The sequence below is a fragment of the Stegostoma tigrinum genome, chromosome 2 (genome assembly GCF_030684315.1).
Source record: "Stegostoma tigrinum isolate sSteTig4 chromosome 2, sSteTig4.hap1, whole genome shotgun sequence".
Lineage (NCBI taxonomy): Eukaryota > Metazoa > Chordata > Chondrichthyes > Orectolobiformes > Stegostomatidae > Stegostoma > Stegostoma tigrinum.
Genome location: NC_081355.1, coordinates 19,289,835 through 19,578,192, shown reverse-complemented (window position 1 = coordinate 19,578,192; position 288,358 = coordinate 19,289,835). Strand labels below are relative to the sequence as shown.

Genomic DNA, 288,358 nt, shown 5'->3' with positions numbered 1-288,358 from the left:
TTCATCAGGCCTGGGGAGGGGAACCCAGAAATAGATAGGAGGGGTTGGGGCTGGTGGATGTGGGTAGGGGGATGTTGTAATTGATCAGTGGGAAGGCCAGAATGGATAGGTGAGTAGGAAGATGGACAAGTTGAGTTAGGTAGGGAGGGGGAGGCTAGATAGGGAATAAGGCTGGAGGTGGTGGGAATTTTGAAGCTGGTCAATGTTGTGCTGTATGCTTCCAAGGCAAAATATCTGTACTGTTCCTCTAGTTTACATCTGGTCTCACTCTGACAGTGGAGGAGGCCATGGGTGGACATTGGGGTCGGGGGGGTGGAAGGGGAAATTAAAATAGATTGCAACTGGAAGGTCAGGTTGGTTGAAAGATGCAGAGCACAGATGCTCTGCAAACTGGTCCAAGTCTGCATTTGGTCTCCCTGATTATAGAGAAGACCACAACGGGAACCAGAGATGCAATAGGTCAGGTTGGATGAAGCCCAGGTGAATCTCTGCCAGATATGAAAGATTGTTTAGGGACTTGGACAGAGGTGAGCGGTTAGGTGTTGCACCTCTTGTCATTGCACCTCTTGTCATTGCAGGGAAAGGTACCGGGTGTGGTGGAGGAATTGGTGGGGAGTGTAGAGCTGACGAGGGAGTCACAGAAGGAACACTTGCTGCAGAAAGCCGTCAGGGGTGGGGAGGGAAATATGTTTTGGGTGGTGGAAATGTCAGAGGATGATGTTTTGATCTGGAGGCTGGTTACAGTGGTAGTGAGGAATCCGTAGTCTTTATTGTGTCCCCTTCTGTTCTTGCTGGTTAATGTTAGGAACAGTTCGTGGGGCTTTTCTTCTTTACCATTGCTATTTTAAAAATTGAGTTGTGGAATGTAGAAGTTGCTAACTGGCCAGCATTCAAGGGAATTCCCTGTTGCCCTTTTAAGTTCGTGGTGAGCTGCCTTCTTGCACCATGCAGTCTGTGTGCTTTAGATCAGCCCATAATGCCCTTAGAAGGGCATCTGACTTGGTGTAAATTGAAGCTTAATCTAAAAGACTGTGGTCGGACTTTAAGTATTTTTAATCCACCTGTTCAGGCACATTTATGACACTTGTGGCAGGTGGTACCTAAACTGGGAACACCTCCATCTCTAGACCAGACGTGCCCGCTGTGCCAAGAAGCGCCAATGGTTTTAATGATTTTTTGTTTTGTTTTGACATCATTTAATTGTGGTGGCTACCACTGCTGCCTTGCATTTTGTGATGTGGTAGATTCTAACTACTGCAGTACATTTGTCACTTGTGACTCATTAGTTCTTGAATTCTCTCCAAAGGTGTTCAATTGTTTTTGTGTTTCAAAAAAACCAATCCAACAATTTTTCAAAGCAGCCTGCTACAAAGATCATTTTAATAACACTGCCATTGCCCGACTTCAGCTTTCAGAGTCTTGGCATTGCTTGTCCATCTGGATTTGAAAAGGACATCAATTAATATTAGAAATGAGTAATCCTTGTACTTTGATTTTTAAATGCCTTGACAGGGGTCGCAGGGATTTCAATCAGTCTATGCAATTTCTACGTACCGTTTTATGATTACTTGTAATGATACCAAGGTGCACCTTGAGTTTATCCCAATCGGTTCCTTTAAACCGTTTGAGACCATGTTCAAAAGGTACCTTTCACCTGTTCAAGGACGGTACTGACCTCTTAAGAACTGGGGTAGTTTTAGAACTTTTCCTATCAAGTCTGCGTTTTGGAAAACTCACTCACTAAAACGTAGAAGTGAGCGAGAAGCAGCTTCATTGTAACATGCAGTACCTCCTTTTTGAAACAGCAATGTCAAGATTCAAACTCAGTGTTCGCGGACACGGGCTCGCGTGCGCACGCACGGGCGCTCTGGGGGTGCTGTGATTAGGAGTGGGGCTGATAGGATTTGGGTCTGTGAAGCATTTTACAGGAAAGAGGCCCTCGAGCTTGACACACTCAAGCATTTTTTCAAAGCGACTGTTCTTATAATGATCCTAGACTAAGCCAAGAGTTGATTAATGCAGACGTTAGAACCATTTCACTTTTCTCTTTTCTAGATTTTGGATAGGAATAGGAAGGAGGTGTTTTTTCTTCTAGCTGAAGGTACTGTGATTATTTCTAATGTCTTAAACATTCATGAGAATTCACGAGTAAATGCTGGGAATCAAATAGGTGAGCTTCTGTGATCTTGCTGTGTGTGTGTTTCTAAGCTGACTGGTTGGGAGAATGTAAAGTTGGCTTCAAATTTTTGTTTTAGTTTTAGACGTGGACAAAATGTTAGTATCTATAACAAAGACATTTACTGTCCATCCCTAGTTTCCTTGAAGGTAATCAGCTGCTGCAGTCTGGGGTGACAAGTACCCTATAGTGCAGTTAAGGAGTTTCAAGATTTTGGTACAATGATCATGAAGCACACTTTTGTAAAACGGGACTTGAGATCTTGGGGCAGTGATGTTTCTTCCACTTGTCTTTGCTTGTGCATTCTGAATTGTGGACTTGGGAGAAGCTGTTCTGACAGACTTGTTTAGTTACTGGGCACATTTTGAACATGGTGTGCAATGCAGCCAGGGGCAATGTAAGCTTTTGTGTTGAGGGAACCCCAGTTAAGTTACCTGCTTTGTCCTGTTTAGTTTCCTGGCTGTTGGAGCTGCACTCATGTACTTTAGAGACATGGCTAGTCAGTTTGCAGATGACTTCCAAATAGGTGGTGTACTGGATAGTAGGGGGGGGGGGGGGGAGCGGGGGGAGGCGGTTACCTCAGTGCAAGAGTTCCTTGATCAGAATGGCCAGTTGACTGAGGAGTGGCAGATGGAGTTTAAGTGTAGATAAGTGAGGTGCTGCATTTTGGAAAGGCAAATCGGGGCAAGATTTGTACACTTAATGGTAAGGCCTTGATCATTGATCGTTGTGGAACAAAGAAACCTTAGGGTGCAGATTCCTTGAAAGTGGAGTTGTGGGTAGACAGGGTGGTGAGGAAGGTAGTTTCCTTCATTGGTCAGTATAGGAGTTGTGGCTGTAGGGAACATTGGTTAGGCACTTTAGAATACCATGTACAATTCTGGTTGCCCTTCTATAGGGCAGATGTTGTCAAACTTGAAGGAGTACAGTAACGATTTACAAGGCGGTCGCTGGGACTGGATGGTTTGAATTAGAGGGAGAGGCTGAACAGCCTGTGGCTTTCATCCCTGGAGCACCTGATGATGATAGGTCATCTCAGAAGTTTACAAAATGATGAGGGGCATGAATAGGGTGCGTAGCCAAGGTCCTCTTTCTAAGGGTGCAGGAGCCCAAAACTAGAGGGCATAGGTTTAAAGTGAAAAGGGAAAGACTTAGGAAGGACCCTTTTTTTAAGGGCACCTTTTTCAGGTGGAGTTGTGTCTGGAAATGAGCTGCCAGAGGAAGTAGTGAAAGTGGTTCGAATTACAGCAGTTGAAAAGGCATCTGAACGGGTTCATGCTGGGAAACATTTACAGAGATATGGGGCTAAGTTGGATTGACATGTCTGGTCGGTGCGGATGAGGACAGGAGAGTTTGTTTCTGTGCTGTATGACTCTGACGCAGAATGGACAATGATCAATCATACTTCTGATTTGCGACTTTTAGATGTTGAGAAAAGCTTTGAGAAATTAGATGAATTATTTCCCTTAGAATTACTTTGTGGTAGCATTGTTTTGTCTTGGCTTCCAAACATGCTTAATTTATTTAAGTTCACTGTTTAGGAAATCCAGTATTTAAATAGCATGAAGTTAAAGACCCAGGATTCATATTTTGTTATGGAAGCAATTGTATATGTATTCGATTTTTAACTTGTGCAAATTGCAATAAAATGTGAACTATCTGCTTCTTCAGTGCTTTATTGTTCTGAGTAAATTTATCTTATTCTCATTTCAATCTGACTTTAGATTTGGAAATGAAAAAATAGATTGGTCATCATTGATTTACTAATGTCCAAACACCACAAAATAATAAATCTTAAGGCTTTTTTAAGAATAACTGTATCTTGCTTCTCCCTATTACTGTAATCAGGGTTATTTATTTTTAAACCATCTCTAGAATCTTGTATCCAACGCAACTGAATTAAATGTATTTTCTGTGTATTGATTCCAGAAAAACTTGATGACAATTTAAGTTTTCTCTCTCTCACTCTCCGCTTTCCACTCTCACTCCCGCGCGCTCTCTCTGTCACAGATGCTGCCAGACATGTTGAGTTTCTCCAGCATTTTCCTTTTGATTTCTAGCATCCACAGTATTTTGGTGTTAATGATGATTTGCCTTTTTATGTTTGATCCCTTTCCTTGTCTTGGCGAGAAAAGTTTGTGATTGACCAATCGTTTATCTTGATCCTGATACAAGTGATCAACCTTTCTTCAGTTTTGCTTTGCTTTTGAATGCCTCCCTTTGTGTTCTGATGGCGGGTGTCGGATACTGACCAGAGCACTCGAGTTTGAACTCATTTGACTCATCATGTCTGCTTGAGCATCCTGTTGCATTTTTGTGTTTTAGGTTTCTTCTGCTACATTTAATCCATTTGTAGGTTTAGGTTTACTAAGATGGAAGCTTCTTGTCTTCCATTTTCTACATCCCTGTTAATACAAGACTTTTTTTTTATAGTGATACCAACTTGCACTAAGTCCAGTTCACCCATTTGCTTGTGTTCATTACCTTACATTTTAGATTCTGGTTCAGCAACACTTGAAATTCAAAATTTTCTTCAACTCTTTTTCACATTTTCTAAGATGTCATCCCTCTCAATGTCTCCAATCACCATCAAATGCACAGAATTCCATATTTCTCCAATTCTGGTTCCTTGTGCATCCTAAATTGCTTTAGCCTTTGTTTACATAGGCCAATGCCTTTGGAGCTTGTTGCACAGGATTATGGGTATGTCATGTAACGTTTTCACAGCCCACATGGAACTTCTCAGGATATTGACACTGTTTTGCTGTTGTTGGATGCAGATCATCTTCATGCTCATGTCAATACAAGTAGGAGCACTTGCACCTTTGGATCAAAAATTGAAAGTTCAAATCCAACTATCTATGGATTGACAGTCTCTGTTTTGGATGTGCTGCTGATTTTGAGCCGCTGCCATGTTTCATGTTTAGCATTTAGTGCACCAATAGTGAATGTTTAGACTGGTGGATGAAATGGCAGTCAAGGGGACTGCTTTGTCCTATCAGGCTTTAACTTGTATTAAAGATGCTGAGTGTGTTGTAATTGGGGCTGTGGATTTAAGACCTGCATGAGGTGTAAGATACTTGGCACGGAAATGTGTCTTTTCAGTAATAACTGGTGTTTTGCATTTCACACTTTCCAACTTTCCGCATCTAATTTTGCCTCGTGTAGCCCCGTTCCCACCCCTCTCATCCTTTATCAGTTACATGCATTCACATTATCCACTTCAACTAGTCCCAGTTGTAGCTAGTTCCCAATTCTTTCTTGTTTTGCGTTTTAAGTTTGTTTTTTGTTTTCTTTTGCTGGATTTCTTGGTGACTGTCTTCACATCCTCAAATTATGGTGTTCCCCATAAGTAGAAATATTCTTAGTGAGTTTTGAGAAGATTTGTAGCTCAGGTTGAGGTTCTGGATGTGAGTTTGCTCACTGAGCTGGAAGGTTCGTTTTCAGACGTTTCGTCACCATTCTAGGTAACTTCATCAGTGAAGCACTGGTGTTATGTCCAACTTTCTATTGATCTGTTTAGGTTTCCTTGGGTTGGTGATGCCATTTCGTGTGTTGGTGATGTCATTTCCTGTTCTTTTTCTCAGAGGGTGGTAGATGGGCTCCAAATCAATATGTTTGTTGGAGTTCCGGTTGGCATGCCACGCTTCTAGGAATTCTCGTGCGTGTCTCTGTTTGGCTTGTCCTAGGATGGATGTGTTGTCCCAAAGTGGTGTCCTTCCTCATCTGTATGTAAGGATACGAGTGATAGTGGGTCATGTCTTTTTGCGGCTAGTTGATGTTCATGTATCCTGGTGGCTAGCTTTCTCCCTGTTTGTCCAATGTTGTGTTTGTCACAGTTCTTGCAAGGTATTTTGTACATGACGTTTGTGCAAGAACTGTGACCAGGTGCAATTTTTGCTCATCTGGATATTGTACTCTAAAATCTTTCTGCTGTCTCTTTCCCCCACCCCCCAGATGTGTAACTTGCAAATGACCACCTCCATTCTTCCTTACAAAATACATGCTGAATCAAATTGTAATACCTCCCAACTACTGATCCAGCTTCAATATCTGTATTAAAACCTTGTTATTCTTTGAGAATCAGCTCACTTGACTGCTGCAAATGTTACCTGAAACCTATCATGTACTCATTTTTCTTTTGACGCTAAACAAGCAACTTGTGCGGCAATAAGTTATAATTATACCAAGTTTATTAGATAGTATCATATGCCATGGGGTTTCAATCTGTGCCTTAAGATCGAAAGTTACTTTTGAAGTTTGCCAAATAAATTGCAGTGGCTGTTTTACGAAACTCTTGTTTAGACATTTGTTATCTAGCCCATTGAATTGAGTTGAATGTTGTCGATTTGCATTTAGTTTTGAAATGCAAGGTAAGCTTGAGATCAACTGATTTGCTTAAGCAGTGATAAATCTTTTTGAAGATTAGATTATAGCTTTCAAATCAGTACATGTATGTGGCAAGATCTCTCCTTTTTTCATTCTTCTATCTTCTACATATTGCAAATGTCATCCATTTACATCCCATTTTTAATGGTGTCGCAGGATAGGAGTCCAAAATCATGTACTCCCAGGATAAATAGGATTTTGGAGAGAAAGGAGGTGTTGGGAAATGTGGGAGAGAGGAGGAAGTTGTATACATTACTCAAGTTGGAATTTCACTGATTTTTATCTTGGATTTTAAGAGTGTATTTTAAGAATAACAATCCATTTGGACTTTATAATTCTGATGCTGTAAAATATTTGTGTGGTAAGAGAATAAATGAGTAGTGCTTATTTGAGTGTTTTGTGGGTTTATAAATAGTTTTCCTTTTGCCTTTTAAATGCTTTATTGCATCACCTTGGGATATTGTGCCATTTTATGATTGTTTTTAACTTGTACTAGTTTGCTGAAGAAAAACAGTGAACTAAATTCTTCCTGTTAGGGTTATATTGCAATAATGTACAAGATGACTACTTTGCACATAGCCTTTAACTATACAGGTGTTAAGACTGCATTTGGGTTCTCTGTAGCCTTGAATATACTTAGCAAACCACATGTTGTGAGATGGCTGACTAGGAAGACCTTTTTTTGTTTTACACACTGACCTTTAATCCCTTACTTAATTTAAGTGAAATCTGAAACAGTAAACTGCCTTCTTTTAGATGGCTAATTCCCTTTCTTACTTCAAAGTATACTTTAGTAACTGAAATATTTTCATGAATAAACAGTTACTTCACCTGGACCATCTCCAGCACATCCCTCACCTTCCTGGACCCCTCCGTCTCCATCTCGGGCAACTACCTACAAACCGATGTTCATTTCAAGCCCGCTGACTCCCACAGCTACCTGGAAAACACCTCCTCCCACCCACCCTCCTGCAAAAATTCCATCCCCTATTCCCAATTCCTTTGCCTCTGCCGCGTCTGCTCCCAGCTCGAGGCATTGAACTCCCGTACATCCCGTATGCCCTCGTTCTTCAAGGACCGCAATTTCCTACCAAACCCACCACCCCAACACCATGCCAGCAGTGGTCAAGAACACCCTCGACCGTGTCTCTGGCATTTCCTGCACTTCATCCCTCACCCCGCCCCCGCAATAACTGCCAAAAGAGAATCCCCTCGTCCTCTCAAACCACCCCACCAACCTCCGGATACAATGCATCATCCTCTAACACTTCCGCCATCTCCAATCCGACCCCACCACCCAAGACGTTTTTCCATCCCCACCCGTGGTCTGCCTTCCGGACAGACCACTCTCTCTCCGCGACTAGCTTGTCTGTTCCACACTCCCCTCCAACCCCACCACACCCGGCACTTCCCCTGCAACCACAGGAAGTGCTATACTTGCCCCCATCCCTGGCACCAAGATGACTTTCCACATCAAGCAGATGTTCACCTGCATATCCGCCAATGCGGTATACTGCATCCACTGTACCCGTTGTGGCTTTCTCTATATTGAGAGAACCAATTCTTTAGACGACATGTCCATCCTGGGCCTCCTGCAGTGCCATAATGATGCCACTGTAGGTTGCAGGAACAGCAACCCATATTCCGCTTGGGAACCCTGCAGCCCAATGGTATCAATGTGGATTTCACCAGCTTCAAAATCTCCCCTTCCCCCACTGCATGCCAAAACCAGCCCAGCTCATCCCCGCCTCCCTAACCTCTTCTTCCTCTCACCTATCCCCTCCTCCCACCTCGAGCCACACCTCCATTTCCCACCTACTAACCTCATCCTGCCCTCTTGACCTGTCCGTCCTCCCTGGACTGACCTATCCCTACCTAGCCCCCCACCCATACTCTCCTCTCCACCTATCTTCTCCTCTATCCGTCTTCGGTCCGCCTCCTCCTCCCCTCTCTCTCCCTATTTATTTCAGAATCCTCTCCCCATCCCCCTCTCTGATGGGTCTAGGCCCGAAACGTCAGCTTTTGTGCTCCTAAGATGCTGCTTGGTCTGCTGTGTTCATTCAGCTCCACACTTTGTTGTCTCGGATTCTCTAGCATCTGCAGTTCCCATTATCTCAGTTACTAAAGCAGTTTGGTTCTGTACAGTAGCATATGAAGAAACAAACATTGAAGTTTGTCTCTCTCCAACGAACAAGCCAAAGGCATTATTTCCTTGTACAAGACTGTGTATTTACATATATTTTGAGGCATAATGTGGGGGTGGTTCTCATAACTGAATAAACCCCTGCTTAAATTCAGCAGAGATCTTAGACAGTGGTATTTCCCCATTGCATCTTTGGCAGATGCTGCCCCAAGCTCTCTCGCGTCCCTCAACTCCTAGTTCTGGACCATAGAATGTGCCAATCTGCAACATCTCATCAAGGAGGACCTAGAAGACCAAGTTGCAGGCAGACAAAAACAAGTGTCTTTCACCAAGTTCATGATCCTCTAGGTGCTGTCAATGTTTGTCTCCATTTTTCTTTAAACTCAAATTGTTGGCTCACTTTTATTTGAGCCAGAAATCCAAGTTCAAGTGAGCCTCTCTCCAGCAGTGTCAGTACATATCTTGATGAGGGACTGCTACACTTTGTGTGTCTGAGTGTGAAAATTGAACCGGGATTCATCCTGGTTCCTTGGAAAATCGCATGACTTCATGGGGCAAACAAAGAACAGGGGAGTGGTCCTCATTCTGGCATTTAGGTACAATTATTAAGCCAACAGGCTCCATTGTTTTTTTTCTCTTCAGTTGCGTAACACTTTGCGATTTTTCACCAGGTTAAACTATTACATTTATAGGAAGACCCAATGTCCTTGGTATCAGATGTAATTTTTATGACCTAGTCTTAAAGTATACATTGCAAAATCAATTACTATCATGCTGTACGCCACATGACTATTACACTGCAGAATTTTGAAGTAACTGGAAGTTGGCAAGAAAAACAGACAATGCTGAAGATACATTGATCTATTGGCATCTTTACCAAGATTAGATTGTCTAGATATACCTGCAAAATGAGCCGCCTTTATCTGGGTGTATCCAAAAGATATGTATTCTAATCATGCATATGTTGTGCTACTCCAATGGTTAGAAAACAGTCTTTTTATTGTTGCTCTTCTGTCAGTTCTCCCTGACCCCACTCTCTTGTATCTCTCATATTGACTTGCACTTGTCATGCTAGATGGCATATCTTTTCCCCCCACCTCCCTGCCTTTTAAGCTGTTAAAAATATTTTTTTCTCCAACATCAACCGGCATGCAGCATTTGCCCCCTCGAGTTTCCATTTCATAACTTGGAGGTTTTTAAATCCATGCTTGGTGCCAACCAATCACTACTTCATCTTTTTTACCTTTTTTTTATAATCTTTCATATCTTTAATTTCAGAAGACTGACATTTACAATGTGAATCTAAACCATTCACTTTGTTTTCCTGTGTTCTCAGGTTTTGTGCTTTCACTTTTTAAATGCCGAATTCTGCAATGTTAATCGTTACCTTTTGCATTATAAAAATAAATCTCCTTCTGTAATCTTGGGCAACAGTTATATTTTTAACCCCCTTGCTATTGTCAGAAGATTATGGAAGTGTTCAGTTTTTTGGTTTCTGTGGAAACATCTGAGTTTCATTTTCTGTGGTGCCATGTTGTATCACATACTTAGACACTGCAAATTAGACAGGTAGAGGGTTTGTGGCTCTGGATGGCATCATAAGCTAGGAATTGAGCAAGATGTTCTTTCTGTTCTATATTGCTCTTGATAAGGATTAAAATCTTACACACCCATAATACGGTGACAAACAGCATTCAGAACATTTAATGTTCCACTATGTGCAGGTATTTCTTTGGGTTTTTAACCAGTAAGTGATTTCATCAGTTCTTTTCTGCAGCTTTCCTAGTTTATTGGTGCTTTGCTTTGTCCAGAATGTGGAGCATTTCCTGCAAAATGGTCTGGCCCCACTTTTAAAGTGATGTCAGAAATCTAGATGTCCCATCCCAAACGAGGGTCTTTGTCACTGGGTTGACTAAAATTACAAACTCTATATACTTAGTTTTGCTGTTCTGCAGCAATTGCAGAACCCAAGTTGAGACCTGATCTAATTGATGAAATGGGCTTTTTGTTACCTATTATTTACATGTGCTTGACAGTAGTTCAGCTTGCTCGGAACTAGCTCTGAATGAACAGAACCTCTGACACTTAAATTTTTTCTCTGCCAGCCAAGGCTCCCTGAATGGACCAGGTTAAAAATGGTCCAATCAGGGAACTCCTTCTGATGTCCCACCTGGCTGACCTCATTACAATCACTGCAATGTGGGCTTTTAAAATTTAAAATGCAATGGTTCATCAATTTAAAGTAACAGTTGCTGAGTGTTATGTGGTGCGAATGGACTTCTAAAAGAGGTTTTGATTTGGTGCCACACTGAGTTTGTCAGCAAAGATTTAAAGCCTGTGGAGTGAAAGGGATAGTGGCAGAGTGGATAGTAATTTGGCAGAGAGACTAAAACGCCAACCTTCCTGCTCCTCTGCTGCTTGGCCTGCTGTGTTCATCCAGCTCTACGCCTTTCTTATATCAGTAGAAAATTGTGTACCTCAGTCTCAGGGACAATGTAGCGAAGGTTCTGTAGGTTCACTATTAAGGCTGCTGTTTTTCTCATCACCCCTTTTAATCACCTAGATTTGGGTACACAGAGCATTATTCTACACTCTAAATACTCCCCATAACACGCAGAGTCTCTGTACTTGAACATAGCTCCCTTCTGTCTTATTTGGCCATTTGCTGTTGAAACCTTGATATATCCCTAGGATAAAGCCACAGAATGAGGCATTGTAGAAAATAACCATTTGGATAGTTGTTTCTGTATCGACTGTTTTTAGACCTATCTGATTCGAATCATTTGTTCTGTCTCCTAGAACAATACAGCGCAGAACAGACCTTTCGACCTTCTGCGCCGATCTGTGAACTAATCTAAGCCCATCATCATCCATCTGCTTATCCAAGGACTGTTTAAATGCCCCTAATGTGGCTGAGTTAACTACATTGGCAGGGCATTCCATGCCCTTATCACTCTCTGAGTAAAGAACCTGCCTCTGACATCTGTCTTAAATCTATCACCCCTCAATTTGTAGCTATGCCCCCTTGTACAAGCTGACGTCATCATCCTTGGAAAAAGACTCTCACTGTCCACCCTATGTAATCCTCTGATCATCTTGTATGTCTCTATTAAATCCCCTCTTATCCTTTATCTCTCGAATGAGAACTGACCCAAGTCCCTCAGCCTTTCTTCATAAGGCCTTCGCTCCAGACCAAGCAACATCCTGGTAAATCTCCTCTGCACCTTTTCCAATGCTTCCACATCGTTCCTGTCATGGGGTGACCAGAACTGCATGCAATATTCCAAATAAGGCAGCACTAACATTTTGTACAGTTGCAGCATGACATCATGGCTCGGGAACTCAATCCCTCTACCAATAAAAGCTAACACACCGTAGGCCGCCTTAACAGCACTATCAACCTGGGGAGCAACTTTCAGGGATCTATGTACATGGACACCAAGATCCCTCCGCACATCCCCACTACCAAGAATCTTTCCATTGATCCGGTATTCTGTCTTTCTATTATTCCTCCCAAGGTGAATCACCATGTTTATCCGCATCGAACTCCATTTGCCACCTTTCAACCCAATTCTGCAGTTTATCCAAGTCTCTCTGCAACCTGCAACATTCTTCCACACTGTCCGCCACTCCACTGACTTTAGTGTCATCTGCAAACTTACTAACCCATCCACCTATGCCTGCATCCAAGCCATTTATGAAAATAAACAGCAGTGGTCCCAAAACAGATCCTTGAGGCACACCACTAGTAACCGGACTCCAGGCTGAATATTTTCAATCAACCACCACTCGTTGCATTCTTACAGAAAGCCAGTTTCTAATCCAAACTGCTAAATCTCCCTCAATCCCATGCGTCTGTATTTTCTCCAATAGCCTATCACAGCCCTTCATTTTCCCCTTCAATTTGTTATCCAGTTCTTTGAATAATAATTTGAATCTGCTTCTACCAGTTTATTTGTGTGTAATTTTATTTGTTCTTACGCAGTATATCTTTTAAGAGACATACCCATGGTGTCATCACAGTCAAGTAGTATGAGACATGAGGGCATAAAGGTTTCTGATTTCATCGTAACTGATACCACTTTAAGAATGATTCGCTGATAAAAGCAGGCTCCACACTGGGCAAATATCAACCTGTTTGGTAACAGACACTGAAGTGACTGTGAGATTTGAGAAATATTACAAGTGTCATGGCACAGAAGGACATCATTCAGCCCATTGTGTCTGCACTGGCTTTAAATCAGCAGCATCACCTTGTGCCAGTTCCTGGCTTTTACCTCGTACCCTGGCACATTACTTCTATCCAACCAATCATCAAATACCCTACTGAATGTTACAGTTGAATTGCCTCCCCTACACCTCTGGCCGGTGCATCCCAAGCCCCAGCTGCTTTGGAACAGGATTAGACCATTCATTCCACCATTTGATGGCTGATTTGTGGCCTAATTTCATATAGCTACCTTTTTTCGCCTATATCCTTTTAGGTAACACTTCTTCTTTAAGAAAATTTATTTCTTTTTTAACTAACTCGTGCAAGTTGTTTGTTAGGTCATTTTCCTCTTTTGGCACATCCCTTTTAAATCTGTGCCCACTGTTACTTGATTCTTTTGAGTGGAAACAGTTTCCCCTTTTCCGTGCTATCTAGCACACTCATGTTTTTGAAAACCTTTATCAGATCTCCTCTTGGCAGCCTTCTCACCAAGGAGAACAGTCCCAATTTCATGTTATCTCCGAACTGAAATTTTTCATCCTTGGAACTATGCTTATAGATATTTGTATGTAAACCGCTGAATCTTCAGCACCATACTACTTATGTCTAGTTCTTCTATTAAGATAGGTAACATGTGTATTACTGCATCAGGTACAAATGTGCCATGGCATCACAGTTCATGATCACCATGATTACTTTCTGTTTATGTCCCCATGTTGCAATTAGTTATTTTGCCAATTATTTTTAAAATCTTGGCTTACGTTGTTTTGCAAGTGGAAACAATTTTTTATTTGTTTTTAAACCGAATAATCTTGGAACACATCTCTGTACTTTGTTCCCTGCTCTAAGATAAACAGTCCTGTCTTCTCCACTGCATGCCCACCCCCTCCACCCCAACCCCATTCTCTGTGATTAAAGACCCTCCTGGCTGGTCTCATTCTAATAAATATTTTTGAAACCATCTTTTAAGACCCTGACGGCGAAGTCCCAGAATGAAACATCAAATTTGTTTGGACTAACTGTTCTGTAAATGTCCTTGAATGCAATGTCTTTGCTTGTGTACTCTTCGTTTGAGATGAAGAAAACAAAATAACGGAGATCGCAGGGCTTGATTTCCAACACTATTCCCAGAATCTCCATAGGTATGAGGGGAAAAAGCTATCATGAATCTTGAAATTCCCTCATTTTTATGGCATAATGGATCTACCTAGAGCATTTGGATTAGATTAGATTCCCTACAGTGTGGAAACAGGTCCTTCGGCCCAACAAGTCCATACTGCCCCTTGAAGCATCCCACCCAGACCCATCCCCTGAACGCTACGGGCAATTTAGCATGTTGCAGTGGTTCAATAGGACGACTTGCCACAAATTTCTTGGGTGCGTCAAAGCAGGTCATAAAGGCTGACCCAGCCGGTGACACGCACATCCCATGAGTGAATTTGAAACAAACAAAATCCAATTTTCTTTCAATACTCCTACTCCGGATTGAAAGCAAACCACAGCAAGTTCCTTCAGTGACGTTTTAAAAACAAAACTGTAGCACACAACTTTAATTAGCAATCTGAATCTTATTAATGTAATGTAAACTTAACACTTTCCTTTGGGTCTGTGTGGAAGAAGTTTTAAAAGCAGGCAAAGCACAAAAGTTGGGCGTGGGTATGGTGAAAATAATGGGATGTTTGTTATTTGCATCGCCAGTCCACAAGTTTGATTCTGCAATCTTCAACATTCCTCACTGTATGCAGATGGTAAGTCTTTAGTTCACAGGCATCTGAATGTACATTTTGTCTTTAAACAGAAAATGGGGAAGCTCCTGCACTGAGAAAGATTTGATGATAACTTCTGGGGGTTTCCTTGTTTTCTGTTTTGCTCCCCAACCTGACAGATCAGAGCTCATTGCTCCTCAGCTCATGACCAATACTATAGCTTTATCTGAACTCTGTTCCCAAAATAAAACACACTCATTAAGGACCAGTTAGCTTGTCTTATCTTGTTTTCCCTTGTATTAGCGTGCTGAGTTTCCTTTAAAGCTTTCAATTTTTTTTTCTCAATTTTACATTTCAGTTAATTACCTTGGAGCCTTCATTAACTCTATGGTTCCTTGTTAACTTGTGTTCACAAAATTATGTTCCTGTATTTTGGGCTTGTGGTTTTTCTTCACAGTCACTATGAACTTTTCACTTGGAATGCTCACTCAACCATATGTGTCCCAGATCTCGCGCCTCTGCACCTATCTCCAACCAACCAAAATTGTTTTGCCTTCCTTGCTCAGGACAAATTTTACTTGGGTCCATTGAAGCTTCTTGACATCTTCCTAAGTTTAAATGCAAGTTAATGACAGCACCAATATTTAATGAGTAATGCAATCTCCACAATGGTCTAATTTATTGCTAACTCTGCTAAAATGTTGTTTTTTTAAATGATTGACAATCCAGAGTGCAAACTGCATAATGAATTACATATTAGCATGTTGTAAGTGTGCTCTTTGTATCGTGTGTTTGCATTTGCAAATCTAAACCAAGTTTTTTGGTACTTTAACACCAGGCCAGTTGATGATCTCCCACCTTGTAGGAGGATGGGAAAAATTGCACTATTGTTCAAATGCAGCTAAAACATAACCAAAAGAGAACACACTGCCTCAAAGAAATCCATAAGCAGAATACTTTTACAAGCTAAATTTATTTGCTCTTTTTCCATGCCATTTTTGGGAGTTTTATTCTTTTGAGATATTAATACATTAAATCTTCCAAGGTAAAATGAATCAAGTCTGTGTCAGAATTACACAAGTTACTTGATGGGTAATATTTTATCTTTATGACTTATGTTATGGTTTTGGACCTGAAAGTCTTTGTACCCTGACCAATAATAATTTAATGCAACAATATATAGCACCTATTATAACTTCAGGATGTTTGTCTAGTAAAGCAGCTAAAAGTATTTCTCAATTGTAGCCATATTTGTAAAGTACAGAAGTGAGCCAGCAGATTTGTGCTAGCAAGGTCTATTTAACAGTAATGTGGTAGTGACCAGTTAATCTGTTGTGGGATAATATTAACTGGGATGATTGTAAGAACTACCTTTGTCATCCCTTGAAATAATATCATGGGGTCTTTGCATCCATCTTAAAGGGCAAATGAGATTTCTGTGGCGTCTTTGAGAAGACAGATTAAAATGCTATTTACTACCTTTTTTTAAAACAGAACATCGTTCCAAGAGATTTCATGGGAATTTTTATCAGACAAATCTAACTCTGACTCAATGATATATGTGGCAGGTGACTAAATACTTTTTCAAAGCAGTTGGGAGAGGAGTAAAAGTTTATGGAGGGGAATAAGAGTTTAGTGGCAATGAGGAAATTGGAATGCCGAAGAAGCCAGAAATCTGTGGTTTCAGAGATTACTTAGATATGGAAGAGTCAAGGCGAGGGATGGATATCAATGTGTGGATAAGAATTTTGAATTGGCAATGGGAGTCAACGTGGCCAGTTAATGGCTGATTTTGTCAAGACCTGTTGACCATAGATCAGTAGAGTTTTTGATTTGCGGTTTGAATCCAAGGGTGGAAGAGTGCTACGTGGTTGATGCTCACTCTCTATACTGCATAGAAGTGCCAGCCTGGATTATGAGCTCTGTTCTCCAATGTGTGTTGAATCTGAGCTTCTGAATCTGGGGGGAAAACAAAATTTCATTAGCTGTAATTTAACTATAAATATTTCCAATTCCTGCCCAGGCTTTGAAACCACACCGTGTATTTAAAACTGGTCACTCAATTAATTATTTGAACTATGCATATTTAATATTGTCATCAACCTCCTGTTCAAAAGAAATCTTTATTTGTTTTAGAGATAGCAGGAACTGCAGATGCTGGAGAATCTGAGATAACGAGCTGTAGAGCTGGATGAACACAGCAGGCCAAGCAGCATCAGAGGAGCGGGAAGGCTGACGTTTCGAGCCTAGACCCTTCTCCCATTCTGAAGAAGGGTCTAGACATGAAACGTCAGCCTTCCTGCTCTCTGAGGCTGCTTGGGCTGGTGTGTTCATCCAGCTCTGCACCTTGTAATCTTTATTTGCTTTGATCTTTTTGGTAATCTTAGATTTCTCATGTACTCCTTTTTTTTCCCTCATGTCCTGGCTTGTCCTATCTGCTGCAGGAGTGTTCATGAGCTACCTTATCTTTTATTGATAGATGGGCCTTTATTTGTTAAACAAAAAATTACAGATCAACTAAACAATTAGCTTCCCTAAAAAACAGTTGTGGTTGTTGACCAATTAAATCATGGAAATGAAAGATCCTGTAGTGGTTAGGCTAACAGTTATCCTTTATCTAGTATTGCTGAAACCGAATATCTGGTCATTACCACATTGTGTTTTGGAGCACTGTTTTTATAGTAAAATAGTAGCTACACAAAAAAAAACACTGGTTGTGAAGTGATCTTAGGAGATACATTATAATGGAATGATCACGACAGCAAGAATAAAGTTACTATCGTGTGTACAAACTCTGGCAACTCATGAGGGTAACTTTAGAAATGCCGAAACCTACACCATTTGAGTGGCTTTTTGTGCAAGCACCCAAATGCTGCAAGTATCCACTGGGAAAGCCTCTCAGTCAAAGAATGTCATTAGCTGAAGTTAACGCTGGATCTCAAAAGATCCGCACGCAGCTCTGAAAGCCCAGAGCTGCTATTGATGGGCACTTAATGTCCAATGACCACCTGCTTTGGTGCCTGACTGACTGACTGACTGACTGTAAACAGCCCCAACTATGCAACCTACAATGAGGTCCCAAGTTCAAGCTTCCAGGAAAAGTTTGGACAACCCTCAAATGCTTGAAAAGGCCAGGCCACATCATTCTATGTATAAAGAACATGACCAGCTACTCAAATTGCGATGACAAGGGCCGTTCAGATCAAACCTTTGCCCACATGCTAAGATAACAAAGTGTGGAGCTGGATGAACGCAGCAGGCCAAGCAGCATCTCGGAAGCACAAAAGCTGACATTTAGGGCCTAGACCCTTCATCAGAGAGGGGGATGGGGAGAGGGTTCTGGAATAAATAGGGAGAGAGGGGGAGGTGGACCGAAGATGGATAGAGGAGAAGATGGGTGGAGAGGAGATTATGGGTGGGGAGGTAGGGAGGGGATAGGTCAGTCCGGGGAAGACTGACAGGTCAAGGAGATGGGATGAGGTTGGTAGGTGGGAAATGGAGGTGCGGCCTGAGGTGGGAGGAGGGGATAGGTGAGCGGAAGAAGAGGTTAGGGAGGCGGGGATGAGCTGGGCTGGTTTTGGGATGCAGTGGGGGGGGCGGGGGAAGGGGAGATTTTGAAGCTTGTGAAGTCTCACGCCCTCCACCACCTCCAGAACTTCCAATTCCCTGGCCCCCAACACCTCACTTTCACCATGAACGTCCAGTCCCTATACACCTGCATTCCTCATGCAGATGGCCTTAAGGTCCTCCGCTTCTTCCTGCCCCACAGGCCCAACCAGTCCCCCTCCACCGATACCCTCATCTGCCTAGCCGAGCTCGTCCTCACCCTCAACAACTTCTTTCAATTCCTCCCAGTTCCTACAGACAAGGGGATGTCTCTGGGTACCCACATGGGCCCAAGCTATGCCTGCCACTTTGTAGGTTACGTGGAACAGTCCCTCTTCCTCACCGACACCGGCCCCAAACCCCACCTCTTCCTCCGTTACATTGACTGTATCGATGCCGCCTCCTGCTCCCAAGAGGAGCTCGAACAGTTCATCCACTTCACCAACATGATCCACCCCAACCTCAATTTCAACTGGGCCATCTCTAACACATCCCTCACCTTCCTGGACCTCCCTGTCTCCATCTCAGGCAACCAGCTAGAAACTGATGTCCATTTCAAGCCCACCGGCTCCCACAGCTACCTAGAATACACCTCCCTCCCATCCACCCCCCTGCAAAAAAAATTCCATCCCTTATTCACAATTCCTTCGCCTCTGCCGCATTTGCTCCCAGTATGAGGCATTCCAGATGGCCGCATTCTTCAAGGACCACAACCCCCCCCACCCCCCAACCTTGACCATGGCTCCTGCATTTCCAGCAACACATCCCTCACACCCCGCCCCTACCACAACTGCCTAAAGAGAATCCCCGTCATCCTCACATACCACCCCATCATCCTCCGACACTTTCGCCATCTACAATCCGACCCCACCACCCAAGACATTTTTCCGTTCCCACCCTTGTCTGCTTTCCGGAGAGACCACTCTCTCCGCGACTCCCTTGTCCGGTCCACACTCCCCTCCAACCCCACCACACCCGGCACCTTCCCCTGCAACAGCAGGAAGTGCAACACTTGCACCCACACCTCATCCCTCACCCCCATCCCAGGCCCCAAGATGACTTTCCATATTAAGCAGATGTTCACCTGCACATCTGCCATTGTAGTATACTGTATCCACTGAACCCAGTGTGGCTTGCTCTACATTGGGGAAGCCAAGTGGAGGCTTGGGGACCGCTGTGCAGAACACCTCCGCTCGGTTCACAATAAACAACTGCACCTCCCAGTCGCGAACCATTTTAACTCCCCCTCACATTCCTTAGACGACATGTCCATCGTGGGCCTCCTGCAGTGTCACAATAATGCCACCAGTAGGTTGCAGGAACAGCAACTCATATTCCGCTTGGGAACCCTGCAGCCCAACGGTGTCAATGTGGACTTCACAAGCTTCAAAATCTCCACTGCATCCCAAAACCAGCCCAGCTCATCCTTGCCTCCTAAACCTGTTCTTCCTCTCACCTATCCCTTCCTCCCACCTCAAGCCGCACCTCAATTTCCCACCTACTAACCTAATCCCACCTTCTTGACCTTTCTGTCCTCCCTGGACTGACCTATCCCCTCATCACCTCCCCACCTATACTCCTCTCCACCTATCTTCTCCTCAATCCATCTTCAGTCTGCCTCCTCCTCTCTCCCTGTTTATTTCAGAACGCTCTCCCTGTCCACCTTTTCTGATGAAGGGTCAGGGCCCCAAACGTCAGCTTTTGTGCTCCTGAGATGCTACTTGGCCTGCTGTGTTCATCCAGCCTCACACTTTATTATCTTGGATTCTCCAGCATCTGCAGTTCCTATTATCTCTGAGCCCAAATGCCAAGTATTTGCCTAGAAAGGTAATGCTATTGAACTAGTAACCCTGAGGCTCTGGAGACATGGGTTCAAAACAATTTTTTTTTTGCTTTGCACAGGCTAATGTCTTGTAGTAACTTTGCACCAAATGACTATGTAACTTTGAAGTCTTACCTCCCTTAATGAAGTTTCATCTTAGCCAGTATGCACCATCTAATCAGCTTCTTTATTAAAAGTCATCTTTGCAACGTTATTAAAATAAAAACTCGAACTTGCTTTCAGTCCGGGAAACAACATTTATTGGAATGTGTAGTTAGACAATTCGTTGGTTGCTCTCCGGTCACGAAATGCCCTTTTTTGGGTCTGTTTAGCAGAAACTGCGCTTTCTGAGATAATAGGAACTGCAGATGTTGGCGAATCCGAGATGACCAATTGTATACAGCTGGATGAACACAGCAGGCCAGGCAGCATCTGAGATGCTGCTTGGCTTGCTGTATTCATTCAGCTGTACACTGTGATTTTTGACTTGCGTGTAATGTGAAATTTGCCTTCATGAACAGTCCAGCAATGGTGTTGTTTACTTCCCAGAACTAAAGCAAAATGTTAAGCAATACTGGAAATCTGAGCGAAAGGCCAGGTCCTGGAGGAGCTCTGCAGATTTGGCAGCATCAATGGAGACAGAACCGGTTGTTCACATCTGGAGTACCATTTTTGAGTTAGAAACAAATGTAACGACTTGGCTGTTGTGTGGAGGATGGCGAGGTGTCCCCACTGTTTACCAGGAGTTGCTAATAACGTGAGACCTTTTTCCTGAAGGACCTCTTTCAGGATTGCCACCAACGGTCCGCCTCTGTTCTCTACTGCAGCCTGTAAATCTTATCTCGCGTAGAGGAGAGAAGGATGATTTTTGTGTAAGTACAATAGTGCACTCCATCTTTGATCGAGAGAGGAGGAAACGGCGGCACTTAGTTTTTGCAAGTGGCATTAGACACCCCTTCAATAGCGAAAGGGTTTGACTTGAGATATCTGGCGAGGGGGCGAAGTCTTGTTGTGATTATAGGTGTAGGTACTGTAATCCTGTCTGGAATGAGACGGTAGCCCCACCTCCTTTTTAATTTGCCCGCTTTATAAATAAACGATTAGAGGTTTGCATGAGGACTCGGAGCAGTCTCCCTTTTGGGGTCTGATCGAGGAATATGGGGACAGATCGGAGCCAGTATGCGGGCAGGAGCAGCCCTTGCTACACAGTGTTGCTGGCTCTCTCAGCTTTGCTGTGCATCGCAGGAGCAGAAGGAACTGTCAGCCAGATCCCGCAGAAGGATACTACTACAGTCATTGGAGAGATCTGCACCAACTCGACCAGCAGGACTTATCAGATCGTCACTTTTACTTGGTCTCACGTCCAGCACACCTACATGATTGCGGTCTGGATCTTGGTGGCCGGTTTAGCTAAAATTGGTGAGTAATTGGGGTCTTCAATACTTTGGATCTCTCTCTCTCTCCCCCCCCCCCTTGAAGATTGTATTTGCACTTGTTTTATTTATCGGTGTTAGTTAGCTCAGGTGGCTGGACAGCTGGTTTGCGATGCAGAGTGATGCCGACAGCGTGGGTTCAGACGCTGCCTGATGGACTTTGCAAACTGTCCCCCCTCTCTCGTTGAGGTGCGGTGACAGTCATGTTAAACCACCATCTGTAATGAGAGAGTAACCCTATGCTCTGGTAAAACTAGGGCAATTTTACTTTTTTTTGCTAATTTAAATTAATTTTGAAATATGTGTTGAGAAAAGCCATGTGGTGGTTGAATGGAGGGTTTTTGGAAACGACCCAACAGAGGGAGCAAGATGACAAAGTGTGGAGCTGGATGAACGCTGCATCTCAGGAGCACAAAAGCTGACGTTTTGGGCCTAGACCCTCCTTCAGAGAGGGGGATGTGGAGAGGGTTCTGGAATAAATAGGGAGAGAGGGGGAGGCGGACCGAAGATGGAGAGAAAAGAAGATAGGTAGGTAGGGGATAGGCCAATCCAGGGAAGATGGACAGGTCAAGGAGGTGGGATGAGGTTAGTAGGTAGGAAATGGAGGTGTGGCTTGGGGTGGAAGCACATCCTTTCTCATTTTTTTTAAAACAAGTTTTACTTCTCATGGGTCTCTGCTTTCCAATCTCATGGAAGTCCTTTGATCTATGTCAAAACCAAAAACTGCAGTTGCTGTACATCTAAAACAAAACCAGAAATTGCTGGCAAAGCTCAGGAGATCTGGCAGCATCTGTGGAGAGAAGTCAGAGGTAATGTTTCCGGACTAGTGACTGAGCCTTCGAACCTGAGGAAGGATCGCTGGACCTGAAATGTTAACTCTGATTTCTGGGCACATGCTGCCAGACCTTTTGAGCTTCGCCAGCAATTTCTGGTGTTTCGGTTTGAAGTAAATGTCTTGCCCACCACTTTAAGATGGTTAGGTTTAAACCGGTTTAAATAAGCAATAAAGGATCTGATTGACCTGTACCAAATGACCACTTCTGAGCTACAAAAAAAAACCTTTTTTCTTTGCACTTGAAGCAGTCGTTAGACTAGACTTGGACTAGTTGAACATCTTTCTAATGTTATCATTTGAGCCTGCACCTAGATTTAACAAACCTTTCAACTCTGGACTCCTGTTTCCATTAATTTTGACTCTGACCTACTTTGCCTTCTGTCTTTCTTTCTCATCTAACCTTATGCACATGGCCTACATAGTGGGCACTGCTGGTTTAATGCTGATATAACCAATTTCCTTAACGGGTAGATTGATACAATAATCTGCCATCGATTTTTGGAGACACATTTGTTCGTTGTTGCCTCATAGTAAAGGTCTCCGATATGTTAAGAATTTCTTGTGCTTTTTTTAGTCATTTCAAATTTGAATTGTTTGAAAAGTTGTTTGAGGAATGGCAAGGGTAGGTTTGACTGGGGTCAATGTAACTAAGTGGGGCTAATTGAGAATAGCAATGTCATAACAGTCCAGGGATTATGATGGTCCATTAATTCTGTTTAAGGGCTGTTTTAAACAGTGCTCCTCATTCATTAGCCATGCCTCAGCCAATGACTGATTTTTTTTTTTTGCATACCTCCCTAGCCAACTGGAGTGCAATTGAAATGGTACAGTATCCCCTTTATAGAATATCTGAATCTGAGAACTGGACAAACAACATTATGCCTCCTCTTAACCAACAAGATCTTGAGGATTGTAAAATAAACAGTTCAAAATGTAAATAAAATTCAAGTTATAAATATTGAATTCATCTAACTGGGTGCATTAAGAGAAATAAAAGGGAAAAGAGAAAAGGGGTGGCAGAGAGAGAGAGCATTCTTTTGTTTTACCATTGTTTTCATTTAAAATTGAGAAGATCTTCAATGGTTATCATGTTGTAATTGTAGATTTTCAGTCTGAAGTGGTTGATTTTGTGAGTAACTAATAATTGTCATGTTAAAGAAAATGTATACATCCAGATTAAATTAACTTTCTGCTGTGGGTTTTCCTGTATTTCATTTATAGGATCACTTCTCCAGCCTGAGATTACCCAACTGAATAAAGAACAGAGTGAGCCCTGACCCTTTTCTGGTTTTTAACAATTCCCCGTGGCTATTGTCTTTTATCAACTGAACCTTGGAGGGACCAATGGATAGTGAACTGGAACATCTTTAAATACTTTAAGAATTGACACTTCACTTGTGTTTAGCATTGATAGACATGATGAAGGAACAACATCTTTCTAAACATTTGCTTTGCAAGGATTTGGTTTTAGTGTGTTTAGTTATGCTTGGTGTGGTACTTGTTGAAGAACATTCCTATTGTGCTCTCTCTGGAAGCTGTGGTTTGATTCCATGGAAATTTGCCAATATCTGGTTGCGTTCCATCCTGGAGTTTAAACAGTAAGTTATTTTTCGTAGAGCTATGGGCCAATGTTGGTCCTAGGTCTCGATCAAAATTTGTGGATGATGACCTGACAAAGCTTGCTAAGCTGGGGAATTCGGGATCAGTTATGGTGACTTTATGATCACAGACTAACTGGGCCTACCCAATGCAGGAATGGCACGGTAGCTCAGCGTTTAGCAGTGCTACTTCTCAGCACCAGGGAGTCGGGTTCGATTCCATCTTCGGGTGGTTGTGCAAATTCCACACAGACATTCTCCCTGTGTGTGTGGGTTTCTTCCCAAAGCTCCGCCAGCTAGGCGGATTAGCTACGGGAAATGTAGGGTTACAGGGACAGGGTGGGGGACCGAGATTGGTGGGGGTAAAATAGCCTGCTTCCACACTGTAGGAATTCTATGAATGTAGATATAGCACTAGAATTCTAAGTGTAGGAACAACATGGTGTCATCCCTTTTCTTTGGGATAGGTTTTGCTGGGAAATAAAGGTGTGGGTGAGGCGAAGAGCAAGTTTCCAGAGTTGCTTTTCAAGGAGACTGACCAAATTCACAAATGTAGTGAATAGTTTAGTGAATACTATTTCCTAAAATTAGTGGGCAAGAAATTTCCTTTTTTTTTAAATGTGATGAGATTCTGAGGTTGGTCTTTATTCTTTGGATGTCCCTGTAGTCAGCTGCCAAGCCTTTGCTTTTGATCTTGAGGCCAGATGTCAAATCAGCCTTTCACCCTAATGTTCAAATTTCCAGCAAGATTCATTGAAGGGCAAGTGGAAAATACTGTGTTTTCTTCTTTGGCTCTTTTAAGCATGACATCCAAGTTACCTTTTGGGATATATACTGCCAATTCAGCATCGAGTAGAATTCGATCCTTGTCTGGGATATAGTTTGCATCATAATTGTGTACTGACTAAGCCTTTTTTGGAATCTGTGAAAATGCATTTTTTTTGTAACTGAGTACCCAATGCCTTTTAAAAACCTGCATGTTTCCTAGTTGTTTTCTTTTAAATAATAAAAAAACCCAATAATTATAGCAAAGGAACAATAAATGTTCAAGTCCAGTCTCTTCACTTGAAACCTGGGGTGGGGGGGGGGGGTGCGGAAAAAAGCATTTTTATTGAACTGAAATGTGTTGGATATCTGTATATACAAAGAAAGTCATGATGTACTTTTCAGAAATTGTCCTGTGTGCATACTGAGGTCTGAAATGAAGTTTTTATCATTTTTGTTTATAGCATACTTATCATGAAATAGTAGAATGGATGCTTTCTGTAATCAGGTTGGCTGAAGGTGGGAATGATCACAGGTGTAAATGATTGACACGTCATTTAAATGGTATGTAAACACTTGATGGCTAAAAAATAATTTTTATTAGGTGACAAACTTACACTCACTTCACAAAGTGCCAACCTTTGCATACTACAGTATTGTGGGTGTCTCTAGCCTTCTGATACCTTGGGCGTCATGAATGATTCCTTGCATAAGTTTTGGGAATAAGTTCTGTCGAGCCTGTGTTTTAATTCTGATTGTGGGTGACACTCAGCTGGGTTATTTGCAAGCATGATTAGAACAAAACGCAATGACATTATATTTCAGTGTTATAGACAGGGCTGTGTACCAGCGATCTCTCCCCAGTGAGAAGGCTTTAAATTCAAGATCGACTCCCAGAGATGTGACCACTTGATTTAGCCTGAAACACTCAATACTGTACTGTTAAAGATGTTGTCTTTTTGTTGAAACCCTGATTGAATATCTCTCGGGCTATAGAGATGCCATGGCACTATTTTGAAGAGCAAGGGAATTTGAGTTCTCAAAACAATACTTGCCTTCAACATAGCAAATTATTTTGACTGTATCTATTTCTTCTGTAGGATCTTGTTGTGTGGAAACTGACCATTGTATTTCTACAGTGACTCCAATTTGGAATAAACAATTGGTTGAAAGTTATCTTTTAAATGCCCTGTCGTCAGGAATGGCATTTTACAAGTGCAAGAAAAAAAGCTATTTGCATCCATAGTGTGTTTTTTTTATGGTATCAAAGAATGGGTACAGGACAGCAGAAGACATTTGGCCCACTAGTAAGCTGGCTGTCTGGTTAGCAGAATTGCACTTTCATCTCTGCCCTTTTGTTAACCATAACAAGTTTTTATTTCCTTTCAGCTGTTTATGCTTCTTGGAAAGTTGATTTGAATCTGTCTTTGCCAAACTTTCAGTTTATGTATTACAGAATGTAACGTCAGACATCCTAAAGTGCTGTTAAACTAATGAAGTCCTAAGGAAATGTAAACATTAACTTTTTAGTTGCTGCTTGCATCCTTCCTTATGAGGAGCAGTAGCCTAAGCTTTCATCCAGTTAACATTGCTGAACAATAATTGCAGTAGTAATGTTTTATTCACACTGCAATGAAGTAATATTGCGTTAGTGACTTGTTAAAGATAAGCTTGATAATTGCACATGCGTGATTAAGTTCTTGGACATTCAACAACACAATTATCCCTGAGGTTTGAGATAGCAGGAACTGCAGATGCTGGAGAATCTGAGATAACAAGGTGCAGAGCTGTGGATGAGCAGAGAAAGGGGTCTCGGCCTGAAACGTCAGCCTTCCTGCTCCTCTGATGCTGCTTGGCCTGCTGTGTTCATCCAGTTCTGCACCTTGTTATCTCTGAAGTTTGTTTTGGCTAAAAAATAAATTTATCTTGTCTATTGGGAAAACAATTGATAGTAAAATGGATTGCTCATAAGTCAATGATTAACGTACAAAACTATTAACTTGTATGTGAGTGCAAGTGAAACAACTAATTTGTGTTGTAAACTTTACATGACTTTGTTTCTTCATTTTTTTTTTAATGTACTGAATCTTTTAATTTGACACACCTGATTTCTGACAAAGGTGAACTTTATTTTACCCTGCAGTATGCAATGAACAAAATCTTCGGGCAAAATGTAGAACCAGATAAGGAAATTAAACAAAATAATATTGAGTTCTTGAACAATTGTTATCTTTGCTCCTTCAATAAAGGAATTAAACGGAATTCTGTAGGATTTAGCCCTTGAATCCTGGTTGATTTCAAATTGACTCCAAGCCTGGATATTGGAAGCACAAGTAAACTTGTTGAGTTTACAGTTGACTATAAAAGAAGCTTTGCTAAAAACCAATCTGTGACAGCATTGTGCCTGCTGTGCAGGTCTGTTCTCGTCAACCACTTCTCCAAGGTTAGGCATCAAGATGACCCAATGTTTGATACTAAATTTGTGCTGGCTATTTCTCATAATTGGAGAGGCATTTGGGCATCAGGGCATCAGAAATGCTGTGGAAGAATGGCAGGGGTCACAGCATCCATGGATGTTAAGAACAAAACCTCTAGAAAATTTTTCTGCACTTTTGGACACTGTTCATGTTCCTTCCCAAGTGTTTTTTTTTGTGTGGCTTGCAGTCTGGCATGCATCTCTACTTTTAATTCCAATATTTCTATCCTTTTGAGCAATTTTGAAAAAAAAATCCATTTTCTGTATCAGTTCAATGTGCTCTCAGCAGTTTAAAAAAGGCAACAATAAGGACTGCATTCTATTTTTTTCTCAGTGACAAACGGTCATCACTGTCAGCAATCACTCTGTAACGAGTATGGTTGTCCATTGACGAAATTCTGTCACTGATCGTGGGTTTTTAGCTCCTTGTGGCTGAGCCCAGTCTTGGGGTTGCATCTCCAGCTCGACCATTTGTGTGCGGTGCTGAATTTCTCTTGGTAGATGTGGGACATCTTTTAATGTTGGAATGCAATTCCTCATCAGCAGACACTGATCCTTGACAGAAGGTAGATCTAATTCCAGAAGCAGTAAAAACCTCCAGACTCTGGATCCAACTATAATTATAGCTGTAGATATTGTGCAAATAGCTTCCACCTGAATTGTTGTTGAGGACTTGTTTTGGATTGCATTTTGTCTGGTTTCTCCCCTCTGAACATACTGCCATCGTGGGTGGCCATGTCAGGATTTGAGAACTCCTGATGGCATTGTTCTCGAGTTCAGTGGAACACTGCGGCATGTCCTCCACAGTAAGGTGGCAATCCGAGGAAAGCCTTTTGAATGGGTAAAAACCCTATTAAAAATAAGTTGCAATAATTAGAGTACAGTGTACTCTTTGCCCATCAAATGTCATCAATTATTATGATCATTCTAGGAAATTAAGATGTGAAGAAATACATAAATACTACTTTTTCTGAAATAGAGATGATCTTTATGGAAAACTTATATTGACAAATTCTGAGACCATGTTGCATAGATTCAACTTGTATACATCAAAGGACTACTGGATTGACTAGCGATTTGAATTCCGTCTTTAAGATGTGACTTATAGTACACAATAGGATTGATGGCAAAACTGCTCTCTCCGGTGGGGTCATTCAGAATAAGGGATTAAAATTTAAAATTGCCTTTTGGCCCTTCCTCCTTTGTGAGGAAGCTTAATCTGAAATGTTGCTTCAAAAAGCTGGTGAGGTTGAGTTGGTTGAGACTTAAACATTTGCTTGGAGCTGCAAGAGAGACGAGTACGTGGTTTGAGGTGATTAACAATTAGACAACCGTTTTCTATATGTATAGTGGCTTCAGCACAGTAAAAGATTCCAAGGAGCCTTCTCTGATAAAACTTGGCACTGTGATATCCTGGAAAGTATGGACAGAGGGACAGATTTTTAAGTAAATTTTTAGGATGAGGTTTGAAGGGGAATTCATCCTGTTGAGTCGAGGTAGTGCAGCTTACCATCAGTGGTAAAGTGATATGACCAGGGCTCGGAATTGGGGAAAAACACACGTTGCACAGAAGACTCAGCCAGAAGTTCGAGACAAGTCAGCAGTAAACCTCTAGGGAGACGGATACCAGGAAGAACCTTTTAACTGTCAAGGTGTTGGAGTAATAAGTATTGTGAAACATTTAAGGATTATTGCATTCTGTTGGCAAACCTCTCTCCACTTTGCAATAACCAACCTACTGAGCGCCTGCCATTTTGACTCTGTGGGGATATCAACTTGGAAAAATCAACCAAAATACCCAGACAAGATTACAACAAATTGAATGCACAAAAGCCTACCCAATCGTATGTCATTTTTCTTTATTTTTCGTGGCAAAGATTTTAAAAGTTAGCTTTCATGGACACCTGCACTTAATGTATGTGAGTGCTGCCCCAAGATTTTGATCCAGAGCTCCAAGCTCCCAGTGCAGTAGGCAGTTTAATCAGTTATTTGTGGTGTGTGGTGTACAGTGTCCCATGAGAGTTATTGGGGATGAACAACAGTTGGGTAAATTAAAGAGGGGGAAATGTGAAGTCAGTTGAATGTACGCATTTTCTGATTAGTTCTCAGCCAGGCTCCACTGAGCAGGCAGGAAGCTTTCCCCTGGGATTTCTAGAACCAAGGGCGTGGTCTTGGATCAGGGATAGGCCATTTTCGTACTGAGATAAGGAAGAATGGTGAATCTTTTTGGAATTCTCTGCACCAGAGGACTGTGAAGATTCAGTTATTGGTCATATTCAAGACAAAATGATTTTCTATAAGTTCATGATATCTGTAGGCATAGTAGAGCCATAGAGAATTAAACTGCAAAGAAAGGGCCATCTTTCCACTGTTGTCTATACCTATCCAAAAACGCCTTGATGCCCTTTCTAATTCCACCATCCTGCACCAGTCCTTCCAGGGCTTGGTGCAGATCCAGGTGCTCCCAAATAATTCAGGAAAATGTGATGGAAGGTCAGTTATGATCTTGTTTAACAGTGGTGCATACTTGAAGGGCTGACTAATTTGATTTCTCCTGTCCTATCTCTGATGTTCCCAGCCTAGACGCCTCCCAAAACCATGATACATGACCTATTACTAGATAATCGGGTTGGAACTACTATCAGTCAAGACTCTGATTAAATAAATGAAATGCATCCAATGTGGAAACTTAATGTGACAACAACCAATTAGTGTAGTGGGGGGCTGGAGGGGAAGGGTAGAAAGCATACTGCCATCCTTTTATAGGCAAACAGTTGTTTGGATTCAGTTAATTTGCTCAGAATCTAGAATAATAGTTACTTTTTCCCTTTTTGTTGGCTATCAATTTTTATAGTTGGGAGATTAGTTTACATCATGAATGGACATGGCAACTAAGTGGGCTTAGGCCCAGACACACTATGATTTAAACAGTGTGTCAGCTGATTGGTCAGCCATTTCAAAATACTCCATGTTTAGCATTTGAGCTTTGGATTTTGTGGAGGCTCCTGTAATATTTTCAATGCACACATTTTCTTCTTTTATATGTGATGTTGGCTAGGTAGCATAAGCTGCTTCAAAAATGTGTTGATTGGATGTCTTGAACTTCTATGGGTGGTGAATCATGAAATCCCTACAGTGTGGTAGTAGGCCTTCTGAAGAGCACCAAAGCCAGACCCAAGCCCCTACTCTTTATTCCCCATGGCTAAACCACCTAACCTATAAATCTCTGGACACTATGGGCAATTTAGCATGGCCAATCCACTTAACCTGCATAGCTTTTGGACTGTGGGAGGAAACCCCCACAGATATGGGGAGAATGTGTTGTTTGCACAGACACCTGAGATTAGAATTGAACCAGGGCCCCTGGTGGTGTGAGGCAGCAGTGCTAAACCACTGGGCCACTTTGCTACCCTGGTCACGCAGTGGTTTCAGTTAGCTCTTTACAGGCTACTGTCCCAGCTTCTGACAAATCTGGTATCTTTCTGGAGTTATTTAGCCTCTTCTATGTAGAGTGCATGGATCTACTTTGTCATAACAAGTGTACAAAACTTTGACATCCAATTCGGTGGCAGTCTCTGGGAGGAGGTAGAATGAAAGGCAGTTTGGTTTTAAATTGTATCAGAGATAATAGGAACTGCAGATGCTGGAGACAGAGTAACCTCTTCAGGGTAGGGATCCTGATGAAGGGCCTGAAATGTCAGCTTTCCTGCTCCTCTGCTGCTGGGCCTGCTGTGTTCATCCAGCTCTACACCTTGTTATCTTGGTTTGAAACTGCTTCAGTTTTGTCTCTTTTAAACACAAGGCTGAGGAGATGGAAGTTCTAGTGACTATTATCACTCCATAGGGTATGGTAGAGGCTGCAGAACTTTGATCTATAGTTGCAGCAGTATTTAGCACTTCAATGCAACAAAAAAAATTGTGGCAATTTTAATATGTACGTGTTGTGATGTATGTTTGAAGTGATTACAGGAAAATTCTCAACATCCAAATATAAATTGCTAAGTTTTTCCCATAACAGAAAGAAGATACTTCTGGGTCAGGCTAATTATGGAAATTGTGGTGATCTCTAAACAGATTCTTGAGATCTTATCTCAAATCTACCAACATTTTGGTTTTTGAAATAATGTTGAGAGTGGGGTATCTGAATTTGATTGTATCCATTTCACTGTTTGTGTTCAAATTCCCCTATCTCCTAACATTTTTTTGGAACTATTAGATATTGAAATCTGCTGGCCAGCGCTACATTTCACACACCAACTGGATAAAGTACTTGTGACAAATTTAAATCTTGCAAAAAAAAAGGACTAAGATATCTCTGAAGAAAATGACTACCTGTCTTTCTTGTGCAAGTTATTTTACTTGGTAGCAAATAATCTGTAGCTGAATGCTTAGTGATTTTTGTTTTAAAGTGCTTTGTCTAAATCAAGCCATACCTTTTTTCCAGATAGCATGATTTGAAACAAATCCTGCACCTTTTTTACACTTCAATTTTTGTGACTTGAAGTCTAACCTCAGTCAGAGGCATGATATCAGTGCCTGTTGTATGTTGTTACAGTACACTAACTTTTATAGACACGAATTATATTATTGACAACATTTCAAAGTGGTAATAACTACACGAAATTGGAGAAGATTTTGTATTGTAGAGAATAGGAAATTATTGGAGCAACAACCAAACCCCCTCTTTAAGAGGCATTAGTAAACGGGATTGTCTATTTTTTTTTAGGAAAAACATTTATTTTACAGTATTAAGTATCCTTTATTAAACTTTCTATGGAATATTCACGGCTTGCTTGATTCATAGCTCCAGAAAGAAATATCGATTCTTTTAACAAGCCAACTGGTAATTGAATTCCTTTTGCATGACTCCAACTGCTGCAACATCAAGTTTTGACTTCAGTGTTGTCTATATGCATTGCAATAAGGTTACTGTTAACATGAAGTTTTCCACTTTACTCTTTTTGTTTTCTTCTGGAATTACTAGCTGTCCTTTCTTCTTTGAGAGATGATCACATGTGGGAGTGAGCTTGGATGTTGACGTTGCTGTTGAAGGCTGAGAGGTAAAGTTGCTGTTGTCCTACTGGGTCAACGGGCTTCTCTGTCATCAGAGAAAGGACTGGTGGTGATTTAACCTGAAGGTCAACACACCTCTAGTGAGGGGCAAGGTTGAGAGAGAATCCTTCAGAATAACCTCTTCGAGCAAGGGAATTCAACCCATGATGTGGTGTCACTCTGCAATGCAAACAAGCTGTCTAGTCAACTGAGCTAAGCAACACCATCTCCCAAGCAATGACAACTGAGGATGGGCAATAGATTCTGTGCCTGGGCTCAGTTTTAATTACTTTGAAGGTCTTGTCCTATGACCCAGATTGTACAAACAAATGAAATCCAACTTTCAAATCTGTGTGTATTAAATGCTTGCATTTGAAATAGAATTACTTGTAGCTGCAAACTGAGATGATGTCTGCAGAACAATAGCACAAACAGCAAAAAGTGTCAGTTAATTTATTTGCTTTGTGACCCTATTAGATGGATATATTGAGAAATCTTGGAGCAGCATAACATTTAGAATTTGAATTGGAGTTTAAGTATTCATGCTATGCTATTTCAGAGTTTGGTGGATTTGTTGTACAAGGGTCTGAAAGGAATAATGCTGAGGATTGCTTTAAAGCATGATGCAATAGGAAGATGCCATACTGACTTTGTGGAAGACCCCAGCATTGGATCTCTCTCCTGCATCTTCCTGGTAGTCCTTGTAGTAATGCCCGTCATATTAGTGTAACTTAGTTCCTGGTAGAAATTGTATCTTCTTAATTACAAGTGTTTTCTAGTTGGAACAGTAAGTTATTTTCCTTGACCACTTTAGACTGAGCTGGTCTTCTAGATCTCCAATCTCTAGGAAATTGTGGAAACAAACATAACTAGTATCTGGTACACCGTGTGTAGTGGTGAGAGTTTATCTTGCAAAGGGAATTAGGCACAATGTTGTGGTTCAGAGCTGTCTCTGAACCCTATATTCCAGCAAACTCTTAACTCTATCCCTTTTTTTTTAAAAGAAAAGTTAGCTTACTTTCTAATTCTTCTGCACTACCGCTGCTTGTTGTCAAGTCAAAGCTTTAAGAAAGGTAATGATTATTTGTTCCTTCCAGTCAACTGAAGCTTTGCTTGTGAGGAACCATTTTACAGGTGGAGTTAAGAGTGCATTGGACAGCTTAGGTATATGCCCTTTCCTCGTCTCCATCTTAGTAGATAAATGAAAGCTTTAAAAAAAAACCGTACTTCATTGCTTTTCACGATTTGAGATGTTCAGGGAAGGTGCGACTGCTGTCAGGACCACACAATTTTTGTCTTTTTAGAGGAATTGCTCTGAAATACCGAATCATGCTTTCACTTGCAGTCAAACTTTCAAGTTTTTCAGTATTTCTGTTCATCGCCATTGCAAATTATTGATTTGTAACTGGAAGAAACAAACCTAAGCCTGTTTTTCGAAGTTGAGTTGTTGGGTGAACAACCAATAGTTTTCAAACGTGACTTGTACCCTAAAACACCACTTTGCTTTTTTCTTGGAAAGAAATGCCTCCTTTGATTAGGAATCTTGCTGTGTAGTATGCTTCTTAGCTGCGATTTTAATCATGGGCTAAGGGGCAGGTGCGTGGGGGAAGAAACTTTTTTTTGGAAGAATGCTGCCTTTAATTGAAAACTGTAGGATGTAATTTCCCTTCTGTTTTAGGCTTACTTGTGAACCTGAAGTGGGTGCCATATGTGAGACACAAAACAACCCCTTGTCCCTCTGACCATTCACAACCCGACATCTTGGCTCTCGATAGGGTCCTAAGCCTTGCGAGCATTACTGATTGTTGGCAGAAATTTCTCCCAGATGTAAGTGGAGAGTGCACAAGGCAGGTATGAGCAATTAGCATGTATTGCCAAAAAAGACCACATACAAAGATACGGCCAGATAGAGCTGATCAGAGCCTTCTCCATCCAGTCTCGGTCCTATTAGATCTGACAGGATGTATCTCCTTTTTGTGGACACCATGCTCAGTAACTACTGCCAGAGTATTGGTTAAGTTAACCCTTGACTCTACAGTGCCCTGTCTCCTTGGGCAGCTGCCCTACTGACTGACTGCAGATCATGAGGGTCACTTAAGACCATCTGTAGAATAGATATCGCAAATGAAAAATGGGCAGTTCTAACCGTGCAGTCCACTTAGATTGGATGGATTATCCGGGACAATTATACAACCTCCTAACATTGTCCAGAAGGCTACCACAACCATGGCTGACACAGTTGCAGATTGGAGAGTTGAGGATTGGTGGCTGGTCTGAAATTACCCAAATTTAGGGTGTGAGGTAGATGGTCTTGCCATTTAGCTTCAAGTTGTGAGATAACAAATAAAATGTTAAAGTGAGGCCTAATCTTTTCTCTCGGCTAACTGTAAAATATCCCCTGGCAGAAAGGAGCAGCAAAATTCTGAGTAATGGTCGTCAATCACTCCCTGAGCTAATATCATGAACAGATAACCTGGTCACTACCTTGGAACAGTACTTCTTCATGGCCATTCGGAACCTCAGCCACATTTTCCATTTTGTATCCGTGTTCTATTTCATTAACTCACAGGCTCTTTGAGACATCCTGGGATTTGTAAAAGATGGTATACGAATGTAAGTACGTTCCTTTTAACGGATAGGAAATTATTATGGCTCTTGTCGTTGCAGTGATCATTTGGATATGTGTATGATCTGCAATAACGAAATAACCTGTCAACACGTTGTGGAAGTTGATTACAGCATGAATAGCGACCTATCTGACAGGAGGGATATAGGGGTAAGGATTGGGAGGGTGTGAAATTAATATTTTGCATGTTTGGGGATGGAGTACAGAAGTTTTTGTTTTTATTTGTGACTTTTATGTTGGATGATGTATCATTTTAAACACATTTGCTCCATCATTTTTATGGTAATCAGCTTCAAGTATTTCCTAAGAGTCATGAATTCATCTAAGTTGTTCAGTACTTTTCCACCAGTGTATAATTATAATTAACATGTAGACGTTGGAGCTCTCTGGAATGTGTGGCTTTTTAAACTGAACGGGAGACTCAGTTAATCACTCACTTTGTCAAAATGCAGTGTGAAGTAAGCAACACCCTGGACTCGAGGACACACAAGGGCAATATTCTTCCAGGTCAATATCAGAATTAGCTTACGCTTGCTTAATTGTTTTGTTTTTTAGCTACTTGTTGGAATAAGGGTGCCTGGATTCTTGCTCTCGTGAATTATTATTCAGTTGTAAACTTTCTTGGCACTGTTGGTAGCATGCAATACTGGCATCACAATAACTCGGACTCTGAAACTCTACCCACCAGAAGGCATGGCATGTTTATTCATCAGGAGCAAAGGGCATGTTGATAGTTCAGTATGTAGTGTGAGTGATTTGAAAAACATATGGGTTTCATAACAATCTGGACCAAGACTCCTCTCTTTATGTTGAAGTCATGAATCCTGAGTTAGGCCAATTCCTCCTTCAACATTGCCAACTCCTAGATGCCCATGCTATTTTATTCCCTGTAGGAAGTTGAAGTTGGGCTGAAAGAAGGCTGCCTCCACTTCCTGAAACAGATCATGGGTAGATATTGAGGCTGGCAGGTTGGAAGGCTTGTGACTGTTCAGTGGGACATTGGCCTGTTTTAATCATGATTGCCGGGAACCTTTTTAGCCTTGCCCCCTTGGCTCCATTACCCATGACTTTATCATTATTTTCCCCTAAGCATCCACCCATCCCTATACCTAGTATTTACTATGGACAGAACTCACTTAGTCCTACAATAAAACTGGGAAGTATTTCAAGTGTGCTCAAAACAGTCAAAATAACCACTTGTCCGAAGTGAACTTCGTTGGACCTGAACGTTGTCTCTGCTTCCTCTCCCGTGGATGTTGGCAGGGCTGTCGAGTTTCACCAGTGGTGTTTTTTGATTTGAAAAATCAGGTTGCTTTTTTTTGGGATGCCTACTTCAGTGTTAACTGTAAAGTGTCCTATTAAACAGTCTCAATTCTAAATCAAACAAAGTTCAGTTTCCAACAGCAAAATGGAAACATGCCACTAAATTTGAATCGTTAGCGGCCTTTAGAATTGCACAGTGCATTCATAATTTTTCATTGCAAAGCTGTATAAACAAATCCTCCAGAATTGAATCCAATGGAGCATTTGACCTTAACTGAACAGATTCCTAACTATTTCACTTTTTCTCTCTCCAGTTCCACATGTGGGCTTTCAACTGAAGAATTTAGACATCTGCACCAAATTAAGAAAATCCCAAAGGCAATAGTCTGGTATTATTACAAGAGCCATGTGAAAATTGGTATAGGGCAAATAAGATTAGAAAAATGAATACATGGCTCGAAAACTGGTATTAAATGGGGAGTTCTGGTTCATTAAGTGCTGATACTGGAACTAAGGAAGATGGAGGCTGTGGTTCCTGATGATTTATACCTAAGCTACATTGGTACTAATGTTTTTCGCAAGCTGCATAATGAATGAAGTAGAATGGGTATTAAATAGTGGGATCAAGAAATCCAATTTGGGAAGATGTGGTAAATAAGAGTTGAGACAAGCAAAGAGACATCTACTAATATGGGAAGAAATGGACAGTACAAATCCAAGGATAAATGAATAGAGAAGGCTACAGGTTATGAATTTAATATGAGGGTAAAACTGAAGGCTCAGATTTGTGTGTGGCATTTGAAATAAAACAGAAACTTAGGCTTTGATTCTATTCATACTCCATGATCTGGATCATAAAATTAGCACCTGTCACTCCTACGTTAGATACGCTAAATATTCAGGGGGAGGCGAAGCAGGGTGGGTGGCTCATAACTGTTCTGATATTACCACAATAGAGAGGGGTGATTTTTTTGTTTAGAGACAGAAGAGGATAGAAGTCAACATCAATCATGGAATAACAAGGTGTAGAGCTGGATGAACACAGGCCCAGCAGCATCAGATGAACCGGAAGTGGTCTTTAGGCTTCCTAACAGCAGGCATATGGTGGAATGGGGTATGAAGGAAGAAATAATGGCAGCTTGTCAAAAAAGTCCAGTGATAATCACGGGATTTTCATCTGCTCGTGATGGAAGATTATGGGCAAAAAGTGGCCTCGATGAGTTCATCAAATATCTTTAGGACAGCTCCTTGGAACAATACATACTGGAGTCAACCAGACTAAGCCTGTACTGGGCTTTTGAGGTTGGTTGGCTGGCTCACCGAGCTGGTTTGTTGTTTCGTTACTGTGCTTGGTAACGTCCTCAGTGCAGGCTCGGATGGAGCATCAGTGTGTTTTTCCCCCGCCTGGCTTTTAAACTCTGGGGTCCATTGCGATGCGGAACTGAGTTCCGAGGAATGGCCGTAGGACCTAAAATGTTAACTCTTGCTTTTTTTTTCCTTAGCTGCTGCCAGACCTGAGTTTTTCCAACAACTTCTTCTGTTTTTGCTCCTATATTTTGCTTTGGTGTTAACTGTAGAGGATGCAAGTAATATCTCAGAAATAGCTTTAAATCAGGAAATGGGAGGCTGAGAAACACTTAAGAAAACTATAACCACCAGGGAAGTGGCACTAAAGCTGTTGGAGCTGAGGATTGACAAGACTCTGGATCCTGATTTACTTCATCCTATGCTCTTCAAGGAAGTGGCTAGTGAGATTGTGACTATAGTCTTTTTCTCGCCCCGCCCAAAAGTTAGAAGGTTCCAGAACATTGGGAAATATTGAATGTAACTCCTTCCTTTTAAACAAGGAGTGAGAGAGACAAATGTGGAACCCACAGGCTAGTTATTATCTGCCTTGTTTAGGGGTGAATTGAACAGGCATTTTGCATTAGTAAAAACCGAAAGAACTACAGATGCTGTAAATCAGCAACAAAAACAAGTTGCTGGAAAAGCTCAGCAGATCTGGCAGCATCTGAAGAAAAAATCAGAATTAATGGTTTTTTTTTAATGGAAGAGGTTATAGCACAGTATTTGTACAAATTCAAAGTAATGAGGTGGAGTTCTGTGAAAATAATATGTTCAAAGAAGTTTGTTGGAGTTCATTTGAAGAAATAACACTGGTTTCCCTTTTACCTATGTGATGTATGCACTTACATTTTCAGAAGAAGATTCCTCTTGTAGGAAAATCTAGAACGAGGAGCCACTTTTTTTTTGTATTAAAGTGTATTGGTTTTAGACAGTGGAGCGAATTTCTCTGGGGGTCATGTGCCTTTGGAACTTTCTCCCTCAAAAGACAACAGGTGCAAAGTCCTTCAACATTTTCGGCAGAGGTAGGTTCTTAATGCTCAAGGGGATAAAAAGTTGTCGGAGGTAGGTGGGAATACGGAGTGATCAAATCAGCCTTGGGCCATATTGAATGTCAGCAGAGTATGCTGTAAGGGCTGAGTGCCTAATTCATATTAATTGTTGACCCCTTGCCTCCGTTTTTCAGCAGCCGTGGCCTTAGGATGGCACAGCACAATAGCAGTAAAATCATGCTGAATTTTTTTCCTGCAAGATCCAACTCGGCCACAGCTTTTGCATTGCCTCAGATTCTGGTCACAGTGGAATGGTGCCAGGGATGTGAGACTTTGCATACAAGGTTGGTGAAACCGGGTTGTGCTCCTTTTTTTTTGAGCAAAGGAGATGAAGGAAGTTTTGAAAGTGAAGAACAGGTTTTCGATAAATCAGACAAAGCAAAATTGTTCCATTAGTTGAGTAATGATTGGGAGGGACAGTTTTATGGTTTTGGACAATGAGGTATGTAAGGAAAACCTGTTTCTTGCATAGCAATTTGTAATGACCTTCGATTTGTTGTTGATAAGGATGATGGAAATGAAAGATACGTGTGTGTAAAGTGCTGCCTGAGGACATGTCTGTCCAGTTTGATCTCACTAGAACAGGCCAATATTTTTTAAAAAAATAATTTGTATTGTCCATGTGTCCACCCTAATGATATTTGAGCAACTTTTACTCCTGGCCTGTTTTCTTTTCTTGTTTTGATGATGACCACGAAAGTGCTGTTATGCTAATACCCTTTTTCACCTGTTTGGATAATTTCCCCAAAACTGGAGTTGTCAATTTCTATGTTGGGCTTTTATATATTGGCTGAAAATGATTTTTAGATGATTCTGTAGCTTCTCTACTTACGTTATCTGTTAATATTGGGGCTTGTGTAAATCTCCGAAATTGCCACCCTTCAATTTTCTTTTGCGCTACTGAGAAATTTGCCTGCGTACTTCCTCTCCTGCCTCACTTTTTGGTTCTGAGCACACTCTCTTAGCAGGATGAAGCTTCTTGTGACTTCTGTTTACTGTCACCTCGTTATTATTCTTCCAATAAATCACATGACCACAGTTGTCCTCCTTTCCTTGACCAACATTGCTATCCTGACTGTTGATCTGATCCAGAAACTCTAACCAGGAAGGTTGAGTTGCCTTTTTTTAGCCCAAATTGCCATGATATCATACTCGTCTACTTGTGTCCTGTATTCATCTACCTATAATTTAATTCCTTGCATTGAAATGAAAATCATTTCAGTATGGACAAATTCCTTTTGCCATCTTTTTGTCCAGTTCTTTTCTGACGTTTTATTCACTACTTCTCCTTGCTTTGAATGCCTATAAATTTTCCACCTTCCATTTCACCTTTTTTGTTCTGTCCTTCTGAATTCACCTTTTTGTACTTTTTCTATTTCCTGACAAATTTAGTTTAAATCCTCCATTTAAAAGCATCAGCAAACCTTTTTCTGAGATGATACTGGTGTTGCCCTGTTGATTTTTGAACTGTCTCCCCCCACCCCCCCCACACGCGCACGCGCACACATTCCACCTTCTCTGAGAACCAGCTCCCGTTATCCCAGGCACTGAGGCCTCCCTCGAGCATCTCCTAACCCATGTGCCCTTGTGTTCATTTGTACCTTCTCTGTTTGAACATTCTTTCTCTAAAGCTGCGGGGGTGAACACCACCTAAAACGTGCTGATCACCTAGTTCTCAATTATGCTGGTGCTCTGCAAAATTACCAGCTTTCTTTTCTTACTCTTGCTCAGAAACCCAGATCTTGAGCTTGCTATCTCCTGCCACCACAACTTCCGGCCCCCATGTGGATATCTGGAGCATAGTCATCCTGGGGTGGCCCCACAGTGCTGACTGAGGTATTCTATTGTGCTTCTGTTGTAGGAGACTACCATCTAAACTTGGGGTTATAAATAGAAGACTTTGTGACGTTTTTGTGTTGACCTTGACCCTTACATTCCATCTAACACTTGCTTTTCTATAATTCACTGATTTTTGTTTTAATTTTAACCTCATTTAACTTTTGGTCTGCTAACATTTTAGTGAATACCAAAACACAGATGCTAACCACTTGCGTCGATTTGGTTAGGGAGTTTCTTTAATACTAGTACGCAACTTGTTTGCACTTTCCACGCTCTCATGTTTTAAGGGCTATCCTCCGAAAATACAATTCTCTGCTACCAGCTCTCCCTGTTTAAATCTGCTGCTCAGCTTCTTGCACAGTTTGCTCATTTGCCAGTTCAACATCAAAATTATTAGCATATTTAGTACACAATAGTGTTAGAAAGCAAAACAATTATTTTAAAAACCAAATTAAAGGTGAAATTAAGGAGAATGACTCCCTCTTATGTGGTTTTAGGTCATTTAAGTTGTTCCAAACCATGGCTATAAAAGAACAAACTGGTTCTTTTGCAAATTATGGGAGCAATTGAAAGGCTTCGTTGATTTTAATATTCTCGGTCTCGTGCTGCTGAAGTATTTTAAAGCCGAGTGAGGTAGGGAAAACATTAACTTGATTGAAGAACCTGCTTCTTGTGACTTCATCTTGCCATGATGCTCCAAGAATGAGCAAGATCATACACCATTTCACAACTTCCTGTGATGCGTACAATGCCTCATTATCAGGTCTGACCTGTAGCCACATTTCTAAAGCAGTGACATAAATGGAAATTTCCAAATCAGTTGCTTTTGGTAAAGTTTCCCAAAATCAACGCAACACAGTGATAGAGAGGAACTGCACTATTTGGAGCAAGGGTCAAAACAGGTGTGTGTGTGGTGTTGAAATTTGGAATTCATTGGTAGAGAGTGATTCAGCCACTGGCTTTTGAAAGGAAATTTGGGAAACAACAGAAGAGCAAAGTTCTATAAATCTAGGATGAGTTGAATTGTTCTTGGAGAGTCAGTATAGACAAAAGAGGCTGAATGGCCTCATGCACTGTAAGCATTCTGTGATCTGGTACAACATGCATCATGTTGTTTTCTCATGTCCCCGTTCTCCCAAAGTTGCATTGTTAACTAGTCACTTCTACCAATGGATTGATGGCAAATTTTGAGCTTTTTGAGGTTATTTTGTCTTAACAGAAAGTAAACATTGGCCTCCATGTTTTGAAATGATAGGATACACAACCGAAACAAGGCCATTTGGCCCAAATGGTTTATAGCTTCACTCGTGTTTCTTCCCATCCTCTTGGTTCTCCCTCTCTCTCTCTCTCGGGAGAGGGGAAAGAAACGTTTCTTTGTTCGCCTTTTGACTCCCACCAGTCAAAATAATGTTTCAGAGATAGTCGGAACTGCAGATGCTGGAGAATCTGAGATAACAAGGTGTGGAACTGGATGAACACAGCAGGCCAAGCAGCATCAGAGGAGCAGGAAGGCTGATGTTCCGGGCCTAGACCCTTCATCAGAAATAATGCACCTGATGGTTGTCTTCAAACAACTGGCTGTAATGATTGACCAGTGTCCCTTTGGAGCTGCCCGTTTCAGGCCAAATCTATCTTTCCTCTGAAACATTTGGGGGTGTAGTGTCCAGGCTGCTGCTGTTGCGATGGGGTAATACAAAGAAGGCGTCCGGGGAAAGTTTTGTGATTGAGAATTCTGTGCAAGATTTGTGGTTGTAATGTCCTAATTTGCCACTTGGTGGCAGTGATGTCTGATTAGGCCACTGGAGTACTTGCTTATGGTGTGGTAAATATACTATCCGCAATAGTGTTGTGGGACACACAAGTTAATTGTTTAATTTTACTCAAATTTAGAAACAAAATCTATATCCTTGACTGTTGCATGCTTCAATACAACATCTTTACAAACCAAACAGCACTCTCTCTTCTCATTTTAAATATAAGCATTTTGCATTTACGTTATTATTTCGTGAGTTGCCCGGATGAGTGCAGGATGAAAAGCATTTTTTAAAAAAAAAAATTTTTTCTAAGCAAAATCCTAAATTTTTCTTCAGGCCCCTGCATTGCTACTAGTTAATGCCCAACCTGAGATGGTGTTGAGAAATCGCTGGTGAGCTATTACCTTGATCTACACCCCCATTGCTGCTCAGTTACAGGATTTTGACACTTGGTGGCTTTGAATTGACTACGCTGTGATTGTGACAGCAGTTACAGACAGTACAGCCAAAGGTCATCTCCTGTAATTGTCATTCTGTGAATTTGGAGTGTGTTAAGTTTAGTGCACTCCCACAACCGTGGCACATCAGTTTTAAAGGAAGAAAACAATGTTTTGTGTGTGGGTGGATTTATCCTTCCCAAACCTGTTGCTCTCTGATGAAGGGTCTAGGCCCGAAACGTCAGCTTTTGTGCTCCTGAGATGCTGCTTGGCCTGCTGTGTTCATCCAGCCTCACATTTTATTAGCTTTCTATTTGTCTTATGCCTTTGTTGCATAATAGTGATATTGATATTATTGACTGATCACTTTTATCAATTAGTTTCCAACAAATCCTGACTGAAGGCGAAGCAATCCCTCTGGAGAATCTGGAAGCTGTAGGTCTAAAATTACCTACTTCTTTTTGCATGCTAATTATTTGTGCCTTTCCAAGTATTGTGAACATGAGCAGCACTGAGTAGATGAGTATTGTTCATGCAGGAGACCTCGTTTTAAGGATGTGGACACTGAAATCTAGGCTGTTTCAGTACACTAATGGGGGAATGCTGGATTGTATGTGGGTCTGATCTTTGGATGATATGTCAAACTGAGGCCCTGTCTGCTGGATTTAAAAGATCTGACGTCAATATTGAGAGTATAGTAGTGTCCTGACTGATACTGATTCTCAGGCAACAAAATGGGAGCTTGCAGTATGCAAGTTGGCGGCTGCATTTTCTGCAGCGGTAATTTAAAATGCTGCCTCAAAAGCTGTTTTGGGGCATCTTGGAGAAAGGCGTTAAATACATTTTAAGTCTCTTTCTGTTTCCTTTTTGTTTTGAAAGGAAATCACTTCCTTGTTTCTTTGTTTCCTGCAAGATGTCGCCAACATGTTCATACTGAGTTTTTTTTTGTCATTTAATAAATAAGTGTACCATTCCCTATGTTAAACATGATGCAGAGTTTTCTAGTCATCTATGGAGATTAATTTGTGGACTCTGTCAGAATGAGTAACAGGGGATTGTATTTGTTTTGGTTAGAAATGCCCACTGTTCCCAACGGAGCCCCTGCTTGTTTCTTTTCAACTATTCCTGAATCATGTTTTGCCTTTAGATCTGAAACTGGAGATTTGCAAATAGAATTACAATTGTTAATCTACATTATATCCCAATTTGGCAACTGTATTTTGAATAATCTTGGCTTGTTTCCCCATGATTAATCTGGCTATCGATAGGTTTGTGAATATTATGTTTTCATTGTTGAAATCAGCTGGAAATCCATGGGCCATGGCTTTTTGAGATAAGGTGCATGCAGAAATTATAACTTGTATATTGTACAGGATTCCATTTCAGTAATCTGTAAAGCCCAGTTTAAAAGTGTCTGCTTTCATACATACAAAATGTGTTAAGGAAAAGAAATATTTGCATTTAAACAAAGCCTTTCCTGAGCACATGGTTTATAGTCAAATTAGTTTAGGGAAGGGAATTGGAGATAAAGTTCCTGTTTCTTCAAAACAGTGCCTGAGATCTTTTAACGACTATCTGAGGCAGCAGACGTGGAGTCTGTTTTAATGTCTCATTGGAAAATGATGCTTCTGGCAGTGCAGCACTCATTCAGTATGGGATTGGAATTATGTACAAATCATCTGAAATAGATTTGAACCCAGAACCTCTGACTTGGATGTGGGACTGGCATCTGGTGCTGGCTGAAGCCAGTAATTAGTAGTTGTTTAAAAGTTCTTCTAAATGTCCTAGTCAGTGTAATACCCTAATGTAGTAAATTGTACTAAAAGTGAACTTAACATTTATAAATACTTATCATTTGAGGCATGACTAGCCATTTGTGGCTGTATTTGTCAAAGCCTTTTCAGTTTCTGTTCTTACTTTGACACAATGAGTGAATGGCTCATGTTGCATTTCTTTCTTTATGAAAAGTAGTTTTGCTGTTGTGCTAGTCTCTTTTGAGTTAGCTGCTTGAAATGAGGCTTATCATCTGCTGGTTTAGCCTCAGCCTTGGATCAATGGCTCCTGAATCACTAAATTCTGGGATTAAGCCCCACTGTCAGGAGTTTAGGCTGGCACTTCAGTGTAAGACCGAGGGGAGTGCTGCAAAAATCAGAAGCCATCGTGTGGATGAGGCATTCAATCGAGGCCCGGTTACCCTGATCTAGTGGGTGTAAACATCCCCATGGCACTATTTAAGAAGAGCAGGGGAGCTCTCCCCAATGTTCTCCCTGTGTCTAAATATTTACCCCCCCCCCCCCCCCAATCAAAATCACCAAAACAGACACCTTGCTCACTGTTTTGCTGCTTTTCCTGGGTGCTGGCTGAATCTGTATTAGCTGCCCCATTTCCTACATTACAACAGTGACTGCAATCCAAAAATACTTCACAAACTGAATAGGCTGGGACTGAGTGGTAACCTCATGGAGGTCTCCAAGATGATGGATTTCAATATGGTAGATGTAGAGGAGTTTATGTTAGTGACTTCCCTGTGTTTTGGTCTGTCTCACAATGTATAATTGGTCATCAGTATCCTTCTTTCTGTGAAAGATGACAGACTTCCAATCGATACATTTTTTATTTAAGATGAGGTGCCTTCACCTGGCACAGATTTGCTGATGGTTAAAGAGGCCTATACTTGAGGGGCAGCTTTTGTTCATTCATTGGACATTAGTGCAGCTAGGCCAGCATTTATTGCCCATCCCTAAATAGAGTCTAATATTGTGATGGGTCAGGAGCCCCATTTAGGCCAAATTAGGTAAGAATGACCTTTTTTCCCCTCTTTCTTCCCTAAAGGGCGTTAGTGAGACAGATGGGTTTTTCTGACAGTCGGCAATGGTTTCATGGCCATTGTTAGACACTTGATTCCAGATTTTTATTCAATTCAAATTCTACCATCTACCATGATAGTATTCAAACCTGGGTTCCCAGGACATTACCCAAGCCTGTGGATTAATATTCTGGTGATCCCGGTAGACCATCGCACCCCACCGCCCCCTGGGCTGTGCATCTAGCTGGCAGATGACAAACTCTTGGGTATCAGGGTGCTGCCTGCCAGCTCACAGGAAGTGACTCCCAGGTGTGACAACTGATGTTAATGGTCTTGTGTCAGGGCAGCGAGAACCTGAAGCAGAGCTTTTCCCCCTGCTTTCCAGCAAATTTGCCTTGCAGAAAGTCCTCTCGCTATTGCTAGTGTCATGCATCGTGTGTGCATCCCCAAGCCTAATGAGGCCGCCTTTGTTTAAACGCTAACGGGAGGACCTGCCAATGAGAGGACTGTCACAAAGATAAACAGGAAATGTAAGTTCCCACCCTCTTGAGGAGAGGGAGGTCACTAGAACCTAGATGTGGGAGGAAACGAATTCATGAGGCGTCCTCATCACCTCCCACCTACAATATGTTGAAAGGTTGGAATTTTGGATCCAAATTCTACATAGAAGTACAGCTTTTTTAGTAGGCTTGGCAACATGCCTGGCTTTGTTATATTGGGAACTGTGTGTCACCTACAGTGGAATCTTGATTTAAAGCCGGTATGTTGATGGTATGCTTCATCTATTTCGGGGTAACTAAAACCAATACCAAACGACATCTTGAGGCTTAAAGCTTTGCATAACTTTCTGACTAGTTGGGAAAATTGCATGGTTGCGTCTGATTTTCTTTGTGTCTTCCTCTTAGGACATTTGCCAAACTCTCTGATGGAAGTAGTAGAAGTCTTCATCCCGTCACTGCAAGCTGTCCTTAATTTTGAGATATTCAGAACTTAGTATGCTAAGGTGATCATCGTCAGGAGGCTTTTTGTTATTTGTAATGAGGCGTTAGGTTGACAAACACTCTCTCCTACCTTGGTGACAGCCTGACTGACATTTATTTGGCCTTTTTCTTTTCAATTAACATTTAGTTCATTGTTGTACTGGATCTTGCAACGTTGTCAAACAAGTACTCTCTTTCTTGGATAAAGGAAAACCAAGGACTGCAGATGCTGGAGGGAGAGCAGAAGCAAAACAAAATTGCTGGAAAAGCTCAGCAGGCCTGGCAGCATCTGTGAAGGAGAAACCAGTTAACGTTTCGGATCCCGTGACCCTTGTAGTCCTACGGAATGGTCTCCGGACCCGAAACGTTAACTCTGTTTTCTCCTCCACAGATGCTGCCAGACCTGCTGAGCTTTTCCAGCAACTTTTGTTTTTGTTCCTGATTTACAGTGTCCGCAGTTCTTTTGAGTCTAGCGATCCGGTTCTGAAGATCTGAAGGGTTGTGGACGTGCAACATTCACACTAACTCCATATTTTCTCTTCACAGATGCCGTCACCTGCCAAGTTTCTTCAGCAATCTATCTTTTTACTCGCTCTCTTGGAGCTGCAGTGAGTTTGGCACCATTGTAGACTTTACCTCCGCTATAGAGAGGGCCGCCAAATTGTCTGACTATCTTGCTGTATAAAATCAGCAGTGATTGAATTCATTGTCTTGATGGCAATGCTGCAAATGCTGAGGCTGAAAAATCTTCCTCTTCATCAGACATGATAAACCAAGCACTTGTACCACTTTTCAGCTGCTTGCTTTAATTTTGAAGTGAGCTGTGAATGGCAAGCAATTTCAGGATGAACTTCAGGCAAACCTGTTGTTTGTGTCTGAATACCATGTTCTTGGAGATCTTTCTGATCTCTTAGCTAGCGATCAGCTATCCATCACCCCATAAATTAGTGAGTATGTGAACATTTTTCAACCCCAAATCACTCCCCCCCCCCCCCCCCCCCCAACTGCTTCCAAGTAAGATCAGTAATATCCAAGTAATATTAACCAGAAACTGGCTAATGCAGGGAGAAGCCCAAGGGATCTTCGCTGAATCTGGCCTCCACGTTAGAAAACTAGCTTTTCCTCAACCTTTGGCTCAGGTCGGAATATACCATTGCTCTCTCTTCTGATTATTACAGCGAAATGCAGCATTTTATACAGTTTCTGTTCCAATAACCAGTGGCTCAGTGGTTAGCACTGCTGCCTCTCAGCGCCAGGGACCTGGGTTCTATTCCACCCTTGGGCAACTGTGTGGAGTTTGGACATTCTCCCAGTGTCCACGTGGGTTTCCTCTGGGTGCTCCTGTTTCCTCCCACAGTCTAAAGATGTTCAGGCTAGGTGGATTGGCCATGCTAAATTGCCCACGGCCTTCAAGGATGTGTAGATTAAGTGGGCTAAAGGGGAATGGGTCTGGGTGGGATGCTCTGAGGGTCATTTGTGAACTTGTTGGGTCGCAGGGCCTGTTTGCACACTGTAGGGATTCTTTGATAACCAAATACAGTATAGTCACTGTCCACCCCCACTCTCCAACCCATACACCAAATCCTGTGGGACGTCGAATGAATGAATGATTGCCATTCCTATGGACAGATCCAGGTTCCCATGGTCTTCTGGCATTTACCAGGCGTTGTCATCTCTAAGCTTTGGGATCTTGTTATGCATCGTAGTCATTCACATTCCAGAGTTACTGGCTGTACTGTTTTGGACCTGTCTCAGGCTTGCTTATCTTTCAGGACAGCTTGAATTCTGTTGTTCACTGTATTCCATATGCTGCATTTCGCACTGTGCTAATTATATACATAAAAATACAAAAGGCAGTTTTAATGACTTGCTATAGGACCTTGTAATAAAAGTTTGTTATAAAGTGTAAAGTTATACAGCTACTTCAGCTGTTAGCTCTTTGTAATTAACAGGCTGTAAATAATCTATTCTGTTCCGAGCATAAAAGTTTCTCCTAAGGCTAATTAACTTTCACATTCTAGGTTTAAATGGCTTTCCCCTAATGCTTGTATTATACTTTGGTTGTATGTGTATCCTTTATGTTGAGGACTGTCTCTGTGATTATCTGAAGAATCTTTTAACTAAAACCTATTTCTTAATATTGTGAGTAACATCAAAGACATAACTATTTACAACAAAATAACTTTAGCTGTTGTCTTTGCAGCTGCTGAGGGAGTTTAATCTAGCTTGTCCATGGGCCAAGACTCCCATATTTTTCATTTATTGGGTTAATGAGGCTGGAATGAATGTCTTGTCTGTTCTTTAGGCATTCTCGTATCAAAACTGTCTCAGATAGTGGTCACAAGGTGTGGAGCTGAATGAACACAGGCCGAGCAGGAAAGCTAATGTTTTAGGTCTGAACCTTTTTTAGAAAAAAATGAAGGAGGGATGTCTAGGCCTGAAACATCAGCCTTCCTGCTCCTCTGCTGCTGCTTGGCCTGCTGTGTTTGTCCAGCTCTACACCTTGTTATATCAGATTCTCCAGCATCTGCAGTTCCTACTATCTCGGATAGTGGTAGGGCTCGTTTTTGCTGATTGTGGAGTAGTCTTGTTCAAAGGTAATGTTATGTTTTATTTAGATGTTAGAATGTTAGTCCATCCCATTTTGTTTTAATCCTTGTTGGCCATTTGGTGTCTTTCAAACATGGGCTGCTTTGGTGTGAGTACACACGAATCACTTTGTATGGACTGGTACAGATCATCCCCAACCTCGATGGCAACAAATGAGAAAATTAAATTCTTGAATGGTGCTGTAGGTTTGATTTTTTTCATTTTTGTTTTTAAATGTCAGTTATGAATGTGCCAGTGCTGTCTCATCCTGAGTCAAATGTACGGCGTTAAATCACTCTAAAGGTATTTGTGCACACACAATCCAAGTTGATGCAGTCGACGCTGTGTTAAGGGAAAGCTGTATTTATACAGAGATGCTATCTTTTGAATAACATGTTGAAGTGAAAGCATATTTGTGCTCTATCCCATGGCAGTATTTTTGAATAAGTGACAGAATTCTTCCTGGTATCCTAGCTAAATATTAATCTCCTAAATATCACCAGAACAGATTATATGATCATTATCATGTTCCTGTTTGTCAGGACGTAGCAAATTGCTTCTGGGTTTAATAGATCAAATCCATGGTATTCTCCTTGTACATGTTGTTATTGATCATAGTTTTTTTTTTAAGACCCCAATGTTGTGAAAAGAACTATATAAATGCCCAAATCTATCTTCCTTTTATCTAAGCACTTTGTTTCCAACTTAACTTAGACTCTAGAAGGTTTCAAACAAATTCGTCTTCCAGGGAGGTTTGCAAAGTGCAGACATAAATTCTCCTTTATCCAAGGCATTGCCAATTTATTATCATGATCATAGATAAGAAGTTCCAATGATCATGACATTGGGTGACTGAGAACTGTTCATCAGCGAGTTTGATATTATATGATTTCATCCGAAAAGTATTTGGAAGACAACCCAAGTACTGTAGATGCTTGAATGCCGGTCCCACTAAAAGGTCATTCAACTTTTTAATTCTGTTTTGCTCTCAGCAGTTATTGCCAGAGCTATTAAGTGCCTCAGCATCTTGGTTTTAATCTGAATGCTTAAAAGATATTTAGTGGTTTTCGAAACAACCAATCTGTCACCGTTTTTTTTTCATTTTTAATGTCCAAAGTCTGGATAAAACCATCAGAAATTTGTGCAGAGTTTCCTCCTACAGTCTAAAGATATGCAGGTTGTGTTTATTGACCGTGCTAAATTGCCCATAGTATTCAAGGATGTTTTGCCGAGGTGCATTAGGCATGAGAAATGCAATGTTACAGGGACAGGGCAGGGGGTGGTCTGGGTGGGATGCGCTTCTTTTGGAGGGGCAGTGTGGACTCGATGGGCCAAATGGCCTGCTTCCACACTGTAGGGGTTCTCCGATTCTATAAATTAGATTTTTAACGTCTGGCTTAACTCATATTTACGTCAAATCTTTAGTAAAGATCTGGAACTTAGCCCCCCTTTTTTCATTTTCATCAGATCTTGATTTTTAAAAATGTGAGAATTCACCACTAGAACTTTTGTTCACATCCTAAAACGTCCCTGCTGTTTCAGAGGACCATTACCAAATAAAATTTCATATCAAACTTCCCTGAGATGTTGGGAAAGGTTGGTTTTAAGTAGTATCTTGGCCGATACATAAATAGAATAGTTTCTGGATTAAATTCCAGTATTCGTTGGAAGAAAATTTATTAATTGTCAATGTGTTTCCAGTAATGACCTGAATTTGCCTATCTCTAGTTGCCCTTGTTGGAGCTGGTGAGAGAGCATTTTGCATTATTGACACACGTGGTCCAGGTATAGTTTCAAACCAGAGGTGGAGGGTTTGGCACAATGACTACAACGTAAAGATGGTTATGTATACACCTTGGGATTGAGAGATCCTGAATAGTGATCCCATCCACCCGCATGAAGTTTTTGAGTCCCTGCAACCACGTCTTTTTTTTATTCATTTCACTGGATGAGGGCGTTGCTGGCTAGGCTGCACTTATTGCCCATCCCTAATTGCATAGTGGGCAGTTAAGAGTCAAACACATTGCTGTGGGACTGGAGTCACATGTAGGTCAGACCAGGTAAGGATGGCTGTTTCCTTCCCTAAAGGACACGAGTGATTCAGATGATGTTTCTCCAACAATCGACAATGGATTCGCAGTTGTCATTAGATTGTTAATTCCAGATATTTATTGAATTTAAATTCCTCCATCTGCCATTGTGGAGTTTGAACCTGGGTCCCTCGACCATTATCTGGGCCTCTGGATTAACAGTCCGGCGATAATACCACTAGACATCGCCTCCCCTAAGTTGGTGGTGTTTTGATTTTCAGATGATGTATACTGCAATTTCCTGGCAGATGCTGCAACTACCCAATCTACCACATTAGTTATTTTACTAATGCTGGGTCGAAATCCTGAAATTCCCTCCCTAATGACATTGTGGATGAACCTCCAGCATGTGGACTGCAGCAGGTCATGGTGGAAAGACTTTCTGGTTTTGGGAGGTGATCTATTTATTGCAGAATACCCAAACTCTGGCCTACGCTAGCCAGTGCTAACAAATGTTTTATGTTGATGGTACAGGGTTTAGTGATGGCCTTGCCACTGTTGATGACAGGTGGCTTTCCTATTGAGAAGTTGCCTGGCATTTGTGTAGCCACACCATGCCACTTAGCATTCCATGCCTGAATGTTGCTCGTATCTTTCTGGATGTGGGTATGGATGTCTTCATAATCAGAACGTTTGTTATACCCAGTGCTTCCCATGTTCTATGAATCAAGTGGCCTAATGACAACTGGCATCTGAGGCTGGGGTCTGCAGGACAGGACTGAGATGCATCTCCTCCTTTGTAAGCTGTGAACAATTCAGCCTTATACTTTGCAATAGCAGATTTAGTTGCTGAATTGTCCTCTGTTGTTCCTACCTGGATATGCTGGACTGTAGAACTTTGAAATCCAATAGATCTGGTTATAGAGATAACAAGGTGTAGAGCTGGATGAACACAGCAGGCAAAGCAGCATCAGAGAAGCAGGAAGGCTGACGTTTCGGGCCTAGACCTTTGTTTAGAAACTTTCTGAAGAACGGTCTAGGCCCGAAACGTCAGCCTTCCTGCTCCTCTGATGCTGCTTGGCCTGCTGTGTTCATGTAGCTCTACACTTTGTCGCAGATTCTCCAGCATCTGCAGTTCTTACTGGATCTGTTTATAGCATGCTGCTTCCTTTTTTGCATCTGTTATAGTTTTATCAGGTTGGCACTTCACTTGCCCAGTAAATCTAACCGACCCTGACACACTCTGAATCATGGTTGGTTACCATGACTTGACAACATTGACAGAGGTGAGGATGATCAAACAGGAGTGGTGAGAAACACCTTCTGGAATAAATTTTGCTGCTGAAAGCCACCTGTGCATCATGGAAGGCTGCCTTTGAGCTGCTAAATATGTTAGTTTATCCCATTTAGTGCTGTGACAACGCTACACAAAGAAATTGAAGGTATCCTTGGTGTCATGTTGGGACCTGTTCAATCCAAGGACTGAGCGGCCAAGATCGAGTATCTTCTTTCTTTTGTGTTGGCTTACTCTGATTTGCAGTTAACCCAGTCTAGCTGATATGTCCTTCAGTGGCAATTGTCGTAGGCTGAGGAACTTTGAAGTTTCCCTCCTCGAGTATACTTACTCTACTTGGGTATAGAGCATGGAGCACTGATATATTCAACTCTCCTTCGGCTGATGAAATAATCAGTAAGCAGTTTTCTTGTTTTTTTTTTGACCTGTGCTGTGAGACTACTTGAGTTCCATGTTGATGATGGATATTTTGTCAGGATACCCATCCCTGCCTGTATTCCACTGTTGTCCTTCCACTCACAGGCCTGTCCTTCCTGTGAAGACCAAGACCACGATGTTGATTTCAGCCACAAACACCATTCCTATTCTGTCTTAAAAAGGCTCAAGCCAGCCTGTTCACGATATTAGCAACCCATCGGCTTCAGAGAACAGGACGTACTTGGGGATTGTGATGCAGAAATTTTGGATGTATGCCGTTCATAAGAATGACCATTCATTTCTTCAAAGTTTGTGACAGTCCTTTCCAAACTCCAGCAGAGATGACTTGGCATGATTTCTCAGCAATGTGAATCCAATGCCTAGACTGAACTCCGTGTCCATTTCAGGGGTCAGTTGAGAAGTAACCACCATTGCTGTGGGATGTGAAGTCATAGAACAAATCTGAGTATGGTTTCCTTTTCTACAGGATATAGGCAGCCACACCTTTGGTCATCTATATTGAGCAATAGAATTTGGGGTGTGCAAGAGGCTAGAATTGGAGCAGCACAGAGCTGTCAAGATTGTTGCCCTGGAGGAGATTTAAGAATTGGAAGAAGAATGACCGCACAAGAATTGAGAATTCAAGATGTGAACTTTTTAAATAAGCACGTTGTCGATCAGGCAGCTGGTTTTTTTTGGATCAATGAATGAATGCAGTGGCTTTGCATGAATGGGACTTGTGACTTGTAATATTTAGAGCATGTGGCGAGTAAAAGCTGGGAAGAAGGCTAGAAGCCCAATCCAGAAAGAACAATCCTGAAGAATCCATGGATGAGATCTATGAATTGAAGTAGAGATAGAGAGGCAGCTTAGAGGGCTGGAATGAGCTGGTAGTAAAATGCATGTGGAATTGGAAGCACTTTGATAACCTATCGGCTTCAGAAATGTTGTGAATGGTCTAGCTTGAGCCTTTTTAGATAGAGTAGGAATGGTGTTTGTGGCTGAAACCAATGAACGTGGTTTTGGTGCTCACAATATTTAATTGGAGCAAACTCTGCTCAGGCTAGTGTGCACACCGTAGAGCTGCTGAAGCATAGAGATGTTCTTTTTAAAAAATTGTAAACAAATTAATATAGAAATGATGGACCTTCTGCATGCTAACATTTTTTTGATTTATAGTGGAAAGTAAAGCCATGTTAATCATCAGTTTGCAATATAAAGGGATAACGTCAGAGCTCCAAGCTGTGTTTATCAAGTGTTATTCTGCCAGGCTCTGATCCAAATTCACAGCTCTGTCTAAATCAGTATTTACATCTAATTAAATTTCTAACTATCCTTTAAATCCCTCTAATGCCAAAGTCAAAAATTTATACCACTGGCAAAAAGCAAACTATCTGTATGTTCTTCTTTTGCTTATGATCTTAGGATTTGCTTATGTATTGCCCACAAAACGAAGCTTTTCACTGTACTTAGGTACATGTGACTCGAATAAATCAAATCAAAATCAGTTTGTAGCTTCCTAATTTGAATAATGTGTAAACATAGAGTTATAACTGTGTAGTTAATGGGTCCTTCCAATGTCTGTAAGCATATTCATCGAGATGGATTGGAACTTGTTGAGGTCTCAGCTGCTGACAGAAGAGATCTAACCTTCCTTGTGCTGAGCTTTTAGCCTCCCCTGGAAGGAAGGAACTGCTGTGTCACTTGAAATATTTTGTCTGTCTTAACACTCACCAGTTGCTGGATCTGTATCAGGATCCGCAGTAATTGCTCTGCTGGGTGTTCCCCAGACACTCAAAGACTTTTCCAAGTTAGCCAGTGGTTGGATAGCAGTCTTTCAATGCTGTATCAGAGATGATGGGAACTGCAGATGCTGGAGAATCCAAGATAATGAAGTGTGGAGCTGGATGAACACAGCAGGCCAAGCAGCATCTCAGGAGCACAAAAGCTGACGTTTCAGGCCTAGAGCCTTCATCTGATGAAGGGTCTAGGCCCGAAACGTGAGCTTTTGTGCTCCTGAGATGCTGCTTGGCCTGCTGTGTTCATCCAGCTTCACACTTCATTATCCTAGTCTTTCAATGCTGTCTCTTTTTATCTTATGATTAGCTCATCCATTTTGAATGACTCCACTTTGATTTTACTCTGTTCCATTTAGACTTGTTACCTGCACTTTCCTCGGATCTGAAACAAAACAAGATTTGTATCCTTCTCTTGTATCTATCAGTCAATTCATTTTCAAGGGCTTTCTGCCTTTATTAGTTTCCGTAATTTGCTGAAGGTTTTTTGCTCTCCAAAATACATTCTCTTGGAGCTATTAACTTCAAAAATCAATGTTGCTGTTTTTGCTTTCTCGTATAGGATTATGGAAATAAAACTGTCTGTGCAGCCTAGCTTTTTGTTTTGCTTTTGAGTTATTGTTGTACAATGAAAAGTTTTTGTGCATGCAATACAAACAGATCATAACATACAAAGTTCACAGGGTGACTGAACAGAGCGGCTGCAAGGAAGGTACTCCAAAAAGCAGAATCAATGTTAGATTTGAAATTTGAGAGGTCCATTCAGAAGTCTCCAGTAGGGGGCAGGGGTGGAGGGAAGAAACTATTCTTGAACCTGTTGGTATGTCTGTTTACACTTTTGTATTTTCTGTCTGGTGGAAGAAGTTGGAAGAGATTACAACTGGAGTGGGAGGGGTCTTTAATTGTGTTGGCTGCCTTCCGAAGACATTTGAAGTGTGGATGGAAGGTGGGATGGGTTGGGGTGTGTTTGGAAGTTTCTAATTTTCTCATTGTCTTCTCTCTCTTTCTTGATCATGTAGTGTTATATTATTTTGAGTTCCAGCCGTAGTCTGTGGATAGTATTCTAGCCTCTACGTGAAAGGATTGTGGATTAAATCCTACGCTAGAGACTGGGGCATCTGCTCACTGGACTATTTGTCCTATTCATTTGGATCTTGTGTTCTGATCATATTACATGCAGTTCAGGGGAACTGTTTGAAAGTGTTATCTTTCAGGTTATATTAAACCAGGAACCCATCTTCCCTCAAGTGGACAGAAAGATTCCATGGTATTGCTCCAAGAGCAGGACAATTCTTGGTCTTTTGACCATTATTTAAGCCTTTAATCAACATTGCTAGAAAATTGATTAATCGCTTCTTGTTGCGGTGCTCTTTGTTCATTATGCGCAAACATTATCCTTTCTACGTTTCAGTAGTTCAAAACTTCTCTAAAGATTTCAATTGGCGCTGACGAGCTTTGGAATACACTCTGGACATGAAAGGTATTATGGGAGGATCACTTCTCTGAAGTTTTTAAACATATTGTTGTTTTTAAAATTTGCGTAGCAGATTTTTCTTTTAGTGATTAAATATTTTGGCAGTATGTGTAGTGACATTTCCTTGGACAGAAATAATTGCAGAAGCATGTGGCACATTTCCAACTTCTAACTACTTTTTGGTTGCACAACTAGTCATACCTCCCAAGTTAGTTGAATTTGTCATGCAAAGAACAGCGTCCTGATGGACAGAGGGAGCTATGTTATTTGCGGTTCCACTGCTGATTTTTTTAAGGGTTTTGACAGAACGTTAAAGATGACTAAGTTCATTTTGCTTTTTTACTTTTATTTGAAAACCAGTGCATACATTTGGACCCGTACATAACCTGTTTATGATCCGTCTTTTATTGTTTGTGTTTGCGTAGCCATATGAACACAAAACATTTTCTTTTCAGTTAAGCCCAAAACACACCGAACAAAGAAAAATAAAAATGAACAAAGTTATTAGGATCAGTCAATAGAAATTTTACATTTGCCTTGAGGGAAGTAGGGTAGTTTTGGGAGATGTTGAAGTGTAGGGTGAGTACAAGAATGGTTTGGAAGATTATCATCTTCCTACCGTTCCCTTTCCACCCCCAAACCAACCCACCTGCCAAAAATGGTATCAGAGATAATGGGAACTGCAGATGCTGGAGATTCCAAGATAATAAAATGTGAGGCTGGATGAACACAGCAGGCCAAGCAGCATCTCAGGAGCACAAAAGCTGACGTTTCGGGCCTAGACCCTTCATCAGACCTGCCAAAAACACGTGTTCTAAGGAACCCAGCCTAAATATGTTTCCAAACCTGGCTGTCAATCAATCTTTGTGCTGTGCGCTTGGTTAGGTTGGCGCCAGGGTATGCTTTTGCAGACTTGTCACCTGACAAGGTTAGTCTATGTTTGGTAATGTGGAAAGGGACATAGTTCTAACTAGAAACAAGGTTTAGTTCTGTCTGCATTTCTAGCAGGTGGCATTCCTTGAGGTTGGGGCAGTTCATTCACATTATGTATACTGTGATAATATTTAGATTGACAATCCCCAGTATTTGGATTCTGTGATGGCAAAGGCACTCTTTTTTGGCTCTCCAAAAGCAATTATATTGTGATGAATTATAAATGTTTGTAGTAAAAGGTCAATTTCAAGCACTTTTTTTTTAAAGAAAGCTATAATGAGTTATTCATTAATGCCAAGGCTATCATTAAGCCAAGACACACAATAAGGTGTAGTTTTGTAAAACCAGCTTTGCTTGTCTTACGAAGCAGTTTGCTGTGTCTGATACAGTACTGCTGCTCAGCACTGTGACTGAGATTGGGTGGATTTGGCAGATTAATGAATTCACTGTTATTAATTGGGGCGGTGGTAGGAGTGCTGAAATTTTACTGTAAGAGGATTAGACAGAGCAAAACCAAGATTATTGCTTCAGATTTGATTTCTTTTAAACCTTGCTGGGAGATGGGGTTGTGCTCCACAGTGTGGTGTAATTTTATAGATGATTCACCCAACAGTAATTATCCAAACACACAGTTGAAGAATGGGTGTTTGAGAGAGTTGCTGTCAGTTTGAGATTCCATAGAATTGGCTTTCTTCAATATTGCAAATTAGACATCTGTCCAATATTTTCGTTTTGAAGTTCATGGTAAACATCAGGTTCTATAGGCAGTCCTATGTTTCACTGTAGAAAATTATCCTCTTCACCAAAGCGTTTGGAGTTATTGTATACTGCAGTATACAATGTCCTACTATTTTTGATGTGTTCATTTCTACCAGGTTGGCATTGCACAGATATTGACAAAACATGACACTTTGACACTAAATGGCATTGAGTTTCCTGAAAGAATAAACAATTATTCAATACCAAAATAAGTTTTTCTAATTTTAAAAAAAAGTTCCTTCGCAGAACCTGGATGTCACTGGCTAAATTGGCATTTATTGCCCGTCCCTAAGCACCATCTGAATAGTGGTGGTGAGCCCCCTTCTTGGACTGCTGCAGTCCTCGGACTGTAGCTAGACCCACAGTGCTGTCCGGAAGGGAGCAGCAAGATTTTAATCTAATGGCAGTGAAGGAACAGCATTGCAGTCCCAAGTTAAAACTGGGCAACTTCCAAGTGGCAGTGTTCCCATACATCTGCCCATGTCCTTCTAGATGACAGATTGTCTATTTGGAAGGTGCTAACAAAGGGACATTGTGTTGCAATGCGTTTTTTGTAGATGATATAGGTTACTGCCACTATGGATCAGTGGTGAAGAGAGAATATTGATAGTGCTGAATGTGGTGCCATTCAAATGGGCTTCCTTGTATTGGATAATGCCAAATTTTTTAGTGTTGTCGGAGCAATAGACGAGTGGCCGATATTCCATCACGGTCCTAACTTGTGGTTTATGGACTTTTGGGAGTTAAGCAATCTCTGCAGAATTCCTAGTTCCTGACCTGTTCTTGTAGCCACAGTATTTAAGTTGCTGGTCCAGTTCAGTTTCTGGTCAATCATAAGCCTGTAGGGTATTGATCTTAATGGGAGATTCAGCAATGATCATGCCAGTGGACGTCAATGGTTAGATTCTATCTTTTTAGAGATTTATATAGAGGTGTTCCGACTTCCACCCACAGTCCAAAGATGTGCAGGGTAGGTGGATTGGATATGCTAAATTGCCCATAGTGTCCAGGGATGTTTTGGGTTAGACAAGGGAAACGCCGGGATGAGGGAATGGGTCTGGGTGGGATGCTCTTTTGGAGGGGCAGTGTGGACTTGTTGAGCCGAATGGCCTGTTTTCACACTATACAGTCTCTACAACCGCTATGAGATGCTCACTGCCTGGAACTGGTGTGTTGTGCATTTTACTTTGTTTACCAATCCAAGTCTCAATGTTCATAGAATCCCTAGAGTGCAGAAAGGGGCTACTCAGCCCATTATGTCTGCACTGACCCTGTGAAGAGCATCCCACCCAGACACAGCCCCCTACCTTATCCCTGGAATGCAGCATTAACCATGACTAACCCACGTAGCCTGCACGTTCCTAGACACTATGGGCAAGTTACCATGGCCAATTTGCCTAGCCTGCACACTTTTGGACAGTGGGAGGGAATTGGGGTACCAAGACGAATAAGCTGTAGGGGTAGAATTAGACCACTAACCTCATTGAGTCTGCTCCACCATTCAATCATTGATCATCTTTCAGCCCAATTCTCCTGCCTTCTTCCTGTAACCCTTGATCCCCTTACTAATCAAGAACTTGCCTACCTCTTTGTTGAAGACATTCAATGACTTAGCCTCCACAGCCCTCAACAGCAATGAGTTCCACAGATTTGCCACCCTCTGGCTGAAGAAACCCGTCCTCGCTCAGTTCTAAAGAATCGTCCCTTACCCCTGAGGCTGTGCCTTCAGGTCATAGTCTCTCCAGCTTGTAGAAACAACATCATCTTCTCCACGCCCTCTTTATCCAGGCCCCTCAGTATTCTGTAAATTTTGATCACAGACGACCTCATCCTTAAAAACTCCAAGTACGGACCCAGAGTTCCTAAGCCCTTCATCCTAGAACCATTCTTACAAACCTACTCTGGACCCCTCCAATGCGAACACGTCCTTAGATATGTTGCAAAGTTACTCAATAGTCCAAGATGATGGGAACTGCAGATGCTGGAGAATCCAAGATAAAGTGTGTGAAGCTGGATGAACACAGCAGGCCAAGCAGCATCGTAGGAGCACAAAAGCTGACGTTTCGCACCTAGACCCTTCATCAGAGGGTCTCTGATGAAGGGTCTAGGCCCGAAACGTCAGCTTTTGTGCTCCTAAGATGCTGCTTGGCCTGCTGTGTTCATCCAGCTTCACTCTTTATCTTCTACTCTCAATATTCCAAATTCGGTCTGATCAGAGGCTTGCATAGCCTCAACAATACATTTCTGTTTTTGTAAACTAACCCTCAACATGAATGCTTACACTGCATTTGCCTTTCTGACTACCAATTAAACCTGCTTGTTAACATTAAGAGAATACTGAACTAGGAGTCTTAAGTCCCTTTTTGTGCTTCAGATTTCTGAAGCTTTTCCCCATTTAGAAAATAGTCTATCCCTCTATTCTTCTTAACAAAGTGCATGGCCTCACACTTTCCCACATATTTTATTCCATCTGTCACTTCTTTGCCCACTCTTAGTCTGTCCAAACCCATTTGTAGCCTGCCTTCTTCCTCAGCATTACTTGACCCTCCAGCTTTCTTTTCAGATGACACAAACTTAGCAACAATGTCCTCAGTTACTTTGTCCATATGGTTAAAGTATAACATGAATAGTTGTCTCAACACTGACCCCTATGGAACTCCACACGTCACCTGATGCCATCCTGAAAAAGACTCCATTTATGCATACACACATCCTACTGCCAGTTAGTTAATCCTCTATCCATGTCAGCCCTTTACCCCTAACACTTGGGGCTCTTAGCTTATTTTCACCCTCCGATGTGGCATGATCGCATCCACTGGTTCTCCTTTGTCTAACTTACTAATTACCTCCTCAGAGAATTCTAACAGATTTGTTAATAATGATCTCCCCTTGATGAAGCCACACTAACTCAGCCCCATTTCACCATGAGCTTCCAAGTACTCTGCAATCTCATTTTTAAAATGGACTCTAAAATCTCACCATCAACTGAGGTCAGGCTAACCTGGCTACAATTTCCCATCTTCTGCACCTCTCCCTTTTTAAACAGGCCTGTCACATTGCTCATTCTAGTCTGCTGGGACCCTCCCTGATTTCAGTGATTCCTGAAAGATCACCATCTATGCCTCTACAATCTCTTCAGTGCTCTCCTTTAAAAGCCTAAGATGTAGTCCGTCTGGGCTGGGTGAGTTATCCTGTTCAGATCTTTCTGCTTTCCCAGCACCACTGCCTTAGTGATGGCTACTACACTGCTCTCTGCCGCTGACTTGCTTGAACTTCTGATATGCTGCTGGTGTATTGCATTTTGAAAACCATTCAGTTCCTCTGCCATTTCTTTGTTCCCATTACTATTTCTTCAGCCTCATTTTCCAGCAGTCCATTGTTCACTCTTGCCTCTGTCTCCTTTTCGATATATCTAAAGAAAATTCTTACAATACTCTCTTTCATTCTTAACTATCTTACCCTCATTTCATCATCTTTCTCTTTTATTGCTATTTTAGTTGTCCTCTGCTGGATTTTAAAAGTTTCCTGTTCCTTTCACTCTGATGGGCTGTAGGGCCTAGTATGATTCTGTGAAGTATAGCTGTGTTCCCCATCCAAGGGGAAAGGATCAGTAGTGTCCTTGGAATCTGGTAAAGCGTTCTGTTTCACAATTGCATTTTAGCATTGCCAAAGAGAGAATGATATTGGTGCCAAAATTACATTGCACAGTATAAAAAAAATGTGCAAATTTTTGTTCCATAAAAATTTTGCACGCAAACTGTTTATTCACTAATATTTAACAAAAGCTTTCTCTGACCATGCAGATTTCAGAGTTGCACAATCATAAAGCTGAATTTCATAATCTCAGCTGTACTTCTCAGAGGTTAATTCCCTTGGAAGTGGGGAGGGAACAGCTCAAAGGTGAGGTAGCAGTTTAGACAATACTGTGTACTAGCTTGTTAGGCAACATTAGTGCATGACAGCTGGCAAAGTAGAGCTGGTGAATGTTACTGACTGTGTCAGGGACCACAAGAAGCTTTCCTTTTGCAGCATAATGCCTGAAATAGATAAAAGGATGCTGAGGACAAAAGGTTGCAACTTTAATATTCCATTTTCTATATTAAGACATCTGGGGCCAGGATAGGTATTTTGGGCACAAAAAAAGTCTTCAAGGAAATGAGGAACAAATTTGTACTTGTCTAAATCATTTCACAACTGTAGGTCATCCAAGTAGTGTTTGTATGGTTACCGGACTGTGATGTATAATCAGAGATAGTAGGAACTGTAGATGCTGGAGAATCTGAGATAACAAGGTGCGGAACTGGATGAACACAGCAGGACAAGCAGCATCAGAGGAGCAGGAAGGCTGACGTTTTGGGCCTAGACCCTTCTCCCATTTCTGAAGAAAGGTCTAGACCGAAACGCCAGCCTTCCTGCTCCTCTGATACTGTTTGACCTGCTGGGTTTGTCCAGCTCTACACCTTGTTATCTGCGATGTACAGTAATTGGGAAGATTGGGTGGCTTAGTGGTTAGCATTGCTGCCTCATAGCACCAGGGACCAGGGTTCAAAACCACCCTCTGTGTAAACTTTACGCATTCTCCCTGTGTCTGTGTGGGTTTCCTTCGGGTGGTCTACTTTCTTACACAGCCCGAAGATGTGCAGGTTAAGTGGTTTGACCATGGCATCCAGGGATGTGCAGGCTGGGTGGATTAGCCACAAGAAATACATCATTATAGGGATGGGGTGGGGTGTGGACCTGGGTGGGATGCTCTTTGAGTCCACCCCAAAACTCAGACCAAATGGCCTGTTTCCATACTGTAGAGATTTTATTATCAGTGTCGACCAAATCCCATGAGAGTAGTGTTACGTTGTAATCTTAGTGCTCAAGCCCACACAATTACCTGTTTTGCTTTCTCAAGTAGTAGATAATTGTGGATGTTTATGGAGTAATGGTTTAGAATGACTAGCCAGTTGCTGTGGAAGCTTATTCAGTGGCAGATATAGTCACAAATGTCACCAAAGTCTACTCCCTTTGTTTCTGTCCCACAGTAGTGACCTATACTTCAGAAGTCCTTAAATCTCTGAAATGCCTTTGGATGTCCTAAGATTATTGTACAGATGGTCAGGAGGTAGAGTGGCTTTACTGCTCATACTTTCTGCTGAGTCATGACCGTAGTGGGAATGAAAGACTGATTTAATTTAAATGCCCTGTTCCTTCACTGGCTTCAGTAGTGTTGAATCGAGAACAGAAATGATTTTGCCTATGTATCCATGATTATGTATAGCTTTAGCTTTGTATCAAAAGCAAATCAGCCATGTTCTTTCAGTTAACAATAAAAATTAGCTTTATTGTAAGCACTTGAGCAAACTATTTAAAACAAAAGTTCCAAATGTGCAAATATGATCAACTACTCTCTGAAAAACTCTTACACTTAACAATCTGCAGTACTTAAAATCTTAAATCTTTGCCCAGTCACAAATGAGGTCAGAAAAAAAGGTTGGCTGCAAACTAGCATTTGAACGTAGTTCCTTTGTGCACAAACTATTGACACTGGGATCTGCTATGGTTGATTTTGCTAATTTTCTTCTCAGGAGACAATAATGTAGAATTGGGCTTTTTTTTTAAAAAGACTTCCCTATTGTCTTCCGGTGGGTTTTCAATTCTCAGGCTGTGATTTATTCTTTCCAAGTGTGGGATTGGCGTGTTTCAAGAGCAAAGGCCTCTACCATTCCTCAAATGTGGAAAACTGCTAGGTCATCAAGTGCCAGTCAAGTCTGCTGGAGGAACTGTTTGATCTATTCAGTGACTCGTTGGAGAAGCCCTGCCTTGCCTGAAGCTGTCATCCAATCAGATCTGCTTCAAACAGGAGCTGCAGAGACTTGGTGGAGGCCTAGGTTGCTTAAGCATGAAAACCAGAATTGGTGTAGAGGCCTTGTTTGGTAGGGAACAGGGAGATTGTGACCATACCCACACCAGTGCCCCACTCCTTCCAATGTGGCAGGTGGATATGTTTTGTTTTCCTTCTCAAGAAGGCACTTGTCTACTCTTAAAGTCAAACTTCAGTAGTTAGCCCCTGGTGGTGCTTTTGTAATAAAAGCAATTAGACGGTCCATGGAAATTTAGCACAATTAAATCAAAATGTTGCTATTGAGGGTGAAGATGCACCCCAGCTCCTGTGGTGCCCACCAGTCCCTTTTTTTTTTCAAAAAAGCAGCCACTTTTCTAGCTGAATAGGATGCAAGTTGGGGCACTTCAGTGTTGCTCATTGAACGCTTGCGGGTCTCGGTTGGGTTGGGAAGGCCATCCATAGAAATTCCTGCCTGGCACTTGATAGGCAAGTGTTGGGAAAGTAGGTAATGCTTTAGTGTCAACATCTTTGATATTTTGCCCTTTCTGCCACTTTCCTTGCTACCTCTCCCGAGGGGAAAATGCCACACACAAACTTTGAAAGGGTTTTGGTGGGGGTAACAAAGGGAAAACATTGTTTTTCCTGGGCACTTTACCCCTGTCCATCATTGCTTAAATGCAATATGTCTTACATGCTCAAACTGGATCATGTGCTCACCCTGTGAAAGAATGGTGGAGCCAGTCTTACCATCTCACAGCTTGTGGTGTTTGCAAAAGCAACATCTGTTGTTGCAACCACCTCTGGTGTGAAAGGTGCTCTCTTTAAAAAGCTTAAGATACACACTCGTGCACGATCAAAGGTGTTGTAAATAAGCTGGATGTATTGATTCATTATTGACATGCATTAATATTTACTTAACAGATCTTCATAACTATTGTGATACTCTCATTATCACCCATCTCTATTTCTCCTTCTTTCTATAGTCAAGTGCCTATTTCCACTGCAAGAGGTAATTCTAACTGAAGATTTGCAACTCTGAAATCTGGGAAAATTGAGTGCTGCCCTGGCCCCTAGCAGAAATGTTATACAGTGCTACTCTTTTGGAAGCTTGGCACTAATGTATAAATATAGCAGTAAAAACAGAATTTTTTTTCTGTGATTTTTAAAAGTTATAGCAGAGCAACAAACAGATTCCCAATGGGGCCATTTGGTCAGAAGCATATTTTGATTTCTTTTTGAGATGTTTGATGAAGGAGGGAAAATTTGTTTAGCAGCTTTGTTTTCCCAAATAACCACAGAAGTGCAGTCATGTCCTTGTAGAGTCAGCAACTGAGGTGAACTTTGCAATCTCCTGCTTCATCCTTTTTTTTTGGAACAGTTTGCACAGAGAAAATAAAGTAGTACATTTCCTGTTCTGAAAATATATCAATGATTGCACAAATTAGACATAGCTGATCATTGGCTGAATTAAACCAGAGTCTCCAGGTTGAACTGACACGCTTACAATATCTTGTGTTCGGAATTGTTGACCGCTTCAATGAAGTAGTGTGGAGGAGAATATGAGCAACGCTGGCTACTTACAAAGAGCATCAAAGAATGAATTGGATTGTCTTCAATGCTCAGTTTTAATTGTGGGTCTGAGACCAGTTGGGTTTGTTGCTCTTTAATCAACTGTCGGGAACAGAACATCAATTATAGCATTTGTGTAGAAATGTAAATGGCATTAATGCTTTTGAATGTAATGAGAAAAACACTTTTAATGTACTTCAGACTTTGTATGCATTGCTTTATAATTGTGGATCTGCTTTTATTATTGTCACAGATATATTTAAATGGAAGAATGAGTGGCTGATGAATGCAACTCTCTTTTTATTATAGAACAATTTGATTTAGTCAAATAATAGTAACTAATTTTTCAATCAATAGCTAATTTTTAAACTTGGCAATCCATGCATACTTTGTGTAATCCAAGTTATTGATTTGCTGTAACACTTGCTGTTTTGTTTTCTTCTTAGTATTCCATCTGTCTGAAAAAGTCACGTCAGTGGTACCAGAAAGCGCCCTGCTGATTGTACTGGGCCTCATCCTGGGAGGAATTGTCTGGGCCGCTGATCACACTGCCTCCTTCACTTTAACACCGAATGTTTTCTTCTTTTACCTGCTGCCACCCATTGTACTGGATGCCGGATATTTCATGCCCAATCGGCATTTCTTTGGGAATCTTGGAACCATTCTAATGTATGCTGTCATTGGAACTGTATGGAATGCTGCAACCACTGGCCTATCCCTCTATGGTATCTTCTTAACAGGGATTATGGGTAAGGAGTTTGGCTTTGTGTTATCTAATGGAAGTGCGGCCAGACTACAAGTAGTGGTCATCGCTCTCTGGAGTATCAAGTATCTCTCTAAACGTTTTTGAAGTTATTGCCTTTTCCTAGGCATTTAATACCAATAAGATTTCTCATTGGCTACAGAACATGTGTACAAGTAACATTACTCTTGACACTAAGGAATTGGCTTGTGCCTGTTTTGATTCACTGATGGAAATCCAGGAGGAGCTAATTTTTCACTTGTAGAAGTTTAGCGTTCAGGAGCTTGCATGTTGAATCGATGTGGAGGTGCAGATGTTGACTGGGTGGACAGTCAGCAGGCACATGACACCAGGTTACAGTCCAACAGGTTAATTTGAATTCACAAGCTTTTGGAGCACTGCCCCTTAGTCAGGGTCCGAAAACATGTGATTTCAAATAAACCAGTTGAGCTATAACCTGGTGTTGTGAGACTTCTGACCTTGATTCAATGTTTTCAAAACCTCAGTGTCAAGCTTCACCAGAGATTTTTGTTGTAATTGAGAAATCATATTGCTAAATTAAAATTATTTCAGGAATGTGATCATTGTAACATCTCTTTCACTAATCTAAGCTTTTAATCTCTTGAGAGAAGTTAGACCAATGTTTTGAACTACTGTATGTGTACTGTACTTACTATATGTAGTCCCATTGTACTGGCTAATGAGTGATCTGGTTGCAGTAAAGTTGCACAAGTAACTTACTGGAGTTATGGACTTCCAGGTTTAATCAGTAAAAGAGGGAATATGATAGGAGGAAAATTTTAAGTGTGGTTCAGGTCAGAAATGCCAAGCCTGAAAGTATGGTGGAGGCCAGTTTAATCACTGAATTTAAAAAAAGAATTAGGAGGTTATTTGGGATGTGTAGGGTTACTTGGAGAAGGTTAGGAGAATGGTAGTAGGTAAGATGCGCACGTGGAGAGCTAGTACAGATAAAAGTACAATTCTGTTCACCCTCCTATAGGAAGAATGTTAAACTTGAGAGGGTGTGGACAAGATTTACCAGGCTGGGTCTGGAGGATTTAAGTGAAAGGAAGAGGCTGAATAAGCTGGGATTATTTTTCCTGGAGCAACGTAAACTGAGGGGTGACCCTGAAAAGGGTTTATAAAATCATAAGTCCCATGGATAGGATGAATAGCCAAGGTCTTCTCCTAGGGTTGAGGGGTGGGGGTGGAGAAATCCAAAACCAGAGGGTGCAGGTTTCGGGTGCAAGGGGAAAGATTTTAAAAGGGTCCCAAGGGGTAACTTTGTCAGGCAGAAGGTGGTGCGTGTATGGAATGAGCTGCCAGAGGACAGGATGGAGACTGGTACAATTAGATAATTAAAAAGACATTGGTTGACTATATGAATAGGCAGGGTTTAGCGGGATACAGGCTGAATGCTGGCAAGTGGGACTAGGTCAGAGATAATGGGAACTGCAGATGCTGGAGAATTCCAAGATAATAAAATGTGAGGCTGGATGAACACAGCAGGCCAAGCAGCATCTCAGGAGCACAAAAGCTGACGTTTCGGGCCTAGACCCTTCATCAGAGAGGACTAGGTCAGATTGGGATGCGTGTTTGGCACGGATAAGTTGGATCGAAGCGTCTGTTTTCGTGCCGTATGACTGTAAATGCAAAAAATCTTGCACGACCCATGCCATTCTAAAGTACCTGTAGCCAGTGGAGATAGTAGGAACTGCAGATGCTGGAGAATCTGATATAACAAGGTGTAGAGCTGGATGAACACAGCAGGCCAAGCAGCATCAGAGGAGCAGGAAGGTTGATGTTTCGGGCCTAGGGTATTTACTTTGTTTTGTTTTGTCAGGCCTATTCCCACTACTGACTTACCACCAATGTGTCTGATTATGAAGAGGTTTTGTGGCTTTTGTTGGGCTTTTCCTTCTGTAAGCTTCCTGCCACTATTCATCTCCCAAAAACATAATTCTGTTCTTGGTTTTTCTTCTCCCCACGTTCCTAGCTAAGTACTAATTCTTAACCTTACCTCCAATGTTAAAATCTTGTGGCAGATGGGCTTGGGTGGACTCGGGGTGCACACACATTGCATGGCTCTCAACCCCCCCCCCCCCCCTACTCCATCTGCAGGATGCTTTTTTCCAAGATAAAATCAAATTGAACTTTTTCACCATTCCAGTCATTTCGGGGAACTGTTTTGTACCATCAGGTGTCCTAGAATTAGAATTCTAAACCTTTCCAGATCTTTCTCCATGCTGTTTTTTTTTACATGCTGTTTTAAGGTCTATCTTTAGAACTTCCATTTCAGGTAGTTTCGTGACCATTGACTTTTCTGTGAAGCGTCTTGTGATGTTTCGTGACATTTGCATTTGCATGGCACATCGTTTTGTGTTTGTTTGTTTGTTATTACCGTTGTTGCAGTTGAAAGCTAAAATTCCTTATGGTCTCAACTTTGTTTGCAGGAAATCTAGACGCTGACCTTTTGCATTTCCTCCTGTTTGGCAGTCTGATTGCTGCAGTTGACCCAGTGGCTGTGTTGGCCGTGTTTGAAGAGGTCCATGTGAATGAAGTATTGTTCATCATTGTGTTTGGAGAGTCTCTGCTGAACGATGCTGTCACTGTGGTAGGTTTAACAGAATGTTAACTCCTTAGTAGTTCTCATTTTCCAACTGTTAATGAAAGGATCACATTTAAATTTGCACCGACGTGTTCATTCTTTAGTTTGGATGACATATCTTGCCCTATTAGAATCTTGAGCTAGATCTGTGTTTTTTTTTCTTTTGTCTGCACCTGAGTCTGTGACAGCAGATTTTGTGGAGACAAATCACTAGTACAGTACCTTTTTTATTATTCTGACTGACAACAGTTTTCTGTGTAGTTTTTTTTTGCAGGTTCATGGAGTAATTTAAATTGAAATGGCACCCCCCCCCCCCGCAAAACAACTCTGAAGTTTCATTCTCCATCTGATATATCCACTCAATATACGTATCTCTGTGACATTGACTTTCTGAGAGGGAGATCATGTTTAACAAATTTGATTTTTGAATTTTTTGAGGAAGCGACGAGATGTGGGTAATGCAGTTGATAATAGTCTACATGGACTTCAGTAAGGCTTTAGACAAGCTCATGCATGACAGACTGGCTAAGAAGCAAGCAGCCTCAGGGATCCAGGACAATTTGGCAAATTGGATCTAAAACTGGCCTAAACGGCTGGAAGCAGTGATGGTCAAAGGGTATTTTTGAGTGAAAGCTATTGGTGTATGACAGGGTTTGGTTCCTTGCTGCTGGTTGTATATGTTAATGATCTAGACGTGAAACTAGGAGGTACAAGCAGTAAGATTGCAGCTGGCATGAAAATTGGTGTTGTGGTCAATAGTGAGAGGAAGCCTTGGTTCACAGGGTAATGTAGACAGGCTGATCAGATGAGTTGAATAGTGGCAAATGGAATTTAATTCTGAAAAGTGAGGTGGTATGGTTTGGGAGGGCTGATAAGGCAAGGGAGAACACTTTGAATTCTAGTACCTTAGGAACTACAGGGGAGTGGAGAGACCTTGTGGTGCACATCCATTTATCCTTGATAGCAGGACAGGTAAATAAGGTAGTTAAGAATGCATATGGGATACTTGCCTCTACTTGGCAAAGTAGCACTGAATACAGCTCCCTGCTCTTGTATGTAGGTCAATTTACTCCGCAGCTGGTCGTCACACCACACTACATAGAAAGGATGCTGTTACACCAGAGAGGATGCAGAAGAGATTTGCCGAGATGTTGCCAGAGTTAGAGGAAGTCAGCTTTGAAGAGAGATGAGGTAAACTGGCATTGTTTGTCAGAGCAGAGGAGGCTGAGGGGATTTGATTTGCACAAAATTGAGGGGCGTCAACAGGGTAAGTAGGGAGAATCGTTCTCTCCATAGAGCAGTCAAAAACTGGGTGCACAGTTTCCAGGTGAGGAGCAGGAGTTTTAGAATCTATAGGCAAATGTGAACGTCAACAGTTCTTGTGCATAGAGCTTTGCCAGAATGCGTTGAAAGAGCATTCGACAAAGGGACTTTTTGGCATTAAAAATAGAGGTGTTAGAATTTAAAAACAGTTATTTTGAGACTTTGTGATATTTTGAATACGCCACAACTGAGGTATTGCATGCAATTCTGAAAAGAATGTGAGGATACTTCAGAGGCTTCAGGAGATTTACCAGGACGGTTTCCATAGAATTGAACTAAAGGTTAAGTTGGAGAAGCTTGGGTTCCCATTGAACAAAGGAAAGGTGTACAAAATTGTTATCTTGCAACTAAGATAGCCAAAGAAAATCCACTGCCTTCAACTGATGGTCCAACAAAGGGACAGATTTACACTTTTGGGCAAGAGTTGAATGGGGTGCGTGTGGCAGAGATATTTTACCACATTGTTTGGTAACTGAAACTCTATCTGCAAGGATAGCAGAAGAGGAGATAATTGAAGTATTTTTAAAAGGGAATTGGATGGATACTTGAAGAAAATTTCTTAGGGGTGTGGGGATAGAGAAGCGGGATAGGACTAACTGGCCTCCTCTACAGCCAGCAAACATGGAATCAACGTGTTGAATAGGATTTTTCCATTGCCATATTGACTGATTCTACACTCTCTCTCTATTGAGTTACGTTTTTCATGAAACCTGTGAATAGATGAAATAGGCACATTTTTGCATATTTTACACACATCTGGACAATCCTGGCATTATCTACCTCTCTGAAAACTATTGTCATTACATTCTAAAAGACTTGCAAATGCTGCACTTTTTTGGTAGTATAACCCCCTGTTGTGCAGGTACGTATGGCAGCCAATTAATATACATCAAGATCCCCAAAGTAGAAGGGAAAAGACCCTATTTTTACAGCATCCATCATGACACGCGAATATCTCAAAGCCCACCATAACTAATGAAATGCATCTGATATGTTGTCACTTTCAGGTTAAGACTGTTAACCCGAATAGAGGATGAAACATTTCTTTTGCTGTCTTCGACTGTCATGGGGTTAATTATGTCCACTTAAGTCTGAAGTAGTCAAACATGTTGGTTTTAATATTTCAACTGAAACATGATACCTCTGACCAATGCAATATGAAGAGGTGCTGTGCTGGGGGTTTGTGCGCGTGGCTGTCTTAACTGCGAGTGAGAGTTATTTAGTTTAACCAGTGGAGCTCAGCTGAAATAGTTAATCCGGCAAGTTGCATAGTCCTCGCATGTTGTTATTAGGACAGATATTGGAAGACTTGGGGTGACAACTGAAGAATGAGGAGTGATGTTTGTTCTGTCAGTTTGGATCCAATAGTTTATCGAGACTGAAGATGGCGGGTTTGGAGGATGGTGTGAGGGAGATTACAAGATGGGAACTATTAGAATGATAGTTTACTGAGCATCCTATATTAATATATTTCCAATCTATACCCTGTTTTCCAGAAGGCTGTTGAGCTGTCAAATGCAAGTTTCAGGTAGTGGTTGGGCCAGGATATTGAAATCATCAGGGTAGTAGAATAAAAGTAAATACATGGGATTACAATACTGATTTTATCCATGACCGAATTCATTGGTAAGATACTCATGCGAAGCATTTGTTCTTACGTTTCTCTTGTATGTTTACCTGACTGAATGAATGACTCTTCTTGCAAAATAGAATTTCTAACTTTATCTGCTCAACTAAGGAACTTCTATGTGGTGCAAACATGCTAGTAACAATTGCTGTATGAAAGAGATGGCCCCAGAATGTTGCATATTTGAATTAGGTGTGTGCATTGTGCTGGTGTGTGCAGGCAACAATTTCATTCATTATTTATTTAAGATAGTTTTTACAATAGGCTTTTGTAATAAGATGCCTGAACATAGCGAGTTTCTTGTATCCAAACAGAGCTTCTGCCAAGTATCTTTTCTACAACATATAGATTGAATTTGGCTGTACTTAGTACTTCCTGTTTATTTTTTCTTTTTAGGTGCTGTACAATGTCTTTAGCTCATTCGTTCAAATTGGAGCAGAAAATGTTCAAGGGCTGGACTATTTCAAAGGCATAGGTATGAAAGCACCTCCGGGTCAAAGGAGAGAACTGCACTACCACAATATCAGACATCACAATCTGACCTAGTCCCATTGCCACAGCCCTTGACGTAATGTCTACTCTTGTTCTACACTGTTTACTTGACAGCTTTTCTTTTAGTGCTACTTGGACATTGCCTTCCATACTTGGTCAGATTGAGGAGAAGATTTTGTGCCCACCAAAGGCAGAAAGTGCAGGTTTGCCTGTCTGTATAGGTGTTAATCTGAATCGTGTATTGGCTTTTGAGACAACTGACCAAATCGACCCTCTTTTTCTGTGGCCTTTTCTGTACAGAAGGACACCTGCCACGCTTGCCTAGCTCTCACTACCTGGGACTCCAGGCACACCATTGGTGCTCGAACATTGTTTTAGTTGCACATGGAGAGAAATGTTTGAATCTCCAACCTGGCTGCACTGAAGCTTCAGTCTAGATCCTGTACGAGTCTGGTGTTAGCTTGAACTCCAAGTTGGATTCTCATCTTGGAAGTGGGTAACTTGTTGAGAAATTTCCAGGATTGCACACCCGATTTTTGAGGGAGAGGTGCAGAGAAGGGGAAAATACATTGAACGATGCAGTTTTTCATTTGTGAGGGCTGTTTAAAAGGCTCACTGTGTTCTCTGGGAGTTCCTTAGTCATATTGTTAAGTATTGGTCCCTGTAATCCCCGTTCTCAACCACTCACTGCGCCCTTTCCATGTCAACACATCCCCTCCATCTAATTCCATGAATCATCATGCCCTCCATGTCAATTTATGCCCCATTCATCTCCACAGGTCTCTAGACGCCTATGCCAACTATGATCAATTATGCTCCCCATACACACTTGCATTCTCCACCCAGTGTCCACCATGGACAGTCCTTGGTTTTCATGTTGAGGTGAAATAAAGTACTTAATGCTTTCTTAGCCTCTGCTATTTACAAAGGTTACGTTTTTAAAAAATAACCCAATTCCTGAAAACCCCTTCAATACATTTAAATTCTTCACAGACTTCATACCTTACAACAAAAATAACTAACCCTTAAATAACCTCTTGGAGATATGAGTTTAAGAATGAACTTAAAGACTCAAGCTCTGATAAGGGTAGGTTTTTGGAAGCAGCGAAGCAGTAATAACTGCATAATAATAGCACTCCAGGCTTTTTCCAAATATTTATTGAAATTGCTGCAGTACATTTCTTTTTACCTGGGCACAGCAATTTTTTTATCCAATCTTTAATGGTCTAGGGGTTTAAAATAACTTGGTTCTATATCCCTTTTTATTCTGCTTTAATTGAGCATTGACATATCTATGATAAAGCTATGCAATGTACCTTGTGGGCAGAGTCTGTTCCTGGAACCAAGATCAGATCTACTTGTCCTCCAAATGAAGTTTAAATGGCTCAGCTAATTTATACCTGGCAATTGACAGCCTGCTCCTTTGTCATTACTAGTAAAAATGTAGGAGGTATCTCTAAATCCAGGTTCTGTTTATCATTCTTTGAATTATAAGCCCACAGCATCTCCCTGACTCCACAAAAATCTGACCCATGTTCTCGTACCACCAAGGCAACACTGAGCTACACCTGATTAACACTCTTGGAAGTAAATATTGGAGATTCCGAATTCCCTGTATTTTAGTGCAATTCAAAAATTCTGTTCCTTCCCCACTGACTCTGCCTGACATCTGTCAGAAGCTGACTGCAAATTTGTTGTAATGTTTAATCCAGAGATGATCTTACAAGTAAAAATCCACCTTGTCAATATTCAAGGGGAAATAGGGTAATTATAATTTGTGATTCCTCTTCCCCTCTTGCAGGCAAAATGTAGGTTTTTTCCAGCCAGCAACTTGAACACAGAAATGGATGGAGATAGTAGGAAATGCAGGAGCTGGATGAACAGGCCAAGCAGCATCAGAGGAGCAGGAAGGCTGACGTTTCGGGCCTAGACCCTTCAGAAATGGGGGAGGTGAAGGGGGCTCGGAAATAAATAGGGAGAGAAGGGGCGGCAGATAGGAGATGGATCGATGAGAAGATAGGTGGAAAAGAGACAGACAGGTCAAGGAGTGGGGTTGGAGCCAGTAAAGGTGAGTGTAGGTGGGGAGTTAGCGAGGGGATAGGTCAGTCCAGGGAGAATGGACAGGTCAAGGGGGTGGGTTGAGACTAGTTGGTAGGAGATGGGGGTGGGGTTTGAGGTGGGAGGAGGGGATAGGTGGGAGGAAGGACAGGTTAGGGAGGCAGGAATGAGTTGGGCTGGTTTTGGGATGTGGTAGGGGAGGAGAGATTTCGAGGCTTGTGCAGTCCACTAAAATGAATAGGCAGGCTGTGAACTCAGACTGAAGTCTTGGTTTCCATCTAGATGCCAAGCAGTCACTGACTAAAAATCCCAGAATTGTATACTTGAGCAATTCAGCAAACTCTGATAGTTGTCATGCAACAAACACAGGCATTTCAGGTGCTGATGGCTCATTTCAGTGGGCTAATTGGAAGCCTGTTAATCTACCAGTGTATCTTTCCTTCCCCATTAGAATTTCCATTGAGAGGCAATGAAATAACTGCAAAAGCATTAGTGCTTCAAGCATAATTGGTCTTCCTGTCTTCCTTTGTCCAGATCATGCTGTAAGGAGATGGCCCAGAGATAAGCACTTTGTGTTAACATTAGCTGGAATTTCTATGCAATTCAGGGGTTCAGAAGATTCTGGTAATAATTCTGTAACAGTGTTGGCTATTCAAGGTTGTCCATTTTTTTTTTGAAAGAAACAGAATTCAACCTGAAAATGCAGAAAAGAAATGAGGCGGTCTATTTCCACCTCTGTCACCCATGTTGGGCCCAGCCTTAGCTACTCTGTGGGAACTTTCTCCCAGTGCTTTGTTATTTCTAGATTGACTGATCAGTAAACTCCTGGCAGGCCTTCCATCTTCAATAAACTCAAGTTTATCTAAACATCTACAACCCATATCATTTGCACCGTGTCGTGTTCACAGACCTGCCTATGAACATGAACTTGCATGATGACCTGATTAAGCAATGCCTTAATAATCTTGCAGATCTTTGTGTTTAAATTGCTGCTTCCTATCTCTAACCCTATCAAGCCTTCCAATCCTCAGAAATCTGTGCCTTGCACCCTTTTGGATTGATTTTGACTGCTCTACCATTGGCAGACATGCCTTCCACTGCTGGACCATAGCCTTTAGGAATTTCGTCCCTAGGTTTTTTTAATAAAAACTGTCTCCTTTGACGAAGAATCAGTCTGCCGTAGTGTCTGTGTAGGTGATTTGCTAGCAAACGAAATTTGATAATACTCCAGTGATGCACCCTGGAAGATTATAATGCATAGAAAGTGCCATGTAAATTTGTGTTGTTCAATTGATTATCTTTTTTCATACTTTGTTGTGTAGAATGTTAATCTGATGTCTAATGTGGGATTTTCTGTTTTTTGTAGTTTCTTTCTTTGTCGTGAGCTTGGGTGGCACTGCTGTTGGCATTGTCTTTGCATTCCTGTTGTCCCTGGTAACCAGATTCACCAAGCATGTGAGGGTGATTGAACCTGGATTTGTTTTTGTCATTTCATACCTGTCCTACCTCACAGCAGAAATGCTTTCACTTTCTGCAATTTTAGCGTAAGTAGTTTCTTTAAAAAAAAATCAATTCTTCACTCACTCAGCTGTTCTCTCACTTCCATGTAGATAATGTCAGCTGTTCCATATCGTTAATTGTGAATGGGCAATGCCTTGAGCACACAGAAGAAAGGGGAATGAGGGGCTTTCCTATTGAGTAAATGAGTCACTGTCAGGGTTGTAGTATAGCTGTTATAGTTTGTTATGGTGTACTTGGGCTCCTTTAGACTGAGCTTACAATGGCTGCTCACTCCTTGTTGGAAATTGAGCTGGTCTTTTAAGTGAACGCAGGATCACATTTGACTCTTATGGCTCATTCACACATTTAAAAATTGGTAAATTGGATGAGCATCCCTTTTATGTGTTCACACAATTTGCAAACATGCAAGCTAAATGTTCAGAATAGATGGACAAATTGATGTTGATCAAAACGGACATTGCTAGAGGAACTGAACAGGTTTGGCAGCATTTTGGGAGAGAAAGCAGTGTTAACATTTTAGGTCCAATGACCTTTAGGTGGAGACAAAGCCTGGAAAAGTAAAAAAGTAGTTTAGACAGACAAAGGGATGGTTGAAGGTAAGACTGGGAAGCAGAAAAGCTGATAATGAGGACCAGTTGGTAGGTGTAAATTATTTGGCTGTGCTGAAAGCAGTCCATGTCACAACAGGTTGTGGGGGTGAGTAAACAACATACTCAAAATTGGAGATAGTAGGAACTGCCGATGCTGGAGTCTGAGATAACAAGGTGTAGAGCTGACTTCACAACCCAATATTGAGTGCACCAGGTATGCAGCTGGAGAAGCACAACAGACCAGGCAACATCAGAGAAGCAGGAAAGCTGATGTTTTGGGTCTGGACCCTGAGAGCCTTCCTGCTGCTCTGATGCTGCCTGGCCTGCTGTGTTCCTCCAGCTGCACACCTGGTGCACTCGGTATTGGGTTGTGAAGGCTGCAAGGTTTCCAGGTGGAAAATGGGATGACGTTCTTTTCTGGACCCTTGGATGTTGAGGATCAGGCAGTTATGTAGGCAAGTATTGCACCTCTGGGATTGCATGTCAAGGAGATAGGGCGTGGGGATGCCTCAGGTGTCCATTCCCCATTCTACTGTGTACCCAAGCCATTACCCATTCACAGCTGAGGACATGGGCTAGGGTATTTTATTTTATACTTGCAATGTCTATGGTATCTGATAGTATGACAGTTGCTGGGTTACTTTGAGTGATAAATTGGCAGTCTTCTGAACTGAGGTCAAAAGTTCCGTGGCTTCTTAGCCTCCTTTTACAAATCAGGAATGGAAAATTTGGCGAGGCCTCTAGAATTGACTGGCAGTCTTTGATCTTCTGTTAGGTGTTGAAACATCCATGTGCTGAACATGGAGTGGTAAGATGCTAGTTGCTTTGGCAGTCAGTACAGTCTCCTACACTTACTGTTAAGAGTAGGTGGCGAAAGGGCTATGTTCCACCCTGCATTTGGGCAGCTATTCTTCCAGGGCTTCCGAGGGGCATGTTTAAAGACTGATTAATGAATGACGCGATTAATTTCTGTCGGTGTCGAGGTTTTGCAACTGTTCTCCCTGTCCTTAAACCTCATCATTCCTTTTCCCTCAGCATTACGTTTTGTGGCATCTGCTGTCAGAAGTACGTCAAAGCCAATCTCTGTGAGCAGTCCATCACCACTGTCAGATATGCAATGAAAATGCTGGCAAGTGGAGCGGAGACTATTATCTTCATGTTTTTGGGAATCTCAGCAGTCAACCCAAAAATATGGACATGGAACACAGCTTTTATCCTTCTCACCCTAGTCTTCATCTCTGTCTACAGAGTTATTGGTGGGTGCTGTTGTATATTACCTTGCTTCCAAGGTTTAATTATGGATATGTAGTAACCAGTATTTGCTGTTCGATCCCTCCATGCTTTTGCTACTTAATGGGATCATTAACCAGATACATTGACTTTGTCTCTGATTCAGGTTATCTGGTTAATGTATAATTCCTGAGATTCACTGTCTATATCACCACTAAGATAATGTTTTTGGCATTTTACTTGTAATAGCTTCATAGATTTGTTGTGGCTTATTTTGCAACTGATAGTTCTAAGAGATGGAATGAATTCCGTTCTATTTATGATTTTAAAATCATTCTAAATGCTATTTGTGACAACATACACTCCTATCAGATGCAATGCAAGCATATCAGTGTGTTTGTCTAACATTGAATATTTAAACATGTACAGGCTTCTGAAATTATTTGCTTCAAGATTTTCCTTCAATTTGTGAGGGACTTTGATCAAACACGTGATTGCATTCTGAGACAGGAAGACAGTCTGGCCACAATAGATGAGCCAGCTCTCAATTCCCTTGTCGATGGGCCACCATGGGCACGTTAGCTTCAGCAGGCTGGAACCAAGGCTGGGGAGTCTGTCTTGAGTCACCTGAAGTGGCTCAGGCTACAGACTTCCAAATAGAAAACAAATGACTTATCACGGAGCTCTCATGACCCGTGCAATTGAACTCGAAAAGAATCCCACCTCAGCAAAGAGTGATAATAACTAATGTGGAACGACAAATTAATGCATTGCTTTCAAAATAGTGCTCACCTTTTGATATCTGTTTACCAATCTTGCCAAAATCACATGGTATGAAAAATGTGCAGCAATGCTGCATTTTTTTGACTTAATGTACTGTAAGTATCTGTTTTTAAAGATTAACAGATTTGAGCTGTAACTAAAATATTGCCACTCTTCTGATTTTTTTTTTAAGGTGTTGCAGTTCAGACCTGGATTCTCAACCATTACCGTGTGGTGCAGTTAGAAATTATAGACCAGGTGGTGATGTCATACGGAGGCCTGCGTGGAGCTGTAGCTTTTGCTCTGGTGGTTTTGCTAAATGACAACATATCTGAGAAGAAACTGTTTGTCAGTACAACCATTATTGTGGTGTATTTCACTGTCATTTTCCAGGTAACCATCACCACTGTTGTCTGTGGTAATTCAGTTAGAGAATACATAGAAAGCATTCTACCTTTTGAATGAAACACTGCAAACGAAGAACATTCTGCCCTCTCAGATGATGTGAGTTGTCTCATAATCTGACTGTGTTCAAATCTACGTGTCTGGTGCATGAAAGTGGGACTAATGAAGATAGTATTATAGTTTTAGCATTACAGACTCAATGGGCTGAAGGGCCTATTCTGCACTGTATGATTCTATAAAGTCATGTTATGACTTTCAAGAAGAGCAGGGGAGCTGTTGTGTTGCCAAATATTTATCCCTCAAAACCATGTTCTGGCCTTTATAGGATTGCTGTTTGGGGAGAAGTAGCAGAGTGGAAAACAGTTGCTGCATTTCCGGCATGATAATGCTGATTATCGTTCAAAATAAAAAATATTGTGACTGTACAGTACTTCGATTTATAAAGGGGATTTGTTGCTTGGTTTGTGGATGAGATTGTGGACCTGCTTGTGAGCCAGTGCATTTTGTTGTAGACGTTTCATCAGCCTGCTAGGCAACGTCCTCGGTGCGCCTCCGGTCAAGTGTCGGTGTTCTGTCTGATACACTAATACCCCATGAGCCACCAAGAGACAAGACCAATTCTCACTGGTCTCGATACACACGGGAAAAAGAAGGGCACAAATTTGACTCGGACATCACATCTATAATAGCATGAGCCAAACAGAGACGTGCCAGGGATTTCCTGGAGGCCTGGCAATCCAGCCAGAACTCTGTCAACAAACACGTTGAACTGGGTCCCATTATATGAACCACTGAAAAACAGAACTGGAAGTAATGCCAACCACCAAATGGGACAGAACATCGACATTTCACTGGGGGCACACCAACGATGTTACTGAGCAGTGTGATGAAACTTCTACCTTCAAACACACTGGCGAGGCGAGCAAAGCTACAACCTCTGTACTTTTTGATTCCCCTTACCCTGAGGTTATGAAAGTATCACTTTGCCCTTTGTTAATGATTGTGAGCCACAGGCTTTCAATTCAGCAGCACAGGCCATGCATTAAGTGGCCCGTATTTATGTTTTGGACTGTTTCTTCTCCTTGGCATTAGAAGGAAACTGGGGTTAGACCCAATGGTGGAATTGTTCCCTCATGAAGTAGAGCCCAACCAAATGGCAAAGATTTTGATAGGTGTGAAATGAAGTCTAAACAGTGTTTTGTTTTAATACCTGTACCAGAAGTGATGTTTGGGATGTTTTTCAGGGTCTGACAATCAAACCTTTGGTTAAATGGCTGAAAGTGAAGACAAGCCAACAGAAGGAGCCTTTACTCAATGAGAAACTTCATGGAAGAGTAAGTTCATGTCTGTCAGCATCCAATTAATATTTAAAAGGAGGATCCCTTAAGTGCATCACGGGAGTGTTCATTTTTGCTGGTGACACTGAAGATACATCCGGTGATATGCCCCCAAACCAACAATGTATTGACAGTTGAGAGTAACAGATGACTGACTAAAACGCTGAGTCAATGTGGCTGATGTGAAGTGTAGGATGGCGATTGTATAATTATGACACCACCAACTCCATGAATTCCACTACCCCCCCCCCCCCCCCCCCCCCCCCCCCCCCACCGAATGCACCGTCACCTGTTGACTTATTAGATTCAGGTACTTGTTTGTTATGGCTGGTAGTGGGATTTATTGTGCAACTTTTTCATTGATTTGAGAAGGTGGTGATGTAACTGAATTGATTACTTGATCATTTCAGAAGGCAATAAAAAGTAAACCATTTTGGAGTGGGAGTCAAGTCCCACTAAGGCCAGACTGGGTAAAGGTGACTGATTTTCCTCCTGTAATCAACATGTGAGCCAGTTATGTTCTTATGAAATTTCAGCAGCTGAAGAGCACTTGAAGAGAACTTTTTTCTTTTGTATCTTTTAAAAAGAGACTCCATTTGAATTGTTCTGTTTTCATGGTGGGATTTGAACACGTCAGACTGAAATGGTAGCCCTCCCCTCATGCATTTGGTTGTGGGAAGAGCATTTAATCATCGAGTGATCGTTGGGGATCCCCAAACCTCTGGCCTGGTTAAGTCCTTTTATACATTGTTTATACCCAGCCTGCCCATTTTGCCACAAATGAGGCCCTCCTGTAGGAAATTCTGCCCCCTCGAGCGTCCCAGTGTGGTCATGTGGGAAATCGTGGGAATAGACTACCTTCTCTGTAATCTTTCCTGCAGCTGTGTGCACTGCAAGGTCAGTACGCAGCAGTGACAGTGTAAGCATTGAAAACCTGCATTATCACTCCGTGTGATAATAAAATGTGAGGCTGGATGAACACAGCAGGCCAAGCAGCATCTCAGGAGCACAAAAGCTGACGTTTCGGGCCTAGACCCTTCATCAGAGAGGGGGATGGGGGGAGGGAACTGGAATAAATAGGGAGAGAGGGGGAGGCGGACCGAAGATGGAGAGTAAAGAAGATAGGTGGAGAGAGTGTAGGTGGGGAGGTAGGGAGGGGATAGGTCAGTCCAGGGAAGACGGACAGGTCAAGGAGGTGGGATGAGGTTAGGTAGCGGGGGGTGCGGCTTGGGGTGGGAGGAAGGGATGGGTGAGAGGAAGAACTGGTTAGGGAGGCAGAGACAGGTTGGACTGGTTTTGGAATGCAGTGGGTAGGGGGGAAGAGCTGGGCTGGTTGTGTGGTGCAGTGGGGGGAGGGGATGAACTGGGCTGGTTTAGGGATGCCAAAACCAGTCCAACCTGTCTCTGCCTCCCTAACCGGTTCTTCCTCTCACCCATCCCTTCCTCCCACCCCAAGCCGCACCCCCCGCTACCTACTAACCTCATCCCACCTCCTTGACCTGTCCGTCTTCCCTGGACTGACCTATCCCCTCCCTACCTCCCCACCTACACTCTCTCCACCTATCTTCTTTACTCTCCATCTTCGGTCCGCCTCCCCCTCTCTCCCTATTTATTCCAGCTCCCTCCCCCCATCCCCCTCTCTGATGAAGGGTCTAGGCCCGAAACGTCAGCTTTTGTGCTCCTGAGATGCTGCTTGGCCTGCTGTGTTCATCCAGCCTCACATTTTATTATCTTGGAATCTCCAGCATCTGCAGTTCCCATTATCTCTTATCACTCTGTGTGCTTCTCTTAGGCTTAAATGTTCAATAAGGATTGATGAAGCAATAATTGTGGACCCTTTTTTTGAAGATCAGTCCATATACGGATTGGTTTTGTGTTCTAAATACTGCATCTGACTTCTACCATTGCTGCTCTCAGCCTGACTATAGAGTCATGAAACTAATACACAACATCTCGTGATTTTAGACTTATTTAATATTAGCACATGTACCTAAATACAATGAATAAACTTTCAAATGTGTCGCCATTCTCTGGAGCCATCTTGGATCTTTGTTTAAATAGTGTGAAGTTACAATGATAGTATTGCAATGATAGTATCTCTAATGGTTCAGCTTCTACTCCTCTTCCTGGCTGAGATCTCTTTGACTCTCCTTCCTGGTGCTGAATGTCAGCCAGGTCTTGGTTCCAGGCTCCTCCTCCATCATTGCTGAAGCCGGCCAGGAGTCTGGGCTAAAGAGTTGCTGAACCTGTGGCCATGTGACATTAAAAACGATGAAGCCTTTATGATACTGATAACCTGAAAGCTGCATGGTGCTGTCTCCGTAGCATTCATGAGCGGCCCTTGGTTCAGGAGCCAAACACTGCTGGCCTCCCCAACTCCCCCCACCCCCCCCCCCAAAAAAAAAACCCGCCAACAACCACATCCTATCATCCCAGTAATTCCCTTTCCAGCCATCACTCCATCTTTGGGCTGGGGTCCATCTGAAATGTTGATCCTTGGGTCATGAATTACCAGCAGCAGGTACAGTTTCCTTTGGGACTCTGGCCAACAATGAAAGCTCTGGGTGAAAGCAAGTATACAATTCAGTTCAAGCACAATTTGGATGAAGGAGCAAAAGTTGGCCCTACCAGTGATACCCGGTTTACCAGAAAGAGCTAAGAAAATAAAAATCTAAACGTTAGTCAGAATTAATCATTGGAAAATTCAAACAACTTTGTCTCTAAACAAAAACCAATGTTATTTCCACTTCGTATAAAATTAATTTCCATTTACAAAGTTACAGAGATATTAGGAACTGCCGATGCTGGAGTAACACGGTGTGAAGCTGGATGAACACAGCAGGCCAAGCAGCATCAGAGGAGCAGGAAAGCTCAGAAGAAGGGTCCCGATCCGAAATGTCAAGCTTTCCTGCTCCTCTGCTGCTTGGCCTGCTGTGTTCATCCAGCTTCACGCCATGTTATCTCCATTTATAAAGTGTTGCTTTATTGAGAGTATTTAGAAACAACCACTTATACAGTAGTGTTACAAGTGTATTCTTCTCTGACTTTTTAAATAACTTGCTTCTTTTTCAGGCTTTTGATCATATTCTTTCTGCAATAGAAGACATCTCTGGTCAAATTGGACACCACTATCTTCGTGACAAGTACGTGACTTTTTTTGCAGTAGTTTGTTTTTCAATGTTCTGTAAATATTTTTAGCATGTTATGTTAATATTCATTATTTGGTCAAACAATTTTTATCACTTTTGGGAGATGCGCTTGTATCATGCTTCATCTGGTTCTTTGCTAGATTTGTGCAAGTACTGAAAGTAAAATTCAAATGCTCCAGCTGACATCCCCTCTAACAGCACAAAGTATGATTTCATAACAATGATGTTCCTCAAAATGGTCTTTTATTTTAGATTTTTTTTTTGTTTTTCAAAGAACCCAGGCAATGTGGAAGCAGGCCTTTGGCGCATTGAGCCCATACTGACCCTCCTCAGAGCATCCCACCCAGACCCATACTGCTACCCTGCTTTTTCCATTGCCAATCCACCTAACCTGGACACCCCAGGCAATTTAACATGGCCAATCCACCTAACTTGCAGATCTTTGGATGTGGGAGGAAACGGGCACGTGAAGGAAACCCACGTAGACATGGGGAGAATGTGTGGAGTTTGCACGGTTGTCAGAGGGTGGAATTGAACCTGGGTCCTTAGTGCTGTGAGGCAGCAGGGCTAACCACTGAGCCACTTCATTGCCCCTACACCCACATTCTCTCAATTTCGTCAATTCACATAAAATGCATTCTTTTGTGTTCTATTTCAGGTGGACAAACTTTGATAGAAAGTACCTGAGCAAAATAATGATGAGGAAATCAGCACAAGTTAGTCGGGACAGGATCCTCAGTGTTTTCCGGGAGTTGAACTTGAAAGATGCCATCAGCTACGTGTCTGAGGTAATCTCCCCAGTGGGTCCATTAGTTACACAGATGCAGAAAAGATGGGCATTGTATCTGGTCATTGGTGTGCCTGACAGTAAAGTAGTCTAAAAGAGATCACATTTGTAGGGAAACATTAAATCTTATATGATTCTTAAGCTCTGTTAGAGATGTTCAAAATCTCAAACAATTGATAGTTCCTCATTGTTAGCTCTGGAGAAACTGGCAGGAGGATCAGCAACAATAAAGCTGATATTGAAGTATTTGGCAAAAGAAGTTAAGGAGAATAAGAACTTTATTGATGGAATAAATTGTGGTGATCTAATATGCATTACCTGAAAGGGTGTGATGCAAATAGAATGGTAGTTTCAGAAGGAAATTGGAAATACACTTGAGAAAATCGTTGGAGGGTGGTTAGTCAGGGAGGGGAGGTAGAGTAAAGAAGTGAATAAAAAGGGAGTAGAACTATTAGGTAATTCTTCCAAGGTGCTGGCACAAACATGAGGGAAATGGGCGTCCCTGAGACCACCTGTGACTTGCTGCAATGTAGCTGTTCAGTTGATGAACTGTCCAGTGCATGTTGAATGCAGAGCAGCTAATGTATTTGATGTTGAAAAACAAGGGTCTTTACCATCTTTGTGTAATGTTCTGACTGTTTCCCCCATTCAAACATTCAAGTAAAAGACCAACCCAACACTTTGCTGATTGAAGTGGATCAATAATATTCTCAACATGATGTTCTTTCCTTTTAACATCCTGCTTGCATAACTGAAAGAAAATCTAGTTATATTTTTGGGATGCTTATGTCCCTTCACCCTGTGTATGCTGATCCTGACTCAGCTCTTGTTTTATCTGACTGTTATGACTTTTTTTGCTTCATCCTGGCCCAGCGTGAATCTTGCTTTCTCACAATGACATTGTTGAGCCATCTGTCCAGGAGGATCTTCTCCTACTTTCTTCTTCCAATCTTCCGATAATTTGTGTCAACACTGTATTCCTGTAACGCTGCATTTCCAGTTGCCAATCCACCTAACCTGCACACTATGGGCAATTTAACATGGCCAATTCACCTAACGTGCAAATGTTTGGATTTGGGAGGAAACAGCATTGCTTCTGATACTTGCCCCACCACCGCCAGCCCCGCCCCCCCCATTTTGTACAACACTAATTGTGTGCAGTATTATATGCTTCCAGCTCTTTGTTTCACTTAAATGTATGTTCTGATCATCTTCTGTAGAATTGCTTTAAATTTTTCAGATAGTAAGCATTTTGAACTGGTGTGACCTATTCAAAAAGTAAATTTAGTTTTAATTGGACAGCATAACTACAGTGTGTGATGAACAAACTTTTTTTATTTTAAAATAAAAGTCTGTGAATTGTGCAATTAAATCTCAAGTTTTCAATGTACTTGCTGTGGCTCAGCATGATGGGACCTGACTGATCATTCTATGAATCAGTCCTGGTCACAGTGGTGATGAAGAATAGAATGATACAGCACAGAAAATGGTATTTCAGCTGTCATTCATAGGCTGGATCTGAACCAGTGACAGACAGACAGACACACAGAAATACACAACAGATGGGTGGAGTGGGGAAGGAAGTTAATGTTTCAGACTTAAGTGTGATTTACTGTTCATCTGATAAACTCTCAATACGTAATTCATGACTTGCCTTCTGTATCTAAGTATGTTGAACTATTTCAATTCCTTTGACAGTTGATATCTAACTTTAGTACCTTTTCAATTCCTTAGGGAGAACGGAGGGGGTCCTTGGCTTTTATTCGCTCAAGTAGTGATGTTAACGTTGATTTCACTGGACCTCGTCACTCTGTTGTAGACTCCTCTGTCTCTGCTGTGCTGTAAGTAATTAGCCATGGGACAATGTTGCCATAAAGAGGAAGATTATTTGACCACCGGATGTTCACTTGGAGAGTGCTGTTTTATAAAGTACATATTTCTCTGGACTGTTGAAACATATGCCAGATTAAAAATATATCTGAGCAGTTTTAAGTTGATGTAGAGAAGAACTGCGTTTTTACATAACACCTTTCTTCATGACGGTCAGATACCTCAAACAGCGTTACAGCCAACGAAGTTCCTATGATGTGTAAGCATTGTACGAAATGCTAAAGCTAATTTGCTGTTTGGGTATTACTCTATCCATCATGATTTTGACGACTATTTAATCTGGTTTACTGATGTTTTGCAGGTTAATGGTCACATCAGTGAGAGAGCTCCCCCTTCAAAAATTGGTGATAATTGCCTGAGCGCACAGGTTATTGGTTTAATGTGTCATCTAAAGTTGCTAAATTCAAGCTTGCAATGCTCTCTTGGTGAGAAGGGAAGTCGTGAGGAAGATAAAGTTTACAGTCGGATATGGATAGGTTAAGTGGGAGGGCAAAAACATGTCAGATGGAAAGCATGAGATTGACCGATTTGGGAGGGAGAATGAAAGAGCAAAATCTGAACTAAATTGGGGGGGTTAAAAAAATAACCCTGCATTACAGAGAGATTTGAGGGTCCTTGCACATGAATCACAAAATGCTAGCATCCAGTGTCAAAGTCTGGAAAGCAAGTAGAATGCTGGCCTGTATTTCAAAACAAAAGGAGGTTTAAATGTGAGGTTATAGCACGACAATTCTAGGTACTAGACCATTGGAATGCTATGAGCAATTTTGGCCTCCTTATCTAAAAGTTAGATGTTGGCACTGGAAACAGTGTAGAGAAGGCTCACCAGGTTGTTTCTGGGTATGGAGAGATTTTCTCGGAGAGATTGAGTAGTTTGGGCTCGTACTCATTGAAATGTGAAACAGATTTTTAAGCAGCTTGACACGGTAGATGTGGAGAGATTGTTTCCTCTGTGCAAGGGTATAGGGACAGAGGGAATAATTTCAAAGAGATTGTCCATTTAAGACACAAATGGGGAGGAATTCCTTCTGAGCTAGTCCAGTCTGTGGAATTCTTTACTGCAAAGGGTCATTGCACTGGCTCATTTAAGTCAATTCAAGGCTGCGGTGGGCAGATTTTTAATTGATAGTGAATTGAAGGTTTGGGAGGTAAGGCAGGAAATGAGTGAAAGATTTATCAGATCAGCTGTGATTTTATTGAATGGCAAGACGGCTTGATGGGCCTACATCTGCTCCAATGACTTGTGGCCTCACACTACCATATTAGTAATGTTGGCCTTGATTATTTGCTGGAGCCAGTGGAATGGGACTTGACCTCTCAAACATTGGGTGAGTTGGCTTCCAATTTTGGGAGGTCTGTGTTTGTAATGAAATCCATCGCTTTCTCTAGGCGAAAGAGTACCAGTGAGGTATGTCTGGACATGCAAGCGGTTGAGAACAGAGTGAGGAGTTTAAAGGATCGAGAAGAAATAGTCACTCACCACATGTTGCAGCAACATCTGTACAAACCCAGGAAACGGGTAAGGAAATGTATGCATCCTATTTAGTGATCTGTTTGCATATCTTCCCTTTCTTTGAAATTGGGAAGTATTCAAAATTCTCAGGTTGTGATACTACTTTCTACTTTGGTTTAAAACATTTTTTTGCCTACATTTGATCAAAGCCAAAGCAAATAAAGTCTGTTGTCCTGATTTCTAGTTACTTGGTGCTCACAATTTTGTTCCTCTCTCTGCTTAAAAAGGGATGGGAAGATGCTGTCTGGTTGATCTGAATAAATATTAATTAGGCTGTTTATGTACTTTTTATTTCATTTTATGCAAGTAAAATGTACATAAAAGCCTAATTAATCTGGATATTTCAGAAACCAGTAGGGAGGTGGCCTCATAAACTTGGATAAATAAAGCTTTTTCCTTGATACAATTAGACAAGTGATTCAATTTTGAAATTTGTTTGGTATCTGGAGTAATTTTTTTTTCTTTAAATTGTGTTTAGATGATTTATGTGTTTATCTAGCGATAGGATGGCTCATTCCAGAGAACCCTGATGGGTTACCTCAATAAGATAACAAAATATAAGAAGGTTTGAGGGTAGAATCTATGTATTCTTCCTTGCATTCATCCAGGTGTCAGACAACAGTGATTAATTCCACGTATAAGTCAGCTCAAATGAGCAAAGTAAACTTTGCCTTGTGTTAATGATGTGTCTCACTTTGAATATGGGCTGGTTTGCTGGAGATTGAAGAGTTATTCAACTTGAGTAAGCCATTGAGTTGCTTGAGCCTGCTGTAATTATTTAATTCCCTTTCCTTCTTTTTTGGGTCAATATCCTTTTATCTAATCAATAAGGTAGGAGGAGAAGGTGATTCTCTGGTAGTGAAATCGTCTGCCACACTCTTTATTCACTGGTCCAATGGTGTCTCTTTAAAGTACAGGCTTAATTACAGCCGACACAAGCTGGCACGCAGTGAAGGTGAACAACAAGATAAAGAGATCTTCCAGCGTACCATGAAAAAGAGACTGGAAAATTTCAAACCCACCAAGATTGGAAACAATTACAGCTCGAAACTTAGGAACCTGAAGAAAGAAAGAGCAGCTAAAAAGGTATGCTGAAATGGCAGACTTCTTTTCCATAAATTTTATTTTTTTTAACAAATATTGCTGATTTTTACATTTTTGTAAATGATACTTTAAGATGGAATCCTGCAAGTATATTTTGGCTTTGAAGAGTCAGGCAGAATTTTAAGGGCAGTAATGGGACTCTGTCATTTTTGTTAAATTTAATGAACTGGAATTCACCGCCTAAACAGGGAAAGCTTATTCAAAAATAACTTTCAAAGGCCAATGGGGTAATTTAAAAAGTAAGCAAATTTATTGGGAAAAGAACTAAAGAAAAAGTATTATTGCTGACACAGGTAATGTTATGGGAACCTGGGTTCAAATTGCACCATGGCGGACAGTGGAATTTGAATTCAAGTTAGAGAAAGAAAGATCTGGAAATAAGGGTCTAATGATGACCATAGTTGATTGTCAGGAAAACCCATTGGCTCGCTAATATTCTTCAGGGAAAGAAACTGCCTTCCTTACTTGTTTCAGAGACAGTAGGAACTGCAGATGCTGGAGAATCTGAGATAACAAGTTGTAGAGCTGTAATTTTAATTACTTTGTAAGTAATGATAAAATTGGCTATGATGCTGCTTGGCCTGCTGTGTTCATCCAGCTCTATATCTTGTTATGTCTGTCTTCCTTACTTGGTCTGGACTTCACATGTGATACTTCACCTACAGTAATGTTGTTGACTCTAAACTGCACTTTGGGCAGTTTAGAGGGACAATAAGTGCTGGCCTAGCCAGAAATTCCCTTATCCTATGAATTAAAAAGCAAAGCAAGAAAATGATAGGATTACCTGGAAAGAGCAGAGAAGTGAATCCATTTGGAGATGCTGTTTTCTTTCTAAACAGCCAGCACAGGAATGATGGGCCAATTGGTCACTTCTTTTATGTTGTAATCCTGAGATGTAGGCCGCCAGTGTTTATGGGAACATGGGAAAGATGGGAATGTGGTAAGACAAAGGAGGTGTCGTTTGTGAAATTTAGTCAGATGTTATGATTATTTTTCCTTCCAGTTCTAGATTGACAGCTCGTCAAATTGACAAACGGGCTGGTTACTGAGCAGAGACAACTGTAGCGAAGAGCACGTGCACATGTTCCCTGTAGATTGTTAAAGCAGAAGATTGTTGAATTAGAAGGGAATTTGGTTAGAATTGTGAATGAGAATGATTAATGTAGGGAGGTTGGCACTATAGGCTTCCTAGAGACGAACCGGATGCATGTACTCCACCTGACCCACAAGGAGTGCTGTAAGTGGTACCCAGTACCATAAGCCAGCAGTTCTTGCTGCTTGTTTTACTACTGGATTTCCTTCACTGTTGGGTGCTGTGCACAGCAACAGTTAAACCTGATTCAGACCACCCCTTGCTATCAGAGCCTGATTCAGTGTCTGTTGAAGAAGTATTCACTTTCCTTCTCCGGTAAATTGATGTGCAACAAAAATTGCGACAGTACAGTTGGGGTGTTTGTTCTTCTTTCATTCTTTTGTCTTTCAGCCTTGACCTTCTGTGGGTCATTGGTGTAAGGGCCTTCTGAGAAATGCCATCAGATGCTTGTCCCGCCCACAGTGCTGAAGCTACACTTGCCAAGATCTCAATTGACATCTTATTTGGTTGTGGTGATTGGAAAATATTTGTCTCTTCCTTCGACATGATCTTTGAAAAGGTTGCCAACATGATCCTCTCACTTTTAACTGGAAGAGTGGAGCTGTGCTCACTTGGGTCCGTTCCTATCCATCTCATCACAAGTAGAGAGAGGCCTGCAGAAGACTTTTTTTGCTGTTCATTCCTGCATACACTTGGCTCACTCCAACTTCTCCTGTGATGCCCCTTAGCCCCGTCATCCAAATGCAGGGTCACATTCTGTGTGCGCTTGCAGCGCCCAATTGCCTGCTCATTCCTTCTCTCCGCTATATTACCATCCCTAATTTATCAGACTGCTTGTCTAACATCGCTGTCGGATGAGCAGCAGTATTCTCCCCAGTGTGGAAAACCACAGGCACAAACCCAGCTCCCTAGGCATTTTTTCCACCTGTCTTCCCAGTAAATCTTTTTCCTGTTTGTAAATTTGGTATCATGTTTGCTGAATTTAGCTTCTGATCGCAAGCAAGCCACTGTTGCAAGCACTTATTTTCAGTTCACTTTTGCAGCATTGCCTGAATTTGGCTGCCACCCTCCTTTTCCTGACTGCATGTATACCTTGCCTTTTGAGAGAGTTTGCCTGTTGAGGATTCCATCTCCCATGTATACACAATTTTGTAACTCTGCTTGCCAGTTGTTCCGCAAACTGCGCACATGCATCTGTTGGTTTGCTATCATGCCCGTTTTTGTACTTTGTAATGCGTTTTTAATATTTTAATTAAACAGTCGCACCGAGTTGATCAATCCCTGACGTGATTGAGTTTTAGATCATGAACCCCCATCTCTGTTTCGGCTCATCTGTGGCTGAAACCAGCAGCCCAACATATTCCTTATGTCCAAACTTGGCATTCCTCATTAGCCTCCCATCCCTTAAACGGTTTAAGACTTCACCTCATTCAAACTGTCACTAATATCCTGTATATTCTTCCTTCCTCAGCACTCCACCCAACCAAAAGTTGAGCAGCACCTAGATTTTGAAACTTTTATCCTTCTTTTTGAATCCCTAACGTCATCCTGGTTCTCTGGCATAGTCTTGATTGTAATTGTTTTCTCCAATGGTGGCTATGCCTTCAGTTGGCTTTGGAGATTAACCTCAGAGTGCCTTTATAGGATGCAAGACAAATCTATACTTGCCTCTTTTTGGTCATATTTTCCATCATCTGTACTGAAAAGTCTTTGTCTAAATCACATTTCCACAATGATTATAAAGCTCATTTTATCTCCACGGTCTTCTGTGAATAAAAATGATTTACAAGGGTATGGGGGAAGAAAGCAAGCGATTAACAGTAGGCTGTAAAACTCATTCGAAAAGCCATTGTGGAAAGATGGGCCAAATGGCCTCCTCCTGTGCCATAACTATGACCTGCCTCCTTTTTCATGAAGAGGGAATAAAAGCAATTGATTGCCTTTTGCATTTAAGTGATAAGGTTAGCTAAAACTTAAGTTATAGTTGCTGTGGTTACTTTTTCAAATGAACAATGAAAAATTGCTAAAACTTGCTAAAATAAAGTTATTTTTCCCTTTAATCTGTACTTTGGCTGTCCTGATTTTCTTTCAGAAACACAGTGGTGCAATGTCAAATGGAAAGCTTCCGACATATTCTGTTTCTTTCCACGTTAATAAAGGTAATTTCAAACATTTACTTCCTTCCTCATTTTTAAGCTTGCTTTGTGCCCCCCTCTCCTGACTGCTTGGGTCGCATTTGCAAAGGTGGCTGGTCATGTTAGATTCCTTGGCCAACTTGTCACTTTTAAGGGAATTCAGAGAGTGTGCGTCCTTGAGGCTGATGTGGCCTTGGAAAAGATGGTTCATCTGAATAACTGTGGTTTTGCTTGCAATGGAGGGATTGTTAGTTGTAACCAATAAAAGGAACCCTGTCTATTTTTCCCGTTGTCATCTCCATCTCCCCCAACCTCTGCTCATCTTCCTGAGGTTCCATGCTTATTCATTACAATTCCTACTGTAAGCACAACAGACCCAATTATAATTGACAAGTGACCACAACAGGAGGATGTCTGGCTGATTCCGTTCTAGTACTCATTACTTAAACTTGTGAAGCCTTTTCACTTTTGACCCCACATCCTCCTGAGGTGTTGAACTAGGAACAAGACTACGTGATACAGCCCCTCAATCCTGATCTGCCGTTCGATGAGATCGTGACTGATCTGTGGCCTAACTCCATAAAACATGCCTTTTGTCTTTGAACTCGCCTGAAATCCTGCAGTGACAGCCCTTCCAAGCTGAAACCCCTGAGAAACGAGTTCCTTGGGCTCCTGCTCTTTACCAAATCTCCAGGTGTTTTTAGGGCACTAAAGTGATCACCAGTCCCTGGGCTAAATAGTGGAAGGTTTAGTAAAGGCACTGGTGTGAACTTGAGAATGGAATGATGGTCTCTCTACTCTCTAGTAGATCACCACCATATAAAAGCCATTTGTAAGCATTCAAGCATTCAAGCATATGATGAACAAACACTGACCCTCTGTGTCCTCCACCGCTTCCCCCCCCCGCCCCACCGCCAACCAAGGAAGTCTGCTAGGGCACTGACAATTCCTGTTTCCACATGGCCATTCTGACTTTTAATTGATCAAAGTGAGGAAGAAAATAATTAACTTCTATTTACCAGTTCAGCACCATGTTCTGTTATAGCAGCTTGGTTGACTCTGTGTAAACCTTTTATTTTAGTTGTGAGCTTTTATGAAAAGTTAATGGAAACATCTCTCTTATACCATTAGTCTGGGTTTAAATCAATCTTGCCTGCCAAAAGGTGACAGTGAAACTTTCTGCATGTTGCTGTATTTAAGAGATTTTTCCTTTCTTTTTATCCAGATTCTGATGTCGAGGATCAATATGATCCATCAGATGGAGGAATTAATTTCCTCATTACACCTGACAGTAATAATCCGGATGAAGCAAGAGCTGGTAAGATGTCTTGCTGATCCATTGGTGACTGGATGTTTCTATTAAATATATTGAAATCTAAAAGTAAGACTCAGAAACTCTAGTTGGTATGAGCAGCCTCCTACAGAGGGTTTTGCATCTTCAAATTGGGTCCATTTATTAGAGCTGAAACACACTCTTGCATCAACATTATACTTGCATTGCAAAATGCCAACATAAAGAGCTTTAAAATGGGCCTTGGGTTGAAACTTTGGTCTGGACTAAGCTGTCTAATCTTGGAGCCAGTGTACTGGCATTCCAGCAACCTCCAACATTGTTTCGTAAGGGAGGAGAAAGCTCCAGGATTCCCAGTTCTGGATACTACTTGAAGAATATCTTGTCAAAGGTAGATGTTGGTTTAGGACAACACTGGCCTCTGATGCGATGTTTCTGATCTTGGAGGTTTTTGTTGATAAAACAAACAGAATAGGACAGAAAATGCTGTCATCGTTCAGCAGGTTAGGCAGCATCTACAAAGAAAAAAGGTGCTGCCCTAATTTGCTGGTACAAAGATTTGAGCCTTTTTGTTTTAAAAGCCTCCCTTGAACTCTTGGATGTTGCATATATATACCCTGGAATTACCTTGGCATATTCTAACAGTTGCACCATGAGATGCTTCATAGTACGGTTCCATAACTCTGTAGTCAGTATAAATGTTGAACAATGTTTTGAACATCCTTTGTGCACCTAGAAATTCTGGATTGTTTTCCATAACCTAATGATGGCTCCTTTCGAAGAAAAATTGGGGTAGCCTCAAAATCCTACTTTTTATTACAGCTGCACTATCTCTTTTTGCTTCAATTCTTACATTTTGCAGTGTTTGTTAATGTGATGATTGGAACTAGGAGGATTGTTTTGACTGAGATCCTAGATTGACCCCAGTTAATGTCTCTAATCAGGAAAGTCTGGCTGACCAATGTAGACAGGGGAGGTAATACAGAGAAGAAAAATATAAACGGGATTTAGAATCTCTTCAGTTTATGGAACTGACTCCGAGCTGGCTGACCACAGCCAGTGTACTGTGCACAAATAAAGGGTGACTTGGATGCCATCCCCTGTGCAATTATTTCAGTTATTGATCTAAGATTGGATATTTTTCATGTGCTTATCTGTTTGTGAACCTTTCTGTAATTATATCAACTAATTCTTGTTTTGTAATATTAAATCGTTCCTGCAGGGATCGATAACCCAAGCTTTTCCACTGAGGAAGATAATTCTACTTTCCAAATGACTCCACCGTGGATGTCCAATGAAGAAACAGTAATTCCATCCCAGAGGGCACGCTTACAGCTTCCAAGGAGTCCCACCAATTTCCGACGCCTCACGCCTTTGCAACTCAGCAATCGATCCATTGATTCATTTTTGCTAGCGGACATCCCTGATGAGCATCCATTGTCTTTCTTGCCCGAATCAGCAATGTAATGAGATCATTCACCTTTATTCTTTTTTGCTGCCCAAACAAAACCAACCTTTTCTCCTCCAAAACTGCCTAAAAGTGGGTCCCCATCAACATGTTTTCAGAAATTGAGAATTTTGAGGTTTTGTTTCCATGGAATTAAAAACAAACTTACCTTGGGTGCAGGAAAACAAAAATGAGAAGTAGCTGCCAATGATTTCAGGAAGGAAGATTGAGCACAATCAACCTGGCTGTCTGTTGAAGTGGTGACTAGAGGAGAAACAATAAATATAGTGCTTATAAGCTTTGGCAAAATATGGGTTGCAGACACTGTTGGAGAAGTTTATGGCATGTTGAAAATAGGGGAAAGATAGTCTCTCGTTCAAACTTTCAATCTGAAATGGAGGAAAATGCAATCTTTCAAATGTATATGGGCAGAGGTATCCCATTTGGCTGTGTTCTGGAAGATTCTACTCACTGTAAATACATGTGATTTGGATAAAGGCTGGAAGAGTTGTGTCACAATAGGAGGCTTAGTAAATTAGTTCAGAGAAATTGAAGCTATAGGAACCTAAGTAGAATAAGCTTCAAACATTTTTGGTATGTCAACTTCAGTAAGAATGTTTGTTTGTTTTACACTGTACATGAGGGAAGGCTGTCTGATGTTGGAGGGTTGAAATATTTTGAAATGATCTTTCTTCAGAGACTCTGGCATACCTGCTGAGTTTCTCCAGTACTTGCTGTTTTTAAGACCCACTCAAAGTATTGTTTTTATACTAAGACAAGACTGGCTTTCATGATGGGAGGTGTAGGATATCAAACTGGAAATGTACTAGTGAGGACAAATATACCTTAGTTGGAGGATTGTTTGCATATTTTAGCTCCATGTTATTTCAGAACTTTAATGGAGGGTTCAAAAGGATTTGCTTGAGTACTGACTGGGATGATAAGGTACAAATATGAAGAAAAGGTTTAATAAATGAATATTAATTTTATTAAAGCAGTGGATCATGTCGTGTCATATATGCTATACCTCAGGGTAGGTCCTTTGCTGGTTTAACCTGCTGATGGTTAATCCTGAGTTTTCGAATCAGTGTAGGAAGAAACTGGTTGTGAATCACTAGCTCTGGTCTGTTTCCTACTATCTCTTTTTCTTACTCTGACCAGTTCCCTGTGACATTGAGTACACAAATGATTGTGATGATCGAGTTTGAGCTATTTTTGGAAAAGGTTCCTTTTGTCTTGAAGTATCGGCAACAGGTGAATCTAACTGTTTCATGCAGCTATTTTGCCGCAGCAGCATGCGTGATACAGATTAGAACATAGAACATTACAGCACATTACAGCGTTCCATTCCCTCTGAGTAAAGAAACTACCTCTGACATCTGTCCTATATCTTTCACACCTCAATTTAAAGCTATGCCCCCGCGTGCTCGCCGTCACCATCCTAGGAAAAAGGCTCTCCCTACCCACCTATCTAACCCTCTGATTACTTTATATGTCTCAATTAAGTCACCTCTCAACGTTCTTGTCTCTAACGAAAACAGCCTCAAGTCCCTCAGCCTTTCCTCGTAAGACCTTCCCTCCATACCAGGCAACATCCTAGTAAATCTCCTCTGCACCCTTTCCAAAGCTTCCACGTTCTTCTTATAATGCAGTGACCAGAACCGTACACAACACTCCAAGTGCAGCCCCACCAAAGTTTTGTACAGCTTCACCATAACCTCTTGGTTCTGGAACTCTATCCCTCTATTAATAAAAGCTAAAACACTGTATGCCGCCTTAACAGCCCTGTCAACCTGGGTGGCAACTTTCAAGGATCTGTGTATATGAACACAGAGATCTCTCTGCTCATCTGCAATACCAAGAATGTTATCATTAGCCCTGTACTTTGCCTTCCGGACCAAGAATCTTACCATTAGCCCAGTACTTTGCATTCTGCTGCGGTCAAGCCAAAAAGCCATCCTGCCTAGGTCTGAAATGAGTATGGTTTATGAATTTCAGTGCCAGTGTAATACCAAGTATATAGGCAAGACATACCAAAGATTGGCTGACAACACATTCCTTTACCAGCTCACAACAAGCAACATACTGACTGTACCCAACTGCCTGTGTTTGCAAATCAAGTGACCAACATTAGCTTTGTTGTGATTGGAGAATTAGGCTAAATAATCCTGTGTGTAAAAATATATACTGACGACCAGTTCAGGATTGTCAGCTGGATTTGCAGTGTGGTGCATTTGTGTGTACTGGGAGCTATGTACATTAACCCATACTATTCTGTTCTTTACAGACAGAAATAACAACAACACATGTTTCAATGTGACAAAATAGGTGACAGCCACTCTGATTCATTTCTCCGGGAAATGCCTTGACCAGTCAGTTAAAACGTCTGGTTTAAAAATTAAACTTTAACTGTTAACTGTCTGTTGTCATTAACTGGTACATTCTCAATGACCGCACATCTGAAGCAATTGACCGACCAAATGTGTTTACATACAGTACAAATGTCACTTTTTCAGTTTATTTCTTGTGAATTGTCCTGATAAGGGCAAGATGAAAAGTTTCGTCCTAACCTATCTCTCTTCCTGCAATTCTCTGGTTCTGTACTACCAAATGACTATTACTGACTATTATTTATGAGCCATATGCTGCTGTTTCATTGGCAGTTTTTGCCAGTGGCTAACTGGCCTGAATCTACAGAACAGTGTTGTGATGTTGAAGTTCATGTGCTGCTTTTATTCTTTCACCTAACTTTCTCATTTCTCCCTCATTCGGATTTTTCTGACAACAGTTTGTGGTTGTGCTTGAGCATATTTTTAAATTTTAATTTTGGGCAGTGATAAACGGGATATTAATGGAACACAGGGGATGCCTTCCAGATTCTTATGCAGTGTTGTAATGCACGGTTTTGTTTTACATTTTTCCCATCCACTATCCAAATACTAGAAGTGACTAACACATCACCAGTTGATGTTCATCCATGTGGCGCTGAGAGTAGGCATACGGAATGGAATCCAGCTTGTGACAGAACAGAGTCCTGAACCTTCTCCAGTGCCAGCCCCTCCTTAGGTTCAAGGTTTTGACAGCTTAAGCTCATTTCACCCAATCAGAACTATTGAATAAAATGCTCATATATTTTGACACCAATTGCTAATCTCCTTTTGTATCTATAATATGGGATGATTTAGAGAATGGACATATCATACTGCTATAGTAGTAGATTTCAGAGTGTTTGGACCGATGGCAGTTATGGAGGAGGGGTGCACTGTGCATCTGGTGCATGCAATGACTGTGTAAAATGTAAAATACTGGTGCTGGCTGCCTGCAATTGAATTAAAGGGGAAACCTCTAACTAGAATAGATATTCCTGCACACGGTCACCAGTGCACATAATCTCACCATTTCTTTTGGGTCATGGGAATTGCATCTTCCAGCTTTTTCTCGCATCACCACCTTTCCTATCTTGAGTCTCTGCACTGAGATTTATTAAAGTCCCAGGTTGAATGTCCTGTTTGTTTGCCTTGGTTATGATTTGCTGAAATTCCTATGAATGGATTTTGTTTTCTACCATTTGTGTTATTGTTTGACTCCTTTGTTTAATTGGAAAAAGAAACTCCCTTGCTCCTTTTTTTTGTGGCTTTTTTCCTATTTGTTCCCTCTTTAGGCTGAATGTCGCAGCAATAATGTTACTCTTGGTTCAAAAAATTTACAAGACAGTGATGCAGATACAACTTTTTTAAAAACACACGCTTGAACCAAACTAAAATATGTGAAATTACTTTTAATTCCACCTTATAAATTTTAATCCTGACATATGTGATTTATTGCTGCTTTTAAGTTCAGTTAAGCTTATTTGTAACTTCCTAGTCCTCTTAGATTGCTGCTTATGATTATCCATACTTTTGATCAAAGTAAATTACTAACCAGAAGCTTGGAATAAAGGTTTTTGTTTTTGCTGTCTGATAACTGGGTCATGCGAGAATACTGCCCCAACATTTAAATCTCCTCTCGATTGTACCATATTAATGGAAAATGGAATATTTTTGTCAAGTGAGCTAAGTTTCTATTACAGAATACGATTAATGTGGTGCAGTCTTGTGAACGTACATATGAGTGCACAAATTATGAGCAGAAGTAGGCCACTTGACCCTGTGAGTTTGCGACACCACCTTGTGAATGCCCTATAGGTTGTGCATTGTCTGAGGTATCCTGAGTCTCTGGTTAAAAGCTCTTGCCTCCAGATAATGGCCATTTGGCCTGTAAATTCGAATCTTTGTTACATTACTACTTTTAATATTTTTCCTGTTCTTGAGGGGGAGAAAAATGCCATCGGTGACCAATAACTGTTTGCTATTTATCCAATAAAAATAAATAAACTAAATTATCTGAGGGCATTCTTGAGGAATTGGACAGTAGACAGTTTCTCTCTCAAATGTAAATGTTTTCTATCTTTTTGCTAAGTTACTCCTTAATGTTGTACTACTGTTTTGTGTCAAGACTGAAGTATGATTTTGAACAGAATGATATGATACTAAGTCTTTAAACAAGTAATTATTGCATCTTGTGCTCATAGACTGGCTGGCTTTCTGGTTTTGCAGGTAACTAAATCAATCTGAAGTTGTCCTCCATGACTGAGCCCTTCCACGTTGGATAAGAAGCAACTTTCCAAAAAAAAGGCAAAGAATGCGAAGGTGATCTTTGCTCCGAGAAACCCTCTTGGATTTTCTGATCTTATCTCCAGGCAGCATGTTATCAAGAGCTATTCTTTACAGAAAAATGTAGATTCCCAAATCCATTTAAGGATAGCAGCCACATCGAAAGCAATCTCTGTTGAAATTATTTTCAAAGCAACTATTGATATTTTCAGCAAAGCTTAATGAAGATCATCTACTTGGCTCAGCATCAAAGAACTTGCTGTGAATGTGCAATAGGCTGAGATGCTGGAAGGAACTGAGGGTGGAAGAACAGAAACCATTGGTGAATGAGGAAACTTAATGGGCATAGCCTTCGCAATCTTTTTACTGGTACAAGCTTTTTGTGTTATCCAGCTCTCTGGAACTTGGGTCTCTCTTAGTCTTTTGTCTCAGTTTCTTAGAATGAGAAGGAACATTGTTTTAAGCACACTTGTGCTCTGCTTCACCAGCAATAGAATCAGTGAGCTGGACATCATCTGATTATGTGGCACATTGCCAGAAAATGTGTTTCTTGTACAGGCACTGAAGTGGACTACTGCGATCTCTTAAGATTTTAGAGGGAGAATTGGTGTAGCTCTGCTAAGCATTTTAAATGGGATAGAAATAATACCTATGGTTCTCTATGCATCTACAGGAATCAACAGGGTTAGAGGAGGAAATCTTGTTCCAATCACACAAATGCAGGTTTTAATGTTTGTGGGAAGTTGGCTGATATGGATTTTTCCTTCTCCAATTTATATTTTTAGATATTTTGTTGTAAGTTTTTTGTTACAGTTCATATTGTCATACCTGTTTAATTTTTTTAATAAAAGAAAGAAATAGGTACATAATAGTCATTGATGTGTTGTAAAAAATAATGAGGTGTGAAGGTTACCTGAGCCAGTGGGCCACCTGGGAACTGGAGGTCAAAGATGCCTAAATGTTTCTGAAGCACAGATCATATTGTCAGATAAATACTTGTAAATCTGACAACCTGTGCTGGAGATTGAGGTTTAATATTAACATTGTCGGTGTCAGAGTATGTGCAAAAAGCATGAGACACTGTCGGAAGATGCATATTTCCATTATGAGGCTACAGCTGACCTTTTGCCTGACAGCCTTCACAAAGTCCAACAGGAGTCATATTGGTAGAACATAGGTTAAGAAGGAGTCTTTTTAATGCAATCAGGGTTTGAATGCTTTGTCTAGACTGGATGAGCATTTAAGTATGCCTTTTGCAATACATAAGGGCATATTCTTGTGGATGTGCAATAGATCATGTCGAGTACTGAGAGTACTCCATTACCGCTGCGCCCCTCCCCCCCCCAAATTTATTCCCACACTTCACTAGGAACCCAAATATCTTTTTCTGAGTACACGTGTTCCAAAATTAAACAAGTGAGTTCTTGATAGCTGACCTGGGGCAGGGTTGTGGCTTTTCTCTCTAAAACATTTAGAGAAAGAGCCAATCAAACTAAGACTGGCTACAATTATTTGTCTTCCAAATGTCAGTTTCGAATCTGCCTTGCTTAACCTACACTCAGGAAAAACCAATTCCCATTCTAGGATTGAGAATGAACAGGCTCTGATTTAGCGCATCGTGATTAAAATTGATCAAACCGGGAACAAGTGACAAAAGCTGCCAACATTAATTAGGATCATAGCAAAGGTCAACGCACAGCTGCTAACTTAAGCAGCAGGGATAGAGAAAAGGACTTGCTGATTTGTTGATCAGTGCATGCCATTTGCCTCCTCCATTCCCTTCACTCTTCCAAATCGCCATAGATCTTCAGTAAATAATGCAAGCCATATGGTTGTAGATTTAATATTTTATAAAAAGACAAAAGCAATTACTTCCTTTTAGACATCAACCTGAGTTTCTTTGCTTTCAGTCATAACAGCATTACAATGCAGCAGAATGCTGATCTAAGAAATTCTGCTTTTTAGGTTATTGATATTGAGATTCAAGTTGTGAATTATCCTTTTTTTCAATCTCCTATGAAGTATACTATTGATCCCTGGCCTTGACCATACCTACCATATAACCAGGCACTAAGAGTTCCCTAAGGTGCATTTTTGTATGCCAGTTGTTTTACTTTTTTTTTCATGTTTTCATTTCACCCTTCTCTCCATTTTATTTGACAATAGATGCTATCTGGATAAAGGGTGCTTCTCTGAACCTCAATATTTTTAAACCCTCTGAGTAACAAGTTTCAACAGGCTGAATTATTGGACGCTGATTTATTGGGCGGGTATAATTATTGGCTACATTGAGGGTTTTGCAGGGTACACTAATCTTGTTTCTTACCCTGTTTTCTTCAGGCAGCCAATCAAGTGTGTATCTGATACAAATTTGACATTATTATGTCTCTCGTCTGCTAATGTGAACTGTACACTCTATCATCTAAGTCTATTTAATGTCTTCCAAATGTTTTATTTACTAATTTTTAATATCATGTATCATGTTCAAAGTTTTACTGTTATGTCGGAGTTGAAAATCTATTTTAAAATAAAATTTTAAAAGGAAATGGTGCATTTTTTTTTAAACGAATAAAATTGCAAGTGGCTCCTTGGGTATACTAACTTTTCAGTCGGTCTCCATCTCACGATCTCACTCTCTGAATGTTCTGTCCGCCTTTTCCTTTGGCTGTGCAAATGTTTCTGGCACTTTGATTGGCAAGGAGCCGGGTAGTTATCTTGGTCAACATTTCATCTTTTCACCGAAATGCATGAACTGGTTCTTTGTCAATAGTTGTGAAATTTGGCTTACAACTAATAATCTGTATAACTATGGTTACATTTAAACACCATATTTCACTACCAAGCGAGGTGGAATGTCCTGAGGATGTGAACGATGTTGTATAGTTGTGAAACTTGGTTGGAACAGCTTTTTTTCCAATCCACATCGTTTTATTAGAATTGACTTTCTACCCAGCTAGGAATTCTTTGCTCCTTGTCGGTCTGTCTGTTTCTTTAATTCCTTGAAATTTAATTGAATTGTGATCACAATCTGTAAAATCCTCTGTCACTTGTACTGTTCCAACATGCTTAAGTTAATTCCTGAAAACCCCAAAGCCTCTAAGTTTGTCTTCTATTTCTGGCATATTCTGACTTAAAAATCTCCTGAATGCAGTATTGCACACTTTTTTCAAAACTGAATTTATCCCAGTTAATATTAATTGAAATCTGCAAGAATTGCAACCCTATTACCTCTGCACTTCTCTGGTAATTTGCCTACATCTTTTCTCTTGTGTTACTCTGTCATTTTGAAGTTGGTACATTGAACACTCGCAGAGGTGTGACTGGCCCCATTTTGTTCTGGTTCCTCAATTCAACTCTTCTGGAATTTTCTAATCAACCTACTCAGATGTGGTAACATACCTCTGGAGCAGTTTGAACTTGAACCTGGCTCTCCTGGCTCAGGAGTAGGAACAGCACCACTATGCCTCAAGAGCCCCAATCTGTTTAATTCTTTGTGAACAAAAGCAGCAAGCTGCATTTGTTAGAACTACATCTGGCAGTATCTGTGGGGAGAGAGAAACATGTTAACATTTTGAGTATTAAAGATGGCCAGCTTGGCCATGTTGACCAAATATCCTAAATTAATTTAGTTCCATTTGGCTCATATCCCTCCTAAATGCTTCCTATTCATGTAACCATCCAGATGCCTTTCAAATGTTTTATAATTGTACCAGTCTCCACCATTTCCTCTGGCAGCTCATTCCATACACACCATCCTCTGTGTGAAAAAGTTGCCCCTTAAATCCCTTTTTAAATACCCCCCCCCCCCACCCCAGTCGTCTTTTCCCTTTAAACCAATGCCCTCTAGTTTTGGACTCTCCCACCCTGGGGGTAAAGGACCTCGTCTATTCACGTTATCTATGCTCTTCATGAGTTTAGAAATTTCTATAAGGTCATCTCTTAGCCTCTGACAGTGTGGGGAAAATAGTCCCACCCGGCCTTGCTGTATAGCTCAAACACTTCAACCCCTGATGTCAGCCTTGTAAATATTTCCTGAATCCTTTCGAGTTTCACGACACCTTCTCGTGGCAGAGTGAACAATACACTTTAGTTTAAATTTCTTTCACTGAGCAGGAATTTAGCATGTGGCATGTGTGATGCTATGGCTGGGAAATGCTCAGCCCTGAGGAAAATGCCTAGAAAGCAGGTGGGCTGGTAGACTGCAGTCGATTGAAGGGGAATGGGCAGCTCATCTGTATTATTAATGTCCTGGGCCATTAATATTTTGTTAGCATAATGAGGGATCAAGCTGTTTGGAGGTGGTTCCCTAGTGGGTGGGGAGAGGTGCAGGCTACAAGGAACAAAGAGGAGCTGTTTGCTGGTCAATGAATTCCTACCTTCCCAACAATATCTGCAGATCACTTGTATTTTGTAAGACCCCATATGATTCTTTTTACTTAAGACCCAAGGTAAGCAGTCTGCTTCAACAGTGACTATAACCCACTGACTCTTTTCCACCCATGGATGTGGGATTTGCTGGGAAGACCAGCAATTTGTTGCCCATCCCTACTAGCTCTTGAACTGATTGGCTTGCTAGGCTAACCTAGGCAACTTCCAGGAGCAGTTAAGAGTCAACCATTTTGGAAATTCACTTGTCTACAGAACATTTGTGAACCAGATGTGTTTTTAATAACAACGATCTATCATCGTTTCATGGTCACCATCACCGGTGCATTCTATAGTTCATGAACTTAAATTTAATTTCTACCAATTGCTGTGTTGAAATTCTGAATCCAGACGACTAGCCTAGCATCTAAACTGGTAGACCAACAACATTACCACTACGTTACCAGAATTTCAGAGAACTCGCACTGCTGCTGAGGTCTGAGGGATCAGCCTTAAATTGGGTTGCAGCATGCAAGAGCGATCCATTGTTCTCAGAATTGTCTCCAGTTCTCGGGAAGGTCACCAAATCCAAAACGTTAACTCTGATTTTTCCTCTTCTCAGATGTTGAGTCATGCTGAACATTTCCAGCAACTTCTGTTTTTGATCCTGATTTACAGCATCCGCAGTTCTTTGGTTTTTACTGTCCGCTGTCTTGCTCCTCTCCCACACAAGCCCCCTCATTGCTCCCTGCTCCCCAAATCGCTGGTTCCCTATTGATTCTTGTTTGTCTTCTCCTAATTTAATCTTAGGATAGTCATCTACCTGTGCCTGCCAGTTATGTGAAAAGCACTTGAACATTGGAACCTTTTGATGACATTTCCACCCTAAATTCCAATTATTAAATTGGTCTAAACCTTTGTCCCCTACTTTACCATATTTTCCTAACCTGCTGTATCCAAAATAGGAATCTTAGTTTTGTCATTTATATAAAGCTGATTGGAGAGGCTTGACTCTATATTTAGAGCATTGCATCCTGACCGCTCTGCTCCTGTTGAGCTTCTGAGAATGTTTTCAATTTCCTGGTGATGTCAATCACATCTTGCACACATTTATGGAACAACTCCTGGCTGAATTCCTTGCAAGTGTCATGAGTTGTTAATTATCTCTGGAATTTGTTTTTATTCTGTCTTAATCATTCAGCCTTTCAGATTGAATCCGTGCTTAGTGTATCATTGCCCAGTAAGTTGATTTTCTCTTCTCATCCTGCTTTACGTCACTGGTGGAAATGATATGTGCCCCGTTCCATGCATTAACACATCTTAGCTCCCACAAGACTAAATTACCACAGTAACTAAACGTGTCACTTGCTGGGATTTTTTAAAAACAAATTACTAACGTTAAGGGATGTGGGTGGAACAGGGTGAATCTTGATCATTGTGTTTGAAAGGCGTCCAGCTTTTGTTGATACTGATGTACAAGGGAATTTACTCGCCTGGGAAAGCGCATCTTGGTAGATACAAAATGGTTTGTTCTACCAATTCTATGAACTGAACGGAAGTGGTTTGCAGCATGCATGTGGTTCATATTTACACAAATAGGTTTTTAAAAAATATTTGTTCATGAGAGGTGGGTATCATTTGCTAGGCCAACATTTATTGCCCAGAGGGTAGCTAAGAGTCAACCACATTGTTGTGGATCTGTAATCAACTGTAGGCAAGACCAGGTAAGGACAGCCATTTCCTTCCCTAAAAGACACCAGTGAACCAGGTTGGTTTTGTTTTCTGACAATCATCAATGGTTTCATGGTCACCATTGGTTTCTTATTTCTAGGTTTTTACTGAATTCAGAATTTGCAATCTAACATGGCAGAATTCAAACACTGGTCTCCAAAGTATTACCTGGGCCTCTAGCTTATTGGTCTAATGATTATACCATAGGCCAATGCCTCTCTGGTGAATGTACTCATGGGGAGAGGTGGTATTTTGGTGAATTTTGTCTGTCTTTTTGACATTTTCCCCCCCACAGTCCACCCTCCCCATAAACAAATTAGGCAGAAAACTGCAAGACCAAGATTGATAGCCATTTCTAACAAAAATTCATTTGAGTTAAGGAACTAAAACTGGTAAATTCAATCACACCAGAAATAATTTGAATTAATGGCAGGATATTTCCTGGGTCCATTGGCTACCTCTGACCCTGTGCATTACTCCCTTTTATTTTGAGATTTGGCCTAGGCCTGAAACGTCAGCTTTCGTGCTCCTAAGACGCTGCTTGGCCTGCTGTGTTCATCCAGCTCCACGTCTTGTTATCTCTCAATCCTGGGCAATATGAGGTGGTGTAATTTGGAAGATCTAATGCAGGAGGAAAGTATACAGTAAATAGCGAAATCTTTAGTAACGTCAGTATATAGTGATCCAGGTGTACGTTCTACTTTTTCCTGAAAGTTGTAATTCAAGTGGATAAGATGACCCAGAAAACATCTGGCATGCCCTGCCTTCATTGGTCAGAGCATAGAGCGTAAAAATGAGCAAATCATACAGCTGTACAGAACTTCAGTTAGGCCACATTGGAATCTTGTGTACAATTTTGGTTGCCACAGTCAGCAGAACATGCAGGCTTTGGAGAGGGTACAGGAATGGTTTACCAGGATGTTGCCTGTTTTTGGAGGGCGTTAGCTATGAGGAGTGATTGGACAAGCTTGGTTTATTTTCACTTGACTGTCAAAGGATGAGGGGTGACCTGATAGATGTTTGCAAGATTGAGAGCAATGGATAGTCATTCTTCTTCCAAAGGATGAAATGTCAATTACGAGAGAACATACTTTTAAAGTAGAGGTGTTGGGGGTGTTGGAGAGTTTAAAAGATGAGACCCAGATTTTTTTTTAATTGACTAGGTGATAGAGGCAGAATACAATAGCAATATTTTTGAGGTATCTTGACAGGTGTATGAATAGACAGAGAATAGGTAGAAATTGATCACATAGAGACAAAAGGATTTTAGTTCAGAAAGGCATCATGTGGACATGCAGTCTTAGTGGGCTGAAGAGCCTGATGCTATGCTGTACTGTTTTGTTCCTTGCAATATAATTAACAGACTAGAAGTCCAATCATTCTTGGAAGCTGCCCCGATTTATCACTAAGCTCACACACTCTATTGTGATCCACACATTTAGATTTGATAGCATTATGGTGCTGCACTGTGCTTGTTACTGCACAACAAATGAAGCATAATATCCATCTGTGATTCTCACTCGTGTATTTTGTGTCATACAACGATAATGATGACACTTTTAAAGCTGGCTGCAGAAAAATATTAGGCGCACAACAGGATTGGACCCTTGTTGCGTTATTCTTAATCAAATAGAACAATTTTTTGTCTTTTTTAAATTGAGAGGCATTGTGATTGCATCTGAAATCATTTTGTTACACAAAGATGTCAGGGATAACTTAATGCTGTAGATATCCTCTTTAGGATTTATTTGCCGAAATGCTGCGTTTGACCTATTTGTTTTATTTGTTCTGTCTTTGTTCCATTTAAAATTCAGCATACTCTGGTGGGAATTAAACTCTGCCCTGAAGGAGAAGACTTTTTAGCGATTCAACATGTCAAGATCCCCCTGCCCAAATGCTGCTGTCATTTTGGTGTAGTGCATTGTGGCTGTGATTTATCAAATGCAGAATAATGTTTGGATCCAAATCTATCTGATATTGCTGAGTGGCATGTTGGCTGCTGCTGGCAATGGTGCATTCTTTCCATTTCTGTTGTATTTGTTTTTCTGCTTTCAATCCCAATCCCAAATTGCCCGGCAATAGTAAACATTGTCCATATATTCTTGCCATGTAATAGCTAATCCAATAGCCGATTGATCACTTTTTTTGGCCTAATTCTATCTCAACTTCCTTCAACCCAGATGATTAAATGGATTTAACATAGTAGATAGAAATTGTCTCCTTTGGTGGACTTGAAAACTAGGTGAATAGCCTTAACGTTAGAGAGGATATTCGCACAAGCAGATATTTGTTGCAAATCAGAACCTTTGAGTAAGTTATTGAAGCTAGGGATTGGGAAAGAGCTGTCGCATGAAAATTGTAATACCGTTGCCACCCAGGAATGACTCCGTTCCGAGGAAGGCTCACCAGACCTGAAGCCTTAGCTCTGATTTTTTTTTTTCTTCACAGATGCTGCCAGATTTGCTGAGCTTTTCCAACAACTTCTGTTTTTGTTCCTGATTTAGAGCATCCGCAGTTCTTTCAGATTTTTTTAATGACTCCAGTACCTTCTATTGGTTGACCACATGCCCACCTTTGACTTTATCTCTGGCCCTCTGCTTCTCTATATGCAATTCACTGTCTGGCAAGGAAGTCCATAATGTTATTAGAGTGAGAGTCATACAGCATGGAAACAGACCCTTTGGTCCAACTCATCCAAGTCAACCAGACCCAGTTTAAATTTGGACCATATCCCTCCGAACCTTTCCTAATCATGTACCTATCCAGATGCCTTTTCTGATGATGATGATGATGTTGTTGGTCTTGTACTTCCAGCCTCCATCAGTTCCTCTGGCAGTTCATTCTATACACGCACCACGCTATGTGGGAAAAGTCGTTCCTTAGATCACTTTCACAATTTTCCATTCTTACCTTAAACATATGACCTCTAGTTTTGGACTCCCCCCACCCTAGGGAAGAGAACTTGGCTGTTCCTCCTGTAGCTCAGACCTTCCAACCTTGGCAAGAGCCTTGTAAATCTTTTCTGAAACCTTTCAAGGACCACAACATCCTTCTTCTAGCACGGAATTGCATGCAGTATTCCAAAAGTGGCCTAACCAACTACAACTACAACATGAACCGGCAACTCCTATTCTCAATACATTGATCAATAAATGCTAACATACTAAGCACCCCCTTCACTATCCTATCTTCCTGCAACTCCACTTTTGAGGGGCTGTGAACTTACACTCCAAGTCTCTTTGTTCAGCAACACTTTGTAGGATCTTACCTTTAAGTGTATAAGCCCTGTCCTAAATTGCCTTTACAAAATGCAGCACCTCACATTTATGTAAATTAAACTCCATCTGCCACTCGTTGTCCAACATCCAATCTGATCAAGATCCCATTGTACTCTGAGGTAATCTTCTTTGCTGTCCACGACACTTCCAATTTTGGTATCATCTGTAAACTTGGCTCCCATGTTCACATCAAAACCATTTATATAAATGATAAAAAGCAGTAGGCCCAGTACTGATCCTTGTTGCACACCGCTGATCACATGTCTCCAGTCTAAAAAGCCGTCCTCCTCCACCACCCTTTGCCTTCTACACTTGAGCCAGTTCTGTATCCAAATAGTTAGTTCTCCCTGTATTCCATGAGGAACCTTATTGAATGTCTTACTGAAGTCCATATAGATCACAACCACTGCTCTGCCTTCATCAATCCTCTTCGATACTTCTTCAAAGAACTCAAATAGTTAGTGAGACACTATTTTCCACATACAAAGCCATGTTGACTATCCCTAATCAGTCTGTACTTTTCCAAAGGCATATAATTCCTGTCTCTCTGGATTCCCTCCAACAACTTGCCATCCACTGATGTCAGGTTCACTGATCTATAGTTTCCTGGTTTATCCTTACAGTCTTTCTTAAATAGTGGGGCCATGTTAGCCATCCTCCAGTCTTCCAGCACCTCACCTGTGGCTATTGATAAAAATATCTCAGCAAGGGGCCCAGCCATCACTTCCCTAACTTCCCACAGAATTCTAGCATACACCTGATCAGGCTCTGGGGATTTATCTACTTTTATGCATTTTATGATGTCCAGCATCTCTGTATAATTGACATTTTTCAAGATGTCGCTACTTATATATCCATAGTCTCTATCTTCCATATCCTTCTCCATAGTAAACATTGCGCAAAATACTCGTTTCGTATCTTTCCTCATCTCCTGCAGTTCCACACGTAGGTAGCCTTGCTGATCTTTAACACTCTAGTTATGCTTTTGTCCTGGATGGATTTATAGAATCCCTTTGGATTCTCCTCAGCCCTATTTGCCTCTAATGTATACTCCTACTGCTTTTACACTGTTCTAAGGATTCACTCAATCTCCGTTGTCTATACCTGATATATGCTTCCTCCTTATTCTTGAATAAAACTTCAATTTCTCTAGCATTCCCTACACCTTCCAGCCTTCCTTCACCCTAAGAGGAACATATTGTCTCTGGATTCTCATTATCTATTTAATGAAGCCTTCCCATTTTCTAGCTGTGTCCTTACCTGCAGATACCCACCCCCAAACAACTTTTAAAAGCTCTTGCCAAATGCTATCAAAATTGGCCTTCCTCCAGTTTAGAACTTTAAATGTTAGATTTAGTCTATCGTTTTCCATTGCTATTGTAAATCTAATAGAATTATGATCACTGGCCCCAATATGCTTCCCCTACTGACACTTCAGTCACCTACTCTCCCTCATTTCCCAAGAGGTGGGTCAAGTTTTGCACTTTCTCCAGTAGGTACATCCACATGCTGAATCAGAAAATTTTGTTGTACAGACTTAACAAATTCCTCGCCATCCAAGCCCTTAACATTATGGCAATTCCAGTCTATGTTTGGAAAGTTAAAATCTTCTACCATAAGCACTTTATTATTCTTACAGATAACTGAGGCCTCCCTTACAAATTTAGTTTCTCAATTTCCTGTAGACTATGCGGGTGTTTATAGAACTATCCTGATAAAGTAATCATCGCTTTCTTACTTCTCAATTCCACCCAACTGACTTCCCTGGATGGATTCCAAAGCATATCCTTCCTCTGTACAGCTATATGTTATCAGTATATAGTATAATGTTATCTCTAATCAAAAACACCACTTCCCCTCCTCTTCTGGACCACACCCCCGCGCCCCCCCCCCCCCCCCCCCCGACCCCCCGCAACCTTTCTAACCTTCCTATAGTAGCTATACCCTGGAAAATTAAGCTGCCAGTCCTGTCCATCCCTGAGCCACATCTCTGTAATTGTTATGATATCTGAGTCCCATGTTCCCAACCATACCCTGAGTTCATCTCTCTCTTACCTGTTAGGCCTCTTGCATCAAAATAAATGTTTTAATTTATCAGTCCTACCTTGTTCTCTGAACAATCCTGACTGTTTTGATTTGTCCCCTTTTTCCAACTGTACCACTCTCAGATGGATCTCTTTCCTCACTATTTCCTTGCGATTCCCCCCAACCCTGTCTCAGCCCCATTGATTTAAATCCTCCAAAATGTCTCTGGCAAATCTCTCCACCTGTATATTACTCCCCTTCCAATTGCGGTGTAATCTGACTTTCTTATGCAGGTCATGCTTACCCTAGAAGAGATTCTAATGATCTAAAACTGTGAAACCCTCTCCCCTGCACCAGCTCTTCAGCGATGTATTCATTTGCTCTGGCCTCTCTAGCTCATGGCACTGAGCTATTTCTACCCTCGTGGACCCCCTTTTTAAATTTTTGCCCAACTTCTTATATTCTCTCCTTAGAATTTTGTACTTTTCCCATTGTACACATCGGAACTAATGACATACACTGACCTCCTGCTAGTCTGTTGCCTCTTTGAGAGTATTCTGCACCCTGCCCAAGATCTCCTGGGTCCTGGCACCAGGGAGGCAGCACACCATTCTGATGTCTCATAAATGCCAGTTTATGCCTCTGACTTGATACCCAATCACAATCGATCTCTTGGAATGTGGTATATATCACTCATTACATTAGACCCAGTCACAGTACAAGAAATCTTGCTGTAGGTGTTCCATTCCCCTGAGAGTCCCTCACTCCCTACATTTTCCCAAACAGCATACTTGTTTAAGATGGGGATAGCCACAGGAGACTCCCGCACCATCTGCCTACCTTTCCTGGAGGTAACCCATCTACCTGACAGTATCTTCAGATTATCTCCCTTCCTGCAACTGCCATCCATTCTACCCCCTAGGTCTTATAAATTCCTCATTGCCTCCAACTGATCGATGATATCCAATAGTCTTCATAACCAAACACACTTCCTATCAGTAATATGGAAAGTCTCTCCAAACTCTCCTTAATCTTCCACATCCGAAAGGAAGAGCACATACTAAAAGCCAGAGATAGTAAAAACTGCTGATGCTGGAGTCTGAGATAACAGTGTAGAGCTGGAGGAACATGGCAGATCAGACAGCATCAGAGGAGCAGGAAAGTTGATGTTTCGGTCAGTACGCTCCTTCACCTCTCCTATTCCTCTGATGCTGCCTGGCCTGCTGTGTTCTTCCAGCTCCGCACTGGGTTATCCGTACTAAAGCTCATCTTTGCACCTTTAACGCTTTAAAGACCCAGAAAATATCACCGTTTTACTGCTGTAAAACCACTGCTCCAAGCTAACTTAGTACCAATGTTTTTACATTTTTAAAGCGTAATCAACAGTCAGAGCTCAATAAAAATTGTCGTTTATCTCAAGAAGTTTGGAATATAAAAGCAGCGATGTGTCTCTGAGGCTTTATAAGGCTCTAGTTAGGGCCATTTAGAACACTGTGTCCAATTTTGGGCCCCACACCTCGGGAAGGACATACCAGCCCTGGAGAGTGTCCAGCGGAGATTCACACGGATGATCCCTGGAATGGTAGGTTTAACGTATGATGAACGGCTAAGGATCCTGGGATTGTACTCATTAGAGTTTAGAAGGTTAAGGGGAGATCTAATAGAAAGTTACAAGATAACGTATGGTTTAGAAGGGGTGGATGCTAGGAAGTTGTTTCCGTTAGGTGGGGAGACTAGGACCCGTGGGCACAGCCTTAAAATTAGAGGGGGTAAATTTAAAACTGAAATGAGACAACATTTCTTCAGCCAGAGAGTGGTGGGCTTGTGGAATTCATTGCCGCGGAGTGCAGTGGAGGCCGGGACGTTGGATGCCTTCAAGGCAGAGATCGACAAATTCTTGATCTCAAAAGAAATCAAGGGCTACGGGGAGAGTGCAGGGAAGTGGTGTTGAGATGCCCATCAGTCATGATTTAAATGGCGGAGTGGACTTGATGGGCTGAATGGACTTACTTCCACTCCTATATCTTATGGTCTAAAATGTGTGTTCCGGCAATGTGAATTGGCTACAATGCGACTGACGAATCGGAGAACGCTATTTCTAAAACGCGAACTTGTGCAGGCTACAATGCGATTCCATTGGTGTGTGGGGGAGTACGTGTCACCATCAAATGATCGTTTCCTGTGCTTTGTCCTGAGGATGCTCAATGTTTGGGCCAAAAGAGTCTACCTGCTGGCATCACACGATCATTTTGCAGAATTTGTTGTGAAGTGCTTTCTGTGAGAGGTACAGTGCTCTGTCATCTTCATTAATTTTTTTTTGCAAATTCTGCCCTGTTTCCCATAAAAAAATGACAGGACAAAGTGACAAGCCTGTTAGCAAGAAAGCATGTAAAGGAAAGGCTACAACACTGAAAGAGCAGATAATTGTTGTAATGCATTTTGAGTGTAATTATAGAACGTGTGATATTGTTCATGTAACGGGAAGAAGGGAGTCTACCTTAACCACTATTAGAGACAATGCAGAAAAGATTAAAGCAAGCTGTATTGCTGGAACAAACCAGAGTGCTAGCAAATCTGTGAGGGCACGAACAAAGGAGCTGAGGAGACGGAGCTGCTTTGAAGTGTGTGGCTAGAAGATCAAATGAAAAAGTGATCTGGGGCCACCTTTCTCACAATAAGAGGGAAACACTTATCAATTTATGAAGATCTAACAAAAAAATCAGAAAATCCCACAGATGTGCCTGCCTTTAGTGTTAGCAGTAGCTGATTTGCTGGTTTTAAGAGCTGCTATGCTTTTCATAACAAAAACTTGCGGTGAAGCTGCCAATGCAGACGAGGAGCATGCAATGGCATTTCCTCCCAAAGTTTAAAACAAAATTGATGAAGAAGGCTACAACTTTAATCAAATTTTCAACTTGGATGAGACAGGTTTATACTGGAGGTGAATGCCATCAAGAACCTACATTTCTCTGAAAGAAGCACACGCTCCAGGTTGCATTGTGGCAAAGGATCGTATGACTATGTTGCTGGGTACCATTGCCAATGGAGACTTAGAACCTAAGCCTGTGGTGATATAGCACTCTGCCAACCCATGAGCCTTGAAAGGTTACCGTAAGTCAATGCTAGGCATCTACTTTAGGTCAAGCAAAAGAGGTTCAGTGATGGGGTATATTTTTTCTAACCTTATTGTTGATGTTTTGGAAGTTTTTTTTAGTAAGTATTGCAGGAAACAAAATTTGGATTTCATGAATCTCCTCATCCTGGATAATGTCCCAGGCCATCCTCCCACCATTGGTGAGCTTTCTGAAAACATCAAAGTGCTATATCTACCCCCAAACACAACCTCTCTCCTTCGACCCATGGACCAGGGTGTAACAGCTGCTTTTAAAACTTATTATTTAAGGGGCACATTTAAGAGCCACTGAGCGAGATGAGGACAGCGTTCCTCAACTTTGGAAGAGCTTTAAAATCAAGAATGCAATTGACATTATCGTGGTGACCTGGGGTGATGCCAGTGAGGGCTGTTTACATGCAGGACATAGCAAGAACCACAGATGCTGCTGTCAGTCCGTCCAGTGTGGAGCTGGAGAAACACGACAGGTCAGGCAGCATCAGAGGAGCAGGAAAGTCGACGTTTTGTGTTTACACCCTTCAACAGGACATTTTAGTAACTGAAAACCCTACTGCGAAACCTGTTCCAAGGATGCCCACCTTTAAAGTTACTGTGCCCCCACCCCCCCGTCCCCCCGCCCCCCCCCCCGCCCCGGTAGTCATGAGGGATGTAAACCCGAAACATCTGCTTTCCTGCTCCTCTAAAGCTGCCTGACCTGCTGTGTTTTTCCAGCTTCACATGGTATTGACTGGTTGCATGCAGTTTGGCAGAAGCTTCTCCAAGACTTTTTTCAAGATTTTAAAGGCTTTGATTCATCAGAGGAGTTCTCACCCAGACCCATTCCCCTAATTTCCCATGTCTAGCCCACATAATCTACACATCCCTGAACAATGCAGGCAATTTAGCATGGCCAATCCACCTAACTTGCACATCTTTGAACTGTGGGAGGAAACTGGAGCAGCAAAGGAAACCGACACTGACGTAGGGAGAACGTGCAAACTCCACACAGACAATCTCTCGAGGCTGGATTTGAACTCAGGTCCTTGGCGCTGTGAGGCAGCAGTACTAACCCCTGAGTCACTATGCTGCCCAGTTGCAATTACGAAGTTGGGAATGGTGTGGGTAAAGGGTATTGAAGTATTAGATCACCATGATCATATTAAATGAAGGTGCAGAATCAAAGAACTGAAATGGGGAGAATTCTTATGTTATCAAATGGGGAGAAAATGGAATTTCGGTCTTAGCCGTAGACAAATTCAAAAAAAGAGCCACAGGGTTTGAACCATCTACTTTTGTGCTGTTCACTCCAAATTGAACTCCAGGAATAATAAGGCAATTGGAAGTTAATTGCTGTTTTAAAATTCTACATGTTAGTCACTGTTAAACACTGGTAAAGAATGTAACAATTTTAACATGAAACTAAAACAAGTTTTTTTTAACACCATTACTATGTCAGTCTTCACACTTACATTACTGCATTGTTTGAAATTTAAACAGCTTTCTGTCAACTAATAAAGCACAGTCACAATGATAATCTAATTTGCTGCATCGCTTTCAGCTATCTATTTCTCAATGACAATGAAATCAGTCAACACACTAATAACCTGAAAGCACTGGGGTCAATATGTGAGGCTAGCTGGAGGATTCTTGCGTTGTTTCCTGCCTGTGTCATTCTGCACAGAATTTGCGATATCAGAATGGTATGTTACATGGTATGGGGTGAAGTGTGGGTGGGAGGTAATGTTGCGATTGGCCTAAGTGGGATCCACTGCAGGGAACTCTTGGGTTTTATTGTCTGTGCATGTTACTGGACCATACCATGTGGTGATCTCTGTGCCTCTAGAAGGGCATGGGTTCATGGAGAGGAGGCACTGGGTAGTGTAGGAAGTTCTGGGTGAAAGCCTATAAAAGGACAATCCTCATTCAAAACAACCAGGGTAAAATTCAATGACCATTATAAAGTAATGAGTGGACCAATATGAAAGTTTGGCAATTTATTTAAGCCTTGATTGACCTCAACTCCAACTGCGTCTATGTACTTCAATACCTTAAACAAGAAAAGGCTTATTAATCACAGGCTGAAAGAAGGTCAATTGACTAACCATTCAGAGGAAGAGATATTTAGCTTTTGTCTGAAAACCTGCTTTCTAACTTCTTTCCAACATGGACCAGCTCTAATTTTACAAGAAAGCCTTTGCTTAGCCATTTCCAGCAGTGAAACAATCTGCATATTTGGATTATTTGAATGCTAAGCATTTATTCTCAACTTCAGAAGCTGAAGCAAAGCAATTTCTGTTTTTAAAACCCTGTTCCCATTTCTTTGCAATTGTTGGTTCTTCAAATACCGGTACAAATTCTGGAGATGCTCCAGTAGAGGGCCCTTTTCCATTTTATTCATAATACAGCAGACTAACATGGCTCCAATTGTTCAGTGTAACAAAGGGCTTATTGCTAATTTACTGCACTCGATGATACTGATAATGAGGTGACATGCAGGCATAATTATACCTTGTGCAGCAACAAAACAGTACACTTGTGATTCTTCCTTCGCAAATGACTTGTAAGCGCTTAATCCAATTTTGTCACTGCATGAGAAAGCGCAGCATAAGTACTAAGTTGTTTTCAGGGGTTTCCTTTCAACTGCCAATGCAGTTTAGGTTAGTTTTAAATGACAGAATATTAATAAAAAGGATAAATGAACACATCACTATTTAATTGACGGTTACATCATGAACCGTTTTTAGTTATTGTGATGGTATACTGCACAGTGAAAGGAAAATCACTTCCTGCAGTGTTCTCATTTGACTGTTATACAGTGCATTTAATGGAGCGAAACCACCCCAATATCTCACCGTGGATGATGTCAATAAATAAAAGCTTTCACATCTTTTGACACTAATTAGAAAGAGAAATCAGGACCAAATATTGAATTTTTTTTTGTAGGAGCATCTTAAAATAAGTGAGAGCAGTAAAAGTACGGGAAAGTTTACGGAGGGAATTTTAGAGCTTAGGGTCAAGGTAGCTCAAACTATAGCCACCAAAAGTGCAACAAATAAAACTGGGGACTTGCAAGAGACCAGATTTGGAGGAACACAGAAATCTGCATAGAGGGCTGAAAGATTTCAAAAGATAGGGGGGGTTGAAACCGTGGACGGATATGAAAATGAGAATTTAATACTGACATATTAGCAACTTGGGAAGCAGTAAAAGTCGCAGATGTGACAGATGAGTAGAACTTAGAATGAGTTCATGTGTAATTACAGAGTTTTAGACAAGCACAAGTATATCTAGGGTGAAAAGTTAACTGGTAGAGCATTGGAATAATTGAAGCTTCAATGCAACGGGGGGGGGGGGGGGGCGCAGTGAGTGTTTTCAACAGCAGGTGAGCTGAGGAAAGAACTGAGTTAATTGGTGTTATACATCTGGGAATGGGCTGTCTCAGTCATGGTGCAGACACGTGGTTGGAACTTCTATTTGGTCTTGAACACTGAGGTTACAAATGGTCCGTCACAGTTTAAGGCAGTGACCAGAGATAGAACCAATGGACATTTAATGGATATTGTGGTGAGATCAACAACACTGGCTTCAGTCTTCCCAAACTTTACTGTACAAACAATGTGGCGAATCTGAGGCTGGTTAGGTGTCCAAGGAGAATATAGTGAGGTAGGCATGACTGTTGTCACGTGGAACCTAATGTGTTTTCTGATGATATCTCCATTTGGTGGATTGTAGGTGAGAAATAGAAAGAGGCCAAGAAAGATTTTCCTAAGGATTCAAAGGCATAACAAGGCAAAAACAGAATAGAAGCCACTGCAGTGTTTCCCTGACTATGATTAGCAGGTTAGGAAAGAAGCTAAACATTGGATGATAGACAAGTGATGATTGTAGGAGAACAAAGTGGTCAACTGTATTGAAAGCTGTGGAAAAGTCAAGACTAGTTGGAGCTTGTTACAGAGATAGTAGGAACTGCATATGCTGGAGAATCTGAGATAACAGGGTGTGAGGCTGGATGAATACAGCAGGCCAAGCAGCATGAGAGGTACCAATGCTGGAGAATCCTCTGATGCTGCTTGGCCCACTAGTTGGAGCTTGGCCTATTAGAACTTAGTCTATAACCAAGATAATTACTGGTTAGTGTGAAAACTTGGCCATAGAAAGTACAGTGAAGTATTTGAGGCTATTAAGTAACAAACAATGAAAAAAAAATTAGTCAAAATACCAAAGCCTGTTAAAATGAAGAAAATAAAGCGGGAAATCAAAATATTAGAGAACTTCCTTGGAGACCCTAACATCATGAAGCTGCTAGATGTGGTAAAAGACCCTATGCTAAAGGCTCCAGCTCTTGTTTTCGAGTATGTTGATAATACTGATTTCAAGCAACTGTGTCAAATTGTGATGGATTATGACATGTGGCTCTATATGTATGAAACATTAAAGACTCTGGATTGTAGCTATAGTATGGGCATCATGCATTGAGATGAAAAACCACATAATGTGATGATTAACCATACCCAGAGGAAGCTTTGATTGATTGGGGATTGGGTGAGTTTTACCATCCTGAGCAGGGATACAACGTTAGAGTGGCCTCCAGGTACATCAATTGACCTGAGCTGCTAGGTGACTCCCAGATGTATGCTTATAACTTGGACACATGGAGTTTGTTCTGTTTGCTGGCCAGCTGATATTCCATAAAGAACCTTTTTCCCCAGGACATGATAATTATGATCAGCTTGTTCGTATTGCCAAGGTTTTAGGAACTGATTAATTGTTTGTCTACCATAAGAAATATCACATTGAACTGAATCCTTGAGTTAATCATACTTTGGTCCAACATTCTTGTAAGCACTGGGAGTGTTCATTCATCATGAGAATCGGTGTCTGGTAAGCTTGGAGGCCTTAGGTTTGTTGGATAAATTTCTTTGCTATGATCATCAGCAGAGGCTTACAGCTAAGGAAGCAGTGGAACATCCATACTTCTATCCGATAATCAAGACGCATTTAGATGGTGCTCAGAGTAACAGCTCACATGTGCCCGGTGTTTCTGCAGCTAGATGGTGAATCCTACTCCAGAAAAACAATGAGTTATAGGTTTTACAAAGGGAGATGTTAGGCAAAAAAAGGACCTATCAGAATCTGAAAATGTGAACGTGTGATGCAGCTACACTAGTGACCTTGGCTTACCCTAAATGAGGCATAGATAGAGTGGATAGTCAGAGACTTTTTCCCAGGGCAGAAATGACTATTATGAGGGGGCATAATTTTAAGGTGATTGGAGGAAGTTATAGGTGTGATGTCAGAGGTGGGTGTTTCACATAGAGAGTGGTGGGTGTGTGGAATGTGCTGCCGGCAGTGGTAGTGGAGGCAGATACTTTAGAGACTTCTAAGTGACTGTTGGATAGGCACATGGATGACAGTAAAATGTAGGGTGTGCAGGGTAGATTGATCTTAATAGGATAATAGGTCGGCACAACATCGTGGCCTGAAGGGCCTGTACTGTGCTGTACTGTTCTATGTTCTATGTTTTAAATTCTGTGGCAACTTTCTTCTACATCCATTTATTTTACACTTCCACTTATGTTTCGGTGAGAATTACAACTTACTAGATTATTTTTGGTTCTGACATTAAATGTTTTTGTACAGTTATATATTTTATTTGAGAAAAATACAGGGGTGGCACAGTGGCGCAGTAGTTGGTACCCCTGCCTCATAGCACCAGGGACCCGGGTTCGATTTGTTATATTTTCGCCCACAGTTCAAAGATGTGTAGGTTAGGTGGATGGACCATGCTAAATTGCCATGTAGTGTCCAGGGATGTGCAGGACAGGTGAATTAGCCATGGTAGAATGCTGGGATACGGATAGGAATGAATGCTCATCAGAGGGACGTGCAGTTCAGTGGGCTGAATGGTCTATTTCCTCACTGTAGGGTTTCTGTTTATAAGGCTACGAAAAGACAGGTTGTTATTGTCACAGCCATGGAGGGGACCATTTGTGTCTTTAATGGAATGAACGAACAAAGCCCAATATAAGGATTAAAGCACAAAAGCAAAGTATGCAAGATCACTGGAAATCTGAAATTACCTGAGAAAATCAGCAGATCTGACAGCAGAGAGTGGAACATCTTAATGGCCAAAATGTTGGGTAAGCAGGCAGAGGGAGAAAGGCTGAACTGGGAGTGGCACAGCGGGTCAAGTAGCATCCATTGATAATGTTGAAACATAATGTTTCAAGCCTGGTTAACTCTTCTTCAGAGCTGATGTGAAGTGTGGAGGGAACTGCATCAATGCGATAATGCAGGGTTGGGCGGGGAGAGGTTATGATTGGAGTGCTGAAGGAGACAGAGACGGCTGATGGTGCAGATTAAATGATTGGATAAATTGCTATTCATTTTCATCCCACAGGCCAAGAATGGTTATGGTACTGCCGATAAACATACTGTTCCCATATTTGTAACACCCTTATGAAGACAACAAATACAAACAAAAGAGAGAAGACAAAGATGCATTAACAGTACAGCTAATTGCACGTTGGCACTCAAAACATGCGTGACATTGCATTATGCTGGATCATAGGCTTCTGCTTCCAGTTTTTCCTAGATCGTGGTCCCAATTTTAACTAGTTCCTTAGAAAGTGCTGAGTTGAAGGCTTCAGAGGCTTTCAAGGAAACTTGAAACTGTAGCACATGTGACCAAGATTGTAAGCAATCACTCAGAGGTGCAGGGCTTGTAAACTGACTGTTTGCTTAGTAAATCAATGGCCTGCAGAAGATCAAAGATTAAGGAATGAAGATACTTAAAAATGTGAAAAAATGAAAAAGCTTACAGTGCGATGAAGATTAGTGGGAGGCACAGGACTGAGAAGACTTTAAAGAGCAACACTATTATTAAATAATAATGAGGAGAAGGTCAACTAAGAAGATAAGCTAGCTAGTAATATAAAATAAATTGCTAAAGTTTTTAAGAAGTATGTAACAGGTAAGAGAGAGGCAAAAGTGGACATTGGATTACTGGAAGATGAGGTTGGAGTAGTAGTAATGGGGAACAAACCTGAGGAGTGTTGCTGAACAAAGAGACCTTGGAGTGCAGGTTCATAGTTCCATGGAAGTGGAGACACTGGTAGACAGAATAGTGAAGAAGGCATTTGGTATGCTTACCTTTATTGGTCAATGCATCTCGTAGTTGGAAGGTCATGTTGCAGCTGTACAGGGCATTGGTTAGGCCACATTTGGAATGTTGCACACAGTTCCGGCCTCCCTTCTATGGGAAGGACATTACAAAACTTGGAAGGGTTCAGAAAAGATTTACAAGGATGTTGCCAGGGTTGGAGGATTTGAGCTATAGGGAGAGACTGAATAGGCTGGGACTATTTTCCCTGGAGTGTCAGAGGCTGAGGGGGCCCTTATAGAAGTTTATAAAATGATGAGTGGCATGGATAGGGTGAATAGAGAAGGCCTTTTCCCTGGGGTAGGGAAGTCCAATATTAGAGAGCATAGGTTTAAGGTGAGAGGGGAAAGGTTTAAAAGGGACCCAAGAGGCAACATTTTCATAGAGGGTGGTGCATGTATGGATTGAACTACCCAATAAAGTGGTTAGGCCTGGTACAATTGCAACATTTAAAGGCATCTGGTGGGTATGTGAATAGGAATATGGGCCAAACACTGGCAAATGGGGCTAGATTTCTTTTGGATAAGTGGTCGGCATGGACAAGTTGGACCAAAGGCTCTGTTTCCATGCTGTACATCTCTATGACTCTATGCCTTGGATGGGCTAGCAGAGTGAGCAAAGAAGTGGCAGATGGAATATAATGTGGGAAATGTACAAGGTTATATACTTCGGTAAGAAGAACAGTGACGTAGACTATTTTTTAAATGGAGAAAGGCTTTGGAAATCTGAAGCACAAAGGGACTTGGGAGTCTTAATTCAGGATTCTATTCAGGTTAACAGGCAGGTTCATTGGCAGTTAGGAAGGCAAGTGCAATGTTAACATTCACTTCAAGAGGGCTGGAATATAAGAGCAAAGATATATTGTTGAGACTGCGTAAGGCTCTTGTCAGACTGCATTTAGAATATTATTAAATTTTTGGGCCCTTTATCTAAAGAACAATGTGCTGGCCTTGCAGGGGGTCCAGGTGAAGTTTACAATAATGATCATGGATGGATGAAGGGCTTGTGCTATGACTGTTACTGTGCTCGATGGAGTTTAGAAAGATGAAGGGAAATCTTGTTGAAACTTGCAGAACACTGAGAAGCCTGGGTAAAGTGGGCATTGAGAAGATGTTTCTACTAGTAGGAGAGACTAGAATCCAAGACCACACCCTCAGTGAAAGGACTGAGATGAGGAGGAACTTCTTCAGCCAGAAGATGGTTAAACTGTGGCATTTATTGCTGCAAGCCAAATCATTGTGTCTATTTAAGTTAGACATAGATTCGTGATTGCTAAGCGGATCAAGGATCATGAGGAGAAGGCAGGAGAATAAATTGAAAAACATATCAGTAATGTTTGAATAATGAAGCAGAGTTGATGGGCTGAATAGCCTAATTCTGCACCGATATTTTATGGTGTTGTGTCTTAAATCATTATTATAATAAAAGCATGACAAATAGAATTATTACGTACACAAACAATTAATTCACAAAAAAAACCAATTGATGATAAAATACTTTACTTGCATTTCTTTTCAATGATAATAGCTAGTGGGATGATACAAGAGTGACTTTGAACACAGTTTAAGCACTGTTCCTTCCAGCTTTTCACCCATGAAATTCAAAATGAAGGTTATCTAGATACAAAGATCAAAATAGAAAAACTAAGCTTCTCTGTCATCGAGATTTTTAACAATCTGATGGGCCAAGGGCCAATGGAATTCTGGAGAATGGCAAATGGCCCAAATGTCCCATTTGACATTGACTCGAATTTGGCTAAGTGTCCTGACGTCCTCATAGTTCGCAGACAAATATTAAACTAAGATTGGCACTGTCTGTCAGACAGATGTAAAATATTCCACGACAATAATGAAAAGCAGCAGGAGAATTTTCCTGAGTGTCCTGCCTAATATCCCTCAAGGAATTTTACTGGAATGGGTTTGTCAGCTCCTGTACTGGGCTTATTTTTGGCAAGGGTGGAGGTGGCATGTAAGATATGAGGGTGTCATGTCTACAATTTCCTCAAGTATCACTGATCTCAACCTCCACACTCCCCACAATATTGTGAGCAGGTGGGCACCAGAATTAGCAGCCTGTCTGCTAATAAACAGGCAATTGTGTTTACTACCAAGCCAATTGACCCTATTTCACACTGCCATTCCATAATGGGGTTGGCATGTCAAAGCAGGTGAGTATTGGAATTGTGTTTGAAAATAATTTCTGGAAAAGGGTGCGTAGCCATTCAGTGGCTGTTGTTTTATGCATCGGGCACACATTCCAAGCTGTTAGCCTCAAAATGTTAACTTTTCTTTGTTCCTCCCTGTCTTGTCGCTACAATCAACCACCCTTGACCCCACTACCAGGCTGGATGGTCCCTCTCCTCCAAACTTCAGTCTATACCTGGACCGAAAATCCATTCCTGGACCTGTTTACCAGCACATCAGGTAGGCTGGCAACTTAAGAGTGAGAAGGATACAAGTCCCACTGGCATCTAGTTTTAGTCAATCAACAAATCCATTATGGATGCAGTACGGACTTTCCCTTATTTCGGCAGGCTCTTTCTTCCAAAAGGGTATGTGGATTAGGAACAAAAGCTTCCTAGGAAATACAACACATTATATCAAATTAATTGTATCACTGTTATTGTGGCGACCCTCTGAGCAACTTAGTTGCTGCATGTCTGATGTTACAACATTGGCTACCATCGCATGAATATTTTATTGGCCGTAAAGTGCTTTGGGACACCTAGTAGGCACTACAAAAATGCAGATTCTCATAATCTTATTCAGAAAGTGGAGGGAGTCTTTTACATTCATTTGAACAGGAAGCTCGGATTTCAACTTAATGTTTCATGCAATTGACAGCCGAATGGAATTAATGCAGCTTATCATGGTGGGCTGCTTAATGAGACAGATGTCACATGTCAGTCCAGCCGTATTGTGAGTTGTTCAGAGGCTACCAGGGGCCCATGGGAATACTTCTCCCACTCACAATGAGATCAGTTAGGCTTATTATTGAACAATTAGTGCTAGTTGTCAAAGGGCCCATTGGAATTTACTGGTGGCGCAAGAATTACCTCTCCAAGCCAAGTCTGTTGGTTTTGCCTGTGGCCATCTGAAGTAGGAATGGCATTCTTTAAAAGACATTACTTGCCTAATTGAGGGAGAGGCCCTGCTCCAGGAAGGAGGTGAATACTAAAAGCCACACAGTTGAAGCCAAATAAAAAGAATCAGAGCCATTGGAAGCAATGGTAATTCCAATGGTGCGGTACAGGCAGGCTGAAAACAACAGAGGCGAAATCTTTAAGTTGAGAATAGACATAGATACAGTTGCTGCAGCTGTTTCTGTTGCCTGAAAATAACATTGATGGATCTGCATCATTCAGGGTCTCCTAAAAAGAATTGAGTTGTAGATGTGACTATTTCTGTAGATGTTGGATTGTTTGTGCAATGCTGCCATATGGGGATCAGACTGAATTTGAGAAGAAGATCAGAAATGATTTATGAGGAAGACAGCATTTTGAAGGAATTTGTGACTGAGATTGATCGTAGCTGGTGTATTTCATGATTGTATTTTTGCCAATAAGATGAAATGAGATGAACTGCAAGAACATTTCCTCAAGACTATTGTAAGAATATCCTAAAACACTTCCTCCCATAAATTTAAATACATTCGAAGTGCATCATTTTGAAAAGTAGCCAATTCTAGTTCTGGGAAGTGAATCCAATCTCCATTAGACGATGGCAACTTTGCATGACTACTTAGCAGTAGTCGCTGAACTGTCTGGTTCTTTACTCATGCTTTTAGTATCTGGAATTGCTTGCCAAAGTTTCTTCAACTCTGTCTCCTCTTTAAAGACACACTTTCAAACTTCACTCATGTCTCCTTATGTGATTCAATGTCAATTCTGTCTGATTACCCTCCTCAGAAGCACCTTATGATGTTTATTAAGTTTAAAAGTGCTACATCAATGCAAATAGTTGTTGTTCTGACAAAACCCTGGTAACTGACAGCCATGAAAACACGTTCTTACTAACTTCCAGGGAACATGAGCCAGAATTGGACCAGTCAAGCAACTGACATTGTCTGCAAGGCATGATTCTGGAGTACGACCTATCCTGGGTATTCCATACTAGACCCACCAGAGACAGTGATACAGTGCTGTGCAATTAGAATGGAGTTGTCCTTGGAGTCCTTAATATTGATGCAGACCCTATGAAGTCTTATGGCATCATATCAAAAATGGGCAAGGAAACCACTTTCTGGTCATCTCCTGCACCCTCCATCTGTTGCTTATTCTTGGAACTCCTTCCTTAAAAGCTCTGTGAGAATACATATTTCCATGGTCTACATTGGCTCTAGAAGGGGGCCCACCACCACCTTCTCTAGGGTGATTAGAGATTGACAATAAATGTCAGCTATCTAACGATGCTCATACCTGTGAATGATTAAAAATGGAACTCCCCTCAGTCCTTATAATGTTTTTGGCTGTAGAAATAGACACTTAACTACTCTAATAATAGCTGACTGAGCATGTCCATGAGGATCTGTGTCATAATGATGTCAGGTAACGTAGGAATAAGATGAGATGGAAGAGACAGTAGCAAAGTCCGACTGCATCATCCTTGCATATATAATTTATAAGAAAAAAAGTTAGCAGTTTGCACTAGCTTGTGTTTACCCCTTGTATGTCTCCCAGCCCCTAGTTATTTCATTCCATGCATGTTGGTCCAATTGTGCTAATTTCTGTTTGTAGAAGACAGCAGAGAGCATAATGGATAAGGGAACAATAAGGTATTGCACATGGGTCAGGCAGGATTAATATTGAGGAGTATGTCCTCGGTCATTAGCCACGGTGGTGATGTCATTTTGATTTGGGAATAGAGCATTGTAGAAGGAGTGAGACCAAACATAGGTCTTCCTTGATTTTCTAACAATGTCAGCACAGTAACCTGTTTTTAACATGCAATAAATTGTATCTTGTCAACTATAAGAAACCCTCCCAGTTAGACCGGAAAATGGTTTTCGTCTACTACATTAGTCCAAACATCTCATGTTGTGTCCTACTTTTAGATGCTCATACAGTGTAGTGGTAAATGCATACAGCAGGGTAGACAGCAGTTCATGTTAGATTTCACTGCTCTTGCAACATACAACAGGTGAAATCTTCAGACTTAGCTTGAAATCACCTGCTTATGCAGCACAGAAGCAGAAAAGCACAAACAAAGTTAGAAATCTATGTTCGAAACTTTTGTGGCATTCCTCAACAAGGAAGCAAACTCCAGTGAATGGCAAAAGCATGTCAGACCTCGTAAGGGATGTGTTATAACAGAAGAGTTAGCAACTCCCTGGAGAAGAAGAATTGGTAATGCTGAAGAGGTGACAAAGCTTTGTTGCGAGATAATAGTTTGTGTCGAGTGATCCTAAGTCAGAGTTCAAACGAGAGTGCAAAGACTTCAGTGGATCCACGAGTAAAGCTTAAGATCCCACTGCTGGGCCGGTGGGCTCCTAAAAATATTGTAGTATTCTAAGCTGGAAAAGAGCAGTTTTAAAGTTACTTACAGCTTAGATTGAGTGTTGTCATTGTGGTGAGTGGCCACCAGGATATATGGTCACATAAGGGGCAGACAATGGTCATGAAAGAAATAATTATAAGAAACTGCTGACCTGGGAACTGTAATTAAAATAATTAAAATTGTTCCGGTTAAAAACTTAAGCAGACATGATCTGATAGGACCAGAGAATTTGGAAGACTTTATTCTGACTGTAGGAAAAGTTAATGATCTTCATAAGGCTAGAATAAAGTCGTGAATCATTTACTTAAACTGAGAGGAGAGGAAAATATTCAGTAAGTCATGATCTAAAGTGGGAATAGTTTAGTTGAGCCATGAAAAGCAGATTCATAAGGTGAAGCCATGGATAAGGCAGAAATCCTTCAACTTATCCATGAAAAATTGAAAACCCTTCATATCTGCAGCAATATGTGGATAAACCTTCGAGTACGACTGCAAAGCGGAGCTGAACTGCTTTTACAGTGACGTGAAAGTCTTCTATGCGAGAAATGTATCTAATCATATTATGAATACATAGCTTCAAAATAATATTGCTAGAAAGGCTTAATTTCAGAGATGGACCAAATAGAAAAATAGACCAATAAGATATCTTAGGGAAATCCATTTTTGAAATAAAAAATAACTTCCATATTAGTCACCAATCAGAAACTAAACTAGGAGACATAACTCTATACACAACTGGAAGTATAGCTAATGATGTTATAGCACACCAAGGTATAAAACAAAGTAACAGGTACTTTTTGAAGAGGCTCTGAAAGGCTTTGACATTTACTTCAAACTTGTAACCACTAAAACTCTTTCAAGCAAAAGATTTATTGGAAAAGTGTAATGTTGAAGGGAATTTATAAATGATTTTGTCAGTTACATTGACAAGTTAGTGAAGAAATGTGATTATGTTGACTCTGAGTCACTATACATAGAGAAATGTTGTAAGAATTACTATTGACTCTTTGTAGGGTTTATTACATTTAAAAGAAGACTGGACTATAGAGAAAGTCATTCAGGTGGCAGATTAACCAGAAGTTCAGAAAAACACAGATCAATCTTATGAGGAGAAGATCAGCCTTGGCACCTGGAGATCTCCAGAGTCTAAAAATTCTTAATATACAAAACTGCAGATGACTCAGGGGAGAGATCAACAAAGTGTGAGAGGCACCAGGCACTAAAAGTCCTTTTCAGTGCTCTGGGCCAAGGAACTCTCATGGGTACAGAATGCCTAGCTATGAAGGATAAATACCTTACCTACCACTCAGTTACTCACTTCCATAAAATGTACGTAAGTATGATGTTGTTTCAGAGAAGTAAAAAAGCAAATTACTATCCACACAAAGACATTGATGAGGTAGAAGAGTCTGCAAGAGATGAGAAGCCTGATGTGTTCCTTGGTGTAAAAGGTGATGCAGGCCTTATACTTAGGTACGTTGATATGTTGATATATCAATGGCATTCTATGAATTTCAAGTTAATTGCTTGAACTATATTATCAAATAATGAGCTATGATAAAGAAAACACTGTCTATAGGTAACAACAAAGCAGCTACATCTTCTAATTGCATGGCACAAGTTTTTTTTATAAAAAACATTTAATCTTGATTACTGGGGATGGCAATTAATAGAAAACCAAATGTACTTGACAATCAAGTATTCTCACTCATTAATAGGGAAGCATGTGTGGGCCGCAATCTTCTACAAATGGTGGCAAGTTTAACTACATTAGATTAAGTACCTACTGGTCAAATAAGAGCCAGTTGATGAAGAAATGACCAAGGGTAGCTGTTAGGAGACTTCAGAGGACTCCTGAGACTACTGTGCCAGAAATACAGAATTCATTGAAATTACTTTCATTGTGATAAGGAATTTTTTTCACGCTGTCAATGACATGGGATTCTGTGACTATACTGGCTTGGCACAAACGTTTTCTACTGCTATCAACATGGCACTGGCACTCAGAGGACCACTGGAGACCAGGCACCTGGTCAGCTCCAGGCAGGAGAGGACACTGTGGTGGCAGCATTTTGTTACTTCATTGACATGCACAAACAGTCACCGGAGCAGTGGGCAAGTTTCTCAGGGGCTTTAAGCAAAGGTTGCAGGACTGGTATTGTGGCTGGCCACTATAGATGGTTGGCAGCTGCCCTGGACAAACCGTGGCTCAACAGTCTCAGAGTCTGTTAGATAGGTGCACAGACTTGCACTCTATCATTTTAACCAAACGTGCTCCGCAAGGTAAGAGGGGATTGAGGAGCCTTGAGTTTACTCCAGGTGCCCCTTCCTGACAAGGCAGCAGTCTGATGCCATTAGGTACTCTGCTGGAGGAGCAGAGATAACAAGGTGTAGAGCCGAATGAACACAGCAGGCCATGCAGCATCAGAGGAGCAGGAAAGCCGACGTTTCGGGCCTAGGCCCTTTTTCAGAAATGGGGACGGGGTCGGGGCGGGGTGGGGGGGGGGGGGTTGGTGGTGTCGAGGGGTTTCTGAAACATCCCCCATTTCTACAGAAGGATCTAGACCTGACACGTCAGCCTTCCTGCTCCTCCGATGCTGCTTGGCCTGCTGTGTTCATCTGGCTCTGCACCTTGTTATCTCAGATTATCCAGCATCAGCAGTTCCTACCATCTCTGCAGGAGGAGCAGTTAGATTTAGGTCAAAATTTTCTTCTTGGGATACTGCAGAAATGACCAGGCCCTCCACCTCCACCCTGCCTCCACCCTCAATCCTGTGGAAGCTCAACAGGCCAAGAAGATTACAGCCTATGGGGAAATGGCACCTGGTTGCCACTTTGGTGAGCAGGATTGATCTATCCAGGTGGCAACACATACGCTTCACAGCTATGCAAGAAATTGACCTGTAATGTTGCATTATATAGTTAGAAGTGCTTACGGGTTTAATATTTGTTATTGAAGGCAGTCGGTCAATGCCTAAGATTAATGCGGGCTGTATCGCTCACAGGTGTATTTCATCTTTAGTGTAAGAGTGTCTGTGGAATTCTGTTGCCCTATGCAGGGCCTCATATCATGCAAAAGAGAAGACCCGAGCAGGACTTAAACAGTTAATGGCGGGGCCCTGTGGAGTGTTGTCAAACTGGCACACCTGGTGGCTTAGGTACATGATTCGTTGAAAGTGGCATCAAAGGTAAACAGGGTGGTAAAGGTGTTTGGCATGCTTGCCTTCACTAGTCAGTACATTGGATGTAAGAGTTGCAAGGTCATTTTGCGGCTGCTCAGGACGTTGGTGGGCCACTTTTGGAGTACTGTGTACAGTTCTGGTTTCCCTTCAACAGAAGGATATCATTAAATTGGAAAGAGCGAGGAAAGGATCTGTAGGGATATTACCAGGACTGGAAGTTTGAGTTATGGGAAGAAACTGGATAGACTGTTACTTTTTAATCTGGAGCATATGAGGTTGAAAACTGACCTTACAGAGTTTATAAAATCATGAAGGGCATAGATAAGGTGAATAGCAGAAGTCTCTTTCCCAGGGTAGGGGAGTCCAAAAGTAAAGGGCATAGGTTTAGGTTGACAGGGGAAAAATTTAAAAAGGACCTGAGGGGCAACTTTTTCTCTGCAGAGGGTTGTGCGGATATGGAAGGAACTGCCAGAGGATGTGGTAGATGCAGGTTCAGTTTTCGACGTGTAGATGGATAGGCAAGACTTAGAGAGATATAGGCCAAACAGAGGAAGAGGGACTAATTTAGTTTGGGAAACTTGGCCAGCATGGATGAGTTGGGCATAAGGGTCTTTCTTTGCTGCATGACTCCCTGACCTCTCATTCACATAACAAAACACTTATCCCACCCATTCTGGGCGTGGTCACAGACATTTTCATCTCCATTGTGCATTTATTTCCAGCACGATGGAAGGAAATAGCAATGCTCCTTAAAGAATGAGTTTCAAGCTCAGGCTGGTACTATTGGTGTAAATATTCCCTTCCTGGTGGTCCTCACCATCAAACACATGGGCTTTGAACTTCCAGAGCTCCCAGACAAGTGTTCAACTAAATCTTCATCTGCATATGTTCCACCTTGAACCTACTTGAATGCTCTCAGCATCCTTGCCTCATTATTGGGCCTTGCATTGCATTTTACTAGTTGCCTTCTCAGCCAGAACTAACAGACTCACAGTACTTCTGTCCTGCCTTGTCTTTCAGTGCTGATACAAAGCCAGGGAGCTTGCCATGATTGTCAGCAGTGATCCATCAAAAGACATAGGCATGTTGCCACACAGCACTGCGCTACTTCTGTGTTGTACAGCTAGCACATGGCGCATGTCTAAGTGCAAAACACGCTGCACATGCTTGAATCAAATGGTCGTGAATCAGTTTAATGGGAGTAGTCCTCAGTCAAATCCAGAGAGACACCTTCAGTCAGGATGTTCCAGCCCAGTAAATCAAGGACAACCTCCAATATTGGCCAAGATACTTGGGCACAGTCAGTTGGTTACTCAGAGCAGTCACTGTAACAGCCCAGGGAGTGGTTTTTCACTTTGAGACAGTCATCACCAGGTTTTCCCAATTTCTTCCCATGGCCATGTTGTTCAAGGGCTGGTAAAATTCATCAATAACATCAAAAGTATGGTAAACCTGAAGTGTAGCTGTGCTTAAGGACATTCAGTTTAAATTTCAGAAAGGAGGAGAATGAAAGTTCCCAGATTATACAAGTGCCAATATAGAAGCTTCAGAATTGATGCAGTGGTGTGGAAATGTAATGCTTATTCTGATTCATTTTCATAAATATACATCCAGTTAACTGTTGTATGTTTATTATTGTCATAATCGTTGATGATAATTTACTTAATGCCATTCATAAGAATGAAAAATAAAAACCTTGGGCTATAAAATTGGAGAGTGATAATTCCTCACAAGTTAAAATTTAAATTATAGGTTTCACAGCAAATAGTTGCTGTGTGACCCTTTTGCTTATTTTCATGGAGGAAGAGGTGCATCTGCACCCCAACTAGCAATCCTTTACTTGGATCCACAGTTTATAGAATGGGAGGTCATTTTGACCATCATGAATGTGCTCTTTGCCTCACTGATGCAAATCTAATCCCACTGCCCTGTTCTCTCCCCATTATTTTGTATCCTGCTTCCAATGTCATTTTTTGTATTTATTTAGTACAGATCTCTGCCTCAGCCACTGTCTAAGGCAAAGAATTCCAGGTTCTAACATCCTGCCGTATAAAGGAAGTCTTCTGAATCTCTCTCCTTACTATTAACAATTTCTCACCACTGACTCCATTAGCACAGCAAAGAGATTCTCCCATTTACTCTATCAAAACCACACAATTTCAGAAACCACTGTAAATACTATTCTTAATCTTCTCAGTTATTGTAAAAAATAGCCCATAACCTCAAGTCACTCCACTTAGCTAGAGTTTCCCATTCCTGGTATTACCATAGGTGAATCAACTCGGCATGCTTTCTATAGCTTCACAATGGTGTATTGAAAACTGAACGCAATACTGTGTGAGCTAATCAGCACTTGGCACAGCTTCATTACCTCTTCTGTTTTGCACTCCATATCTCCCAGTTCATAAAACCTGGAATGAAATGCTGTTCGCCTTTAATAAAAGAATATATGTCATATGGCTGTACTCACCCATTTAAGAGATTAATGCATGGAAAAAAATTTCTGCTCTCTGTTCTCTGCCTTTTTGTGTTTTTTAAAATGGATTCTCCCATGTCTCCATTCTTTTAACCAGAATGCTTTCCGGTACGATTGTCCACAATAAGTATCATCTGTCTGTCAAGTTTTCAGAGCTGTCTGTTCATAGCTTGAATTTCTTTGCTGTTCCTATTGCTAGTCAAACTCTGTAATTTTATAAAATCAGCAAATTTCAAGCTCGTTCTCTCCATGCGCAAATGCAAGCCGTCTAAAAATAGAGAATGAAAATAGACACAGGGCTGACCCTTGGGGTGCATCATTTCTACATCTTCTGTGAATGCACTCACACTATGTGTACTGCTTTCATTGTCTATTAATTTCAATTGAAATTATGACGTCTGTTCACAGCATAAAATTAATTAGTTCAGTCACCTATTTTATTTCTTTTTAGGTGTGTTACTTCAGCTATTCATTACCTCAGTCGCACAATGTGCAGATTTGAGGATCACAAATAGTAACCTGAGCCTCTACTATCCCTTTTCTGGTTTCCTTCAATACCCAAGGGAGATGATCAGATGATCAAGAGTTAGTGATTTATTCAATGAGTTCTGCTAATTATGATTGAACCAATTTTATTCCTACCATTATATCCTTGGAGACCAAAAGCTGGAGTATACTGCCATGCTAAATTCTGATATGAATGACATCTAGGGTGGGGTGGTCATGAATGGAAATCCAGAGACAAATGGAACAGCAAATCGGAAGATGTGCAGAGCAATGGGAAATAGACCTCATAGAGGGCACAGCAACTCAAAATAATTAAATATAGCAACATAAGAACTAGACATAGTAAAATGTGAGGCTGGATGAACACAGCAGGCCAAGCAGCATCTCAGGAGCACAAAAGCTGACGTTTCGGGCCTAGACCCTTCATCAGAGAGGGGGATGGGGAGAGGGAACTGGAATAAATAGGGAGAGAGGGGGAGGCGGACCGAAGATGGAGAGTAAAGAAGATAGGTGGAGAGAGTATAGGTGGGGAGGTAGGGAGGGGATAGGTCAGTCCAGGGAAGACGGACAGTTCAAGGAGGTGGGATGAGGTTAGTAGGTAGGAGATGGAGGTGCGGCTTGGGGTGGGAGGAAGGGATGGGTGAGAGGAAGAACCGGTTAGGGAGGCAGAGACAGGTTGGACTGGTTTTGGGATGCAGAGGGTGGGGGGGAAGAGCTGGGCTGGTTGTGTGGTGCAGCCGGGAGAGGGGACGAACTAGGCTGGTTTAGGGATGCAGTAGGGGAAGGGGAGATTTTGAAACTGGTGAAGTCCACATTGATACCATATGGCTGCAGGGTTCCCAGGCGGAATATGAGTTGCTGTTCCTGCAACCTTCGGGTGGCATCATTGTGGCAGTGCAGGAGGCCCATGATGGACATGTCATCTAGAGAATGGGAGGGGGAGTGGAAATGGTTTGCGACTGGGAGGTGCAGTTGTTTGTTGCGAACTGAGCAGAGGTGTTCTGCAAAGCGGTCCCCAAGCCTCCGCTTGGTTTCCCCAATGTAAAGGAAGCCGCACCGGGTACAGTGGATGCAGTATACTGTATGTGATGTGGTATACCGCATCCACTGTACCCGGTGCGGCTTCCTCTACATTGGGGAAACCAAGCGGAGGCTTGGGGACCGCTTTGCAGAACACCTCCGCTCAGTTCGCAACAAACAACTGCACCTCCCAGTCGCAAACCATTTCCACTCCCCCTCCCATTCTCTAGATGACATGTCCATCATGGGCCTCCTGCACTGCCACAATGATGCCACCCGAAGGTTGCAGGAACAGCAACTCATATTCCGCCTGGGAACCCTGCAGCCATATGGTATCAATGTGGACTTCACCAGTTTCAAAATCTCCCCTTCCCCTGCTGCATCCCTAAACCAGCCTAGTTTGTCCCCTCCCCCGACTGCACCACACAACCAGCCCAGCTCTTCCCCCCCCACCCACTGCATCCCAAAACCAGTCCAACCTGTCTCTGCCTCCCTAATCGGTTCTTCCTCTCACCCATCCCTTCCTCCCACCCCAAGCCGCACCTCCATCTCCTACCTACTAACCTCATCCCACCTCCTTGAACTGTCCGTCTTCCCTGGACTGACCTATCCCCTCCCTACCTCCCCACCTATACTCTCTCCACCTATCTTCTTTACTCTCCATCTTCGGTCCGCCTCCCCCTCTCTCCCTATTTATTCCAGTTCCCTCTCCCCATCCCCCTCTCTGATGAAGGGTCTAGGCCCGAAACGTCAGCTTTTGTGCTCCTGAGATGCTGCTTGGCCTGCTGTGTTCATCCAGCCTCACATTTTATTATCTTGGAATTCTCCAGCATCTGCAGTTCCCATTATCTCTAAGAACTAGACATAGATGTTTGCAATACTGAAACATAAATACCACTTCTGTCTGATGCTCCCTTGATGTGAGGAGGATGTTTACCATGGAGCCCATGCTGAGGATTGTAAACTGTGTATTGCAATTGGAAGATGTTGTGATATATAATTGCACTTGGGAAGACCATGTGAGACAAGTCAAATCACCTGCTTAAGCAATTGCAGCTGGTTGGCTTTGTGATAAATTTAGCCAAGAGTGCAGGAAAAAGCAGGAGTAACTTACTATGGATATATTTTTGGACAAGGAAAATATTACCAAGGACAACAAAAATGAAGGGTCTTATAGAATTCCTTTTTCCTGAAACTAACTTAAGATGAACGACTGAGGACCCTGTGATTGTATTCATTACAGTTTAGAAGGTTGAGGGGAGATCTAATAGAAACTTCCAAGGCAATGCATAGCTTAGAAAGGATGGACGCTGGGAAGTTGTTTCCGTTAGGTGGGGAGATTAGGACCCGTGGGCATAGCCTTAGAATTAGAGGGGGTCAATTTAGAATGGAAATGAGGAGACATTTCTTCAGCCAGAGAGCGGTGGGCTTGTGGAATTCATTGCCACAGAGCACAGTGGAGGCTGGGACATTAAATGTTTTCAAGGCAGAGATTGATAAATTCTTGATCTCGTGGGGAATTAAGGGCTACAGGGAGAGTGCGGGCAGGTGGAGTTGAAATGCCCATCAGCCATGATTAAATGGCGGAGTGGGCTCAATGGGCCGAATGGCCTTACTTCCACTCCTATGTCTTCTGGTCTTATGATCTAAATGATAAATCATGAGATTTTTAGGAAAGTGTCAGTTTTATTAGAAATTTGTGCATGATTTTATAATGATGTGTGTCTTGAGCAAAGTGTTTAAAGAAATATCAAAGATACAGTCAGCAGAATGCCAAGCACCCTTTGAAGAACTCATAACATTCTTATTAATTGAACCAGTGTTGACCACCCCTGGTTTCTCCAGAGTTTTCAAAATGGCAATTGGTGCTAGAGATTTGGAGTTAGGTGTTATCTTGGTATAGGTTGATGAGTTGGGAATAGGGAAGTCAGTGAGATACTTCACTGAAAAACTGAAGCTGTATCAGAAGAAGTGCTCTAAAAAACAGAGACTTTGCAATTTTTGTTTGTTTTCAACACTTTGAAGTCTACATCTGACATGAACACAAGGAAATGCAAATTTACACTAACCAAATCCATTAGCCTCCACTGAAAAGTTATGGAAACAGAGGAACAAGCCATTCATCCCCTTGAGCCGAGTCTGCCATAATGAGATCTGCACACTAACTCCATTTGCCTGCCTTTGGCCCATATTCCTAAAGACATTATGTTTAACAAACATTTATCTATCTCATATTTTAATATTAACCACTGATCCAGCATCCACTGCCATTTGTGGAAGAGAGTTCCAAACATCTACCATCATTTATGTGTGGAAGTGATTCCGAATATCTCTCCTGAATGGTCTGGCCCTAATATTTAGAGTATGCCTCCTAGTCCTGGAATCTCCAACTAGTAGAAATAGGAATTTAGAAGGTAAAGCAGTCAAAGTCTTCAATGTATTAACAGAAGGCAAGATAGATAAAGATAAACTTAGAAAACAGACCTAGTTTTTCTCCTCATAACTTAATCCCTGCAGTTCAATTCAAAAATTGGAATATACAACCATGCAGATTAATTCTTTTGACACAACCATTTAATAGAAAGATTATTCACTTTGCTGGAAAAGGCAATATAATTGCTATTGCATTGTCTTAAACGTAAATGTCAAAACAAGTTAACATTCAAGAAATATTAAGACTTTGAATGCTTGTAAGAGGGGAGGGATAAATGAATGAATATAAGTGTGGAGCTAGATGAACACAGCAGGCCAAGCAGCATCAGAGGAGCAGGAAAGCTGTCTTTTCTGAAGAAGGGTCTTGACCTGAAACGCCAGCCTTCCTGCTGTTCTGATGCTGCTTGGCCTGCTGTGTTCATCCAGCTCTACACCTTGTTATCTCAGATTTTCTAGCATCTGCAGTTCCTACTTTCTATGGATATAAGTGCCCTGTCTTATTATTTGTGTATCACATGTTTTGAAATGGCATGTCATTTTTTAACTGCAGGGATAGTAAAGGCCATGTCTGTTTTTTTTTTGAGGTTTTTGAGATTGTGGGCATAAATGAGAAAATAAATTGTTTTAGAATCAGTGATTTAAAGAATTGTTGCATGTTTTGAAAAGCAAATGATTAGATAGTTAAAGTGAGTATTGAGTAATGGTTGTTGGAAAAAAAGTAATAGAACTTTGAGTTGCAGACAGATTGGAATGGAGGGATAGTAGGAACTGCTGATGCTGGAGAATCTGAGACAACAAGGTGTAGAGCTGGATGAACACAGTAGGCCAAGCAACATCAGAGGAGCAGGAAAGCTGATGTTTTTTTTTTCGGGTCTAGGCCCAAAACATCAGCTTTCCTGGTCCTCTGTGTTCATCTTAGAATGGAGGGATTGTGTACCAATGGAGCTGTCTGGCAGCAAGCAATTGACTGGTCTATGGACTAGTGACCAATTATCAACGACAAAAGGTCTTTTCCTTATCAATAACTATGTGATTGGCTCTCAGACAATTGAACAACTTGGGGCTGGGAGCAAGATAAGGTTAAGTGATTTGTTTTCTATCATCCATGGATCTCTTTCTTTGTTCTCGTTGTTCAAATTTAAACTTGAAGAAAATCTATTCCTCTTTCCTTCAGCAGCTGTTGTAAGCTGTGAGACATAACTGATAAGTCAGGGACTTCTTAAAGACAGCCTTGTGTCTCTTGCAAAACCATTGGAAACATCCAGAGAAAGATGAATGAACTGCAATGTTCTGACTGGCATAAGAATCATATGGATCATCTCAGCAAATTGTAAATGGGAAACATGGTTGTGTGTGTGTGTGTGTGTGTGTGTGTGTGTGTGTGTGTGTGTGTGTGTGTGTGTAAAAGGGGGAGTTTATAAGGAGGTTAATGTTTGAATTTGAAATTGTTGATGGTTTATAACTATTTATAGATAAAGTTTCATTACTTATAATAAATAGTAATTTATGTTAAATACAGAAACTTGCTGCATGGCATCTATCAACTTGGGTCTGAAGAATGAGAAATTTTCTGATAACCCCAGAAATGGTGAGGCTTGATTTCCAGCTTACTATCCCTGTTATTTATGACAAAGGATGGGGTGGGGGTGTGGGGGAGAGATGAATGACTTCTACTTTAGAATTTTTCTTTATAATAGTCTGCCACAACATGCCTATTGAGATATCTCTTAGTCTAATATGCTAGCTTTGGCTTTAGCTAACTCGGGTACATAGTTGCAAATATTTAGGTTTAAAATTTTAGTATTAGATCCAATCTTCAAGCTTTCAAACAGGATGTAAAATTCAATCATATTGTGGTTCCCTGTTACTCAGGGGTGCCTTTATTCTGTTGTTGTTAATTACTCCTGTTACATTACTGTATTGGATCTATAGGTGTGAGGCTGGAAACGCACAGCAGGTCAGACAGCATCAAAATCCCTCCACCCCAGCCTTACCCCATGTCTGGTCCTTCCCCTTCTGACCTGACCTGACCAAACCCATCCATTGTCCTACTCACTTATCTGCTCCACCCTTCCCATGAACCAATCACAATAACTCCATATTTGCATCCACCTATCACCATCTCCCTATCCTTCCCCCTCCCGCCCCAATTCTCTGCCTCTATTTACTTCTGGCCTCCCTTCCGTCTCCTCAGTCTGATGCAGGGTTTCGGTCCAAAACATTGACTTTCCTGCTCCTCGTGTGCTGTCTGACCTGCTGTGCTTTTCCATCCTCACACACTGCATCTGCAGTCCTTCTTGTCTCCACATTACTGTAGAGGATGGGATGAAGGGATAAAATTGTTGATATTCGAGAGCTGCATGATGTTGAATGAGTCCTGTGAATATTCCCGTACACGCTAAAGATGGCATAATCAGATAAAAACCGAAAGAACTGTAGATGCTGTAAATCAGGAACAAAAATGGAATTTTCTGGAAATTTTCAGCAGGTCTGGCAGCATCTAAGATGAAGAAAAATCAGAGTTAATGTTTCGGGCCTGATGACCCTCCCCCAGAACTCATAGCTAAGTTCTGAGGAAGGGTCACCGGACCCAAAATTTTAACATTGACTTTTTCTTCACAGATGCTGCCGGACCTGCTGAGCATTTCTAGCAACTTCTGTCATTGCACAGCATAATCAAAGTTGCTTTTCTGTACTGTCTTCTGTACTGGCTGTGTGTTATGCTGTATGAGCAAAAGTGTTTAGTTCCAAGTTGTTGAACTTCACTGCTGACTGGGATTGGGAAGGGTGTCAGAAACAAACCTAAGCAACAGACCAGCCATTGATCGAGGGGGTCCCCGAAGTGCAGGAGGGTGTGAAGCATGTCGCTTTCTTTTCCTTCCTTTCTCATCCTTTTTCATTCCTTAATAGATGTTCATATTTCAGTCCTTCTTTTTCCTTCCTTTTTCATCTTTTATTATTACTCAATAAATGTTCACACCTAAGTAATTGTATGTTGTTGAGTCTTCTCTTATCTACATTTAACTGAAACTGAAAAGAATTGCTAGATATATTCTGTAATCCAAGACAATTACACAGTAGCCTAATGTAGCAAGCGGTTTAAATTTGAAAGAACATGTCTATATCAATGGACATTCTGTTAAGTTTCATTTTGATACAGATCCGAGTGTCACTGTTCTCTCAGATCAAATTCCATGGCTGAAGAAGCAGAAGTCACAGTCTCAGTCATGAAACTATGTGATGTAGGTGGAATAACTCTCCAGAGCATGGGTATGCTGTAAGCAACACTGCAACACAGAGTGTAACAGAGTTGAAAATGGCTGCACAATCAGCAATCACCACTTTTCATTTTTGAGTCTGCATGCAAGCATTGACCTCAATGTCCATAAGGTAACAGGATTTAACCAGTTCCAGCAGAATATATTGGCTGGTGTGTGTATGGAAAAGGCTGCCAGAGGAAGTGGTGGAGGTGGTTACACAATTGCAACATTTCCATAAAATCCATACAATGCAGAAACAGGCCATTCAGCCCAATGAGTCTACAATGAGCCCCCAAATAGCATCCCCTCCAAACCCACACCCTACCCTATCCTTGTAATGTTGCATTTCCCATGGCTAACGCACCTAATCTACACATCCCTGAACACTATGGGTAATTTACCATGGTCAATCCACCTGACTTGTATATCTTTTGCTCAGTGGGACAAAACCGGAGTGCCTGACGGAAACCCATGCAGACACGGGGATAATGTGCAAACTCCACACAGTCACCTGAGGGTTGAATCAAACTCACGTCCCTGGTGCTGTAAGGCAGCAGTGCTGACCACTGAGCCGCCATGCCACCCATCTGGATGGGTATATGAATAGGAAGGGTTTAGAGGGATATGGGCCAAATGCTGGCAAATGGGAATAGGTCAGATTAGCATGTCCAGTCCATGGGAAAGTGTTGGACCAAATGGTATGTTTCTATGTTATATGATTCTATGAACTACTGGTTCAGAAAAAAATTGTTGTCAACCAGTCAGTCAAACTGCAAATGGTAGGAGAGTTCATTGGCTTCTGAGACCCATGGCATAATTTGATAGACCAAAGGGTCTTTTCTGCATTGTATGATTCTTCGAATCTATGACAGAACTCACACAGTGAAAATATATCTTTCTCTGTCGGCTATAAGGGACCTGTATGAAACCCACCCAAGCATTTTTAAACAAATAAACAAAAGCAGGTTCACGGTTAATAAACTAGCAAATTCTCAGGCAAGCCACATACCTCTTACCCAGCCAGAAAGAAAGCATTATCTGCACCAAAATCTCAGAACTGCCCTATCACTTTCTAACAATCTTCTATTTTCCAGTTAAATATTAGAAAATATCACAGATAATTCAAATCTGAATTATTCATTAGCAGCACATGATGGAACCTATGTAGATAAACATACATTGATTTTCTTAAGCAATATTTATATCTATATGGAAAGTTTTATATAGAATGAGTTGATCTCTTGTTAGCTCATGGGTACTGTATTGGATTCAACAGGATATTACTATTATTAATTCGATACCTTTTCAAATTATTTCTCATTTTTATACTTTAATTTTAAATCTTGACGCTTTGCTGTCTGGGTTCAAATTTTACTTTTAAATCCTTTCATGGCCCCCCTATTCCTAATTTCTGTGACCTGTCCCTTGCTGCAGTGCTAATCTTCCCAGATGATGTGGGAGTCTGTGGGAATGGGGTATGAAATCAAGACCTACAGCCAGCAGTCATAAAAACATTCATCTTTTAAATTTGATTTCTGCTACAGAAAAGATTTAGATTGCCATTATCCACCCTTCCAGTTCCGATGGATCACTAATAAATTCTAATTTACAGCTGTGTTTTCGGTCTGATACTTTAAAAGTAGGACAGCATTATTTCTTGTTATATTTATACAGACTTGCTTCTCCTCAATCTTACTGGCTTTTAAATAAAACTCATTATTTCTTCTAATCATAAAATATAGACAAAATTCTCAACATGATTTAAATCCGTCATGTTGCATATTATATTTGTTCAGTGTGGTTCATCCTGATATTCTGGTGATTTTAGTCATTTAATATAGAACAGTATAACCCTGTGGGCTCAATTTTGAGGTGATACCTTTAAGGACAAGGCAAAGGGTTCTCCTTAGGATCAAGGATGGCTTGCTTTGACTTCAGTTTGATGGGTTTTGAGGCAGCTCAAAAGTCCAAAGTGCAAGCTGTAGACTCAGTGACAAACAGTGCTTGAAGGGGATAGGCTGATGAAGTGTTTGAGATTTGTGGATTCTCTCAATGCTCTAACTTTGCCTCTGCTTTGTTGGTGTCTTCCCAAATTTGACTCTGTTTTGGTCCATCAAGAATCATGGGCTCTGTGTTGGTAGAGACGTTGATCTCCTTCAAAGAAGTCTCTTCAGTATTTCTGCTGCTCTCTTAGGTGTGAGTCATCAACCAGCACTGAGTACTGAGTAGAGCTGTTGCTTCAGGCATATGAACCACATCTTCCAATCAGATCCCACAGCACAAGTACTTCCTCATTGGTTCAGATTAGTGACTTGCTCCTGGGAATTGTATAGAATTTTCCCTACTATTAGAATATTGAGGTTATACTTCATTGCTTCATAAAACATAACTTTTAGAGTTAGGATTTGGACATTTAACTGTAGGAAAGTCAGGGTCCTTATTGGGAAACTGTTAAGGATACCTGAAGTAAGAGAAATGCAAACAAGTGTCAGAAATATTAGGAAGGTTTGAATTGAATATTTTTTAATATAAAACTTTGGTTAGACCGCACTTGGAATACTGCGTCCAGTTCTGGTCGTCCTATTATAGGAAAGATGTGGATGCTTTGGAGAGGGTTCAGAGGAGGTTTACCAGGATGCTGCCTGGACTGGAGGGATTATCTTATGAAGAGAGGTTGACTGAGCTCGGACTCTTTTCATTGGAGAAAAGGAGGAGGAGAGGGGCCCTAATTGAGGTATACAAGATAATGAGAGGCATAGATAGAGTTGATAGCCAGAGACTATTTCCCAGGGCAGAAAAGGCTAACACGAGGGGTTTTAAGCTGGTTGGAGGAAAGTATAGAGGGGATGTCAGAGGTGGGTTCTTTACACAGAGAGTTGTGAGAGCATGGAATGCGTTGCCAGCAGCAGTTGTGGAAGCAAGGTCATTGGGGACATTTAAGTGACTGCTGGACATGCATATGGTCACAGAAATTTAAGGGTGCGTACATGAGGATCAATGGTCGGCACAACATCGTGGGCTGAAGGGCCTGTTCTGTGCTGTACTGTTCTATGTTCTATGTTCTATGTTCTATGCTCTACTCTTCTCCCCTTCTGTACGTAACAGAGGGATTTTTAATTTTTCTGACCCTATTTTCCTTTTCTCTTTTAGAAATAGACATTGTTTCCCCAGATTCTGTTTGTGAAGTCCAGTTTAAAATAATCCGCAAATTCTCTGGGATTGAATCAAACTATAGTTTATTCAAAACCCAGAGAATGGTTCACGATGCAGACATACAGAAATGAAGAACAGCGAAAGCAAAGGATAGAACCACAAAGTACAAATCATTGACAGTCAAATGTTCAATTAGGTTATGTGAATTAGAGACAGCAGTGAGTCAATGTCCAGTGGAGATTCTTTCACTTGGTTGTGCACAAAAGTCCCTTTCATAGGAGAACTGATGCAGTTGAATTGCTGGTGAAGGTTGTAAACTGGGGATTGATTCATTTGGCAGGAAAAATACATTTATTATGGGAGATACTGAGATCAGAGGCAGGTGTTCGCTAGACTCAGAGATACCTACTCTTCTGGCCTTGCAAACAGGTTAATAAAAGAAGTTTTAAAAAACTGGATAATTAGAGATAATTCAAAACAATCAGCTATTTTAGTCATAGAACCTCTACAGTGTGGAAACAGGCCCTTCGGCCCAAGACGCCCACGTTGACCCTCAGAGCATCCCAACCAGACCTATCCCCCTATAATCCACCTAATCTACACATCCCTGAACACTACAGGCAATTTGGCTTGGCCAATCCACCTAGCCTGCACATCTTTGGACTGTGGGAGGAAACCGGAGCACCTAGAGGAAACTTGCGCAGACATGGGGAGAATGTGCTAACTCCACACAGACAGATGCCTGAGGGTGGAATCAAACGCAGGTCCCTGGCACTGTGAGACAGCAGTGCTAACCATTGAGCTACCATGCCGACCCATAAAATGAGAGCATCCAGAGGAATCCCGTGCAGAAACGGGGAGAACATGTAAACTCCACACGTAGTTGCCTGAGGCTGGAATTCATCTGATTGGTGATTTGAGGCTATCAACTCAGCTTACGAGGTAGATTTGATACCTTGGACAGGATGTATTGTATTTTATGGTGAATAACTATGATGTCACTAGCACTCAGACAGGCAATAATGGGTTATGGTCATCTCTTTCATTCAGAACTGCCTAGGTAGAGATATAATCTATTATTGCTTGTACTGATTTGGTTGGAATTTCTGTTCAACGCAAGGAGAGTGATGTTCCAAGAAGTTGCTATAGCCTTTTTTCCGTTAATTACTGCTGATCAGAAATTTCCAAAAGTTGTCATTTACAGGTATTTGAAAAGTTAACTTGTGTATGTTTCAAGAGTTCAGGGTTACGTAGCTAAAATCAGAACCAACAAGTAACTTGCTCTCGCTTGCAATGAAATCAGGGAGTCTGGAGAAAGGACAATTGCAACTAATAGAAATTTACTGGAGAAGAAGGAATAATGTTTTTTGACTTTGGCTACACACTGTTGATAGAGGTAACAGAAGATGATTAATTGACTATGGAGGTTGGTGGGCAAAAGATTAGGGTAGTATTTTATTGACGTTCTAAGAGGGAGTGGAAGGGCCAAACAGATCACAATAAATCAGCTGGACACAGTCAGGGACCCTGTCGATCATGACAGAGGGGTGCTGGTTTGGGGGTCCCTGAATGGAAAGAAAAAGAAAATAAAGTAGGTAAGGTAAAAAAGTAAGAATTTTGGAGGTACTGGCCATAAATTACAATATGTAAGATCCTAAGGGGTCTTGACAGGATATATGTGGAAAGGAGGTTCCCTCTTGAAGTTAAATTTAGAAACAGTCTTTGTTTCAAAATAAGGTGTTGCTCATTTCAGACTGACATACAAGGGAGTTTTTCACACAGAGAGTTGTGGGTCTTTGATCCTCACTTCTTCAAAACGTGGTGAAAGCTGAGTTCCTGAATATTTATGAAATTAAAGGTCTGAAATTAGATTCTCGAAAAGCAAAGGTTGAAAGATCAGCCAGGGCAGGGGAAGGTGGTATAGCTGAATAAGTGGAATAATTAGATCAGCCCTGATCTTAGTGAATGGTGGAGCAGGCCTAAGGAACTGAGTGGTCTACATCTGCTCCTAATTTTTAACTTTATATATTCTATTCCAGTCCCCATGGGCATAGCTAATGTGCCAGAGAACTGGCCTATGCTACACACTGGTTTAAAAAATGGCTTAAGGTACAGGACAGTCAGTTTAACCATGGTGTTGGGAAGCTTTTAGCAACAATAATTCAGGACAACATCAGCAGTCAGGCATTAGTTTAGAAAATAATGTAGAAAAATTAGTATAGACTTGTTAAGGACCAATACTGTTTAACTGACTTGCTTGAGTGTTCTTATGAGGAATTGGAAAGGATTGATGAAAAAAATTCAGTTGACTGAACTTCCAAAACACTTTTGATGTGTGCCACATAACAGGCCTGTGAGCAAGATTAGAACTCATGGAATAAAAGGGACAAAACTAATCTGTTACAAAATTGACTAAATGACAGGAATAATCCAAGAGTTGGAGTGAATGGTTGTTTGTTTAGATTGGAGTAACATTCATATTGGCATACTCGAAATGAAGAAGCTAAGGCCACTCTTTTCCTGATTAATGCTAATATCCTAGACTTGAAGTGCAGAATGCACTTAAAAAGCTTGTAATTGACTGATGGATTTTAATGGAAAGCAGTGTGGAATGATTTATATTAGTGGAATGAATGAGAGAGGTAATATAAAGTAAAGACTACAGTTTTAGACAGTGTAGAAGCAGAGGACCTGGAAATATATATGCATGTATCATTGCGGGTGAAAGTGGTAGGCTCAAGAGAGTGGCTTTTTTTTTAAAGCAAATGGGATCCTAGACTTTATAAATAGAGGTTGGAATATAAAAGCAGCGATGTGCTTCTGAGGCTTTATAAGGCTCTAGTTAGGCCCCATTTAGAATACTGTGTCCAATTTTGGGCCCCACACCTCAGGAAGGACACACTAGCCCTGGAGCATGTCCAGCGGAGATTCACACGGATGATCCCTGGAATGGTAGGTTTAACATATGATGTATGGCTAAGGATCCTGGGATTGTACTCATTAGAGTTTAGAAGGTTAAGGGGAAATCTAATAGAAAGTTACAAGATAATGTATGGTTTAGAAGGGGTGGATGCTAGGAAGTTGTTTCCGTTAGACGGGGAGGCTAGAGCCCGTGGGCACAGCCTTAAAATTAGAGGGGGTAAATTTAAAACTGAAACGAGACGACATTTCTTCAGCCAGAGTGTGGTGGGCTTGTGGAATTCATTGCCGCAGAGTGCAGTGGAGGCTGGGACATTGGATGCCTTCAAGGCAGAGATCGACAAATTCTTGATCTCAAAAGGAATCAAGGGCTACGGGGAGAGTGCAGGGAAGTGGTGTTGAAATGCTCATCAGCCATGATTTAAATGGCGGAGTGGGCTTGATGGGCTGAATGGCCTTACTTCCACTCCTATGTCTTATGGTCTTATGGCATAAAGTACCAAAACAGCAAGTTAGGATGTACCTGTGTTAAGTTGTAAACCAGCTGCAATTGGAGTTCTGTGGACTTGAGGCAAGATATGAAGGCATTAGAGGGAGTTCAAAAAGATTCACAAGAATGTGTCCAGGGATGAAGAATTTCAGTTAAATGGATAGATTGGAAAGGCTGGATCCATCGTCCTCGGAGAAGACAAGGTTGAAAACAGAAAACAAAGTGGTTTACACAATCAGGTGCAGTCTCCACAGAGTGGTTAGGGAGAAATCGTTTCAATGGGTGCAAATATCAATAACTGTATGATATTGATTTAAAGTGAGGACGGGTTCACCGGACCCAAAACGTTAATTCTGTTTTCTCCTTCACGGATGCTGCCAGGCCTGCTGAGCTTTTCCAGCAACTTTGTTTTTGTTCCTGATTTACAACATCCACAGTTCTTTTGGGGGTCTTTATGATTTAAAGTGATTGGGAAAAAAGAAGCAATGGTGGCACAAAGATTTAAATACAAATTCTTATTTAGGATATGGGTATTTTTTGCCCATTATGCAGGAGGTGGAATGCACTGCCTGAGGGTATGGTGGAGGTAGGCTAAGTCATGACTTTTAAAAGGGAATTGGATAATTATTCGAAGAGAAAAGATTTGCAGGGAAAAGCCTGGAGTGTGGCACTAAGTGAACTATTTTTGTATAGAGATGGTACAAAACTGATGGGTCTCTTTCTGTACTGCAATCTTGGCATTCTATGTTGTTTGCCATTTATATAAAAGATTTGGATGCGAATTTGGGAGGAATGGTTAGTAAGTTTGTGGATGACGCCAAAATTGGTGGTACGTTGGACACTGAAGAAGGTTACATAAAATTACAAATGGATCTTGATCAATTGGGCCAATGGACTGAGGAGTGGCAGATGGAGCTTAATTTAGATAATTGTAAAGTATTGCATTTTGGTATGATGCACAAGGGCAGGACTTCTGTAGTTAATGGTAGGACCCTGGATGGTGTTATTGAAGAGTGAGGTCTAGGGGTTCAGGTGCGTATTTCTTTGAAATTCGCTTCAGTGGTAGACAGGATGCTTAGGAGAGTGTTTAGCACGCTTGCCTTTATTGCTCAGACCATTGAGCATAGGAGTTGGGATGTTGTCTTTAGGTTGTATAGGATGTTGGCGAGGCCATTTTTGTTGTACAGTGTGCAGTTCTCGTTACCTTTCTGTAGGACGGATATTATTAAATTGGAGAAAGTTCAGAAAAGGTTTACACATTAGTTTCCAGGACTGGAGGGTTTGAGTTAGAAAGGGAGGCTGGATCCGCTGGGACCATTATCACTGGAGTTCGGCAAATCAAGGGGTGACCTTATAGAGGTTTGTAAAATCATGAAGGGCATAGATAAGGTGAGTTGCAAAGGTCTTTTCCCAAGGATTTCAAAGCTAGAGGACTTAATTTTCAGGTGAAAGTGAAAGGTTTAAAAGGGACCTGAGGGGCAAACTTTTCACACAGATGGGTGGTTCATGTGTGGAATGAACTGCCAGAGGAAATGGTAGATACATGTATAGTTACAGCATTTAAAAGACATTTGGACAGGTACATGATTGGGAAAGGTTTGGAGGGCTAAGGGCCAAATTCAGGCAAGTGAGACTAGTTTGGTTTGGGACATTTGGTTGGCATGTACAAGTTGGACTGAAAGGCCTACTTCTGTGCTGTATGACTCTATGACTCTGTAAACATATAGAAAATAGCAATAGGAGTTGACCAAATGATCCGGTGAGTTTGTTTTGCTGTTCACTATGATCACAGCAATCTTTGACTTCAATTCCATTTTTTCCCACACATTGCCATTTCTCTTGATTCCCTGGGAGAACAAAAATCTCCTACCTTTAGCCTTAAATATATTCAATGATGAAGCACATACAATCTTGTGGGGAAGAAAATTCCAAAAATTCACCCCACTTTGAATGAAAAGGTTTTGGCTTTTCTCAGTCCTAAGTGATTGACCTCTTATCCTGAGACTGTTTCTGATGCCCAGCCTGGGAGAACTGTCTCCTAGTGTTAGCCCTGTTAAGCCTGTTCAGAACTGTATATGTTTCCATGAGATCATTTCTCACTTTTTCAAACTCTACAGAATGTAGGCTCACTTTATTCAACTGTTCAACAATGGACAACCCTCTCACCCCAAGGAACATTGCCATATCGCCTCCAATCGAATTGTCATGATTCCCATGGAGATTAATAGCTTTTAAAAAAATGTTTGAATTTCAGTTGATTAAATCAAAGGAGTTGCATGACGAGATTTAAAGCTTGTATTATAATAAACAAACAACACAATATCAACTAAACATAACTTAATTGGCAGCTAATACTTTAAATTATGGAAAAGATAATTTTTTACTTCTGTCTTAATGTGACTAAAAACCTATGTCACATGTGCATAGATTACAACACACTCCCCACAGCATTGTAGTGCTTTTCAGGCCACTGTTTTGCCAAGACTTAACGTTCAGCGGCTGCTAAGGGTCCTTTCAATCAGTCTTTCAAAAAATCCTGACCTGTGGTACAGTGGACTTAGACTTAAAGATGAAACTTTCAGCATTCTTAAATTGCTGCTGGTTTCCATTTCCTGATGAGTAGGCCAGCTGCCATCAGAATTCTGTTCAGTAGCTAACAGAGAACCCTCACTTTCTCTGCTGTTCACAGTTGCTGAGACAGAAAGTCTACAATAATAAGAACATCTGCTTCTGCCTTTTTATTCAGATGTTAAATTTGGTATGTGTATTAAATAGCATGTGACCGGGGTTCCTCATCTCCATGGTCACCTAGCCGCTCAGATTTATTGTCAGGCAGAGCCCAGCACATCACATGACTCTCTTCGTTAATACGTTTTACTTTAGATCAAAGAGATTGTTTAAATCTTAATCGCCTTCTCAAACCTTGTATTCTTAACATAAGTATATCCTTCCTTAACTATGGAGAGTGAAATATAAGATGCTGCCACATCAAAACATGGTCAAGTTGTAGAAAGGCTCCCTTATTCTTAAGCTTCAACCCTCTTCAATCAAGTTTAACACACCATTTGCTTTCCTTATTATTTGCTGTACCCGCAAACTAACTTTCTGTGTTACTTGTACCACTAAACACAATTCCTCCTGAACATCTAGATTGGCAATATTTAAGGTTTTAAAAAAAATTCTACTTTTCTGTTCTTACTATCAAAATGATATACCTCACAGTTCCTTACATAATATCTGAAGACTAAGTATGGAATATTGCATCATCAGAACAAATGCTACAGAGATGTAGAAACAGAGCATGGGATGGAGTTCCATCTCTGGCAACCACCAGGAAACCGATATCCATTTCAAGCCTACCAACTTCCACAGCTACCTAGAATACACCTCCTGTCACCCACCTTCCTGCAAGAATACCATCCCCTGTTCCCAATTCCTTCGTCACTGCTGCATCTGCTCCCAAGATGAGGCACCCCACTCCCAGGCGTCCCAGATGTCTTCGTTTTTCAAGAACCGCAATTTCCTCTCCACAGTGGTTAAAAAAACCCTCGACTGCATCTCTTGCATTTCTTGCAACTCATCCCTCACACCCCTCCCTGTAATAGCAACAAAAATAGAAACCTCTCATCCTCACATATCACCCCACCAACTTCCAGATCCAACGCATCATCCTCCGCCATTTCCGCCACCTGCAATCTGACACCACTACCAAGGACATTTTTTCCACCCCACCCTTATCTGTCTTCTGGAGGGACCGTGCTCTCTGTGACTCCCTTGTCTGCTCCACACTCCCCTCCAACCCCACCACACCCAGCACTTTCCCTGCAACTGCAGGAAGTGCTACACCTGCCCCTACACCTACAGCTCGACCCCATCCCAGGCCCCAAGAAAACCATCCACATCAAACAGATGTTCACCTGCACATCTGCTAATGTGGCATTTGTCTTGATGTGGCCTCCTCTACATTAGGAAAACCAAGCAGAGGCTGCTTTGTGGAACACCTACACTCGGTTTGTGGCAAATGACTGCACCTACCAGTCGCGAGCCACTTCAACTCTCCCTTCCACTCCCTGGATGACATGTCCATCCTGGGCCTCCTCCAGTGCCACAACGATGCCACCTGAAACCTGTAGGAACAGCACTTCATATTTCGCTTGGGAACCATGTAGCCCAATGGTATCAACGTGGACTTCACAAGCTTCAAAATCTCCCCACCAATGACCTAATCCCAAAACCAGCCCAGCTCGTCCCTGCCTCCTTAACCTGCCTGTTTTTCTCCCACCTATCCGCTCCTCCCAACACACTGACCAATCCCCACTCCCACTTCCTACCTAATAGCCTCATCCCCGCCTCCTTGCCCTGTCCATCTTCCCTCCTACCCACCCGCCCCTCCCTCCCAACTGATCAACCTACATCCTAACTCCCTACCTACACTCACCTTTACTGGCTTCATCCCTGCGTCTTTGACTTGTCTGCCTCCTCTCCACCTATCTGCTCCTTTATCCACCTTCCATCATCGCCTCCCTCTCTAGTTATTTCAGAGTCCCCTTCCCCTCCCCCATTTCTGAAGAGAGGTCCAGACCCGAAAGCTTTCCTGCTTCTCTGATAATGCCTGGCCTGCTGTGTTCATCCAACTCTACACCTTGTTATCTCACACTCCAGTATCGGCAGTGCCTACTATCTCTGGGATAGAGTTCCTATGGGCAAGAAATTGTGAGGCAGTGTAACTATAAGAGCCAACAGTACCTTGAAGTCACTGGGCAACAGTAACCCTATGTAAAGTAGCTGGAGTGAACTTAATATGTGTGAATGTAATGTTTGCTGAGGCACCTCTGCTGTTGAGTAATCCTTCCAAGCCCATTTAATGGGGCTATTAAAATGCTTGCTATGGAGTCTCAGGAGAATTTGTGCCTTCAAGGCTGTTGTGATCCTAGCAAAGAAGAATCTACAGAAACGTGCCCTTCCGGTGATAACCCTAGACAGCACACAGCAGACGGTAAATGTAAACTGAGGGCTACATCGATTGAGTGAGAAAATAAGATCTCCTACACAGCAGAAGTCAAGTTATAGAAGTAAATAACAAAAAAAAAGGTGCCACATGTCTATCGGAACTTATATGGATACTATAGTTGTATAAGACACATCTTTGTTTTATTTACAATTTTACGTGAAATATATTTACCAAATAATTCATATTTAATGTGCAATGGATTCCGTGTGAAATCTTGTTGGTAAATTCTTAATTTGGTGGATTATTTATTGAGCTGTTTATTTTGGCTTATTATTTCCTCAAGGGGATCTTAATAGTGTACACTGAACAACTGCACCTCCCAGTCGCAAACCATTTCCACTCCCCCTCCCATTCTCTTGATGACATGTCCATCATGGGCCTCCTGCACTGCCACAATGATGCCACCCGAAGGTTGCAGGAACAGCAACTCATATTCCGCCTGGGAACCCTGCAGCCATATGGTATCAATGTGGACTTCACCAGTTTCAAAATCTCCCCTTCCCCTACTGCATCCCTAAACCAGCCCAGTTCGTCCCCTCCCCCAACTGCACCACACAACCAGCCCAGCTCTTCCCCCCCACCCACTGCATCCCAAAACCAGTCCAACCTGTCTCTGCCTCCCTAACCGGTTCTTCCTCTCACCCATCCCTTCCTCCCACCCCAAGCCGCACCCCCAGCTACCTACTAACCTCATCCCACCTCCTTGACCTGTCCGTCTTCCCTGGACTGACCTATCCCCTGCCTACCTCCCCACCTACACTCTCTCCACCTATCTTCTTTACTCTCCATCTTCGGTCCGCCTCCCCCTCTCTCCCTATTTATTCCAGTTCCCTCTCCCCATCCCCCTCTCTGATGAAGGGTCTAGGCCCGAAACGTCAGCTTTTGTGCTCCTGAGATGCTGCTTGGCCTGCTGTGTTCATCCAGCCTCACATTTTATTATCACTGAACAAAACCTATTGCTTTTCTTCACAGTGTTAAGCAATCACCAGGTGATGAGGATATATAGATTGGCCACAAGTCTGGTTGCATAATTGCCTGTTCAGTGTTTAGCTGGTTTTGCCCCTGCTCAGTACTGGGTTCCTTTGTATCTGGTATATTTTTCTTTCAGTGTAACAGGTCAACAGAGGCTTGGCCCTGGAGAATGATTCTGTGCCAAAAGCGTTGATGATTTTCTCTCACCAGCTACCATCTCGGTCAAAGTCCCGGCTCCAGTCCCAGTCCCAGTCCCAGGTCCAGGCTTGACTCACATAGCAATGAGCTCCTGAAGGCACACACTACATGATAATGAGGTGCATGTTTCCTTAACACTGAAAGCAAGATGACAACTTCAAAGAACACAGATGGTAAGTGTATAAGGATAAGCTAAGGCAAACAGACTTGGACTCAAGGCTACCATCTTAAACCAAGACAACTGCTAGTGGAAATCATTATCTCGATCGTTAAACTGCTCACCAAAGAAAAGAACGTTGTATCTGTGTGGACTTGCATGGGGCTGTTCAGCCCCTTGCAGACTGGCACAACCCTGAATTAAAAAGTTCCAAACATAAAAAATTGAAGCATTCACTGCTTATGTGAACTGAAAGGGTTTGGAGGGATATGGGTCAAATGCTGGCAAATGGGACTAGATCAATTTAGGACATCTTGTCGGCATGAATGAATTGTACAATTCTATGACTCTACAACACTAAGTGATCTATACCTCAGCACTACACCTTCCAAATATTAAAAGAGTTATTTATTATGATAAATTATTTGCTGGATTCAAATGAATAGCCACACTGAGTACAAGAAGGGAAGAAAGCCCAAGTTATTTAAAGATACCTGGACAGTTTAGATCAACATAATTGCCAATGGTAAAATATCCTGCAGTTTTGTAATTGATGATTCTCTGAAACTAGATTAGTGAGAATTGTGAAATCTGTTGGAGGTATAGATAGTAAGACACCTACTCATCCTATGTAAACTTTCCATTAGCATGTGACTTTAATGAGGTAGTTACCATGGATATAAATGTATGTAACAAAGACAGAAGTGTTTTTAATCTGCATTTTATTGACCTGTCTACAAGAATTAGCATTTGTATATTAACATATAGTAAAACAATAAAGTTATTAGGGATAAAATTTTAGGAAAATGGATAAGGAAATGGGAGAAGTGACTTGGCACTTGTAAAGTTACTGATCAAAAATGGTGGTGAGTTTGCTAATGGGAAATTCAGAGGTATGTGTGAGAATATAAAATTCATGTTGATGGACAAACAGCTGAGAACTCTTTTAGCAATGGATTTTGTGGAAGAAAGTTTGCTATGACAGATAATTTGGTGTATAAAATTTTGGTTGATCCATTTGGGTGCAAAATGCCAACTGCTCTACGATGGGCAGATCATACTCAGCATTTTCTTTAGATAGTTCCAGGATTGGGTAGTACTTATCCTGTCACAAGTGTGCACTCATATCCACTTGAGAAATGTGAAGTACTGGGTGGAAAGCCCACTCACTGACTAAATGGGCACACCAGACTGAAAATGCTCCTGCTAGTGCATGGCTGCATTACTTGTGGTAGTGTATCCTCAGAAAGAATTAATCTTGTTAGGCACCTGCCTCTTGGATGTCAGGCAACATTTGTTGTATGCATTAATGCCCTGGAAGGTAAAAGGAAGGGAAATGATTTTGGCTTTACATTCATGCAGCATAGCAAAATATTCTAAGGCAGTTGATAGCAGCCAAACAGGGTGACAAAAAGAACAGTTTCATAGAAAGTTTACAGCACAGAAGGAGGCCATTTGGCCCATGTTACTCATTCGTGCCAGCTATAAAGCCAGCCCACCTAGTCTAATCTCACTTTCAGCACTCAGTCTGCGATCCTGCAGGTCACATGCCCGAGGTTTATATTCAGACATCCGTTAAATGAGTTGTGGCTTTCTGCCACAGACCCATTTTTAGCAACGGCTTCTAGACCCCAATCGTCCTTTGAGTGAAAACACAATCTCCCTTGCCCCTCTAATTTCTGTTCATTTGAAGATATCAAGGCAGGTGATCAAAACCTGGGCCAAAGAGGTAAGTTTTTAGGAGCATCTCAAATGAGAGAGGAAGTTGGGGAAGAGAGGGTAAGTGAGAAAATTCCAGAACTTTGTGAACTCAGCAGAGACTATGGGAGCAAAACAGTGTTCCTCCAGGCCATTGTAGCTCAGTTACTCATTGTACAGAATCTATTGAGCCAAATAATCTTTTATTAGTTTTTTTATTTTTTGGAACTTTTTCCAGTCAAGTTTTCTTTTAAAAAAAATCCATCCCTTTTCTCCCTCATGCACCCTCAGAGGATATTTATGTTTTAATATACAATTTTCACCTTACTCTCCCAAACAGAAAAAAAACATAACATTTTAACCATTTGATGCTGAACTGTTGGGATTGAGGATCATTTTATTGGAGTGAACATGCTTGGAGTGGGAGATAAGACATGAAGATTAGCTCTGTATGAAGACACAGTGTATTTTGAAGAATGATGTAAGATTCGAGCTAGACTGAACATAGACTGAACCCAATGTGGAAGCAGACCATTTGGCCATCGAGTCCATACTAACCTTCCAAAAAGCATCCCACCCAAAACCACCACATCCCTGGGACCCTACATTTTCTGTGGCTAACCCATCTAGCCTATACATTCCCCTGGACACCATGGGCTATTTACCATTGCCAACCTACCTAACCTGTATATCTTTGGACTGCGAGAGCACCCAGAGGGAAACCACACAGACACAGGTGTAATGTGCAAACACCATACAGTCACCCAGGGCTGGAATCAAACCCAGGTCCCCGGCAGTGTGAAGCAGAAGTGCTAACCATTGTGCCATCCTGGTGAGTACTGCCACTTGGTGACATGAACTGTTTACCATTGTAATGCAGTATATCGACATATATATAAAAAACAAATTGCTGGAGAAACTCAGCAGAAATCTGGCAGCATACGAGCAGAGAAAGCAACGTTTTATCACTGGACTCCAAATGCTTCTCTCTCCACAGATGCTGCCAGATTTCTGCTGAGTTTCTCTAGCAAATTCTGTTTCAGATTTGCAGCATCCGCAGTTTGTTTAATGAGGTATCGAAAGAAATGTTTTGAGCTACACGGCAAAGCGCGAAGATACAGACCGCCCCCCCGCCTCCTCCTTCCCTGATGTTTGCAGGGAGCTGCAAATTGACTCCTTCCTCACCTTTAATTGGACGCTTTTAGAAATAGGGCGGCTGGGAGGGGTGGTTTAAATAGTTGGAACCGGTTTCACAGAAGGCTTGAGCAGAGAGTCAGACACACACACACGCCTGGAAGATGGGGAGAGATCGGAGCGTGGTCAGCTGGGTTTTGCTGACAGCCCCTCCTGTCCTGTTGTGCTGCCTGGTAGCTCTGAGCTCAGCGAATGAAGGACACTCGGACAGTGATACTGAGCACGGCGAGTCTCACGGGGGTAACGAGACGAGCTTTCACGTAGTCACCTTTCGCTGGGAACATGTCCAAGCCCCCTATGTCATCGCACTGTGGATTCTAGTGGCCAGCCTGGCTCAGACAGGTGAGTGCATAGTGGGGATCTGCAGAGAAGTCCCATGGATGCTTTGATCCTTTGAAATATTTTCAACCCAGTCGGAAAATGATGGTGGTCACAGTGAAGAACGGAATATGCATGTGTCTAAACTGAATCCGTTGGCAATTCCGGATGGGAACCATCCCAGTCAGGGAGTACTCTGGAATACAGGTGTAGACCTAAAGCTGAGCCTCAGATCACCAGTATTTGGGAAAGGTAAATGGGGGAATTGGTCCGGAAAGGAATGAAGCGGAAATCTGACCTTTCGGCAACTTGCTACAGTGAGGGAACTGTCCGCTGGCATAGCAGAGAGGGATTCTCAAATCAGATTTTAAAAAATAAATGTGTATCGCTTTAAATTGTGAACCTGCTCTTCTGCTTTGGTAACGGCTCTTGTCTCATTTGAAGCTTGAAATCCCTCAAGAATTCAGCATGTCTTTTTTGTAACACACTGGTTTTATTTTACCTATAAAAGGCTCTGCTCTATGTAAAATGCAAACAGTAACTTGCATTTACACTAAACTCGCAACAAGGTGTCTCCAAATGCATTTTCTCTTGCTTTAGTGAGGTGGAAGGGGATTGTGGAGTTTTTTTTTGTAAAGCTATGCTATTCTTGCTGGGGAAAATAGTTCTGGGCTCATGACCCAATGGATAATTCTTTGGTTAAAACGGCTTTTAGCGGGACGGCCCATCAAATGACAGGGGGCAAGAGAGGGAAAGCCACCCTGGAATGTCAATTCTATTGCTTCTGTTGGCATGGCAACCAAGATTGAGAACACAATGTGTGAAGAGAGTCGGAAGCAGGTTTTATTTGTTGACTTGTGACATTGGTAGTGAAAGTGGGACACCCTTTTGACTGGATTTGGCGTGTTTGGTTTTGTCGGGTGAGAAACCGATTTTACACCCGTGCATTTTAAAACTCTGAGGGATAGGAGGATCACAGTCGCTGCACAAATGGTTGTTTGAGATCCAATAATGTTAGAAGAGGACGAAAGTACTCTTTGGTGATTTTGGACAACATTATTCCTTCAACCAGCCTCGCAAAAAGAAAACAATTAAGTGCTCAATATTTAGAAGCCACAGAGATGTGCAGCATAGAAATAGACCATTTAGTCCAACTCATCCGTGCTAGTCAGGGATCCAAAATTAATCTAGTCCCATTTGCCAGCATTTGGCCATATCACTTTAAATCCTTCCTATCCATATACTGATTTGGATGCCTTTTAAATATTGTAATTGTAACAGCCTTCGCCACTTCCTCTGGCAGCTCATTCCATACATGCACCACCCTCTGCATGAAAAGGTTAGCCCTTAGGTGCCTTTTAAACCTTCCTCTCTCACCTTAAACCTATGCCCTCTAGTTTTGGACTCCCCTACCCTGGGGAAAAAAATCTTGACTATTCATCCTATCCATGCCCCTCATGATTTTATAACCTTCTATAAGGTCACCCCTCACCCTCTGACACGCCAGGGAAAATAGCCCCAGCCTATTCAGCTTCTCCCTATTGCTGAAACCCTCCAATCCTGGCAACATCCTTGCAAATGTTTTCTGAAGCCTTTCAACCTTCACAAAATCCTTCCTAAAGCAGGGAGAGCAGAATTGCACACAGAATTCCAAAAGTGGCCTAACCAACCTATTCCACCTCTCCCTATAGCTCAAAGCCCCCAACCTGGGCAACACCCTTGGGAATCTTTGATAATGGGAACTGCAGATGCTGGAGAATCCAAGATAACAAAGTGTGGAGCTGGATGAACACAGCAGGCCAAGCAGCATCTCAGGAGCACAAAAGCTAATGTTTCGGGCCTCTCTGATGAAGGGTCTAGGCCCGAGACGTCAGCTTTTGTGCTCCTGAGATGCTGCTTGGCCTGCTGTGTTCATCCATCTCCACATTTTGTTACCCTTGGGAATCTTTTCTGAATCCTTTCAGGTTTAACAACATCTTTGTTATAGCGAGGAGACCAGAATTGATTGCAATATTTGGGCAGCATTGTGGCTCAGTGGTTAGCACTGCTGCTTCACAGCACCAGTGTCCCAGGTTCAATTCTACCCTTGATCAACTGTCTGTGTGGAGTTTCCTCATTCTCCTTATGTCTGCATGGGTTTGTTCTGGTTTCTTCTCACAGTCCAAAGATGTGCAGATTAGGCGCTTTGGCAATGCAAAATTGCCTGTAGTGTTCAGGGCTGTGTAATTTTGGTAGGTTACAGAGGAATGGGTCTGGGTATGCTCCAAGTGTTATTGTGGACTTGTTGGGCTGAAGGGCCTGGTTCCACACTGTAGGGATTCTATGAACTGATACTTTACAAATGATGGGAGGCATAGATAGGGTGGGTAGTCAGAGACTTTTCCCCAAGGCAGAAATGACTATTACGAGGGGGCATAATTTTAAGGTGATTGGAGAAAGGTATAGGGGAAATGTCAGAGGTAAGTTCGTCACACAGAGAGTGGTGGGTGTGTGGGATGCGCTGTTGGCAGTGGTAGAGGAGTCAGATACTCTAGAGACTTTTAAACAACTCTTGGATAGGCACATGGAGGATTGTAAAATGTAGGGTATGCAGGGTAGATTGATCTTAGTAGCATAATAGGTCGGCACAACATCGTGGGCCAAAGGCCGGTACTGTGCTGTACTGTTCTATGTTCTATGATCTTGCATTCCAAAAGTAGCTTAACTAATGCCCTGTACAGCTACAACATGACCTCCCATCTGCTATAGCCAGTGCACGGACCAATAAAGGCAAGCATACTAAATGTCTTCTTCACTGCCCTGTTTACCTGCGATTCCACTTTCAAGGGACTAAGGCCTCTTTGTTTGGCAACACTTCCTGGGACCTCACAATTAAGAGTATAAATCCTGCCCTTTGAAAATCCCTGCTGTATTTGCCTACTGAGTAACGACATGTTCACTGCAAAGTAATTATTTGAGGAATTTCGAATAAACAGAGAGATATAACAATGAACATTGCTTTTCTGGGTTATTGGTGCCATTTAAGCACAAAAGCTCTTTTGCTATAGAGGCATATTCATAAAAGATGGCTGAGATAAAGGAAGAGTTATTGGGAGGAAGGTTCAAAAGTGTGGACAACAAGGATATACTTAATGGGCCAGAATTTGAGATAGAGGCACAAATGCATGATACTGCAGAAGCTGTGATTCTAAAATTAAAAAGAATTTGGAGGCACCCAGCATGGCTGGCAGCATTTGTAGGAACAGAGGTCATATTGATGACTGTACATAAGGTGTACATTAACTCTCTTTCACTTCCTCTGATACTTCCATACCTGTTGAGTATTTCCAGCTTTTTCTGTTTTATTTGTAAGAATTTTAGACAGTAGGATGTGAGTTTAAAACTTCAAGCACCAAAAGATGGATAATATTGGATCGGGTGTGGTCAGGACAATGTAAGTTGGAAGGTGGCCAGGAAAGTATTGGAGTCTTTGAATCTGGAGAGGATCAAGGTATGGCTGAAGGTTTCTGTAGGGTAGGACAGAGGTTGCTGGTGTTACTGAAGCAAAATTATGTAACCTTTTGTGTTGGAGAGAGTAAGCGACTGGAAACTGAGTGCATGAAAAAATAGGGCAGTATGTTTGAAAACAATCTGAGATAGTAGTCAGAGATAGGGTCTGCTTTTAAAAAAAGCCTTTGGGATGTGGGCATCACCATTGTTTATTCCTAGTCTCATATAGCCCTTAAGTGGAATGGCTAGAAGCATTTCAAATGATTGCTAAGAATCAACGACATTACTGTGGATCTGGAGTCATACAGAGGTCAGAACAGGTTAGTGTGACAGGTTTCCTTTCCAAAAGGACATTAGTGAACCAGTTTTTATTTTTTCAAACAGCAATCAATGATAATTTCATGATCACCATCATTGAAATTGGCTTTTAATTCTGGGTTTATTTGCTGAGTTTCAAGCTGCTATGGTGGGATTTGAACCCGATATACACCATTAGCCTGAATCTGTGGGTTACCAGTCTGGCAATATTACCACTATGCCACCATTGCTCCTCCAACCCCTTCTTCCCCATTAGCTGGTAAAGGTACTGGGCCTGTGGCTGAATAAAGTTTATCATTTTTAATCAGAGCTAATGTTTGGGTTGAGTGACCCTTCCTCAGAACTCCAGTTAACTCTGATTTTGTCTTCACCGATGCTGGAGGACCAGCAACTCTGTTTTTGTTCCTGATTTACAGCAGCTGCAGTTCTTTTGTCATTTTTAATGTTGGATAGAGGAAATTTTAACTTACATGACTCAACATTAGCTAAGTATATAGAATTGGGTGTCTCCCATACATATGTGGAAACTGTTTCCACAATGTTTTCTAGGGAAAACATACACATTATGGAAAGGAGAGAACCAAGGATTGCATTTTGGGGAATTGTCAAACAAGGTCAGTATGGAGCTGCAAAGAGGAATCCATGGGTGAATGTAATATGGTCAAGATGGAATTGGTAAGAGTGGAACCAAACCAAGGAACCAAGGCAGTGTATTGAGCTGGAAAATAGTGGGAAGATATTGAAGCAAAGTGGTATGGCCAGACACATTGCAGGCTGCACTGAGTTTGTGGAGATTGAGATGGGGTAATGTAGTGTGGTTATAATCATGAAGAATACCAGCTGTGACCTTATTTAAGGTGATATTGGTGGTTTAGGTTGGGGTAGGGATATGATCACTTGGATTCAAACAAGAAATTGTTGTATTTAGTTTCCATTTATTTACTATTATTATTTCAATCTGCTACGCTTTGAATCTCCTTTACTGCTCAAGACATTTTCTCTCTCAATATGCTGTACTTGACTTTCAACACTGGAAACCTGATGAATGAGGTCTTTGGGACTTCTGTTTCTGGTAAAATGTCAACAACCCAATAAAGGGAAGCCTAGACCCAGCCTTTGCTAGTTCTATAAACGCTTGCTTCAATAAGTAAGGTACTGAAGGAAACCCTGAAGATGCTGTCTGCTGTTCCTGCATTTTTAAAAATCCTGTCCCTTTCTCTCTCAACTGCATCACCAGCCTACCATGGGAACAACCTAGATAATAAGTTGACCTCAATTGCAAAAAGGTTTCATAGCTAAATGATGTGGGGTAAGTTTCAAAAAAGGATTTAATTTTAGAGGACTACAACCAAAAAGAATTGTCCTTTGTAAAATAAATGAAACTACCTATCAGTTTAAAATCAAACCCCTGCCATTACAATTATTTATGGAATTTTGTGAAGGCACAAAGCATTGAACTTCAGGTTTTAAATAGCTCACAATATGCTGATATCAATTCAATTGATACTAAATCAAAATTGATTCTTATCCAAAGAAATAATGAGTTTACTTCAACCTCACATCTTTGCAATAGAACCAATGCTTTACTTGGTAGAAGCCACAACTTAGAGTGGATTTGAGCCACATTGTGACAGATCTTTCAAGATATGACCTTTAGCTTGTGGTCAATTAGCTGACCTTGCCTTGTGTGATGATAAGACGTACTCCTGCAGTGGGAATGAACAAATTCGTCTGGGGTTCCTATTCCTGATTACCTATTCAGCAGTCCATGCTAGAAATCGACAGGTATTAAAGTGAGGCTAGGACCGTATTGGACTGTTTTGTCCATGACTTCATTAATAGATTGGTGCTGAAAGGAAAGTCATGATGAAGATTAGAAACTGGAGTGAGGTACCAGAGGACCATTGCTCCCCATGGATTTAGAACGTAGCAGCTGTAAACCCGTTACATTGTAAGAATCATAGAATCATAGACTTGGGGAAGAGCAAGCTCAAAATGGGTGGAGATGAAGATTCTTGAACCTTCTGGAGGGAAAGAAAGATGCAGACTCATGCAGGGTTATTGTTTTTGCAGATACAGATGGTTTCTTTGGCACTTTGGCTGAGCGGACATCCTTTGAGTTAGGTTTGGAGCATATCCATAGACATTTTTGAGTCTGCATGAGTTGGTAATATTTAAGGTAGTGACTTACACAGCAAGCTAACCTAGCAGTTGAATTTTCAACATTATTTCTCCATTAAAACAAATGTTTTGTTTGAACGTCAATGAAACATGAGTGCCAATAGATGCTGCTAGCATCTGGTCATATCACTGTTCAAAATGTTCTTTAACAATTCCTCTAATCTACAATTTATATATCCAGACACAAGTTAGTAGAATGTTACTTATGTATAGATACTGGTGGCTTCATAGATTAAGGAAGAGGAGGTTCGAAAGTCCATGGATTTTACATGATTGAAGTTTAATGCTGTTTCAGATGGTGTATTAGTTAAAGTAAAGCCTAGTTTGGTTAAAGCAGTCTTGCCTATGAATCAATTATAGGTTAAGGCATTTGAGCACACAGCCAAAAGCTAATGCATCATCTTTCAGAAGACACGTCAAACCAAGGCTTCTCTGAGTGGATGTAAAACATCTCCTACCCGTATTTGAAGATTGGCAGGGAAATTCTTCCCCATGTTTTGGTCAATATGTATCCTTTAATTAACATTGTAAACTCAGTTAACATGTTGTGAATGCCTTTGCCGCTTGTGGCACCTAATGATATAATGTTCCTTGATGAACTGGCCTGTATATCAGGACCTTGGCCTCAAAAAATAATTCATTGGTTGTCAACCTCTGGGATATCATCAGAGATAAATACAAGCTCTTCCTTCATGGTTTCTAAACTCTTCTGCCCTATATTGGTAGAAAAATCTAGATTGATTCAAGCATTTAAAGATTCATTAAATTAAGCTTGTTGAAAGAAGTTTCATTTGTGTCATGTGTTGTTTTCTTGACACTCATGAGAGCAGCTGCCAATTTACATGCTGTAAATCTCACCCACTGCCAGTTGTGTTAAACTGTTATAAACTGAGGTGCTGGCTGCAAAAACATGTAAATCTTTTGATGTAACATCGTTCATGCCTTACAACCCAAGCTGCCAGGATTGGAATAAACCTTGGGAAAAATGTAGGAGTGAGAAAAAGGTTAAAAAGAAAGAGATGAAGGAGGAGCAGGTGATAAATGAATGTGGGAATATAGAAATCTGTCTTTTATAAATTTCCCTTATACTAATTTCAGCAATGATAAAGATTATGGAATTCAGATACTGAAGTGGAGAAAGAGGACAAAACCATGATTAAAGGTAAATAAAGAGCTGCCCTATTTGTGGAGCAGGGAAGAAATGCCCAGTATAGTGTCTTGCTCAGGGAGAGGACAGGATTTCTTCTCCTTCTTTTTGATCAAGAGCACTTGTGTCATCCTTTTCAGCACATGAAGGATTCTTTCCTTTCAAGCCGCAACGTTCTTTGTTAATTACCTGCTTACCCTGGAAATCGGGCAAAGAAAATCTTTTAAAAGTAAACAAAACATTGTTGTACGAATCCAGGAGTTGACTCTTATTTAATGAATGCCAACATATCAATGCATTAGTAAATAATGTAGGAAAGTCTAATCTGGAATATCAGCTCAGAATTGGGAGTAAGACCAAGAGGGCATAAGTTTAAACTAGTGATTAATATCAAGAGGTGATGTTCCACACTAAGCAGTGTAATGGAGTCCTTAAAAAGTGGTATAGCTAAGAAACACTTACATGCAGCAAGGATTGTGTTGCTTTATTGTCAACCTTGAAATCTGTCTGAAGTTGTTTACTGGAAAATTTCATGCTTCAGTTGGAGATGCCTTTTGAAGCCAAACAAAGTAGTAATGTTAATTTTTAAGGGCAGTCATTTCTTTACAAGAAGCTGTTCATAAAAGTGAAGAAGGACCTTACATCCTTAACATCTTTCATAATTTCCTAACACTGCAATGTGCTTTGCAGTCAGTAAATTACTCTAGAAGTCTGTTCACCTTGTAACATAGATTAGTATTTCCTTTGCAAGTCTGACAATGCAGCAGTCCCTCAATATTACACTGCAGTGTTGACCAAGACTGTGTATTAAACTCTCAACATTCTAACATTTGAACAGGTATTCCTCCAGCTATACTGAACTGATACACTGAATAAAAATGATACCACTGAAATATTGCAGATGTTGGAAATCTGAAATGCAAAGTAAAGCTGGAAATGCTCAACAAGTCAGGTACCATCTATGGAAAGAAACAACGTTAATGCTTCAAGTCAGCATCAAAGCATCTGTGACCTGCAAGATTAATTGTGCTGTGCTCAAAAGATGTTGACTGAACTGCTGAGCATTTACAATATTTTCTGTTTTTAACCACTGAATATAGTTCCAAAGCGAATAGAAAGACATCATCTCCAACTCGTTGCTTCAGCTGGGTGGTTGATAATCATTGGTTGCAGTGAGTTCATGATAGAAGGGGTTCTGGTGTTCTGCCATGTATTCACAAGTCACTATTGATTGAGTTGTTGTAGATCAATGAATGAATTTGCAATTTTTGTTTTCCCTCGGGATCATTAGCTTAAATGATGATTATATTAACAATGTGAAACAACTCTTTCATCCACCAATCAGAATTTTGTTTCTGCCATTCTTCAAGATGAATTTAATTTTCTTGTGGAATTTGAGTATAATATTGGCTTGAACAATATAGAATCAGAGTAATAATAGTTATTGTAACCTCTGTAGTCTGAATAGATTGAAATATAATTGCAGTGTGCTCTGTTTTTAAGAGTTAAATTTGAAAGTACGATGTCTGCTCGCTTGGTTAACCAACTTTTGGCCACATTGCCATAATGTTTTTTCAAAAGTTAATTTTACAGGAGTCAGAATATTACAGTAAGCAGTGAGAAGTGAATGAACACCTTTGCATTGTTTAAGAAAGGAAATTCACCTTTTCCCCCTTCTGTTGTTTTGCCTATGTGAATGACGTAAGGCAGGGAAAACCCAAAACAAAACATGCCTGCATGAAGCTTAGAGCTGGAATCTGTCCAGGGCATTGAAGCCCAAATTAAAAATGCTATTAAAAGCTCTGGTTTTATTAATGCGGCACAACATACCTAATGCTGGGAGGAAAGAATGTTTTTTTAAAAATCTTCAAATGTTTTGATGGCAGTAGAGAAACATTAATTCACCTCGTCAGGGACGAGAGAAACAAACAGAGGAGGGTGCAAAGGGGGTCTGGCAGACATGGGGCTCATTGATTCATTGAAATAAAAGATGAAAAATCAAATGACATTGGAGGAAAGCTGCTGAGCATTCCAGCTTTGGCCACGATTTTTGTTCCCAGGTCAGGTCTGCAGAGGCAGGAGAATTACCAGTTCTGTGAAACTGACCATTAAAAAGTAGAGACTTGGGCTTTCTATTTTCATTTGTGAAGGTTGGATGACGTGAGAAGAGATGAGGAGATTGCCAGTTGTGCAGGTTGATTGGGTAGAAAGACTGTCTTTGGGCTTCAGCTTTGTGTCCATAAATTCAAAGAAATAAGGCTCAATGTTGTGGTTTCTTTCAGAGGGATTCTCGCTTTGAGACTTTGTCCTGTATCGTATGACATGCATGTTATTAATTATCTCCCCTGCCCAATGATATCCCTCCCTCTGATTCCAACTCCAGCTCACCATGTGTCCTTCCTAGAACAACTCACCACTCACTGTGAATCTGCCAAAAGATTGGAACTTTGGCACCCACTCCATGTAATAACATACTAGTGCTGCCCTAATGGGGATCAAGGATTGAGTCTGAATGAGTCAGAGATGGGTATGATTGTGTCATCATTTTCTAGCGGTGAGCTGAATATCCTGATTGAGGGAATGGTGCACATGAGGGACATCCTCTTCCCAGAGGACCTTCAGAGGAGTCTGTGCATCCTGCAGCTTCCACAGCTCAGATAGTGAGACCATAATGGGAATGTTAGTTTTAGAAAGTTTGGGAGCACAAAATGGTGAGTGCCTCACCTCAGCAGCTGGCTGAGGTAGAAACAGCCCAAGTCAATTGTGTTTGGAGGGCTGCTGGAGAACAGACAGGAGAGCACCCAGTGTGGTGTTGGCAATCAGGGAGCTTGGTGGTCTGAACAGGGAGGAACGGGAATGATGGACAGCTATGTGTAATGGCAGCAATGGTCCACATGGTCCAGAAGCTGGAGGGATTCAACAACTGATGTGATCAGCTGGCAGCTCCCATGGGCAGGTTGGAGAGCCAGGTTTATCACCCTCCGGATCTGTTGGATAAGTGCTCAAACTTATTAGCATTAATCCTCAGGACACAAAGCGGCAGGAATATGGGGAATTTGGCACTAATTACAGACTGGTCAGATGGGCAGAACAGTGGCAAATGGAATTTAGTCCAGAAAAGTGTGAGGTCATGCTTTTCTACAACTACATGAAAAAAGTATTACCAACAGTAGCAGCTCAAATTCTGGCAGTCAGAGCTTGAATAGGCACTGCTTTTATTTCTACTTGTTTGAAAGCTTTGTAGATGAGATGTTTATAAATGTAATCACCCAGCAGCTTAAGATTTTGCATGGAGAGAGGAAAGAGGCATGTAATACAGGATTCCCCGAGTATATTACACAGAAGAAAATGTTGATTATTTAGGGAATGCAGGCAGAGCTAGATCCATGGCTCTGTGTTTGGCTCAGTTGTACGCCTGGGGCACAAAGTACAGCAGTAGTGATCACTGCAGGAAGTAGGGCAGGTTAAGAATGAAAGTAATAAAGCATACAGTTTCCTGAGCTTTATAAATAGCAGCATCAAGAGAGAGGAGGAAAAAGCAAAAAAATGATGTTAAACCTATATCAAATGCTCATTGGAATTCAACTGAAATACTGTATCTAGCTGAGGCCACCATGCCTGAGGAAGAATATGAACTTATTAGCATTCAGGAAAGATAAACAAAATGGGTGTCATACGTAAGGAACTTCAGTCAAGAAACTTCAATTATAATGAAAAATTAAGCCTACTTTCCTTGGAGAAGATGGGGTTAAGGGGAGGTCACATAGAGCTACCAAAATCAGTTGAGGTCAGAACAGACTAGAAGAGGACAAAAAAAAAGTTGTTGGAAATGCTCAGAAGATCTGGCAGCATCTGTGAAGAATTAAACAGAGTTAATGTTTCAGGTTCTGTGACCCATTCTTCAGTTCTGAGGGGGGGGGTCACCGGACCCAAAACGTTAACTTTTTTTTCTTCACAGATACTGCCAGACCTACTGAGTTTTTCCAGCAACTTTGTTTTTGTTCCTGATTCACAGCATCTGCAGCTCTTTTGGTTTTTAGATGAGGAGATACCCTTTTCATTTGTAAAATTATTGAGAATCAGAAGGGACTGATTTAAGGTAACTAGCAAGAGGATCAATAGTGATGTGAAGCAATAATTTTTTTAGGTAGCAAATGGGTAGCATCTAAAATTCACTGCCCGAAAGCGTAGCAGAGGCCGTTCGAATTGTGGCATTTGAGAGAGAATTGGGTTGTTATCTGGAAAAGGAAAACATGTACGGCTTTACGGAAAAGCTGGGCAATAGCACTCTATTAACTGCTTCTGAAGAAAGATGACCCGGGCGTGATGGACAGGATGGCTTCCTTCTATGCTATAACAATTCCATTGGTATGTAACAATTTTAATGTCTTGTGTCATATTGATGTATGATTCAGTTCAGGGCTTTAGAATTCTTGAGACTGTTGCATTTTGGGCATGATCAAAAATACTTTGCAGGACTGCTGAAACCTAACTTTAGCAACATACAGCTGAGTCGTTCACATCTAATTTGAGGTGGTTTAATTGTTGGTTTAATAGATGGCTGGTGAAAATATTCATCTTGTCTCAGTTGACAACTCACTCTCTTGCTTCAATTTCCTTCTTGACCCTATCCTCTCCACCCCTTGGGTGTTGAGATGAACTATCCAGAATTGCCAAACTCAGCACAGATAAGGTAAAAAAAAAAGAACGTGATATTTGTGTGCCATGTCAAGCAATTAGGTCATGTATTGTATAGTTGGGAATGTTCGCGAATGAACATGTCTGATATTGGCATGATATATAACAGCACAATGTCTTTGATAGCGCTGTGATTAATGGCCTATTGTTGTGCTCGATTGCCATTGAAGCTGTTTTGTAGTCCTTTACTTTTAAATTGAGAACTCCATGATCTTATAAGAAGCGATTTGGTCAGAGCTGCAAATATTCTTAAAAAATCATTTGGCTCAATATTGTTACCCTGCTCAAGGACAGTTAAATTATTCAGGAACATAGATCAAATCTACAGTTCTAATGAAGATACTACTACTTTTCATGGGTTAGCTTTCCTAAACAAAATGATTATTCCTATCTCTATCCATCACTTTGTTTCTTCTTCTCATTTTCTGGTGGCTCATTTTTATTGAGAGTTGAATATCAAGTTCTTACAAACAGCAATTGTTTAAAATGGCAAAGCTTATTATCATGGTGAGATAGAAAAAACTGCTGATGCTGGAGTCTGAGATAACACGGTGTGGAGCTGGAGGAACACAGCAGGCTGGGCAGCATCAGAGGACCAGGAAAGCTGACATTTCGAGTTTGGACCCTTCTTCAGGAAGAAAGTGGTCCTGACCCGAAACATCAGCTTTCCTGCTCCTCTGATGCTGCCTGGCCTGCTGTGTTCCTCCAGCTCCACACTGTCATTATCATGGTGACGTTCCAATAACAACGTGAAGGTATAGTCGACAATAGGATAGATCTGCCACTGAATCTGATGGACAAGCAGAGAAGATTATAATTTCTATTGGAACTGACAGACTCCTTCAAATTGATACATTGAGTCCACATGATGAGGATGAAAAAGACCTTCAGCTAAGGTCTAGAATATACTGAAGATCAATTTTGTGAAATGAATTTCAGGATCTCTCATTTAGAGTTAATGGCATTTGGACTACAGCCTAAGGAATCAATGGATCAGTTTCTAATCTAATGCCTTTGAGGATGGAGACTGATTTACTTTGAAGCTAAGTTGTTGGAGTGGATCATGGAACTTGCTATTGCCTCAGTGTCAATGAAAGCCTAGCAGATTCTTTGCCAAGAAAGAACATGATTTTGACACCTGGAAGCATTTGATATGGCTAGGACTATTAGTGAAAGTGGCCAAGATACCAAAACGGACTGAATCCAGTTGGGTAGTGGGGTGTCCAGCACCAGATGTGGCATTATCACATGCTTCAAGGCCACTGCAAGGCATACAGCTTGAAAGGGCATCGCATCTTTGGGTGCAGGAATTCATTTGATGACACCAATCAGTTGTTGCTGTAAGCTATAGTCAAACAAAAGCTGTGTGCAAACAGCAACAAGGAGTTAAAAGAAACACGAGGTTGGTATCAGAACAGACCAGCTGGAACATGCTGAGCAGGAAGCTCTTGAAAACTGAAAGTAAGCAGACTTTATACATTGCAAATGTGGCATAATGTGTGGATGTGATCTCAGTTAGAGACTTTACTGCATTCAACATATGTCTGAACAAGAAATCCAAACATATTCTCAGCATTAAGAACACCGGATCTAATACTAGCATTCCGATATTAAGAATTTTGTAAAGCGTGTATTTGACGCAGAAAACAGAAAAGCATTTGACAGTCAGCCTAACAGCTTACAGAGGCTCACCAATCCATTGTATTGGTACACTGACATCAAGACAGGTCATTGCAAGTTTTCTGCTTGGTGGGTACTAATGGTAGAAGAATTACTAGTGTGTAAGAAGTTTAAAGAAATTAACAATACACCATTGATCGAAGACAATGTTAAAGCTGACTGTATTGAGTCAGGCATTGTGGTGAGTTATTGTTTCAAGTTGGCTTTATGCAATAGAGAAGGCTCAAGACAAGCTGAAATCAATTTTGTATCTTAAGAGGAATAAAACTTAGAGAAAAAAATAATTTCTCCATTTGGGGTATATTGTCACAATTATACCAAGCTGATGGGGCAGATTTTGAAAAGGGCAGGCATGGATGCGTAAGCTCACAGCACAAAGGGATTGTGTGCGAAGCAAGCAGGCAAGGAGTTCTGAGGTCGTCCCTGATCCAGTCCGTAAGGTGGGTCCATGCCCTTCCACTTACGGTCTCCTCACAGCAGCATTCCATTGAAAGGATCACGTGCAACATTAAAGTTCAAAACGGAATTACATGTGGATTAGAGACTTGAGAGTGCATTGCAAATGGTTTGTATATGATGCCAATGAAAGTGGATGGAAGGTACAGGTGGCCACTGCCTATGGAGCGTGCATTGAGATGCTGGTGACTGCTGTTCATGATGGAGGGCTAGAGGATCAAGGGGTCACCAAGTACCTGCTCTGACTTTCATCTTATATTGCAACCGTCTAGTTTCTATCTGGCAGCTAGGAGAATGGGAAATTAGATATAGCTGCAATGAGATTAACCGGGTTGAGATGTTAATGCATGCTTATAGGCCTCTTGCTACTTACTAGTGATGTTCTTATGTCAACTTTCAACAACTGGTTGAAGAATTCATGCTTTTGATGAGGAGAATCTGATTACTGCTGACCCCAAGTGATTTTTTTCCCATGTCGGTCCCTGTGTGTGTCTGCCTGTGTGTGTCTGCCTATGTGTGTGTTCATGTGTAATAAAAGTGAGTTACTGAAATGTATTCATAACCATTGGCACTGGATCTCATGGTGATGCCATCAGGAGGATGCAATATTTTCAATCATTAGGGTCTTATTCCATTCTGGACAAATAATTCCTCCAGGGACATCTGCAAAATATCAAAATGTCAGTCATCGCAAAGAGCTGGTAGTATAGATATTGTGGTTTTTTTAATTTGTTTTGATCTGAGTGTAAGTAATTTTTACTTGTTTAGTTGAGAACAAAAGCAGGACGTGAGACTGAAGGGGAAGGTGGTCGGTAGTTCAGTTACACTGCAACAATTGTTTGGTCTGCAAGATGCTCAGTGGAAAATTGTCTCAATGAAGAAATTTGTGGGAAGGTGGGCATATATTATGAACACATGAAAAAAAAGTGTGCTGATGTAGAAAAATGAGAGGGAAATCCACATTAAGAAAATGAGACAGAAAGAAAGAGATGGATAGAACATTTGTTGTAAGTGGAGAACTCTGGTGAAAATAGAAAGTGGATACTTGGGTTTATTTTTCAGATTATTTTTCTGACACTACTTCCCTTAGCATCTCTTCCTTTCGTTTCACTATCAGCCACATTTTGCTCTGCTCTTCTCTTGTCTTTTTCCAACACAGCATGTTTCTTCTTAACCCCTGTTCATAAATTGCATAAAGGCCTTAGATGCTCTTTTTTTTGTGAGAGAATTTATGTATCACCTCCAATCTAATGCATTTCATCCCTTTTGGATTATAACTACAAATGCTGTTTGCATGTCATTTCACAAACAACTCAATTCGATAGTCATGTACATGTCACTTTCACCCCTAAGGCATTCAGTTGTATTGAAGTATTCCACCTTTATAACTTTGATTTTTTTATATATCTTGTTCTCTCGCACTATTCCAACTGGAATTGGTGCAGGTTTCAGGAATAGTACATTTTCAGTTTTCCTGATGGTTACTTTGCAGGAACATGGCTGATTTTTAAAACCTATTTCTTGCTCAAGTATATGTCCGTGCTTCTGCATGTCTTCCTTTGTTACTTCTATCATTGAAGGTGGGCAGAGATAATGTTTTGGCAGTTAGTTTGTAAACATATCTCAAAAAGCAGTGGATGGATTTCAATGAAACTTGGTAGACAGATAATGTATGGCAAAAATAAGTGATTCGATTTTGCAAAATTATGGATCCAGTTTTGAATACTTAAATTCATTTAAAAATTCATTGACATTGGGAGATGTGATGAATTAACCTTTGGGAAAGTAGTTAATTGTTTTAGAATATTAAAAACTGTCTCAGCTGCTTTGGTACAATTTACAGCAGTTGTCAAAATGTGAACAGAGTTTTGACACTAGGTTGTTGGATGTCGATTGAGCTAAAATGAAATAAGATAGAAACCCTTATTCTGTAACTACAACGCGGAAAGAAACAATCAGGCAGAGAAAAGCTTCTGAGAAGAGCTGTATAGTTCTAATAGTTTTGAGTTGGTTCAGGGTGATCGATATACATACTCCAAGGAGTCTTCTCTTCTCTTTTTTAATGCTTGTCATATAGACTTATCTTATTCTTATACCTGTAACAGATTTTTGTGACATACGTTGAATTCTCCATTCAATAAAATGCTGAGAGAGGGTTTGAACATTGCATCTTCTGACTCAGAACATAAGCAATATTTTCATTGTACGGTGTTCTTTTTTCATGATGAGCAGACATGGCAGAGTAACTTACAGCTAATTAAATGCTTTTATACTGAGTCACTTTATTTAGGAAAAGTGGCAAGGAGTTTGTACAAACTAAGTTCCCTCAAGCAGCGACAATGAACTGATAATCTGTTTCTGCAGTGTTGTTGAGAGTTGCATTTTAGCCAGGGCGTATGGACTTTTTGCCATTCTGCCATCGAAATATTTCATTCCTACCTAAGCAGGAAGATGGGATCCATTTAGCATCTCTTGAGGAAGACGCTACCTCCAACAGTGAAGCACACAATCCATGTTATAGTAGTGTCAACATAGGCTTTTGTCTCAAGCTTCGGAGTAGTACTTCAAACAAGAATCTTCTAGTCTCAAAGGCATGAGGGCTGTCAACTGAACCACAACTGACTACCAAATTCAATTTTAACACTTTATTTAAGCTCGACTAAATGTGACATGCAGCTTCCGGTCTGTTGTAGCTCAATTGTGCATAATGGAAAATCTAAACTAATTTATATATTTTATTTTGGTTGTTCTGGTTGGTCCTCAATTTTCCTAATACATTTGCTTTGTTGTGCTTTGGAGATCTATTCCAGGGCATGAGCTCTGTTGTCTGTAAAGAAGCACTAAGGGAGTGTTGCACTTAGATAAGTTGTAAAATTGATGCCTAGACAGGTCAATTGTAATATTTCTCATGGCATTATTTTGCAGATCACTTTGGAGTGGCTTGTTTGTCTTGAAACTGCTAAATTAATGCAAGTATTTTGACAGGGTTTGAAAGAGTTTCTGGCATAATCCTAAGAAATGCTCACAGGCTCTTGCTGCTGAATTCCTTTTTCACTCTGTCATTCTGGGATGTACTTTACCTTATACTCAAGATTCCCTTATGACCCAGTTTTCTTTCCTTTGTTATATGGTTATTCCAAGGACATCAATTTCTGCTACGCTGCAGTTCTGGAGCTGCTTGCTGACACTTGTTCAAGAACAATTTCTGTGTGAATGTGAACAATGGATATTATGGTATTTAATTGTTCCTTGCCTGATTATGTGAATGTGTTTACTGTTGTTGTTCACTGTGCTTGATTTGTTAAAACTAGACCTGGCTTCAGTGGAGGGCTGGGGAAGTACACAGACTGGAGAATTTGCTAGAAACAAAGATGTAAATCAATCCAGATACAGCTATGGATCGCAGGAAGGCAAGCCTTATGCATTGTCTCAGAGCAAAGGGTTTGCAAATATTACAGCACCTCAGAGAAGATGTGTACATTTCATAGAATAGTAAGTGCTCTTGAAAAATACTTCGTCAAAGAATAATTGAGATTGAATCGTAAATGTTCTCCCGGAAATTTCAGGGATAAACAAATGAGATTATGAAATAATATGTCAACATTGCACCAATTGGCTTTTACAAATAAATTTGACATAATAGCCAATTAATTAATTTATAGCCAATTATTTGAAAATTCAATTCCAGGGATTAGGGAATAACAGTTCATCATAAAAAACGGTAGATTAACCTTTGAAATCTGCCATGATTAATTTGAAGAGGTTGAACAAAAGTATACGGTCTGACTGAGATCACTGATTCAGCTCAAGTACAAAGGTTACAATAAATGGGATCATGGCAGATTCATCAACACATGTCCAACTTGGTCAGTTACCTTAAAAACCACTCTCAGATTGTGAAAATGTTCATCAGTTCACATGCAACATCTAGCTTGAGGTGAGTAGGTGCAACTCATACATAAATTGGAATGGTATTTCATTAGAGATAACAAGGTGTAGAGCTGGATGAACACAGCAGGCCAAGCAGCATCAGAGGAGCAGGAAAGCTGACGTTTCAGGCCTAGGCCCTTCTCCCATTTCTGAAGAAGGGTCTATGCCCAAAACGTCAGCCTTCCTGCTCCTCTGATGCTGTTTGGCCTGCTGTGTTCATCCAGCTCTACACCATGTTACCTCAGAATCTCAAACATCTGCAGTTCCTACTGTCACTGAAACAATGGTAATTCATTAGCTGGGATTCAAATTTGAAAGGCCCACTGAAGAATATATTAACGTGCTTGATAACACAATCTGTGAGCAATACTATCTTTCCTTATTTACTGGAATTCAGAGCTGTAAATGTACCGTCATGATCTTCCATCAACACATCACCCAATTAAACAAAATTTCAATAAATCTGACACTCTAGATATGTATCTGCTTCCTACAATCTGAGTGCTATCAGTATCATCTCATGATGCCACAGCCTTTGTGAATGTTGACCTGGTGGAGTTCACTTCACATACCACTAGAAAATCCGATATCTTCCAACTTTTGTTTATCATAAAGACCTGTTTCAATATGATAAATGGTCTTTTTTTTCATGTTCAGCACCAAGCTGATGAAGGAAGATTGTCTGCAGTCTTGTCAGATACTGAGGGGAACTTGTGACAATGGCTGTGGGTGTTAGTCATGCTCTATGTCCATTAAACTTATTGGACACTTCAGGTCTAAAAAAGCAGGATGGAATATGGGCACTACCTTCACAAAATGGACTTCAGCACACCAGGTGACTTCTTTAATGGTTTCTCTACAGACAAAGACGTATCTAAATATACCTTCAAGAAGTTAGCAAAAACACAAATAGTCTTCAAATGGGATGGCGCGGTGGCTCAGTAGTTGACACTGCTGCCTCATAGTGTCAGGGACCCGGGTTCAATGCTACCCTTAGGAAACTGTCTGTGTGGAGTTTGCACTTCCTCCCCATCTCTGCATGAGTTTCATCCAGGTGCTCCAATTTCTTCCCTTGGTCCAAGATGTGCAGGTTAGGTGAATTGGCCATTGTTTCCAGGGATGTGGATGCTAGGTGGATTAGCCATGGGAAATTTCGTGTTACAAGGAAAGGTGGGGGTTGTGGGTTTGGCTGGGATGCTCTTTGGAGGGCCCATTTGGACTTGATGGGCTGAATAGCCTGCTTCCAAATTGTAGGGGTTCTATGACATATGTACTGATTGATTACTTGTCACTATTTCAAGTGCTAAAATAACAATGGGTGCCAAACTTGCCATGCCATAAAAATGGAAGCCAATTAATGCCCTTGGAAAGATAATCACAACTAGAACATTGATTGAACATCGAATAATCCCTTTGATATGTCAATTACATAAGCTTCAACCCTTGGTGTGGCATACCAACTGCTACCCTCCCAGCATCTTAACCTCTCACTAAACTTTCTGTACTTGGATGTCGACAGTTGCTGTCAAATGTTATCAATGATTCTGGTTCTTTAAATTTAAGAATATGGAGCTGAGTGCTGTGAAAAAGGGATGTCTCCAACAGTTCAATGCTATGAGGGACCTATTAGAATGGAAATATGGCTCTGCACCTGTGAAGGAGTGGTGATTGGAATCTCCCATCAGAAATGTGAGAAGGGACAGAGTGACAATCTGCCTATATACCTTTATAGCCTCGTATTATCCTCTTTAGAGTTTGCTTTCCTACCTATCTTTGTGTCAACACAAAATTTTACAACCATACCTTCAGTCACTTCATCCAAGTCATTGATATAAATTCTAAATGGATGAAACCCTTGCTATTTTTCCTATGGCACACCATTTGCTATGTTTGTCAAACCAGAGAAAAAACGTAGTCCTATTCTGGTGAGCTAACAGGCTATCTTCTATCCATGTCAACACATCACCCCCTATATCATAAGCCTTTTTTTGCAATAATCTTTGACATGGACATTATCAAATGCCTTCTAGAAATCCAGTACAGTATATCCACAGTTTCTCCTTAATCCAAAAAATATATTACTTTGTCAACTAATTCCAACAATTTGCTTGCGCATGATTTCACTTTCAAAGTATCATAGTGATACTGCCTGATTATCTTGAATATTTCTGCGCTAATAACTTCTTTAATAATGGCTTCTGACATCTTCCCTAATTCCCTAAGCAAATTAAATAGTCCATAGTTCTCAGATTCCTATCCCCCTTCATTATTTTTTGAATTAGGAGTTATGTTACTATTTTCCAATCTAATAGAACTTTAACTGAATGTAAGGAATCCTGGAAAATTAAAACCAGTGCATAAACTATCTCACCAGTCACTTCTTTTAAGATCCTAGGGATAAACTCCATCAGAATTCGAGCCTGTTTGTCTGCAGCTCTAACAATTTACTCAGTGCCCCTTCCGTGTTGATTGCAATTTTCTTTGAGTATCTCCCTCTCCTCCCCTTCCTAATTTACAGCTATTTCTGAGATAGCTCTTGTACTTCTCATAAAACCAATGAAAAATCCCTTATTAATTAATCTGCAATCTCCTTATTAGCTCTCCAGACACAGTATGTTTAGGACCAAAGCTCATTTATTTAACTTACTCTTTCCTAAGTATCTATAGAAACTTCTAGTTTCTGTTTTTGTTTTCCAGCTAGCTTTCTCTCAAACTGTAATTTTTCTCTCCTTGCAAATTTTCTGTCATACTTTGCTAAATTTACATTCTGTCTGATCTTCTGACCTGACACCCTTTCTTTTTTGTTATTCATTCATGGGATATGAGTGTCACTAGCCCGGTCACAACTTATTACCCATCCCTAATTGCGTTAAAAGTCAACCACACTGCTGTTGGCCTGGAGTCATATGGAAGCCAGACCAACACGAATTGTAGTTTCCTTCCCTAAACAACATGGGGAACCTGTTGGGGTTTTCCTGACAATCAACAATGGCTTCATTGTCATCAATAGACTCCTAATTCCAAATATTTATTAAATTCAATTTCCACCATCTGTCATTGGCAGGATTCGAAACCAGGTCCTCAGAATATTACCACTATTTCTAGATTAATGGTCTAGCAATAATATCTCTAGGCTACCTGCAACCGCACATGTGTATGTTTCAGTGGCAAACAACTATGTTAATTAGCCAGGACAACTTAGCCATTGGATCTATCATGCCAGGTTTCATTCTGAGATCTGACTTGTCTGGTAGTACCTTCATCCAGCAGCATTGTAAGTTAGTGAAAATGAAGAAGTAGACTCTGCAAATCAAAAACTAGCCCACTTAGAAATTTGCAAAAGACAAGAAAAAGTGCTCACTACTGGATTCTTTATATCCACCTGAACAGGCTCTGTAAACCGTTTACCTGGGACTTTTTTATTTCATGATCAAGCAGACACCGTTAGAAACATATGTCCATAGGTTAGAAAATAGAGAGTTAAATCTCTGCTTTAGTGCTTACAGTTTCACACAGGGATTGACGTGTTTTGAAGATGAATCCTAAAACATCTTTGTGAATGGCTGAAGTAAATCCTATTGACAATACTGCAGGCATAGAATGTCAGTGGTGAAGAAAATGGATGTTAGACAAATGGGCGTAGTGGACTTCTTTGCCCTGGTTGGCATTGAACTTCTTTCTATCTTAATGATGTTACAAATAATTACACCATAGGATAATTCTTTAGATCCACTGCTTTTTGATGGTCCTACTTTGGATAAATACCAGGGACAGTACATCACTATGGATATTGCTTTTTGCAGTTTTGTAAAAAAATACGTCCTTGCAAGAGCCTTAAATTTTATATAGGTTAGAAATTACTGTTGTAATTGCATGCTTGGTGTGCCTTGACATATTTCTAGTTACAATGGACAGTACAGTTTTATGATGGAGAGTATTATCATCTTTACTTGGACAATCACTGATTTCTTTAAGTTGTTATATCCTGATTTTCTCTCTAATTGGTGCTGACGGTATTGGAAAAAAAACACTTTTTGCTCCGACTCTGAATCGTCACCTCTGATTCTAATGAAGTGACATGTAGCATTAAGCATAGAATCATAGAATTATGGAACAGTTTGAGCACAGAAGAAAGCCATTGAGCCCATTGTGACTGTGCTGACTCTCTCAAGGGCTAATTCATTTACAGCCTTTTTTATTTGGCCAATTCATTTCCTAGCTGGTAATTATGGCTCAGTGGTAAATCTCTTGCCTGTCAGCCAGAAGGTTGTGGGATTAATTCCAATACAAGAGACTTAAATACAAGATCTATCATTGTATTGAAGGAGTGCCACATTGTCAGTCGTGCAGTTTTATGAATGGACTGATAAACAAAAGCCCTCTGCATGGTATAATGTCAAGAAGAGCAGGGGAATTCCCATTTCTTGGCTGATGTTCATCCTTCATCCAACACGACTGCAACAGTTTAATTGATCATTTATCTCATTGCAGCTGAATATTACACTCTGTGACTTGGCTGCTTTATTTTGCCAGCTTCCTGTAGTTAACACTGGCAAAATACTTCACTGGGTCTGAACTGCTATGAGATAACCTGTATCATGAAAAGTGATGCAGAATTGCAGACTTACTTGTTTCAAATTTCCTTTGTTTAGTTTTGTATTTTTGGCTCTCTGGGTAGTTCATCTGATAATTTGCAATGCTCCACTTCACTGCCTTCTTTGTCTCTCTGTTCTGACGCACTGAAATAGTGAGGAAAGGAGAGTGTGGTCTTCATCCTCCGGTATAAGTTGATCAATGAAGATGAAGTTGGGGTTAGGCATTGATTCAGTTTTGAAATCATCACCTAGTTTTCAAACGCTTCCATGATCACACTCTTTTCCTTTCTCTAAAATCTTCTCCAGCATTGCAACATTTTAAAAATTCACTCATGGGCTGACATGGCTAGCATTTATAATTCATAATTCACCCTTGAGGAGGTGGTGGTGCCCTGCCTTCTTAAGCCACAGCAGTCCACATGTTGTACGTTGACCCACAACTCCATTAGGGAGGGGATTCCAGGACTTTGACCAAGCGACATTGAAGCAACAGTGCTTTATTTCCAAATCGGGATGGTGAATGGCTTGGAGTGGAACATATAGGCGATAGTGTTCCCATGTATCTGCTTTCTTTGTCTGTCTGGATGGAATTGCCCATGGGTTTGGAAGCTGCCCTCTAAGGAGCTTTGGTAAATTTCTACATAGCATCTTGAAGATAATACACACTGTAGCCACTGAGCATCACTGGTGCAGGGGAGGGGGGTTAGTTGAATTTTGTTTGTGGATGTGGTGCCTTTTTATTTGCCCTGGATGGTGTCAAGCTTCTTGAGTGTCATGGGAGTTGCAAGTGGAGAGTATTTCATCTCACGACTGATTTGCACCTTGCTGATGATGAACAGGCTTTGGGGAGTCAGGAGATAAGTTACTCGCTGCAGGATCTGTAGCCAATATATTTATATGGCTCATCCTGTTCAGTTTCAATGGCAAACCTGCCTTGGATGTTTGTTGATCATGGGTGTTTCAGTGATAATAACACTATGGTGGCTTAGTAGTTAGCAATGTTCCTTCACAGCACCAGGAACCTGGGTTCAATTCCAGCCTCAGGTGACTGTTTGTGTGGAGTTTGCGTAGTCTCCCCGTGTTTGTCTTGGTTTCCTCCCACAGTCCAAAGATGTGCAGGTTAGGTGGGTTGGCTGTGCTAAATTGTCCATAGTGTCTAGGATGGGAAATGCGGGGATAGGGTAGGGGGTGAGACACTCTTTGGAAAGGTGGTGTAAACTTGATAGGCTGAATGACCTACTTCTACATGATAGGGATTCTATGAATGTCAGGGTGGAGTGGTTCAGTTACCTCTTATTGGAGATGGCCATTACCTGGCATTTGTGTAACGCAAATGTTGCCTGCAAATTTTCAGCCCAAACTATCAAGATCTTTGCAGGCCTCCAATTCTGGCATCACCCATGTCCCCAATTTTCGGCGAATCATTGCTCTTGGCTCTCAGCTCTGGTATTTTCTCCCAAAATCTCTCCACTTCGTTCTAACTTTAAGATGCTTTTTTACAATGTACTCAATGTAAATATTGTTAATGAGTCTTTAATGCAACAAAACATCACAAGGTGCTTCAGTGAAGAGATATTAGTTATGACTATTATTATGACTCCAAGCCGCAGAAGGAGAAACATGGTCAAAACGTAGGAGTTTTAAGCAATCTCTCTAAAGAATATCAAATAGAGAAGCACAGAGATTTAATGAGGGAATTCCAGAACAATAGCTTGCTCTTATAGTGTCATTTCAATATAACATAATGCTCCGAGGTGGTTAAAGCAACCCTGCCGTCAAGTTTTTAAAGAGATATCAATACAGTTGATCAAAAACTTGGCCAAAGTAATATCTGTTAAGGAGTACCTTTAAAGTTGGGGTGGGATGGATTAGAGTTAGAAGTTGAAGGAGAATATTTCAGAACTTGTACCCTCTATTTAAATGAGGACTTAGCTGCCAGAGCTAAGGTGAACACACAAGAGACGAGAACTGCAGCATGTAGCAACATTGCAGGTTGAAAGTCTAGAGGAGGTTGCGTAAATAAGACAGAATGGGACCATAAAGAGATTTGAGCACAAAGATAAGACTTTGAATAAAGTTCTGATAGGCCAGAAACCGACCAAAGTTTTTGAATATTCAATCGGGGAGAACAAGATTTGGGACAAGTTACCATTTAAGGAATCAAATTTCAGATGAACTGAAGTATAAACATTGAAAGAGGGGAATTGTGGCAGATGAGCCTTAGTGTATCTATTTAAAAGTTGTATTTATTATGCTTGTCTTCAGTTGCATATTGGCTGATTAAATACGTCATTACCAACAATCCCACGTCTTTCTTGTCAATTTTAATTTTTATGATCTGGTTTTGATAGCTAATTAATTTTGCAAAAAACTATAGTGCTTTAAATCACTTGACATTAATACTGTAGAGATATTTTTGAAATAATTGGAATAAATAAAACAAACAATGCTTCAAGATGACTGTGCTGGCTTCGATAAAACTTTGCGCTCTGTAATGATCACTTGTAAGATATATTCTTTGTTCTAATGGTGTACAGTGTGCTACGAAAGCTTTTTTCTTAAATGTTGCTCTCTCCCTTCTCATCAATGCTCTATGAATATCCTCTTTCTTTCTCAAAATGTTCGTTGACTTATTTTTCCTCTTGTGTTTTCCCCTGATGAAATGAAAGCACATATCATTCCTGGTGTTCCACAAACTTTGAAACGCCACTTTGCATCAGACTTTCATCTCATAATCTACAGATTTTAAATGTATGCTTTGACCAGTCTCTTCATCTTGACCTCACTCTGTTTCAATATACAGTATATATTTTCAGGATTATCTTACAAACATGAGGATGGCAATGAAACTAATCTTTTCACACTTTTACAAACATTCATTTGCAAGAGATGTAAATTGCAAACATCGACTTTGTTGGCCAACAATCACAGTTTCACTGCATTCCCTTTTAATTTGGATCTCCAGACACAGCCCATTAACTTTATACAATTAAACAGCATAGATGCACAATTAACAAATTGGAAACCTGCAATGTGATTCTTTGACAGTATTTCTCATGTTTACTTTAAATTCTTGTTCAAGGGATTACAAAAGGTGTAATGTTGATAGATCAGGCAGAGAATTTTAAATCCCAATGTATAGATGTGTACTCCCTATCAGGAATTATGATATAAAGTCATGCCCCAGGGTGAGTTTAAGATAACAAAGTGTGAAGCTGGATGAATCAGCAGACCAAGCAGCATCTCAGGAGCACAAAAGCTGACGTTTCGGGCCTAGACCCATCATCAGAGAGGGGGATGGGGAGACGGTTCTGGAATAAATAGGGAGAGAAGGGGAGGTGGACCTAAGATGGATAGAGGAGAAGATAGGTGGAGAGGAGAGTATAGGTGGAAAGGTAGGGAGGGGATAGGTCAGTCCAGGGAAGACGGACAGGTCAAGGAGGCGGGATGAGGTTAGTAGGTAGGAAATGGAGGTGCGGCTTGAGGTGGGAGGAGTGGATAGGTGAGAGGAAGAACAGGTTAGGGAGGCAGGGACAAGCTGGGCTGGTTTTGGGATGCAGTGAGAGGAGGGGACGAGCTGGGCTGGTTTTGGGATGTGGTGGGGAAAGGGGAGATTTTGAAGCTTGTGAAGTCCACATTGATACCATTGGGCTGCAGGCTTCCCAAGCGGAATATGAGTTGCTGCTCCTGCAACCTTTGGGTGGCATCATTGTGGCACTGCAGGGGGCCCATGATGGACATGTCATCTAAAGAATGGGAGGGGGAGTTGAAATGGTTCGCGACTGGGAGGTGCAGTTGATTATTGTGAACCCAGCGGAGGTGTTCTGCAAAGCGGTCCCCAAACCTCCGTTTGGTTTCCCCAATGTAGAGGAAGCCACACCAGGTACAATGGATACAGTATACCACATTGGCAGATGTGCAGGTGAACTTCTGCTTAATATGGAAAGTCATCTTGGGGCCTGGGATAGGGGTGAGGGAGGAGGTGTGGGGGCAAGTGTAGCATTTCCTGCAGTTGCAGGGGAAGGTGCCGGGTGTGGTGGGGATGGAGGGGAGTGTGGAGCGGACAAGGGAGTCACGGAGAGAGTGGTCTCTCAGGAAAGCAGACAGGGGTGGGGATGGAAAAATGTCTTGGGTGATGTGGTCGGATTGTAGATGGCGGAAGTGTTGGAGGATGATGCGTTGTATCTGGAGGTTGGTGGGGTCGTGTGTGAGAATGAGGGGGATCCTTTTGGGGCGGTTGTGGTGGGGGCGGGGTGTGAGGGATGTGTTGCGGGAAATGCGGGAGATGTGGTCAAGGGCATTCTCGACCACTGTGGGGGGAAAGTTGCGGTCCTTGAAGAATGTCGACATCTGGGATGTGTGGGAGTGGAATGCCTCATCCTGGGAGCAGATGTGGCGGAGGCAGAGGAATTGGGAATAGGGGATGGAATTTTTGCTGGAGGGTGGGTGGGAGGAGGTGTATTCTAGGTAGCTGTGGGAGTCATTGGGCTTGAAATGGACATCAGTTTCTAGCTGGTTACCTGAGATGGAGACTGAGAGGTCCAGGAAGGCGAGGGCTGTGTTGGAGATGGCCCAGGTGAACTTGAGGTTGGGGTGGAAGGTGTTGGTGAAGTGGATGAACTGTTCGAGCTCCTCTGGGGAGCAAGAGGCGGCGCCGATATAGTCATCAATGTAACGGAGGAAGAGGTGGGGTTTGGGGCCTGTGTAGGTGCGAAAGAGGGACTATTCCATGTAAGCTACAAAGAGGCAGGCATAGCTTGGGCCCATGCGGGTACACATGGCCACCCGCTTTGTCTGTAGGAAGTGGGAGGAATCAAAAGAGAAGTTGTTAAGAGTGAGGACGAGTTCAGCTAGGCGGATGAGGGTGTCACTGGAGGGGGACTGGTCAGGCCTGCGGGACAGGAAGAAGCGGAGGGCCTTGAGGCCATCTGCATGCAGAATACAGGTGTATAGGGACTGGACGTCCATGGTGAAAATGAGGTGTTGGGGACCTCGGAATTGGTAGTTCTGGAGGAGGTGGAGGGCGTGGGTGGTGTCACAGATGTAGGTGGGGAGTTCCTGGACCAAGGGGGAGAAAATGGAGTCCAGATGGGTGGAGATGAGTTCAGTGGGGCAGGAACAGGCTGAGACAATAGATCGACCAGGGCAGGTGGGTTTGTGGATTTTGGGAAGGAGATAGAAACGGGCCTTGCGGGGTTGGGGAACAATAAGGTTGGAGGCTGTGGGTGGGAGGTCCCCTGAGGTGATGAGGTCATGGATGGTATTGGAGATGATGGTTTGGTGCTCAGGGGTGGGATCATGATCAAGGGGGCAGTAGGAGGAGGTGTCAGAGAGTTGACGTTTGGCCCCGGCGATGTAGAGGTCAGTGCGCCATACTACCACTGCGCCTCCCTTGTCTGCGGGTTTGATGGTGATGTTGGGGTTGGAGCGGAGGGAGTGGAGGGCTGCCCGTTCTGCGGGGTGGGAGGTTGGAGTGGGTGAGAGGGGTGGAGAGGTTGAGGCGGTTAATGTCTCAACGGCAGTTGGAGATGAAGAGGTTGAGGGAGGGTAGGAGGCCTAGGGGTGGTGTCCAGGAAGAGGACTTGTGTTGGAGGCAGGTGAAGGGGTCAATGGAGGGAGGGTTAGGCTCTGGGTTAAAGAAGTAAGCATGGAGGTGAAGCTGGCGGAAAAACTGCTCGATGTCCAAACGTGACTGGTATACTCACCCCAGGTGATTTTTGGTAGCTGTGAGTTATTTATGCATCTTAGCCCTTCTAAGTGGGAATTGGAGATGGCACCAAGGAATCTCAGTGTGCTGTTCATTTGAATATCCAGGAGATTAAGGAAACTGTCTACTCCAGAATGAGGCAGTACATAATTTCAGAAGGGGCAAACACAATGAAACATGTAACTTCACCATGATAACAGACTCCTGATTTGATTGGTTTTGCAATATGCTTGCTACAACATATTACGAGAAGTTCTTTCTTCCTTATATGCTGCTAAAGAATTTAAATTACATTAGGCTGAGGCTGAGCTGAAATTGATTTTACTGTGAATTCCAGTCAAATGGTAGTCTGAAATATTGCTGGCCACTTTACGTGCAGTGACATTTGTCAATGTTTCAATACAATCCCCATGATACTTTACTAAATCTTGGGCACTTGTAATATTGAGTGGAATCTTTCTTTTAGGAATGAGTTCTGAACAAATTTGCCTATGATTTGTTGCAGAACACATTTGTCCTAAACCAGAAGGAAAAAATATCGAGCTTTTGAAAAGATTTGAGATCTTGCATGTCAAATCAATTCTTTGCTGCAAATGAAATGACAGTCCACTGTAAATTGGAGGAGGTAAGTGTAGCCCACCCAATTGAAAGTGGCACTAGTCAAACATTCATTGGATTGAAGAGGGGGAGGTTGGCGATGGCCTAGTGGTATTATCGGTGGACTGTTAATACACAGGCTCGGAGAACATTCTAGGGACCTAGGTTCAAATCTTGCCATGGCAGACAGTGGAATTCAAATTTAGTAAATATCTGGAGTTAAGAGTCTATTGATGACTGTGAATCAATTGTCAGGAAAAACCCATCTGGTTAACTAATGTCCTTTGAGAAAGGAAACTGCAATCCTTACCTGGTTTGGCCTACATGTGACTCCAGACCCACAGCAATGTGGTTGACTATTAACTGCCCTCTGGGCAATTAGGGATGGGCAATAAATGCTGCCTAGCCAGCAACACCTCATCCTGTGAATGAATAGCAGAAAAGAGAAATGTATCACGGAGGCACCTGCCAAGGAAGCAAGATCTTGTGGAATGAATGGTGCAAGCACTGGCATTCAGATAATCTTTGTAATAAAGATGCATCTTTATTTCTTAATCTTTAGTGGATGATAAAGAGCAACTGAACTTCTAGTAACTGGAAAAAATGTTAAGGCCCACATAGTATAGTTGAAAATATCAATCTTGCATTTGACTCTAACTGCTGGAAGGTCAAATTTTCGATTCAATGATGAGAGTAAAATGTCTTTGAGTGGCAATAAGGTTGTCATTAAAATGAAGTGCCAAGCAATGTACATCTATTTATGTTTATTTTAGCTTTGGGATTACGGGATTGTCCTACAAGAAGAGTTTGGAGAGACCCGCCCTTTGTTGAAACATACACAATTCTTACAGGGCTTGGCAAAGTGAGTGCTGGGAGGGTTTCTCCCCTCTGAGGGGATGGGGAGGGGTCGGGGACTGGTTGGGTAGAACCAGGAACACAGTCTCCACATAGAGGATAAGACATTTAGGATTAAATGAAGAGGTATTACATCACTCGGAAAGGATAATGAAGTTTTGGAATTCACTGACCCGGAGGAAGCTCTGCAATTGAGTATATTCAGGTAAGAGATTGATAAATTTCCATATCCTTTGATATTGATAGTATATAAGAATGGTGCAAGAATATTTCAGTGAGGCAGATGATCAATCATGACCTATTGGAAAGTTAAAGGAGCCTTGAGGGGTAAAATAGCCTACTGTGGATGTTATGTTCTCCTCCACTGGAATCACAGATGTTCTTTGTAAAGGATAATCCTAAGGCTCCAGTTTTTCAATGATAGTAAAGAATTGCCGATGCTGGAGAATCTCAGATAACAAAGTGTAGAGCTGGATGAACACAGCAGGCCAAACAGCAGCAGAGGAGCAGGAAAGCTGATGTTTCTGGTCGAGACCCTTCTTCAGAAATGGGGGAGGGGAAGGGGATCCGAAATAAATAGGCAGAGAGTGGGAGGTTGATAGAAGATGGATGAAGGAGAAGATAGGTGGAGAGGAGATAGATAGGTCAAAGAGGGCTACTATCTATTAATACTACCCATTTCTGAAGAAGGGTCTTGTCCCGAAACATCACCTGTCCTGCTCCTCTGATGCTACTTGGCCTGCTGTGTTCATCCAACTCTATACTGTTATTCCAGTTTTTCAATCTACTTTTTCAGAGAATGTGAACATACTTGAATCTGCACAGACTTGCACATTAGTGGTCTGGTTCTGTGTACTTGCCAATGAAAATCCAGTTGGGTTGAAATTCCTCTCCAGTCAGTGCATTTTATCCAATAGCTGATGCCCTCGGATTCGTTGAATCATAGATTGATCATTTTGGACACAGTTTAAATACCCTCTTCATTTTTGCACATCTCAAACCAAACTGGTATATCCTGTACCTATAAATATTTGAATAGATTCTAATTTTAGTGAGATTCAATTAGAATTTTAAATCCTTGAACTGGATATTTCAATATTACTTTTCTTCAAGTTTTAATAATTCAGTTTTAAAAATTATGAAGAAAATTAACATGTGAATAGCATGAGTCTTTTCAAAGCAGAGACCAATAGATAGCTTTGCTTCCAAAATAAGCTGTTTCTGGCATGGCATTTTGACTTGGTCTAGTATCTTAATTTAACATTTTTAATACAAGCGATTTGAATATTTATTTTTGTTCTGAATGCTATTCAGAAGTAAATTGCTGCTACTGTTAGTCGGCGATTCACTTTGGTATGTCAAACTGATGTTCATCCAATGCAATGACATGGCGTTTCAGAGCAGACTTCTTGGACGATATTATGTGTTTGCGGTTACTGATCCCTAATTCATTCACCAACTGTTCTTACATTATAGACTGCAAACATTTTTGAATGATTGTATCGATGGCAGGTAGTTTGGTATCTTTTGTAATTTTTGAAACTTTGGATTACTACCTGCATCATGAGCAGATTCCCATAGGGTAAATAAGACTACAGACTCAAAGACTGGTATAGAAGGAATGGATTTCAATTCATAGGACACAGGCACTAGGACAAGGGAAAAAGGGAGCAGTACCATTGGGATACCTTTCACCTGAACTATGCTGTGATAGGTGCACTGACAAAGTCATACAACTATGCTACATAGAGGTCTTTAATTTATATAGTAGGTGCCATTAAATGCCACAATGTGTTTTGGATTATTAAAAGTCTGGTCTACTTCAGTGCCATTTAGAAAAAGCAGAAGGCCTACTGTTAATGACAAGGCTTTCTTAATTTCCATCTCTATCAGCAGCTGGTGATTGTTGCCCAAGGTAGTTCTCTCTAAAGAGCTGCTGAAATGCTGTTACTACAAATAGAATTGCCATTTATTGACCTGACAAATCAAGTAGGATTTATGATAATTGTATTTTGAATAATGTATGTAGAGTATAGCTATTTCCTCACAGGAGTAGTACTCCTGATGTGTTTCAATAGCTTCTTTGTTTTTTTTGTCTGTACATTGAAGTAAAAGGGAAAAAAAAATCAGACCATGGCATTGTAGGAGGATACAAAAGCTGCACAAGAAATAATACCTTGTAAAAATGGTAAAAAAATAATTGCGTATACTGGGCTTATTTTCCATGGAATTTGGAGGAACATGCGATAATCTCATTAAAACTTATAAGTTGTTGGTAGGGCCTTATAGAATAGAAGATGTGAGATGATTTTCCTACCAAGGGAAAACATGGAAGTAAGGGATATAGACTCTGGATAAGGGAACGATCATTTCAGGTTAACATGAGGGGCTATTTCTTCACTCAGTGTGATGATGCTGTGGCCCTTCGAGGTGTATTTTGTCCTGGTTTCTTTTAAGAGAGCGATTGAATGAGAAGTGATGATCTGTCTGTGGTTACGTAAACAGCTTGTGAGGCCATTTTAAAATTGGAACAATAGAAACAGCCTGGATGAGTGTGGCCAGATGTCACAGACCAGGTTTTCTAGGTTTTTAGCTGAAGCTTTAAGCACTTGCTATTGGAGAGAAAATTGGGCAGAAGCTGCCAGGATTTTGAAGAAGTAGAAGTTATCTTTTCCCTCTCTCAGTTACAACAAGAGGCTGGGATTTCTCTCTGCTGGGTCACCTGTGTCACAAATATATTTTTCTGAATTTGCCTTTTTGCCCAGGGCTGTGTTTATGGGATGTTACAATATTGGGACAATTCATTAGTAATAGTTACTTCAACTATTATTCTGCTAAGTTTTCCAATAGAGTTATTACTCTAAGTTCTTTCTTTTATTGTGTTTCAACGAGAGTATTTAAATAATATGTGTTTTGCTTAATGTCAAGCAGGTTGACCAATCAAATTGCATCTGGAACACATGATGTTACATTTGCCTTTAAAATAAGAAAAAAAAGTTCAGGTCTAGGCTACCTATATAAAATATTTTAGAGGGTCTGGTCTTGACAATAACACTCAGGATGGTGTCAATCTTTAATTGTCTACCCAGAGAGCTGTTGGACAAGTATAAGCAAGACTGAAATGGATGTTTGGGCGCTAAGGTGAGGAAGTGAAATTCTGTTCAAAAATCAGCATTGATCTTTTTAAATAATGACAATGGAAACTGAAGTAAATAGTGTCTCACAGGAACAAGGAGATATGTTTGTCTACTTTGGACAAATGAAAATAAAAATTGGTCATAGATGTAATGCTGAAGTCAGAGGATAGAGAACCAGAAATAGTTTGTGAAGATAAAGGATGTACTAACATTAAGTAAACCTCAGGCTTTAATAGGGAAAATATGCACATGATGTTACAGTCCATTAATTTTCCTGTGTTTCTAAGAAACCTGTACAATAAATGAAAATTTTTGAAGAAAATAGAGGCCATTGTAGTGGGGATTCCATATATAGAGCATAACATTAATGAAGAGGTTCTTGAAATTCTAAGAACAAAATTAATTCTATAAAGTGAGACCCAAAAAAGGTGTCAGTATTTTGGCCATTTGATCAGAGCTGAAAAGGTATAAAGATCTCTTTCTTAGAGGGCAACTTGGAAGGCAACAGTCAGTGGGATTGACGAAGGCAGAGTTGGGGATGATGAACATCATAAAATGGTAACAGATGAATTACATTGGATGTGTAAGAATAGCACAAGGCAGTTGACAATGACCTATCATGGCCTCCTGCCACAAGCAATGGTAACTGTATGATTTATTCAGCTCCTATTAAAGTAAAACCATATTACCAAGCAGCAATCAATTTGCACTGATTTCTAGTCAGTAACAGTAAATATAGAGAAATCAATGGTTCAGTTAATCTTCATCAGGAAATTTTGATTCAAAAGTTGATGAGAATCTAGTGAATATATTTTAGTTCTATTTCTAATCATTGACACTTCCACTATCCTAGAACATGTTCAGCTCCTTAATGTCTTGCTGAATTGTCACACTTTAACTTGCATGACAACAGTTGTACTGTCTTTTATCAGTGAGAAGTATGCAATGCTAACAATACCATCTACTTTAGTCAGCATTCATTACCAGTCATACATTGTTGTTTCTAATCCCATCATTTGTACAATGTACAGTAGTGTTTGGTTATCAAGTTCTGTACTTAGTGGAAGAAAGTAATTATTAGGATTCTATGATCATGTGATTCCACTTCAGAAGTATTTCAATGGGCTGTAAATGTTTTGTGGCCTGAGGCTGTGAAAGATGCTATATAAATGCAATGCTTTCTTTCCGAATTTTACGTTTAGTGCCAATATGAACCAAATAATCATTCATCTGCTTCCTACAAGACAGAATGAAGCCTAATGGTTTACATAGTACCCATTAGAACTTAAGGATAACTGAAGCACTAAACAATGGAGTATTTGTGGAAGTTTAATTGCTAACGTGATGTAGGATTTGTTATAGCCAATTTACGCTTCTTTAAAGTGCTGTCATGGGATTGCTCCTTTCCACCTTAATGGTCAACCATGTCGTTTGAATAACGTTTTGTCACAAATCTGACATCTCAAAAGGTATTGCATTACAATATATAGTAAGTTGTACAACACAGTATTGAATTTTCCACCTGCTTAACTCTCACTGGATCCTATGACAATCTGGTCCAATGTTATGAATGGTATCATGATATCTGGGCCTGCTGACACGTAGAATGGTTAAGAGTTCTTGTGAATATCCAGACCAAAGTAATAACCCCAACAGAATGAACAACACCTAAAAATGATTGATCTTTTGTTCATGCTTCCAAAGAACCTTGTCTGTTAGCTCATAGCCATCTTGATCGAATGTTTTGTTTTCTACATTATTTTGTTTGTATTTCTGAGCCTGTTTTTACTCAATGGGCTTTACTTTATCTTGCTATTATTTGGAGGCCAGATCAGTTTGTCTTTGCACAGTCTACTACTTAAGAACTGGATATTTACTTAAGGCCTAATTTTCTGAATTTGGAAACCAAAACGATTCCTATTGAACAAAACAGAGAAAAGTGGAGGACTTTTCCCAGTATCCAGGTGGTTGTTCTTCCTTAGGGGTAATACAAGAACTGAGAAACTGCAGTAAGTTAAGGGTATACTTGTCAGAAAAAGCTCAAAAAATTGAGACCAAAACTATAGCTCATCAACACAAGATGGCGACCAACAAATCCAAAAGGGGATTCACAAGAAATGTCTTTACTCAGAACATAATAAGAATATAGGTGTTACTATCACAAGTAATACATAAAACAAATAGCACAGATACACTTAAGGGTAAGTGCATGAGGGGAAGGAATGGAAAGACCAGATTTGGAGGAGACACCAGATTAAAATGAAGAACTGCAGATGGAGATCTGAAACAAAAACACAAATTGCTGGCAAAACTCAGCATGTCCGGCAGCATCTGCGGTAAGAGAGTCACCAGACTCAAAATGTTAAGACTGCTTTCTCACCAGAGAGGCTGCCAGACCTGCTCAATTTCACCAGAAATTTCTTCTTTTAGAGGAGAATTGAGTAGAACATATGCACAGTATAGTCCAAGCAGGCCTTGTTTTTTTGTGCAAATTATGCTATGTAAGCACCAACAGATTTTTGTTTCATTATCTCATTTGCACTCTGTATGACCTTACAATGTGCAAATTGACCATCATGCATCCCTATATCCTAATATGAACTACATTTAAAAAATAAACAATTTTAAATTTTTTTGGGAGTATGATTATATGAAAGTTACAAAAGTGACACTTTCTTTTCAGATGGACAGGGAATGTCTTCTGAGCCAAGTGATAGGTGGACCTTACTTCATCCTCGGATATTGACATCCATATATAATGCGTTGAGTGGAATTTGTACACACTTGGACAGAAACATGGCTTCAGTGGAATTGGCAAGCTGCCTGACTTGTTATTGCAGAAACTGTATATGCCACCTCTGTGGGATCTAGATTATAGCAGAGAGTTGGACAGTATGCTAATAATTATCTTAGTCTATGCCAATGTTGCTAAAATAGATGTCTAAAAAGCATCTGGAAACCTAAAGCTGGGAATATCCTTGTACAATCTGGCATCATTATATTGGCTTTCTTTGTACCCACCACTCCCATGGGAAGGTGGCGGTGTAGTAGCAGCATCCCTGGAACAGTAATCTCAACCCCCAGTTTAATGTCTGGGGACACAAGTTTGAATCTCACACACAGATGGTGAAATATGAATTCAGTAAAAATCTGGACTGTTTTTTAAAAAGAATCTAATCTAATAGTGACCGCTTAACTATTGTTGATCGTTTTCAAAAAAAATCTGATTCACTGTCTTTTAAGGAAAGAAATCTGCCATCTCTATGTCGTCTGGCCTACATGTGACTCCATATCCACAGCATTGTGCTTCACTCTTAATGCCGTTTGGGCATTTAGAGATGGACATTGAATGCTGGCCTCATCAACAATGTAACATCCGTGAACAAATTTTAAAAAGGCTAACTTTCGAGGGGAAGCAGAGATATTCAGATACCAGTGCGGTTGGTGATCGAAGTCTTGTGAGGCTTCTTGCTATCTTTAATCAGCAATTAAGTAGATAAAGGCTGCTTTTGCTTGACGTGACATTTGTTTTGCTTTTTGTTAATAATTGCATAACACCATGCAGGGACTTGCAATCCTGTGAAATAAGCACTTATTCTTAGAGAAAATGGTCTAAGTGACTTTGGCAATATCATGGACTTCATATAAATTGCTCAATCCCAAAGGATTGGGGATACATTTACATAGTAACAGTGTCACCAGCAATTCATGATATTCCTCTGAAATTCTGGGGAAAATGGGTTCAAATCTAACATGGCAGATGGTGAAATTTGAAATCGATAAGAATCTGCAGTGGAAACCTAATCTTTGGTGATCATGTAACCACTGTTAATTGCTACAAGAGTCTATCTGGTTCAATAATGCCCATTAGGGAAGGAAATCTACCCTCCTTACTTGTTCTGTCCGACATGTAACTCAAATAATGTGAGTGGCTGTGGGCAATATAGATAGGTGATGAATGCTGTCCCAGCCAATGATGGCTACATCCCATGAACAAAGGAAAAGAGAACCAGTAAGTTGTCAATATTTCTGGTAGCTTTGTAAACTGATTTTTAAGTTCATTTTTTTAATGACAGTCCAGCAAAAGCTGAGACTAAGGTAAATCTCTCTCTCCTAATCATGTATGCATTTCAGACAAAATCCCTATGCCACCTTAGCCTCTCACTTCACTTGGTTAAAAAGGCGCAAAGAGTAAAATAAACTTCTTGTTTCTAAAATAATCTGGGCATCTGAAACCCCAAGCCTTAGCATTTTGGATGTTTGATGGCTTTCTAGGAGATTCCTCTGATGGAATATCAAAAGGTTATCCTTTTCATTCATGAATTAATAATTATTAATAATGAATCAGCTAAAATCATTATTAACGTTTTGGATCAGAACTGAGGAAGGGTCACAGGGCCCGAAAGGTCAGCTGTTTTTTCCTTCACAGATGCTGCCAGACATGTTGAACTTTTCCAGCAATTTCTAATTTTGTTCCTGATTTACAGCACCTGCAGTTCTTTTGATTTTCATCTAAAATCATTGTCTAAAATAACTTATATACTGATTGGACCCACAAACACATTGTTTTAAGAAATTATTTTGAATGTAACTCTGTGAAATTGTTCTCAAGGATAACTTTGCCAATTTGATTCATCTACTCAGTATGAAGCTTAACAATGCCTGTGATTATTGCAGTACCTCTCTCAGAAGCTTCCTTTTTTTATTTCTATAGGTCCTGCTGAACACCTGTTGTTTGGGGGTCTATAATCCACTTCTTCTAGTAAATCCTGCCAAAATCTCACACTGGGCATTTCCTCAGAGTAATTGGTGAAATAAAACTGTCTTAAGCTTGTACATAGCCCCCTTTTCAGTTTCAGTGATTCAGTTGTAAAATAACAACACAGTTTTGCGTTGTAAACAAGATAAAAAGTAACTATGTTGCACAATTACAGTTAGAAGTTACGAGAATAAAAGTAATCAGATTTATTATCAGATTTATTATCAGTAATCAGATTTATTATCAGTAATCAGATTTATTATCAGTAATCAGATTTATTATCTAAGATACAGATACAAAAATTCAAGGTAAGAATTGATAAAAGTAATGTATGAGGGTAAAATAAGACAAGTCTCTAATATTATTGCTGGGCTGACTTGCTTGAAGATTCTCATTCTGTACTGAAGGGGTTGAAAGCTTGAAAGTGGATTCAGCAGTTGTAGTGACTTTTGCAGTTGAATAGTTGGAGGCTGCTCCCATTGATGGACTTTGCTGAATAGTTGCTGGGAGTGAGTGGAGGCTCCTGTGTTTTGATTTTTAAGCACTGGACATTATGGCTTCAGACAGTCTGACTCAATACAGCAGCCCTGTTTAACAGATGATGAATGGTGAAGGATCCCGGGATCCTCTACTCATTAGAGTTTAGAAGGTTAAGGAGAGATCTAATAGAAACTTACAAGATAATGTATGGCTTAGAAGGGGTGGACGCGAGGAAGTTGTTTCCGTTAGGTGGGGAGACTAGGACCCGTGGGCGCAGCCTTAAAATTAGAGGGGGTAAATTTAAAACTGAAATGAGACGACATTTCTTCAGCCAGAAAGTGGTGGGCTTGTGGAATTCATTGCCACGGAGTGCAGCGGAGGCCGGGACGTTGGATGCCTTCAAGGCAGAGATCGACAAATTCTTGATCTCAGAAGGAATCAAGGGCTATGGGGAGAGTACAGGGAAGTGGAGTTGAAATGCCCATCAGCCATGATTTAAATGGCAGAGTGGACTTGATGGGCCAAATGGCCTTACTTCCACTCCTATGTCTTATGGTCTTAGTCCTGTATCTATCTCATTGTGTTGAGAAGCAGTGACTGTTTCAAGATGATGCTCTCATGTTGTCACATGATTCTCCTGAAAATGGCTGCTTTCAGACAGATTGATCACATTCAAACAATATGTAATTTTGATGCATCATCGTTCTGATAAACAAAGCCTGTTGTGCCAGAATTCCGTGTGATATCCCTTCATCCTTTTGTTCAATGCAACAGAAGCTTTTGAGTCTTTATACCATTTGAGGATACAGCAAATAGTTCTTGAATCATTTAAATAATTAACCTTTTTCTGTCTGCATCTTAAGATAACAGTCTGGTGTTTTGGATCACAGTTTAAATCACAAGAGATCTAACATGGTTTCGGGGAGCCATCTTGAAAGATTCCTTTTGTCCATTTAAACTACTTGTTGGCCCTCTTAACAAACGTATAAATATAAGTACGCAATTGTGAAACTTCTTTCCTTTACTTTTATTTGTCTCCACCTAAGCTCATTCTATATCTTGATCTTTCCAGTCAAGAATGTACAGATCTCAATTTTCATTAACAGAGCAAACCACCTCCTCATGCTTTCTTCCTAACTTTTTAAGATGCCAAATACCCTTGAATATTCAAACTCCAGTCTTAATTACCTTGGAATCACAGCTCTGTAGCAGCTATTATGTCATGACATTTTTTATTTCTATTTGACCCACAAATTCATCTATCTTGATATCAAATACATTCTGATTCAGTTGTATTTAACATTTTCCACCCTGTTTGCATTGTTATTGCTGGTGCATTATTTTCTCCTTGTCACATTCTTGATTTCACTGCCCACATCTCTACTGTTCTCTTTTTTTTTCTCCTCTTCTTGTTTTTTACCGTACTGCTCATCTTCTGACCCAGGACTACCTCCCATCTCCCACTTCCCAGCCACCCCACTGCTACCCCACCCACTTCCAAACAACCAGTTAGCTTGATGCCTGGTCTACAGACCTGTCCAATTTGCCAAGACACTGATCCAAGAGCTGTTCAAGTGAAATCCAATCCAATGGAGCAATGCTCTCTTTGTTCCTATTACTGGTACCAACTGCAGACCATGATTGGCATGGGGTGAAATCTTAACAGCAGACTTGGAGCCCTGGGTAGGGGTTTGGGTTAGGTGCACAGTAAAATGCCAAAGAGCTTTCTCAGGTCTGGAAATTGTCAGCTAGTTTAAGGTTCAATCGAAGAAGGTGGCACTTATAGTCACGTGACATTGCCAGCCTATTTTTGTTTATTGGTCTGTCTCTGATCCCATGGATGAGAAGATCTAGCTCTGGATTCTAAAGTCTGCCTTGATTTGAATCCTTTTATGAATTGGGACTGGGAGGTCAACATCTTGTATATCTGTGGTGCTGTTGACACAGTAAGCCGTCCCATGTACCTTCTTTGGGATCATTATCAAACAAAGTTTGAGAGTATATCACAGAACGAGATATCAAAACAGGCTTCACACAGAAGTGCGAACCTTTATGACCACTCAATGCAGGTGGGATGGGTGGCGAGGCAATAAAATTCTCTGGGTGGCCCTTTCTTTCTATCCATGACCCATCCAAAGTTTTGTGTGGCACCGGAAGGAACCTGAGGTGGCTTCTTGTTTTCCCAGGGCTGCTACCCACTTGATCTGTTTTTTTGAGGATGGGAGAAGGAGTCCAATGGCAGAGATTGAGCTGCTATTGGAGAAAGGGCATTGACCTGCTGGAGTACCCAGCCCAGCTTCGGGTGAGAAATGGGAGTGCTGTTCAAACAATGACGGAGATGCTGCCAGGCTACTCACTGAGATAGGACTTCTGTCCTTTTGTGATCCACCTTTCAGGCAACTGGCAATGATTACATCCTCACAGTGTGTAAAAATTCTTTTGCTTTATAGGGATTCTACACATTGTATCTTCGTTTTAGGGTCATACTTCACTCCAGTCGGCATGCATTAGGTTCCAGTATGTTTGTTCAAATCCGGGCATTTTAAAAGCTGCAAAGTTTAAGCAGGAACAGAGGTTAAACAGCAGACCCTGGGTTTGCTGACCAAGTGAAAGTCCCTTGACACATTCCTGCTTATTGCCTGGGAAGACAAATCCATTCGCTGACAGTGAGAAGAAGCTTGTAAAATAAAAGCATTTCACGTTTATTTTCTTGGCCTTTGAAAATTCTGCCTTTGTTTTCCTGCCCACATTAACTGCTTTATGGATGGAGCTTGAAGTGAGACTGAGAAAAGAGAAAATGCTCGACTCCACCATCATTGCAGTCAAAAGCTGTGAGCTATGATCATCGAAGACACTGGCATTATATGCACTGCAATCAGAGCTAATTTAGTCCTAAAAGAGCCAGAAGAAACGAATGGCTATCAAGCATTATAGATAGTGCTTAAAAACCCTGGCAAAACGTAAAAAGGGTGACCACAAAATTTCCAGCATTCAATTGGAAGGTATCTGATCCCTTATCTGCATTTATTTTGTTCTGACAACATATTGAACTGCGTTTTATGGATCTCCATATTTCCACTCAGATAAATGAGCTATCAAAATTAAAATTTCTGGATGCAACGATAGCCTCCAAAGACTGAATATGTCTGTTTAATGACCATCTTAACAATCCGTAGGTGGCTCAGGAAATTTGGCATGTCCAACATCGTCCGTCTTCAACTTCTACAGATGCACCATTGAAAGCATACTGTCTGGGTGCATAATGAAGTTATGGTAACAGGACCATAAGAAACCACAGAAGGTGGCCCAGACCATCACGGAAGTCAACCTGCCATCCATGGACTATATTTACATGGCTCACTACCACTTAAAGGCTGCCAACATCATCAAAGACCCATCACACCCTGGTAATGATCTCCTACAACTTTTTTCATCAGGCAGAAGATGCAGAAGCCTGAACACATGCACCATCAGGTTCAGGAACAGCCTCTTTCTGGCCATTATCAGACTGTTGAATGGACTCTAGCCTCAAATAACATAACCTGCAATGTAACTCTGAGTCTTTTTGATCTCTATATCCTTTGCTTGCTGTGATCTGCCTGTACCGCTCATAAACAAAGCTTTTCACTGTATTTCGGTACATGTGATAATAAAATCAATCAATCAATAAAATATAAATCAGTGCCCATAGGTCAATTATAAGTGAAAGTCAGTTTCATAATCCAAGGTCTGGGAAGAGAGATCATTGATCACTTCATTAGTGGATGCAGAGATACGGAGAATGAATGGGTCTTCACAGCATCACAGCTAGAGGAGAGAATAATCAATCTTCTAACTGCATCGACCCCAGTGATGGGGTTCCACAAAGACATCTTGGATCAATCCAAATGTTGCACTGCGAAAACACGAGTACAAAGTGGATGCAAGTAAAAGTTACACTTATGGGTAGACAGTCTGCAGGCTGTACGTCGTTTGTCCATCATTGGCTTTGTAAACAAGTCTCATATACAGACCAAGAAAATGCCCAGCTTTTAATGTTACATCTAAGCCACATGGCACCAGAGGACTTTGAAAGCACCAATGAAGAAAACAGAAGCCAAAACAAAATCTACATGAGAAGCCAGGACCAGAGGCAGAAAGGTATAGCGTTTAACAAACTAAGTGTGCATGATGACAAAGTCCAGGGAATTACCTACTTAAGCTATTTGGCTCAACGATGAGGATAAATCTTTGATTAAAAACAAACTGGGATGTTGTAATATGATGTACATGTGAATCTTTAACTACCATCAAACATTAGCATCTCAACAGGATGTGATGTAGTTTAGTTCTATGACTGGTCTGTAAGCGCAATGGTTATGTTTAAACTTGTCTGCGTTTCCTAGTAACATTATGTGCATATAGTCCAATCTTCAAACAAAGGATTTACAATATCGTTTTGCCGAATCTTGTATGTGAGTGGTATGTTTCCAAAGGTTATGGAGGTAGCGGCCTGAATGAGGGACTGAAATGTGTCCAGCCAATTAACACCCCTCAGAGCATTAAGTGGCTTTGGGGCTGTTGTGATTAGTGGGGATATTACTCATTGATTCTTTGTGTGATCACTTGGGCAGTTTGAAACATCCTCCCTTTAGGTTTTATAGAGAAAAGAGCAAGCCAAAGTGTTTTGCAGAGGGAATTCCAGAGCTTTATTTAAAACTATACTCAATCACAAGCTGTGCTGGAACTTGCAGATAATTTTGAAATGCTTGTAACTATTGATCATACTTAGTTACCCTGAAGGAGATAGTTTTGAGTCGCTTTCTTGATCTGTTGTCCTCTGTGTGGTGAAGGTCCTATCACAGTGCTATTGGGGAGGGAAATCCATGGTTTTGATCCAGCTATCATAAAGGAATGATACTTATCCAAGTGACTTGGAGGGGTACATGGAGATTATTAAATTCTCTCTTGTTTGCTTTCCTTGCCCTTCTAGGTGACTGGAGGTACTATTGAAGTCATCTTGACAAGTAGCTGCAGTGTATCTTGTAGGCGGTTAACACTTTAAGTAAAATGTGAGGCAGTGGATAGTGTGAAAGAGGTGACTGGGATGCTGATTCAGTGTACTCAATTGTTTTGAAATGTGTTGAGCCTGCTACGTGTTGCAAACACCTAGGTGAATGGATATTAGTCCATCACGCTCCGGATCAGTTCTTTGAATGTTATGGAAGGTTACCGGGGAGTCAGAGCTGAGCTGCAAAATACCCAGTGTCTGATCTTTTCTTGAACCTCAGTAACTGTGGCTGATCCAGATTGATCAGTAGTGATCTCATAGATGTTGAGGTGAGAGAATTCAAACAATGGTTATGCCATCAAGCACCAAAGAAATGGAGTTAGACTCACTGCCTTTTTGGATATGATCATTAAGTGCCTGACACCTGTATGATGATAATGTTACTTGCTGACTGTGAGCCCAAGCCTGAGAGTTCAGATCTTGGTTAGCTGCAGTGTAAGAATAACCCTTTCATTTTTTGTTGAATTGTGGATGGAAGTCAGCACTGTGCAATCATCACCAACAACTGTGCTTCCGATCGGATGATGGAGAGAAAGTTACGGATGAAACAGTTGAAGATGGTTAGACTCACAACCGTAAGGAACTTCTTTGTTGATATCCTGGGCATATATCATAGGCTTCCAACATCACCAGCCTGTGAAAGCTTTCCCTTGAACAGGCCCAACAATTAATGAGATATCTTGGACACTTGTGTGTCTTGGCCCGTCCTTTAGAACAGATTGTATACAGAAAATAGACTGTCCTAGAATGGTTATAGCACAGAAGGTGTTTATTTAGCCGATCATATCTGTGCCAGTCCTCTACAAAAACAACTCTCGAAACACATATGCCATCTTTACCCTACGGCTAGCAAAGTTTTCTCTTCAGTCGTGAAATTCTCGTGGAATTTGAGTTTGCTTTATTCTTGTCACATGTACTGAGATACAGTGAAAAGTGGTGTTTTGCATGCTGTACAGGGAGATTGTAACAAACAAAGTGTATCAGAGTAACAGAACAGAGTGCAGAATACAGTGTTACAGTTGCAGAGAAGGTGCAGAGAGAGTGATCAGAATGAACATTTGAGAGGTCCATTCAAAAGTCTAACAGTAGGGAAGAAGCTGTACTTGAATCTGTTCGTACACATATTCAAACTTTTATATCTTTTGCCTGACAGTATAACTTTTACATTGTGATCAGAGATAATGGGAACTGCAGATGCTGGAGAATCCAAGACAAAAAAGTATGGGGCTGGATGAACACAGCAGGCCAAGTAGCATCTTAGGAGCACAAAAGCTGACGTTTCGGGCCTAGACCCTTCATCAGAAAAGTGGGGTAGGGAGAGGATTCTGAAATAAATAGGGAGAGAGAGGGAGGTGGACTGAAGATAGATAGAGGAGAAGATAGGAGGAGAGTATGGGTGGGGAGGTAGGGAGGGGATAGGTCAGTCCAGGGAGGACAGACAGGTCAAGGGGGCGGGATCAGGTTAGTAGGTAGGAAATGGAGGTGCTGCTTGAAATGGGAGGAGGGGATAGGTGAGCAGAAGAACAGGTTAGGGAGGCGGAGATGAGCTGGGCTGGTTTTGTGATGCATTGGGGGAAGGGGAGATTTTGAAGCTGGTGAAGTCCACATTGATACCATTAGGCTGCAGGGTTCCCAAGCGGAATATGAGTTGATGTTCCTGCAACCTACGGGTGGCATCATTATGGCATTGCAGGAGGCCCATGATGGACATGTCGTCTAAGGACTGGAAGGGGGAGTTGAAATGGTTTGCGACTGGGAGGTGCAGTTGTTTACTGCAAACCGAGTGGAGGTGCTCTGCAAAGCGGTCCCCAAGCCTCCGCTTGGTTTCCCCAATGTAGAGGAAGCCACACCAGGTACCATGGATACAGTATACCACATTGGCAGATGTGCAGGTGAACCTCTGCTTAATGTGGAAAATCATCTTGGGGCCTTGGATGGGGGTGAGGGAGGAGGTGTGGGGGCAGGTGTAGCACTTCCTGTGGTTGCAGGGGAAAGTGCAGGGTGTGATGGGGTTGGAGGAGAGTGTGGAGCGGACAAGGAAGTCACGGAGATAGTGGTCTCTCCGGAAGGCAGACAAGGGTGGGGTTGGAAAAATGTCTTGGGTGGTGGGGTCGGATTGTAGATGGCAGAAGTGTCGGAGGATGATGCGTTGTATCCGGAGGTTGGTGGGGTGGTATATGAGGACTAGGGGGATTCTCTTAAGATGCTGCTCGGCCTGCTGTGTTCATCCAGCCCCACTCTTTGTTAACTTTTACATTGGTTGCTTTCCCAAGGCAGTGGGGAGTATAGATGGAGTCAATGGTTGGAAGGCTGGTTTATGTGATGAACTGGGTTGTATTCATGACTCTGTAATTTCTTGTGGTCTTAGGAAGATCAGTTGCCATACAATGCTGTAACGCATCCAGATAGGACTTGCTATGGTGCATCTGTTAAAATTGTCATAAACTCTTGTGGATGTGTCAAATTTCCTTAGCCTCTTGTGGAAGTAAAGACTTTGTTTTCTTGGCCATCACATCCATGTAAGTGGATCAGGAGAGATTGGTGGTGATCATCATTCCCAGGAACTTGATGCTCTCAAAATGTAAGAGACAGGAGCAGAAATAGGCCATTCATCGCTTCTGCAATTGAATATGCTCATGGCTGATCATTAGGCTCAGTACCTGCCCTCTCTCCCATGTCACTTGATCCCTTTAGCCACAAGAGCTACATCTACTTCCTTCTTGAAGACACATGATGGTTTAACCTGAACAACTTCCAATGGCAGTAAATTTCACAGGCTCATCACTCGCAGGGTGAAGAAATTTTCCCTCATCCTAGTCCGAGATAACCTACCCTCTATTCTTAAAATGTTTATCCTGGCTCTGGACTCATTTACCATCAGAAACATCCTTCCTCCATCCAACCTATTCAGCCCTGTTAAAATTTTATTGATTTTTATGAGCTCTCACCCTATCATTCTTGTACATTCCAATGAAAATTTTAAACTAACGTAATTACTCCTCTTGCATCAGTCCAGCCATCCAGCAATCAATTTGATAATCCTTCACTGTGCTCCTTCTACAACAAGAATGTCCTTCCTCTGATAAGGAGACCAAAATTACGCGCAACATTCTTGGTATAGCCTCACCAATGCCCTGCATAATTACAGAAAGACATGCATGTTCCTGGACTCAAATCCTGTCTCTTTGAAGGCCAATGTACAATTTGGCTTTTTCACTGCCTGCTGCACCTGCATGCTGACTTTCAGTGACTGGTACACAAGGACACCCAGATCTTGGTGAACATTAGTCTCTCTCAATTTACAGCCATTCTCATACTAATCTGTCTTCCTATTTTTGCTATCAAAGTAGATAACTTCACAGTTATCCACATTTACCTTATTTGCCATGCATTGGCCCGCTTATTCAACCGGCCCAAATCACTCAGCAACATCTCTGCATCCTTTTCACACCTCACTCTTCTACTCAGCTTTGTGTCTTCAGCACATTGTGAGATTTTATATTTTGTTCCCTCATGTAAATTATTAACCTATACTGTGAATAGCTGGAGACCTAGCATTGATCCTGGCTGTACCCCATTAGTCACTGCCTGTCTTTCAGAAAAATAAGCATTTATACTTATTCTTTGTTTCCTGTTGGCTGAACAATTTTATATCCCTTTCAATACAATAACCCCAATCCCAAATGCTTTAATTTTACATATAAATGTGTTACATGGGACTTTGTTGAAAGCCTTCTGAAGGTCCAATTAAACCAAATCCACTGGCTTCCTACGATCAACTCTATTAATTACTTCCTAGAAAATATCTAATAGATTTTTCAAGCATGATTTCCTTTTTGCAAACCCATGCTGACTGTGTCTGTTTTCCTTTGGCCGCAGTTTTAAAAGTGCTGTGCGCTAAAATCATAGATAATGACCTCTAGCATCTTCCTGAAAAAATGATATCAGACTTATTGGTCTTTAATTCCCTATTTTCTCTCTCCCCACCTTTTTAGATAGTGGGGCTACATTAGCTACTCTTCAATTTCTAGAAGCTATTCTGGAGTCTAAAGAATATTGGAAACTGGCCACCAATGCATCCACTTTTTCCAGGACAACTTCCTTAAGTAATCTAAGATGTAGATTGTCAGGCCCTGGGGATTTATCAGCCTTCAATCCTATCAATTTCTCTAACACCACTTCCCTACTAATACAGATTTACTTCAGTTCCTCGTTCTCTCTAAACCCTGTGCTCCTCATCCTGTCTGGCATGTTATTTGTGACCTTCTTTGTGAAGACTGAAGTTAGGTTTGATTCATCAACCATTTCTTTGTTCCCATTATAAATTCCCCTGTTTCTGACTGTTAGGGACCTGCATTTGTTTTCACCAAACCTTTTCCCTTTACATTTCAATAGAAACTTTTACAGTCAGTTCTTATGTTCCCTGAAAGCTTATTCTCATACTCTAGTTTCCCCTTAAATCAATCCCTTGGTCCTCTTTTGCTGACTCCTATACTGTTCCCAATCCTCAGGTCTGTTGTTTGTTCTTTCAAATTGTATCACTCTTTTTTTGCATTTAATACAATCTCTAACTTCCCTTGTAAGCCATGGTTTGGCTATTATTCTCTTTGCCCTCTTGTGCCAGACAGGAATAAACAACTTTTATAATTAATCTGTTCACTCTTTGAATATGTATCATTGCCTATCCATGGTCATTCCTTTCAGTAGCATTTCACAATCCATCATAGCCAACTCATGCAACATACCATTGTAGTTTGCCTCATCAAGATTCATGACCCTGGTCCCAGAATTAACTATCTCACTCTCTGTCTTGAAAGAGAATTCTATCATGTTATGGTCACTCATCCCCAAGGAGTTTGCAACTACATTACAAGTTATTCCTTTCTCATTGTGTAATGCTCAGTCTGAGATGGTCTATTCTGTCGTTGGTTCCTCAACTTATTGATCCAGAAAACCATCTTGTTTGTATTGTAGGAATTCCTCCTCTACGGTATTGTGACTAATTTGATTCAGCAATCTACTGCAGATTGAAGTCACACATAATTTCAGATGTATGCATCTCCGATTTCCTACTTAACGCCATTTGAAACATTACCACTGCAGTCTGGTGCTCCAAACCCCCTACTAATGTTTTTTGCCCCTTTAGTAATTCTCAATTCTAATTACACAGTTTCTACACTGTCAGCATGAGCTAATATCTTTCTTAATATTGTGTTTGTATCCAATAATGCAAATCTACTGTCCTTTCCTTTTAGTCTGTGCTTCCTAAATACTGAATCCCCTGGATGTTCAGTTCCATCTGTGGTCACCCTGCAACCATGTCTCTATAGTCCCAACTACATGATACCCATTTACATCTATTTGAATGATTAATTAATTTATTTTTAATGCTCTGTGCATTCAGGCAGAATTAAGGCTTGTCTTTTTAATGTTTGTTGTCCCTTTCTCTCTATTTGTTATCGTGGCCTTGCTTGATTCCGGCCTTTGATTCCACTGCCTATCACTTCTTTTGTTCCTCTGTCTTTTTGTTGTTGTCCTGAATTCTCCCTCCTCTGAGTCTTGGATAGGATCCCAATTCCCAACCAATTTAGTTTAAACCCTCTGCAGCCTCTCTAACAAACACTCCCCTGAGGGGATCAGTCCCAGTCCTGCCTAGGTGTAACTTGTCTAGTTCGTACTAGTCCCACCTCCACCAGAGCCAGTCCGAATGGCCCAAGAATCTGAAACCCTCCTCCTCACACCATTTTTTATACACTCGTAGAGTAACAGACTCATGGCATGGAAACAGGCCCTTCAGTCCAAACAGTCCATACGAACCATGTTCCCAATGAAACTGTATGTCCCATCTTCCTGCGCTTGGCCTATATCCCTCCAAACCTTTCCTATTCATCAACTTATGTAAATGTCTTTTAAACATTGTATTTGCGCCTGCATCCACCACGTCTTTTGGAGATTCATTTCACACACGAACCACTCTCTGTGCAAAATAAACTTGCCCCTCACATCCTTTTAAAATCTTTTTCCTCTTACTTAAAATGCCCCGAAGTTTTGAACTCCTCACCCTAAGTAAAGGATCCTTGCTATTTGCCTTATCTATATCCTTCATGATGTTATAAACCTGTATCAGGTCACCACTCAACCTCCGACACTCCAGTGAAAAAGTCCCAACCTATCCAGCCTCCCCTTACAACTCAAGACCTGCATTTCTGGCAACATCCTGGCACATCTTTTCTGAACGTTTTCCAATTTAGTTATAACCTTCCTGTAGCAGGGTGATCTAAACTGCACACTGTACTCTAGAAGTGATCTCACTAATGTCCTGTACAACCTCAACATGACATCCCAACTGCTATATTCGAAGATCTGAGCAATAAAGGCAAGTGTGCTAAACTCCTTCTTCACCACCCTGCCTACCCACAATGTAAACTTCAAAAAACTATGTATCTGAATCCCTAAGGTCTGTCTGTTCCACAGCACTACCCAGAGCCCTACCATTAATTGTAGAAGTCCTTCCCTTGTTTGTTTTTCCAAAATGCAATACTTCACATTTATCCAAATTAAACTCCCTCTGCCACTCCTCAGTCCATTGACCCAATTGATCAATCATGAGTTCACCTGGTATATCCTGCTATTTCTACAGTGACTAGCCATGGCACTGATAGTAATCCTGAGGTAACTAACTTTGGATTTCCTACTGTTCAGCTTGCTTCCAAACTCCGTACGTTCTGCTTTTCAGACCTCATCACTTCTTTTAAACTATCTTGTCAGTACCAATGTGTGCCATGCCCACTGGTAGTTCACCTTCCAGCTACATGATGTCCTGTAGCTGCTCTAAGGCATCTTTGACCCTAGCACCAGGGAGGCAAAGTATCAACCTGGAGTCTCATTTAGAGCCACAGAAATGCCTCTCTATCCCCCTCACAATTGAGTCCCCTTTGACAAATACATTTTCACACGTTTTGCTCCTTCTACGCATCAGAGCCAGCTGTTGTGCCACCAGTTTGGCTGCTGCTGTTTTACTCTGAGAACCATTCCTCTGAACAGTATCCAGAGTGGTGTATCTTTTATTCAGGGGATTGGCCATAAGAAATTTCTGCACTGCCCTGCCTATTCCTATCACTCGGCCTGGTGGTTACTTGTTCCCTCCCTGCCTGTGGAATGTTAGTCTGTGGTCTGAACCTCCATCTCTGCTAGCCACAATTCTCTCAGCTTTGCGGATGCTCCACAGTATCCTTAGCCGCAATTCTAGCTCTGAGACACTTCCTGCACATGATACTGGTCCTGGGCACTGGAAGCGTGCCCAGGCTTGTCCACACAGCAGGAGGAGTACACCATGGCATTGAGCTTTCCTGCCATGACTTATCCCTTTAAATTAAACCTTTTGGAAGATGCTTAATATCAAATAACATAAAGCCCTCTAGAGTCCTTCTGTCCTGTTCCTTGTCATTACAAAATACGGCTCTAGAAACTATAAACTACAAAAAGACATTACAAACTATCAGCGATAAAAGCTGTAAATATTTACCTGATGTTACCTCTTACTTACCAACCCTTTTTTTTCCTTCATTGCAAAAATATACTTTATTCATGAAAGGAAATCTTTATGCACCTACACATTTCATGAAGCCATTCAGATCTTTAGCCTCTTCACTTATAGAGAAGAAAACAAACTTTGGGATTCGGCTTTCTCTATATTTACATTTAAACTATAGGCATTTAGCTGAGGCATTATGGAGGGTCCAATTACTGAATGGACCCCCGTTATGTTTTGGCAGAGGGGCCTTATATGGTGGTCTTTCCCTACTGCACCTTGGTGGCAGCTGTCACAAGCTTCAGTGTGTCCCTCTGCACATAGCTCCAGCCCTTGGAATGTGCCAATCTGCAACACTCGGTCAAGGTTAACTCTTTCAACTGGAAGACCAGCAAGTTTCCGGGAGGCCACAGAGCTTCCTTTACTGACTTGCTGGTCCTCCAGGCACAGTTGATGTGTGTGTCCTGGGGGAGAGACCATAGAGCACAGTGTCTCACGTCACAGGGCTTTTCGGGATGAACCTCAACAAAAACCTCTCCAGACTTGCTTTGCACAGCCACCTCCCAGAATGGGGTGTGTGACAGTCCTGTCCCCTCCCTTAGCTCCAGTAGCCGCTTTGAGGGCAGTGTGCAGTGGCGCAGAGAGTCTGGCCATGCATGAAGGATCTCACAGGCAGAGTCCTTCTCACCATCAGCCAAACAACATCCTGATGCTTGTTGGAAAACTCTTGCAATGAGGCATTCTGCCAAATGACTTTGACAGTTTGCACGGGAAATACTCCACAAGATCGACCTTCACCTTTTCCTGAACAATCTCGAGGCTGCTACGTGCTGACCACTGCCTGATGGGCTTTGTGGTCAAAGCTGTTTTTCATTATAAATTTCTACACGAAGGACAGGTGGAATGGAGCAGTCCGACTACCTGGAGTGTTCTGTGGCAACACTTCACAACACTGGGGACAGGTAAAGCCTCAGTAAGTAGTAACGCTTGAGGATTGCGTACTAAGGGTCTATGCACATCTTGATGCAGCCACACACAAAGGTGGCCATCAGGGTAAGGGTAACGTTGGGTGTGCTTCTCCCCACTTTGGTCAGTTCTTTATACATAGTGTCCCTTCAGACTCGGTCCATCTTCAACCTCCAAATGAAGTGAAAGATGGCCCAGTGACTGTAGTGGTACAGGTCTGGGGAATAGGCCAGATCTGTGCCATATACTGAGAGTACATCACTCCTGGTGACCTGGTTTTTACCTGCGGTGGAGCAGGGCCAGTGCTCCCATCTGCCTAGTTTCTGCCTCACTTTAGTGACACACTCCTCCCAAGTTTTGGTGCATACCCCAGCCTGTCAACAAAACAAATAGCCAGCGCCCTCAGGTAATTTGACCTGACGGTGAGGGGGTTAAAGGATCGATCGACCCAGTTCCCAAAGAGCATGGCCTCTCTCTCCTGCTTCGATTTACCCTGGCTCCCAAAGTCAGTTAGTAAGTTTGCGGATGTTACAAATTTACGAGGTATTATTGATAGTGAGGTAGGTTATCCTAAATTACACTAGGATCTTGATCAGATGAGGAAGTGGGCTGAGGGTTGGCAAATGCAATTCAGTACGGATAAGTGTGAGGTGGTGCACTTTGGAAAGTCAAACCAAGGTAAGTCTTATACTGTAAATGGTAAGGTTCTGAGGAGTGTTGTGGAACAGAGGGACGCAGGAGTACAAGTTCATAGTTTGTTAAAAGCAGTGTCACAGGTAGACAGGGTGGTGAATAAGGCATTTAGCATGCTGGCCTTCATCAATCGAGGCATGAGTCTAGAATTTGGGGCGTTATGTTACAGTTGTACATGTCATTGTTGCGGCCGCACTTGGAGCACTGTATACAGTTTTGGTCAACTTGTTAACAGGAAAGACATAGTTAAACTAGAATGTGTACAAAGAAGATTTACAAGGATGTTGCCAGGACTAGTAGGCCTGAGTTACAGGGAGAAGTTGGCTAGGATAGGACTTTATTCCTTGGAACGTAGGACAATGAGGGGTCACCTTATTGAGGTATATAAAATCATGAGGAACATTGATAGGATGAATGCATATTGTCTTTTTCCCAGGAATGGAGAATGGAAAACTAGAGGACATAGATTTAAGGTGAGAGGGGAAAGTTTTAAGAAGGACCTAAGGAGCAACTTCTTCATTCAGAGAGTGGTGCATCTATGGAATAGGATGCCAGAGAAAGTGGTTGAGGCAGATACAATAGCAACATTTAAAAAAAGATTGAATAGGTACAAGGATGGGAAAGGTTTAGAGTGATATGGACCGAATGCAGGCAGAAAGGTCTGTTTCCATGCTGTATCACTCTATCACTAGGTCTGGTAGCATCTGTGGGGAGAAAACAGAGTTAATGTTTCAGGTTCTGCTGAGATTATCTAACAACTCGTCACTTGAATGCTTACGGTTGATAATTTATGAAACTAAGAACGTATGGTGTGCATCTTGTGTTCTAAATTCTTTAGAGCCACAAGGGGTGATAATGTTTCAGAGTCTGGCTACAATGGTAATTTTAGATTAGATTCCCCACAGTGTGGAAACAGGCCCTTCAGCCCAACAATTCCACACCGCCCCTTGGAGCATCCCAGTGATTCCCATCCCCCTACAACCCGCACACCCCTGAACACTATGGGCAATTTAGTGTGGCCAATCCACCTAATCTGCACATCTTTGGACGGTGAGAGAAAACCAGAGCACCCGGAGGAAACCCACACAGACACGGGGAGAATGTGCAAACTCCACGCATGCAGTTGCCAAGGGTGGAATCAAACCCAGGTCCCTGGTGCTGTGAGGCTGCAGTGCTAACCACTGAGCCACCGCCATAATGCTATTCTAAACTCATTCGCTGTACCTACACATGGTCCATATCCCTTAATTCCCTACAAAAACAAAGTTTCTGGAAAAGCTCAGTAGTTCTGGCAGCATCTGTGAAGGACAAAACAGAGTTAACGTTTCGGGTCCAGCAGTGACCCTTCCTCAGAACCTTAATTTCCCTTAATTCCCTGCCTGTTCATGTGTCTGTCTAAATGCCTCTTAAACATTGTGATTGTATTAGCTTCTACCACCTCACATGACAACACATTCCAGGCACCTTCGACCCTTTGTAATTAAAACTTACCCAGCACATCTCTTTTAAAATTCTGCTCTCACCTTAAACCTATGCCCCCTAGTATTAGCATTTCCATCCTGGGTAAAGGGTTCTGCCCCTCCACCCTATCCCTTCCTCTCATAATATTATATACTTCTATCGGTCATCCCTCAGCCTCCAATACCCTCATGAAAACAATTCAAGTTCGTTCAACTTCTGCTTATGACTAATACACTCCGATCCAGGCAACATCCTGTAAACCTCTTTTGCACCCTTTCCAAAGCTCCACATCCTTCCCAAAGTGTGGAGACCAGAACTGCACACAAGTGCTCCAAATATGGCCTAAATTACCCTTTACACAGCTGCAACATGACTTATCAACTTTCAAACTCAGGGCCCCGACTGATGAAGGCAAGCATGTCATGTGCCTTCACTACCACCTTATCCACTTGTATTCCAACTTTCAGGGAGCTATGGACTTGCACCCCAAGATCCCTCTCTATATTAGTGCTCCTGAGGGACCTGTCATTAACTGTGTACTTTGCGCTTACATTTTATTTCCCAAAATGCATCACCTCACATTTGTCCACATTAAGCTCCATTCACGCTTCTCTGCACAACTTTCCAACTGATCTGTATACTCCTGTATCTTTTGACAACCTTCCTCATTATCCACCAATTTTCCTGTCATCTGCAAACTTAACAATCAGATCACCTACATTTTCACCTAAGATATTTCTATATATTGCAAACAACAGAGGTCCCAGCACTAATTCTTGTGGAACACTACTGGTCACAGATCTCCAGTCAGAAAAATAACGCACCAAACTACCATCTTCTGTGACTAAGCTATTGTATCCAAAATTTGCTAATTAACCATGGATCCCATGTGACTTAATTGTCTGGACCAGCCTACCATTAGGGATCTTATCCGATGCTTCAGTAAAGTCCATATAGAAACCATCCACTATCCTACTGTCATCAATCATCATCATCACTTCCTCAAAAAATTCAATCAGATTTGTGAGATAAGACCACTCCTGCTCAAAGCCATGTTGACTATCCATAATACATAATTCTTTTCCAAATTCGAGTGAATCCTGTCGCCTAGAATATTCTACAAATAAGTTTTCTACCACTGATGAAAAATTGACTGGCCTATAATTTCTTGGATTATTCCCGTCGCCTTTCTTAAACAAAGGAACAAAATTGGTGATCCTCCTGTATTCTGGGATCTCACCTGTAGCTAAAAAATGATTCAAAAATGTTTGTAAATGACCCAGCAATCTCTTCCCTTGTCTCCCTCGGTATCTTGGGATAGATCCCATTAGGGCCTGGGGACTTATCTGCATTAATGTTTTTCAAGGCACGCAGCATTTAAAAAAAAATCTGTTCACTAGATCCGGGCATCGCTGACTAGGCTAGCATTTACTGCCTATTCTTAATTGCCCAGAGGGCAGCTAAGGGTCAACTACATTGCTGTGAATCTGGAGTCACATGTAGGCTGGACCAGGTAAGGATGGCTGTTTCCTTCATTAAAGGACCCTTTGTGAACAGGATGGGTTTTCCCAACAATTGACAGTGCTTTATGGCCAACATTAGATTCTTAATTCCAGATATCTCTTATCGAATTTCTGGCATGTGGACATAGTGCCAGAGGTTAGCCGACGCGGGGGAAGTAGTCCCAGAGAAGCGGCTGACACAGGGGAGGCAGCCATGGGTGGAGGCTGGTGTGGGGGAAGCAGTCCTGGAATTTAACTTGGAGCAGCTGAGAGCTGGTATGGAATGGACTGGAGACTTGGAGCCAAGAGGGGATGGTTATTAGACTGCGGTCTGGCATTGGCTGACAGGCCATGTATGGAAGCCCCTGTACTGAGACGCTGCAACGTAATGTTTATTTTGAATTTGTTTTTATCTGACTGTCATGTCAATTTGACTGTGTCTTATTTCTACCTTATTCTTTAAACTCTGTAAAGTAATGCAATTACTTTCCTTTTGATTCTTCTTTGTATCTAAGATTAGTACCTGGGTACTTGTATCTAACGTGGTGCCATAAGCGGTGACATTGTAAACTTTTCACTGTACTCCTGTACTGGAATACATGTGAAAATAAATATCCTATATTCTATTCCACCTATAGGATAATAAATATTCTACCATCTGCCGTGGCAGGATTCAAACCTGGGTATCTGGATTAATAGGCCAGTGATAATATCACTGGGACACAGCCTCCACAGTCCCCTTCCTTCATAACATCAACATGCCCCAGAATGTCAATATGCGCCTCTGTAATCTTACCATCATTCATGTCCTTCTCCTTGGTGTCTACTAAAGCAAAATACACATGAAGGACCACCTCACTTCTTCTGGCTTCACACATAAATTCCCTCCTTTGTCCTTGAGTGGGCCTATCCTTTCCCTAGCTGCTCTCTTGTTTCTAACCTATGTATTAAATGCATTAAACCTACTTGCCAAGGTCATTTTGTGGCCTCTTTTAGTCCTCCAAGTGTCCTTTTCTGCTTCCTTTATATTCCTCAATAGCCTTGTTTGATTTTAGTTTCCCAAACCTTACATGCGCTTCCTTTCCCTCTTTGACCAAACTTTCGGTATCTCTTGTCATCCAAGGTTCCCAAGTCTTGTCGTCCTTATCTTTCATCCTTGAAGGAACATGCTGGTCCTGAACTTTGATCAAGTGGCCTTAAAAAGATTTCCACTTGTCGGATGTGGATTTACCCTCAAACAGCCACCCCCAGTGTAATTTCTCCTGATCTGCCTTGCCTTGTGATTTAATTATGAGATATAAATTTAGTGTCAGTGTGAAAATACAAAAAAGACTTACCAACACAAATACTAAAACCACAAGTACAATTTTGAAATTTATTGAGGTGTGCCACAATTTTGTATCTATTTGTATTGTTGTTAAAAATGTGATGACTGATGGTTGTATGGTATGTTCACAATGCTATGAAATCAGATCAAGTTCTAACGTGTATTTCTTACTCATGTAAATACAACCTTTATATTTTTTGAGTGTGGTATGGCAACAGGGCTGGATGACTTTGGCAGTCCCAATGCAATAAAACTTCATGTTTTTAATATGGCAGTGTTTATAATTTGTGCAGGTTATAAAGAGCATTTTCCACAGCAATAAGATATAATTTGGCTGATATTTTTGGTTTCTGTGATTCTCATCTGGGAAACTTACTTTGTGTCAAAATAAATTAGGGAATCAGGGAGACCAATGAATGCAGAAATGGAAAACTACATCTCTGTAGTGTTTCATAAATGCAATGATTCCATTTGATTTCATCATACCACACTAATTCTTAATTCGATCCATCTTGAAAACACTTGTATAATCCTAATTATTGACTTACTCTTTCCTTTAGTTTTTCACCTGTCTGAGAAGGTCACCTTGGTGGTGCCAGAAAGCATTCTGCTGATTGTACTGGGCCTCATCCTGGGAGGAATTGTCTGGGCTGCTGATCACACTGCCTCCTTCACTTTAACACCGAACGTCTTCTTCTTCTACCTGCTGCCACCAATCATTCTCGATGCCGGATATTTCATGCCCAGCCAGCAATTCTTCAGGAACCTCGGATCGATTCTAATGTATGCCATCATTGGGACAGTTTGGAATACCGTATCAACTGGTCTCTCCCTGTACGGTGTCTTCCGGACTGGTATTATGGGTAAGGGCACAGATCCAAACTGTGGTTCTACTATCTCCAACTGAAATGAGACCAGGGTTAAATACAAGTAGCAACTGTGGCTAACTGAAGTGCTAAAGGAGTTATAATTTTCAATCTTGTTTGTGTCTTGTCTCAAGCTCTCGACATCAGGAGGATTCTATCAGGTGAAAAACCATGACTGAGGTTGCATCAGATTCTGGAGAGGGGTTTCCTCTCCATTCTGATGGGCCCCACTATCTTTATTTTCTGATTCTGAGCAGGATAGCAAGGATATTTTCAAGCTGAAGCACCCTCCTAGCCCCTTACCTACCTGAGCAGGATCTACCTCTCTGTGAGGACACCATGGCATTGATGCTGTCAGCCTTCTGTATGGGTGTCTGGATCATTTGTGTGAAGGCAGAAAGTTGGGAACATAGAGACCGTCTCCTGGAACATTGCGGCACTGCTTTGCGTGTTTTTTCAGTGCGGATTTAGAACTCCATTCTGGGCCCTTCTTTGGAGATTTTTGCTTATGTTTCAAGTCATTGGTCTTTTGGCAGAGCTGGGAAAGGGGTGCAACTGATTTTAAGTAGGTACAAAGGCAAAAGGAAGGGTTGACAAAAAGACAGGAGGAGAACATATGTGACATGGTAGAAGACAAGAGAATTTAAATCACAAATGAGCTTATGGTACAAGGCAAAACGAGATTGTTTTGGGGCAGGTTAAGAAATAAAAGCTGTATCAAGATCAGTGTAAACACGAAAGGCAGAATTATCATTAGAGTCTTTTACTTCCATCCAAAGTGCCATTGGTTTAACCTCTCAGCTGTGAAACACAATATACATAGCACCTCTCATGAGAACTGGATGTCTTAAGCTGCTTTTTTACCAATGAGTATGTGTAGAATGTATTGAAGTGTAAATTGGAAGTATTCAGCATATGTGAAGTCAGAGAAAAGGTTGGCATTTCAGGTTGGTGACTGTGATGTCAGAATGCATATCCATATGGAACTCTTGGCCCTACCCTCTCAAGCAACACCAATTCTAACTCAGCTGCTTTGGTCATCATTTTATTTTTTCCTTCATCTGATCTGGGGGCTTTAACAAAAATCTTTTATCTTCCTTTCAAATGTGAAGGAGTGCCAATTTCAACAACTCATGGGTATCAAATGACCCTAAGGACCCTTCCATTCCTTCCCTTCTTTCTAATGCCATTCCTTTTTTGAACCTCTTGCCTTGCTGTGTATTCATGATAACCGTCAGATCTCCCACTCTCTGACTCTGAATGGTCCGTTTTGGTTTTATTCCTGGCTGACCCTCTCCATCTCAATGAATTTCAAACTCTGAATGATGCTCAACTCAGTCCTTCGACCAGGTTCCTTCCCTCTGCAGATCCTTTTACCCATTTCCAGTATTCTATGTCCACCTGGATGCCTCCTTTGGGTCTTTTACCCTTTCTAAATTATTTATTAAAAACTTCTGGCCTAACATTGATCATCTCCATTTCTCTGCTCACTCTCTCACTCTCTGACCTTCTCACTCTCTGACCCTCTCACTGTCTCACCCTTTTACCCTCTCACTCGCTCTAACTTTCTTCCTCTGAATTTGGAGCACTTCATTCTCTCAGATCCAGCCCTAACATTAACGTTGGCATCAAAGTTACCAAAGGAATAATCCTGTTGTTGTCTGGTATATTATCCTGTACCTTCCAGAGGCCCAAAGCCAACTCTCCAGCACTTCATCCCACCATTCCTAGAAAATGTCTCCATTACATAACATTACCTAGGTCTGTCTCTGGTCTCACCATCTAGATGTCTTCCTTACGCATTCTCTGATATAATAAACCACCAACTCTGAACACCTCCATCTCAAAATCCATAAGCAGATTGACCTATTAACTAGCCTGTTGCTACTCCGTTGAACTGATTTTTTTCTATCTTGATTCTATTTTTTTCTACCTTCCTGAATACATCATTGACCCTTCCAATGTCCAACATCACTTTGCTGTTTTCTGGCTCTGACTGTCTTCTTTTCATTATGGATGTCCATTCCTTAGATCCTTCAAGGCCTTACCCCTCTCTGTCTCTGTAAATGCCTCAACCTTCCAAAATCTGTGGAGTCCTCCAATTCTGTTCCTTTGCACAATTCCTGATTCCCTTCACTCCATCAAAATTGGCCATTTCTTCTTCTGCCAACGCCCGATTATGGAATTCCCTCTCTAGACCACACCATCCCCCTCTTTACTCCTTTTATTCACTCATTGGAGTGTAACTTTTTGACCAGCCATTTGGTCATCTGTCCTACCATTTGCTTATGTGGCTCAGTGTCAATTCGATACCCCTCGAGTGAAGTGTCTTGGGAAGTTTTACTGCATCAAAGCACTATGTAAATTCATGCAGTTTCTTATCCTAGACGTGACTGAAGGCTGACATTCTTTGTGGTTTCCATTTTGTTTGCAGGAAATCTTGATGCTGGCCTCCTGGATTTCCTCCTGTTTGGAAGTGTGATAGCTGCAGTTGACACAGTTGCTATGTTGACTGTGTTTGAAGAGGTCCATGTGAATGAAGCATTGTTTATCGTTGTGTTTGGAGAATCTCTGCTTAATGATGGAGTCACTGTGGTATGTTAAGGAGCATTTAACCTGCTCGTCCTGTTTCGTTTGGGAATGAAAGGAACCTTTTTGATTTGCTCAAACACATTTCTCAGTTTGGATGTTGAGATTAGATTAGATTCCCTACAGTGTGGAAGCAGGCCCTTCAGCCCAACTAGTCTACACCGCCCCTTGGAGCATCCCACCCAGACCCATCCCCCTAAACACTACGGGCAATTTAGCACGGCCGATCCACCTAGCCTGCACATCTTTGGACTGTGGGAGGAAACCGGAGCACCCGGAGGAAACCCACGCAGCCATGGGGAGAATGTGCAAACTCCGCACAGACGGTTACCAAGGCTGGAGTCGAACTGGGGTCCCTGACGCTTTGAGGCTGCGGTGCTAACCACTGAGCCACTGTGCCGCCTGAGATATTGCCTCAGATGTTTTAGGTTAGGCCAAAAGTCTTTTTTTTAAAGTTAATTGCCAGCAGGAATGGTTGTCTTTATAAGGTGGTGTCCCTCTCTTTAAACTGCTGGAGTTCCTGTGGCATTTTTTAGTAGCAGTTTGATACCAGGCCGTACTAATATCAGCCACATTGGTGTGGGACTGCAGTAACATGTAGGCCAGACCAGTTAAAAATGACATGCTTTTTGGCCTAATTAAGCCAGTTGTTTCTGTTTTTAGACATTCCAACAACCTTACGGCAGACTTTACAGATAGAAGTTAGATAATTTCCAGAATTTTTAAAAACTGAGTCTAAGCCGATTTGAACTCTCATTCTCTGAATTATAAATGCTGTAGCATAGCTACTACATTGCCATATCTCAGATTTAATGTGGGGAGGCAATGGCTTCATGTTATTATTGCTTCACTGTTGATCCAGAGACACAGGGAATGTTCTGGGCTCCTGGGTTCAAATCTGACCACGGCAGATGGTGGAATTTGAATTCAATAAATATCTGGGATTAAAGAATCTAATGATGACCCCAATCCATTGCTGATTGTTGGGGGAAAAAAACCATCTGGCTCGCTAACATCCTTCAGGGAAACTCCTGCCCTTACCAAAACTGGCTTTTGTATGACCCACAGCAATGTGGTTGACTCTTACCTGCCCTCTGGGCAAAGTTAGAAGTCAGATGACACTAAGTTGTAGCCAAACAGGTTTATTTGAAATCAAAAGCTCTCAGAGCGTTGGTTCTTTATCTGTTTGACTTCACCTGTTCCATGAACTTGCATTAAAACTACTAAAAATGGAATGCCCATGGAATGACTGTCTCCTGATCCCTGAGTGAGATCAATGCCAGCTTTTGTTAAATTGCAAGCAGTTTTGTGTCAGATTAATCTTTAGCACAATTCAAAATGACCGAGTCCTTCTTTGTCCAGCGATTCCTGAAGTCTATTTAAATTGTCTGTTGCCAGCCATGTTACAATGAATACAGAGTTATTGAATGATCAACAACTAATCACTAACAGTTGGTTTACAGCAGAAAAACTGCCTGAATTGGGGAATGTGGAATCAAAGTTACCTGTTGTTTCCAAGTGTGCCATATGAATGACATCTTCCCCTCAAACTGCAGGAGTCCTTTAGAATCTATTGACAATGAAAGGGAAACAAGTTGATAATCCTTCTGTGATCTTAATTAATTAGCCACAGGGGTTGCTGGATCTGAGCATATACCTGGAACTATCACCACATGATTTCCTGCCTCCAACTGGTCCTACCACAACTCCTTTCACTGAGTGTCCGACTTGCTAATTCTCACTGTGCACTATATCAGTTCATATAAGGCCATACAATATAGGAACATAGTAGGCTAGTCAGTCTCTAAAACATGCTCTGCAATTCCTTAAGATCATGGGTATACAGTCATAGAGATGTACAGTGTGGAAACAGATCCTTTAGCCTGACATGTCAATGCTGAACAGATACTCTAAATTAATCTGGCCCCATTTGCCAGCATTTGGCCCACATTCCTCTAAACTCTTCCTATCCATGTACCCATCCAGATGCCTTTTAAATGTTGTAATTGTACCAACCTCCACCACCTCTTCTGGCAGCTCATTCTAGACATGCACCCCGCTCTGCGTGAAAATGTTGGCATATTGGTCCTTTTTAATTCTTTCCTTGCTCACCTTAAACCCATGCCCTCTAGTTTTGGACTCCCCTACCCTAGGAAAAGTCCTTGGCTATTCATCCTATCTATGCCCTGAAGATTTTATAAACTTCTTTCAAGTCACCCCTTAGCCTCTAACATTCCTGGGAAAATAGTCCCAGCCTATTCAGCCTCTCCCTGTAGCTCAAACCCCCAAACCCTGGCAAACATCCTTGTAAATCTTTTCTGAACCCTTCCAAGTTTCACAACATCCTTGCTATAGCAGGCAGACCAGAACTGAATACAGTATTCCAAAAGTGGCCTCACCAATGTTACAATCGTAATGTGACCTCCCAACTCCCGTACTCAATGCACTGAACAATAAAGGCAAACATACCAAACGCCTTTTTCACTATCCTGTCTTGATCTAACATTCGTTATGCCCACATTCCTGTGTTTTCATCGTAACCCCTGATTCCCCTACTCATCAATAATCTATCTATATCAGCCTTGAATATACATGACTCTGCTCACATAGGTCTATATAGCAAGGAGCTCCAAAGCCACTCAATACACTGAGAGACAAAATATTTGACTCTTAAGTGTTGGTAATACAGCCTGTTTATATTCATTGCCAATGTTTTTACAACTAACAATTAAAGGTGTTCAAATAAATTGCGGTGGGGAGAAACATATAATTTTAGGTGACATCTCTATGTTTCTCTCTCTGGGTTTATTTACTGTCTGGATTTTAAATCCTTGGCCACTTCAGGATGATCTTACAAGCCTTTGCAGTGCAGGCACAAAATTGACTTAACATTTGCTTTACGTACACCACTACGTTCTGGATACTATAGACCGGCTCATTTATCCTTACTGACAAAATTCAGGACTAGGAAAACTAAAAATAGCCTTGCTTGCAACCTATGGGGAACCCACAGATCAGCACTAGATATATGAGGTGGTGCAAAAGTAGTAACTATCTCAGGAATCTGGTTACCATGGTATCAGAATGAGTTCCAATAAGCCTTAGAAATGAGCCAAGTAACCAATAAGGGTTCAGTCTTGTATTTACATAGTGCTGTGTTCCCAGTTCAAATACAAAACCAAATTGATTTCAATAACTTCTCAGTTGCAGTGAGATACATCATATTTGGATTTAATAATTAAACCAGACTTTCAGAAGAATGAGTGGAATATAATTTACAATAGAAAAGAAATATGTGTAGAAAATCCTTTGTTGTACACTTGATAGTGTTGTAGCATCCAGCGAGTTCAAGTTTAATAGATGCTATTGTTAAAGTGGGTAAAAAGTTCCTTTATAAAATTACAACGTATAGGTAAAACAAATTGCTCATGCCAGAGGAAGGATGGATTATCGATGCAATCTTATATGGTTCTGGGCCACAAGAAACATAGTGAGGTAGTATCGCACAGGTCCGGTGAAATCTTTCTTCATGTTTGGAGCGTGTCACTACATTTCTATGCTTTTGCTGAGCAGCAAAGTGAGTTTTTCACTAGGCAGCAGTGAAATAACTTCACAGAAGCCGGTATCCCTTTTACCAAAATCTCTCTTTATTTACACATGAATTGTCCTTGGTTTTAATACTGCCTCATTTAGAATCAGGTATGAGAGCGGCAGCATCTCTGATGCTCACTCTTTTTATATGTCAGCCAGGGCTCCCTACTTGGGTCAGATTAACAGTCCCAATCCAGGAACCCATATTCCATGAGGTCCAGGTGGCCGGCCTTGTTACAGCAGCAAGTTGTTGATTAAGGGCGTTACTGTTTGTCAAGCATCTATTAACACCACAAATTGTTAAATGCATCAATTGCTGACACACAAATTGCATTTTTGCAAATATTCAGGTTCCTCTCTTACCAAATGTGCCAAACGAGATGGACATTTAGAAATCTCGAAAGCAAATCAGAGTGGGTAACTGGTGAGTTCAGCTTGCCACTATCTGTACAGAACTTCCAGGTTGCTCAGCAACAAACAATACCTCAGGGCACATTACTGACGACATTGCACTCCTCAAAGGACATTGGCATCTGACATTTGCCAACCGTCCCATGACCATCATGGCATCTCTTTAATCCATTTTCGGGCAACTGAGGAAGCACAGAATTTCATTGCAGGGCACACTGGCAACTGGCAGTGAAAGGCTGCAGGACGGGCACTTTGCGTGCAGAGATGGGCACCCAGCTTGCAGACTGGGCCAAGGCTGCATCTCAAGACTGTTGACGTTCTCTCCTAGTGCTTACTCACTCGGTGTCTCCCTGCAGGCTTTGCTCCATGCCATCCCACGCCTTGCTACGGCATGCCAGTTAGCACATTGGCATTGGAGTTTCAGGTTGAACAAAAATGCTGGCCTTTATTGCCAGGCTCTTTTGCACAGATGCACCGAAAGGCTACATGTCATGCATATCATCAGGAATCTGTGTGGCTGGAGGCTTGAAATCAGTCAGACCGAGGACTGCATCCATCACTCATTAAGGAATGTACAGTGGGGCAATGTTGGGGGGAGAAAAATGAAGGGCAAGCAAGGCTGGGAGCAGGGAGGTGAGCCCAAGTATTTGTGGAGGTGAGAACAGTGACAGGGGAATTTCTAGGGATATGGGGGTTATGTGGAATGGCATTAGACTGTACGGCAGGCTATGGAAGAGGATGAATTGTGAGAGATGAACACCATGGCTTCAGAAAGGAGCATAGATGCTGTGGATCATTAAGATATAATGTCAGAGTTCAATGGCCAGCAAGGGCAATTGGAGATGAGGTTTGATAGGGTGGGTCTCCATGAGGGGGCTGTGGTGTAAGGGCCTATCAGGGTAGTGCAGGGTAAAAGGGGTCATGGAGGTTCCATAGGGGGTAGCTGGCAAAGCTTGAAACTGAAAGTTGGTTCCAGGCACTATGTACTTGCCTTCACCTGCCATTCTGTAGAAACACATTCCAAATGGAAGATACCTGGGACAATCCTCAAGGTGGGCAGAGTCAGCGTCCGTTTAATAGGTGAAAACACACGCTGTCCTTGTGGATGACAGAGGTCAGTTGCACTGGGTGTTACAGGCCAGATAGGACCTGACCGATGCCCAGTTCCGGTAGGATTGAGCTGGTTTCGGAAGACCGCTAAGGTTCCAGCACTTGGTTTGCATTGTGAGGGTGAGCTACAGTTCTGTGTTCTTCCCCTTTTGCTGGCTGTCAATAAAGGCTCATGATTGGACTTGTCCAAATGCCTTGCTAGTATGTGATTTTCCTCTGATGCACTATGACAGGATCCAGATCTACAGTGGGCATTGAGGAAACAGTGGCAGAAGCTTTTAGAAATGGTGTTTAGAAGGGATGTAGCAAAGAACAGGGAAAGTGTGTGGCTGGTGGTAAAACAGTGACTAGGCTGAGAAAATGTGGATGCACGTATAAGCGAGCGTCAGTCATGCTGGCTGAGTTCTGTATGTACACAGCATGGTCTTGTGGCTGCTGTTCAGTATACTGCCAGTGAGGGGCAATACCTGCCTGGGCACACTGCGACCTTTCAAAGATGGTGCAGGTTGCTGGTCTTTTGGTCCAACATGTGGTGAGTCGTCCCTAGAACACAGGGTGGTAAGTTGGGGATAGAATTGGACATGAGGGACACCATGGTGGTGGAGGAGGTAGTTAATGAGGTGTGTTTGGTAAGATACAGTGAGAAATATTGCAGAGCTTCAAGGTGAGAGTCTCCCTAAAAAACTTATTGTATATCCCACTTAGCCAAAAAAGAGTAAGATTCTGCCCAGCGCTACTAACAATAGGATTTCAGGGCCTTCTGACTCACTGCCAGTATAGAAACAGATTCTCATTCCTGTTCTGTCTTTCACTAAATCAGGACACTGCACAGTTAAGTGCCCTTGATGTGTAGCCACTATTGTAGAGAAATGTGACGACTAATTCAAACGCAGCAACGAAGTTAACAATCAGATAAACAAACTTAGTGATGCTTAATAAGGGTTGAGGGATAAATATTCACCAGAAGACCAGAGCAATGTTCTGCTGTTCTTGGAATTGTAATTGAGGTTGTGAAATTGTATCTCTGACAGTGTAGCACTCTTTTGGAACTGCAGTTGAATGTCAGGCTGAAATAAAAACAAAGTGCTAGAGAGACTCCAAAGATCTGGCAAGTACAATTACAACATTTAAGAAGCATTTGGACGGGTACATGAATAGGAAATATTTGGAGGGACATGGGCCAAACACAAGTAAAGGGACTAGTCTATTTTGGAAAAGCTCGTTAGTGTGGGTGAGTTGAACTGAAGGGTCTGTTTCAGTGCTGTACGACTCTATAACTGTTTTTATTTCGGATTTCCAGCATCTGCAATATTTTATTTTAGTTTAAATGTTGATCTCGATTGTGCTGTGGTCTTTGAAGTTGGACCCATACCCACGTCCTCCTGTGTCATTCATAAGAGTGCTATAGCTGAGCCAGTGTTGAGCCAGAGCAATGTTCTGCTGTTCTTGGAATTGTAATTGAGGTTGTGAAATTGTATCTCTGACAGTGTAGCACTCTTTTGGAACTGCAGTTGAATGTCAGGCTGAAATAAAAACAAAGTGCTAGAGAGACTCCAAAGATCTGGCAAGTACAATTACAACATTTAAGAAGCATTTGGACGGTTAGTTATATTAGTTATTAGTTATAATCATAAAATTGGAGAGTTTTTTTTGTTTCACGGCATATGGACTTCACCAGACATGGGCATCACCGGCAAGGCTAGCAGTAATTGCTGATTCCTGAATGACCTTAAACGATATAATTTGACAGGCCATTTCTGAGGGCAGTAAGAGTCAACTGCATTGTCTTGGGTCTTGAGTCTCAAACAAGCTAGAACAGGTAAAGATGGCAGATTTCTTGCACTGAAGAACAATAGTGAACTAAATGAATTTTTACAACAATCAGTCTCATTACCATTAACCGCGTAATAAAAACCAAAAGAACTGTGGCTGCTGTAAATTAGGAACAAAAACAAAGTTGCTGGAAAAGCTCGGCAGGTCTGGCAGCATCTGTGAAGGAGAAACAGAGTTAACGTTTTGGGTCTAGTGACTCTTCCACAGAACTGATGGTGGCTGGGAAAACGTCAGTTTATATACAGAAAATAGGGAGGTGGGTGGGGTAGGGAGTAAACAATAGGATAGATCCTAAAGAGAGAGAAAGACAGTTGGACAGACAAAGGAGTTGCTCACGATCAGGCTGGGAGGGTGAATAGCTGTAAATGGGGTCTGTTAGTGACTAACAACAGGGGGTGTGTAATGGCAGACTATGTGGTAACAAGGCCCGGTGTGTGGGGTGGGGGGCAGGGACACGGGAGAGTTTAGGCCCTAAAATTATCGAACTCAATATTGAGTCTGGAGGGCTGTAAGGTCCCCAAGCGGAAAATGAGGTGTTGATCCTCCAGCTTGCTCTGGGCTTCACTGGAACACTTTAGCAAGCCGGAGACAGAGATGTTGGCCAGAGAGCAGGGTGGTGCATTGAAGTGGCAGGCAACAGGTAGTTCAGGGTCTTTTTTGCAAGCAGAATGTAGATGTTCTGCGAAATAGTCACCAAGTCTACACTTTGTTTCCCCAATATAGAGGAGACCACATTGTGAGCAGCGAATGCAGTAGACTAGATTCTGGGAAGTGCAGGTGAAGTGTTGCTTCACCTGGAAGGTATGTTTGGGCCCTTGGATACTGGGGAGGGAGGAGGTAAATGGGCAGGTGCTGCACCAGGGGCTGCACCTTCGCCGGTTACAGGGGAAAGTGTTGTAGGGCTGTGGGGAGGTGTTGGGGTGAATGAGCTGTGGACCAGGGTGTCCCTGAGAGAACGGTCCCTGTGGAAGGTGGACAAGGGAGGGGAAGAGAATACGTATCTGGTGGTGCATCTCACTGGAGGTGGCAGAAATGACGTCTGATGATTTTCTGGGTGTGGATGCTGATGGGATGGTAGGTGAGGATAAAGGGAGCCCTATCGCTGTTGCAGGAGGGAAAAGAAGGGGTGAGGTTGGAAGTGCAGGAGATGGGTCGGACCTGGTTGAGGGCCCTGTCGACAACAGAGCTGGGGAATCCTCGGTTGAGGAAGAAGATGGATATTTCGGAGTCTCCCTTGTCAAAGTTGGCCTCATCTGAACATATACGACGGAGACAGAGGAACTGAGAGAGTGGGATGGAGTCTTTATAGGAAGCAGGGTATGAGGATGTATAGTCCAGATAACTGTGGGAGTCAGTGAGTTTGTAATGGATATAAGTGGCCAGGCTATCCCCAGAAGCAGAAATGTCGAGGAAGGGAAGGGAAGAGTCAGAGATAGACCAGTGAAAATGAGGACAGGGTGGAAATTGGAGGCGAAATTGATGCAGTTTTCTAACCCAGATGAGAGAGAGAAGCAGCACCGATGATATCATCGATGTATTGGAGAAAGAGTTGTGGGTGGGGGCCAGAATAGGACAGGAACAAGGAATGTTCCACGTACCCCACCGATTACCATTAAGTTGGCTTTATACTTCAGATTCTATTGAATTTGAATTTTACCATCTGCCATGATGGGATTCAAATCCATATCCCCAGAACACTAGCCTGTGATTCTGGATTACTAATTCAATGACATGATCAATTTGTCACCATCTCCACCCAAAACCACCCTGTGTGATTTCTGTTGGGCTATGGGCAGGGAATACCATGCATTCACATATGAAATTGGTATTGTCTGAGTTTAGAGCAATCCCTTACCTCTGACTCAAAGGATTGTGGGGATCTTGAGAAAATAATCCAGGATACTTCACTGAAGATGACCATTATTTGTCCAGTCAAACATGGTTGACTGAAATATGTAAGATTGGCTCCCCCTACTGGTTTATAGACAAAGCATGAGCACAATTATGTTCAAGCGTGATCGTAGCTTTTCTCAAATTGTCAATATTTGTTGGCAAATTACCTTTGCCAGGTCCATTTTTCTTCATTACACAAATTTGGAAACACCTCTACTCATCAACACGAACTTGAAAATTATTCGGAATCAAGGAGATAGCTGAGTTTTTTTATTATAACCTAAAATACTTGCAAATCTTCAATTACTTTTGTCATATAGCCCCCTGTTGTGTTGGTAAATACAGCAGCCAATTAGTGAACATCAAAATCCCAATTAACATTGTATTTTTATAGCTCTAAAGTCTTCCACAGTCTTCCACAGCCAATGAACTACTTTTGAAGTGTTTCTATGCTGGAATGTAAGAAACATAAACTGGAGAGAAAACATCAACGGCTGAGACTGTTTACCAGGATAATGTATTTAATTTGTTCTTTCTTTACAGAGCCATGCAGCCCATTGTGTTCCTCTGGGCTAATGGAACCAGCAGAATGGATCAGAGTTTTAACATTTCATCAGGATAACGGCACCTCTGAAAAGCCAGTATTCCTTTTGTACTGTCATGAACCACCCAGATTAAGCACTTTAGCACATTTAAACTGGTCTGGGGCTTTAGTTGACTGAAGGCTGCATCCTTTTAATGGAAAGCACCATTTGTGCAGCCAGTGCATTGTAATGACAAGAAACAGTTTGTTTAACCTGCAGCTGATTTGATTTGTTATATTTATTGTCACATATATTTGTTACAATTACAGTGAAAAGTATTGTTTAATGTTCTGGATGTGAGTTTGCTCGCTGAGCTGGAAGGTTCGTTTTCAGACGTTTCGTCACTTTTTTTTATTTGAAAAAATATAGTTTATTCATGGAATGTACAAAAAACACATTTATACACCTACCCAGTCATGCAAGCCGCTCCGGGTTACCCAGGGGGTACGTACACCGACTAAAAGGAAAAAAAAAACAAAAGAAGAGAAAAAAACAAAGCAAAGAAAATACCCCGGCAGTCATCTCCCCACACTGTCCCCGTTGGCCCCCCGACCAGTTGGGGAAGGCGCCAGCTGGGCCCAGTTACCAGATAGGGCCGTTTTTTCTATTCTGGACGAGGGGTTTCATACGGTGGTCTTTCCCCACTGCGCCTTGGCGGCAGCTGCTTTAGCGCGTCCCTCAGCACGTAGTCCTGGACCTTGGAGTGCGCCAGTCTGCATCACTCGGTCGGGGTCAGTTCTTTCAGCTGGCAGACCAGCAAGTTGCGGGCAGACCAAAGAGCGTCTTTCACCGCATTGATGGTCCTCCAGGCACAGTTGATGTTGGTCTCGGTGTGCATCCCGGGAAACAGCCCGTAGAGCATGGAGTCCCGTGTCACGGAGCTGCTCGGGACGAAACTCGACAAATACCACTGCATCCCCCTCCAGACCTCCTGCGCATAGGCACACTCCAGAGGGAGGTGATTGACAGTCTCGTTCCCCCCGCAGCCGCCTCGAGGGCAGCGTGCGGTGGCGCAGTGATCCCGGGCAGGCATAAAGGATCTCACTGGCAAAGCCCCTCTCACCGCCAGCCAAGCAATGTCCTTGTGCTTGTTTGAAAGTTCTGGCGATGAGGCATTCTGCCAAACGACTTTGACAGTCTGCGTGGGGAACCACACGACGGGATCCACCCTCTCCTTTTCCCGAAGGGTCTCAAGGATACTATGTGCTGACCACTGCCTGACGGCCTTGTGGTCAAAGGTGTTTCCCTTCAAAAATTTCTCCACGAAGGACAGGTGGTACGGGACGGTCCAACTACTCGGAGCGTTCCGCGGCAACGAGCCAGGCCCATCCTTCGCAACACCGGGGACAGGTAGAACCTCAGTAAGTAGTGACACTTGGTGTTTGCGTATTGAGGATCTACGCACAGCTTGATGCAGCCGCACACAAAGGTAGCCATCAGGTCGAGGGTAGCATTCAGTGCGTTTTTCCCCCATTTTCCAGGTCTTTGTACATGGTGTCCCTGCGGACCCGGTCCATCCTCGACCCCCAGATGAAGTGGAAGATGGCCCGGGTGACCGCAGCGGCGCAGGTCCAGGGAATAGGCCAAGCCTGTGCCACATACAACAATACTGAAAGCCCCTCGCACTTGACAACTAGGTTCTTACCCGCGATGGAGAGGGACCGGAGCGTCCACCTGCCCAGCTTCTGCTTCAATTTGGTGATACGCTCCTCCCAAGTCTTAGTGCACGCCCCAGCTCCACCGAACCAAACACCTTCAGGCAGCCTGTCCTGACAGTGAAGGGGATGAAGGAGCGGTCGTCCCAGTTCCCGAAGAACATGGCCTCACTCTTACACCTACTGACTTTGGCACCCGAGGCCAGTTCAAACTGGCCGCAGATGTCCAACAGTCGACTCACCGACCGACGATCGGTGCAGAAGACGGCGACATTGTCCATGTACAGGGAGGTCTTGACCTGAAGGCCTCCACTGCCTGGGATAGTCACACCCTTCAGGCTCATGTCCTTCCTGATGGATGCGGCGAAGGGCTCCACACAGCACACGAACAAGGCAGGAGAGAGCGGGCATCCCTGCCTGACTCCAGATCTAACAGGAAAACTGTCTGATTCCCATCTGCTGATCGAGACTGCGCTAACGATGTTGGTGTAGAGCAGCCGGATCCAATTGCGGATGCCCTCCCCCAACCTCAATTTGGAGAGGACGTCCCTCATGTAAGCATGAGAGACCCTGTCGAAGGCCTTCTCCTGGTCCAGGCTGACGAGGCAGGTGTCCACCCGCCTGTCCTGTATGTAGGCGATCGTATCCCTGATGAGCACGAGGCTCTCAGCGATCTTCCTGCCCGGCACAGCACAGGTTTGGTCAGGGTGAATCACTGACTCCAGGACAGACCTGACCCGGTTGGCTATGACCTTGGCCAGGATTTTGTAGTCCACGTTCAATAGTGAAATGGGACGCCAATTCTTAATTTCTTCCCTCTCCCCCTTCCTCTTGTAAATGAGGGTGATGATGCCCTTCCTCATGGACTTGCACATTTCCCGAAGCGCACTATCGTACACCTCCAGCAGGTCCTGGCCGACCAGGTCCCATAGAGTGGAATACAGCTCGGCCTGTAAGCCGTCGCTCCCGGGAGTCTTATTCCTCTCCAAGGACTTGAGGGCTCTGGTCAGATCGTCCAGGGGTATCGGCCGGTCCAGCCACCCCCTCGTGCAGTCGTCTAAAAGCTCCGTGATAGACGACAGGAAAGACTCAGAGGCCGTGCTGTCCTTGGGCTTTGCGTTGTACAGTCTGGCATAGAAGGATCTGCTGATCCTCAAAATGTCGGGCCGAGACGACGTTACCGAGCCGTCGTCTTCCTTCAGCCGGCTAAGCACAGAGCTCTCTTTGTGCACCGTCTGAAAGAAGAAATGCGAGCACGTCTCGTCCTGCTCCGCGGAGCGGACCCTGGACTGGAAGATTATCCTGGAGGCCTCCACGGCGAAGAGCGAGGCTTGCTGGCCCCTAACCTCGTGGAGGTCCTCTGTGACATCGACCCCCATCAACTGCAGAAGGAGCAGGTTCTGCACCCTTTTCTGGAGTCGCGACAGCTTTCCCCGCCTCTCTCTCGCCTTCCGAACACCCTTGCGGACAAAGAGCATCTTGATGTTCTCCTTCACCGTCTCCCACCAGTCGCCCGGAGACTCAAAGAGGGGTTTCACAGTTCTCCAACCAGCGTACTCCCTCTTAAGCTCCTCGACGTTCTCTGGAGTCAACAGAGTCGTGTTGAGCTTCCATGTCCCCTTGCTGGCCAGCTGGTCGTCCTGTAAGTGACAGTCGGCCAGCAGGAGGCAGTGGTCAGAGAAGAACACAGGCTCGATGCCGGTGGACCTGACCGAGAACGCCCGTGACACAAGCAGGAAGTCTATCCTTGAGCGGATAGACCGGTCCGGCCGCGACCAGGTGTCTCTGCTGTGCTCCGTCTGCAGGGGTGCTGAAGACGTCTTGGCGTCCTTCACTGTGCCCATCAGGAATCTGGACGTGACGTCCAGTTGACTCCCCCCACCCGCTGTCCCCACGCTGGATCTTCCATCTGCATCGATGATGCAGTTGAAGTCTCCGCCTAGGATGACCGGCCTGGACGTAGCCAGCAGGGGTGGAAGCCGCTGCAGGACGGCCAACCGCTCACTCCGTACCGCTGGGGCGTACACGTTGATCAGCCTCAGGGGAGCATTCCTGTAGGTGACATCAGCCAATAGGAGGTACCCCCCCACCACCTCCTGAACTTGAGAGATGGTGACGTTGCGCCCCTGCAGCAGAATAGCCAGGCACGAGGAGCGACAGTCGTTACCCCCCGACCAGATCGAAGACCCACAGGTCCAGGCGCCGGACCAATTCCCGTACCTGCCGAGGTGCGGTATCCCGCACTCCTGCAGAAACAGGAGGTCCGCCTTGACGGTGGTCAGGTAGGCCAACGTGGACACACATCTTGTGGTGGACTTGACGCTGCGCATATTAATGCTCGCAACTCGTACCCCCATTGTGGGCAGTGACCGCAGTACCCTCTCCAAGGTCCAGCCCCTCCATCTGTCCCTTCATGCCCATTGCCCAGGCTAACTACTGGATGCTCTCCGGGCTCAGGAAACCGTCCGTGCTGCCTTCCGGGTGGCATCCCCCCGTCGGGGGTACGGAGGCAGGAGAGTCCAGCTCTGGGTCAGGCTGGGGACATGCTGTTTCCTCCTTCCCGCCTGAAAGTTCCGGGGGGCCCTCCAGGGCCCCAGTGGCGTGTGACTGGTTGTCGGAGGGAGCCTCAGGACGCCTCCCATCACCTGGAAGCGGGGTGCTGTTTTCCTTCTCCCTTGAGATCTTTAGCTTCTGCTTTGGGTGGGCCTTCTCCGAATTTCCCTTGTCAGAGGAGCTCTTATATCCCCCCTGTAGCTGCCTCTTCCCGCCTGATGGTTGTGGTGCCTGGGCCCACCGGCGCGCCTTCCTCCTCGCTTTCCGGACCATCGTACAATCCCCTGGGTCACCTGTCGCCTCCTCCATCAACTCCAGGTTGTCGGGGGTCGGGGGGGAGCGGAGCCTGCAGAGGCGCTTTGCTGGCCTCGGGTACATCCTGCGGGGCTGGGCCCTCCTGCAAGACCTGGCCCTCCTGCACATTAGGGGGCTCCTTGCAGGTCCCTGGTGCCTTCCTATCCTCCGGGGGGGCTTGCCCTGCATTGCCCCTACCGGCGACCTGGGTGTAGGTGGTCCCCCGCCGCGGGCATGCCCTATAGAGGTGGCCCGCTTCCCCGCAAAGGTTGCAGCTTTTTTCTTGTGGGCAATCCTTTGCAAGGTGTCCCTCCTCCCTGCAGATGGTGGCTTTGCAGTCGGCCGCCACGTGACCTGACCTACCACAGACATGGCAGACTTTAGGTTGCCCGGCATAGGTCAGGTAGCCCTTGCTCCCGCCAATTGGGAAGCTGGACGGTGGGTGTATGATGTTCCCGTCTGCGCCCATCTTCAACGTCACCTTGACCTGCCTCTTATTGGTCCAGATCCCGAAGGGGTCCATGATGTCAGTTAGGTCCCCTTCCACCTTCACGTACCTTCCGAGGAAGGTCAGGACATCAACTACTGGCACATGCAGGTTGTACATGTGTACAGTCACCATACGGCTCCTCTGCACTGGCATCAAGAACAGCGGGACAGTGTTCAGTACAGAGAGGGGGCCCTCACCTCCTTTCTCCTTGAAAACCTCCAGGAAGCGCTCGCAAAGCTTGGCACTCCTGAAGGTTACATCGTAGAAACCTCCTCCGGGGAAATCCTGCAGGCAGTAAATGTCCGCAGCAGCGAACCCACAACAGTCCAACAGGACCCTCTTCACGAAGAAGGTGCTGTCCACAGGTGCACCTTCATCCACCTTCTTCACGGAAACACGGATGGTGTTCCGGACCCCCTGACCTGGGGCACGAGCACTTGCCGCAGCCATCGTTGCAGGTTGGCTGCTCCCCTGAACCAGCATTAGGCCGAAGCCAGCATTAAGATCCACCGGTTGCAAGGGTGCACAGCCAACCAGACGTCTTCCTTCCACCTCCAACACAGTCATGCTCTCCTCTTCTTGGTCCACAAAAGAGTGGGTCTTTATTATGTTCTGGATGTAAGCTGGTTCACTGAGCGGGAAGGTTCCTTCCTAGACGTTTCGTCACCATTCTAGGTAACATCAGTGAGCCTCCGGTGAAGCACTGGTGTTATGTCCCACTTTCTATTTATCTGTTTAGGTTTCCTTGGGTTGGTGATGTCATTTCCTGCATTGGTGATGTCATTTCCTGTTCTTTTTCTCAGAGGATTTGCAAAAATACCTTGCAAGAACTGTGACAAACACTACATTGGACAAACAGGCAGAAAGCTAGCCACCAGGATACACGAACATCAACTAGCCACAAAAAGACATGATCCACTTTCACATACAGATGAGGAAGTACACCACTTTGATTGGGACAACACATCCATCCTAGGACAAGCCAAACACAGACACGCACGAGAATTCCTGGAAGCATGGCATTCCCACCAGAACTCCATCAACAAACACATTGATTTGGAGCCCATCTGCCATCCTCTGAGAAAAAGAACAGGAACTGACATCACCAACCCAAGGAAACCTAAACCAATAAATAGAAAGCGGGACCTAACATCAGTACTTCATCGGAGGCTCACTGATGATGTTACCTAGAATGGTGACGAAACGTCTGAAAACGAACCTTCCAGCTCAGCGAGCAAACTCACATCCAGAAACTCAACCTGAGCTACAAATCTTCTCAAAACTCGCTATTGTTTAATGTCACTACTCTCTGCTGTCATCTTAAAACATAGAGAATAAACCAAAACACACAATATAAAGCGAAAAGAGATCTATAAAGTTCATCTTATAGTCTTATCTTAATAAACTGTGGTGGTCTTTGGAATAGTTCCTGCTTCTGGCTCAGCCATGGGTCTGAATTCAGGCTCTTCCACCCCAATGCCTCGAGTTCATGCTGCTATCCAAAGTCACTGTTGCAATAATCTGTCTACCGTACAATTGAGCAATACCATATATGAATTTCTGTGTTAGTGCGATGTCAAGTAAATGGGCTCTACGTCCCAACAATTAGCTGATCAAATCAAATGACAACGTTCCTTGTATTGTTCATATTAGCCAGACTGCAGACTATACTCAACCAGCCAGTGTTTGAAAAACTTAAAGCAGTGTATCTGTTGTTAGATGTTGTTATTGCAATTGGGCAGTATCTACTGAACAATCCTGAATATGCGAAAATAGTAAAAAACAAACAAGCTAAGGTAATCAGTGAAACTCATTATGTGGCTTTTTTGTGCCCACTAGAAGTGACATAGATTCATACAGACAAACCAAATCTCTCCAAACGAAAGGAATATATTCAAGACTTGTGTCTTTTCTGATTTAACCAGAATCTTTGAGAGTCCAATTCCCACATTGTTTACTCCATGGCAATACCTTAGCCAATCAGTGTTGACCTAGCAACCAAACAATACCTTTTCTCCTGTAATATAAATTACTACGATCATTTCAAATATGGTATTCTTACATTTTTAAGACAAAAAGCTTCGGTGACATGTTTTTCATTTAATCAGTATTCAAATTCTGTGCTACCAAGTGACTGTTTCAATATTCAAGATGTCATGAAATCTCATACTGGAAGTTAAAATACATAAATTCAGGGGTTTTTCATATCAGAGCAGGAAAGTTCTTTAAAGTAAAGACTGGAAATGCTCAGTAAATCTGACAACATCTGTGGAGAGAAAGTCAGAGTTTACCTTTCAGGTTGGTGAGCTTTCATTCTAACTGTTCTGATGAAAAGTAATTGACTTGGAACATTGGCTTGGCTTGTGCTGATCACTGGGATTCTCCCTGTCTCACTGTCAGCCGTTTTACCAACAACAGAATCAAATGCAGAGTGGTTGTCACCTTATGGGGGCAGGCAGCTGATTTATATGATTAAAGGACCAACAAGGAATCATTTTATGTTGCCTTTGGCTCTTTCTCGATGGTGGGGTGATTGCTACCATCTGGATAAATGCCAGCGAAATGGAGATGGTGTTCCTGCCCACAATACAGCAGAGAAGGCTTCGTGGTAACAAATGGTTTCCCATTCAAGTCCGAGATAAGCAGACTTCTTTCTAAACTCTTGCAGGGTTGTAAGTCTTAGGAACCTCCTTCCCTAGAATGTGGTGAAGCACAAGGAGATCAGCAAAAGTTGGAGGTAGATTCTTAGTCAAGAAACTAAGGTGATGAGAAATAGGTGGAAAAATTGAATTGGGGCCACAGTCAGATCAGTCAAAGTTGCCACAGTCCTACCAGACCACATGGCTGCCCTCTCTCTAGAGATAAATGACCTGGGGCAGTTTAAACTGCGAGTCACCAAACATCAGGCAAGGGGAGAGATTGGGAATGAGAGTCCTTCATGGTAACTTCAGCTGGTGCAGGAATTACCTTCACTCTGTTGGCATCACGCTACATCGCAAACCAGCCATCCAGCTAACTGACCTAACCACTTACCTGACCCTTGGCTTTGTAAATTTCTCAATGTACCTAAACTAGGTTTCACACCCCCTACATTCCTTATAAGGATTACCCCTCCCAGTGGCATTGCTGTGGTTCTAGAATTTCTGGCCCTGTTGCTGGAGAGCATCAGGAACTTACACATCCTTATTATTTGAATAGCTGATCAATAGGAGGCCAATACAGGGACTGCCTGTGGTCAGGTTGTCTAGCATGCATTGGCTTGAGACTAACTGATGTCAGTGCATTGATACTCTTTGTAAAGTTTCAGCCTGTTACCTCGAATCTTGCCACAAATGTAGCTCAAGCTTCTGAATATTTCAATTCTTTTCAGTTTTCTTATTTAAGATTTCTAGCGTCTTCAGTATTTCACTTCGTATTAGGTTCTATAAAATGTCTTTCCTGTAACCTGAGTGGATCTTGAGTGTATTTTTTGTCTCCTTTTTAGGTGCTGTATAATGTCTTTAACTCATTTGTTGCAGTTGGAGCAGGGAATATTCAAAGCCTGGACTACTTCAAAGGCATAGGTATAAGAGTCCTACTGATTTGATTCGTTTTATTCTTGTCCATGTACCGAGATGCAGTGAAACATATTGTGTTGCGTGCTATCCAGACAAATCATACCTTCCAAAAGTACATCAGGGTACAGAATATAATGTTTGAGCTAAAGAGAAGTTGCAGAGAAAGATTAACTCTAATATATGCGAGGTCTGTTCCTAAGTCTGATAACAATGGGGAAGAACCTGTTCTTGAATCTGTTGGTATGTGTTTTCAAACTTTTGTATTTTCTACCAAATGGGAGATGGTGGGAGGGGTCTTTGATTATGTTGGTTGCTTTCCTGAGTCAATGGAAGGGAGGCTGGTTTTCGTGATGAACTGTGCTGAGTTCACAACATTCTGTAATTTCTTGTGGTCTTGGGAAGACCAGTTACCATACCAAGCTATAAGGCATCCAGATACTTTCTATGGTCAATCTATAAAAATTGGTAAGAGTCTTTGTGGGCCTGCCAAATTTCCTTAGCCTTCTGAGGAATTGGTGTGCTTTCTTGATTATTTATCGACAGATTGTTGGTGATATTTCCTCCTAGGACCTTGAAATTCTTGACCATCTCCACCTTGGAACCACTGATACAGACAGGAGCATGTCCTCCATACCGCTTCCTGAAATCAATGACTAGCTCGTTTGTTTTGCTGACATTGAGGGAGAGATTGTAGTCATTTCATCATTCAATTAAGCTCTGTATCTCTTCTCTGTAATCTGTACTGTAGTTGTTTGAGATCCAACACCACTATGGTGGTGTCATCAGCCAATTTGTAAATGGAGTTGGGTGAATTTGGCATAATGAGTATAGTAAGGGGCTGAAGACATGGCCTTGTGGTGTTGAGGATTATTGTGGAGGAGGTGTTGTTGCCTATTGGTACTGATTGCTGCCCGTGGGTCAGAAATTTGAGGATCCAGTCGCAGAAAGGGGTGCAGAATCCTAGGAATCAGAGCAGGGAATAGTCAAAGCCTGGGCTACTTCAAAGGCATAGGTATAAGAGTCCTACTGATTTGATTCGTTTTATTCTTGTCCGTGTACCAAGATGCAGTGAAACGTATTGTGTTGCATGCTGTCCAGACAAATCATACCTTCCAAAAGTACATCAGGGTACAGAATATAATGTTTGAGCTAAAGAGAAGTTGCAGAGAAAGATTAACTCTAACATATGCGAGGTCTGTTCCTAAGTCTGATAACAATGGGGAAGAAGCTGTTCTTGAATCTGTTGGTATGTGTTTTCAAACTTTTGTATCTTCTACCAAATGGGAGATGGTGGAGTTGTTTGAGATCCAACACCACTATGGTGGTGTCATCAGCCAATTTGTAAATGGAGTTGGGTGAATTTGGCATAACGAGTATAGTAAGGGGCTGAAGACATGGCCTTGTGGTGTTGAGGATTATTGTGGAGGAGGTGTTGTTGCCTATTGGAGATGAGTTTGGCTGGAATTATGGTGTTGAAGGAAGAGATAAAGTCAATAAATAGGAGTCTGACGTAGGTATCCTTGTTATACAGATTTTCCAGGGATGAGTGTGAGGCCAGGGAGATTGCAACAGTAATCTAATAGACCATAAGGAGCAGAAAGAAGACAAATATAATAAAAGCTAACTGGTTTGCTTAACGTCCTTTGGAAGAAAGAAACCAGGCTTACCTAATGCAAACTGTGTGTGATTCCAGTCCCATACCAATGCATGCGAAACATCCCTCTGCTGTAGCCTAGCAGATTACTCTATGTTATCAATTTAACAATGAAAAAAAAATGCAAGCACTCCTTCAGTATTGCATTGGTTTGTCAGCTTAGATTACATGTGTAAATATCTGAAGTAGTACTTGAACCTACAATCTCTTAACTCAGAGTTAACAACGATTTGACCTGCAATATTCTTAAATGTTAATACTGGGAAGATCAAAACTATTGTTTTTGGCCCCTTTCACAAACTCTGTTTCTAAGCCACTGACTCAATAGCCTTGCCTAGCAACTTTGAAGCTGAACCAAAGCTCATAAATGTAGATTTGTATTTGACTGCAGAATGAATTCCCTACTTCACATCTATGCGTTTCCTTAAGATTACAATCACTCTGTCATATCACCCAGCTCTGCTCCCTGCCTCAGCTCATCTCCTGCTGAAATTTTTGCTCCCTCTGAACATGCCTGTGGCATTGCATTCCTGGTCAACCACCCAGCAGCTATAAACTTAAGTCTATCCAAAACTCTGCTCCTGCATCTGTATCACACCACATCCCACCCATTATCATCCCTGTCATTATTGACTTACATTAGCTTCCAGTTAAGCAACACATTGATTTTAAAATGTTCATTCTTATTTACAAAACCTTCTGCAGCCATCTCAATATCTTCCTCCAGTCCCACATCTCTCTAAGCTATGTTCAATTCTGGGTCTCTACAGACTCCTGATTACAATTGCTCCAACATTAGTGGCTCATCATTCAGAGATAGCAAGAACTGCAGAAGGTGGAGTCAGAGTCACTATAGTGTGGAGCTGGATGAACACAGCAGGCCAAGCAACATCAGAGGATCAGGAAAGCTAACATTTCAGGTCAAGACCCTTCTTCAGAAATGGGAAGGGGGAAGGGAGTTGGGAAATAAATAGAGGGAGGAGGGGGTAGGGCTGGGGGAAGGTAGGTGGGATGGTGATAGGTGGATGCAGGTAGGGGGTTGTACGGAGTAGTCAGTGGGAAGGGTGGGGCAGATAAGTGGGGAAGAAGATGGACAGACTGTATCAGGTCAAGGAGGCAGGGATGAGAGAGAAGTTTGGATGTGGGATGAGGTTGTTGGTGGTGAGCTTTTAAAACTTCCTTCCCCTAGCCCCACCCCTCCTCCCTCTATTTATTTCCAATCTCCCTTCCCTCCTCCCCAGTCCTGATGAAGGGTCCTGACCTGTAATGTTGACTTTCTTGCTCCTCTGATGCTGCCTGACCTGCTATGTTCCTGCAGCTCTACACTGTGTTGGCTCTGTATTAGTTAGCAAAGTCCTAATGGCTAAAGAATTCTCTCTCCAAACTTGTCTGCCTGTGTATCTCTCTTTTGTCCTAGATGCTAGTCTTCAATTCCAATCTATTTGACGCAGCTTTTGATCATCTATCCTAAAATCATGTCAGGTGGCTTGTTGTCAAATTTTAGTTTGGGAACATGCGCTTTAAGAGTCTTGTGCGTTACTGCAATAAAGATGCTGTCTGAATATTAATACCCAGCACTGTTGGCCAATATACAGTAACATGTTGATGCATTAATATCCTTGTTCACATCTTGTTATATTTTACATCAGACTGCAGTTTTAATGGGATTGTTTGTTTCTTCCTAGTTTCTTTCTTTGTTGTAAGTTTGGGTGGAATTGCCATTGGCATTGTCTTTGGATTCCTATTGGCCCTGGTAACCAGATTCACGAAGCACGTGAGGGTGATCGAACCTGGATTTGTCTTTGTCATTTCATACCTGTCGTACCTCACTTCGGATATGCTTTCCCTCTCTGCTATATTAGCGTAAGTATTTTTTTTTCAGAAAAAACTGATCAGTTGTTGTCTGTAATCTTCCCTCAGCTGCATGTAGTTAGTGCCAGAGAGATCCCAACAGAAAAGGGATGGAGGAACTCCCTTCCTGGTTTCTTTGGCAAAACTGCAGCCAGAAGGTGTTAGGTTTCACTCCAGCTGAGCACTGAGTTTGCTGATTTCAATCAGGATCACAGTTTTAACCAGCCATGGTGTCTCTGGGCTCCTGTGGTGAGAGCAGGAAGTGTCTGATAGTTACCAAATGATCCTCGCTGGTATTGGAGTCGGTCTGGATGTTGGGTGAGCACTAGATCAGGTTTGACTTTTCCTGTTCCTCAGAAAAATGTAAAGATTGGAAATTGGGTGAGTGTTCCAAATGCACCACCCTACCCACTCAGTTCAATAAAGTTAACAAAACGATGGGAATTCATATGCTTGTAGTGTTTACAGTTTGGCTGTCAATGGGTTAATTCTGGAGATTAGTGGACAGCCATCACTTCTGTGCTGATAAATAGAGTCTTTGGTGTTGTTCAGTTTTCTTTTCTGAAATTGGAGGAAATTTCACTGAGGTCTCCATAAGTGGCCACAGATCTCTGTTCTTTCATCAACGGGAACGCAACAGTACCCAGGAGAGCCAATGCGTTTCTGCAGTCAGTTCAGTTCTTCCAATAGGAGAAGCTGGGCAAATACGTTGATTCCTCCTTGCTCATGAAACGTCGGTTTCTCCAGAGCTTCCTAGGAAGTTCCTGATGGAACAATAATTGCAGAAAGCCTAGGAACAAACCACCCAGACTCAGCACATGTTCGAGATGACCCACAACCAAAACAGAATTTGCTGGAGAGCTTCAGCAGGTCTGGAAACTACTGTGGAGAGAAATCAGTGACAACATTTTGGCTCGAGTGACCCTTCCTCAGAACTTATCTGAAATGTTAACTCTGATTTCTCTCTACTGATGTTGCTACACCTGCTGAGCTTTTCTAGCAATTTCTGCTTTTTTTGCTGATTTATAACATCTGCAGTTTTATCGGTTTTTAATTCAAGATTATCCAGTTGGGACTCACTGAAAGAGGCTAAATTGACCAGACCAAGTAGGAGTGCAAGGGGAATATATGACCTCAATATTCGAGCCTGATTTTTTGGGGGGGGGGGAACAACATGTTGAGTTTTCCATTCTTCCAAACTTAAATAGCTTTGGTTCTTTCCCACCAGTATTGCATTCTGTGGCATTTGCTGTCAGAAATATGTGCAAGCCAACCTCTGCGAGCAGTCGATTATCACCGTCAAGTATGCAATGAAAATGCTAGCAAGTGGAGCAGAAACCATTGTCTTCATGTTTTTGGGAGTATCTGCAGTGGATACGACAATATGGACTTGGAATACACCATTTATCCTTTTCACCCTGGTTTTCATCTCTATCTACAGAGTCATAGGTGAGTGCTTCATGCTTAAGGGGCTGGTGTTTAATTAAATCTTTTGTAACCACACCAGCAAAGGGAGAAATTGGTTAATATTAGAAAAAGTAGCTCTAATGTAATGTGATAGGCATGAATTCTTTTGTTAAAATAAATTAACCATCATAACTTTCTCTCTCTGATGTGGATCAGAACCTTTCCAAATTTGACAATTAACCAATTCCTTTTTGAAGGAAGTAATTAGCATGTTAGGCATAAGCTGTGGAGACAGATACAGTCAATATTTCAATTCCATGATCTTGCAACTATGGCAAGGCAGGCAAATCCCTTCAATCTTTTTCCTGCCCTTTCGCCCCGGCACCGTCCTCAGCAAAGATTGTTCGTTTCTTGATCTTCGACTCCTTTTGGAAAATCATCAACATCAACCCTGTTCCTTTCTCCACTGCTGCACCACCTCCTGAATGTTGCTCACATTTTCTGTTTTTGTCTCAGATTTCCAGCATTTAGCTTTTGTCTCTCTTTTTGAAGGGGCTAATCAATATGTTATTTACTTAATAGGGGATAAACGTGTGCACGTGTTGACGGAAGTGTTCATTTGGAGGAGATGGACAAAGATGAATTGTAGAGACATATTTGATAATCTGACTGTTTATCCTCCTCCGCTTTAAAAGAAGTCAAATTTGTCATGAAGAGATTTTCCACTCGCTAAAATGAATGAAATGAAGATTGTGGACTCAGGGTGCTCAAGTTGGAAATCCCACCATCTATATCCATAGGAGGAAAATAATGGCCCTGGTTTTCAATTAGCCAGACAGTCATTATGCCAGAGTAGATGGGAAATGGGCAAGACGACTCTGCAGAATCTCAATCATTGCACACTCTGGATTTTAGAGGGCATCAAATTTTTCTTTTAGGCACTTCCCAAAACCCCTGAAAGTCACCATTTAAATTGGCTTCCAATGAAGTTAGTAAAATAGTTACTGTAACTCTTCGGTAACTATATTAACTGACCCCATACTTACCTAATACACACCCACCTACACTTTCTGCAGACCCTTTACACTCCCCACACCCTGACCTGACATTCACTCCCACATCACTCGATACGCATTACTCCTTCTTCTGAACTTAACCTGACACCCACAACCCTGTCAGCCCTAAACCATCACCACACCTGCCTCACCAAATCCTACCTAACTGGCATCCTAGATTCCTCAGCACCCTAACAACACAGCTATTTTTGGGACTTGCCATTAGACAGCAGTTGTCTCATACCTGTCAGAACCTTTAGGTTTCACAACACGTCAGCTGACTGCTGTCGAAAGGGAGCATGCTTCATGTCACTTTGATAGTCTAAACCTTTCCTATCCATGTACTTGTCCAAATGTCTTTTAAATTTTGTAATTATACACATCTCTACCACTTCCTCTAGTAGCTCATCCTATATGTACACACCACCCTCTGAGTGAAAATGTTGCCCTTGGGTCCCTGTTAATATTTTTCCCTCTCACCTTAAACATATGCCTTCTAGTTTCGGACTCCCCCCAATCTGGGGAAAAGACCTTGGCCAATCAACTTATCAATGCCCCCCATGATTTTATAAATGTCTATAAGGTCACCCCTCAGCCTCCTACGCTCCAGGGAAATAAGTCCCAGCCTATCCAACCTCTCCTTATAACTCAAGCTTTCTAGTCTCGGTAACATCCTTGTAAATCTTCTTTGCACCCTTTCCAGTTTAATAATATCCTTCTTGTAGTATGGTGACCAGAATTGTACTCCAAATGTGGCCTTGCCAATGACTTGTTTAGCTGTAATATGACATCCCAACTCCTGCCCTCGATGCACTGACCAATGAAAGCAAGCGTGCCAAATGCCTTTTTCACCATCCTGTCTACCTGTGGTGCCATTTTTAAGGAACTTGCACCTGCACTCCTATGTCTCTCTGTTCGACAACTCTCCCCAGGGCTGTTTAGTTTTCAGAAGGGTTTTGGTTGGTCATGAGCGGAGATCCCAGTGTTTATTTAAGAAACATGCTTAAAGAAAATGTAAAAGAGAAATAGGATCAGGAGTGGGCCATATGACCTACTCCTGCCATTTAACACAAGCAAGGTGATCCTCAACTGCAGATCCATTTTTTTTTGTCTGATGGCTTTACCCCTCACCCTGAGAGCCCTAAAGCCTATTTGAGCTAGCCTTTGATTTACTCAGTGATTAGGTATCCACAGTTCTCCAAGTAGAGAATTTTGAAGATTCTCAAACCTCTGAATGAAGCAATTTCTCCTTGTATCTGTTGGAAATGGACACCTATTTGAGACACGTCCTAGTTTTATATTGTCTGACTGGGAGTAGCAGCCTCAGAGCAAGTGCCCTGTCAAACCTTCTCAGGCTCTTATGTTTCAATTAGATAATTTTTGCAAACTATAGAGAGTAAAGGCCCCCTATGCTCAAACTGTTTTCAAAAGACAACCTGTCAACCCAAGAACCAATCTACTGAATCTTTGTTGTACCTTCTATAAAGCAAGTATATTCTTCTTTAAGTTCGGAGGCCGAAAGCATAAACAATACCCCAGATGTGATCCCACCAGAGACTTGTAGCTTGAAGCAAGCCATTCTTACTCTTGTACTCCAACGCACCTGCAATAAAGACTTAACATATTATTCGCATTTCTAACTGCATCTTGTGTCCATATGTTTGAGCTTCTGGTGCGAGGCTGCTAAATCCTGTCTGGATACCAACATATGACAGTTTTTTCATGATTTAAAAATATATTCCATTAGACTTACCACAGCAAAGACTAAAAACCCCCTCACTCACTTGACCTATCTATATGCTTTTGAAGAATCTGAGTATTATTTTTTGTGTCTTTAACTACAAAAACAGATAAATATAAGGCACCTGGAAGTGACTTGTTAATTTTAAGGAGCTAATAATGACTGCAGTAATAATCACCAGGAATGGTGGAATGGTGCGAAACAAGAATCGTGCTCTCTTCCTGATGAAGGCCAATAAAAATAGCTTAAAACTCATTGGTAAATGGTGGAAAGCCCATTATTTAAAGCAATGCATGGATTATTCTGTTCTGAAATTGATCAGCTGGAGGGAGGAGGCTGCAGAGTGAGGGTCCAGTCCTGACTCCTCCAATGCATCACTCAGCTCCAGAAAATAGTCAACAGGACACTTAGTGCAGGAATGTCATTGGGGTTGTGTAATTGGCAAGGAGAATGGAAATCGAGGGTCAGAGCTCTGAATTGGGATGGCATCTCCTGGTATCACGGGCAAAAATGCAAAGGAGAGTTGTGCAGCCACTTGGGCCAGTTGGCAATGATGGCAAGAGTGACAGAGTTTTGGCCCTGTGGTGATGAGGGAGACCATGCGCTGCATGAAAGGTGGAACCCTGAGCAGCAAAAAGCACACAGGGGAAGGAAGAAAAGCAAGAAGGAGATAGAGAATAATTGACCAGTGCAAGCTTTACTGCTGAAGATGGCAATGGCTGCAGTGAACCAAAATCTATTGCTGCAAGAGACTGTGACTCTGGGCAGAAGGCCACAGAGGCTTGTTTTCTCGTCCTTGACGACCTTGTATCAGTCAACAGTGGTCATCGTGCCTTTCTTGAAAACTGTTATGGCTGGACTTTTCTTGCGGGCATCCCAAATATCATATCATGGGCTGTGTCATTTGGGACCCAGTTGGATTACATTGCTTTCAAAATACAGCCTATTAACTATTTACAATTCGTATTGACCAATGAGAGAGGATTAATAAATGACTTTGTGGGGAAAGTGCCTGTAGGTAGCAGTGATCATCATACAATTATATTTTACTTAACTTTTGAGGAAGAGAAGAGTTGATCGTAAACTAAGTACAATTATAAGGGCATGAAAGCAGAGCAAGTGAAAATGAACTGACAATTTGAATTGAGGGATCTGTCAATAAAGACATGGTGGATATTTCAAATACATAAATTAGGCGTGTTCTAACAAGAAAGAAAATTCCAAAGTGGGGACCCACTATCCATGGATAACTAAAAAAAGTTAACAATTGTATTAAACTTAATGAAAAAGTATATAATTGCACAAAGATGAACAACAGTTTAGAAGATTTGACAGACTGTAAAAACATCAAAAATGACAATAAGATTAATAAGAGAAAAAATTGTGTATGAGAGAAAGTTAGCTCAAAAATATAAATACAGATAATGAGGGTTTCTACAGCTAAAAAGAAGCTAACAAAATTTGCATTGGTTCTATTTAAAATGAACCTGGTGACTTCTAATAGAAAATAAAGAGGTGGCCAATGAATTTAATTGGAATTTTGTTTTGGTCTTCACTACAGTGTATATACAAGTAACATCCCAGAAATAGCTGTCAATCGGGAAGGGAAGGAGGCATTCCAGAAATTTAAAATCTCCAGGAAATAGCACTTAGCAAATTGTTGGAACTGTGGGTTGACTGGTTAACAGGAAGCAGAGAATAAGTATAAATGAGTCTTTTCTAGTCAGCAGCATGTAATGAGTCTCTGCGTCTCTGGGATCAGTGCTAGGGCCTCAACTGACTACAATTTATATAAATGACTTGAATGAAGAGACTGAAGGTAAGGTTGCTAAAATTACTGGTGACACAAGATCAGGAGGAAAGTAAGCTTTGAAGAGGAAACAAGGAGGCTTCCAGATGATAGGTTTTGTGAGTGGGCACAAATGGAGTTTAATGTGGAAAAGTGTAAAATAGCTTACTCCAGCAGGAAAACTGAAAATGAAGCTAATTATTTTCAATAATGAGAGATTGTCGAGTTTTTAGATGCAGATGATCTGAGTGCATGCATCTAAGTTCATGAATTGGAAAGGGTTGGTATGTAGATACTGCAAATAATTAGGAAAGAAGGTTGAAGGTTATTGTTCATTGCAAGAGAAATTGAATACATATATAGTGGGATTATGGTTCAGTTATACAAGGCATTGTTAAGTTTGTATTGGGGTAATGTGTGCAATATTTACCTCCTTATTTAAGGAAGGATGTAAATGTGTTGGAGGCAGTTCAAGAAAGATTTACTGAGCTGAGACCTGGAATGGGTCTTGGGATTGGTTGACTTGCCAAGCTGGTTTGTTGTTCCGCAGACATTTCATCACCATGCTGGGTAACATCCTCAGTGCAGCCTCCGATGAAGCATCAGGGTGTTTTCCCACCTGGTTTTTAAACTCTGCGGTCTGTTGAGCTGGATTGCCTCACTTCTGGTTTTCCTACGTAGTGGAGTGTATACGGGGTCAAGTTCTATGTGTATGTTAATGGCTTTCTTTGTGGAGTGCCAGGCTTCTAGGAATTCCTGTGCCTGTCAGTGTGGAGCTGGAGGAACAAAGCAGGCCAGGCTGCATCAGAGGAGCAGGAAAGTCATTAATGAAGAAGGGTCCTGACCCGAAATGTCAACTTTCCCCTCTTCTGAAGCTGCTTGTCCTGCTGTGTTCTTCGAGCTCCACATTGTGTTATCTCTGACTCTAGCTTCGGCATTTCTTACTGTCCATTGAATTGGTCAGTTGTCTAATGAGAAAAGTTTGGAAAGGCTAGGCTTGAATCCATTGGATTTTGGAAGACACTTGACAGGATGAATGAACAAAGGATATTTCCTCTGATGGGAGATTCTACAAGTGGGGATCGTTGTTTAAAAATAAATGAGAGTTGGTTATTTAAGACAGCATTCAGGAATTCCTTTTCTTTCAGAGGATTGAGTGTTTTTGGAATGTTTCCTCAAAAGGCAGTGGAGATAGTATCTTTGTGTATTTTTAATGCAAAGATAGACCGACTCTTGATAAGCAACCGTGAGAAATGTTTTGTGGGAAGGCAGGAATATGGGTTTGAGGTTAAAATTATATCAGTCAACATCTTATTAGATAGTGGAAGAGCATTGAAGGGCTGAGTGGCTTACTCCTCCCAGTTATATAATTTTATGTGCTCTGTATGGGATGGCATGGTCGCACAGTGGTTAGCACTGCTGCCTCTCAGCACCAGGGACCTGGGTTCGATTCTATCCTCAGGCGACTGTCTGTGTGGAGTTTGCACATTCTCCCTGTGTCTGTGTCTGTGTGGGTGTGCTCCACTTCCTCCCACAGTCCACAGATGTGCAGGCTGGGTGAATTGGCTGTGCTAAATTGCCCATAGTGTTTAGGGATGTGTAGATTAGAAGGGTTTATCGGGGGAATGGGTCTGGGTGGGATGCCCTGAGGTTCAGTGTGGTCTTATTAGGCCACAGGTTCTGTTTCCACACTGTAAGGATTGTATCCTATGCACTATTCAGAAACCAATCTTAGAAAATGTCACATGGTTCAAAGAATTCAGTGGTTTGAATATGCTGTGACCTTGACTTGAAGGTGTTATGATAGCAGATTTGAGTTTCAAATAAAATATTCCTACTCTTTAAATATTTTAGGTGTTGTAATTCAGACTTGGATTCTCAATCACTACCGTGTGGTGCATTTGGGGATTGTAGATCAGGTGGTGATGTCATACGGAGGCCTGCGTGGATCAATGGCCTTTGCTCTGGTGGTGTTGTTGGATCTGAAGTACGTACATGAGAAGCGACTGTTTGTCAGTGCAACCATCATTGTGGTATATTTCACAATCATCTTTCAGGTAACCATCAATATTGTACTGTCCAAAGCTTCTGTGGTACTTCATTCAAAAAGTTACTTTATCTTTCAAATAAACTGTTAAACTGAGGTCTTGTGTGGACTTTAAATATCCCATGACACTATCTTGAAGAGGAGCTGGGGAGTTCTCTCCTGTAGCCTGACCAATATTAATCAACCAACATCAGTGAAACAGTTGTTTTGTTCATTACCAATTTGCTGTTTCTGGGTTTTTGATGTGACCAATTGGCTGCTGTGTTTCCTATACAACAACAGTAATCTCACTCTTAAAAAGAAATTCTCTGACTGCGTAAAAGCCATTATATAAAGATAGACTTTTAAAATCACAGAAACCCAAGACATTTCATGCAATAGCACAGACTGCGTTGTAAACAGTCTGTTCCCTTTGACAATATATGGAGCTAAAGCTATCATTAGGATAAAAGTGGACCATAGGACAGGAAGCTGTTATCTCTTGAAGTAGAGTCCAGTTGCAAGAATTCTAATTGGTCTGTAACAAAGCTTGGTCTGCATAATCGATTTATATCACCTATTGGTGATGCTGTCTAAGATAGGTCTGGTGAGATTCAAAGGCAAAGTGTGCTTTAGCCAACAATAATACAGAGGAATTTATACATATGAATTAGGAGCAGAAGGAGGCCATTTGGCCCATTTGGACCCTCTGTTTGTTTTGAATACCATTTTCTCATCTATGCCCCAAAAATCTTACTTTCTTATTAGGCAAGTAGTGGAAGTACCGGTGTTGGACCGGGGTCGCCAAGGTCTTCAATCACATGACCAGGTTATAGTCCGAGATAACAAAGTGTGGAGCTGGATGAACACAGCATCTCAGGTTTATTTTGAAAGCACAAGCTTTCGGAATCTCACTCCTCCTTCAGGTGTTAGTGAGAGACGTGATATCAGACACATAATTTATAAGTAAACGACAAAAGGGTCACACAACTGATGAGGAAGTTTTAAACAATACTGAAATGCTGTTAAATCTCCAATCAGGCAGGAGGTTTTAACTGATTAATATGTATATGTAAATTCCTGAATTCCCTTCAAGTCCCTGTCCTGACAGAACTAAAGCTTTTATCAGTGTAAAGAAAAGGTGATGTTTTAGGTCAGCAAGTGCATGTTAGGTGTGAGGCCTTGTTTAGAATCTGTTTGTGTTTTGGTTTGGAGTCAGACTGATTTTATTTCTAAGTAGGAATTTAAAAACGCACTGCATTGACTGGTTATCTATAAATTGTATGCTTTTTGAACAAAATAGAATGTATCTGCAAATACAAATTCACTCCATCCATTCATGTGTATGCATGTCTGTAAGAGACTGAGCGTGCGTGTGCGTGTGTGTGTATGTGTTTAGAGTGTGGTGAGGTTACCTATAGAGCAACATGACCCCAAGATCCCAGCTGAGGCTGTCCTCATGGGGAACAAACTTGGCTATCAGCCTCTGCTTAGCGACTCTGCATTGTTGAGTATTCCAAAGACCATCTTGGAAGACATTTTCCCAAAGATCTGAGGTCGAATGCCCTTGTCCGCTGAAGTGTTCCCTCACTGGGAGGGACCATCCCTGTTTGGCAATTACTGTGTGGTGTCTAATCATCCATTGTCATAGCATCTGGATGATTTCGCCAATGTACTATGCCTTGGGCATCCTTGCCTGCAGCATGTGAGATTAACAGCGTTGGCCGAGTCACATGGGTGTTTACTGTGGATGTGGTGGATGGTGTTTCCACATGGGTAGTTTTCTGTGAACAATGGTCTGTTTAAGGTTTGGTGGTTGTTTGAAGGTGAGAAGTGGAGGCGTGAGGAAGATCTTGGTGAAGTGCTCACCATCATCAATAATGTGTTGAAGGCTGCAAAGATCATGGCGTAGTTTCTCCGCTCCCAGGAAGTATTGGTTGACAATGGGTACCCTGTCAGATGTATTCCATTTCTGTCTTTTGAGGAGGTCATTATGGGTTTTTCACTGTGGCATGTTGGAGCTGGTGATCAATGAGTTGAGCATTGTACCCTGTTCCTATGAGAGCATCCTTTTACACCTTCAGATATCCATCTTGTTCCTCCTCATCTGAACAGGTCCTGCAAATGCATAGCGCTTGTCCGTAGGGGACGGCTGTTTACTGTGTTTAGGGTGGAAGCTGGAGAAGTGCAGCGTCATGAGATTATTCGTAGGGTTGTGGTAGAGTGAGGTACTGAGGTGTCCGTCCCTAATGGAGACATGTGTCCAAGAATGAGACTGATTCTGAAGAGTGGTCCATGGTAAGCCTGGCGGTGGGATGAGACTTGTTGATATCACTATGTAGTTGTTTCAGTGATTCCTCGCCATGAGTCCAAAGGAAGAAAATGTTGTCAATATATCTGGTGCATAGTGTTGGACAGAGGTTCTGTGCAGCACACACACATACACACACACACCTGAATTTATGGGGTGAATTTGTATTTGCAGGTGCATCCTATTTTGTTCAAAAAGCGTGCAATTTATACATAGTCAGTCAATGTGGTGTGCTATGAAGTCCTACATTAGAAATAGAACAGTCCAATTCCAATCCAAAACACAGATTCTATCCAAAGCGTCATACCTAACATGCATTGTCTGACCCAAAATGTCACCCCTCCTTTACAGTGATAAAACTTTAGTTCTCTCAGGACAGGGACTTGAAAGGAATTTGGGGATTTACATATACAGGATAATCTATCAAAACCCCCTAAACCTGATTGGAGACTTAACAGCTTCTCAGGTTTGTTTAAGACATCCTGATCAGTAGTGTGACCGTTTGATATTTTACTTATGAATTCTGTGTCTGATACTACCTGTCTCACGAACATCTGAAGAAGGAGTGAGGCTCTGAAAGCTTGTGTTTTCAAATAAACCTATTGGACGATAACCTGGTGTCGTGTGATTTCTGACCTCATTCTTAAAAAACCAACTTCCTCCCTCTGGTAAACGTTTCCTGTTCCATACTCCACCCCTGACATAGCTCATTTCGGGATCATCAGTCATCTTCTTAGTGATTCTGCCCATCTTCCAGTGGCTAGCATTACCAAGCTTTGGCCTCGTTAATCAATCAGTTTAGCTGGCAGCTCTAGAGCTTGTGACTTTCTCCCCAGCAAGGGTGAACATGGTACTTTAAATTTGATAATGCCACCTATATGCACACTATGGGAGAAGAGAGGACATTTTTCTTTGACTATCCATCTCTGACTGACTTTTTTGTGGTGAGTGAGCAATCTGTCAATCCCATAATCTTCAGCCCTAAACATGATGGACTTGTGCTCATTTAGCCTGCTTGTATACAGAGAGAAATTAAGACTATTTCCTCAGCCAATGCCGCATGCAGCAGCAATCAACAGTATTCCTGCTGTCTGTACTGTACGGAGGAAGATGAGAACTATCCTTGATTTGTATTGTATGAAATTTGCTGAAAATGGAAAATCTGGCTACTGAAAATTCTGCATGAATGCAAAATGTGCATTGTTACATACAAATGGAAACAATTGCCATGCAACATTCATGACCACAAGGATGTCATAAAGCATTCTAAAAACTGTTAATTATTTCTGAAGTGTAATCAACATTGTGAGATAGAAAACGTATGACTAAATGGACAACTTCTGTTTTGAACTTGCTGTCACTGATCTGAAGAATTTATTGTATTGAATTCATATCAGAAATATTGGATTCTATTGACCGATGAAGTAGACTGCATTGTGACATTTTTCAGGGTCTGACAATCAAACCATTGGTTAAATGGTTGAAAGTAAAGAGGAGGCAGCAGAAGGAGCCTTTACTCAATGAGAAACTTCATGAAAGGGTAAGTTTCACTCTCTCAGAATTCAATAAATGTGTTGGAGGAGGATTCCTTTCTGAAGGATCTCCCTGATGATGCAATTTGGGAGCACTGGCTTCATGCGAGAGTGACCGTTGCTATGAAAATATCTCTGTTGGTTGGACTGAGTATGTGCAGTTGTTGGTTAATTAAGTGAAGCAGGTAAGAAGACCCAAGAGGTAGGAGTCTTAGACTTTACAATTAATCAACAAGACTTGAGGTTCTTTCAGCTTGTTTGGATGATAGTAAGGGTTTCGGTGTGGATAAGCTATCTGATTCTTGGCGCCACAGTACAGGAAGCCAGTTAAATGGATGGGGGAGGAAGTAAAAGTGAATCTGTTGGTAGTTTGAAGAGCTAGATCCTAAATTTGGAAGCAGAAACCTCAAGGTCATAATTTCTGCAATATCATCTGAGACACACAAAGGCATAGGGAAGATCAGATCAGAGATGAATTCGTGGCTCAAAGACTGGTAGGGGAAAAGTGTGGTCTGGTTTGTTGGTCAATAGCACTGGCACTGGGAAAGCGAGATTTGTAGCAATGGGATGGTCTTAACCTAAACTGTACTGAGGCTGATGTTCCTACCAACTGCCTAACCAATGAAGTTGAGTAGATTTTAAACTAATGAATGATTGCAAGGGCAACTTTGTGGTATCTTTGATAAATCAAAAAGTAGAGTCACGGTTACAGAGATCAGTATTAATACAAGAAATGATGCATAGACCATGGGAAGAATGAATACAGAGTATGAATCCTGGAGTCAATCCATAGTGGACCCAGCAAAGATCCCTTCAGAACACTGCTGGTCACAGGCCTTCAGTCCAATAAAGAACCTTCTACATCTTTGCTTTCTACATCAAGCCAATTTTTAAAATCCAATTGGCAAGCTCTCCCTGGATCCCTTGTGATCCAACTTTACTAACTAGTATACCATATATAACTTTGTTGTAGGTCTTGCTAAAGTTCACGTATGCAACGTCTACTGCTCTGCCTTCATTTATCCTCTTGGTTTCATCCTCAAAAATCTTAACCGAGTTTATGAAAAACAATTTCCCACATCCAAAGCCATGCTGATTATCCCTGATCAGTCCTTGACCCTCTAAATGCGCGTAAATTCTCTCTCTCTAAGAACTTATCCACCACTGACATCATGCTGGTCAGATCTGGGTTCTTATGGATTTCAGTCTAGAGTTAACATAAGATAAGTATGGCTAATGAGACAGTCGATGCATTGGCTTTAATCTTCCAAAATTCTCTGGATTTGTGGACAGTCCCTTTAGGTTGGAAGATATTGAAAATAACTCCTTCATTCAGAAGGGGAGGGAAACAGAAAGCAGGAAACCACAATCCAGTTGGTTTAACAACATGGGAAAACTGTTGAAAAATATTATTAAATTCAAAGTAATCAGGCAGAGTCAGCATGGTTTGTGAAAGGGAAATTATGTTTGACCAACCAATTGGAGTAATTTTTTCCCCTTCATGCTGCGGATGATGGAGAACAGATGGATGTACTTAGATTCCCAGAAGGCATTTGATGAAGTGTCACAAAGATTATGGAAAATAGAGATTTGTGATGTAATGAGTGGCATATTGGCATGGTTGAAAGATTGTCTGGCCAACAGGAAGCAGAGAGTAGGCAAGATGTACTGAATTGTGTGTCACAGGAATTGTTGCTGGGACCTCAACTGTTTACATTTATATAAATCACTTACTTGGTGATTTAGATGAAAGAATAGAAAGTATGGTTGAAACATTTTCTGATGACACAGAAATAGGTAGAAAGGTTGTGAAAGGGACACAAAGACCCTACAAAAAGATATAAACAGTTTGAGTGAATTGGCAAAAATGTAGCAAATAGAGTTTGAAGTGGGAAAATGTGAAATTGTCATTATGGCAGCAAGAATAAAAAAGGTTTGTTATCTAGGTGGTGAGAGAATGCAGAGTTCTGAGACAGGGACAGGTCGAGGATGAAACACAAAACGTCGGTAACCAGGTACAGCAGGACACTGGGAACAGAAACAGAATGTGATATCATTTATATTCGGTGGCATTGCATACTTCAATTTGCAAGACAACAGTGAAACTGCATCTGATATATTGTGGACAGTATTGGTCACTTTATTTAAGGAAGGATGTAAATGTGTTGGAGACAGTTCAGAGAAGTTCAACTAGACTAAACACCTTCCGAACCCAAGGCCACTTCCATCTAGAAGCTCATGGACAGTAGGTACATGGGAATGCCACCATCAACAAGTTGTTCTGAAGCCACTCATGATCCTGACTCGGAAATATATCCCCATCCCTTCACTGTCGCTGGGTTAAGACATTGGAATTCCCTCCTTAATGACATTGTGGGTCTACCTCCAGCCCATGGACTGCAGTGGTTCAAGTAGGCAGCTCACCTCCAGTTCTCAAGAGTACTAGGGATGGGCAATAAATACAGTGGAGTCAGCAATGCCTAGGCCAATCGAGGAAGTTTTAGCAAAAACCTGAAATGGGAAGGTTGTCTTATGAGGAACGATTGGACAGGCTAGGATTGTATTTGTGGAGATTAGATGTATACATAGCAACTTGATTTAAAAATAAACCCTATAAAATCCTGAAGGGTCTTGATGAGATTGGAGAGGACATTTCCTCTTAAGGGAAAATCAAGAACTGGGGGTTGCTGTTTAAAAATCAGGGCTTATCCCTTTGTAACAGGTGAGGTAAAATGATGGCTAAGAGTCTTTGGAACCCTATTACTGGGTTAAAACAGAATCCTTGAATACATATAAGGCAGAGGTAGACAGTTTCTTGGTAAGCAATGGTGTAAAAATTTTATCAGGGATAGGTGGATATGTAGATTTGAGGTTATCATTAGATTAGATGTGATCTTTTTGAATGGAACAGCAGGTTCCAATGACTAAATAGGTTCTTCCTTCTCCTAATTCATATGTTTTGTATGTAACAAATTACAGCTTAAGTTGTCCATTTTGGCTTCAGCATTTTGGTTTATTGCAAATGTTGAAGTTTAGGCCATGGACTAGCAATTAGGCCAATCAAGGAGCCATTTGTGGAAAGTTTGTTGCTGCTGGGATATTCCCACATTCGGATCACTCTTCATCCCCACTGAAGTTGGAATGCTGGTGTCAGCTTAGAGAGTCCTTCCAGCAGGAAGCAGGAAAGTCATCGGGCCATCCTGCCACTGGCTACATAAATGTGCCACAAAAACACAGTGGCTACTGCCTCAGACATACCCTTCCTGAGTTTCCCCACCACCATGATGCCTCCACGAGCTTTGGGCCTTCTGTTTCAAACATTTATCAGACATCTGAGGGAATGTGTTTTGCCACCTCCCTCATTGGTCCCCGCATTTGCCGGTGGAGCTACTAGTCTGCCCACTGCTGCAGGCCCCCTAATTGGGCCTCGTGTCTCTTGAACCTTATCTGGCTGTGCTTAACTGGAGGTGACGTCTCATTTCTCCAAAAGATTCCAGTTGTTGGTATGCCTCTGAAACAGTTAACATTGGGACCTGGAAATGTTCCTGATGCCTGAAGTTTTGCCCATTGTTTTTCAGCAAAAGTTAATGTTTGCTTCACAATTCTTTCTGAATGTGATTTTTTTCAGATGGATGGAAAGAAGTATTTCATCAATGCTATGTGAAAGTACTATTCTTGCACCACAACTTTGCACGTACAATAATGTAAATGAAGAACTGTCTTTGTTTGTTTTTAAGGCATTTGATCACATTATGTCTGCAATTGAAGATATTTCGGGCCAAATTGGACACAACTATCTTCGGGAAAAGTATGTAAATTTACTGACGGATTTTTTCAGGTTCTGTGAATTTTGAGCACAATTCATTGTTCCCACAATTTTGTAACCTACGAATACTCCTAAAGTCTTAGTTCCCTTTTGTAAAAGTGCAGTTTGTAATTCCCTTACCTCCAAATGATTTTATTTTAACATTTGTCACTTTGCAATCCTTTCCTGTCCTCTGAATTTGGTTGATTTACGTAAGTTATGAGTCCCTTACCATGATTTGTTCTATTACAGGTGGAGTCAGTTTGATGGAAAGTATCTGAGCAAAGTAATGATGAGGAAATCAGTGCTGATTAGCCAGGATAATATCCTTAGCATTTTCCGAGAGCTGAATCTGAAGGATGCCATCAGTTACCTGTCTGAGGTAATCACCCTGTAGGCCTGTAGTTATATAGGCTGCAGAAAAGGCAGGTTTTGTATCTCTTAGTTTGTACATCTGACAGTATGTTAGATGAAAAAAATGAGTCCCAAAAGAACCTGTACCTATGTGCAAATCATTGCAGTAGCACGCTGTTAATCAAACACTGATATTCCCAGAATTGCCACAAAAGTTAAAGATTTTAAAATAAGTACACAAAATCATCAATGTACCATATTTTCAGACCAAAGTTGATAGAAAGCATGGACCAGGCCTCTGACTTTTTAATAATTTAGCTCTAGCTACAGGTAAACCTTTATAAACCATCAGCTTATAATGCTACAAATTAAAAAACTCTACCTTATAAACTATCCCTCTCTACGTACATACAGACAAATAACCAAATGCGAATAAGTTATGGGCAGAGAGGGAAACGATGGCCAAATAGTGTTATTGCTAGACGGTTAATCCAGAGATGCAGTTAACATGCTGGGGACCTGGGTTCGAATCTTGCCACAGCATATGGTGGAATTTAAATTCAATAAATATCTGGAATTAAGAGTCTAATGGTAACTGTGAATTGATTGTTGGAAAATCCCGTCTGGTTCACTAATGTCCTTCAGGGAAGGAAACTGTCATCCCCACCTGGTTTAGCCTACATGTGACTCCAGGCCCACAGCAAAGTGACTGTTAACTGCCATCTGGGCAATTAGTTATTGATTTTATTGTCACATGTAGCAAAATACAGTGAAAAGCTTTGCTTACGAGCAGTACAGCAAGCAAAAGATTTACAGATCAAAAAGACTTAGAGGCATACAGCTTACATTATTTGAGGCTAGAGTCCATTCAACAGTCTGATAACAGCTGGAAAGAAGCTGTTCCTGAACCTGTTGGTGCATGTGTTCAGGCTTCTGCATCTTCTGCTTAATGCAAGGGGTTGTAGGAGATCATTACCAGGGTACGATGGGTCTTTGATGTTGGCTGCCTATCTGTGGCAATGAGCCGTGTAGATGGATTCCATGGATGGAAGATTGGCTTCTGTGAAGGTCTGGGCTGTACACACCACCTTCTGTAGTTTCTTATGGTCCTAGGCAGAGCAGTTGCCATACCAGGCTGGTATGCACCCGGACAGTGCGCTTTTTATGTTTCATCTGTAGGAGTTGGTGAGGGACCTTTTGGACGTGCCAAATTTCCTGAGCCACTTGAGGAAGAAGAGGCATTGTTGTGCCTTCTTGACTGCCATTAGGGATAGGCAATAAATGCTGCCTAGCCAGTGATGCCCTCATCCCATAAATGAATGAGAAAAGGAAACCTGGGAGGCAGTTCAGTGATTCCATATCATGGGTAGCTGAGATAACCCTTATACTGGTCAGAACATTGCTTTTCAGTCTTTCTCCAGATACATCCAATGATTTACAAGAAATACAAGGTAACAGTTCCACTTATAAAAAGTGACTTTAACTTACCAGTTAAAATCCACATCTTCAATCAACTATAGGCCTTTGCCTATAGGAAACAGAGACAGCTTCTAAGTTGCTGGAGATCTATGCTCTTCCCAGCTCCAAGCTGTTCAGCTACCTGAAAACTAATCACGTTGTTGTTGGCAGGCCAAAGGACTTTTGTCATTGAGAACTGATCACTAGTCCATAGACCAATCAAGTTTTGGGTGCCACCCAACCCCAACTGTACACAGAAATCCTCAGGCCCAACTATTCTTCAACCACTTCAACTGCTGTTTGTTCAAACAGTTGTTAAATAATGCTTCCCATGAATGTTGGGTTTCTTCAGAGTCATAGAGACATAGAGTTGTGTAGCATGGAAACAAGCCCTTCAGTCTAAATGGTCCATGCCAACCAATCCTAAACTCTCTAGCCTCATTTGCCAGCATTTGACCATATCTCTCTTAACCCTTTCTGTTCATGTACCCATCCAGAAGTCTCTAAATATTATGTACCATCTTCCACCACTTGCTCTGGCAGTTCATTCCATATACGCACCACTCTCTGTATGAGAAAGTTGCCCCTTAGATCTCTTTTAAAATTTTCCTCTCTCACATTAAATCTATGCTGTCTAGTTTTGGACTCCCCTACCCTCAGAAAAAGACCTTGTCTATTCACACTATCCATGCCCCTCATGATTATCTAAACCTCTATAAGATCACTCCTCAGCCTTCAACACTCCAGGGAAAGAGCCCCAGCCTATTCAGCCTTTACCTATAGCTCAAATCCTCCAACCCTTGCAACATCCTTGCAAATCTTTTCTGAACCCTTCAAATCAACAACATCTTTCCTATAGCAGGGAGAGCAACATTGAACACAATATTCCAAAAGTGGTGTAACCAATGTTCTGTATAGTTACAACATGAACTCCCGAATCCTATACTCAATACTGACCAATGAAGACAAGCATGCCAAACACTACCGTCGCTACCTTGCCTACCTGCGACTCGACCTTCAAGGAAAAATGAACCTGCGCCTCAAGGTCTCTTTGCTTGGCAATGCCCCCAGGGCCCTACCATTAACTATATAAGTCCTGCCCTGATTTGTCTTACCAAAATGCAATACCTCACATTTATCTAAATTAAACTCTACTGGTCACTCCTTGGCCCATCGACCCATCTGATCAAGGTCTTGTTCTACTTTGAGATAACCTTCTTACTTTGCAGAACCTGCAGAGCTCCTTTAAAATGTTAATTTTAAAACAGTTCTTTCTCATTTCAGGCCACTGTAACAAAAATAACACTAAAAAGAGTCTTTATATGTGACCTCAGCTAGAATAATACTATTATTTACTTCACAATAAAGGCAACATGTTAAGGCTTTGAAGTGGGTGCACAGGAGATTTATCAAAATGATACTCACCATGAGGAACTTTAGTTATGTGGGAAGACTGGAGATATTGGGATGATTCCCTTCAACCGGTGCAATTTACTGGAGGTGTTCATAAAATTATGAAGAGTTTTGCTGAATTTTATACAAGTGAAAGCTCTTGGCCTGGAATAATGGTCAATAACCTAATGACCAAGATTTAAAATAATTGGTAAGAGAACTGGGGGGAGGGCGGGGGGGAGATTAGAATTTAAATTGTAATGATCTGTTGTGCAGTATAGAATAGAATCATTGAATAGTAAAAGGTGTTAATAGATCTGAGGGAAAGTTTCAAAAGAAAATTGGATGTATACTCAAAAAGGAGGCCTATGGGGAAAGGACAGAGGAGTAGGGCTAAGAAATAGCTCATTAGAGAAGGTGGATGGAATGGCCTCCTGGGCTAAAATATGCTAAGATTATTTAGAAACATGAAGCTGTCTTATTTATGCCATTGCCTGTAGGGTGTAGAGCAACTTTCTATTTGAGGTATTGAAGAACGTGTGCCCCTTACCCTACAATCTGTCTTGTGCTCTGGTCCTTGGTGTTCATTGCAATCAACACTCTTGCCCATATTGTTTTTTCACCAATTATTGTGTATGATTAGTCCATTTTATGTTAAAAGAAGAAGTGTTACAATTATCACATGTAGTGTGCTGAAGGAAAGGGGAAATTTGTAACTTTATTCAGGGTTATGATGAATTATTTAGACTCCCAATAATTCCCCTTGCGAATATAGTATACTTTGTTTAAAATCTTGCTTGAAAAACTGCAAGGAAATCTGGTCACATCTCCTGTATAGTTATATTCTTTCACCTTGTTCATGTTGGTCTTGGTAGAGATTTTGCAGCCATTGTTTTGTATGACAGTGATGACTTTTTTCCCTTTCTTAATGTTTTTTGGAACTTCCCACATTGCCATGACTTTAGCGTACCCTCTTTCAGACGGACTTTACTCTTCCTTCCCTTTTCTATGATCTTAGTTATCTCAGTTAGTGCATATTCTGCACTAAAATAGCATTGTTCAAGTAAACCTTCACCCTACTTCCCTTGTGCAACACCAACAAAATGCAATGTTGGATGGTATCAGTTGAATTAAATGTACCTTTGATCGACTCTGTCTAATTATCTTGACTCTCCTACTGGATAAATCCATACTGCTGCATACGTACTATTTGAATAATAACATTATAAATCACATTGATTTAATGTAGATGGATAGCTAGATTGTGCTTGACTCAAATTTATTGCTGTCAAATAAAACATGTTAGTGATTGCACTCTAGGATGTGGAAACAGCTAAGTATAATATTTATTGGAGGTTATCTCCTGGTTGAACTTGCAATAGCCTGGTAAAGAATTAGGATAATTGATCACACTATTAATCAGTTCTGGTCACAATGTGACACAAAAATATAAATATCTGGAGTGGCGCTTTGAATCCAAGACATTTTTATTCAAGTGAAGCTGCTCCACTGAGCTGAAGCTGCTGTACAACATGCTCATTTTTCAACTTATATGTGTTTGAAAGCAACATATCCTCCGAATAATATATATACTGGTTGTTGCTGTCTGCTCTAATTTACTGGATATGATGTGAATTCCAAATGCATAATTCCCCCCTCCTGTTACCTACAGTTAACGTTAATTAAAAAAATGCTTTTCCAGTCAGCCTGACTCTTTTCAATTTTGTAGGGAGAACGACAAGGATCTTTGGCTTTTATGCGTTCCAGCAACAGTGTTAACATCGATTTCACTGGCCCTCATTACTCTACCCTCGACTCGTCCGTCTCTGCAGCGCTGTAAGTGAGAGAATGTCACTGTGTTGAGTAAAATATTCAAATATCAGTCACACACAGGGAGAACCATTCTTTACAAAGCACAGTGAGAGCAGCCAGGGCCCTGTTTCAGTATCTTATCCAAAGGGTCCTCCTGCAGTGCTGTGTAAGGAATGACTGCCTGGATTATACATTTAAGCCACTAGAATGGGACTTCAACCTACAACCATTTAACCCAGAGCTGGAATTGCTCCCAACTGGGCCAAGGCAAATCATAGAATCATAGAATCCCTACAGTGTGGAATTCGGCCATTTTAGCCCATCAAGTCCATGCCAACTCTCCAAACAGCATCCCACCCAGACCCAACCCTCTACCCTATCCATGTAATCCTGTAGTTGCCCTCACCAACTGACCTCACCTAAACATCCTTGAACAGTATGGGGCAATTTTATCATGGTGACTGCATCTAACCTGCGTACCTTTGGACTGTCGGAGCACCAAGAGGAAACCCATCGCAGACAGTCATCTGAGGGTGGAGTCAAACCCAGGTCCCTGGTTCTGTAAAATGCGTTGTTACAAAATTTATTCTTTTCCTCTAGGAGAGAGAGTGCCACTGAAGTGTGCCTGGACATGAAGGCACTTGAGAATAGAGTGAAAAGCCTGAAGGATCAAGAGGAAATTGTCACCCATCACACATTGCAACAACATCTGTACAAACCCAGGAAACGGGTAAGGTAGCTTATGGAGGCCATTCATGGGCTGTTGGCACATTTTCCTCTCTGTGTTGTTTTTTTCCAATGCTTTAAAACATTTGCACTGATCTGACCAAGGCCTTAGCAAAAGCTGTCACCACAGTGCCACATTTGGTGCCTGTATTTCTGCTAAATAAAAGCTTGGCAAAGCACTTCCTCATATACCTGTATAAATATTAATCAGTCTGTTTACATTTTATCCCAGGGATCTTGAAAATACAAAGATGTAAATAGGAAGAAAAATAGGCCAATTGGCCCTTTGAGCCAGTTCCACCACTCAATATGACATAGCTGATCAGCTAACTCAGTAACCTGTTCCTGCTACCTCCCTGTACCCTTTAAATCCTTTCAGTCCTAAGAATTATATCTGAGTCCTTCTCGAAAACATTCAATGTTCTGGCTGCAATCCCTTTCAGTGGCAGAGAATTCCATTGCATTACCAGTCTCTGGGAGAAGACATTTCTCTTCATCTTAGTGCAAGATGGTCTGCCTCACGTCCTTAAACTGTGAACCCTAGTCTGAACTCCCTGGGCATTGGGAACATCCTTTTTGCATTTATGCTATCTAGTCCTGTTATAGTTTTATAGGTTCCTGTGGGAGCCCCCTCCTAATTTTTCTAAACTCCAATGAATAAAGTCCTAAAAACTGATTCAGCCTTTCTTCATTTCTCAGTGCTGCCATCCCAGGTATCAGTCTGGCAAACCTTTGTTGCATCTCCTCCACAGCCAGATCACCTTTACTCAGATAAGGAGATCAAACTGTACACATTATTGGTGTGATCTCACCAAGGCCCTGTATAACTATAGCAAGACATTCCTCCTCCAGCACTTGAATCCAGTCAATTCCGGCAAAACTAGCACAGAGGACTTGGACTCATGAGATCTGAGGAACAAAGCTTAGACATGTAGGCAAAAACTTGAATGATTTGTAAGTGAATTTTGTAATTTTGAGTGTTGGTTTTGAGTATCTTGCAATTATTTAATTAACATTTGCCTGTATATGCCAGCTCATTGCAGAGGACTTTGCTGGTTCGCTTGAATGGAATTTAAAAAGCCAATGGATTCCATCCTAACTCTCTCTATGACCCAATACAGGAAACATAATGATGGTTTGGGAATGATTAGGGGCCTGTAATTAGTGTTAAGTCCCAGGAAAGGTTAACTCTAAGTATGATTCAAGCAGACAGTCTTTCTTTTGTGACCTGATATCCATCATTCTATATTTTTGTAATGTCTTGCTGGACACTGAGCATAAATCACACTCCTTTTCTTGCTTGGACACCAGCATTCACACTTGCAGTTGCTGATTCTTTTGTTGCGGGTAAGTTGGCCTGAGGAATATTCAAAGCAGTTTGTAAATGAGTGTGTTTCTAGAACATGAGAATTGACTGAATGCGAAGGGGTTGGGAGCGATCCCAGCCAAGATACACTGTCTACCAATGATAGCGCCAGGATAGTTGCCTGCTTGCCAGTATGCCTGTTTCAATCCATGCCGAGGTTTGAACCTAGATAAAACCAAGAACTGCAGAGGCTGGAAACCCTGAAATAAAAATAACAGAAATTAATGGAGAACCTCAGCTTATTTGGCACCATCTGTGGAGAGAAAGCAGAGTTAACAATTTGAGTCCAGTTCAGAAGACTCTTCTTTTTAGGGATATATGTCAAGTCAGGACGAAACATGGCTTGGTGGGGTACTTGGAGAGTGGTAGAGGTCAGGGGTTTGGAATATTTTATTGAAAGAGGCTTGGTGAATTGCTGAGGTACATTGTGTTGTTGGCACATAGTGTTGCCACTGTGCCCCTGTGCCGGAGGAGGGAAAAGTCAAATAGTGGATGGATTGCCAATCAAACAGTTTAATTTGTTGATCTTCTTGAATGGTGTTGAAACCGCACATATCCAATGGAGGGCAATTCTATCACAATTTTTATTTTGCATTGGAGATGATGGACAAGAATTGGGAAGAGTGGAGAGGTGTTAGTTTCTGTAGGATTCTAAGCTGCTGACTTGCTCTTTTAGCCACTGTTTATTTGGCTAGTTCAGTTAAATGCCTGGACATTGGTAAACTGCAGGATTTTGATGGTGGGGCGTTGACCGATGACAATGTCATTGAACATCAAGGGGAAATAATTAAGATCTTTCTTGTTGGAAATGGTCAAATACTGGGACTTGTGAGATACAGGTGTTACTTTCCACTTAGCTATCCAAGGCCAAATGTTCTTCCAATCTTGCTAAATGCAGGTATATACTGCTTTAGTATCTGAGGTGTTACAGAGCACTATGCAATCAGTCTTCTGACTTCATCTTGGAGGGAAGATCATTGTTGAAGTAGCTGAAGGCAGTTAGATTTGGACATAGGCCTGAGATGATTGGCTTCCAAGAATCAAATCCTTCCTCAGAACTGATTTTTGTTCCATCTTCCTTTGTGCTCAGGATGACTTCAACCAGTGAACAGTTCTGCCTGATTCTGTTTTGCTAGGGCTTCTTGACAGGACAGTTCTTATAAGGTTATCTTGATGTTGAGGTTAGTCACTCTCATCACACTTCTGCAAATCAGCTGTTTTGTCCATGTTTGGACAAAGGCTGTAGTGAGTGTATCTGTAGAACACAGTTATGTTTTTAAGCAGTTTGTGGTTAAGTGCTGCTTTATAACAGTGTCGAATACATCTTCTATCACTTTGATTCCAGATAAATAAACAAACAGAATGGTAATTGGGTGGATTGGTTTTTTCCTGATATTTATACAGATTTTTGGACTGATATACCTGAAGAGTCTTCCACTCTGTCATGTAGATGACAGTTTCACAATTGTACTGGAACATCTTGGCTGAGGACATTGCTAATTCTGGAGGAAAGTCTTCAGCACTTGAGTCAGAGCATAGTCATGAAGCATAGATTTTGTTGCATTCAGTGCTTTCAGCCATTTCTTGATATTACATGGAATGAGTCCAGTTAGTTGAAAACTAAAATCTGTGATGCTGAGAACATCCAGAGAAGACTCAGTATTTCTGCCTGAAGATTGTTGCAAATGTTTCAAATTTCAGAGTCTTTTGCATTGATATTCTGGTCTCTCCCATTATTCAGGATGTGAATCCTTGTGCAGCTTTCTCTTCCAGTTCGTTGTTTGATTGTCCATTCGAGATTGAAGATGGCATGAGTGCAGAACTTTGATCAGATCCATTTGTTGTGAGGTCAATTGGCTCTGTCTGTACCATGTTGCTTCCATATTTTTAGCATGCAAATAACCTATATTGTGGCTTCAATAGGTTGGAATCTCATTTTATGTATATCTGGTGCTGCTTGTGATATGCTGCCCATTCAGTGAACCAGGGTTAATCTCTTGGCTTGTTGTTGATGGTAGTGAGAGGTGTGCTAGACCATGTCTTTTTTAAATTAATTCATGGGATGAGGGCATTGTTCGGTAAGCCAGCATTTATTGCCCATCCCTAAATACGCAGAGAACAGTCAAGAGTCAACCATGCTGCTCTGGGTCTTGAGTCACATGTAGCCAGACCAGATAAGGATGGCAGTTTCCCATTCTAAAAGACATTACTGAACCAGATGGATTTTTCTGACAATCAACTCATGGTCATCATTAGATTCTTAATTCATTAATTAATTGTTAATTTTTTAACTGAATTCAAATTCCACCATCAGCTGTGGCAGGATTCGAATCCGGGTCCCCAGAACATTATTTGGGTCTCTGGATTAACAGTCCAATGATAATACCACGAGGTGATTGTCTCCCCATGAGTTTACTAACTATAATTGAATACACTTCTGCTGCTACTGTCCCAAAATGCCTCATGGACGACCAATTTCACCTGCTGGGCCTGTTCTGAATTTCTCCCATTTGCCACAGTGGTAATAACATCCAGCATGAGTGTGCCATCAGTGTGAAGTCATGACTTTGACATCTACATAATCCTTCTCAATACACTCCCACCAATACCGTGATGGGTATCTGCGTCTGCTAGAGTGAATTGGTGAGGATGGAGTCAGGTAGGTTTTCCCCTTTTGCTAATTCTCTCCCCACCTACTCACCAAGTCCATTCTGGCAGATGTGTCCTTCAGGACTCAATGACAAATTCAGACAGTGGTTGTACTGTGAGCCATTCTTGGGGATAGACACGGAAGTCCCTTATCCAAGTTACATTCTTTGCCTTTGGAGGGAGTACTATGTAGAGGAGTACTGATTCATTAGGTGAGGTAGGAGGAGGTGCAAGTGTTGGGGGGGTGGGCATTAGTGTTGAATGGAGGGATACTAGTAATGAGCAGCAGGTCTCTTTGTTCAAGTTTTACCTGATGCCATGAGACTTCGAAACAGCTTGAGTCATTGTTGAGGATTCCTCGCGTAACACTGTCTGACTATATACCACAATGCTTCCGACTCTGAGGCAGGGCATGTATAGGAATAGAGGAGTCTGAACATTGAACAAGTATTTACTGAGTATCATTATGCCAGACTCTGTTTCTCAAGCAGTTGGTGGGACATCTCCCTGAACTCCCCAGCATACTGAGGAGGACTTTGCAAGGATGACACTGAAGGGTTGACTGGGCAGGTGAAGACTTTGTCATTTCCAGTGTCTGGGTCAATGTATATTTCCTCCACACTGAATTTCTGTAGCAGTTTGATATGATGCAATGATTCACTAACCCAGATGAGAGGCAGTTTATGAGTCAAGCGTCAACCATGCTGCTGTGAGTCACATGCAGGACAAACTGGCTAAGGGTGACAGATTTCTTCCTTAAGGACAACCAAGTGGGATTTTAATGGTCATCCAGGAGTTACATGAGCATTGTTAATGAGACTGGAATTTTATGCCAGATTTATGAATTCAAGTTCCCCCGTCTTCTGTGGTGGGATTTGAAATCCTGTCTCCAGACCATTAGTCCAGGTCTCTGAATTACTATTCCAGTAAGCAGTGTCCTCACTTTAGTCACTGGCTCATTGCTTTCTTTTTAAAGTACAAGCTGAATTACAGCCGCCATAAACTGGTATATAACGAGGGTGTGAAACAAGACAAAGAGATTTTCCAGCGAACCATGAAAAAGAGACTGGAAAGTTTGAAAACCAACAAGCTCGGAGCCAACCACAACACCACATTTAAGGACACCAAGAAAGAAAAAGGAGCTAAAATGGTATGCTTAATTTAATAGTGACATTCTAATTCTTAATGAGTGAAAACTTTGTTCTTACATAGCTGCTTTGCTGTTTGTGGGTAACACTTTAAAGTTGGGTCATCTTCCTTTCAAGGGAGGGTAGGAGGGTCACTGACAGTTTTTGTAAAGTGGCTATGATCTGTAAAACACAGCCTGAATAGGGAAATGAAAGATGATTGAAAAGTAATTTTCAAAGGGTAATTGAATAAATGCTGAAACTGACAATTTGGATGACCAAAGCCATTGTTGATAGCTCCTGCCATATGGAGTATTTCACTCCCAATGCACTGACTCTGTCTATCACTCTAGCAGGTTTGTGCCAGATCTGAAGGTGGCCACTCTTGGTGTTGTCTTTGATCCCTAGATGTGTTTCTGATAAGATATTACATTGCAAGTAAAACTGCCTATTCCACTTCTGCAACGTTGTTACTTTGAAACCTGCCTCAGTACATTTTCTGAAGAAGTGTCCCGACCCGAAACGTCAAGCTTTCCTGCTCCTCTGATGCGGCTTGGCCCGCTGTGTTCATCCAGCTTCACACCGTGTTATCTCAGTACATCTGTAGTTGAGACCCTCATTCATGCCTTTGTGATCTCAGTTCCTGGCCGATCCCCACTATTTTCCATCCCCATAAAATTAAAATTCTCCAAAATATTTTGCCATATGGATGATAATGGAGTAGTGTAGGTTAGATGGGCTTCAGATTGATTTCACAGGTTGGCACAACATCGAGGGCCGAAGGGCCTGTACTGCGCTGTAATGTTCTACATCTTGCCAAGTTCTGTTCAGTTGTCACCCATTGGCTTCTGGTTGAGCAAAGCCTCATTTTAAAAATTCTTGTCTTTATTTTCAAATCCCTCAGTGGCCTTAGCCTTCATTTATCTCTGTGACTGTCTCCATTCCCACGACACTCTGAGATTTTTGTGCTTCTTCAATTCAGACTTTTCGAGGACTTTTGATCTAAATTTCTGCACCATAGACAACTATACCTTCAAATTACTTGGTCCTAAGTTCCAGAATTCCAGAGATGGAATCTCAGGGCTAGCGTCCTGGGGTCAGGGGTGGGGGTAAGTGTGTGGGCAGGTCTGAGGGACCTTGAGGCCACTGTGCTCAGTGTGAGAGTCAGCGCCTCTCAGCTTGGTCTGGGGGTGATGCCAGGGACCATTCCATTGTGGAGCTGGGGAAAGGTCTGTGATTTCTGTTCCTAGCTCTGCCTTTGACCAAACATATTGTTTTTGGCCTTAAATCTCTTTTTGGTTTGTCAAGAGGTATTTTGGATCATGCTTATCAGACACTATCTTCTTCTGGTTGTTATCATTCTTTTCCTCCTCCTGTTCCTTGGCATCCCTGGAAATTGTTGAATGACTCCCATTTCAGAATATGTTCAGAAATGTTGATATCTGTTGGGGAATGGGTGTATCACTGTAACAGACCATTTTGTAAAGAAGGCACATTTTCACAGTTTTTCATTTGTGTAGAGTCATAGAACTGTACAGCACAGAAGCAGACCCAGGGTTTAACTTGTCAATGCTGACCAGATATTCTAAATTAATCTGGTCTGATTGCCAGCATTTGGCCCATATCCCTCTAAACCCTTCCTCTTCACATACACCTACCCAGATGCCTCTTAACTATTGTAATTGTACCAGCCTCCACCATTTCCTCTGGCAGCTCGTTCCATACACACACCACCCTCTGCATGAAAAGTCTGCCCCTTAGGATCCTTTTAAATCTTTCCCCTCTACCTTAAACCCATGCCCTCTAGCTTAGGATCCCCTACCCTGGGGAAAAGGCCTTGCTTATTCACCCTATCCATGTACATCATGATTTTATACATTTCTTTAAAGTCACCTCTCAGCCTCTGACACTCTAGAAGAAGTAGCGCCAGCCTATTTAGCCTCTCCCTACAGCTCAGACCCTCCAACCCTGGCAACATCCTTGTAATTCTTTTCTAAACGGTTTCAAGTTTCACAATATCTTTTCTAAGGCTGGGAGACCGGAATTGAATGCAGTATTCCAAAAGTGGCCCAATCAATGTCCTGTGCAGCTGCAACATGACCTCCCAACTCCTATACTCAATGCACAGCTTTGGAAAGGTGGGAGATAAAGACAGTTGAACATCTTTTGCGTTTAAATGATGATTTTGGTTATAGTTTAAGCTATATTTGCCAAAATTGCTTTTGCAAATCTGTGATAACAAAATTCAATTTTGAGAGGGGAAAGATTTAAAAGGGTCCCAAGTGGCAAAATTTTCGTGCAGAAGGTGGTATGTGTATGGAACAGGCTGCCAGAGGAAATGGTGGAGGCTGGTACAGTTACAACAATTAAGAGGCATCTGGGTGGGTGTATGTGAAGACAAAGCATTTAGAGGGATGTGGGGCAAAGCTAAGGCCCGTTTAACTTCCATATCTTGGTGTCATATTTGATGCCATAATTTGTCACTTAATTTAGCACTTATCTCAATTCATCTACCGTAGTTACCTCTGGCCTAAACCTTTGCCATGCACTCCTAATTGATTACACCCCAAATTGTATCCTCAGTGCATTTTCACATCCTCAGAACTCCACTGGCTATTTCAAAATTTGCACATAGTTGCCTTCACATTTTACTCCTGTGCTCATTGACTTCCATTGGCTTTCAGGCCTGTAACATTTTGAACTTAAAATTCTCTTCCGTGCTTTCACATTCCTCCATGGACATGCCCCCCCCCCACCCCTTTTATCGCTGTCATCTCTTTCAATACCACAATCACCTAAAGTCTCCAAGCTCATATCTCTGGTCCGTTATGCATCCCAAGTCAGAACTGTTGCCCCACTGGTGGCTATTCTTTCACTTGCAAAGTTACAAGTTCTGGAAGTCCCTCATTATGCCTCTCCACCCTTCTGCCTTATTTTCCTCCTTTTTAAGACACTAAAACTCACCGACCAAGGTTTTGGCTATCTGACCTAATATTTCCTTACGTGGTTGGTGTCATATGCTTTTCATACACCTCCTAAGCTTCTTTAATCACATCCAGGGTGCTATATAAATGCAAGGTTGTTGTTATTAAACGTGTCCTGATTTTTGTTTCAGAAACACAGCGATGCAGTGCCGAATAGAAAGCTCCCGGCCCAGTCTCTCGCTTTCCACGCTGGTAAAGATACTTCTCAGCATGTATTTTCTTTATTATTGACGTTACCTTTTCACTCCCTCTCTGATACTGACTGTTGAGGTTACCGTTCCACAGATGCCTGGCCATTTTCACAACTTCGACCCAAGTGGCTAATTATGAGCGATCTCAGATATTGGGGTGAATCTGATGTGGGTCCATCCAAAACCCATTTACTCGTACAGAGTTAAATTTGGGTTCCATAATACAGCGAGAACAATGGTTCTGATGCTGCAATATCGTTGGATTTGGGCTTGGCTTAAAATAATCAGGAGAAAGAATCTTGCTTGTTTTCCGACCCTTTCCACTCGGATGGGGGTCAAACATATGGCTTCAAGCCCAAAATACTTCTGTCTAATTTAGCACTGCTGCTCACTATTTAAACATTCAAATACCTTCAATGTTAGTAACCTAAGGATGACATAGGACGGTTCAAATTTATTTCTGAACAAATTTGCCAGGAGATCCTACAGTGTAACATACAGGGGACAATCCTTCTCTTCCAGAGGTGTCTTCCTTACCATTCTCTTCATGAAGTAGCTGAAGCCCCTCTCTGGTTTTTCCCAATGCCCTGGAGTGACTCTAGATGGTGTACATAAAGCAAAAGAATGATTAAAGAGGTGCAAATTACTGTAGATGCTGGAATCTGTTCTGAAAACAAAAGGAAAAAGTATTGGAAATCATAACGAGTCAGGCAGCAGCAATGGAGAGAGAGCAAGTTAACATTTTGAAGCTAGACGATGTTAGCTTGCTTTCTCTCCACGGATCCATTGTGATTTCCAGCATTTTTGTTTTCAGTGCAGGAATGATTAACTTCACTTCCCTTGTTTATTTGTTTTTGACCCTCAGACCTAATTTTGAAGAATCATAATGCCACTTCTGGCTAATTAAGTCGGATGCCTGCCAACAACTACCCCCTCCACCCCAAACCAAAAACCAATTAACCTGTATCTGTTGATTACAGTACGGATAACACATCTTCATGTTGCCTGATCATTTTGCCTGACCTCTGTATCAGTCAGCGTTTATTGGCTCCATTCTCTCTGGAGGACAATATCAAATGTGGTTAAAGCTAGCATGGGCTGCTTAAGAGGGGGACGCACTGGTATTGGAACAGATGCTGCAGATGTGGGAAGAAGAATATGCCAATGGAGCAAGTTAGGGATGGCAAGCCAGGCACGAGATGAAGCTCCAATGTATTAGAGACCACACTGAATGTTTTGGTGGAACAGGGATGCCCTGTGACACAAATGGGAAGGCAGGTGCATGGTAAAAGGGCATGGGAGCGAATGGCTGCAGAGCTTAATGCTACAACTAAACCCTGTGGAGCTGGATGCAGTAAACCAAAAAGTTCATTGACCTCACATGAATGATCAAACCCAGTGAATGCCATATCTGACCAACTTGGGGAACAACTAAGCCTGTGTCCTAACCTTCATGGGACAAATGATTTTGCGGTGGTCATAGTTGAAGCAAAAGCCACTGGAAGGGCTACGTTGTTTAAGATAATGGTATCCTCATGCCAAATCTCTGCACAAATCTCTGTTATTGTACAATCCTTTCTGATTTACAGGCCGAGGTGCTGTGAGCACCACTTTACCTTCTGCTTCCCTGTACCGTAATCCATCCTTAGTTCTTTTCTCCCTTCAGATGCTCAAGAAGTGCAACCTGACCAGCTAATGCAGGAAAACCAAGGAGAGAATAATGAGAAATCAGGTGATTTCAACTAAAAACAGAGAATGCTGGGAAAACTCAGTGGGCCTGGGAAGCTGGGGAGAGAGACTGAGATAACAGACATGATTTTATCAACTCCTGGCAGGCAGGCTAGCAATCACAGAGGTGGGAAAATCCAGGGGTGCTGTAGGTAGGGAGGGTATAGTTTGGCCACATGCCAACTGGATGTGGGCGTGTAGTTGAGTTAAAAGACCCAATCGAGTGGAACTATCCTGGTCACCTGGTGGCGAAGTGGCTTTCTCCCTCCTATGTTTCAAGGGGTAGCCATCAATTGTGTGAATTTCCATGGGTGGGTAGGAGAGAGAGCTGGGGATGACACTAAGAGGGGCTCTGTATTCACAGTGGCTACTCCCACAGCCTAACAGTAAAGCAGGAATACATTTGTTTTTAAGCTTTCCATCAACTTCTCCTGTCAGCATCAGCATGGCCACAAGGCCATTGAATTGCTACTTTGTGACTGGGCCGGCAAGGTGGAGAGCTGACCCACCATCTTTCACAGGATGTTGAGCTCAGCAACATCGTTTTTATTGGCTGGGAAGATTGCTGCTGTTGGGATTCACCGTGAGCTGAGATAATCCAAGCAAGATTGTTGACTTGAAGTGTAAAATTTGTTTTTCTCTTTCTCTCTCTCTCAGGTGCTACCAGTTCTGTTGAGTGTCTCCCGCATTTTCCGTTTTAATTTCAGATTTCTGGCACTTTCAGCATTTGGCTTTAGTGCAATTTGACTTCACAGAGGCAGGCACTGCTTCAGATGCTGACAATGTGCACATTTTTGAAGATAGATCTTTCCTTAGAGGAGCGAGGGCTGGCACATGATGGTGAATTGGTTGCAAATGTATTGGAGCCAGGATGGGGCTAAGGGTGATAAGAGTGGCAGTTCACAGAGAAGATGGTTATATATTGGTTGTGCTGCCAGGGACACACAGGAGTACCACCAACGGATAGCTAACAGAATAATGCTGATAGGTGTTTCCAACAGAATGCTTGCAACATTAGAAAACTTGCCAGAAAGTCTACCATCAATCTCAAAGAGTATGAAGTGCATAAATAAAGCATGAGTAGGCTATTCAGCCCTGAGCCTGCTCTGCCAGTTAGTAGGATCACAGACTGAACTCTACTTCCTTGCCTGTCACAATATATAACCCTTGACTCCCTTGTCTATCTCAGCCTTGAATGTATGTAAGTTAATAACCCACTCTCCACTGATTGCTGGCAGAGACAACGCCCAACATTAATGATGCTCTGTGAGAAGAACTTGCACCTTACCTCCATCTTACGTGGGAGATGATGCTGATTTTTGAAACTGTGCCCATTAGTTCTTGATTGTCCCATGAGGGGAATCATCTTCTCAGCATCAATCCTGGGAATCATAATCTTTCAATAGATCACCCCTCATACTTCTAAACTGCAATCATTATATTTCCAAAGGTTCAACCTTTGCCCATGAGACAATTCCATCATCCCAGGAGCAGCCCAGCACCAACTTGGTGGAGAGATTTTTGTGCTGAGCTTGGAGCTCGTTCTTCCCAATAGCTGTTTGCGAGCTTCTGTGAAATCTCAGACTGCTGGCATACAAGCTCCATTTGCTACCATTGTGAACAGTGCAGCACAATGTATAAGAGCTAACAGGGTGTCACAACAGCCCAGCAATGTGTTTCCTTCCAGATTACTTGGATTGATGAAGTGCTGCCGCAGGAACTCGTCATTGACTCTGTGGAACAAAACCTTGCTTTCCTCTCTTGGGGATGTTTTTGCCACTTCACCAGTGCATTCATTGTTAACTGTCAGCCAGCGATTCCTCATTCCTGATACCCCTGCTGAGATGATACAGTCTGAGGTCCAGACTTCTAGGCCCAGAGCTGTCCGAAATCTTCCTGTAAGCCCATCTGCAGTGTCGTCCCCTGAAAATTATCAGCTATCCTCAGACATACTGCAGGTCGTACTGCATAGGAACACAAGGTTAAGCAAGGACTCATGCAAGATTAGCATTAAGGAAAGGAATAAGGTTGACCAATGATATTCATTTGCAATGTCGCATGATTTTGGTTTGGAATGTTGATTTTAGTGGTAGAGGTAATCTTTTATGGAACAAGCAGATGCTTGGAAAGTGAGGAGTGCAACTTTTGCTAAACGGGGAATTGTGGTACTAGTACGACAGCCAGATGAATTCTTCATGGATGACCCAGGTAGAATATTACTGCTGATGTTGACTTCTCCATTCTTCTTTCCCATGCTTCCTGCCCTGATCCTCAGATGCTCTTTATGTAGCTGATATCAAGTGCTGTCCTTTCATCATGGTGACACTGTGTAGCCACCAGGTTTAATGCTTGCTGTGTCAAGTGCTGTAAGGCTCCAGCAGAGTGGTGCAGGCAGCAGAAGCATTGATTCTGAAGTACGACAAAGTTCTACTACACTGCATTCCAAATGGAAACATGGCTTAGCATGCTTCATGTACGCAGGGATATCAGAGATGTAATAAGCAGAGGGTCACACTGTAGTCACCTTTTGGTTTGTCATGGTGTCTCACTTACAGCTGAAGCAGTGGGCTGCCACAGAATAAAGGTTTAATGATTACTATTAGAATGTCAAGCATTGAACTCTGGCAAGAGAGAAGGAGATGTAGTTGGCTGTTGATGTATCAATGACCTCCCTCATTCAATGTTGAATAGCAGATATCTACAGTCCATCCTGGAGGAATTCAGATGCGGATATGAATTCCTCATCACAATTCTGTTCATAAGTGTTGTTAAATAGTCCTATCCGCTTTGACGTTACAGTAAAATTTCAATGACTATGTCCGTTGTGGAATGCAGACATCTCATACATTCATTTTCACAGCTTGACCCTCAGCAAAAAACAATTCAGCCTGAACACCCTGTGTTTCATGCTGAAAGCCTTTCAGCTTCTCCTTCTCCCACTTCCAGCAGCCAGCCCTGCTCTGCCCTGTCTGTATATTCTCAAAGTTACGCTGTATTCAAAATGGATACCCATTAGTATGCCCATATCTTGGAGCAACTGATTAGCGCAGAAGCTTGAAATCACAACTTGCTGTAAACAGTTGCAACCTGCAACATATAAAATAACAGAAATGTGTAGACTTGTATCAACAGCTTACTGCTAGTTCATAAAACCAAAACTCAACATTACAGGAAATTCTGAATTCCTCAGCAAGTCAGGCAGTATCTACAGAGATGAGAAAACAAGATCAATGTTTTGTTTTGAAACAAGTGCAACATATTTTTCAAGACCTAACCTATAGGTATTGGGTGATGCCATTGTCTAAAGGAATCTTTCCAATAGTTGGCCTGGTGTGTAAAATTCAGAATATTAGTTGACATATTGAGTTTCAAAATGGCACACTGATGCACCAGTGTTGTACCTGGCAGGATTTACCTTACAAATGCATTCTCCAGATAACATTTTGGAGCTGTAAAGACACTCATAGCTTCCAAAATATAAGCACGAGTGAAACCAGTTCCTGATCTCCTATATCTGTCTTGGCTCAGTGCTAGAGCGACCACTTTTTTAGCCTGGAGTTCATGGATTCCAGTTCCGTTCCAGAGAAATGAGCACAAACTCTCACCTGCATCCACATGGAGTATTGAGATAGCTGCCAAGTTTCAGAGAAAGCATTAATCTAAGGCCATGTTGACCGCTATCATGGATGTAATTGAGCACGAGAGATCTCCAGTGTTGTAGTTAATCAACCAAGTTTGTTAAAGCAGATTATCTGGTCATTATCATATTGCTGCATCTAGAATCTTTCTATGTGTTCATTGGCCTCGTGTGATTTCTGCATTACACCAGTGCTTCATTGGCTATGAATCATTTTATTATGTCCTGAGTTTATGAAAGGTGCGATATGAATACATGTTCTTTCTCTTATTTTAACCTTACATCACACAGATATCATTGTTAGAGTATGTCTATGGTGAGAAGAGCTCAGTAATATATTGGACATGTGCTGAACAAAGAACAAAGAAAATTACAGTATAGGAACAGGCACTTTGGCCCTCCAAGCCTGCACCAATCCAGATCCTCTATCTAAACCTGTCGCCTATTTTCCAAGGATCTGTATCCCTCTGCTCCCTGCCCATTCATGTATCTGTCTAGATACATCTTCAATGATGCTAATGTGCCCGCCTCTACCACCTCCAGTGGCAACATTTTCCAGGCATCCACCACCCTCTGCATAAAGGACTTTCCACGCATATGTCCCTTAAACTTTTCCCTTCTCACCTTGAAATCGTGACCACTAATAATTGAGTCCCCCACCCTGGGAAAAAGCTTCCTGCTATCCACCCTGTCTATACCTCTCATGATTTTGTAGATCTCAATCCGGTCCCCCCTCAATCTCCGTCTTTCTAATGTAAATGTAATGTAAAAAATCCTAATTTACTCAACCTCTCTTCATAGCTAGTGCCCTCCATACCAGCCAACATCCTGGTGAACCTCCTCTGCACCCTCTACAAAGCATCCACATCCTTTTGGTAATGTGGCGACCAGAATGGTACGCAGTGTTCCATATGTGGTCAAACCAAAGTCCTACACAACTGTAACATGACCTGCCAATTCATGTGCTCAATACCCCTTCCGATGAATGAAAGCATGCCGTATGCCTTCTTGATTGCTCTATCGATGACCTGCGTTGCCACCTTGAGGGTTCAATGGATCTGAACACCCAGATCTCTCTGTGCATCAATTTTCCCCAGGGCTTTTCCATTTACCACATAGTCCACTCTTGAATCGGATCTTCCAAAATGCATCACCTCGTATTGCCTAGATTGAACTCCATCTGCCATTTCTCCGCCCAAATCTCCAATCTATCTATGTTCTGCAGCATTTTCTAATGGTTCCCTTCATGATCTGTTACTCCATCAATCTTAGTGTTATCTGCAAACTTGCTAATCAGACCATCTATACCTTGCTCCATATCATTTATGTATATCACAAACAACAGTGGTCCTAACATGGATCCCTGTGAAACACCACCGGTCGCAGTTCTCCATTTTGAGAAACTCCCTTCCACTACAACTCTCTGAATCCTGCTGCCCCGCCAGTTCTCTATCCGTCTAGCTAGTACACCCTGGACCCCATGCAACTTCACTTTCTCCATCAGCCTACCATGGGGAACCTTATCAAACACCTTACTGAAGTCCATGTATATGACATTGACAGCCCTTCCCTCATCTATCAACTTTGTCACTTCCTCAAAAAAATTCTATCAAGTTGGTAAGACATGACCTTCCCTGTGCAAAACCATGCTGCCAATCACTAATAAGCCCATTTTCTTCCAAATGTAAATAGATCCTATCCCTCAATATCTTCTCCAGCAGCTTCCCCACCACTGACATCAGGCTAATTTCTTAGATTAGCCTTGCTACCCTTCTTAAACAACGGGACAACATTAGTAATTCTCCAGTCCTTGGGACCTCACCCGTGCTCAAGGATGCTACAAAGGTATCTGCTAAGACCCCAGCTATTTCCTCTCTTGCTTCCCTCAGTAACCTGGGAAAGATCCCATCTGGGTCTAGGGACTTGTCCACCCTAATGCCTTTTAGGATAACCAACACTGCCACCCTCCTCATGCTGACTTGACCTAGAGTAATCAAACTCTATCCCTAACTTCAACATCCATCATGTCCCTCTCCTCAGTGAATACTGATGCAAAGTACTCATTAAGAATCTCACTCTTCTTCTCTGACTCCTCGATAACTTCCCTCCTTTGTCCTTGAGTGGACCAACCCTTTCTCTAGTTACCCTCTTGCTCCTTATGTGTGAATAAAAGACTTTGGGATTTTCCTTAACCCTGTTTGCTAAACATATTTCATGACCCCTCTTAGCCCTCTTAATTCCTTGTTTCCGACTGGTCCTACTTTCCCGATATTCTTCCAAAGCTTCATCTGTTTTCAGTCGCCTAGATCTTATGTATGCTTCCTTTTTCCTCTTTGCTAGTCTCAGTATTTCACCTGTCATCCATTGTTCCCTAATTTTGCCCTTTCTATCCCTCACTTTCACAGGGACATGTATGTCCTGCACTCTAGTCAATCTCTCTTTAAAAGCCTCCCACATATCAACTGTGGATTTACCCCCAAACAGCTGTTCCCAATCCACATTCTGCAGCTCCTGCCGAATTTTGCTTTAGTTGGCCTTCCCCCAATTCAGCACTCTTCCTTTGGGACCGCTCTTGTCTTTTTCCATCAGGATTCTAAAACTTACATTCTGCAACATCAAGCTTCCAAGTTCCATTCCAGTGTTTGCCTTTCTTCCCAGAAACGTGTGTGACCTTCGCTAGAACTTAGAACTGGAGCTTCTCATGTGGTAATTTGTTACAAACCAAGGATAAGCTCCACTCTGTTGGAAGATTCCTTTACATTGAAAGGAAACTCCGTGTTTTCTTGACTTGGATTGAGTGCTGAAGCCTACAGGCAAAGAATGCCCTATACTCCTGTTCTTTTCTAAGTTGGCTTGATTGTAGGGCACTAGATTGGCCACTGAGCTCTGGGTAAGAAGTAGAAAGTTGGCTGACACCCTGGTTGCCTGAAGCCAAACTAAAATTCCAGAACTGTTAATGAAATGAAAGAATATCCTTCTGTTCTCCAGCAGATCACCATAGAGGCATCTACTCATGTTCATTCAACTCATGATGTGTAAATCCCAATGGCCCCAAGTTATGAAGGACATTGCTATCAGGGCACTGGCATATCCTGCTCCCATTCAGCATGTCTAACTGTTTTAGTCATTGAAAGGAAGAACATAATATTTTCTTTCTAATTGATTGTTTGGTACTATATTCTGCTGTCCTAGCTGGATTGAATCATCATATTTCAGTTCAGATTTTTTTTATTTTTATATCTTGGAATCAAATGTAGCATTACTCATAGAGCAATTGTAATGTTATCTATGATAACAAAGTGTGAAGCTGGATGAACACAGCAGGCCAAGCAGCATCTCAGGAGCACAAATGCTGATGTTTTGGGTCTAGACTCTTCATCAGAGAGGGGGATGGGGAGAGGGTTCTGAAATAAATAGGGAGAGAGGGGGAGGCAGACCAAACATGGATAGAGGGGAAGATAGGTGGAGAGGAGAGTATAGGTGGGGAGGTGGGAAGGACATAGGTCAGTCCGGGGAGGACGGACAGGTCAAGGAGGTGGGATGAGGTTAGTAGGTGGGAAATGGAGGTGCGGCTTGAGGTGGGAGGAGTGGATAGGTGAGAGGAAGAACAGGTTAGGGAGGCGGGGATGATCTGGGCTGGTTTTGGGATGCAGTGGGGGGAGGAGACGAGCTGGGCTGATTTTGGGATGCAGTGGTGGAGGGGGAGATTTTGAAGCTTGTGAAGTCCACATTGATAGCATTGGGCTGCAAGGTTCCCAAGCGGAATATGAGTTGCTGTTCCAGCAACCTTCAGGTGGCATCATTGTGGCACTGCAGGAGGCCCATGATGGACATGTTGTCCTAGGAATGGGAGGGGGAATTAAAATGGTTTGCGACTGGGAGGTGCAGTTGTTTATGGCAAACCGAGTGGAGGTGTTCTGCAAAGCGGTCCCCAAGCCTTCGCTTGGTTTCTCCAATGTAGAGGAAGCCACACCGAGTACAGTGGATACAGTATACCACATTGGCAGATGTGCAGTTGAACATCTGCTTAATATGGAAAGTCATCTTGGGGCCTGGGATGGGGCTGAGGGAGGAGGTGTGGGGACAAGTGTAGCACTTCCTGTGGTTGCAGGGGAAGGTGCCGGGTGTGGTGGGATAGGAGAGGAGTGTGGAGCAGACAAGTGAGTCATGGAGAGAGTGGTCTCTCCAGAAGGCAGACAAGGATGGGGATGGAAAAATGTCTTTGGTGGTCGGGTTGCATTGTAGATGGTGGAAGTGTCAGAGGATGATGCGTTGTATCCGGAGGCTGGTGGGGTGGTATGTGAGGACGAGGGGGATTCTCTTAGGGCAGTTATTGCGGTGGTGAGGTGTGAGGGATGTGTTGCGGGAGACGTGGTCAAGGGCGTTCTCGACCACTGCGGGGGGAATGTTGCGGTTCTTGAAGAACACGGCCATCTGGGACGTGCGGGAGTGGAATGCCTCATCCTGGGAGCAGATGCGGCAGAGGCGAAGGAATTGGGAATAGGGGATGGAATTTTTGCATCTATGCTTGTCTTCATTTGTTGTTGTATTTAAGAGCTGGTTTCCTACTTATTCCTTCCAGACTCTGATATAGAAGACCACTATGATGCATCAGATGGAGGAATTACTTTCCTAATTACCCCTGCAAACAATGAACTGGATGAAACAAAAACAGGTAATGCATCCTGACTGTTCAATGATGAATTCTTCTTGAGAGGTTTCCTGTATTTATAACATACTGGAGTGAAAACGTTAGGTCTGGAACCTGAGTGACAAAAAAAATTGAAGATGGCAGATTAAGAAAGTACTTTAACACAAAAAATACAGGATCCAACATTTTTAAACAGGGGCTAGATTACAAAAACATGATGACCCTCTCAAAAATAATCTCCTCATTATATTACAAAGGTGTTCAATACCATATAGAAAGGAGAGAGAAACTATTTCATAGAATAGAATCCCCCACAGTATGGAAGTGGACCATTCAGCCCATCAAATCCACACTGCCCCTCGGAAGAGTATTCCTCTCAGACCCACCCCAATCCTGCATTTTCCATGGCCAATTCACCTAGCCAGCACATCCCTGGATGCTATGTTCAGTTTAGCATATTCAATCCACCTAACCTGCACATCAGTAGACTGCAGGAGGAAGCCCACATAGACACAGGAGAATGTGCAAACTCCACACAGACAGTGACCTGAGGCTGGAGTTGAAACTGGGTCCCTGGCACTGTGAGGTAGCAATGCTAATCACTGAGCCACCATGCTGCCTATTGATAGAAAGTTCTAGAGCCACCAAGCATGTGTTACAGTTGATTGGCAAAAGAAACAAAGCTGAAATGAGGAGAAACCATCTGCACATGTTTAGTAAACTTGAAAATGGTCCATAAGAGGGTGGTGGAAATAAATTCAGTTGTGTTTTCAAAAAGGAAATTTGATAAATATTTGAAGGGAAATTTTGCAACACTATGGGGAAAGACAGATGGGAGATGAAACCAGCCTGATTTCTTTCACAGAGAGCTGGCATGGTGGCTCAGTGGTTAGCAATGCTGCCTCACAGCATCAGGGAACAGGGTCCTATTCCACCCTTACGCGACTAGCTATGTGGAGTTTCCTCTGAGTGCTCCACTTGCCTCCCACAGTCCAAAGATGTGCAGGGTAGGGGGATTGGCCATGCTAAATTGCCCATAGTGCCCAGGGATGTTTAGGTTAGGTGGGTCAGACATGGAAAAATGTAAGGGTCAGGGAATGGGTCAGGGTGGGTTGCTCTTCGGAGGGGTGGTGTGGGTTTGTTGGGCTGAATGGCCTGTTTCCACACTGTAAGGATTCTATAAATTTAATCCAAAAGACTGATTATCCCTCCTTCTCTGATATGGTCATTCTATGATTCAAAGCCCTCTGATCTGATCTACCAGTGTACTGTTTGACTCCTCAGTATATAGTTAGGTGAGGAGAAAGCAGGTGTAAATCCCTGTGCTGTAATTAATGTTTGCATTGAAAAGATGTTGGTTTAGTACAGCACCAGTTCAGGATGTGATATTTCTCAGGGCCACACAGCCTACCAATACTTACCATTAGTTAATACAATTGAACACCTTACACTACAGAAAATGCTGCAATTCCTCAGCAGATCAGGCAGCATCCATACAGGTCAGAGGTCAAGATTAATGTCCTTTCTGTTGCGTGTACAACATATTTTCAAACTCTCCTGCGATATGGTAGGAGTTGTGTGTTTCTACTCTACCTTGAGCAACCAGGCATTGTCTTTCCATAAATGTACAATTGAAAGATGTTTCAGCAGTTGTCCTGTTGATTCAGTTAAAAGTTGCATCCAGAAATTATGGTTTTTGAACATTATTTCCTTAGCCTAACTTCCTATTGATGGCTTCTCTACAGAGGGGCTGCATTATAGTCTTTATTAATTATTGAGTGTATTATGTCCTCTCTTGCAAGCTAACATTACACTGTTTGTCATTGACTGGATGATGTTTAGACTGAATCCTCTCGCGCACTTAGCTTTCTTTGAATCATTCAGAGATGCTAATTCTTATTTTACCATACTAAATAATTTCTGCAGGAATCGATAACCTGAGTTTTTTCACTAAGGAGGATCTGCTGGATTTTCGATGGATTCCACCATGGATGTCCAATGAAGACACTGTAATTCTATCCCAAAGGGCACGTTTACAGATTCCAGGGAGTCCTAACAACTTCAGGCAACCTACATTTTATCAGCACCGTGACAGATCCATTGATTCAATTTTGCCAGCAGACACCTCTGAGAAGCACCCATTGTCTGAATCATCAGTGTAATTACATTATCCACCTTTGCTAAGTACAGCCTGTTATCTTTAAAGCTATCTAAAAACTTGGTTAGCATCAACCACTGAATTTTTAGACTAGTATTCATGTTTGAGTAAAGCAAAGTAAATGAAGGCAAATTTACCAAACACCCTCAAGTGGAAACAGTTAGAAGTAGCCAATTCTGATTTTTGGAAAGGAAGATTGTGTTTGATGAACCTGATTATGTTCACTCAGGAGGTGACTGGATGAAGTACAATAAGTGTGGTGCATGTGGTCATTCAGAAATGGCATGTTTGCAGAAGACAATTGAAAGTGCTAGATTGATTTAGAATTAGAGAGGTGGTAGTGTGCTTGGAGTAAAAATGGTGAGAATGGAAGAAACAATCTTCAAGATTTTCAAAGTTGTGTGAAGTGGGCAGAATGAGGTTGCTCTGACCTGGGATTGTTTCTCTTCACAGCTTTTGTTTGGTGGTTTGGATAGGAGCTGGAGGAAATGATATCAATGTAGCAGATGCCACTAAAAATAGGACACTTGGTAAATAATTGAATATAGATGAAGGAAACACGTTTTGTCAACTGTTCTCATCTTTTTAGAACAATCCATGAAAAACAACAAATCTAAAGGGAAAAGGAGACTAATGCAGCTTGAGAAGGCCCCAATTAGAAGCATTGTCATGGAGAATGCACCAGTTAGGTGATGATTGACAGTTTTCTGCCATGCTTTGTTTACATTTGAAACTAGGCAGATTGCGTCTGATTGGTCAAGACATTGTCCTTCCCAAGAACTGAACCATACAATCACAGTCACCTGATTTGTTGAGTAGAAACAAGAACAACTTGTGTCCTAATTCTTTCTGTCTGCAAAGCAAAGGGGCCTGTGTGTTAGTAAATGTACCTTCCACCACATGTGATGCACTACCCCATGAGCTTGACTGACAGCCGTGTACTAGTTATTAGCATAATTGTAAGAAGTTGAGGATTAATTAGCAAATATAGCTTAATCACAGAATCACATCTAGCATTGGTCTCTCTAAACCTTTCCAAACATGGACTTGTTAGGGTATGGTCAGTACATTGTCTGCTGTAAACAACCAAAGGGATTAAATAAAGCAGAAATTGCTGGAAAAACTCAGGAGGCCTGGCAGCACCTGCAGTGAGAAAGCAGAGTCAACATTTCTGGTCCAGTGACCCTTCATCGGAGTAAAGCTAAAGGGATATGCTTTCAGGGTGGACAACCTATAAACCTGGCATCACACATTAAAATTGAATTATCACATTACACATTTATGTGAGAGTCATGACATCTCCTTGTTTTAACAGCAGCATCCTGCTAGTAGCTGAACCACCTTGGGTTTCTCCTCCATCGCAACAACATAAAACAGCTAGCTTGACTTTTGCTTAAATGGTTGTGATACTTTACCCTTCTGGGGTAATCTGAGTTAGTCTGGTTGTTTTGCGGGACCAAAATGAGGACCCTTAGGGCTACTTGTGCTATTACAGTGAGAAGTCATCCAACCAGGGTGGCCATTTTTTTTATTCAGTGGTGGGACGTGGGAGTCGCTGGCTGGCCAGCATTTCTTGCCCATCACTAGTTGCCCTTGGAATTTGTGCAGTCTGGTCAGTTTTGGTCCAAGCAGAGTAGAATGACATCACTTCATAGGAGGCTCCACCGATGGTGTCACCTAGCATGATGATGAAATGTCTGAGCGAGAACAAGCCAGCTCGGCAGTCAACAACCTCATCCACAAACAGAGCTACAGATCTTTGCCAAAACTTTAAATCCAACACAGTTTCCAATATTAGTTGTGATTCTGTGTTTTGGCAACATAATTCTGAATGTGTGATGAATAACGTTGACAATCTAAAGTGGATTGTCAGTCAGACTTACAGAATGGTGCACTAGTGTAACTGGTAGCTACATATGTTGGTAAATTTTCCTGTTTCCTAGTGGGCATTACGAACATGTACATATAATCTGCCAATTTCACCTCCAGAAAATAGGTGACAAACATTTTTTGGTTCATTTCTCACATCAATGACATGTCCAGTCAGAGTTAACCTGCCTGGTTCAAAACTTAATTGAAACTTGGCAATTAACCATAAGTTACACTCGAACTTGTGCTTTCTCCATGGCCATGCCTCCACCAATCACAGTCCACTTGCCAACCAATCACCACTCTTCTCGCATGGATCGTAAATACCCTTTTCCTTTTAAAAACTGAAAGAACTGCAGATGCTGTGAATTTGAAACAAAAACCGAAGTTGCTGGAAAGTTCAGCAGGCTTCGCAGCATCTGTGAAAAGAAATCAGAGTTAATATTCTTGGTCCAATGACTTGGCTCTGAGAAAGGATCCCTGGACACAAAATGTTAACTCTTTCCCCTTTACTTTGTTATTCTTAGTGGATTGCAAGATGAAAAGCTTCAACAAAATGTGTCACTTTTCAGGAATACTCAAGTTCAGTGCTACCAAATGACTAAGTAATTCTGAGTTTGCTGGAAACTGCAAGAGGCTACAAATAAAGAACTGGGATGGATTTAAAAAAGGGATGTGCAATTCACTGTCAGTAGATATGAGGTGCTATGCTTTGATTTTAAAACAGAAACTTGCAGGAAGGCTGGATGATTTTGACAGGCAGGAAAAACTTGAGGTTCAATTTGTCAGGACTTTGGTAGTAGCACAATCTGTGGACAAACCAATGGGTTTCATGGTAAGAAGTATAGAATATGAAAATGGCTTTCATAAGAATTATAGAGTTAATACAAGCATACAGTATAGGAAAAGCCCTTTGGCCCATTGGATCCTTGGAGATGTAAGTGAATAAATATATCAATGTGACCATAAAATTATTGCTTTCCCATTACAAGTAGTATATTGAAGTGACAGGGGTATGTTCACTCAGATGCAGACTGTCTTGGTGAAATAAACATGTGAAGAAATAATGGAAAAAGTAATATGATTTTTATCGGAGAAGTAAATAATAGGGCAATTTGACCATTGTTTAATATTCTGAAGAATGGGATACAGTTGGTGGAAATATTGTTGGTGATTGTTCTAAAAGTACAAGGATATATGTCTTCCATCAGGTATCTATTATTCAGATAGCAGCAAAGCCTTTTTTATAATGTAAAAGGGTAGCCACATTAGGCAAAAAAGCTATTTTAAGTCAAGGGTGTTGTATTTGTGCTGATGGTACTCAAATCTTAAATCATTTATTTTCAGTAATTCTCATCAATCACTCTATTGTTGCCATCACTCCAGAAGCAACTGATCAGGCTCTTAAATGCACGTCTCTTCAGCTTCTCACCTGTGTTCAAATATAACATGCTATGTTTCCTCTTTCAACTTTCCCATTTCTCCTTCAGATTTTCTGTCAACAGTTCGTGGTTGTGTTTGAGGAGGTTTCAAATTAATCTAGGCAGCGATTAATAGGATACAAAGGACATCTTGCGAATGTTTATGCTGAACTACAATTTACAAATATTTTTCACTTTCTCTTTCTGTTGTCAAACAACAACACATCACGGATATTCCTTTAATGTGGTGCTGACTCTGGGCATTGAGTTGAATCCTGCTCATGATAGTCAAGTGAAGACCTGTTCCCTTTCTGACACTGATCCCATTTTAGGAACAAAAACAGAAGTTGCTGGAAAAACTCAGCAGGTCTGGTAGCATCCGTAGAGAGAAAGCCAAGTTAACATTTGGGCCTTTTTAGGAGCTGTGTTCAGGCAGTCTTTGTTCAGTGCCTGTTGAAGTCTGAACAATATTTATATATAATTTATACATGAAGTGCAGACCTCCATTGTAGAAGCAAGAGAGATAACTTTAAGGAATATAAGTGTTGCAATGGTGTTAATGATTGGAGTGATGGTCAAATTATTAGGATGGATCTGAGGCAGTTGTACGCTGCATTTGGTCCTTGCAATGTCTGATGGTGAACGGCTTGAAAACTCATCTTTTGCCTAACACTGATATTCATGAACTAACTTCAATTCTCATACACCAGGTTTAAATATTGGAATATTGAAGGTCAACCAACACTACTTCATAAAGTTCAATAGAACAAATAAGTCATTTGACTCCTTTGGATTTTATCTTAAGTGGACAGGGTATGAACATATTGAAGCTTAGGCTGCTTACAGAGGAGTTTGATATCCATCCACATTCTTTGCTTTGTGGGAATTTCATCTTTCTCTGTTCCAACATCACTAACTCTGCTATCATGAATTTCTGTGTTCTACTGTTGAACTTTGGAGATTGAATTGCCTGTTCATTAACTCTTGTTTCCATACACTGAAATTCTTATCAACTGATTTTGTTTACTCTATTGCTCTTGCGTTGTCATTCAGTTCTTACTAATTAACAGTTTTCCTTCTTTTTAGTGTCATTCTTACTATCTATCCCTGGTTTGAACTGAACAATGCTGATAAGGAGAAAGGTCACAGAACAATGATGCAATCAAAGACCCCAGAACTAAATAAAATAATGATCAAAAATGTTTCAATACCTAACCAAACACACATTATGAAACTCCTTTTATTTGCATTTTATAAATGTTTTGTTAAATTTGATTTAGTGCTACAGTTGTTACATATTTCTACACCTGAAGGTGCTACACTTTGCTGATTCTTTAAACTGATCTCAGTGAGCATTGAGAACAAGTCCTTTTGACCAAAGTGAATTAAAAGCTCAGAGCAAAGCTTTTGTCTTTTGTTGCTGCCTGTCAGTTAGCTCAGTTGGTTCCAAAAACTAGTTTGTAATTTGGAGTGATGCTGACAGCATGGGTTCCATTCTTGTATTGTGTAAGGTCACTGTGCAGATTCTGTCTCATGCCTTGCCTGAGCTGTTGTGACCCTTAGGTTCAACTATTCACGAGTTGTCTCTCTCTCTCTCTCTGCCTCTCTCTCTCTTGCACTCTCTCTCTCCCTTGAATGAGAGAGAGCCTGTGGTTCTCTGGGACTGTGGTAACTTTCGCTTCACTAGAAGATTACTTTAGGTGTCTTTGCTCCATCAATTTAATGTTTCTGTAAAAAAACACAATAATTTTGGAAGGTGTGCCCTGGATTTCAAGTTCAGGATGCTGTCTAATCACATTTAATGTAATTCCAGCTTGAGAATGTTTTACAGATTGTTTTTTTAGCAATGCGAAGAATTTGAGTCTCGAGTTAAAAGCTTTTCTCTCAGACTATAACCAGACAGCAAATAAATTCAAAAGCTTTTGAGTCAATTTATTATTTAACAGTTCTTGAGGAAAAATAGAGTATCATCAGGCATTAGTAGCTGTTAGTTTCAGATTCAAATGAATAATGCAGAATGTATCTTCAGGTATTTTGTTTTTATTAAACGTTCTTATAGAGCTAGACAGTAAAAAAAAGCTCTCAATGTAACCATTTTTGATGTTGCTGAGGTAGTTCCTCATTAACGTATTGCCATGTCTAGGAATGAGCTGACAATTTTTTGAATAGAATAATAAGATTCTCAAGTGCTGAACAGGTAAATGCCATAACTTGTGCTTATACACTGACACATTTTGTTAATTACATAGGTAACTCTAAATCAATCCCAAGTCCTCCTCCATTGCCTAGCCCTTCTGCGTTGGATGAGAAGCCAATTTCCAGGAAAGACGACCATGTAAGCCAAGAAGATCTTAGCTCTGAGAAACCCTCTAGGATCTTCCCATCTTATCTGCAGAAAACCTGGATGCAGAGCTACACTTCACTAGAAAATGTAGAACCCCAAGTGTCCACCATTTCAGAGCATGTAGCGGCACAAGAAGAGAATTCCACTGAAGTAGTTTTGAAAGCAACAGTTGACAAAACTGATGAAGCAAAGCTTAATGAGGAAGAACAGCTCAACAGGGAAGTCCCCGATGTGAAAATACAATGTGTTGAAACATTGAATGAAGAGCCGGAGGACAACAGTCCAAAAGACCCTGCACTACAAGAGCAGAAGCCACTGATCATTAAGGACAGTAAGATGCACTCTGCTGCAGCCAAGCGGGTGCAGAATCGGCGATCTTTTCACCGACCCAAGCCTTTGCGTTATCCAGTTCTCCAGAAACTTGGGTCTCTTCCAGTCTCTTGTCACATTCCTCCTCATTCTTTGGAACAAGAAGAAACCCAGTTTTGAGCATAACAGTCCTCTGCTTCACCAGCAATTGCATAGAGCCTTTAATTAGTGAGCTGTGCATCTTCTGGCTGTGGCATACACCTCCAGAATTTGCATTTCATGTACAGGCACCAAAACAAACATCACAAGTTATGCCAACCCTGGATTGTAGAGGAGAAAATTGATACAGCTCCACTAAAGCACATGGTATAGAGTGAATATCTACTGTATTCTGTAAAAAACTTGGAAAATGGAAGAGCAAATTTTACTACAACCACAGAAAAGTTGCCATGTTAAATTTCAATGGGAAATCATAATTTTATTTACTCTGTTTTTCTTTCTCATCCAATTTATTTTTAGATGTTGTGTGCTGTAGGCTTATTGCAACTTTTCAGGTTTCATGCTTTGCTTTAGAATATTTTTTAATATAAAAGAAAGAAACAAAAGTCATCTGTCATCGGTTTCTGTAAAACAAATAAGATGCAAAAGTAGACGGAACAGTGGGCTTCCAGGAAATTGGAGATCAAAGATTAAATAATGCTGATGAAAGTGCAGGCAACATTATTTTGAAAATCTGACATCCTGCATTGAGCTTTGGGATGGCGCAGTGACTCAATGGTTAGCACTGCTACCTCTGCGCTAGAGACCATGGTTTCATTCCATCTTGGGGTGACTGTGTGTATGGAGTTTGCATATTCCCCCCACATCTGCATGGGTTTCCTCTAGGTGCTGTGGTTTCCTCCCACAGACCAATGATGTGTAGGCTGGGTGGATTGGCCATGCCAAATTGCCCCTTGGTTTCTAGGGATGCGCAAGTGGATGAGTTGTGGCAAATGCAGTGTTACAGGGATGGGATGGCTCTGGGTGGGATGCTGTTTGGAGGATCAGTGTTGATTCGATGGGCCAAATGGCCTGCTTCAATTCTGTAGGAATTCTGTGAGGTGAATATTAACATTTCTGGTGCCAAAGTACACAAGAAAAAGATATGTGTTATATGTGTTATAAGGCTTTAGCAGGCATGTGAAATTTTATTCAATGATATTAAGACCTACATCTTAAGTCGCAGCAGAAGTCAAAATGGTGCAACTTTAGTTAAGGCACTGTTAATGTTATTAGGATTTGATGTGGTTTGTCTAGGTAAGACTGTCTCTTAAACTGGTTCTTTTTAACGCAGGAGGGCTTGTTCTGCAGATCTGCAATTTTGTTTGTTGGTCATATCATGTCATCAATTGTCTCTTTATATATACAAATAAACACCCAATCAATGCCAAGCAGCTACATATATTTAACTTCAGTTGATGCAGCTAACAGCTAGGGGGAGCCAGAGGCTTAGTGGTATTGTCATGACACTAGTTACAGAGAATACAGGGTAATGCTCTGAAGACATGGGTTTGAATCTCACCATGGCAGATAGTGAAATTTTGATCCAATATAATCTGGAATAAAGGGCTGGCCCAGTGGCAGCCATGTAGTCAGTGTTAGTTTTTTCAAAGTCATCTGGTTCAATAATGCCCCTTTAGGGAAGGAAATCTGCCATCCTTACTTGTGTGGCTCCAGACCCACGACAATGTAGCTGTTTCTTATCTGCCTTCCTGCAATTAACTGGCCTAGCTAGCAATGTCTATAATTAAAAAGAAGAACTAATGTTGCAAAGTTTCAACATTAGTCGGTTTCGATACTGGAATTTGTAACAGTGATCAGCTATTCTAAACGAATGTTCAGTGAACAAAACATCTAACCAACAAAGGTCAGCTGCAATTGTTTCTTTGAAAGATTGTGTTAGATTTTTCCTTAATTACATTCAGTCTACACTCCAAGAGATACAACTGTGACCCCCTCACATTTCACTTACGGTGAAACAACAGTATTTTATTGAAGTGAGGCCCCAATCAGCACAGCAACGTATGGGAGATTGAGCACACTTGGAACTCGGCAGTGAAAGCTACCAATGTTTTTATGTCAATAATGTCATGTACATTTCGGCAGAATACACACCAGCTTTGATTTCAGTGCCAATTGAAGAGGCAAAAATCAGTAAATGTTCTGAAGATTCAAATTTCCAGTTTGTTTTCAACCAATTCCTCCACTCTTCCAGTCAAAGATGTCCATTTGGGTGATATAAGCTGCATGGTTTCAGATTTCCATTTTATCAAAAGACAATGATTTTTGATCCTCTGTTTCTCTTAAACATAGACTTAAATACTAGGCCTATGGAGTGAAAACGTAAGCATCACAGCATAGCAGATTACCAACCTAAGATTTTCTGTTTTCTTGGCTTGTGACAATAGGATTCCAGTCATGAAATTGCCCACCTCATTATCTTGTGTCTTATGAAATGTCACCTACAATGATAGGGTTGGTTCTTGGTTTCAAACAGAGCCACTCAAAAAGCCAGCTATAAGAAACATCCAGAGGTTCCCTGAGGTAGCAGCTGTCTCCTATACTCCCACTTGCTCTCTTCCCACCTTCCCGCTCAGTTGAAGTCAGATATCTGTTATGCAGGAAATAACTCCATTCCAACAGTGTAAATTATTCATATTGAGTTCAGCTGCATGTCATTGTTTTCAAGATTTTCTTTTAGTAAATTTTCTATGTGGCAGAAATCATTTCACTTCTATCGATGTCAAAACACAGTATATTGTGCAGATTGTTTTTAAACTTTGAATGATGGACATTACCTGTGAAGGAGCTTGTGAAAGTGACATTACCGAGTTCAGCCTGATTCACTTGAATGCTGGTTGTTCTTTTGCAGGTTGCTCTCTTTTGCTAATGTGCACAAATTTCATCCTTCTCTCCCTTTGTGGAAAAAATGAAATATCAAAATGTTGTCGGTTAATGCTGTAAATGACAAGATTTGACAGGATGAGTTTTAGATTCTATTTATTCAGGTGCAATGATAACTATTGTCTTTAATGATTGTTCTGCAGGGTTACTTTGTTTTGGCTCTTACCCCTATCTTTGTGATATCCAAACAAGTGTTATATATGATCCAAATCTAACATTAGCAAAATACAATATAATAGTGTGAACTGTACATTGATGTATCTTCCAGTTCTGCTTCCAATTGTTTTATACTTGTTGACTAACTGCATCGTGTCTAAAGTTTTACTAGCTGATGTTGAGAGTAAAAATATATTTTAAAATTTTTGAAAGGAACTAGTGGATCTTTTAATCTAATAAAACTGCAAGTGTTTTCTCAGGAATGTAAAATAACCTTGTGTGTGTCAAGCTACTTAATACTGTAACTTTTTATCTAATCTGTTTCATAGATAGCTCACTGATGTAGAGGTTCTTTATCCCTTTTGTACATGTTATTAAAACAGGGGCAAACCAAACATTTTGAAATTCAGACCACCATTTCTGTTTCTCTGTTTTCTTTAAAAATAGCGGAGATTACTAATCAGATTTATGTGATCTATCGATCATGCAGGGATACTCTGACTCCTTCAGGTTTGATAATTGGTCATCTAATGTGAGGCTACTGCTGCTAGCTATTCACATCTTTAGATAAATCTTTCTTTCCCCGTCTCCGCCCTACCCCTCTCTTCCTCCATCTCACCCCTCTCCCGTCCTGTCTGTCTCCCACTCTCATCCCACCTACATACATTCACTCTCACTTAATAGAACATAGAACATTACAGCTCAGTACAGGCCCTTCGGCCCTCGATGTTGTGCTGACCTGTCATACCGATCTGAAGCCCATCTAACCTGCACTATTCCATGTACGTCCATATGCTTATCCAATGACGACTTAAATGTACCTTAATGTTGTCTGCAAATTTACTAACCCATCCTTGTACGCCCTCATCCAGGTCATTTATAAAAATGACAAACAGCAGTGGACCCAACACCGACCCTTGCGGTACACCACTAGTAACTGGTCTCCAGGATGAACATTTCCCATCAACTACCACCCTCTGTCTTCTTTCAGCAAGCCAATTTCCGATCCAAA

General features: G+C 41.7%; 2 protein-coding genes and 1 pseudogene across 4 annotated transcripts in view; all 3 read left to right on the top strand.

Moving 5' to 3' along the window:
- Positions 1-101,262, top strand: part of LOC125463264 (sodium/hydrogen exchanger 3) — a 113,293-nt gene extending 12,031 nt beyond the window's left edge. The window contains exons 1-17 of one of the 2 annotated variants that reach the window (XM_048554322.2): positions 20,568-21,471; positions 65,450-65,752; positions 68,199-68,359; positions 71,700-71,778; positions 75,220-75,397; positions 77,000-77,220; positions 78,150-78,349; positions 79,606-79,695; positions 82,771-82,841; positions 83,506-83,635; positions 85,369-85,475; positions 86,914-87,043; positions 87,950-88,123; positions 91,327-91,393; positions 92,595-92,687; positions 93,883-94,123; positions 98,703-101,262. In XM_048554322.2, the coding sequence (XP_048410279.1) occupies positions 21,210-21,471; positions 65,450-65,752; positions 68,199-68,359; positions 71,700-71,778; positions 75,220-75,397; positions 77,000-77,220; positions 78,150-78,349; positions 79,606-79,695; positions 82,771-82,841; positions 83,506-83,635; positions 85,369-85,475; positions 86,914-87,043; positions 87,950-88,123; positions 91,327-91,393; positions 92,595-92,687; positions 93,883-94,123; positions 98,703-98,706 (2,511 nt within the window). In that variant the 5' untranslated portion in view covers positions 20,568-21,209 and the 3' untranslated portion in view covers positions 98,707-101,262. Of the gene's footprint in view, positions 1-20,567; positions 21,472-65,449; positions 65,753-68,198; positions 68,360-71,699; positions 71,779-75,219; positions 75,398-76,999; positions 77,221-78,149; positions 78,350-79,605; positions 79,696-82,770; positions 82,842-83,505; positions 83,636-85,368; positions 85,476-86,913; positions 87,044-87,949; positions 88,124-91,326; positions 91,394-92,594; positions 92,688-93,882; positions 94,124-98,702 lie in introns of those variants that run through there. The other variant, XM_048554329.2, reaches the window with a different exon arrangement.
- An 11,244-nt stretch (positions 101,263-112,506) lies between these two features.
- LOC125448625 (casein kinase II subunit alpha'-like) lies at positions 112,507-118,328 on the top strand (annotated as a pseudogene).
- Positions 118,329-154,674: 36,346 nt separating this feature from the next.
- Positions 154,675-287,725, top strand: LOC125463261 (sodium/hydrogen exchanger 3-like). Of its 2 annotated transcripts, XM_059652662.1 has the most exons (18): positions 154,675-154,939; positions 212,035-212,337; positions 214,775-214,935; positions 232,828-232,906; positions 236,240-236,417; positions 237,634-237,854; positions 244,252-244,454; positions 248,185-248,274; positions 252,004-252,074; positions 252,324-252,453; positions 257,005-257,111; positions 257,688-257,817; positions 262,805-262,978; positions 266,071-266,131; positions 267,797-267,862; positions 276,078-276,170; positions 278,073-278,304; positions 283,844-283,939. In XM_059652662.1, exons 1-18 carry the CDS (start codon positions 154,702-154,704, stop codon positions 283,845-283,847), a joined length of 2,541 nt encoding a protein of 846 aa, XP_059508645.1. In that variant the 5' UTR covers positions 154,675-154,701; the 3' UTR covers positions 283,848-283,939. The 2 variants fall into 2 exon arrangements, with proteins under 2 accessions (XP_059508645.1, XP_048410266.2); XM_048554309.2 differs by lacking the exon at positions 278,073-278,304 and having other exon boundaries at positions 283,844-287,725.
- Positions 287,726-288,358: the final 633 nt, after the last annotated feature.

What these genes read in the sequence shown, in the direction of transcription:
- LOC125463261 (XM_048554309.2), top strand. Translation starts at nt 154,702, where the DNA reads ATGGGGAGAGATCGGAGCGTGGTCAGCTGGGTTTTGCTGACAGCCCCT. An exon ending in TCCCTCTCTGCTATATTAGC is followed by an intron (nt 236,418 to 237,633) that starts GTAAGTATTTTT and finishes CTTTCCCACCAG; the next exon opens with TATTGCATTCTGTGGCATTT. An exon ending in CACAACTATCTTCGGGAAAA is followed by an intron (nt 252,075 to 252,323) that starts GTATGTAAATTT and finishes GTTCTATTACAG; the next exon opens with GTGGAGTCAGTTTGATGGAA.